Source organism: Alligator mississippiensis, chromosome 1, assembly GCF_030867095.1.
Source record: "Alligator mississippiensis isolate rAllMis1 chromosome 1, rAllMis1, whole genome shotgun sequence".
Lineage (NCBI taxonomy): Eukaryota > Metazoa > Chordata > Crocodylia > Alligatoridae > Alligator > Alligator mississippiensis.
Genome location: NC_081824.1, coordinates 467,622,111 through 467,899,377, shown reverse-complemented (window position 1 = coordinate 467,899,377; position 277,267 = coordinate 467,622,111). Strand labels below are relative to the sequence as shown.

At 53.6% G+C, this 277,267-nt stretch overlaps 2 protein-coding genes and 1 long non-coding RNA gene across 7 annotated transcripts; 2 read left to right on the top strand and 1 right to left on the bottom strand.

Annotated features, from left to right (window-relative positions):
• Positions 1–5,976: 5,976 nt before the first annotated feature.
• LOC109283633 (uncharacterized) lies at positions 5,977–16,649 on the bottom strand. Its single transcript, XR_002090884.2, has 2 exons — positions 16,441–16,649; positions 5,977–8,144 (listed from the first exon to the last, which is right to left on the bottom strand). It is a non-coding gene; the product is annotated as an uncharacterized LOC109283633 (long non-coding RNA).
• Positions 16,650–16,738: 89 nt separating this feature from the next.
• On the top strand, positions 16,739–76,159 carry P2RY6 (pyrimidinergic receptor P2Y6). Of its 5 annotated transcripts, XM_014603504.2 has the most exons (3): positions 55,560–55,680; positions 58,621–58,819; positions 69,909–76,159. In XM_014603504.2, exon 3 carries the CDS (start codon positions 69,933–69,935, stop codon positions 70,920–70,922), a length of 990 nt encoding a protein of 329 aa, XP_014458990.1. In that variant the 5' UTR covers positions 55,560–55,680; positions 58,621–58,819; positions 69,909–69,932; the 3' UTR covers positions 70,923–76,159. The 5 variants fall into 5 exon arrangements, with proteins under 5 accessions (XP_014458991.1, XP_059578467.1, XP_019344790.1 ...); XM_014603505.3 differs by lacking the exons at positions 55,560–55,680; positions 58,621–58,819 and adding an exon at positions 16,739–16,882; XM_059722484.1 differs by lacking the exons at positions 55,560–55,680; positions 58,621–58,819 and adding an exon at positions 17,831–18,134.
• A 7,990-nt stretch (positions 76,160–84,149) lies between these two features.
• On the top strand, positions 84,150–276,819 carry ARHGEF17 (Rho guanine nucleotide exchange factor 17). Its single transcript, XM_014603489.3, has 21 exons — positions 84,150–86,480; positions 210,035–210,112; positions 223,082–223,264; positions 234,423–234,539; positions 235,362–235,454; positions 246,656–246,832; positions 247,593–247,643; positions 251,310–251,419; positions 253,888–253,973; positions 255,147–255,265; positions 256,064–256,277; positions 257,802–257,875; positions 258,795–258,988; positions 259,737–259,987; positions 260,916–261,162; positions 263,099–263,185; positions 263,812–263,879; positions 265,504–265,652; positions 267,639–267,813; positions 269,267–269,524; positions 269,991–276,819. Exons 1-21 carry the CDS (start codon positions 84,150–84,152, stop codon positions 270,179–270,181), a joined length of 5,253 nt encoding a protein of 1,750 aa, XP_014458975.2. The 3' UTR covers positions 270,182–276,819.
• Positions 276,820–277,267: the final 448 nt, after the last annotated feature.

The following is a 277,267-nucleotide window of genomic DNA, read 5'->3' as shown; positions in this document are numbered from 1 at the left end:
GGAGTGCACCGCTTGGATCTCATTGAGGCATGAAATTGGTTTGACTTTGCATCAGAGGATGGGAGTTAATTGAGCAGAATCTAATGCGGAGTTAGGGGAGAGGAAGAGCCTGGGGTAGACTTTGCTGGGATTGTACCACTCAATGCTGAGCAGTCCGGGAGGCTTCCCAGACAAATGCACGCATCATTTGGGGAACTCCAACTCTCCAGAGAGCAGCATCCCCCAAAAGGACAGAACAGTGGCCCTAGCAAATTTTGCATTGGCCATTTCATCCCTTGGGACTCCCAGACTGAGCTGTATTCCCTATGGACAAAGGTGCACGTGCCCCTCCTGGGCTCTTACGCTGAGTGCCACCAACAGTTTGTCGACACTGATTCTCTACATTTTTCTGCTTCAACTTAACTTGCTTCCAAAACAATCTGCCCCAGGATACTGCTACTACACAGCCACAAGGCCGTGCTTTGCTTAGTGGAGAATGCAGCCTGAAGACTCACGCTTGGACGTGGCATGAGCAGTGTACCGGTGACATTTTGGTAGCAACCTGTTACCTTCCAGTCTCAATGTCACTAAAGGGAGTGATTTTGATGACCCCAGGCCTATTTCCCAGGAATAGCAGAACTTCTCTGCTTATCGTCGGTGCCCTGATATTAGTCCCCCAGGGTGCACTGGGAATACTGGGGTAGACTGAATGATGCTGGTTACTGACTGGGACAGAGCTGTCAAGTCACAGATTACTACAGAGCTCAGCCATTTCTTTGACCAAGCCCTTCTGATCAGGGTGGGAGACACCTTGGCATGACAGGGAGGAGAAGCTGGCTTATCACACACTGGCGAGAATGAAAGCATGGGTGACACCACCATAGGTGTACTGTATTTCATGGTTGTGGTTATATCTGGGGCCGCAGACAAAGATCAGGACTTCTCCGTGTTAGGTGCTGTGCAAACGTGTTGAGTGTTAACTCTGGTTCTGCTCCCTACCTCCTGATATCCAAGCTGTCCCACTGAATTGGACTCGCATGGGATATTTAGACTTCATATGGGCTCAATAATTCTATGTTTGAGGCATCTACATTGCTTTCCAGTTCCCTGCAAGTCCTTGTGCTCTGTAATATCATGGTCCTTCCTCCACTATTGTAATGGATGAACCATTGTCCTAGGAAAACACACACTCCTTTCATCCATAACTCCTACTTACATACCAGGGGGCTCCCAGCCCTTGCCCTGATTCTTTATGATCTGGTGCCAGGATGAGTCACGTTTCCTGGGTAGTCACTTTTCCGAGGTCTCTCCTCAGGATGCAGGTTGGTGCTGTGGCCCAGGTCCCCTTCTGCCAGATGAAGCAATGCTTTTTTTAAAAAAAATCTCTGCTCAAGAAACCACTCCCTGAATACTGAATACTTCTGTTCACAAGGAATTTGCTTCCTATTCGAGACGGCAATGGGACGTTTCTTGCTGCCACCTGCGTTAATGCTTCCCCTAGTCCGTGTCTGATGCATTCATGCTCATCTTGAAAGTCTTGTTAAAATCTAGACCAGTCAAAACAGGCCCTTTTGACAAGGCTTCTTTAATCTGATTGAAGCTTTTCTGGCAGGCCTCCGTCCATACTGCCTTGTCCGGGTCGTACTTTTTTTGCATCATTCAGGGACAGGAGCAGCAACCTCTCTGAAGCCTTTCACAAACCTCCTGCAACTAGTGAAGGGTTACAAGTATTACCTGGTACTCTTCTATCACAATGCATCCCTTAAAACAATTCTCTGTGCTAACTGCTAACACTTCCTTGCTCTTCTGCACTTTCCACCCCAGTCCCAGCAACCAAACAACTATCTGCATCACTATGTGCCAAAAGCCTGCTGCTCTCCAAAATAGACTCTGCTGCTTATGGGGAGACTTCTGCATTGCTTGAGCCCTGTGATGGGGCTGTACGGTGATGGGGGCTTCAAACCGAGAGCAATGCAAGCCCTACCCCCTATGGAAGGATTCACCACACTCCCAAATGGGTGAGGGAACAGTCAGGGGGTATATTGGCACTGCCCCTGCCCACCTTTACCAATGGCCCTGAAGCTTTCAGCAGGGATTCAAGGGTCAATGGGAGCATTTTCATCGATGCCAAGGGGCTTTGGGTCAGGGCCAGAGAGTGCACCACCTCTCACAGGAGTCTCTGAGGATAAATTACCACTGACAATGCCGCCGTAGCCGCCAGCACAGATCCTCGTGCTTCTAAAGCACATCTCCTCCCACTTGAGCCAAGGGAGTAACATGTTAGCATGAGACAGCCCAGGAGTTTGGACAAATGTACAAAGCACAGCGAATCAACATTGAGAGGACTTACCATGGAGCGGGTTTTGTGCTATAACTGTCCATCTGCCCACTCTTACCCCGAGGGAAGTGGAAGTTAAACTGAGGCAGCTTATTCTAGAAACAGGGCTATGCTGCCTCCATCCCTGTGCTATTTAATGTGGGGTTAGAGTGGACAGATGTTTCACACGAAGTCCCTACCCCTGATTAACTCACTGCATTTTGGTGGTTTGTCCATATCCATCGTCGAGAGGAAAGGGCACGCATATTCATGCATGAGTGTGCACATGCACATGCATGCATGCACGCGTGCACACATACACACACACCAGCCAGAAGCCTACAACATGTTATAAGACAAAATGCCAGCTTTCTGCCACGAGAGATTTCCTGCAATGACTTTTAATGTGTAAGCAATGCTTCCATGTATAATTCCTGGAAATAATAATAATAATAATAATAATAAAAAGTATAAGCCTTTATCTCAGCAGCTGCCTTGCTTCACAACAACTTTTGACGACTGCATCCTTCATTTCCTTTTCAAGATTAGCAACAGGAATGAACAGCTCTGTGGGAAAGCGAGGGCTGGGTCCTCAGTGACTTTCTCCAGGGCACAGGTTGGTGGATCTAATTTACACTGTCCACTTTCCAGGACAAAGACCTCTTCCTTACAGCTGCTTAGGAAGTGTCTGGCAGCCTGCAGGGCTGTACAATAATCCATTGCACTAATGGCTCCTCTTTGGGCTTTACTGTCCCAAAGGATAACATCGGACTGGCAGCCATTTCCTTGCTCATCTCAGACTCATGATCCGTGTTGGCTGCAGAGTTAAAAGTCTCACTTCTAATATCTCAGTGTGCTGCTGAAGAATCCCCTTCCTCCTGCCCAACTGGGTCTTTATAACCTTCCCATTGATTTTTCTTCCTTTCCACCAGCTCTCAAGCTAATGAAGATCCCACAGCTCTCATTAAGCCTCTGAATAGTGCTGCCGTGTGCTCTGACACGGTATCAGGCTAATGCTTCCCAAACCAATTTAGGTGGCACAAATCCACATGTGCCGGCTAAGCTTGTGATCAGCTCAAAGCTTATTGTGTCCTCCTGCACTTCCCAGTGAATTCACGGTTGACACCTAGATATTTTTTGCTCCCTTCACTCCCGGGAGGTGAGAAATCATGGTGATCCATGTCTCACTGATGGGGGTGCTAATAAAGGCATAATGATTATATTGGTATTGAAGGATACAGGTATAAGCGGTGACAATGTGGCTGTTATGTCTTCACATTCCTATAGAGGTTCAAGCGGAATAAATATGTTGTACCTTTAACTCTGCTTTATTCAGAATTAAAGTTACAGCAGTTGTGCTCACTTAAATCACTACAGGAGCCTGCAGACATAGCGGCTGCACTCTCAAAGCTCAGAGGTGGTTGGCCTGTTGTACATCGGGCAGAAGATAGGGCAAGGTGGCACCTTAGGGTCTAACTCAGTGATTCGCAACCAGGGTGCCTCAAGATCCTTTCAGGGTGCCATGTCTTTTTAGCACTGTTAGGTGTGCAAACATGATTTCCAAGATAAACCCAGAGATGAAAAATAGGAATTGTTAGTGATAAAACCCTTCTGCCCTGTTGAGCTGTTTCTGGGTTCGTTGCAACAGAAGAATTGCTCTGTCCTTTCTTCTGTAGTCCAAAATCAAGTGAAAACTAAGAGCTGACATTTTCCAACAGGGTGCCTTGAGCATAAAAAGGTTGTGGACCACTGGTCTAACTGGTTCAGAAAGTTGCATGCTTTGGCAGGCAACAACCCACTTCATCAACTGCTTGTGGCTCCTGACAACCTCCACTCTCCCTTTAAAAGGGTTAGAAGTGGCATCTGTCCCCAACCGTTGCCACAAGGCTGCATCAGCTCCCTCCCATGCAAACAAGCCCGTGGCTTCCCTTGCTCCCTCCCCGCCGGTGCCAGGGCTGGGGGATGCTGTGGCTCTCACAGCCCCAGCCCTCTCCATCTTGCTGATGGGGGTGCTAATAAAGGCGTAACGATTATATTGGTATTGAAGGATACGGGCTGATGTGGAAAGGCAAAGAAAGATCCTGGTGTTGACACTTGTGGGGCTTTTTTCTTTACTATTTTGCATTTTTTTTCTTGGTGCTCTTTCTGCAGTCTCTCCACGCCATCTGCCCACCCTTGCCCCCTCTCTCTTCTCTGCTTTCATTCTTTTAATAGGGACAGGCTCATGGCCAAATTAAGGCCATTTGTAGTCATGGCACTCCCAAACCTGCATTTATGGCATGCGGGTGCCAGCCAGCCACCCTCCCACCCTCGCCTGTGACCTCAGGATAGAGAATGGGGCAGTTCTTATGTCTTGGAGCAATTGTCTCAGGCTCCCTGCAGACTCTGGCAAGTATTAGTTACACTTATTTCATCACATGACTCCAGGAGGTGTAGGCCTAGGCACAGGGCTGTAGAGCCTAGCCTTGAAGTAGGTGGCGTGTCCTCACCTGGAGCTGAGGGTGCTACTCTTTGCCTGCGGATGAGCTTCACTGTGGAGCAAACCTCTTCCATGTTAACTCAGCTGAGGAGTGAGGAAGACGTTTGGCCCCCTTGACCAGTCTCTCCTGAAGGTTTCAGTTGTGATGGATTAGAGACACAAATCTTGCTGCCCTTGACAGAGGCCACCGGGAAGGGCTTTGGCTGTGGCTGCAGGAGGCTGGCTGGGAGCCGGTGAAGGGCTCCATGGTCTCCTCTCAGCCCTCTGAGCCCGCCAGTTCCCCCTGCCTAAAGCAACCAGCTGCCCTAAATGTTTCAGGGTAGCCCTCTGTTTTCCTCTAGTATCCCCAAAGAGTCCTTTTCTCTTGGATCTGACCAGCTTGTCCCAGGTTAACATCCTGCTGTCAGGATGCAGGACAAAGCCGCCTGGCACTGCACGGATGTAGCTGCACACTCCTGCATTGGGAGGCCACCATGAGAGATGTGGCTTTGAATCCCCCAGGCAGAGAAGAGAACTGAACCTCCGTCTACCCCGTCCTGGATGAGGCTCCAACCCCTGAGCTACTAGATACAAGGGAGAGATGCCACCATCATCATCCAGAGGGAAAGCAGGGACCCCTGGTCCCTTTTATTGAAAGAAATGGCTGTGGCACCTTCCTTCATGGCTGTCTTTCACCAGAGGGAATATGGCAGAGGAGGCACCTGTAGATCACCTTAGGGGGATTTGATGGGAAATTAGTTGGGAGGTGTTAAGGCAAAGTGGCACTGCTCGGTCCTCTGGGTTTCCTCCATGAGCTTGGAGGCTCAAGAGGGCTGGGAACACGAGCAGGGAGGGTGTGGGATCATGCCCCTTCAGAGCCATGGGGGCTCCCAGCATGTGCTCATGGCATGGTCCCACCTCATGGACAACAGCCCTCAGGTGCGCCATGAGGGGCACTGAGGACAGAAGCACACCTCAAGGTTGGAGGTAACACTAAAGGGGTGATAGAGAGAGGCTGACTGGCCTATCCCCATCGGGGCCCATTTCGGTTTGCCAACTCTGAATCTATTCTGGGAGGTTTCCCGAACGCCAACACGCCTGCGACACACAACCCAAATGTGCCCGCATGCTTGCATACATCAGTTATGGATTACAGTGCATAGACTTTACGTCAGGAAGGCAAATGAACATTACTATTTTAAAAACCCACTTGACTACTGTATAAATCGAACTCAACATTTAATATTTATTTTAATGAGTGCCCTGTTCTTTATCTCCTGTATGACTCTGAGCAGTGTCCTGGAGATTTATATGAAATTCCTGGAGACTCCAGGGCCATCCTGGAGGGCTGGCAACCCTAGACCCATTCTGCAGCCCAAGCGGGCTGTAGCTGCCAGCACTGGGCTGGTGGGAAGCTGTGTCCCTGCACCCCTATTTTGGGAGAGTCACCCATACTGTTCAATTGGAGCGATGGTCTACTTCTCTGCGCTGAGTTGAAATGTTGTCAGGCAAAGATCCAGCGTGTTTCTGGGCATCAGTGGCTAAATAACCAGCACGATGAGGGCTCAGAGGGTGTGGGGTCCACACGCTGGTTGGTCCTATCAATAAATGTCATCCAGCCTTGCCAACTTCAAGAGGATGGCTGGGGAGTGCTCTGGGTAACACCTAGCCTGCGGTCTGGTGGCTGGAGCAGGTCCAAATCCCTCTGACCGAGGGGGTCTAGACCTGGCCTTTGCTGCTCCCTGGACAAGGATCCCAACTATTGGATTAAAAGGTGGAAGGGTTGTCCTCTCCCCCTCCATTTCTTTCATCAACGAAAGATCCAGGACTTACCTACCCTTATGGATGCGACTGGGCAATTGTATCTCCCCCAGGGCAGTTATGTGGTTCACAAGACGGCCCATTGAACATGCTCAATAAAGAAGCATGGGGCAAGTGTAGCTACATTGAACCCCAAACTGTGCTTATGGGCCGAAAACTGCAGTTACACCTCTTCACACATGCAAGGGAGGGGTGTGACGGTGAAATAGGATCCCATCCATAGTGCGTTTCTGTCTGCTATCTGCCTCGATATCGTAGCTGGGGAAATAGATAAGGACAGTGTTTGTGGTAGGGGGAAGGCATAATGTTTTAGGTGCACATCACCCATTGCAAACAATAACAAAGGAAAGGCTCTGCCCTGAGGATCTCACACCCCAAAGGGGCACAGCACAGGCAGAAGCAAATAGAACAAAGAGGGGCAAGGGGCAGGGGAAGGTGACAAGAGTCACCTTCAAGAAGCTGGCGTGTCTACTCAGTTGTTTCTCTCAGAGGTTTCCCATTGCTACATCATCTAAGCACCTACTGCCCTAGACTGTGCTTATCCTCATGGCTACCAAATACATCCCTGCAACATGGAAGATGATTTCCTAGCTGCTCTAATAGAAGGCATCATCTCTGAACCAAGAGTTGTCGAGTTTTGCATTTCTTTTTGTCTCACACCAACACGGCTGCCAATATCCTCACAGTAATGCCGAGGAGGCTGAGGCATTGCATGTCTGTCCACATTGCAGGTCAGGAATGCCCCTTCCCTTTGCACCAAAACCTGTCAAGGCTGTAGGCAAGCTGCTCTAAGTGTGTTTGCCGTGGCTGCTCTCAAGCATGCTGGAGACTGAGGTCCCGAGAGCAGCTGCAGGAGACAACCCTGGAAGAGCTTCTGGGTCTGGGGTATGCAAGTGGGAGCGGGTGAGTATGTGGTATACACAGACCCAAGTTTACTTGCCAAGGATCACCAAGGGTCTGAGTTCCCAGATTAGTTCCCGTGCTGCCCCAGATTAGACATGTGCCAATGCAGAGAGCCATCCTCCCTGCTGCTGTCTGGCTTGCGGTACCCCACGGGAGCTCATTTAAAACAAAGCAGGCTGCAGGCCTCCCTTGGGATTTTGGATGGAGTAAGCCTAACAGAGGCTGCCAAGAGATGGCACTGAATCAACCCAGCCTAGTCCACTCCTGCTCCCCATGAAGGGCAGTGCCACCTGCTCTTGGGACATGCCACCTGCAGAGTCCAGGGCAGACAGGAGGCAGCAGGACCCTTCAGGCCACTTCTACTTCCTTTAAACCTCATATTTTAGGACCTGATCCAAAACAAGAGCAAAATCTTTCCATGACTATAAGGGGCTTTGGACTGGACCTTTATTTAGAAGGTGGTAAAAATAGCAGTGGAAGAGGTGGGCCATTGCTGGGTAAAAGGTGTGAGGTAATTTGGCCTAAAGATAGACATGGCACGAACACACATGGTCTGGTCCCAATGGCTGAAGTAAATACTGGAAGAGCTGAAGAAAAATGAGCAGAGGAAATGGCTCCGCATATCCAGGAGGCAGATCAGGATGCGTCTGCATGAGGAAAGGAAGCCTGTAAAGAGATCAGGGCATTAATCATAAGTGCATTTTGAAGGGGAAGGAGGTCGATAGCCTTTCCTCCTCGGGAGACTGCAGCAACATTGGAGGGCTCCTGGAGAAGGGGTGTTTGGAGGCACGGTCCCCGGTGCACCAGGAATTTCAGAGGGTTTGAAATTGCAAGCCGGATTTGGGGAAATTTATTGCACCCAGGGCATCTGGGGCTAAAATGAACAGGCCTTTTTCTTGGAAACTTGGTTTCAACAGAAGACTGTAAGTGCTGCGCTCTGTGCCCAGCATATTCCTCCCCCAGCTAGAAAGGCCTGACTTGACAGCCGTGGATATTTAGGGTCTGGTACAATGACAAGACTGAACAAGGGCAACCGTTTGCGCTTGGCAAACAGGTTCCTCCCAATGCTTCCTCTGCCAAAATAATGCAATTTGGGATAATTCACGTTCTGTCATGGTGGGAACGTGCACTCCTTCCAGTGACTAGTCGCCTGAAAAAAACCTGGACAGGCGTTCTGGCCAAGATGACGCATTTCATTTGGACATTTCAGCATTAGGTACATGTTCAATTTGGATTTGAAGCAGCTTTTCATTTTGGGGGTTTTTAAAGAAATACATTTGGAAAGTTGCCAAAAAACCCAACTTGAAATAAAAGATTTCATTCAACTGGAAACCATTTCAAGCCGGGAAATCAGTTCCTCCCCCAGCCCGAACTACAAGGCAGTATCAACGCAGTCATGACTGCTGCATCAGACTGCTCAGGAGGAGAATATACTACTAGAAGAGGGAAGGGAGGGCCTAAATGCAAAGTAAATGAATCATTAGCAGTTGAAGCCAAATCTGTCATTTTAGATTGAGGTAAATGGATATGAAGTCCAACTAACAAAGCCAATTTGGTGAGGTTTTGATGACTTAGAGGAAGGTGCTGCTTTTATTCTCTCTCTCAAAATACCCTGACACACCTAGGAGCGCTATGGATGGGATTTCCAAATCTAGAAGCCTTGGACTGGGCATGTCCGTATTCCCCAGTGACTATAGCACTGGATTGTACAGGAGGCCTATTCCTAAACCAGCTATTGGGCTGTGTGAATTTGGATGGGTCACGTTGCCTCTCTTTCCCTTCCACCCTTTGGCTGTCATGTGGATTAAGACTGCAAGCTTTGTGGGACACTGTACACATGCACATTGACAGCACAGCCTTGGCCAGGGTCTCTAGGCACTGGAACAAGCTTGCGCACTTAGGTCTCTACTTAGATACCTACAGGCGAGTGGTCTGGTTTTCTAAGGGTTGCACTTGTGCCCTCTTCCTCACCAGCGGAGGTTGCACCCCCGAATCCCAACTAATTATTAAGATCCTAACAAGGGAGTTTGGTGCCTTATTTATAGCACCCATGTCTGAGCACCCCCGGGTACATATACAGCACCCCTGGGTGTGTAATAATAACTCAGGTCACTCCAACTGGTAGCACATGCAAGACCAGAAGCTTTCAAAACTAAGACAAGTTTGTAACAAAACAGTAGAGGTGACTTATTCCCAGCTTTGCCTGCCTCCCTTCAGGGAGGAGCTGAATTTCCTTGGCCTGACCCTGTTTCACCAGGTCTGTCGACCTGCTGGGAAGCCCAGGTGAACACGACACAGCCCAACACATTGCAGCAAAAGGTGTGGTTGTTGGCCATGAGGACAGGGAGGTTAAGACAACGTGTGTCGCATTTTCAAGCCCTGAGGCGAGGAACGGACTTAGATCACAAAGAAAAAATAACCTATAATCACAGGGAACTTAATTACAGAAAACATACTGTTGAGTCACCAGATAACAGCACAGCCTGGGAGGCCAAATTCATCCATTGCAATCAGTGCACTTGGATCAGGGGGGAATTCAATTTGCTGGGGTGCAGTTGGTTTAAAATAAAACCCCTAGTCTGTCTGTCTTTAACTTTCTTTCGACACCCTTGCCAGGAAGCAGGCTCTGCTCTGTGCCTCAGTTTCCCCAGCAAGGGCTAATGATTCAGACCTTTCAATAACAAGCACTTATCTAGAATGGTTTAGACAGGGATGAACTTGCCTTGAGCAGAGGGTGGACCGGATCAGGGGTGCTCAACCCTGGCCTGCAAACCAGATCCTACCCTCACAGCCATGTCTTCTGCCTGGCGGGTTCCTCACGGGTCCAGATATTTGGTAGCAAGGGAGTGGTGGGCAGAATTAGTGTGCTGCATTAGGTCGGTGCATGGGGCGGTAGGCCAGGGGCCACACATCAGATCATGCCTACGTGCCAACCCTGTATTGGATCAGACCCATAGACCACCCAGATAGATTCAGCCTACGTGTCAACACTGTATTGGATCAGACCCAGAGACCACCCGGATAGATCCAGCCTACGTGCCAACACTGTATTGGATCAGACCCAGAGACCAACCGGATACACAAGATCCAGCCCACAGACCAGCCCTGCACCACGCATCCAGCCCACAGGACCAAAAAGGTTGGGCATGGCTGAACTAGATGACCACCTGAGGTTCCCACCAGCTCTATTTTGCTATGATTCATTGTAACATGCTTTGCGATTTACTGGTGAAAAGCCCCATCTGAGAGGGAAGAATTAATATTAATATGCTATAGCAGCTGGGTACGCCATTTGAGACCGGGGGCCTATTTCACCAAGAACTCATGCACCGCCTGAGAGACCAAGAGCTTGCAGGCTAAACACAGGGCAGGAGGAAGGGACTTGTATCCCCATTTCACAGGGGACTGAGGCACCGAGAGATTCAAGTCCACATTCTCAAAGAAATGAAGTTGTCTAAATCTCATTGAAATAAAGAGGATTGGGAACTAAATGATCAGTCCAGGATTACACAGGGGGCTTAGTACAGGGCTAGGAACTGAACTCAGAGCTCATCAATTCTAGCCCCCTGCCTGACCCACAAGCACATCTTTTCTGGGTTCAAACTCAACTGCCCTGACACATATTCCCAGGTTTGCATAGCGGCAGGGCCCCTTCTTGTTCTCCATCCCTCGCAGAGCCACTGCAGCTCGAGTCCAAGGATTTTTAGCTGATTTAAAGAATAAAAAGCAAGCAAGCAATAATCCCAAAATGAGAAGGGGTTTGGACAGGGTCCAAGACTGGTTTCTGCCCATCTGTAATTACAAATAAAATCTCGAAGAGGAAATATCTTTTGATTATCCGAAGTGCTGCTTGGACTGCCAAATGACCCGTATAAAATACAATAAAATAAAAGGGAAGAACCCTGGGGATAAATGACTAAACCGCTGTTTGATTCAATTCCAAACGTCCCTGCAATTGCTTTGATTAACACATTCAGCTTAAGTAATCAACTTACACCTTGCATTTCCTCTTCAGAGAGGCAGAAAAACGTGGGAAATTCCCAAGACTTGGTCTTTTTTGAAGGCTACAAAGGTAAGATGTTAAGTCTGGCTTTATAGTGTCAGGAAATGCTCCTCCATGGAGCATTGGAAAATGTGCGCTATCTGCTTTGGGGAAGATCTTCCAAAATGTAGGAATTTACAGGCTTCCAGTCCCTCTGACTCCCCGGGCATGGACAGATGTAACCATTCCCCAGGGTAATTGGCATTGGTTTTGGACACAGGTGCAAATGTCACTAACCGTAGGAATGTGCAGCAACTCGCACAATAAGCAGTTATAACGGTACCTCCTTCAACTGGCTACCCTGGGATGCATGTGGACAGACAAATCCTAAACCAGTGTAACTTTGCATTGTGCCCCATTTTCTTCAAGGGTAATTGAATTGAACGAAGTTACCTCAGTTGAATGATTGCTTAGTCTGTGCACTGCTGCTTTGACACCAGTGTAATACCAAGTACACCAGTAAAATTGTCCTGTCTGTCCATGCTTTCACTAGAACCTGCTCTCCCAAATGCCAAGTAATGAATAAAGCTGGGGCAATAGGGGTTTTTTTTCCATCTCTAACTCCCAGGATGGAGCCAGTGCTACCCATGGGCTGGAGCTGACTCTGAATCTTTTCAGACTCCTTCCCCACTTGCTGTGTACTGTTGGTTGCTACTAAGATTTCCTATTAGATTTCCTTCAGCTGGGTTTTAATCTATGAGCCGTCCAGGCCAATTGGAGTTAATTCTGCAAGAGATGCTGTCAAATGCTTTACTGGACTTCAAATGCAATTACCCCTCCATTACTGTGGTTATTCCTCTTTACATCAAGGGACAGACTTTTTCCCAAGCTGCCGCAAGACCACAGAAGGTGCAACACAGTGAGGGAAGAGGCGAAAAAGGTGCTTTTGTTTGTCCCACCCAGACTGTGGGCTATGCAGGAGCCAAAGAGATCCCTGCAGAACTGAGAGCAGCCCCAGGGGGGCTTGAATTCATGCCAGCCTCCCTGCTGCTACCCATGGGCTGTGCTGCTTTCTACAATTCCCGTAATCCTGAGCACAGGTCTGGCTCCTCCATCACAATACACCGTAAGCACTGGGGTGGACGTGGAGGGACCCACACAGTTGCTCACGTTAGCCCTGAACTCCCCCTGCTCTTGCAGAACCCAGTCCCAGTCCCTTGCAATATGTGTAGGGCCTGCTATGGGGCCCCAAACTTGGCTGGGAAGATGTGCTTTCCTGGGGCAGAAGTCAGTGGAAAGACTCCTGTAGATCCCAGTTGGGTGGATCAGGTCCACTGACACCCTTGCCGCTTATTGCTTGTGGTTCTGGTAGCAACTTTGCAGCTTGCTCCTCGGTTTGGCTAAGGCTTGAGCTAGCCGGACACAGCGACTGCTGCCTGGATCAGAGGGGCAGCCCTTCTCAGAGGGGCAGCCTCACGACGGCTTTTGTCCCTCTGTCCTCTGGACTCTCCATGGCTTCTCAGGAACAGCTGCCTGAGGTTTAGTGCATTTGCTTGGCTGGCTTCTTACACAGCCCTCTGAACGCCTGCGGCTCCCCCTACTCTCCCCGAGATCCCTGCTTCCCTCCTGCTTGCTAGACGCCAGAGGCAACATCCTCCCCTTGCTCTCCCTGCAGCGGTACCTCTGCCCAGGTTCAGTTCTGCCCTCGTCTTCCTGCTTCACTAATGGCTTTGCTGCCAGAGCTCACACCACAATCCCTGAGCCTCAGCAGCCCTGGCGGAGTCAGCAGATACTGGCTTGGCTGCCAGGCCGTCTCTCTCCAGCACCTTCAGATTCCCACATTGGCCCCTCCAGGTGCCAAACTGGCTGCTACAGCCATCACGGCACAGTGGGCCAGCTTCAGTCCCGGCATGCCTTGAATGCCTCTGCATCAAGGAGGAGGCAGGCAGCCCTTGACTGGAGCAGGTTGTGACCCAATTCCTGCCTCCTTCCAGGGGTTTCTCTTTGGGGGAAGCAGCTTTCAGCCCCATGCAATGCTCTCTTGGCTAAGAGGCGCTGAATGTGCACGTCTTCCTGTGGGTCTGATCCAAGCCCACCCACATCAGAAGCTGAGCAGGGATTGCAGGTGGCTTGTGCTGCATCCCCGTGCCCGTGTTCTGCTTCCCTTGCACGTCCTGATGCTGGGACCCAAAGAGATGCAGCCCCTCGCTGGTTCCCCCTCATCTGTCTTGTTCTCCCAAGAGTGTCAGGGGAGCTCCAAACTGAGTTTGGCTTCATGTGTGTCTAGCTGTAGAGAGGGACTGAAATATCCGAGCCATTTCCGCACCCAAGTACAGGCCGGTCCAGCTGGTCATTGCCTTGGGGTGGGTGTTACTGGCTACTGGGTGGAGAGAGGGTGCTTGTGCATGGCAGCAAGGCAAGAATGCTTATTATTTAACATTCCTGTGACTATTTACAGTATATATATCGCCCTGCCATGTAGCAGGATGCCTGGGTGTGCAGCACTGTCACCTTGGGGCACTGCAAGGTCATTGAGCCCTAGTGATATGGGGGATCCTCCAGAGAGTTGGGTGCTGCTCCAGTGATGGATGGTGAAGGAAGGGGCTACTTAATGCAATGCGTACGGGAGGCCTCTGGAGTGATCTACAGAGGATATGAGCTGCTAGGATGCCTTGCTATTGAGGCTGGGCTCTAGCTCATGCTGCTTCTGTTCATGACGTTAGCCCTGAAGTTCCCTGGTTCGAGTCCAGCTGGATTGACCGTGCATTGGGTGTCCCACTAGCACCAAGGAAACATGGGGGAAGCAGAGACCTGCAGGGCTAGCTACCAGGTGTGGATGGGTGTCAAGCTCACCCTGTTCCTGAGTTGGGGAGCCCTTCTGTTTTGGGAGCTCTGAATTAATACTGCATCCACTTGAGCAGTGGGGTAAGAATGAGGTTTGAGGAGTGAATCTTCCCTGGGTGTGGAGTGTGCTGGGAGAGGCATCGGCGCAGTAGAAATCAGTGCATCCACATTACAAATGGGAAATAATTGCTCCAAAAGCCCTCAAGTGCCTGCTCCTAGCCCCTTCCACTGCACACCATTCACACCTAAAGGGACATGCTGGATGGAGCCTGGTCTCCTGTATGTCAGTGAGGTACCTGTGGGATCCTGGCTTGATTCTCCTGTTTTCTTTGTTTTTTCTACAGGGAAATCCCCTGGATCTTAGCAAAGCAACTGCTGATTCATGCTGGTGTCAGGGCCAGGCATGGGAACTACAGGCCACCAGCCCCAGGAGCCATCTCCACTCCGCAGCTTTAGCTGTGCCCTGATCCACGGGCCATGTGCTGATGTGTAAACTTCCTGCACTGGGGGTGGGACCAGGTCCAAGCAGTTGTTTCCCTGGTTTCCTGCTGCTCGCGGGGGCAGCCAGAAACCAGAAGATGCAGGGAGCTTGATATCATCGCTGCCTATGAGTAACATGAGCACCGAGACAGTCTTATCCTTGCCGGTGCAGCCCACTGGCTGCACATCAGAGTACAGGAGACAGCCCACCCCATGGATGGAAGCTGGCTGGGCTTCAGTGTCCCTGACCTTTCTCCTGCATTGCTGTCTGTCTCGTCTGTCGAGGCTGGCTTGGAGGCCTGGGCTGGCCGGCCTGCAATACGAGAGCATTCTTGGTGCTTTGCTCAGTCTGGCTAATCCCAGCTCTATGCAGTCTTCAGTCATGGAGTCCAGCCAGCGTCCTTCAGTCCAGGGCTAACTCCAGACCATCCAGACCCCTGCATTTCTCTCAGGCTGCTTTGCACAAAGGTCGAACCTGTCACATCAACCGGTCCTTGTTTTTCCCATCTATCATTACTGGTATCTCCTGTGGCATGCTCCATAGATCCAGCGTGGAGCTCTTCTGGATGGCACTGGCACATGTCTCTTAGGAAGATACTTGGTCTGGATTTAGAGACTTCTAGTGACGGTGACTTTGTTGCATGCCTAAGTAGATAAATACAAAGGTTCGAGGCATGGATTCAGATCCCCCTCTACTGCTTTGGTTATGGGCTGATGCTCTGTGTATCCTTAAGCTCTCTCATCTGTGGCTCATCATAGCCATAGCTTTCCATGCCAGACAGGGCCTTGTGAATACCTAGGCTGACCCCTAATACATCCTTGAGACCTCACCCACATAACTATAATCATTGTCCCTGGCTGTGATTTCCATGGCCTTTGCTCAAGTATGCTGTTTAGATAAGGTGGCTAAGCTTGGGTATCTCTGCCCCGGCTTTGTCCAATCTAGTCACAACCAGCCCTTGCCAGGACTCAAGTAGATGTGCTCATCTTGGTAAAATAAGCAGTGGGTGCAGAGTCCAGGTCCAGTCCTACTAGAGATGAGCTGTGTCCGAGCCTCCAGGGAAAGGAAAGAGCTAAGCCAGTCATCAGGACTGACTTCCTGGCAGAGGCGTGTATGAAATAGTTTCCCAAGGGAACCGGGTAGAAACACCATCCCCCGGGATGGGTAAAACTAGACAGGAGGAGCCATCTGCAGGGATGTCTCTCCTCTCTGATTCAGGCTGGGATCGGATTGTGTGCTGAGGGCACCATGCCTTTGCTAATGGCTGAGCCTTTTGGAGACTTTAGTTATGGCTGATTTAATAGTGCATTGCCTAACGCTACTGGAGCAATGAATGAGCCTCTACTGAAGCGGTCCCTTCATTTCCCCTCTCCCTGTGCAACCCAGCTGTGTGGCTGATGCACTGGCCCTTTCCCCCCACCCCATCCAGCTGTTCTGCATGTGCACAGGTGCGCCCCCCCCATCTGTTTGGCAGATGCACCAGCCTATCTGCCCTCCCACCCAGCTGTGTAACAAATACACTGCCCACCTGACCCCATCCAGCTGTTTTATAGGTGCAGTGTGCCATCACCCCCCAAAAAGCTGTTCCGCAGATGCATTGGCACACTTCCCCACCCCCCACATCCAGCTGTGTAGCAGACGCACTGGTACCTCACCCCTCCAGCTGTTTGCCAGATGCCAGGGCACACCTCCTCTCGATCCAGCTGTGTAGCAAAGACACTGCCGCCACGCCCCCCATCCAGCTGTGTAGCAGATGCACCGCTCCCCCCATCCAGCTGCGGAGCAAATGCATTGCGCCACTGGCCACACCCATCCAGCTGTGCCGCGCGGGCACTTGTGCCTCCTCCTCTCCCAGTCCAGCTGTTTGGCAGATGCACTGCCCCCCCTCCCCGCTCCCATCCAGCTGTGTAGCAGAAGCCCCGCCCCCTGGCCCCCATCCAGCTGTGTAGCAGAAGCCCTGCCCCATCCAGCTGTTGGGCAGGTGCACTGGCACTGCCCTCCCCCCCTGCTGCCGCCGGCCGGGGGTCGGGGGAGGAGACCGGCGGGTCCCGCCAGCCCCGCACCGCCCTGCCCAGCGCTCCGGACCTCGCCGCCGCGGTAAGTGGCTCCTGCTCCCGGGACCCGGGGCTGGGAGCCGGGTGGGACCTGGGGCAGCCCAGCCAGGGGGTGCAGCTGCTTGCAGAGGACCAGAAATTTGGGGTGGAGGAAGCGGGGTTTGCCTGGTCCTGCTTCCCCGGAGCAACTCCCCTGGCCAGCGATGCCCACGACCAGCTAGCTGCTCCCTGCACTGGGCACAGCCCAGACCCCGCAGGACAGGTCTCCTCTGCCTGCAGCCGGAGGGGGATGCAGGTGAGCAATGGGCTGTGTGGGTGCTGCTGTGCCCACGCTATGGGGGGGAAGGAAAGAGGAGAGAGAGGAGCCCTGTGAGCCGGAGGGCAGAGCCAGGTAGGTAGCCAAATTGCTCTAAAGTCAGAGAGCGGTAAGTAGCCGTGTGAATCTGACAGCTGGGAGGCAGTAGCCCCGTTAATCTGAAATCAGAGAGAGGTAGATCGAGTCTGAAGTCAGAGAGAGGTAGGCGGCTGTGTCCGTCGGCAGCCGGTCAGAAAGCAGGGTAGATCTGCACCTTTACAGACTAAATAACAAATATAGAGAGAGGTATAAAGAGGGAGCGCTTCCCTGAACCCACTTTCACTGCATTACAAGTCTGAAGTTAAATAGAGAGATTGTTAGTTTGAAGCCAGACAGAAGGCAGGGGGGATTTGCACCTCAAAGACTAACTCAATCAGATATGATAAATCAGAGGGGGGGAAAAAAATCCATTTGAAAGCAACATTGGATTCAACCAGCCTTCACTGATGATCAGGCTTGTGCTAGTCAGTCCCCCCACCTCTCGCTCGCTCTCTCTCTGAGGTTCTTGCCTGTTTTGCTGGTTGATCGGGTGGGGACGAGCAAGAAGACAGCTCTGCGCTTTGTGGTGTGATTAAGCTCTGATCAATAAACCCCTTCTGCAAAGATAAATACACGTCTACCAGCCTCGGCCAGGCTGCGGGTTCCCGGTCTGTTTTGTCCAGCGGGCAGCCTGAAAGGACTGGCCCTCACATAGCACTTCCCAAAGCCCATCTAAAATTCAGACTCCTGGGCAGTTTGTTTCTGGGATCTGAAGGGGAGATGTGGCTGGAAGCGATCTGGTGTGTTGAGACCCCTTTGCAATCGGGTTATTTTCACTCTGCTTTTTGAACGAGTTTTACAGACGGGGTCTTTCCATTCATTGTCGCCTTAGCTGGTCATCAGTGAATTTACGGGTGCGTGGTGGCCCGGTGGAATATGGTCCGGTGGTGAAGACGCTAGGGTGAGTGTTTTATTGCTGCCAGACTGGGATTTTGCTGGGAAAAGAGTTTTACTGCCAGGGACCTGTCAAGAGGGGAAGAGTAAAGTAGTAGCAATGTTGGAAACACTGAGCATGGAAGGAATTATTGAAAAAAAAGGGGCCTAAACATAATGGTCTGGACCTGAGTCGCAGCGTTTTCTCTGTCTCCATTGGGATCCCCACAAGGGGCAGGAATAGTAGCCTCAGGCTGCTGGGAGCGGCTGGGTGCTGAGATCTTTTGAGGATCTGCTTGGTTTCCCTGTTTCCTCCCTCTCCGCATGCTGCATGAGATATACATGGAGTTCCCGACTGGGGGCCTTGCACATACTCACCCCCCGCGACACACGTGATCATGGCATGCCAGGATCACCAGCTTAGCATCCGATGAAGCGAGCACGCACAACACGCATGAAAGCTTATGCATCCCTGATTCGAGTTAGCTTACAAGATGCATCCCTACCCTGCTGTGCTGGGAGAGTGTTTGCCCCTCAAAGCAAAGCCCTAAAAGAGTTGTACCTGGAATGAGAGTGGGGATTGACCTGATGATTGAAGAGCATCCTCTGGCCAGCCAGTGTTTCATGTGAATTGGTGAAAGCAAAGGGAAGCTAAGAGCTGCATTTTTCATTCCTTATTTAGGCAAAAGTCCAAGCATACTTTAAGCTTTGGGTGCTGTTACTGGAGCCAGCTGGAGTTACGCACATTCATGCTCAGCAAGGAATTTGTGCTGTTGATGTTAGCCACCCCCTAGGGAAGCTTGATGGGGGGTTTACAGCAGTTCATGCCATCCAGGTGCTGCCTGGCAATTGCAAAAATCAATCGCTCTGTTTAGACCCATCCGTAGATATATGAACTCTGATCTATTCAGATCGCCTTGTTCTTGTATGTTGCCTTCCATCGGTAGGTCCCCAGCTGCCTTGCTTCCTTCACCCCTTCTCAACTCCCTCGCCAGTCCTTTCACTTGTCGTTGTATTTGTTGTCGTCTCCAACGTCATCGTCACTGTTGCTGTGTTTGGGGCACCTGTTTCCTCTCTTCCATCTCCACCATCTCTTCCCCATCATCTTCTACCATCTTCCTGTAGTACCAATACATCTCACTCAGTCCCATTTTGATGCAGCTCTCGACTGTGAGGTTTGTCTGTCTGTTCACGAGCAGGCTCTTGTTCTTCTCCAGGGCGTTCCCGAAGCAGGAGATGAATTTGTTGAAGTGTGCTGGCAGGGTCCCTTGCTGCTTGGTCCAGCATTCATACAGCACCGCTGCTCTGGTCAGGGTTATGAACCCTGTCACCATCAGGAGTAGGCATACTTTCCCCCACACCTGCCTGGTGTCTGGACAGTGCCAGAGGAGGTGGTCGATGGTTTCCACCTTCCACCAGAAGGTTTGCCGGTTACTGTCAGGGCTTTCTACTCTGCTGATCCTGGGGTCCCGCCTGAGCCACTGTGCTAACAGGTCCATCACACAGAAAAATAGGATCGGGAGGAGTGGGCAGCCCTGCCGGATGCCCGATTCTACCATGATCAGGGCTGTTAAGGTCTCATTTACCCATAACCCTGCTGCTCATGTCAGTGACAAAGGTTGGGGAGGTGGGGGGGATCCCATCTTTTTCAGCATCTCGAATAGGAACCAGCGGGATACCCGGTGGTAGCCTTTCTCCTGGTCGAGGATCAGCATGGCAATGTTCAGCCCTCTCTCCCGTTGGTACTGTAACACGTCGCAGCTGCATCAGAGCTTAGACTGGCACCATGCACGACTGGTTCTCCTGGATCACTGCACCGATAACAGACTTAAAGTGCTCGGCCAAGACTTTGGCCATCAGTTTGTAGTTAAAGATCAGGTCCATTATAGGACACCAGTTTTTCAGGTCTCACCTCTTCCCTCTTCTTGTAAAGAAGGGTTATGAGCTCCCACTCTGTACTCCTGTCCCCAGGTGGCCCTTCTGCAGGTACTCTCTACAGACCCCCAGCAGATCTGGGCCCACCTGGTGCCAGAAAGCAGCATAAAAATCCTTGGGTATGCCGTCTGCTCCAGACGTCTTACCGTTCTTGAAGCTGTGCAGAGTTAAGTTGATCTCTTCCAGCATCCTCTCTTCCACCGGCTTCTGACTCTCATCCTCCCCGAGGACCTGAGTGAACTCCTGCAGGCAATCCTGCATGGCCCTCTTGTCATGTAGTGTCAAGGTTTGATTTAAATCAAATCGATTGAAATCATTGTTTAACTCACGATTTAAATTGCTGGTTAGGAAGCCTCGATTTAATCATTGTTTTCTACAAAAAATACATTCTTGTTGTTTGATATCTTTTATTCATTTAACTTCTTGAAACTTTGCACTTTTAGAGGGAGGTAAGGGCTTGACTGTGTGCACACAGGCTTGCAGAGAGACACAAGGGCTGATGGATGGGTAATCTCAGGTCTGTTCTCTCTCATCTCCATATACTGCTGTTAACAAGGATGGTATCTCTGGAGACAACAAACTCTCCCTATGCCTGAAGGAGGGCGTTTGTGCCCCAAAGCTTGCAAAGAATAATTTTTATTGAGTTGGTTTAATAAAAGATATCACATCTACTCAAAGAACCTTGTCTGCCTATGATCTCTGGAGACAAAAACCTACAGTTTGAGAATTGCAACTAAGCATCATAATGGGATCTTCTAGACTGAGCCCTGAGTCCCATTGGATAGAGTGGGTTTCTTTAATCTTTACTAATCTCTAGAGAAGCCTCTGCAAACCCCATAAAATTGGATCCCTAATATAATGCATGGCTTGTTGCGACCTATTTGTAAAACCTCTAAAAAGGTTACATGAATATATTGTCTCCAAGAGGATATCATTAGAAGTTATAATCCCTCTTCCATGATGATATCTTTGAGCTTTAATATTTTAAATTAAAACTATATTTATATAAGTTTATTGTTTTTAAAACAGCATCTTAACAACAAAATTTAAAAAATCCAATTTAAATACCAAAATCCAATTTAAATAAAAAAACCCTGATTTATTTTATTTATTTTTTTAAATCATTGATTTGCATGTACCCTGTGCAGTGTGGAGCTCCTGGTAGAAGGCTGCTGCTGTCTCCAGCATCCACTTGTTCGACTGGTGCTCCACACCGGCTCCATCACCAGGATGCTCCTTCTTGGTCGTCTTTATCTTGCTAAAATGAGCAGACCACTCCTGCCTAGGGTTGTCCCAGGTAGAAGATGAAACCCCTATGGGGTCCCAGGGAGATTGAAGTGGGGAGGTGCTGCACCTCTCCTGGATTCCCAGGTTTGCTTTTTAGGACTTCCTTGGCTTTCTAGGCTCCCACAGTCCTGCCTCATCCAGGACTTTCTCAGCCTTTCCCACTTCCTCAGTGTCTTTTTAACCCCAAACTCAAGTCCTTTTTCTTTACTAGGCTGTAATGCATTTTCATTGTGACCAGCTGCTCTCTTCTTGAGCCCTCCAGGGCCAGTTCAAAGAGCTTCAGCTGGGGCTTTCCCATGGCTGCCTGCAGCTGATCCCAGGAATCCACCCTACAATTGGGACCTTTGAAGCAGAGCTCCCACTCCAACCCTCCCAGTACATCAGTGAGCCAATGCAAATGTATAAGCTTTCAGGACTCGTGGTAGAAGTGATATCTTTTATTAGACTAAGTAGATTTTTGCAAAAAAAAATTAAGGACTCGTGGTAGAAGTGATATCTTTTATTAGACCAAGTAGATTTTTGCAAAAAAACTTAAGGACTCGTGGTAGAAGTGATACATGAGCATGCATGAGCATGTCTGAGTGTGTGTGTGTGCATGCGTGTGCGCTCACTTTTAAACTTTCTACCATCCTTAACAATTGTTAATTGTTAATATCCTTAACAATTTGGCAGTCATGCAGCTACATAATACTGTAGGGCCCAATCCTGCCAGCATGTCCTGTGTGGGGATGAGGACCGTCATCCCCCTTTATAGAAGGCCAGCTTCTTCAACACTGAAAGCAATGAGTGCTTGCTGTTGACTTGTGCAGGCTGAGGATGGGGTGCTAACATTAACAGGAGTCTCAAGCACTCGGTGTCTCTCCAGGATGAGTCCTGAGATACCCAGACGAGGAAATCCTTGAGGGTCCCGTCCTTTTCCTCCTGGGTTTCTGTGTGGAGGTGATGAGGGATGTATGCAGGAGGAAGTGGGAGGCCCGGCAGCCTCATTCTCCTCTGCCCCTGGATCCGCTGGAAACCTGCCACGCGAAGTCCTTGCCTGCTGTGCGCGGCGGGCGGCAGTCCGGGGCGATGGTCTCTCTGCATCGTGCATTCCTAAGCCCTTGAATTCCCAGCAGAGATTTACGCTGCTCCTTACGGGATGAATTCCTAGATTTCCTGTCCCTAGGCCCTACTGCTGGGGAAGCTGTGATGCCGGGAAGGAAGCTGGGGGTGGGGAGGTGGGAGATGCCTTGAGAAGAGCTTAAGGGGCTGCACTGCCTCGCAGATGCAGAGAGAAGCGTTCAGATCACTTGGCACCCGCATGCCTGGTGTTGCCTTCGATACTTGCCTTCCCAGGACCTCTGCGTTGAAACGGTGAGTAACTTCTGCAGAGGGAATCGGGGACTCAGCATCAATGCTTAATGAATACAGGGGGATGCATGAGGGGCAGGGGGCTCGCTCTTTAAATGCTCATCTTCTGAACACAACTGTCAAGCAACAATAATCTAACTCTTCTGTGGCGCCTTTTATTAGTCGATCTCAAAGCTCATGTAGCAAAGGGATGCACTAGGAAGCAAAGTGACTTGGCAAAGGGCACTCAGCAAATGATTGGCAGGGCCAGCAGTAGGATCTAAGTCTCCTAAGTCCCTGTCTACCAGGCCTGATGCTGTCATGGATCTGGCACAGTCAAGCAAAACCCTCTCTCCCGCAGGAGCCGTTCACATTACGGGAGCTCTGTAAATAGTTGCAGGTTATCGTCCTCTCCTAAGCAAGCTGTTGAGAATGACATGGTCATGTCCAGGTGGGGAGACTTGCAGCCATGACACATGCATGAAACAGTTGAGAGGATAAATTTTACCCCTCAAAGCATTGCAACCTGCTCTGTAGTAAAACCCCCTTTGATTCCAGCGTGCGGCTGCCTGGAGGGTGGGGGCGTTGGAAAGACAATATATCGCTCTTACATTTAATGAATCTATGGGGGGGGAGGCAAAGTCTAGAAAATGTTTAAGTCCAGGAATACATTGTGTGCCGTTTCTGTACATGGTGAAGGAATTCAAGCCAAATGCAGGGAGGTGGCTTTTGTCTGAAATGTCATGCTCACCTGCTGTTTGAACAAACACCTGATTTCCTCCACCTCCATCTTCATTTAAAGGTGAGCAGGAAAGAAAAAATCAGGTTCTTGTTCCTGTTTCTGACTATATAACAAAAGGCTGGAGAGAGGGGGGTTTTTTGTTCAAGGTTATTTGTTTAAGGTACTCCTACTTCTCTGTCTGCTGTGAGATCTGCACCTGAGTGCTGCTGCATAGATGCTTTTCCTAACCCTGTCACTTGGACCACATCCCTCCGCATTACTCGACCAGCTCCCTCTTCTCCGTTACATCAAGCGCGAGCAGTTTGTCCTCGTTCTCAAGGCCCCTCTTGACCCATTCCCCTTTCTGCCGATCGTTTCCCCATTCAGCGTTAAAATGTCGACACTGCCACAATGCCAGTCTCTGCCGCAGACCTCTTAAACGCTTTTATACTTTCTCCCATACTGCCTTGAACTTCTCCTGGTTGGAGAAACTGCAAACCCTGAAAACGGGCAGGCTGCTGGGTGTTGGACCGTGGTCATCATGCTGGTGGATTCGGTCTCGTGGTTCCCTTGTACCATCCATCTGGTGTCTTGCCGTTTAGACCAGGGGTGTCAACCATATGGCCTGCAGCTGAGATCCTGCCCCCCAATTTACCCAGCCTATGGGGCAAACAGGGTTGCAGCCTGCTCCCAAATCCCCAGTTACAGAGCCCTGTTGGGGTGCATTTTGGTGGCAGGGGGTCAAGTGTTGCCCGTGTTAACACCTGTGCTGCCACCGCCGCTTTCCCTGCTGCCATGCTGCTGCTGCTGGGTTTGCATTGGTTCAATCCAGGGCCAGTCCCGGTGAATTTGATCCTCCTGTCTTCATCTCTGAAGTCTTTGGGGCAGAACCCAGAGCACTTGATGGGATTTTGACCCAAGACTAATAATCCTAGGTACCCCAATGGTACAAATAATAAATCAAAAGAGACAGGAGCAAAAACCAACCACTGTGCTTTAAACAGGCTGCCTAAAAATCCTGCCCCTTCTCCCTTCCCTGATACTTGTGTCCTAGTCTTGTTTGTCCCCAATTTTCCAGAAAAATGCAACGGGGGGAACAAGACCATAAAGAAACCAGCAGGATATTGTAATGGCAGACTCGCGCAGGGGAAGTGCTGTTTCCTTCTTTGCGGGGAGGTAATTCCTTCTCCAGCTGCCTTTTATGCATCGTACGTCCCCCCAAGCCTCACAGCCAGTCAGGCCAGCATGGTACAGGCATCCACAGGGATGTCTCTGGCATTGCATCCCGCTGCCTTTGCCACTCTGGTTTGAATGCCCATTCGGGGCAGACTTGGGGACCAGTCCAAGAGTTTCTATCTATAGCAAGACCCTCTAACCACTCTGCCCCACATCTCTCGTGCAACGTGAAGATGACCACAAATTCCACATTTCTTCTTTGCAGCTCGCCCTTCCAGCTGAGCTCTGCTTGGACCCTCCTCTGCTCAAATCCCCTGGCTTTTCCTGGCCTTCAGGACTGGGTGCCAGGCTAGACAGACCTTCGGTGTGAGCCACCTGCGCCTGCTTCTTACATCGGGGCTTGGAGTTTCCAGCCCTTTGTGTGCACAGCTCTCTCCCTGGCTTATTTCCCCTTTCTCCTGAGTGAGCAATTTGTCTCCTGTATCACAGATGTTCAACGAGTCCGACGGGTTTAGCGACATGGGATCCGCAGGGCTGGGCCGTGCCGGAAGCGGGCATGGGGTAGGATTCCTTTCCCCAGGGAAGGCGGCCGTGCCTTTGCCAAGTGATCAAAGTCCCCGGGGCACATCTTGGTAATGAAAATCCATCCTGGCTGGCCTCTCGGCAGGACTGGACACCCGGCTGGTAGCGGCTGGAGTTGAGAGCTGTGCGGTGCCCTCAGGGAGCTGAGTGGGTGAGTCTTGGAGGAGCTCTTCACAAAAAGCACCGCTGCGACAGCTGAGGGGAGAAGATTTATGCATCTCTCTCGCAAGCTTTGCTTTCCACAGACTCAAGTGTCTTGGCGCTGCATTTGCGTTCAGGGGTCGGAAGCACGCGGCTGTCCCGGGTGTCGAGGCAGCTTTCGGTTTTCCTGACACAAGGAGCAGGTGCATGGTTCAGGAGCTGAGCATTCATTATGCGAGATAAAGGGCAGGGATGAGCAGCAGGCAGGGCATTGCTAGAAAGAGGATTGCCTCCCGTTTCTGCAGATTTGGGGAACGCAGGTAGGAAGCATAACCAAAGGAAGCCCAGGTCAGAGCCACTTCTGTTTCCTGGCTCCGCAAGGACCCCTGCCCAGCTGGGTGCCCTGGTTCTTTGAGCAGATGTGATATCTTTTATTAGACCAACTGAGTAGTTGGAAAAAAGTAGTTGGAAAAATGTTCTGCCTTTCTAAAGCATCCGCAGCTGGATTGCGGCCCTGGGCTCAGCCCAAGCAGCCAGGCTGAAGCACAGGGGAGCTGCACAGAGATGGATGAAGCTCAGCCCTGTCTTCCAGGTGCAGGGGCTGCATTCAGCCTTACAAGTTGGAAGGGCAGAGGGTGCAATGGTTAGGGCTGCGGGGAGAGCTCAGCTCAGCTCTGCTCTGACACAGGCCATCGGTAAGGCACACGCAGCTTGTCTGTCCTGTGCCAGTGGTGGGTCACAGGGGCGGCACTGAGCACTGCCCACTCCGGTCTGCTGTGCACTTCCTAAGCTCTAGGTTTACCCAGGAAGCTGCTGTGAACTTGCCTCCAGCACCCACCCTCACCGCTGCCAGAGCCCGAGGGCTTGAGAGCAAATGCTGGGCATGGGTCTGGAGCAGCTTCGCCGCTCACCTCCTGACTCTGGAGCCCGTCAGTGGATGCAGGTGCATGGGGCCAGCTCAGTCCTTGGTCCCTCCCTGGATCCTGCTGCCCACACGGCATAAGCAAGCCCGTGACCTCTCTGTGCCATTGCTTTCTAATGGGGGTCATAACTGTGGGGTGGTCATACATAACAGTAAAGGAAACCACGTAAGAAGCTAAGGATGGCAAGCGATGCTTTTCCCCCTAGGAAAACTTCTTTATGACGATTCGGGTCTTTGTGGTTGTGCCAATTTTTCCCAGAATTTTTTGTGGCTTCGGCAGCTTTGTCATTACACGCTACCCCCTTTTACAGCTCCCAGAAGTTTTGCAAGTCGATCCACTCCCCATCTCCCTTCCAGCCACATGGCAGAGGGGCAGGGCACTGGGGGTGGATTCATCAGCTGATGTTTGCCAGGGACATCGGCAAAAGGGCCTGACAGTATTGTTGCCAAAAAAAAAAGAAACCATCCCCACATCAAACAAACAGCCCTGTTTGTGTATTGCAGAGTTGATCTGTGGTTTTGGAGTCTGAACCTGAGCTGTCAAGTTATAAAAACCAACAAAGGGAAAAGAAAGGAGGAGGGCAAAATAGCAGGAGGCGAACCCAGCCTGAAAACTCACCTAGGCTCAGGGAGGGAAGGGAGATTGGAGGAAGGGGAGGGGGGCAGGGACCCGAGGCTGTGGGGGCAGAAGCAGCATGGAGGTAGGAAGGGGAGGGGGTGACAGGAAGGGGGATGGGGGCCTGGAGGGGACAGGCACAAGAGGGGGGCTAAATTGAGGGGGAGACAGCAGGAGGCAAGCTGCCACCCCCCCTCATTGCCTGCCCCTACTGCTTCTCCCCATCTGCCCCCTTGCTACCCCCATCATCACCTTTGTCTCCCACTGCTTGCAGTAGTCTGGGGGATGAATTTAAGATGATCCTCCAATAATTCATTTGTATACTTGGAAAATGGCAATGCATTTATAAATACATAATTTATAATAAGGTTTGCCTGAAGACGGGTGACTGCACCCGAAAGCTTGCCAAGGACTTTTTTTTCCAACTACTCAGTTGGTCTCATAAAAGATATGACATCCACTTCAAGAACCTTTCCTGCCTATAAGAAATGTATACATGTTCCATGTATGCAATCTAATTATTGGAGGGTCGTCTTAAATTGGGGGTCGTCTTAAATTCAGGGTCATCTTGTATTTGGGTAAATATGGTACATCCCAATTTTAGTGGAAGCCGGGGGTGCAGAGAGCTTAAGTGGCTTGCCCACCGTCACCTGGGAATCTGTAGCACTGCTAAGAACAGACTCCTCTGGTTTCTGGCAGCCTCCAAAACAGAGATCCTGTTCACATCAAATCACGTGAAATTGGTGTGTGCATTATACACGGGGGACGTGTCTGCATCCCAGCAAAGTCCTGGGTTCCTGTTTTCGACCGGGGCCTGGTGTTACTCCACTGTAGAATCGAGACGCTGTAATGCTATGGGCATGACCCGCATTCTTGCCCAGTTGAATCATGTTGGTGCAGCATAGCACAAAAATGTGAATTGCTAAGGGCAGATAATCCTTTGCCAGAATGGGCAGGAGTCTTCTAGGCAACCAGGGGTGATAGCAAGTATTACCATGGATGCTGCTGTGTGAGAGCTTAGCTGCATCAAGGAAACCAAGAGTGTTGCTAACCTACAGATTCGTCCAGTTGCGGGTAGGTGACTTCCACTAAAAGAGACTTCGCTGTGATGGAGAACTCCAAAAGATGCTTTCCTCAGCCCACTAACATCACCTCTCGGTGCAGCCCTTCTAGGGCAAAATCCTAAGATTGCTTTCAACTTTTCAGATTAATAATTGGCCCCATAATGGGTCCATTTGGGGTCAGGTCTGCACTGCAAAGTTTTGCTGTCATGGTCATGTTGGGTAGGGTTATGAAACAAAAATAGCTGTGCTAGGAAAGGAAAGGAAAGCAAAGGAAAGGAAAGGAAAGGAAAGCCATATAGATGTAGCTTATGCTGGTGGGGGAGTTCTTTTTCTGATATACTTAATGTTGTTCAGAAATAGGGTTTATATTATAACAGCAGGGGAACAACTGCCATTGATTGTCCATTAGCTGGTTTTGCTGCAATCTCTATAGCAGGAAAGTCTCTGTGCTTTAAGTGATGCTGATGGAAACTTTGGGCTGGAGGAAGGTTGCTAGCAGAGTTCCTCTAGAGTCGATCTTGGGAACAGTCTTATGTACAGTCTTCATTGCTCACCTTGGCACAAGAAGTAGGAGCGGTCCAAGAAATTTGCTCGTGTTACAGAGCTGGGAGGCATTGTTAATACAGAGGAGGATCAGAATATCATACAGGAAGAGCTGGATGACTCTGAGGATTGGAGTAATAGAGCTGGGATACAATTTAATTGGACAAAGTACAGGTCCTGCACTTGGGCATTAGTAAAAAGATGGGGTCTTCTCAGTTGGAACCAACAGAGGATGAGAAGGACCTGGGCCTATTAGTCCAGGATGGGTCAGCCACCAAGATGACGTGGCTGGAAGTTTGATCCTAGACTGTATCGGAGCAAGGCATTTCTAGTGCAGACGGGGAAATACTAATGCCATTGTATGATGCAGTCGTGAAAGCTCATCTGGAATAGGGTGTGCAGTTCTAGTCACCCATGAATTCAGATGGAAGAGGTGCAGAGACTTTCAGGGGAAGGGAGAGCCTGGCATATAGGAGGGAACTAAAAGGGCTGGCCGTATGTAGCCTGGTAGAGTAAAGCCTGATTGCTCTCCAGAAATACAAGAAGAAAAGCTATTGGAGCTAATGGACAGCGCTGGCACAGAAAGGAACAGGTACAAAATGGCCTTAAATAAGTTTAGGCTGGAAATGAGGAGGTTTCTACCCAACTTGGCAGGGAAGCTCTGAAACAGCCTTCCAGTGGTTGTGCACAAACTCTTACCGAATTCAAGGTGGAGTATAATGAATCTGTGAACAGGGTTCACGTGTGATCACAGAGGGCTGGCCCTCGTGACCCAGGGGCTCCCTTCCAGCCCGTGTTCCTTATAGCGAGGATCCTTGCAGCCGCTGTACCGTGGTAGTTCATCCTGATGGGTTGGAAACACACCCAAAGTCAGAACGCAGCTGCGAGGAAGGACACGGTTCGTGGTGGATCAACCATGCTGCCTAAATCTGGACATGTCTCAAGGGAGGGTCGCTGACAAAGCCGGGGTGGAAGGGAGACAAGGGTGCAGAGCATGTGGCTCCCTTATAGCACGGGCAGGTGTGATCTGTCTTTGCTCCCTAGGAGCTCCTCAGCCAGCCCTTGAAATGCAGAAACACAAAGAGTCCTTGCCGCAGACACACGCCTAACCCATCAGCCCTTCTCCAGGCCCTTGGGCTCAGGTCCAGTACCGCAGCCCTTCCTGGTAGCAAACCTATTTGGTTCCAGGTTCCCTCCTACTTGCAAACTGCCTCTTCACCCAGTTTGCCCCTCTCTGCTCTTTCCTTTGGGGTTTTAAGTTATTAGAGGGATACTCCCCCATTACCGTTGCATTGGACATCAGGAGAAACTTAGAGCTGGGAGGCAGTGGGATAGGTGGCTGGGAAAGCTGTGAACTCTCCAGCGCTGGGAGAGTTCAAGGAGAGGTTGGACAGACACTGGTTGGGGATGATCTAGGCGTAGCGATGCCTATGTTGTACTATGAGGATTTCCCAGGCTTCTGGACTTGGCCAGTTGCTCCTGCCCCTCCTTTCTGCTCCATGTGTCAGGGGGCTTTTAAGTCTCCCCCAGAGGCGCTGGGTGGAGACTGGGCTGTGCCAATGCTGCTGCAGGGACCAACGCTGGAGATACCTGCCTAGAGGGTCTTGCATCTCTGCTCAGGGTCAGATTGACACCGTATTTGGGGTCAGGAAGGAAATTTTCCCCATGGTCAGATTGGTATGTCCAGGGCTGAGGGAGCTGGGGAGGGGGGGAGGTTGTCATGTCCCCAACTATAAGACAAGGCTTCTACCTGGGATCTCTTGAGCGTATATTAAGAAGTTTTTATAGAAGCAGGACCTAAATATCCACAGCTGGGCTCCTTTAATAGGGCTGCCTGCTCCCTCTTAAAGGGCCAGACCTCCCTGTTGCAGTTTTAGAGTAGACATACATAGAGTCATTTCTTTAAGGTTTGATGCTGAGATATCCCAAATGGCACTTGAGAGTCAAGAAGCAGATACCACAGCTCCTGAGATCTGCTCTTGGCTCTGACACTGCCTTGCTGTGCAATCTTGGGCACATCACCTCTCCCACCCAGCTGCATCATGGAGACACCTAGGCTGAACTCCTGCATGGCGAGGGTTCCCACTGCTGTCGATTAGCTGCTGAGCACAGCCAGCGTGGCTGCAGCTGAAGCCACGCTAGAGTTATAATTTTCACCTCGGGCTGCAGAGACCAGAGCCTCAGAGCCAAGTGCAAAGTGTTACTATTAAATATTAATTCCTACAGCACTTCAGAATAATGCTCCCGGGAGTCCGGAAAATTACATGTTTTATTTCTGCTTTATTTTGTAAGTAAATCTGCGTGCTGTTTTTAATTGAGAACTAAACATAATGACCACAAGGCTTTTATTAGCCCCTCAATGAACCAGGGATAGGAACACAAGGTTGGGATGGGCTGCCTAGCCCCGAATTCGCTGTATGGTAAGGTAGTTGGGACAGAGATCACCTCTTTCTATTCGGTGTTTGTGCAGCGCCTAGCACCATGGGGTCCTGGTTGGTGACTTGGGCTCCTAGGCACAGCCACAGTCCAGATAATAAGCAGTCATGCCAATATATATGCTGCAGAAGGGCAGGCTCATCATCCAGTAGCCATAAAAATGATTTGGAGAAGTGAAGCTTCTTGGCACCAGCTTGTAGCCCCTGTCCCTTCCTACTCACAACCCGGGACTCGGGAGTCTCAAGACCAAAGGAAAACCACACGCTCTGCTGTGGCCATGTCTGTCTGCTGTCATTGCTGTTCTGCAGAATCGAAGATTTCATGGGGCAATGCATGAGTGGAAGTGGGACGTGGTCATGTGCATCGGGTGTGATCCCCCTCCCTCCCATACCCTGCACCAGCCCTAGCCGGAGTGCAAAGGAGAGGGGAGTGCAGCCTATTGTGTTTGGGGTTTCTTTGCCTTCCTGTGCCCTGCATTGCCTCTGTCCATCTCAGTAGACCCGTGAACTCTTGACTTGTCCTGTCAGGAAATAATCTGCAAGGCGAGGAGAGGATGTTTCCTCCATCCCCGCTCTCCTGAAGGGCCCGCAGGGAATGGCCCCATGGCTTCCAGGCAGGATCCTTTCCCTCTTCCCTTCCAGGCAGGGGAAGAGTCCCTCTCGCTCCTCCCCATCCTGTTGACAGCCCCATGGAGCTCATGCTTCTCCTTTCACTTGCGCCTGGTTCATTAATTGCCCTTTAGGGCAGGGGCTGAAGGAGAGGGGCAAGCGGGCCAGGTGGGCAAGATGCTATCACCACATGGGATGGGATGGCTCAAAGCAAGAAGGGGCGGGCAACAAAGGGTTAAATCTCCCTCTCTGCAAAAGTTGGCCTGTCTCCCCCAGCCATAGAGCCAGTCCAGTAAAAGGTATCACCCACAAGGATTCCTGCCTTTTGCCTGGTCCATCACAGCAACAAGATCACCTCGACCTTCTCTCTCCGTCGCCTTTGTACATCTACAGGTGTCAGGTCTGTGTTGGGCACCTGGGGGCTGTATCTGCGGTCGACAGCAATAGGGCTGGTCCCACGGGGATGCTGGGTTACCAGTGGCCACCTGTATGGTGATTAGAGCCGGGTGGTGTCTGCGGCAGAGCGGCAGCCCCTTGAAGGGGATGGGTACCAGTCTGGACCCACCTCCCATTGTGGGTGATGGTGCAGAGCTGGGGTAAGGCCCTCAGCAGGGTCTGCCAGCCTCCCTTGCAGGCATCTGCTGTCTCTGCAGTGTGTTGGACAGTCAGAAGCAAGCAGCTTCTGCAAATAATGTGAAGTGCATGTCAAGTGACCTGATGAAACCTTGGCGTAAGCCCCTGCGGTCACCTCTCCTCCTCCATACAGAGTCCCACCCCTGCAGAGCCTTCCTGGCTCCCCGCTGACAGTCGCTGTCCCTGCCTACCCCCGAAGTGACCTCGGTGGGGAGTAGGGCTGGTCCTGGAGCTGGTGGGGTGCGGATAGAGGCAGGGGGGTTGGAGGTGAGGGATGCTCCTCACCCGAGCAGCAGCTCTCTGTGCTGGTAGGGACTCATGCCTGCTTTGCTTCTGACAATAATTGAAGGCACAGGAGAGGCATGCTTAGTAGCTGGCTGGTATTAGGTTTGTTTGCACGGGTACACAACACGGTGAAGTCAGTGGGTATTTCATGCATGTTGCTCAGGGGAGAGCGAGACAGTAGCATTGGCCAGGGGGTCATCGTTCTCTGCCTCGTTCCCTGTTAGTTTTGGCAGGGTGTTATCAGGTTTCATAGTGCATCCCCCTAGCTCAGGTTCACGCAGACTTCAGTCCAGCCCGTTGGAGGGAGAGATTTTTGGCCAACTTTCTGTTCTTCTTCTGAAGCAGGAGGTATTCAGAGGGTGGGAAGGGACCTCAGGAGGTCACATCTAGTCCAACCCCCTGCTCCAAGCAGGACCAGCCCCACTACATCATCCCAGCCAAGGTTTGTCTACCCAGGTCTTAAAAACCTCCAAGGATGGAGAGTCCACCACCTCTCTGGGTAACCCCCAGCCCTGGTAAAATCTGTGGGCAAGGAAGGAGCCCCCCAGGGGGCACTTGCCTGCCTGTACACAAATGCCAGGAGCTTGGGGAATAAGCAGGAGGAGCTCATCCTCCTGCTCAGTGCACACAATTACGATGTCATAGGGATAACGGAGACCTGGTGGGACTCCACCCATGACTGGACCACGGGGATAGATGGCTATACCCTGTACAGGAGGGATCGTGTAGAGAAAAGGGGCGGGGGTGTAGCTCTCTATGTTAAGGAAAGCTACGCGTCCCTGCAAGCCGATATTGGCGACCAGGGTGGACGGCTGGAGACCCTCTGGGTTAAAATCCGTGGGGAACACGGCACAGGGGACACAATGGTGGGAGTCTATTACAGACCTCCCACCCAAAGTCCTGAGCTTGACCAGGAGTTTGCCCAGGAACTGGCTGAGGCAGCTTGCTCCAGGACCATGGTTGTCATGGGTGACTTCAATTACCCAGACATCTCGTGGGAGGATCGCTCAGCAAAATCTGAGCGGTCGCAGAGCTTCCTCTCGTGCGTGGATGACCTCTACCTGACTCAAGAAGTCTATGGGCCAACGAGAGGCAAAGCGCTGCTCGACCTGGTGCTGGCTACTGGGGAGGACCTAGTCGGCGACCTAGTGATCGATGGGAAGCTGGGTGACAGCGACCACGAGCTGATCACCTTCACCATCCGCCGAAAAGCTGGCAAGTCAGTCAGCAACACGCAAGTCCTTGACTTCAGGAAAGCCGACTTTGACAAGCTCAGGAGGCTTGTCAGTGAGGCCCTAAGGGACTGTGACCGCAGGGAGAGGGGAGTTCAAGAAGAGTGGTTGCTCCCCAAGGGAGCGATCCTCAATGCACAAACTAAGTCTATTCCATCTCGCAGGAAAGGCAGCAAGAGGGCACAGCAGCCCCCCTGGCTCTCCAGGGACCTAGCAGACCTGCTGAGGCTAAAAAGAAAGGCCTACAAAGGATGGAGGATGGGAGTCACCTCCAAGGAGGATTATTCTGCACTGGTCCGGTCCTGTAGGGAGCTGACCAGGAAAGCCAAGGCTGCAACTGAACTCCAGCTAGCTTTGAGCATCAAGGACAATAAAAAGTCCTTTTTCAGATATGTGGGGAGCCGGAGGAAAAGCAGGGGCAACGTTGGACCCCTGCTGAACCAGATGGGGCAACTGACAACTGACGCCCAGGAAAAAGCCAACCTATTAAATAGGTACTTTGCGTCGGTCTTTCATCAGCCCCATGGGACGCCTGTGCCTGCTACAGGGCCGGGAAGTCCGGGTGAGGGTGATCCCCCTGCCCTCCATTAATGCTGACTTCGTGAAGGAACATCTTGAGAAGCTGGATACCTTCAAGTCAGCCGGCCCTGACAATCTTCACCCCAGGGTACTCAAGGAGCTGGCGAGCATCATAGCCCAGCCTCTAGCGCGGATCTTTGAAAACTCTTGGCGCTCTGGTGTAGTGCCCAAAGACTGGAAGAAGGCCAACGTGGTGCCTATCTTCAAGAAAGGGAGGAAAGTGGATCCGGCTAACTATAGGCCCATCAGCCTGACTTCTATCCCGGGGAAGATCTTAGAAAAGTTTATTAAGGAGGCCATCCTTAATGGACTGGCCGACGCCAACATCTTAAGGGATAGCCAGCACGGGTTTGTTGCGGGTAGGTCTTGCTTGACCAATCTCATTTCCTTCTACGACCAGGTGACCTATCACCTGGACAAGGGAGATGAGATTGATGTCATATATCTTGACTTCAAAAAAGCCTTCGATCTGGTGTCCCATGATCGTCTCTTGGAGAAACTGGCCAATTGTCGCCTTGGGTCCCCCACGATCCACTGGCTGGAAAATTGGCTCCGGGGTCGGACCCAGAGGGTAGTAATTGATGGAAGTCACTCATCGTGGTGTCCTGTGACCAGTGGGGTCCCCCAGGGCTCTGTCCTTGGACCCATACTGTTCAACATCTTCATTAACGATGTGGACACTGGACTCAGAAGCGGACTGGCCAAGTTCGCCAATGACACCAAACTTTGGGGCAAAGCATCCACACCAGAAGACAGGCGGATGATCCAGGCTGACCTGGACAGGCTCAGCAAGTGGGCGGATGAAAATCTGATGGTGTTCAATGCCGATAAATGCAAGGTTCTCCACCTTGGGAAGAAAAACCCGCAGCATCCTTATAGGCTCGGCAGTGCTATGTTGGCTAGCACTACGGAAGAAAGAGACTTGGGGGTCATCATTGACCACAAGATGAACATGAGCCTGCAATGCGATGCTGCGGCTAGTAAAGCGACCAAAACGCTGGCTTGCATCCACAGATGCTTCTCAAGCAAATCCCGGGACGTAATTCTCCCCCTGTACTCAGCCTTAGTGAGGCCGCAGCTGGAGTACTGCGTCCAGTTTTGGGCTCCACAATTCAAAAAGGATGTGGAGAAGCTTGAGAGAGTCCAGAGAAGAGTCACGCGCATGATCAGAGGTCAGGGAAGCAGACCCTACGATGACAGGCTGAGAGCCCTGGGGCTCTTTAGCCTGGAAAAGCGCAGGCTCAGGGGTGATCTGATGGCCACCTACAAGTTTATCAGGGGTGACCACCAGTATCTGGGGGAACGTTTGTTCACCAGAGCGCCCCAAGGGATGACGAGGACAAATGGTCACAAACTACTACAAGACCGTTTCAGGCTGGACATAAGGAAGAATTTCTTTACTGTCCAAGCCCCCAAGGTCTGGAACAGCCTGCCGCCGGAGGTTGTTCAAGCGCCTTCATTGAACACCTTCAAGAGCAAACTGGATGCTTATCTTGCTGGGATCCTATGACCCCAGCTGACGTCCTGCCCTTTGGGCGGGGGGCTGGACTCAATGATCTTCCGAGGTCCCTTCCAGCCCTAATGTCTATGAAATCTATGAAATCTAAACCTGTTCCAGTGCTTCACCACCCTCCTTGTGAGAGAGTTTTTTTTAATATCTAACCTCATTGTCCCTTGCTGCAACATGAGCCCATTGCTCCTTGTCCTGTCATCTGCCACCGCTGAGAACAGCCCAGCTCCATCCTCTTTGCAGCCCTTCTGCAGGGAGTTGAAGGCTGCTATCCAATCCCCTCTCGGTCTTCTCTTCTGCAGGCTCAATAAGCCCAGTTTCCCTCAGCCTCTCCTCACAAGTGATGTTCCCTAACCCTCAAACCATTTTTGCTGCCCTCTACTTGGCATTCTCCAATTTTTCACATCCTTTCTGCAGGGGGGTGCTACTCTGCGAGTGGTTTCACCGGCCTCCATTCAGCAGAAGAATAAGCTCCACATTAATGCTATGTTGATCCAAGGCCTTAGACTGCAGGTTTATTTGTGTACCCTGATGTCTGCTTCCGGTGTGGTACCAGAGTCAGATCTTTGCTGACATCCTATCTAGGGATGCAAAAGCCCACAGTAGAGAGGCGCAGTGTGTTGTTCAGGACATGAACCCAGTGGGAGAAAGGTGGGCCACTCGCCACCGGGATTTGAGAACAGTCTTCAAATGCCTGGAAGCTGATTACAGAGAGGATGGAGATGGGTTTTTCTCTGTGGCCCCTGTAAGGTCCCTTCCAGCCCTACTTTCTTATGATCCTTTATGTGAACAGCTCTTGAGGTCCAAAGGGGCCATTGAGATAACATGGTTTGACCCCCCCTCCCCCCCCCCCCCATAATGCAGCCCACAGAGTCCCACCCCGTACCCCTGCATCAAGCCCGCCAACCTATTAGAGATCTGCTCTGCACCTTGAGTCTTAAAGGGACGGATAGTTTCCAGCCCCTGTTCACAATCCATTCAGATGTTTCAGCTGCGATATGATTAAAAAATCAGCATTGTGTTCCCAGCTGGGACCGCGCTTCTTAGCAGCCTGCCTGGGAGATGAATTTGGGGAATAGCTGAGCTACTTCAAACTCCTTTCTGCACACAGAAAGCAGAAAGAAAAGCCATGCCCCCCCTCTTCCCCGTAACGAGAGTGTAACCATGCAGTTGCAATGGCTTTGATGTGACTACAAAAGGCCGATCTTCTTTGAATACCCCAGCTGGAGGTTGTGTTAACAATTTTTGCTGACATAAATATTTGCTGTGTAAATGGACTAACTCCAGGAGAAGAGACACCGGCAAAGAAAATGCTCCCTCCTGTTTGTTGCCAAGCCTGGAGTAATTTCAGGGCTTGGAGAGATGCCTCTAGGGAGAGTGCAAAGCTCTCACAGCCGAGGAGAGGTGGGAGATGGGAGTTTAGGGGGGGGGATTCAGACCCGATTCCAGTCCTCTTCTGTACCTTAGACTTCCTATGTGACTTAAGGCAGGTCTCTTAGGGCAAGATGCAGGAAGGGATTTACATGGGATTGAAGTGCCTAAATCCATTAGGAATTAAATGCTATTGGAGCCACTTGCTTTTAAAACAGCAAGGACAGTAGCCATGTTTTAAATAACGGGCTGGAGGTGAGAGACTGGGGTTCAAGTCCTTCCTCAGCCTTGGGGGGGCTCCAACCTACATCTCCAGCCTCCCATGAGGATGCCCTCAGCACCAGCCTGCCCCATCCCATTGAAGCTGGGCACCTGTGCAGAAAAGTGAGTCTAGAGGCAGCGGGGTGGGCTCTATACAATCAGAGAAAATGGGAGTTGGAAGGGACCTCAGGAGGTCACATCTAGTCCAACTCCCTGCTCCAAGCAGGACCAGCCCCGACTACATCATCCCAGCCAAGGTTTGTCTACCCAGGTCTTAAAAACCTCCAAGGATGGAGAGTCCACCACCTCTCTGGGTAACCTGTTCCAGTGTTTTACTACCCTCCTAGTGAGAGAGTTTTTTCTAATGTCCAACCTCAACTTCCCTTGCTGCAACATGAGCCCATTGCTCCTTGTCCTGTCGTCTGCCCCCACTGAGACCAGTCCAGCTCCATCCTCTTTGCAACCCCCTGCAGGGAGTTGAAGGCGGCTATTCAATCCCCCCTCCGTCTTGTCTTCTCCAAACTTTTTAGAAGCCCAGTTCCCTCAGCCTCTTTTCGTAAGTCATGTGCCCCAGCCCCTTGAGCATTTTCACTTCTCTCTGCTTGACTCTTTCCAATTTGTCCACATCCTGTCTGTGTCCAAAAATGGACACAGGACTCCAGATGTGGCCTCACCAGTGCCAAATAGAGGGCAATAATCACTTCCCTTGACTTGCTGGCAATGTTCCTACCAATGCAGCCCAGGATGCCGTTAGCCTTCTTGGCAACAAGACACACTGCTGGCTCCTATTCAGCTTCTTATCCACTGTCACCCCCAGGTCCTTTTCTGCAGAGCTGCTGCCCAGCCAGTCAGTCGAAGTAATCCTAGCACTTACATGGATCCAGGAAACACTTGGAGCTTGCGGCTAACTCTGAAGCACGGGTTGGGTCCCAGCTCTGTGCAGCTGGATACAGGGGTTCTGCATCTAGTCCCACCACTGACTTTGTTGGGTGACCTTGGGCAAGTCACCTAACCTCCAGGTGTCTGTTTTCTTTGCTGCCTTCTCTCTCATCTCTCGGCCTCCAGGCTGGGCCCTCTTTGACACCCGTCTTACTGTGTGTCTGTAGGATCCAGCCCGTGTGGAGAGCTGTGCGTTCCCAAGCCCAGGGGAATTACCCCAGGATGTATATCTTACACTGGGCCCTATCACACCAGGGCACAGGGAGGTCTGTCAGTGCCCCTAGCTTTCTGATATGCCTGTAGGGCGTATCTCTTTCTTTTACAGACAAGGACACCGGGACATGGAAAGCAGGTTGCTAGTTTTTTTCCCCAAAGATGCTGAGCACTGAGGCTCCTTCTGACTTCCAGGGCAGATGTGGCTGTCTCGGACCTCCGAAATAAGGACCACTGGTGCTTTACCCAAGGCCATGTGGCAAGTCTGAAGCACGGCCTAGACTAGTCATGGATCTCTCCTTGCCAGTGCCCTGGACACAGCCACAAGTGAGTGTATTCTGTCTTGGGATCAAAGAAGTCCTTCAATGCTGAGTACTTAGGGTGAGGAGTGACATGAAATCAGGCACTGATCTACATAGGTAGAGTTGTGCTATTCTGCCTGGTGCCATCGCTGTGAGCCAGACACCTGCGAGACACATCAGTCCTGCAGCGCTGCCAGCTCTTGAGCTGTAGGACAAGTCTCCGGATTGCTTTAGCCCTTAAATCTCCCGGCGCTGGAGTCAGGGGATGATGGGGGCTGGAAATCAGCATGATGCAGGAAAACTCAGATCAAAAGAAGCCTCCGCATTTCAGTTCACAGATCTGCCGAGGCCCACGAGGACTCTGTGTGATTTGCAGGGCTGGTAAGTCATGGGGTTTCCCCCCCCACCCTTGCAAAACTGCGAATTACTTGGAAATGCATGTATAACTCAGGGATAAATTTAGGTCCAAAAGCAGGAAACTGGCCATTTTGTACTAGATGTGTAGTAAAAGTGAAACCGACCCTGTTTCCTCTAACACCAGAGCAGGGCCGGTAGGCGTGCAGCTGCTGTGCCCAGAGAAGAGTCCTCCCGGAGTCCAGTGCTCCTCTCTCCCTCTTCCCCCTTGTCCCCAGAGCGGTGTGCGTGCCCAGTACATTTTAGAAACATGGAAAACATCAGCCCAGTTTGATCTGAGGTCCCTCTAACCCAGCTTGATGGCTGGGTCTCTCTGTTCAGTGTTTCTCTTGGCATCCTGGTTCTTAACCTTCACCCTGTTCCTCTTTTGCCATCTGTTGTGCACCCAGCGGCCTCCCTTGAGCTGTTGAAGGGAGCTTATAGTTGCTGGTGGGCTCCGTCCTAGATATGGGGGGCCTGGGCTCCCTCCCACCTAGTTCCCATCCTGGTCTCCAACACGCTTCACTGTGACCACCATGCCTCAGAGCAGTCAGATCTGAAGTGTGAGGCTTCATGACCCATCCACAGTTCATCATTGTTTGTCTTGATCGTTCGGGATATTCTGGATAGGCGCATCCACGGCCGACCCCTTTAGGACTTTCCAGAATGCCCCAAAAGTAGCTTCAAATACAGAATCATAGAAACGAGGGTGGAAGAGACCTCAGGAGGTCACATCTAGTCCAACCCCCTGCTCCAAGCAGGACCAGCCCCAACTACATCATCCCAGCCAAGGCTTTGTCTAGCCAGGTTTGCACTTGTCCTGCAGGACTTTGCAGTAGTCCTTGTTGAACCTCTTGAGATTCCTCCAATTTGTCCAGGCCACTCTGAATCCTAGCCCTACCCTCCAACGTATCGACTCCTTGGATGGATGGCTTCTTCCTGGAGAGGAAAACGTGGCTCCCTATGAGCTCGCCTTCCCCCCAGTGGTCTGTCCTCTCCACCTGCCTCTTCTGTTACCACCATAGTTGCCCTCTCCTGTAACCCACATCTGGGCTGCTCTCTGCTGCTTTGGGACCCTCTCCCTCACCAACAACCCTCTTAGCTGGAGGCAGGAGGTCAACAACAGCACAGAATCACAGAAAGAATCACAGAAGTCGGGTGGGAAGGGACCTTGCAGATCTTCAGGTCCGACCCCCTGCCTGGGCAAGAGGAAAACTGAGCTCAAATGACCCCAGCCAGGTAGGCATCGAGCCGCTTCTTAAAGACCCCCAGGGCAGGAGCCAGCACCACTTCCCTTGGAAGTCGGTTCCAGATCCTAGCCGCCCTGACTGTGAAGTAGTTCTTACGGATGTCTAATCTAAACCTACTCTCCAACAACTTGTGGCTGTTATTCCTTGTTATCCCGGGGGGCGCTAGGTGAAACAAGGTCTCCCCCAAACCCTTCTGGTCCCCCCTAGTGAGTTTATAGACGGTCACCAGGTCCCCCCTCAGCCTTCTCTTGTGGTCAGGTCCCGTAGCCTCTCGTTGTAGGGTCTGCCCTGCTGTCCCCGGATCATGTGGGTGGCCCTCCCCTGGACCCTCTCCATGTTGTCCACATCCCTCTTGAAGTGGGGTACCCAGACCTGGACACAGTACTCCAGCTGTGGCCTGACCAGTGTTGCGTAGAGGGGGAGGATCACCTCCTTGGCCCTACTTGAGATGCACCTGTGGATGCACGATAAGGTCCAGTTAGCCCTGCCGACCGTGACCTTGCATTGTCAGCCCATGTTCATCCTGGAGTCAATGATGACTCCAAGATCCCTTTCTGCCTCCGTGCTCTCGAGAAGGGAGTTTCCCATCTTATAAGTGTGCTGCTGGTTACCACTGCCCAAGTGCAGCACCCTGCACTTGTCCGTACTGAAACGCATCCTGTTTTTGTTAGCCCACCCTTGCAACCTATCCAGGTCTTGCTGCAGTCTTTCCCTCCCTACTAGTGTGCCCACCTCACCCCAAATTTTGGTATCATCAGCAAATTTGAACAGGTTGCTTTTCACCCCGTCGTCCAAATCGCTGATAAAGAAATTGAACAGTGCGGGCCCAAGGACCGAGCCCTGGGGGACTCTGCTGCCCACTTCCCCCCAGGTTGAATATGACCCGTCCACCACCACCCTCTGAGTACGACCCTTCAGCCAATTTGCAATCCATCTGACCGTGCAGGCATTGATGCCACAGTCGCCTAGTTTTTTAATGAGGATGGGCTGGGAGACAGTGTCAAAGGCCTTGCTGAAGTCCAGAAAGACTACATCCACGGCGACACCTGCATCCAATGCTTTTGTGACCTGATCGTAAAAGGCAATCAGGTTGGTCTGACATGACCTGCCCCTAATGAACCCATGCTGGTTGCCCTTGAGCATCATCCCCGATGCCGGCCCATCACAGATGTGCTCCTTGATGATCTTCTCAAAGAGTTTCCCCAGGATTGAGGTAAGACTGACGGGCCTATAGTTGCTCGGGTCCTCCCTCCTCCCTTTCTTAAAGATGGGGACCACATTGGCTATCTTCCAATCATCTGGCACCTGGCCTGAGCACCACGAGCGCTCGTAAAGCCATGCCAAGGGCCCTGCAATAACCCCTTCTAGCTCCCTCAGCACCCTGGGGTGGAGAGCATCTGGATCTGCTGACTTGAACATGTCCAGCCCCTCCAGAAGCTCTCTAAACCGGTCCTCCTCAACCTTATGTCTGGAGGCATTCCCCTCGAGTCCATCTTCAATCACGGTGGGGGAGTCCCGGTCCTTGCACAAGCATCTCTCAGGTGTGCCCACCCTAGCACCATGATGCTGTGTCAGGGCCTTGTTTGTGTGGGGACCAGCACAGTCCGGGTGGGAGGGAGTTTTTGCTTTCCTTGTGCAATTATTTACCTATGGGGGCAGGGGACAGCTTCAGCCCTATCCAGAGCAAAGTCCAGGGCTCTTTGGCTGGTGAGCAGAGCTGACAACGAGAGTCATTTCCCGCTAGTCCCTTCCCCCTGGCACCCAAGCCAAATATGGAGCAGGCAGCTGGAGGGGGGAAGCCCATCCCCTGCCTTCGGTGCCCCCGCACCTGTCCTGTCCCCGTTCTGACATGGGGCTAGGGCTGTTTCCTTGCTTACTGGTCCATGCAGGACTAAAGAGAGGTCTGGGGCTGGTGGTACCCTAAAGAAATGCTGTGACCACTATTGGGATTCCCAGAACAAGCATTTCCAGGAAAGGGCTCCGGCCAGAAGAAGGATCTCAGCTCAACCCAGTAAATATCTCGAGAAAGGCAGGCTGAGAGCGGCCAAGAGCACTCAGTTGTCAGGAGTAATAACTTAAAAGCTGCAGGGAAGTGCAGTGCGGCTCCGGCCCTTGCTGGCTGGAAGCCCAGGATGGCCGCTGGAGAGATGCAGGCGTTTCCCTCTGCACACCCCCACGACAGCTCCATGCCCCTTTGTGTGCATCAGTGGGGGTCACGCCAGCATGAAGGAAAAGCGGCATTGGGGTTGGGACTTAGGAGAGCTGGTTCAGACCCTGGCTCTGTCACCGGCTCCCTGTGGGACCTAAGCCAAGACACTGACTTTGCTTTGTAAGTAGCTGTGAAATGGGCCTGATGCCCCCAGCCTTCACCCGCCTTGCCAAACTAGTCTGTCTGGTTTCCTGCTCAAGCACTTGGTGGGACCAAAGCGTCCTCCAGCAGCCTAGCCAAGGTCGAGTGTGGGGAGCTCATGGGAGCTTCCCAGCATGGGTGCACAGGCTAGGATCTTGTGAGCCTTGCTGGACAAGCATCCGAAAAGCTCCCTTGGTGCTCCCTCCCCGATCAGCGTGGCTTAGAGCAGGACATTGCACACAGCTGCCTTTCACTTCCTATTCTAACTTGCTGTGCGGTGCTAAATGGTGGTTGCTTTTCCCCTCCCCAGAGCTCGCTGCATTTCTGTGGCAGCAGGGTCAGTCTGCCATCTCAGTGCAACTCCACTGGGTGAAATGGAAGCAGGATGTGGCCCCTGGTTTTTACTCCCCAGGATGGAGAGTGCTAGAAGTTGAGGGACTGGGCTGATGGCAGCCTGGCCTGGTGGTTAGTGCTACCATTTGGAACCAGAGTCCAGATGTGCATCGTGGCCGGGAGCTGGGGTCAGGGAACCGCTCAGGGTCTGGAGAGGGCTTAGGGCAGCTGCTGGCTTCTCTACTGACCAGCCGGAGGGGACCGGCCAAGTGCTGGGGCTTCATTAAAAGACCCCCAGATACGCACTGTGGCACCAGGAGAAAACTGGAGCTGACAGCTGCATGCAAGGAGAGCCACAGGCCTCAGCTTCAGAGGGGTCTGAGCCCCGACAACCCTGCCCAGGCCCAACTGGCTGCCAGGAGCCCTGGCAATTGTAGTGATAAAGTGCTGGGTAGAAGCAGGCTGTTATTCGGATGTTGTCTTCCTCTTGCTGGCTGAGCCGTTCTGGACTTTGCTTCCCTTTTGGACCCATCAGCACTAAACCAAAGCCTCTACAATGCCTCCGGGCTAAGTCCAGCAATGCGTCTGTGTGCCAAGAGAAAGCTGGGCCTGGAGATCGGAACCAGATGGGAACAAAACAGCGATAGTCCTTAGCGTGAGCTCTGCTCCCATCTGAATAGCTGAAGGCTCCCGCTAAGAGGACCAGCAGGGCAGTGGTTAACCATCCTGCCATCATTATGGTCCAGAGTGAACACATCATTATGCTGAATAGAGACAACTCAGACAGGTGTGATCCATCAGGCCTGTCAGTCGGTCTGACTGTTGCCTGCACAGGTCGTTGTTTGTTCAAGGAAGGCTTCAGTTCTTCAGCCACCAATAACGCCATCAGAGGAGCGTGAGTGCAGCATGTGGCCAGGTACCAGCTCATTCAGCCCCTACCGTGGTCCCTTCCATAGCAATGCAGAGCGCCATGTTGGCCAGCTGGCTCCAACGTCCCCGGTACATCTGTTTGGTTTGGCTTTCCCTCTAGCCAGGATAAATCCTGGCTGGATCTTTATCAGAGGCTTCCTGGAAACATGGTTCAAAAGCGTCTCTGCTAAAGGCTTTTCGGAGCCAGCTGTTCACACAGAAGACAAAGCTGGTGCCAGCCACGGACTCCCTCTGTCGGGGGAATGGGCTCCTGGGAAAGACAGGCTTTTGCTGAGCCGTGCAGCGGGAAACACTGGCTGCATGCTGCTGCAGCGCGGGGAACCTTTGGCATTGCTGCTTTTAGCATGAGCGCCAGCGCCAGCCCCCTGACAAAGGGGAGAACAAGCTTCCCCTTATTCCAGCCTTGGCAGGGGAGAGGAACCGGGGAAAGCCTTCGAGTGACCACTGAGCAACGCAGCAGGAGGGTTGTAGAGCATCTGTCACGGCACGCTCACATGAATGCACGCACCTTGCTTGAGTCGTCGTCTTCCCGTCTGCGTTCGAGTCTTTCGCTCTCTGCAAAGCATTGCCCTGGGTGTGTGTGTCCACGGCACCTCTGGCCGTCAGTGTGCTAGGTGCTATACATGTGCCCAAATGGCAATCCCTGTCCGAAAGAGGTTGCGATCTAAATAGACAGGGTGGATAAAGGATGTGGAAGAAAAGAGGGGTAGTGAGTCCATGGGAAAGGCTGGAGATCTGGATCGGTACGAGGTGTGGGGGAAGGGAAGCAGTGTTCTCTGTTTCCTCTGTCCCCTTTGCTGCATGTCCGTCCTTGTAGATATGGGCCAGGGAACTGAATATAAGTCGGTCACCTTTTTGGTAGAGAGAGTTTTACCCCTCCTTGACAGCAATGGAAAGAATCACAGGCAGCACTGATCTCTGCTGGACTCTGCAGATGTGGGTACAGATGTTCACGTGCTTCACCCAAGGGCCTGGGGCCTCAGGAGACCTGGATTCTGTGTGGCGGTGTTGCTGGCTGACCTGAAGTGAGGGATGGCACAGCTCTGTGCCTCAGTCTTTCCACCTTTGAAGTGGGGATAGGACACTGACCTCCCTTTAGAAAGGGTCACTGGGGGTGAAGAAGTGACATCTCAGTGTTATTATAGAGTTTCCTGGGGCTTTCCCGAAAGAGGGCTGAGGTTCTCCAGAAGCAGACTTATCTCTTGCTTACTGTTTCTGGATGCCCAGCAGTGTGCCTGGCTGTAGTCTAGGACAGGACCGCGGCTCATCCAATCCCCAGCACAAGCACAGGACTCATGACAGTCACTTTCTTTTGGGGTTCACCACCTGAGAATCAGTAATGTTGTGCACCTGGCACCAGAGCTGGCAGAGGAAGGGGGATGATACATGTAGGTCATTTGTAATGCTCAGAGCATGGCAGAGGCAGGTGCTTAAAGTTACCTGTGTGCTGCTTCGGGCTGGGATCTGGGCATGTTTATCCCATCCTCAGTAGGAAATGCAGAGGGACGGGAATGAGGAGACAGATGTGTCCCGTGAGCTGGTGTGGAAGGGGCAGAGCCGGGCTCCTGAATGTCTGCAGAAGCAGCTCATTTCATTTTGTATAGCCCTGCTTCCACTCCTGATTTGGTCCACTGTACAGGTGGGACCCACAGAAATGCCCCTCTTCCTGTGTGGCCTTCCTTGGTCCAGAGGGAATCCTCCTAACTCCTGTGCACAGACCTACACTTCTCCGGCAGTGCATTATACTGGTCGCATTTTACAATGCTAGCTGGCAAGTAGTCCGCTGTAACTTTCCATAGTGTAACACTACGGTTGTCTGATTCCTCCTGCAGCTTTCAACACAGAAGTTTCTCTTTATTCTCCACTCCCAACATGCACGTGCAATGGGGTAGTGCTTGCTTAGCTGTGCACAACACCTGCCTCGTTCTGCCCCAGAGGTGGCTGCATCTCAGTGGTGGGCGAGCGGTCTCGGTTACACAAGGTCTGTAAAAGCCGGCGGGGCTCCATCAGGATCGAGGATTGCTGTAGTGATCTCTGTTCTTGGCCTGAGAGGATGTTTGTCCCTGGGCTACATTCATCCCCGAGACACCTTCAGTGAAACCCATGGCTTTAACAGCAGAAATTCGCATCCTGGGGAGCGAAGGGGGAGTCAGACCAGAAAGCTGAGCTTTTCAGAAGACCCTTGGGATTTGGGGCACCCTTTGGGAAAACCAGGCCCTGTTATAGCACCTTCTGCCGGGCAGTGAGAAGGGGCAGCTGCCTTTTTGGCCACCAAGCACTTCTCCCTTGTCCATGCAGCACGTGGCAGCTGAGAGGAAGAGCGCTAAGTCAGCCCCCTTTGCAGAAAAAGCCCTATGATTGTATCCTGCTAGCGACTTGCATTGTTTCTTCCTTAGAAAACCACCTCCAAAGTGTGCGCTGTTCCAAGGCGCGAGGCTGAAATTCGCTTGGTGTTTATTGTCTCCGCGGTGCACGGCAGGGGGAGTTTGTCGGGGTGCGGCTGCTGCTGCTGGGCCGTCTGCCTGTCACGCTCAGCCCACAGCTTCTGCCAGGCTTTTGTTAATAGACTTTCTTAAAAAAAAACCCCCAACATAACGCTAGAATAGGATGCTCATTTGCCTTCTTGGGACTCCATAGCCGCCCCTTCCCAAGTCAAAGCAGTGCTGCACCCGTACCCCCTCCCTGGGGGACAAGGGTGCTCTTCAGAGCACGAGCCTCCACTCTGGGACTATTTAATAAGCAAATACATTTGCTCTCCCCAGAGCATCCAATCCAGCAGGGTTCCCAAGACAGAGCCTCACCCTGTGGGGACAGGAAATGGGCCCGTGGGTCTCTGGGTTATGCAGCTTTATTTGCAAAGGTCAGCAAATTCCTCCCCAGGCTGTCACCTGGATTAACCCAGACCTCCACCTTCACACCTTCCCTAGGAAGTGCCCCTTTGAGTCCAGGCTGCGGACAATATCCCCCCACACTAAATTCAGCTGCTGCCTCTATTATCAGCAGGCAGATCCCCCTGCGCCTGCACTGCCCAGATTTTCTTGTGCATCAACCTTTCCTGGTGTTTTCAGGCCTTGCTAACTCGCCAGCACCACTCCCTGCGGTGCCCAGGACCTTGAGAAGGGGCAGTCTCCCTGTGCATCCAACAAGCCTGACTAGCAGGATGAGATCTGCTTTGACCCCTGACCAGTGTAACACTGGGGAAAGTCATCTCTTCCCCTGAACCAAGGTTGTGCAACCAATCCGGTCCATTGCAGCCTCGTGCCGCTGGGCAGCAAGGCTGAGCTTTCATAGCTAATGGGGCCTCTCGTTTCTTCCTCTCTTTGTCCCTTCGGTAGAATTAAAACCCCTGAGAACAGAGAAGTGTGCGGTAAAGAGAAGAGGAAATCCTGGACATGCTGCAGGCGCATGTTGTCTGCTGGTCGGGGCCCTCGGGCTGTTAGTCTCATAGACTTCCATGGGCACTGGGTTGCTCTCTTGAGCAACTGTGATCTTGCCTGTGGTTACACAACAGAGTCGGGGTGGCACACCTGGCAAAGAGGAGATACACCCCTGCTGATGCAGCCGTTCTGAAGTAACGCTCCATCTGGACATCGCCATGCTGGCAAAAGAGGGCTTCATCTGCCTTGGCTCGTGTCCTTTGGGGAGGTGGTCTAACTAGCCTCTGCTGGCATATGTAATGTCTTTAATAGGGGAAGCTGCTGACTTCGCTCTGCCAGCAAAGCTGTGGCTGCAATGGCTTCCTAATGTAGACAACCCTTCATCATTTTCTTCCACTGTTTCTTTTCCAGGAAAAACCCCTTGGTTTTATAAGCCTTGTATAGCACCTTCCTGCATAACCACTTCCATGCGTTGTCCCAGCTCTAACTCCCAACACCCATTTGGATGCCAGGAAGCATCACCACCGTCTTAGAGGCACGAGCTCCCGGGTTCCCAAACATTGCATGGACTCTCTCCCAGTGCAGAAAGCCAAGGGAAAAAATAGGGTCAGGGTAGATAGAAAAATAGCTGCAGACATGAGTCTGGAGCTCATGTCCTTCTGGTTCTCGCTGATGAGAGGCTCAGTGCAGGAAGCAGTGGGTGAAGTGCCCTGGCCTGTCTTGTACTGAAGCACAGCCTAAATGGCTGTGAGGTTCCAGGACACTTTCATTACAACACAACGCCGCTCGGACGCGTGCTGCAGCACAGCCATGGGGTGCCCTCCGAATGGGTGACATTAATCACAGGGGGTCTGGGACTTGAGGCAAGCTGCGGGACAGCAGCTGTTCAGTGCAATGAGCTGCTCCTGGCAGGGCTGATCTAATTCCCACATGGGCTTTTAATGAATCTACTTAGGGTAATATCCCCCCATTAGCGATGCGGCAGATCTAATAAAGGCAGTCAGCTCACAGCATGAGCCTTTGACGCCAACGTGAATTCATGCTGGCATAGCTTGACGGGATAAGACGGCTCTTGAGATCTGGGAGCAGAAGAAGAGGTTGGGGAGGTTGGTGATGAAGGTGAGGGAGGTCGGTGACTATTGAAAGCAATCTGGGAGATTGATATTGTGAATGGGTTGAACCGTACAATTAATGACTAGAGGTGTACTGATACATCAGTCCCATATCGGATTGGCACTGATATAAGGAAAATTGACAGTATTGCCAATCAGCTCTTTTTTGGCTGATGTGGCCCATAATGTCGCCGATAAATGCCCTGTGCATACCTACCGCATGTGGGCGGCCAGGAGTGCAGCCCAGCAGCATGGAGAGCAGCCGGGTCTGGCTGGTAAGTCTGTTGTGAGGGAAGGGGTGTGAGGGGGTACAGATCATTGAGGGAGGGAGTGGGAGGGGGAGCAGAGCTGGGGCAGGGGTAGGCGCTGCACAGCTGGGACAGAGCCACGTGTGGCTTATCCAGGAGGTGTGGGGAGGAGGTGGTAGCTCCTACTGCTGCACACGCGCCAGGAGGGCATGGGGGACGTGTGCCCCCTGGATCTGCTTGCATTACAGGGTGGGCTGCTGCTGCGGGCTGGGACCGGGGGTGGTGCTGGGCTCTTCCTGGCAGCGGGGTTGGCCCGGGGCTGCACTCGGGGCAGGTAGCGGCAGCTCTGGGAGGGGGGCTACAATGAATTTTGGGGTGGCTGCAGCCTCCCCCCCCATAACCCCTGCTCCTAGCTATACTACCTGCCCCAAGTACAACCCAGCCCCCTGACAGCAAGAGCCTGGCACCGTCTCCAACCCCAGCCCGCAGAGACAGCCCACCCTCGCCCTGCTTGCAGATCTGGGGGCACATGACCCCCATGCCCTCCCGAGGTGTATGCAGCGGTGGTAGCCGCCACCCCCTTCCCATGCCCCCCGAACTAGCCGCTCGCAGCTCCATCCTGCTCCCTGCCCTGGCTGTGCAGTGCCTGTACCTATCCCTACCCCAGCCCCACTCCCCCGTTCACTGCGAGGTCCTTGATCTGCCCCTCCATGCCCCTTCCCTCCCTCCACCCCTTCCCCCACAACAGACTTAGCAGCTGGATACTGCTCTCCAAGCTGCCCAGCTGCATGTCGGCTATTGAATTGGTATCAGCCAATATGGATTGTTAAAAATCGGCCATTGGTAACAGCTCAAAAAATCTCTATTCGTACACCCCTATTAATGACATTACATCATGTTGGGGAACAAATCTCCTGGAATAGCTTCAGCCAGAGTTGGCAACCCTATTCAATATGTGTGGGTATTCCAGATCCCCACCACAAAATTTCCATGTGCTAATGAGCCCCCAATCATGACTGGAACTGGGTGTTCTTGTCATGAGTCTTGGGATCATCCAAACATTTATATGCAGGTAAAGTGCAGGGCATCCTGGTTTGGCTCCACCTGATGGAGGACAGGGCCCCATTAAACATATGTGAAAGGCTGAAAGAGGAGTTGACAGGGGGATTCTGGATGAACTGGTTGGGGTCTCGTTTAGTGATGTTTACCAGGCATTTAAGGCTGGTGAAGAAACAGGGATCATTGGAAATGGGAAAGAAAGGCGCAGCTCAGCTGTGGGAGTGAAAAGGAAATTGGGATGTATGCAATATAGTGGCTCACCATGACTTTGAAAAGAGTTGGTGCTGAGGGGGACTGTGCACACTGGGTACTCCTTATATATTTTATTTAGATGAACCTAGATCTCTTTTTTTTTTCTTTTTAAACTTTGTGTCTCGGGCTAAATTCAGCAAATCAGCTCTGAATTCTATCAACTGAGTAACACTGAATTGCTCATGTCTGTGTGGTGCTACCACTGTGTGGAAAAAACTTACCTCCGCTAGACAAGGAGCAGAGCCAGCAGGACACCACACCGGAAGCTGAGTGTGGCAAAAATGAAACTGCAGCAGATGGAGATACCGCAGCAAAAGAAGAAAGAAGAAGAAAGGCACAGGATGGCACCACATCAGGAGGACACATAAGTAAGACAAGAAGGCAGTAGGGAACGCTCAGGCCAAGACAATGTCCCAGTCCCCTCCGTCACAAATCTAGCGGGCCCAAGCACCAAAGTGCTCACCATACCAAGTCTGATGGCCCAAATGACAATATCTTTGGTTGGCATTAGGCAGGGTATAGGGGAAGCAGAGCCCCAAAGCAGGAAGGACAATTTGGGACCCTCAAAGGAAGGCACCAAGGGGGACGGGATCGACCATCTTCCTCCCAATAACAAACCATTTAACAGCAAAGGCATGGCAGGCGAGCCCCCCCCCCCCCGGGTAGTCTGACTAGAGTCCACCCACTAACAAGCCTGTTTCTTCCTCAAAGCAATGGCGAAGTCAGAGAAAACCACATGTACCTGATGCACAGGGGAGAGGCTAGGGAGACTACACACCGGCAAGTCTTCTCCTTCCCAGACTCATCAGCCTGGGGCTTCGGATGCTCCCAAATCCATGTCAGGCATCCTACGTGCAGGCCTCAAACCTGGATCTGGAACTTGATTCAGAACTGATTTGGCCCTGGAAAGGGAAAAAAAATCAATATGTTTACCCAACATGGACTATGTGTTTTCTAGCTATGCTTAATGTTGGCTGCATTTAATCAACTTCATAGTTGTTTTCCATTACTGAGCATATGCTGCTTTTGGCAGCTGCTTAATAATATCCAATGTATTTAATGAAGTTTCCTTGCCTGCAATTATAAGGCAAGAGCTAGGAGAAAAAACCTTGTTTAGTATTTGAGTAAACATGGTAATACATGTCCTCAGACCCCCAGTCACACCTGATGTAATGTGGTGGGGTACATGGCAGACACACACCTACACTGGTGACAGTAAAACTAACGATGGCCTCATCTTCACCTCTCTCCCAGCCAGGTAACTCCTGGTTGTCCAAAGCAAGCACCGTTACTTTTGTCCACGATCCAGACCTGCAACCCATAGAGACCACAGACAATCTGCCTTCCAAATCCAAATAGACAAGTCATTGGCTCTACCTGCTCCGCTCTGTCTCCTTGACTACTTTGGCTGTTGACTGGGCAAAGCTCGTGACATCTTATGAGCCTGCCCAGCTGGATGGAGGAACCATTGGGACGTCCACCACGCGATGTATCTTGGGTCATTCAGGCTGGACGTGAACACCCAGAGCTGCTCATGAGCTTCGGATGTCCCCTTCCCATGTGTTTTCTGCCTCGATGCAGGCTGCAGAAATGCTCTTACACTGCTGTAAACGCTGCTGTTCTGCTGTAAATCAGTTTTACTTCACCTTTGGCTGCTGCCTGGAGACCTGCTGGAGCAGGGAGCCAGCATTACAGCTGAACCATGAGAGCGAGCAGTACCAGCATCCTGGCTTGGGTCACAGCAGGGCACTCCCCTCAGCTAGCTGTCCGATATGAAGGGAAGGGAAGGCAAAGCCTAATTATTGAGCAGTGCTGACTTTGAGGCTTGGCATTTCCTCATCGAGGCCAGGTATAGGACCCCTCTCCCCTGGGGCAAGTAGAAATGCTTTGCAGAACAATAAATTCCCCTTGGCATTTGCCTTGGGTCAGTGATCAGGAAGGAAAGGCTGAGACCCTAGTCAGATGTGTGAAAGGAGCTGTCAAGGTCAATTGCTGGCTGAGGAAGCTGACATCACCTGTGACGCACCTGCAGCAGGAGGCATGAATTGTGCAACCAGGCACAAACACACCTGTAATTTAATCTCCTTTGAGAGCCGGGTTCACTGGAAGAAAACAGTTTATGCAATCGCTTCAGCCCTACTGCTTTGGATAGAGTCACCCCTTCAGTGCCTGCAAGCCAGGCAGGGCCGGTGCTCTGTGATCAGAGCTTTGATCCATTTATGAAGGGCATCATGTGGCATGCAATACTGGATGTGATGGACCAGAGGTCCTGTCCAGTTCTCCATTTTGACTGGAGACTGCTGAGGAAACTGGAGAGAGGTGTTGGCAGTGCTGTCACCCACAAAAGGATCAAAATCCCAGCAGGATATAAGGCACTGCAGTGTTGCAGCCTGCTGTCTTTTAACCTAGGAGGAGGTCTTGCAGCAAAGGAACTTGAGGTGGGATGTCAGGAAGAACTTCCTCACTGCGAGGGTGGATCAGCGACAAGATCAGGGGTTGTGGACTCTCCATCCGAGGGAGTTTTAAGAGCAGGTTACATGGCTAGATTAAACACAGGGCTAAGAGAGGCTTTGAGCAGGGGGATTGGACTAGAGGCACCCTCCTGCGAGACCTTCCTGCCCTGTTTTCCCATGACTGTAGGCAGCTCCAGTCAGGAGGGCTCTGGTGTCTCCCTGTCCAAAGGCACCCTAGCTGCCCCCTGCATGGTGGCTGTATACCTCCATCCCCTGCGGTTCCCACTGGACGGGGTAGCCTTCACTCCCTGCTCTGCGCTGTTGTGCATCAGCGCTGTCAAACAGCTGCTGCCTTTCAGTGGGGTCTAACGTGCTTCCAGCATGTGGCTTGTTCTCAGTGCTGTGGGGCGAACGGTAAGGTGAAGATAACACCACGATCTGGCGTCTTCATCAAAGCCGTGCACTGCGCTGGTTAGCCCCCCCGCCGTAACAGCTGGACACAGCAGGACTGACCCAGACTCCCCGCTCTTTGCTAACGAGCAGGAAAGGAGATGCGGTAGATTCTGCCCTTGGTGCTTGCAGGCTGTTAGTCCCCAAATTAGGCTCCTTTCACTGGGGGGCCCCTGTGCCCTCTGCTTCTCTAGCCAGGTCCTGTCTCTGGAAACCGTGGAGCAGAGGGCAGTCACCTAAGTACCTGTCTGTACCTAAGGGCAGGCACTCATGAAGGCAGCAACCTTTACATTGCTCCATCAGGGCTGGTGAGTGTAACAAGGAAATACCGGTGCCTCTCTGCGGGGTGTTGGAAAGGCCCTGACCAGGCAGAGCCTTGCACCTTGAAACCCTGAGAACCTGGAGACATATTGGCCAAAACCCAGCGAAACACCAAGGCAAAACACCCAGCAGCTCCCCCCAGTATGAAAATACCAAGTGTGTCGGGAGATTTCAAGTGCATCACAGAACCCTCTCTGATCCTTGGACCCATTTCCCATTTTCTCATTTCTTTCTTCTCCATTTCTTTCTCCTTCCCCTCCTTAGCATGAGGATCTTCTAGCCAGCTAGCAAGGGATCCTTCTGCTCATCCAGCCCCCTCTTGCAGGCTGGACTTGGAGGATGGGAGCTGGAGCCCGGGAGTTTTCTGACTATTGAACACCCACCCCGGTCCACTGATGGTGCCTTTCAAAGTGATGCTTTTGCCTCTGAAAAGGCACTTCTCTCAGAGAAGGACTTAGGCCTCTTGGGGGGTGTTTGGATTCAGGTCTGAATTGCACACCCAGAGCCATCGCAGTTTTTAGGGTCTCTTTGCATGGTACATGTCTGGCTTGGAGAAAGCAGGGAGCTAGAGGGCAGTGGTGGACCCCGTTCTTGCTGGGTGAGGAAGGATGATCAACTGGTTAGAGCACGTGTCAAGGATGTGTGAGGCCATGGGATCAAGTCTCTGCAGCACTACGGGCTTCTGAACGTGGAGGGGATGGGCTAGGCATGTTCACTGGTGTCGGCCCAGCCTGTCAGTACAAGCTGCAGGATGCAGTCCCTGAGCGATGGAGAATAGCCAAAGAAAAAGGCTCATAAACCTCCCCAGCTGCCAGCAAGGAGCTTCCCCTCAACAGCGATGGGCTGAAAGCTTTGGTATTGATCCAGACCTGCTCCCTCACATTTTCCTCCTCTTGCTGGCTGCTTGCCCACCTCCTGGCCAGAGTAAACCTCTTCCCTCCAGCCTTGCACTGGCCCCGGTGTTGCTCTCAGCTCCATCCACTTGCCCTCTCCTCCTGGCCTGTGTGGACACCCCATGACTTCCTCCTGTCTCCACACCACCCTGACATGTAGATGGGGCTCCCTGTCCCAGTTTGCCTACATCTCCTCAGCCACATTCCTCCCTGGATCCGTTGGAGAGCATTGCAATCTCTCCAGCCCATTGCAAGCACTCCCAGCCCATTGCAATCTTTCCAGCCCATTGCAATCTCTCCAACCCATTGCAAGCACTCCCAGCCCATTGCAATCTCTCCAGCCCATTGCAAGCACTCCCAGACCATTGCAATCTCTCCAGCCCATTGCAAGCACTCCCAGCCCATTGCAATCTCTCCAGCCCATTGCAATCACTCCCAGCCTAACCCATCTTCCAGGCCCCTTTCCCTGATGGGGAAGGGAATATCTTCACTTGCATATCTTGTGCCACCTAGGATAACAGATAATGGATGATACGAGGACAGGATGCATTTGAGGCTAACGTGCAGCTCTCGGCATTGGGTGACTGGGGTTCAGTTCTCCTGCCTCTGAGGTATCACCTGGGCTCATGTATCCCAAAATCTCCACAACTGTTTGGTGCCTCCCGGCTTTGAAGACCTGGCCTTAAGTGAGATGATTTTGCTTCAGGGAGCAACATGAAGGGTACAATTAATGCTGCACAGATCATTGACACCACTTGCAGCCCCGGATGCTGGTATGTCTCTCTATATGACCCTGCGGGCCTGCTAATTAGCTCTGCTGAGAGGCAGAGCCAGATAATCTGTGCCTAGTGCCATGTGAACGCGGTGCTTGGCAGCATCGTGAGGAGTCCTCGCAGCAGCTGCAGCAGGATGTTGCAATCCAAGACCGACTTTTCACACTGGGGGCAAAAATCCCATTTCGGGGAGTCCTCAGGGGACACTGGGACATGGCCCTAAAATAGCACCCTGCTTTGGTCCCCTGGAAAATTCAGGACCATTGGTCACTTCTGGTCTAAGACACTGCGCCCCCAGTGATACGGCCAAGGCAATGTGGCTGAGTGACTGCCGGTCTCGTCTGGAAACGAATGCGTCTCCTTGACACTTTCAACGCAAATTGTGAACTCTTGCAAATCCCAGTGGGCACCAGATCAATAATTGCTTCATATCCGAGCACTTGCCAAGAGCCGCAGAGCCCCTCAGCCCATGCAGGTCACGGGCTGTTTTCCTGTGTATTGATATTCCACTGAACAAATAAACTCTGCGACTGACTCAGTGGCTGGAAATTGGACTCTGGCTTGGAGAGGGTGCTGCGGGAGCTGGCACGTGGGCCCTGGACCTGGAGGAGGGCTTAAGCAGAGACGGTGCTGGCTGTACAGCCGAGCCCGCAGAGACATATGCAGCCAAGACTGCAAAAGCCAGAAGCAGGGGGGTAAGTCCTGAAACGCTGCTTCCTCTTTAGAGTAGCACGAGGGAAAGAAAAGGGGTCTGGACCGTATCACTGTTCATGACGGCAGGACAAGAATGAGCGCGGGAAACAATAAGCCTCTTTGTTGCTCTGGAAAACTCAGCACGTGGAGAACGGATGTGGCACCAATAAACTTTTCAGCCGCACCGTGACTTGCTATATGTGCACGGGCCAAGGGAAATGAGGAAACGAGGGAAAGGTGCAGATGACTGCACGGGCGAAAGGGTTTAAAAGTCAGAAGAATTTTCACAGAGGGAGGCCTCTGGCGAGGAAGCCTTGCAGATGTGGGGTAGGACTCGCTTCTGAGCTGTTCCTCTTCCATGCCGAGGGGATGTCAGAGGGGTCACCCCAGCGTTTACTGGAGTAACAGAGCCTAATGCAGCATGGACTGATCACTGGAGCAGGGGTTAGACACTTGGTGAAGCAGAAGCCTCTAAACAAAGCACAGGCTGCTTCCAACTCAGCCCATCCCACTGCCGCCACCACGCCACAGGATGGATAAAGTGGCTCCATGGGCCTGATCCAGCCTGTGGGCCACAGATTGCAAACCACTGATTTAAGGCACGTAAGTGAAACTCAGAGGAAAGGTGGGTTCAATCCCTGGTCCCTGCCACAGTCTTCCAGTCTGACCTAGAGTCCCTGCCCAATCCTGCCTCGCAGGAAGGCTTGTGAGGAAAATCAGATTCAAGATTTGCAGGCCCTATGGTCACAAAGGCCATATAAATGGTACAATCATGTCCATGAAGGCACTAAGCTTCATTACGACTCTCTGGGAGCTATACAGCTATTGCCGACCTCCTATAGATGGAAAAATGGGGCCAACCCCAAACTTTCCCACAACGCTCCCTTGATCATGGATGCCTCTCCAGGACTGGCTGCTCAACTTGAAAGATCTTGCTTGAACCTGGTTCTCAACAAGGTGCTTGGCCCCTGGGTCTCTAAGGGAAGACAGCGGGAACTGCACGTGGGTCAGGGCTTTGAGGAAAAAGCAGGGTCTTAGACCAGAAGTGACCAATGGGTCCTGAATTTTCCAGGGGAGTGAAGCAGGGTGCTATTGTAGGGCCACGTCCCAGTGTCCTCTCAGGACTCCCTGAAACGGGATTTTTGCCCCCAGTTTGAAAAGTCAGTCTTGGATTGCAACGTCCTGCTGCAGCTGCTGTGAGGACTCCTCATGATGCTGCCAAGCACCACGTTCACATGAAGCTAGGCACAGAATATCTGCCTCTCAGCAGAGCTCATTAGCAGGCCCACAGTGTCGCGCTGGGAGAGATACCGGCATCCAGGGCTGGATGTGGTGCAATGGTGCAGTGGAGCTGGTTCGATCCAGCAGAACTTTCTTGGCTGAACTTCACATGAGGTGCAAGGCACTAGAAACCCAGGTCCCTGTGCCTCACTTCCCCAGGTGTGGAACAGGAAAGAGAGTGCTTTCTGACCTCACAGAGATGTGGAAGGGTCCCTTCATTCACATCAGTGAGGTGTCTTCATCCTGTCGTATTGGAAACCTCGCAAGGGTCTGAAAGCCATGCCATTGGATTTCTGCTGGGTTTGTGACCCCACTCATGACTACCGCGCTGTCACTTGGGGCCATGACCCCTCATTTGGGACCCACTGAACTAGAAGAGAAGCTAAGCCTGTGTCTAAGCTTTGGGAAGAGAGGCAGGCCTGGCCTCTCCTGAAAGCAGAGCTCCACGCATGATATCCAAGTCCATACTGCTAATTCTGCGGTTGAGCTCAGGGCTGTACAATGAATACAACTAACAACAATCCCAGCCCCAGAGACCTCCCAGCAGATGGGATGCAATAGGAAAGGCAGAAATTGGAGGTCATGTCTGGGGAGCATTTCCCCTCCCATCCCATCCTATGGTGAAGGACATCTGGAAAGGGCCATGGTCAACAAATTGGCTTCTTCTGGCCGTCAGAGAAGAAGTGAGTGTTGAGGAGGGGCTGGCATCAGAAGAGGCTGGTCCTACTGGGGTTGGAGATTAACCCATAAATAAGGATGGTGCTGGGAAACTGGTCAAGGAGGGCAGTGGGGGAAGGACATGGATAGAGCCCTGGAGTTGGTTGTGTTGGTGTCATGGAGCTGAGGTCCTGAGGCAGGCCAGAGTGGTGCTCTGGAGCTGGGTGAGGGGGCAATAAGCTAGCAGAGCAGGAATAAGGAGAGAGTTTAAGAGGTGACAAGGCCTCTTCTTCCCAGTTCATGGCAGTGAGAAGCACAAGTGGCTGCAGAAGCTGCTGGGAACAAGGGCCGAAGCCGCCTTGCCTACCAGCTCTATGCAAACCATCCACAAGCAGTGTGTGGACTGCCCCTGCACCACAGCCCCAGCATGGGACCTGCGATCTTCAGCCACATGCTGCCACCTTCTGTAGCAATATCCCAGCACGCTGGATGAGGAGCTCTCCTTCCCATTGTCTGTGCCCAGAGAAATGTCCCTGGAGGGAACGAGCTCAATGCATCTCACTCGTACTCTCCTTAGCTTAGCCGTTGGCAGCGTGGATAGGCAAAGCCTCCGTCAGCCACACAGCTGCTCTCTGCCACTTGACATTTGGACCTGGTTCTCATTGTCATGAGGCTGATGCAGTGTGACCCCCTCCAGCTCCTGCTGTCTCTCCCTCCTGGTCCCCTCTACCTTGGTTTTCTGGCAACAGGGGGGTCAGGATCTCTCTGTCGGCAATGAACACAGAGAGTCCTCTTGCTTCTGGCCTGCGCTGCAGCTCTGCTTTTCGGGCCAGTCCCAAATCCTGTTCTGTGGTTTGAGGCTGTGGTTAATGGACCCCATGGATGGTCAGATTTGCTGATGCTATCACTTTGGGGCTTCGTTCCCTGCTCAAGCACCCAGGGCGTCACCCAGTTGCTTTTCCGGTTCTGCTTCTTTTATTTACAGCCCTTTGCTGCCTTTACAGTTGTCTTATCTGTCTGCATGATGCACGGTGCCTACCACCCTCTTGCCTTCCACCCGATCCCACCCAGGATACATAGGGGACCATCCGTCCGCTGGAACAGAGGCTGAAGGGTGGTTTATTCTGCAAGCTGGTCACTCGGAGGGGTAAACAATCCCCACAGGCCATGCTCCCTTCCCAACTGTCCCTGATGTGAGCTGTGGTAAGTAGCAGAGCACGCATTAGATGCTCTAGTCTGGTGGGTGACCTTGCATAGGAAGCCATAACTCAGCACATTCAAACCTGGGCATGGACCAAGACCTAGACTAGGGGCAGCCAACCTGCCACAGGTGGCATGGGCAGCCCCTGCGTGCGGCGCACAGCAGTTTAGGGAGAAAACAGGCAGCAACAGAGAGGACCGGGAGCAGAAAGCAGAGCAGCAGATCAGACAGGGGCACAGGGCGGAAAACAGGAGATGATCAGGTAGGGAGCATGGGTAGGAAGCAGTGGATTGGGCAGGGAGCACGAGGGAGGGAGCAGAAAGCAGAGCAGCAGATCAGCTGGGGGAAGAGGGTTGGAGTGGCCTTCGGGGAAGGTGTGGGGCTACTTTGTGTCATGCCTGCCAAAAAGGTTGACCCCCCGCTCTAGACACCCCCTGCACTGGGAAGGAAACAGCAAGGAGCTGGCTTTGTTTTCGGGACAGGGTGACAAAGACCAGCTGGGGGGGGGCATGTGCCCTTGGGGAGGTGTTCACAAGCTTGAACCCGCAGGGCTCTCTGAGCAGTAGCGTCTACTCCTAGCTGCAGCCCGTGAGTCCTTTGGCTTTCATCAACCAGAGGCTCCTTTCTCCCTTCCTTCAGCGTTACAGGCACAAAAGCTCTTTACTTGGATCAGACTCTATGCAGTGGTGAGGGAGCTCTCCCAGGGCTGGGAGGACCTGCATTCCCTTGCCAGCTCCCCCAGCCTATCCCTGGGTCTCTCTGTGCCTCAGTTTTCCCACCTGTGAAATGAGCATGATGTTCCACTGCCTCTCGGGGTGCAGGGAGGACGAACACCAGCCAACTGTGAGGTGCATGGCTGGTGGGTGATCAGCCCGTCCATGCACCATGGGCACAGAGCGGAGCTCTGGTTGGAGACTCATTAGCTTGTACTGAAAGGGCAGGAAGCACCGAGTGAGTGCCGGGTGGACCACCATAGTCCCCGCACCTCTAGCATCCTTGGTTCAACTCATGCTGCAGCACACCAGAGCTGTGTCTGCCCCAGGACAGGGAGCTTTGGAGCAACGGTGCTGAAACAGCTGTTCTGGCCAAAAACTACCTTGTCCCAGGACGAATTTACCCTAGGTTGGAACCGGGGTGGGTTTTCCTGGGCAAGGGCAGCTTTGCCTCCAGAAGAGGACTTGCCTCAGTATATGGCTGCAGTATGTTTGCTTCGGGGCCTCTGGGGCTTTCCAGGGAGGTACCAAAATGAATGCAGCCAGACTCTAGTTGCCAGTGAGCAGGTACCAGTCCCGTGAGACCTGTCTGCAAACTGGCAGGCACATCGCACTTGCGACTGTGTTTTATGAGCCTTGCAGAGAGTGATGGCAGGGAAACGTGCTAGCTCTGACTGCCTACTTCCCCTGGATCACATCGAGACCTCTCCAGTTCCCACTGAAATCAGTGGGGGACTTCCCTTTGCATTTAAATAAGTATCAGATGGCTTCCGTGAGAGCACCATGCTTTTCCAGTAAGCTGGGTTGTTAAAAAGAAGTGTGTGCATGCATGTTTGTGCCTGTGCATACATGTGCATGTGTTTGTATGTGTGTATGTGTGCACATGTGTGTGTGAGTGTGTATGCACATGTTTATAAGATGTCGTTTGAAAACCTTCTATTTGCTGAATAGTTCTTTTTCTGGCTTGACGTTTATAACTTGCCCCCTCCCCGTCTCTCCTCTTCCCCTCTGTTTGGTGTGTTATGGTAGCAGCTGCAGACCTCCCTCTAAATCCTGCCCATGCTCTAAAGCATGAGCTCCTTGAAGACCAGGAATCTCTGCAATGTTTGTTGCACCAAGCCCTGTCTAACGGCTGGCTGTGGACTAACTTGAGACATTTGGCTGTCCCGATTGCATTAGCTTTGCCTGAGAGGCAAAGGGTCTTGTGGACCGTATCTTTTATTGGACCAGCTGGACAGTCAGGATAAAATCAAGTAACCTCTGGAAGGCAGGACTGTCTTCATCAGAGTTTCGTTAGCCGTACCTGGTACCTCCTGTTTCTCATGTTGCTGAACATGCCAGAGCACAGTCATCGCCCTTTGCAAACAGGAGAGAGTAAATCCCAGGCTAAGCAAGTGGATCCAGCTTGTGAGCACGTACTTGGGGGCCTCTCGAGGCAGGTCGGGGGAATTACGCTGGAGACCTTCACCAGTTCCTGGCTGTGAATTGTGAAGGAGCTGCAGTGCCCAGGGGATGCCAGGGACCCATTTGGCTTGGCCTGCTCTGTTCATTGTCATCTGAGCTACACCATCTAGTGGGCAGACCAGGTTCTTTGGGTAAATGTGATATCTTTTATAAGACCAACTAAATAGTTGGAAAATTTGTTCTTTGCAAGTTTTTGAGTGCAAACACCCTTGTTCGTACTCTGAAGCTTGCAAAGAACAATTTTTCCAACTATTTAGTTGGGCTAATAAAAGATATCGCGTTTACCCAAAGAACCTCGTCTGTCTATGTCCTTAGATCAACACGGCTGCAATCAACACCCCAAACCATCTAGTGGGCATATCCCTGAGCTGCATCTCTGCCCTCCTCTCATTCGCATACCAAGTTCCCTGTCTCAGGGCCTGGGTGTCATTCCCTGGGCTGAGCTTATCCCAATGTCCATCCACATAGCAACAAGGAGGAGGATGCTGGGGAGGGCCTGGACATAGTGCTGGTAGGAGCATCGCTGGGAGGCTGCATCTCCTACTGAATTTCAATAAGAAAAGTGCAAAAATAGGGGAGGGGCAAGAGAAGGGCCATGGACATGGGTTGTGACAAGGGGCCAGAGCAGCTCCATCCAGAAGCGAGGGTGATTTAGTCATGAAATATCCAAGTGTCCTGGGAGGAGACGCTTGATGCCGAGACTGGATCTTCACTCTAGACCAAGATCTAGCATGGGTACATTGGTGGGACCAGAGTTCAGACTGGGAAAGGTGCAGTGCAGGTGAACTAAGCACCAGAAGAGATGCCCACTAGGTGTTGAGAAGCCAGGGGCTTTACATCTAGGTGGCGTCTCTTTTTAAAATGCTCCATCCCACATTGGACACGGGGCCATCAAACCCAGTCCCCTGCATTCCCAGGCAGCCATCTGCCCAAGGAGCCCCCAGATCCCTACTTTAATCCCTCGCCCACAGCTACATGGTGCAGTAGCTGAAACGCCAAGAGCAGCCTACAACTGGCCACAGGTAAAGATGAGGCCAGTGCAGGTATGTTGGGTTAGATTGAGGAGCCCTAGGCAGGTCTCTCTGGCCTGGGTTCTGGAGGAGGTCAGATAAAGTCATTTCACAATAGACCCTTGGTGGTCTAAAATGCAATCCATGGTGCCATGAGAGCAGGGAGTGTCCCAGCTGTATCAGAGGTTGCCAAAGGAGAGCCCAAATGCTAAGGAGATGGGGGCAAGAGAAGGGTTTTAGAGCGATCTCAGTCTAGACCATCAGCTCTACAGCTGTCTGCTGGGATGCTTTGTTGGATCTGTTCCTAGGAAGATCAGCAGCAGAGTATCTTGGCTTGGAGTCTGCTCCCTGCCCTTACTTGGACAGTGCAAGAGCCAGCTGGGCATCAGCTTCTAGCCTTGTCCCATAGCTAAGAGTATTCACAAGGGACTTGTATGTAGGAACAAGAAACTACCCGAGGCACATCCAGCTTCCAGGACAGACATGAATCACCTCTGTTTCCTGATGGTGGGGAATGCTATCAGGTGCATCTGGAGCTGTCCAGGGGGTGCCCACACATGACCCCAGTCCAGCTTGGCTAGCATCAAGGTGGCAAGTGTTTGGGGTCTTTAGCTCGCTGCTTTTGGATAGAAGTTTCTTGAGAGGCAACGTATGTGTGTGTAAGCCCAGGCCATGCTTGGTGGGTACCAGTGAGTCCCTGGCATAAGCAAAGAAATGTGACCTAGGCATAGCTCTGGGAAATCAGGAGCATCAGATCTGGTGTCCCCTGCACCAGATGGGCAGGGCTTTGCATGGAAGCCTTGTATTCCTCAGAGATTTTTAAGGTAAAATATTTCTTCTGAAATTGGCCTATGTCCTTAAAGCGAGTACGAAAAAAAGGAAATGGCCCTTGTATGCACCATGCAGGGTATCTCCTTGTCAGCATGTGTTGATCATCAGCGTGTACTTAATGATTTGTTTTGTTTTTTTAAATGGAGAGTCGAGGAATTCAGGCCTGTCTTCAATTCAAGGGCATCTTATAGTTGAAGGAACATGGCAAGCCCTGAAGGCCAGGGTTTCCAAAGCCCTTGGTACCCAGGGCACAGAGCTCTTCTGGAAATCTAGCTCCAGCTGTTTGCCCTGGCAAAACATCTGCCTTCGTTAACTACATTTAAAGAGACAGAGCACGGTGGGTGAGCCTGAGCATATGCAAGGCGCTGACAAAGCTGGGAGTCGATATATCCAGGAGACTGGCAGTTCATGAGGAAGGGAATTTGGAATAGCTGTGGGGAGCTAGTTTGGACTGTATGCCATGCAATATTTTATCACTGGGAAAAAGCTGCTTTTTTCTTGAAATCTGAGCCTCTCTCCAGTCCCCATCACATCTATCCCATATCTTTCTTTGCTAAAGCAGGGGCAGGGCCTTGCAGGGCTCTAGCAAGGTATTTTTCATGCATTGTGCTGTTATTTTTCATTCCTTTCTAAAATAACAGTGGAAACCAACAGGCTTCTCTGCCTAAATGGTGCTTTTTTTCCCATCCGTCATGCGTCAGCTTGTTACTCTGAATTGACTTGGTAGCTTTTGGCTGCTGGAGAGGATGTGTGCGCATGTGTGTCTGTGTTCAAAACACCGTGAGGACATAATCCTACAAGGTGTTTGTGAGGTTTGCAGGGTGCCACCTAAGCAACTGTGTTGGTGCAGTCAGTCTCATGCTTGAAAAGGCATGGACACCAGGGACCTGGGCCAGTGATCTAGATGACATGGAAACCAGTATGAACAGAGCCTGGTGCAGAGGTAGTCGTATAGGCATCGTGCACCGATAGTCCTGTGTGATACTTGGCGCTCAGTGGCACTCCAGGATAGGTGATGGCTGGTATTGCAGACAGTCCTGGCTGTACGCCAACCGTTGGCTGTCGTCTTCCCATCCACTCCTCAAGGGCCCATTAGGGCCCCAATCCTGCTCTCTGACCTGACCAGCAAACCCCTGCTGCAGAAGAGCACCCCCCTATACTCTACTGCTGCCCCCCATGGGCCCAAGCTACGAAGAGCTGTATACCCCAAAAGGACCATTAATTTTGTTTGTCCAAGCATGGACATTTAGGGTCTGATATTTTTTTTAGCCCCGCAGCTGCTAATTGACTTTCATTGGAGCCTTGGCATGTTTGAGCATGAGGCGCTGGGTATGTCTAGTTGGGCACTGAAAATCAGAGCCCATTATGAAAGCATGCCCCCACCTCCCCTACACAACTGGCCTGGTTGAGGCATGCGGTTCCAGGCTCAGCTCTGTGAAGGGGAAACCCAAATCTCGTGTTTCTCAGGATGATGAAACCATTGAAGTGCTCAGGAAGTGCTGAGGCTGCCAGGCATGGCTGAGTGCTTTCTGTTTTCCCCGTCCTGCTCCATTTTGCAGCACAGCCTGAATGAAAAGGGAAAGCATTGCCCCATCAGGGGTAACGTCATGCTGGAAATGCCGAGGAAGCAGGCGTGTTTTCAGGGGCCGAGTAACAGCCGGTGCTGCGATTCGGCGCTGCCCAAGCGTGTCCCTGCTTGTGTGACTAGCAGCGTGGCAGAGAGCAGGGACTGGCATCACCAGCCTGAGGATGACGTGGGGGCAGCCCCTGCAACAAACCCATGGGTGATTTTTGCAACAGGCTGGTAAGATTTCCGTCTCTTGGCTCTGCGTGTACTGTCTGCTTCTGCGCTGTAAGAGGGGTGGTGACGTGACTGATACCGGATAATAATCTCAAGTATCTGAATGATTTAGAAACCTTATTCTCACTGAATATCAATCTGCCAGCACCTCCGTGCTCACACCTAATGCAGAGAGGTCTGTGGTGGGTTTCAGGTTACTAAGTCACTTGGGAGCTTCTGGAAATGTCATTTATGGATTTCAAAGGTGTGGCAGAGTAGAAGGAAATATCAATATCCATGTTTATAAGCAGGGAAACTGAGGCATGGAGAGGTAAAAATGACTTGCCTAAGATCGCAGAGTAAATCAGAGGCAGAGGATCCAGATCACTGGACTCCCAGACCTGGGCTCTGGTCCACTGCATTATCTCCAGGGATTGATTTTTTTGGTCCTACACTGTTATGCGTTGGTTAGTGTTATACAGCTGTCTTGTTCCACCCAAGAGGTGGCTGCATGTGACTGCACTGTGGCTTCTGTGACGCTGTCGCTTTTGCTGTCTTGGCACTTGGGGTTAACGTGGGCAGAGCAGCTGGGAGCCCAGATGGCATCCACGTATGTCGAGACACGGTGGTGGGACAGCTTTGAAGAAGTTGCTCCTTTCGCTCCGTGAGGGTCCTGCATCTCAGCAGACAGGATGGTAAGGGACTGCTCAAAGAGGGACTGCTGTCCCCCCACAGCAACGTGGGGTCTTGCAGATAGATCAATGGTGGTTGAAATCTTCCCACCGGGCGAGGTTTATCATCAGAGAGGAGTGGCGGCGTACCATTGCTGGGCAAACAAATCTCTCCTGTGGGCACCTGGAAACAAAGCTGATGCTTCATTCCTGAAAACAGCATTATTTGTATGATAGTTGCCCCCGGGGGCTCGGCCAGGATCAGGCTCCTTTGTGCTGGGTGTTGTACGTACATAGATGAGCAGGCAACAGGAAGCCTTGGCAGTCTAAGCAGGTAAAAGAGGTGGCAGAAGAGAGGTGGCTGCCTCAGCTTGGCAGTAGATTGGGAAGGAGACCCCCAGGATCTTCTCCTGCTCAGCCCACAGCCTGGTGGATTAAGCCAATCTGCTGGACCAGGCAGAGCAGAGGAAGGCAGGGCTCTGTGTCGGGTCAGAAGTCCTTGACGGGCTTCCTTGCTTTGCAGAAGTGTCCGTCTGACCCTCACAGATGCCACGCTGAGTGCCTCTGGCAGCATCTGAGTGCCTGCCAGTCATGCCCTCAGCGATGAGACTCACCTCTCTCACCTGCACGCCCGTCTCTCCCGTCGGACGTCTCCCGAGGCAGGAACCAGCATGCACCGTGAAGTGTTGCATGGAAGAGGAGCCAAGTTCTCCTCTCTGGGCTCGCTGCTCCATGGCTTTCTTGGAGGGGTGCTCCTGGCCTCTGTGACGGCCTGTAGGTCCCAGGGGGAGTTTTGTTGCACAGTCTGGGACCAAATCTGTCCATGCATAGAGCAGCTTCACCCGGGTGGTAGAAATCTCCATGGTGCCACAAGAGCAAGGCTGTCACCTGCAGCTCCTCAACCAAGAGCATTGGGCTCTTTAATGAAGCTGATGCCAGACCTCTGTACACGGCACATGTTTTGCTCTTTCTTGCTCTGCAACGACGTGACTGTTTGCATGAGTGGGTTTTCTGGATGTTTTTTAAGTCTTTCTGGTGCATTAAAGTAAAACTCCTTGGATGTAGTTTAGTTTGGCTCGCCGTAACTGAAAGCGTCCATGGATTCATTGCGTGCAAACACAAAGGTACTCAAAGACATGTAATGAACCTCGCTCATCCAGGCAGCCTTCTCCCCTCCAGCACCCCAAGGAGCCATTTCTTTGGCATCCGGATTGCTTCATATGGCTTCCCTTCAATATGGCTCAGTCACTGTAGTCATCGTGCTCTGATTTTCTGTCCGGGCTGGGCCTCTGTATAATCCATATTGCTCATTATTGGTTCTTATGCACCATTCCTGTGTTATGGGATCATGTTGTGCAGTACACCAGAGATTTTCGGTAAAATCTTCCTTGCAGAATGATCTAGCAATGTCACGGGGCTTTGTGAGAGAAGCCAGGGTTGACTGGCATAGATTATACATGACCTGATGACAGTTTTCTAGACCCGAAGCTTAGTTTTCCTTGAGATGAGCTAGGATGTCAGTGTGACCATAAAGCTGGCAGTGTCCACTCCTGCGAGGTGCTGCATCACAGCTGAGCGGGTGAGAACGTCGCTGTCTGGTTAGAGCTAGGCAAGTAGTTATAAATTTTGCTGAAGCCTAAACACTGTCAATGGGACACATCCCTCTGGGAGAGAGGATGTGTGATAAGACAGGTATGCAGGTGTGAGTGTGTCTATGCATATAAGGTTTTAGGGAAATGCCCAATAGTAAGAAATCAATAATATAAGTATCCTGTAAGTAGCCAGTCATAGGAGTAAGAGTACTGGTAAAAACAATGAATATGTAAGAAATAAAACAGTTTGGGAAGAAAGTTTTGTTGGACTATGCTCCCGAATGTCCCAACGAAACCCTGAACTGACTGATCAACGGGACAGGGAGCAAACCTTGCTAGCAAGGCAACTAGTGCATGTCTTAGCGTAAGAGTGTGTGCTGTCTGCTGAAAAAACCTACATTCAAGTTGTGGCAATGCCTCTCTTGAGCATTCGCTCTCTCAACAACCCACTCATTCCCCGATCTAAGGGTTAGGGGAACAATAGGAGCTTGTGCAATGCAAGACAAGCTCTATTTCCTGCTTATGTTCTTCCTTTAATTTCTTCCTTTCTGTTACCATCATGTGCTGGGATAGAGCCTAAACACTTCAGGTAGGTCACTTGCTTCAAATTACCCCAAAAATGAAGAGAAAACGAGAGGTGAAGGGACTTGGCTCAGCCACGTAGCAGGTCAGTGTTGTCCCTGCTAGAGCAGAGCTGACGTAGGGCAGCTGGCACATCTCCCGTGTGTTGCTCCGCTGATGCCCTTTCCCACACAGAAGGGACCCAGGGGGCTTCTGCCTTGCCCCAGCTCATTGTTTAGTGCAGGGGATGAGCAGCAGCCCAGCCTGGTGCACCCTAACCTCCATGAGAAGCAAGAACCAAAAACAAAGGGGCTTCACAGCGATATGTGCTGCATCCCGTCCCCACTTCCCCTCCATCACCGGGGTCCCTTTGTTGCCACTGACACCCTGCTCATTTCACCCGCCCCTGTAAGCCACGTTGGTTGCATCGGGAATCCGCATCGGGATGTGGACATGCAAGTGCCGTGCCACGAGGTTAAAAGGATAAGGTCATGGCCCAGGGTAAAAGGAGACTAACCTGCAGTAATTTACTGCTCTTTTGCTCCCGCTCACCACCAGGTCAAAGCGGGCACATGGGCAGTTACCGCGGAGTAGCTGATGCATAGCACAGCCCTGTCCCAGTGGAAGGTTTGCATGTTCAAACCATCACGTGGGGCCATCTCTGGTCTGTGGGTCTCTGAGTACCTTAGTGCACATGTCCCTGTGCTTGGGCACTCTGTATGGTACTCAGGGGAGCACATGGCTACCACCCTGCATTTAGGGCTGGATTAGCTCCCACTGCCTTCAACTGATTTCAGGGGCAGCTGGATGAGGCCTGCCTACAAGGATCCAGTTACTTTCTGCAACCTGCCATCCTTTGCTTTGGGCATTGGGTGTTATGCAGCCTGTCCTCCCTGCAGAGTTTGGGACATATGCATGTGTGGCTTGTCGTGGCCCAGCAGGGAGGAAGTGGCCTGCCCTTATTAGGACAGTGCGGTATTCATTAGCTGAGGTCATTGCTTCCTGTGCAGATTGCAATTTCTCAGACTGTTTCTTTCCTTTATGCAGGGTTCATGGTCCCTCTGGGGAAGACATCTCATGAAACAGCTCTCATGGTACCTGGTGGTATCCACACTATTTAGGCCTGTTCTACACTAGGGTTGTATACAGGTGTCCCATGCTGCTAGGACAGCAAAGCCATGGTGTAGACAAGGTGCTGGCATATCACTGAGCTCTGCCCAGGCTGGGATGGGGAATGATGTGTGATGATTTTAGTGCTGCTCATGCACTGGGTGACCTTTGGCACGAGGCAATTGCAGCGAGCCGGTGGCAATACAAGAGCAGCACTGTTTTCCTCCAGGCCCAACCTGCCCAAAGGGATCTCTGCATCCCTAAAGGATTTTGCCAGGGGCAGCCACCCTGTGAACACATGCCACAAGTGGCATGGACAGCCTCTCTTTGCGGCACACAGCAGATCCAGAAGGGGATTGGCAGCAGAACGGCAAATAGGACAGGGAGCAGAAAGCAGAGCAGCAGATTGGACAGGGGAAGGGATCAGAGTGGCACTTGGGGAGAGTACAAGGCTAATTTGTGACATCACTGCTTAACCCACACTGATTTATGCCTTTGAATGAGGACACTCAGAGGCTGGAATACTAATGATGGAGAGGAAGAGGCAGAGCCAAGGGAAGAGATGTTGCAGGGGGTGATGGAAAAGCAGGATGCAGAGGCTGTTTTGGGCAGCTGGGGCTGCAAGGGAGCAGACTGGTACCAGCAATGTTGCAGGTGAGCCAGTGGCAGGAGCAGGGCTTGGTGAGTAAAGCACTAGGCCAGGCTTGGTGTGTGACTCACACTGTGGCCAGGACAAGTCACCGCATCTCTCTGAGTCACTCTCCCTACGTGCAAGATGTGGGGAGATGATGCTTCCTCCCTCCTTCCCTTAGTCTGCCTTGAGCTTCACTGATGTAGGCTCTTCAAGGTGAGAACTCACCATGCATCTGTACAGCACTGAGCACAGAGGGGCCTTGACCTTGTCTGGGGTCCTAGGTGCTCATGTGACCCTCCTACATGGCAGCGAGGGGATGGGGCAGCTCTGGACGAGTAGGGAACTGGTCCATAAAGGAGGCTGCAGAAAGGGGTCTGGTCTGTGTGGTCTGGGGCTGCGTGGTAACAGGGGGTCCACAATGAAACCATCGTGCAAGACATGCTCTGCATCAACCAGTAGCCTTGAGCTCAGTGTAGGAGTCTTGGGGTGAAGGCATAGCCTGGGCTATCCTGGGGGCTGTGATGGTGTCTTCTGGCCTGAAAACCTGCAAGCCAGGCCTTAAAACAAATGGAGGGTCCATGGGGCAGAGCTGAGGGTGGGAGATGGAGCTGTGCTCACAGCCACAGGGTTAAGTTTGGGGTTCGTGGCTCCCAGGGGCATTAACGTAGCACCCAGCTCTTGGGATGATCCTAGTCCTTGACTGCACCCATGTGTTTTGTTTGCAGGCTTTGCTGAGGCCAGCACCAGGGATGGACAACTTCACTGTGCCTGCGGGGGGGAAGAGCAACTGCACCTTCCACGAAGAGTTCAAGCAGATCCTGCTGCCCGTGGTGTATTCGGTGGTCTTCGTGGTGGGGCTCCCTCTCAACCTGGTCGTCATCGGGCAGATCTGGGTGTCCCGGAAGGCGCTGACCCGCACCACCATCTACATGCTGAACCTGGCCACGGCCGACCTGCTGTACGTGTGCTCGCTGCCCCTCCTCATCTACAACTACACGCAGAAGGACTACTGGCCCTTCGGCGACTTCACCTGCAAGTTCGTGCGTTTCCAGTTCTACACCAACCTGCACGGCAGCATCATGTTCCTCACCTGCATCAGCATCCAGCGCTACATGGGCATCTGCCACCCACTCTCCACCTGGCACAAGAAGCGGGGCAAGAAGTTCACCTGGCTGGTGTGTGGCGTGGTGTGGCTCATCGTGGTGGCCCTGTGCTTGCCCACCTTCTTCTTCGCCTCCACAGGCACCCAGAGGAACCGGACCGTGTGCTACGACCTGAGCCCGCCCGACCGCTCGGCCAGCTACTTCCCTTATGGCATCGCGCTGACAGCCATGGGCTTCCTCATGCCCTTCACCTCCATCCTGGCATGCTACTGCAGCATGACGCGGATCTTGTGCCAGAAGGATGAGATGATCGGGCTGGCCGTGCGGCAGAAGAAGGACAAAGCTATCCGCATGATCATCATCGTGGTCATCGTCTTTGCCATCAGCTTCTTCCCCTTCCACCTCACCAAGACCATCTACCTGATCGTCCGCTCCTCCCCCAGCGTGGACTGTGAGGTCCTGCAGGCCTTTGCCATCCCCTACAAGTGCACCCGCCCCTTTGCCAGCATGAACAGTGTCCTGGACCCCATCCTCTTCTACTTCACCCAGCGCAAGTTTCGCGAGAGCACCCGGTACCTGCTGGACAAGATGAGCTCCAAGTGGCGGCACGACCGGTGCATCACCTATGGGTCCTAGGCACCAAGGAGAGGGGATAACTCAGAGGTCAAGAGGTTGTGGCTTCCAGGAGCCTGCAACGCCCAGCCACAGGGAGGGAAAGCAAGAGGCAGGGGCTGATTCTCCTGGGTGCAAGGCTGGCAGCCGGGGGCTTCTGAACTCTAATTGCTGCTATCGCCTCAATTCCCTCTCTGGCCACTTGTGCCTCAGTTTCCCCACCTGGGACATGCAAAGCATGCCTCTGTATGGAATAGGTGATCCCCTACTGACCTTTCTTGTGGGGAGCGGAGTGGAGAGAGGATCTGGATAAGGCTGTGATGATGGAGAGCACCAGGAGCAGTTGGCTGTTGGTGTCCCCCATGCAATGTGAGCTAAAAGAGGCCCCTTGAGACATGAAGGGAAGCATGGCCAGGACTGTGCATGGCATGACGAGGGGCTCAAAGGCAGTATTTGGGCCTACGACTCTCTCTCCACAATGCACTGCAGCCCTGGGGCCCCTGCTGCGCGCAGTAGATGGGCTGCTCAGTATTAGCCCCCAGACTCTGAGGGACTGGTGGGTCCATCCCTGTGGCCTCTGGAAGGCCGGCACCCACATGCGGGGCTGGGGTTGTGAACCCTGCCATGATCCAGGAGGATGATCGTGGTCAGGGTGGGTCCGATGCGTTTGGTCCAATGAGTTTTGTTCTCAGCGAAGCATTCAACCAGCTTGGAAGCCGGGTGTTTTGCAAGCCACTCTGGGCTTCACAGAGGTGCTCCAGCTTGCCCTGCAAACCGTCAGCTGCTTTACAATGACATATGCACCATGGGACAACTCCTTGGTTGTTTCTTCCCCGTGTCAATGCCTGATCCCTCTCAGTACTCAGCACCTGGTGATGGGGGAGGTGGGCAAGGAGTATTGTGGGCCTGGTTGGTGACCCCGCCAGTACATCACTAACTCATCTCAGCTTTCCTGAGCAGAACATTGACTTATAGACCCAATGAAAACTTACAGCAAGAGGTCTCCTCAGATCTCGGGAGTCTACTAAAGCATCGGGAAGGCAGGAAAAGGAAGACTCTGATGGGAGAATATTCAGTTTTATTGATGGAGAACAATGAGGTCAAAAAGGAAACTGCCCATTCAGATCTCACTCTCTTGTATTCTGCTCTGTTTCTTTTTAAGCCCTTTACAATATGGTTTTCCTAAGTTTCTAATGTTTTATTAACTACCTGGGCAGTTCTGGAAGGGGCCTGGGGTACCTGATATTATTGGTATTTCCACCACCCTCCACAGGGGGTTTAATTTATTGATTTCACAGGAACTAGAACCCAGTATTGGGTTTGTCTTATTTTTTTTTTAAAAAAGAGTTCCCAAAATGTTTGCAATTCCTTTTTTGGCATGTACAAGCGTAGCATGTATCCATCGCCCCCCTAGTGGCTGTTCGTGGCAACGATAAGTCTGCTTTTTAGCTTGCTCGTTGGCTTGTAATACTCGGTTGTGCACTGAGTTAGCACAGGTACATCTGCGGGTTGCTTTGGCCTGCTGGAGCTCTGTTTTGGTACTTGGATACTGAAGAGCATTCAATTATAGGGGAGGATGGAAGAAGAAGGGACCACACCTGCCCAGATGCAATGGAGCGTGGTTGCAGAGGAATTGGCTTGGGGTCACTGGCTTTGGGTAGCTCACAGCAGAGATGTATGTGGCCCTTTATGGATGTCACCTCTCCATCACCCCCTGAGGCTACATTGAACATCAGTGTTAAAGTTGATGAAGATATACAGATCCCCCTATTCTTTCAAGTCAGCTCTGTCCATCCTACCAGGTCTTAAAAATAGAAATCACAGAGAAGTCAGGGTGGAAGAGACTTGCAGAGGTCATCTAGTCCAAGCCCCTGCCTGAGGTAGGATCATCCCTTTCCACACCAGCCTATACAAATCCATAACCTAAACTCTTTGTAAAACTACCATCAGCTCTGACACAACACAGACATCACACCCGAACCAGCCCCAGGTAAAGCAGGGGAACCATGGCAGCCCATGTCCTGCTTCTATAAAAGTTAATATACCGTGTCACCCCCAGTGCTCCTACCATAGCTGCTGGTTTTGGCCAGTCCTCCCAGGGTAGAATTGGGAACATCCTAGGCTGATCACGGGAGCTGCTGCTGCATAAGTGGAGGGGCACAGGCAGTGCTTATGCCCCATGCAGCGTAAATAATATGCCCCAAGCAGCAATAAAAGATTGGACAGCTACTGGGGGGGAGCCAGACTGCAGCCCAGGTCATTCCCATGCCCCCCTTCCTCCCTTCCTCCCTGCTGCACGTTATACTCACTTAAGCCTCTGCCCGTACATTACAGTACGGACACAATATAATATGAATAATTGAATAATGAATAACACATACATCCAGACCTTCCAGGCTGTAGCAGCGCATTCAGGGAAGGCTACCTTATAATGCCTCAGCAGGTCATAGAGTGCCTAGGGGGCCTGCACAGAGAGGCGTACCAGCAGCAAGGGTGGGCAATGGATTCTGGGATGTCCTGTGGCTCACAGAGCTGGACGCCAGCCCGATTTCCCCAAGCCGGTCCCTCAGGGGCAGGGTGGTGGGAACATGGGCACTGCAAAAGGACTGTTGTGTGGAGGCGTTTACAGGGGAACAGCCGCAGGCCAAGCAAGGACTCCAGCAGGGTGAACCCGCTACCTGGGTCACTCGGCAGTGTGGTATGCTGTGCAGGACACAGGTGACCATGCCGCGCCTCCCCCAGCTCCCACCGGCTCACCTGCCTGCTAGGGTGGAGGCTGCTCTACTTAACCAGTGACCCAAGTACCCTCCTCAGCTCTGTCACTGACCTGCTGGGTGACCTTGGTCATGTCCCTCCCCACTCTGCCTCCAGTTCCCATCCCACCACACCTTTTCCAAGTCTTCTTTGCCTTGACTGAGGCCTTGTTGCACCTGTCCTGGTGGCATGCTCCCTCCTACAGCACAGCTGGAGTACACATCACAGCAGTCAATGCTGGGGCTGGGGAAAGGGCCTGGAAAGGAGACTGGTGGACATGTAGCCATCATTTCAGACTCTCCAGGCAGGCTTCTCCCTAGACACAGCTCACGCTCTGCTCACAAACAGCCTCTAACGCACCAAGCTGACAGCACAGGAGCAGTCAGTGGAGCTGGGATACTGAGCTGACTGGGTGGGGGGATCACCCTGGCACAGGGTGGTCGGTGGGGTTGGCAAGAGGCAGCACAAACAGCCTCACGCCCAACCGCGTGTTCAAGCTGTCACATGGTTTTCCAACCCTGGGGCTCATCACCTTTCAGCAGCCCTGCAGCAAAGCTGGGCTTTCTTCCACTGGTGGCAACCCAGGGGAACCCAGCGATGCCAACTCAAAGCTCCTGGCATGAATGGAGTTGCATCAGGGAGCACTGAAAGGGCTAATACCTCTGAGACTCAGGCGAGCTGCAGCGAGCGGGTCCTGCCAGCTGGAATTTTGACAGCAACCACAGCCCCAAAGCGGGAGAGAAAACCTTATGGTGAGGTCAATTTAATAGGGCTGTTCAAGTCTAGAAGGTCGGGGCTGAGACCAAACCCATCCCCACCCCATCCCTGCTTGCTTCCTCCTTCTGAAGCATTTCATCGTAACCAAGCCTCTTGGTTTTGCAGGGGGCACGTCCGAACCAAAGCACGTAGTGAAACACCATAAAGGTCACTGAACAATTCAGGGCCCCCCCACAGCTCCACGCTGAGACTGCGGCACGGAGCAAAGTGGATGCAAGGCAGGAAGCTGGCCTGGGGCCATAGGGAGGAGGGCTGGGCTGAGCCAGCGTGGGGCCTGAGAAAGGTGTGTGACCCTCTTGGAGGACGGATAAGCAGATGGCATTACTCTTAAGCAGATGCACATGGGGAGGTTGGTTTCCCCCTGGTTTTGGCTATTGCACCAAGGGTGGATTCATTTTTCCACGTTCCATGGTACATTGCTCAGTTCCCCAGACCCAAAGCAGAGCAGACCTCATTGAGTGGGCTGCAGATTCCCCACCCCCTGGGCACCGTTCTCCCGTGGGGGGTTTATTGAGCTCATCTAGGCTCCCCTTTTTAAGAAATCATGGAGGGGAGGAGGAGTACAGCACATACAATCTAGCCCTGCCAGACAGTGAGCCTTAGAGATCTGGAGTTCGTCAAATAGGTTGAGGGCACAGGCAGCCAAACATATGTTCTAGTGACCCGGACATTGCTTGTGCTCACCAAGATAAAACTCTGGGAGTGGGAACAGAGAGATGCACAGCTATTCTGAGACAGCTCCTACAGTTGGTGGCTATTATGGTACTAGATGGTGGAGAAGTACATAAAGAACTTGGTTGTTTGGAGCAGCTGGTTACCCCGGGATAGACATGGACAGACCAACCCTAACCTGGTTTAACTTGCACTGGAAAAGTTTTACCTGTGATTCTTTCAGGGTGACTTTTCAGGGGATTGTGCACAATTGTGCAGACACTTTAGGGGTCTGCACTGTGTCTGCTTCCTTTGCTGGTGTAACACTGACTGCTGCGGTGTAAGTGTTTCATCTGTCCACTGTCTTTAACTGGACTTCTGACCCGGAATAAATTTGTCATGCTCGATCCAAAGCTGTCTGAAATCAGCGGGAATCTTTTCCTTTGACTTTAAGGGGGTTCAGATGGAGCCCACGTGGAACAACAAAATGCAGCTTTGGGGGTTTAAGCCTCTCTCTGCAGCATCAAGGACTGGGGAGTGCTACAGAGCAGTCACCAGATCTGATGGGTGCTTGGACTTTCCCAGCTGGCAATGGGCCATAGCTGCAAACGTCATGGCCTGTGACTCCGGGCCCCTCTCCGCTGCTGCCAAGTGATTGCATTTGCTGCAGCTGTGGCTGCTGCCGCCTTTTCAGTGTCACCCCCAGAGCTGTTGCCGTGCTCAATAAAAGCAGTATTATTCGGTACCTCCGGCCCTGCTGTGGCTGTGGTCTGGCTGCTGGAGGCACTTTCAGGTACTGAGGGAATCGCTGGGTGCACAGGGTTGTATTTCATGGGTCTCTGGTGACCCGTTCATCTCTCATGTTGACTGCAAGAAGCCCACTGCACCATCCCCACAGATGGGTATCTCAGTGGCTCTGTCGCCCCTAGTCACTTTGCTGGCCCTGTGCGGATGGCAGAGGCATAAGTCAATGCCTGCTTGTAAGATATCATATTGTAGCCCTGACAGGTGATAAATTATTGTCTTGCCCTTGGAAATCACAATAAAATGGAAGATGCTGCCCATTAGTGGGAATGTCAGTTTGTGTGTGCTGCCTGCCTCTTTCTATAGGTGTGTCCTCACCTTGGTATAAAGTACCAAAGGAGCCAAAAGAAATGACCACAAAGACTCCAGAGTCCCAGAAAGGGTGGTTTCATTACTGCTTTATTGCAGATTTCCAGGCAACAGCCCAGGGACTGACAGAGCTGATGGGGGCTCACATGTCCATGCCATATGTACAATGTGGGTGGGATCCAGTTGTGTGTAGACCCTACTCCAGGGAGATGAACTGCACCATGGAGTATGCCAAGGGGTTGTGGCATGGCCCTTCACACCATGTGTTTGGTGGTGCAGGGTACTTCATAAAGGATCTTGCAGGAGTGAGAGGCCAGGCAGTCCCCTGCTCCTCTTGCAGTCCAGGGCAGCATCTCCTTACTGCCTGTTTAAGCCCCACAGTAGCAAGGGCTCTGGGTCAGTCCTGCCCGGGGTTAGGGACTAGAGACATGGGTGCTCTCTCCCCCTCCAGACCAGCACTTTCAGGGGCTGGAAGGACCGAACTAACCTCCTCCTGCCCCCAGTTATTCACCCCCTGACATTGTTCATCTATGGCTCACTTCCAGGCTCCATCACTCTGTCCTGCAGGGGTTGAATTGCTGTTGTGTTTCCCCCACAGGTTCATCCACTTTCCCCTTCAAGCTTGGCTAGTCTCGTGCTGCTGCTTCAGCAGCCCTGCAACAGTGCTTGGTACAGTTCATACAGTGGTTATGACCCCCACCGGCCAGGTCCCTAGATGGCTTCCCAAGCTGATGCCCATCCCTGCTTCCCTCTCTAGGTACCTTGGTCTTGGACCGGGGATGAGGATGACAAGGAAGAATGTTTTCATCCAAGTTGGCTTGGAGAGCAAACTAACTCTCCTCACATGTTAATAAGCCCTTTACCAACCTCTATCCAGACAGAGGGCAATTGCTGGGAGCTCAGCTGGCCTGCACCCAGGCAACCTCATCCTAGTACATTCAAGATCCTGTAAAGCAAGAGTGGCCAGCCTGCGGCATACATGCCACAAGTGGCATGGGCAGCCTCTGCATGTGGCACACAGCAGATCGGAAAGGGGAGTAAGCCTTACACTGCTGTCACTAATGGAGATCTTCCTTCATCTGTGCTTTTAGAGATGAATACTGTGGCCACTGCTGCCTCCTAATGACCATTCAGACCAAGTCCCCAGGAAGCTGCAGACTTAGTGCGGTATCATCAAACTGCAGAGCTAGGGACCAAATCCATCCCTAGGCTGCCCTGGGGGTGAGTCTGGGGCTGGAGGTCGCTGGTGAGGTCTGGGAGAGGCCTGCCCTATTGCCCCCTCATTGCTCATGTGGAAATTCCCAGGTTTTATGGCTGCGTGGGGACAGGCCAAGCTGGAAGGGTGTCACATGCAGAATCCCTCCTTGGCCTAATGTGTTAATTGCTCTAGATGTGCAGATCTTTCCAGCAAAGTGTTGATGGGGCTCAGTCTCCACCCCTCAGGAAAGCCTTGACCCCTCTCTATTGCAATGGTGACTCCTCCTTCGTAATTCAGAGAGTGGGTCTGAGACACACCCAGGCCACTGGCTTTCTGGTCGCTGCGCGCCTTCCCTCTCCTCCTCCTTCAGGCCATGTCTTCCAGAAAGCCATTCTAATGTGGCCACCTCACCAGTAGCATCTCCTGCCTCCAGCGCTCCCCAAACCCCAGCCCTTTGGTTTGTCCTCTCGGAGCAGAAGTTTTTTGGGACAGGGACTGAATTCCTCTCTCCCTCCTGGAAAATGCCAGATCGCAGGTCCAGCCACGGTGGTTTGGTCTGGGCCAGAGGTTGGGAGGTGGAAGCTGCCTCCTTCCACCACTGACCTCCGGACCCAGTCCGTTCCTTGGGACCATGATGGTTCCCAACCAGTGAGCCATGAAGGTGCCCTGGGTGACCCACATAGCTGTTTTAATCCAGCCCTGCTTGGCAGCTGATTAGCTGTGGTAGGAAGTAGGGGCAGTTAGCTTGGGGACAGCACCATGCAAGCAACACTGCTTCCACCCCTGAGCTCTCTGTCCTGTGCAGAGCCAGCTCTGGAGTCTCTGCAGCCTGCCCGGCAAGAGGAAATGAGGGATCACCCGTGGGGCTGTGCACGAGGGTGAGGAGGGTCAAAAGGTAGCTGGGCTGTGGGAGGCAGGTGGGCTGAAGTGGGCTGTGGAGGCTGGAGAAGGCAGATGACAGGATCAGAAAGGAACTACCCTGGAAAAAACGGGACTCATGGGTCTCACCCAGCCTGCAGGGAACATGTTAGGGACATCGGGCTGGAAAGGGCTTTCTGGAGTCCATTCACTTGCACTCACAGGCAGTCACCCCAAATCACCACCTCAAACCATCCTGCAGACCTGCAAGGCACAGGAACAGCAAAACAGCTTCCAGCTGCCACAGGGAAAAGCAGGTGTAGCTGGTAACTATCGGCAGAGAATATCTTAGGCAGGGCCCCAAATCTTGCAACGGGCCTGACTGAGTGTAAGGGCAAGACCCCCCAAGCCAGGAACAGCTGGGTTGCTAGCACCAGCAGAGCATCAACACCCCCAAGTCAAAACCCCCCAGCTTTAGCTCTGGCCAAATCCCAGTGCCTTAGAGAAACGTGAAGACACCTTGCAGGGAGACACATTTTCAAGCATGCTGAATAGGAGAAGCACATCAGCTACAACAGGTGAGTGCTGAAAGGTGAGGGGTCGACTTGTAACAGCTAGAAATCCCTTGGCCATGGGGAAGAGAATCTATAGCAAGACACCCCATTACCTGCCTCATGCAAAGTCTGTGCTCTGGCCCCGAATGGCAGGACCAAAAGCCACCCTGGTATGGCTGAGTGTCACTGCCTGGAGGTCACAGGCTGCCTAACATGACACAAGCCTTGGTGCTGCCGGTGCAGGATGAACGGGGCCAGGGTGGCTGCTCATGATTTTCCACGTGCTGTTAGGAGCAGGGAGTGAGGAAGTGTTCGTGGCTATGTGGCCACCTGGACTCAAGTAGGCTGCTCTCAGCACTCATCCTGGGAACTTGCCTGGCTAGGTTGGATTATTGGCTCCCAAGGAAGTGCCAGCTAAAGCCCACTTTGGAAGGCATCAAGGAGTTTATAGGCAGCACGGGATATGATTACTCATTCGAGATGGCTCCTGGTGCGGCAGTGATTGATTAGAAGCAAGCTGGAGATGAACAAGCACCGTAGCCCTTTCCAGCAGGCCTGACTTTCCATGGAGTTTTCTCCCCTGATGCCTGTGACTAGTTAACGTGAGACTAAATCACAGAACTCACGGCCGGGTTGTTTGCAGGTTTTGAGAAGCAAAATCTTCATAGTGAACTTCTCCCAGAAGAGGCTTCCACCATATCCCAGGAGAGGGGAGGAGAAAATGAGAAGGACGGTCACTGCTCTGATCGCCTTGCTCAGCGTAAACCGCTTTATCTATTAATTTGTGACAAAGCAAGGAGATTAGGGGCCTACAGCTAGTCAAGTCTGAGAGCCCATGAAACAAGGGAGTTGTTTTTAGGCAGGAGAGCGGCTGGAGGAAGGCAGTTTCCAATGCCTCAGTGTCTGAGTTGCAGACCCAGCGGTATGACCCAGGAGTCCTGACACCCACACACCACACACCTGCCCGCTTGCATCAATGTTCGTGTTAGAATAATCTCTGACTTTGCAAGAAGCCGTTTTAAGCTGTGGGGTAAGTGACCCTGAAAAATCACAGTTGCTCCCACCAAAATGATCCCTGGGCTGGGAGGAAGGAGTGGAGTGGCCTGTTAGCATGGGGTCATTCTTCCCTGTGTCCGGTAGAGGGCACAGCACACTCAGATTTGGAAAGAGACCTTTGCAGCGCTACCATCCCCGAAACCAGCTTAATCTCACAGATAGCATCGAAGTCGGAGGAAACAGCGTGATGGGCAGCCACCTGGCCTCTGCCCAAGCTTTTCCCCTGGACGGTCTTCACCTAGCCCCTGCATTAGGGGCATGTAAGTGTGTTGCCTGCCAAAGCATCTTTCCAAGTAACACATGGTACCCACAGCGTAGCCCAAGGCAGGGTGGTAGGGCCACCAAATGCAGCCCTTGGGCTGTCCTCTAGGACCTGGAAGGATGAGGACAAAGCTGAGCTTGGAGCCAGAACTGTGTCCGGCCACAGGTATGTACAGCACCTAGCACCGCCAAGCCCCAGCCTTAGCTGCGGTGGGGATGCAGCTGGTGCTAAGGAGACCTGCTCGACCGGTGGCTTTGCGTGCCAGGGCAGCTAAGCCAAGGGGAATTTCTGTGAGCTGAGCAGGGGAGATGGAGGGCTAAGCAAACAAAGCAGCTGCCAGTGCAACCAGGCTGGGATCCTGTTACAGCAGGGTCAAGGGCGTAGGGTCCTTATGCTCCTCTGTGGCAGGTGGGAAGGAATCGCGGGGGGAGGTGGATCTGCAGGGATCCTTTCATGGAGCTAAGTGTGGGAAGATATGCACAGAATGGCTCATCCCTCTATGCCCCCAGCAAACCCTCTGGGCATCTGTGCCGGGCCTGGCATCCTGGCCCCTCTCTCCCGCACCCGAGCAATGCAGCTCTCAGGGAAATGAATGACTAGGGCTGCCCATGCTCACAGCTCTTCCCCTGTGGCAATGCGGAGGGGATGGGCTTAACCAGACTCCTGCTCTCTCATTGCTGCTCCCCACAGTTCAAGGGGGGACTTTGTTTGCTGCCCCAGGGGGGCTGTATCACCCTGCAGACTGCCAGTACCACCCAGGTACCCGGGCACCCAGCGTGCCACCAGTCTGGTTATGATCCTGCCCCATGCCCTGTCCCCCAAATGGCTCTGATAGGAAGGGGTGAGCAGCTCCTGCCGAAACATACTCCATAGCTGTACAAAGGCATGTGCAGCAGAAGGCTCTGCAGTTTTGTCCGGTGGAAATATTGTCCTCTGACCAAAGGGTTTCACCATAGCTTGGCTGTTTGCAGAGGCAGAGAAGTTAGCCTCGAGGAGGAATGCAGCTTGTTTTTGTGGGTGAGAACAGGTAGGGAGACTCAGGCGGGTGGGCTAACGAGCCGATCCCCAAGAGCTATCATCCCAGCCCCCTTGGCTGCACGTGGGAGCAGCGGTCAGCTCAGCATGGCTGGTTCGGCCCTAGGAAGACCAGACAGCAGGCATAGTTGATCCAGGCTGGGAGGGGCAGAGAAGTCATCAGTGCAATGGCCTGGCACCGTTCATCATAGGAACTGACTGCGTGCATGCTGCGTGCTTTCAGATCTGTATGTGGCTCGGCTCCTCGCATAAATGTGCCCGTCAACTCTACCAGCAGTGATGGTGGCAACACTGCAGAGAGGTAGGATCGTAAGGATGAAAGGGAGCTCAAGGCTCGTCTAGCCCAGCCCCCTGCACAGAGGTAGGAGTCGCTGTTTCTACCCCAGCCAAGAGAGACGCTGGTCCTGCCTCTGCTTGGAAACCTGCAGGGAAGGGGATTGCAACACTTCCCTGGGTAGCTTGTTCCACCACCCCCTGATCTGACAAGGGGCAAGTTTGGTGTAAACCCACTGCCTCATGCCCTGCCTTCTGCAGTGAGGGGCAACTTTTCTTTTCCCCCTACTTTAGAGTTGCCTTGGAGCCTTGCCCTCTTTCCCCCTCATCCCCCATGTTTCCCCCAGCCCAGCTCCTGGCCCCTTGTGCTACACCACGGAGAGGAGGCAAGGAGGACATCACAGCCAGGAGAAAGGGCAGCAGAGGTGGCTTTGGACTGGCTTTGGCCCTTACACCCATGGGGTGGTCTAAGTCCTGGCAGCCTTGCTCAGCTGCAGGCCCTGTGCTGTTCCCGTGGGGCATCCCCTCCACGGAGGGAGGTGTTTTCTCCATGATGTTCACAGCCCTTATATGCCACCGGAGCCTGTAGCAGGGGCATTTCCTCCTATTACTTCCCTCCACACTCAGCTCCTCAACCGCTGGCCTTCTCTTGCCTTGCATCTCTCGCGACCTGGAAGGCCACTCTGGTTCCCCAGCGCCTCCCTGCTTCTTCCCTTTCCAAATCTCATCTCTCAGCATCTCCGCCACAGAAGAGGATGCCCCGTGCTGCTTCAAAGGGAAGCCCGAGCCCGAAGGGAACTTGCCGTTTCATCGAAGCAGGATGTTGGCTGCCACGGTTCCCCTGCTCGACCCGTGGCAGGTTCGGGTGCAAGGTCTGTGTGGTGTCAGTGTTGCCGGTATCTTGCATACAGTTCAGATTCGGGATTGTTGAGGGTGGTTTGGATATGGAGGATCCAGCCTCGGTGGCTGGGGGACGACGACTAGATGACCCTCCAGCCCTGCTTCCCTAGGACATAATTCGTCATTCCAGCGACCGCAGGACGAAAGAAGCACCCGCTTCTGATTATTTTTGCCGAATCGGTTGTGTTTTTTATACGCAGTATACAACAGAGCAAATCAAAACCTGTTCCAAGACAGTTTTGTCCATGTTTGCTTCAATCTTAAACTGAATCATACAGCATGAGACCCTTAACGTATTCATAAAGCTCCCAGCTTCTTTTGAACCGGAGGCAAATAGGCATCCTCTTGTACGTGATGATGCCCCACACCATCTGCACCCCTCTTTTCAACATCCTACATCTGCCCACAGGGTTGCATCAGGCTGAACCCCAAGCTGATGTAGGAGCACCAATAACGTCTCATGTTCAAAAGCTTGTCGAACTTTCTGCCAACGACACCGTGGGATCACCCAAAGCGATCCTTGCTTCTCGCATCGTTTTGGGGGCACGGCGGAGTCGCTCTTTAAGTACCGATTCCCCCCTCCACATTCAAGCAAGGTCCCTTCCAGCCCTAACAACGATGCACCGTACAATCCTGGCCTCTCGCATCATTTTGGGGGCATGGCGGCATCGCTCTTATGTACCGATTCCCCCCTCCACATTCAAGCAAGGTCCCTTCCAGCCCCTAACAACGATGCACCGTGCAATCCCGGCCTCTCGCATTGTTTTGGGGGCACGGCGGTGTCGCTCTTATGTACCGATTCCCCCCTCCACATTCAAGCAAGGTCCCTTCCAGCCCCTAACAACGATGCACCATGCAATCCTGGCCTCTCGCATCCCTTTGGGGGCATGACGGTGTCGCTCTTATGTACCGATTCCCCCCTCCACATTCAAGCAAGGTCCCTTCCAGCCCCTAACAACGATGCACTGTGCAATCCTGGCCTCTCGCATCGTTTTGGGGGCACGGCGGCATCGCTTTTTAGGTACCGATTCCCCCCTCCACATTCAAGCAAGGTCTCTTCCAGCCCCTAACAACGATGCACCGTACAATCCTGGCCTCCCACATCGTTTTGGGGGCACAGCGACATCGCTCTTATGTACCGATTCCCCCCTCCACATTCAAGCAAGGTCCCTTTCAGCCCCTAACAACGATGCACCATGCAATCCTGGCCTCTCGCATCGTTTTGGGGGCACAGCGACATCGCTCTTATGTACCGATTCCCCCCTCCACATTCAAGCAAGGTCCCTTTCAGCCCCTAACAACGATGCACTGTGCAATCCTGGCCTCTCGCATCACTTTGGGGGCATCACTTTGGGGACACAGCGGTGTCGCTCTTATGTACCGATTCCCTGTCTCATTAGGGGCTGGAAGGGACACAACTAGGAAACCCTGCAGAGCCACCCCGATCTCTTCCTTGGGCGCATCGGGGGGACGGCGTGGGCTGAATCCCAGAAGAGGAGCTCAGGGAGGCCCCACTCCAGGAAGGGGACGAAGCAAGAAAGGACCTGTGCGCGGGGTGTACAAGCGGGGGCAAGGAGCGAAGAAGGAACCTGCGGGGTGGGCAGTAGGAGTGTTTTGGGGAGGTGAAAAGGGGCAGGATTGCGAGGGAAAGCCTTCTCATGGAAGCAGAGTCCTGGGGGGTGTTTTTTGGGGGGGGGTGTATGTGCTGCGCGCAGGGAGCCGGAGCCGGAGCCGGAGCCGCCCCCGGGAGGCGGTCGCGGGCGGCAGGCGGGGCGCGGTGCTCGGGGCGGGCCGTGCGGGGCCGGGCGGCGCAGCCCGCGATGGCGGAGGAGGGGGAGGCGGCGGCGGGCAGCTCCGCGCCGGTGCCCGTCGGGGTGCCGGTGCCGGTGCCGGTGCCGGCCGGGGTGCCGCGGGCGGGCGCGTGGGTGCGGCAGCTGTCGGCGCGGTTCGCGGGGCCGGCGCGGGAGGCGGCGGCGGGCTTGGCCGGGCTGGAGGCGGCGGGGCCGTGGCCGAGCGTGCCCGCCATGCGCCGCCTCTTCGGGGACGCCGCGGAGCCCCCCGAGGAGCGGCCGGGCCGCCGGCGCCGCCGCAAGAAGGGCCCCCCCCGCGCCTCGCCGCCCCCCGCCGCCGCCTCGCCCTTCCCACCCGTGTCGCGCGTGGCCAAAGTGAGCCTGCCGCCCTTCGCGCCCAGGGGCGAGGCGCCCGCGTGGCGCTGGCCGGGGGACGCCCGGGCTCGGGAGCACCGCAAAGCCGTGTCCAACCCGGACATCGCCGCCGACGCCGCCACGCTGCTGGCGGCCGAGCCGCCGAGGGGGCGCAAGAAAGGAGCCCGGGACGCGCCGGCGCCGGCGGGGCAGCGCCCCACGCTCAAGGACCTGACGGCCACGCTGCGCCGAGCCAAGTCCTTCACCTGCTCGGAGAAGCTGGGCCCGCCGCGGCGGCCGTTGGCGCCGAGCCGCGTGAAGCAGAGCTGCTCCGAGCTGCTCCTCGACGGCGCGGCGTCCGACGGCGACGTCGGCCTGAAGGGGGACGACGAGGACGGGCTGACGGTGGTCATCCAGGACCAGTACATCCAGGAAGCGCGGCAGGTGTTCGAGAAGATCCGCCGGATCGGCTCCCAGCACGACGACGGCTTTGCGGCGGAGGAGAAGGGCGGCGTGCAGGCGGCGGCGCCGCGGGACGCCGCCGCCGTCACCCAAGAGAAAGCAGAGACCGAAGGAAACCTCTCCGGCGGGAAGTCCGTGGAAGAGCTCTCGGGGCACGAGTCCAGCATGACAGATGAAGGCATTGTAACGGAGCCGGAAACAGGGCCCGCCGGCGCTGCCTACCAGGACCTCGATCTCATGGTGGCGGCTTGGAAATTGCCTGGCGTTGGCCAAGCGGAAAGCAGACCCCTCCGAGCCGGCAGCAAAGAGGGACCTCTCCCGGCGCACGCCGCCAGAATGAATCACGAGGGCCCCGCTGTTGACGATGCCCTCGACGGCAAAGCCGTGGCCCAAGCATCCTCGGAGGCCCCTTCCACCCCGAGCACCCTGCGGCGCCGAAGGAAGTTTCCCTCGGTGGGTAACAGCGGGTCCGAATCCAGCAACGGGAGCAACGGGGAGTCCGGCAGCGACACCTACAGGTCCTTGAGTGACCCCATGCCGCACCGCAGGTGCTCGATCACGGAAGAGGCCAAGAGCTTCTCCATGGACAGCAATCTCCTGGGGTCCCTCAGCGCCAAGGCCGGCATGCCGGAGGCCTCAGCCATCGCTCGGTCGGAGTGCACGGGGAGCGCCGCCAGCGACCTGTCCGTGTGCAGCGACGGCATCAAGGACTACAGCCGGGTCATCCAGAACATTGTGAGCCAGCCCGGCGCCATGGACAAGGTGATCGACGAGAAGGGGAACGGCAAGACCATCAAGAAGAAGTCTTTCAGCGACCCCAGCCGCCGCGGGGACCTGGCCAGCGCTGGCTTTGAGGGCCCCGGCGAGCCCATCAGTGAGCTGGACCAGACCATCCCGCCTTCCAGCAGCGAGCCCATCCTCTCCGAGCAGCGGGACGAGGCAAGGGAGCTGGAGGAGCTGGACCCGGAGGCCGGGAAGCTGCGCTCTCAGTCCGAACACGTCCTACCGGCACAGCCAGGAGCCGGCGCTGCAGGGGAGGCCGGCCAGGGCTACAGTTTTGACCCCAAGCTTGCGGAAGTCCTGTCCCCCCGGGTCCTCCGGCGCAGCTCCAAGAAGCGCAACAACCGGGTGACCCACCAGGAGAACAACCAGACGCCGTCCTCGAGCCCTGCTCCCGCTCCCGCCACCATCAGCAGGTCCCGGCTGGCCTCCAAGCACGTCCGGCACACGAGCGAGCCTTCCACCTTCATCCCCATTTCGTCCCCGGACCCGCCTGCAACGCTCAGCCACAATGTGCACATCACCACGCCAGAGCCATCCCGGCTCCCCGTCAAGGCCTACCCCATGCTCCAAGCGCCATCCTTGGAGGATGTTACCAAGCAGTACATGCTGAACCTCAACTCTGGGGACTCGACTTCTGCTAGCCCTGTGGATATGCCCAGATCATCGCCAGCAACGCCAACGACTTCGGAGCCCAAGCTGCTGCGATGTCCGAAACAGCAGGAGGACCACGGCTCCGGTGGTGCCAGGACCAAGCCCCAAGTGGTAAGTCTTTCTAAGGTGCTCTTGTTATGGCCCAGTCCAGAGGTCATTGAAGACCTTGTCTTCCCTGGACTCTGGATCCACTGGCTGGGGCCAAATTCAGCTGTCATGAATGCTCTTGGTCATTGGGAGTAACTCCATTGACTTCCGTGAAGTTACTCCGGGGAGATTGGATCAGAATCCCGCCCCTACCAAATTGTGGCAGAAACTTAATACACCGTGGGTCAAGCCCTCATGTCAGGGCAGACTCCCATTGGGGTCGGCATCCCAATTAAGACCAGCCCCCGCCTGAGTCGAAGGCTGCCGGGTTTGGCCCCGTGCAGTCGGAAGACGCTTTCTTGCCTTCAAATTCACTCTTCCTGTTTTGTCTCTCTGGGATGCTATATAAGGTCTCCATAAATTGTTATTCTCTTGGCCGGCTCTAGATGCTTTTATGCCTGCAACGTTGAACAAAAGTTGCCTTTTCCTCGGTAGGGGGCTGATATCGTCTTTTCTTTTCATTATTATTCCTGATGTTCTGCCCGTCGGCTGTAACCTAAGAGCAAGTTGATTGTTTTTGAAAAAAAAAGCTATCTCTTGGTATTCCTGCATGTGAGAATCTGTTCAATGGGAACAAATGCAGCTATATATAAGATATGTATTTTTTGGGGGGGTGAAGGTGAGGTTCCTCTAACTTTTTGGTGCGGTTGTTGCGGCTCGTTGATTGTGATCACGGAACGACTTCAGAAAGGAAGGAGCGCTTCGCACCGATTTCCCGAGCAGCGAAATCGGAGAGAGCCGGGGAGGGAGGGGGATGTTTGTTGCCCGTTCATAACAAAGCGCTGTTGCCAAAATGCAAGTTGGTTTTCAGAGCGGTTGTGTCCTAGCTGCAAAGCACGTGTGCCCGGGCTGCCTTCCTGGTTGAGAGCTGTGTCTGTGTGCAGTGTTCTGTGAAATACCCCTTTGATCTCGTTAAATAGGGAGTAGATTAAGATATCTGGTTTGCTGGAGGCATTTTGGTTTTCATGTTGCATGGGTGAGGGTTTTGGTGTTTTTTTCCCAGTCGGCTTTGGCGGATTGGGAGAAAAGCTGCAATCTACTTGGACCCCAGCGTTTTGCTCCTGTTAGCGGGGGCTCTGGGACTTCTCGGTGGCAGTGCTTTGAGTCAAGAGAGTATGCGAGCAGAGCGGCAAGCGCGGCGCGACTGCAGTTTATTTGGCTAAGGTTGCATAGGGGGAAGCGGCCTTTCTCCCCACTCCTTTAATCAGAAAGCGTTGCCGTCTGGCTCATGTCACTTTTTGCCAAGCAAAGGCTCGCGGGCCCTTTTTCCTCTCTCTTTCGGAGGTGGAAGGGGGGAATTGCCTTGGCAGGGTTTGTGTACTGGAGCTGAATGCCGTGTTCACCAGAGCGTAAGCTATCTACTAAATTGGTAACAACTGTTCTCTCTCCCTATTGTGTTTGCCCCGTCACGTCTCTTTGAGCATTTCTTTTAATGGTTTTCGAGCAGAGGCTTGGAGTTTTGTTTGCTTAAAATGCAACGAGGGTTTAAAAGGCCCCAATTCCTCCCACTCCTGGGGATGTATGATCCGAGGGCCGGGTGTTGTTGGGTTTCACTCGCCTCCCTTCGCAGCTCCCCTTTGCTTTTTACCCCGGCAGACTTTGATTGTAAGCTCAGCAAGGCACAGTCCATCTCTGATGCAGGCCTTGCACACCATAAGGCTTGCACAGGGCCTACGAAATGCTCCTGCAGGATAAAGAAGGGGGTTAAGATTTGGCCCCGTGCTGAGCAGCTCATTCCCAGTGGAAACGCTGTTTGAAATGCATCGGTGTTGTGGTGGTTCATAAAGGCTGCTGGCTGGAGCATGCTTGAAGGTCTCCTAGTTCATAAGCATGGTCTGGATCTTCAGCTGGTGGAAAGGGGTTTAAATCGAGCCCTATAACTTAGGTTCTCCTTGAGAGACCTGGAAACATTTCAAGGGAGGAAAAAATTGAGCAGGGTTTTTCGGTGGTGACTTATTGAAGCAAGTGGAACATATAGTGCGGGCCCAGGGACAAAGCGACTGGCAGCCAAGCTGAGTGTGGGCTGAAGCGTGTCTGGAAGCCTTAAAGGTCAGAGAAAGGGACTGAGTTGTTCCTCGATGGGGTGGGGAGCTGACACTTCTGCCTTGCCAGCGCGTCTGACCTCAGATGTTTGGGGCTGCTTTTGATCTAGTGCTGCAGTCCATTCCCGGGGTGGAAGGGAGCAAGGCCAGTCTTGGCGCTAATTGGAGCAGTATGTTTGCCTGGAAGAGACTGGGAGAACTGGTCTTCCCTTTGTGGGTTTCTCCCTGGCAGGAATGCGGGAGGAAGAGGGACGATGTAGGCTTGTTACTGGGTAGTCAGTTTTGCCGGTGGTAGACTTTGGGAAGATCCCAGGTGCTGGACTTTAGGAGCATATGGATCCAGATGTGGATTTCTTCTCGGTCCCTGTTGTTCTAGATCCCTCCAACCCCAGATATACCCTGGTGCTTGAGGACAGCTTGGTTTGAGATGCAAACCCAGATCTTTAGTGGGTCTGTACAGGCTGAACTCTGCCTTCTCTGAGTCTTGCCTACAGCCCGGTTCGCTCTTTTGGCTATTAAGGGCAATCTGGCCAGGAGGTGAGGAGCAATGAACTCTGCTCCTTGCCTCCTCTTCTTTCCAATGTTCTCCAGTATTAAATTTATGCTGTCAGGGCTCTTTCCAAATGATGCATGGACTGGTCATCATCTTAGCAATTCTTCATGGTGAAGGATCTGCAAGTGGGACTAGGCCAGGCTGCTGCTGGGGCAGTCAGTCTTTCCATGAGCCTTATCTCTACGTGTGAACCGATGATTGCAGGGCAGGGGAGCTCGTCTAGAGAACTGAACTTTGCCGGTCCATTTGAATTGCAAACAGGCCCTTTGCCGTCCCATGATACCCGGGTGCAGTGGCAGAGCAGGTACGGGACTTTCTGTGGCTCCATTCACCCCCGCTCTCCACTTTTCCAGCCTCACCCCCCCCAACGCACACACATACCCCTCTTAACACAAATGCAGGTTGTACTAGGCTAGCATTGCAGCCTTGTTGTCCTTCCCTGCACTGACCACCATGTTGGGCTCAGCCCCTGCCTGCTTCTGGCAGCGTAGTCCGGGCAGGGGGCAAATAGCAAGGTCCGAGGAAACACCAGGGCCATGCAATGGGAAATATCACTGGAGTTGGTGTAAGGGGACGGGCTCAGAGGGACCCTACCCTGTCCTGGGCCTGGCTGCCATGGCCATAGGCTGCAGCACGACCTGCCGGGAAGGGCAAGCAGGAGGTAAAAGGCAGGTCCGGTATCCCAGCAGGTGGGAGACTCAAGGGGAGGTGTCCGGGTCAATGTGGTTCATAGCCGAGAGGGAGCTGGGAAGAGTCTGCATGAGGGGTTGGCTGGGTGGAAGTGCTGGGGGGTCAGGTCAATGCTGGAAAAAAGTGAAGTAATACGGGGGTCCCGTACAGCAGCTTTCTGGGGCAGGGACCCTGCTCAGAGGGAGAGCCTGGCTCCCTTGGGTGCCACCTGCATGAGTTGGGAAACCCAGCCTGCAAGGGTCAAAAGCCCATCGGGGCCAGGCCCTATCCCTGCGTTCAACACTTAAGTCTGCTTAGGCACCTACGTGATATCGTTCTCAACCTGCTTGAGTCCCTTGGAAAACCTTTAATGCAAAAGGTGGAACGGGTCATCTTCCTCCTCACTGCTTGTCTTAAGGACCAGATGACAGCACGTTACCAGAGCAGGTGCTTTAACCTAGGACCTGGCAGAGGCACTGGTATCGCAGGGTCTGGGGCTCGGGGGGGCCACTGATGGAGTCCTGCATGCAGTTCTGGGGTCCACGGTTTAAAAGGGATGCTGGACATTTTGGAGACGGTGCAGGGAAGAAGGATGAGAGCAATCCAGGGTGGAGGAAGTACTTGGAAGAGAGAGACTCAGAAAGCATAAGCTGTTTAGATTTCCTGAAAGACGACTGGGAGGTGAATTGATTGCAGTGTAGAAGTTCTTTCCTGCAGAGAAATTACAGGGTTTTAAAGGGTTCTTTAATGTAGTGGAGAAGGATTTAACAAGAGCTAATGGCTGGTAGTTAATGCCAGCCAAATTCAGATCAGAAGCACGGCGCAGATTTTGAGGCATGGGGGTGGGTACCTGCTGGAACCACCTGCGGAGGGAAGGGGCGGGTTCCCCGTCCCCTGATGCCTTCAGATAGTGGCTGGATGCCTTTCTGGAAGATGAGCTTCAGGCAAGGAGTCACTGGCTTCGCTACGTGCCTGAGTGGATGACTTTCTCTGGCTTGTGTAAAATAGATTGGACCAGGTTATCTAATGGCCCGTTTTGACCTTAACATATCTGCATCTGTGAGTGCTCTTGTGCCCCAGGGAGAGGAGTGGAAAGACTGACTCTGCAGAGAGCCTGGGTAAAAGCGACCCCAACTCCACTGGCTGCGTCTGCCTGTCCTAGCAATGAGCACTCCAGGCTTGCAGCCCCATGCAACTCGGACAGATGTCAACTCTGGTGATTGTCAGCCCCGTTGAAGTCCGTGGGCTCCCTGGACAACTGTGATTTCCAGGGCCTGGGATTCCCCCCCGCGTACGTCTTGTTTCTTTCTCCCCAGCAGAGCTGTTCCCTAGGTCCCGGGAGGCCCTGCCCGAGTGTGACAGTGGGGCTGAGTGCGAGCCTTTCCCAACCAGTGATGACCCAGGCAAAGGAGAGAGCCCAGATGGAGGTGGCAGGGTTGGCTCTCAAACAACACAAAGTCCTTGAGAAAGCCAGTCAACATGGGCCCGGCCTCCGGATGCTGCATTCAGTGCAGGAGTTGCCTTCGGTGACTTCTGTGTCTGCAAAAACGGCATAGCCCAGTGCTGACCAACCGGTGACCCATAGGCCGCATGTGGCCTGTGAGGGGTTAACTTGTGACTCCCCAGCTCCTGGTCTGAGCATCGCTTCCCCCCATCACTCTCCTGCTGCTTCGGGCTCCCTTCCCTCCTCCAGCTTGCATTGCTACACTTGCACTTGGAGCTGGCACGGTGCAGCCCGCAGGGACCCTGGAGCATGAGTGCTTGGAATAGGGACGTCGGGGTCTTTACACTTGCAGGGGCACAGATATTGCACGGTGGGGGCCACACTACACATCACAGTGTGCAGCTTGGCTGTGGTCTGCAGGTTGGGGTGGGGGTCACGCAGCCCCTGGCTGCTCAGAAGCTGGACGGCCCTTGCATAGCCCAGGGCTGCCACCAGCATCCTGAGATGTCCCCTCTGCAGCACACCTCGGCTTGTCTTGGCCCTTCTTGGGCTCTGCTTTCCCTCCAGGCCTCTCCCAAACTTGCCACTCTTGCCTGATCTTTGAAAAATACAAAGGCGAAAGGAAAAGGAGCTCCCGCTGCAGTCTGCCTCACTTCACGGTGCATGTCTGCTGGGAGTCCAGGTCACGCATCGGATGGGCGGGTGGGGAGCATCGGGGTAAGTGCAGGCTGGAAAGCAAGAGATGTTACACCACAGTGCCGCTCCTGTCTGCTGCAGGGATACTCCTGTGCAGGGTGACACCATCAAAGCCACAGGGCATGCTTTAGAGGAACACCCTGCCTCGCAGGAGCAGCCTCAGCAGCATCCTGGTCTCATCATGCGACACTTCCCACCCACCCCCCCGCTCTCGGCTCCCTGCAGCGCTTCAATGGGCGGATTTCCTGAATTGCCTGTCGCATCACTTCGAGGGCTGCTGCTTGCCAGGCCCCTGGTTCCTGCTGGCAGGAGGCCTCTGCTCCAGGATCCAGGCGAGGGCTGCTCGCACAAGGAGGGGGTCTCACACAGGGAGGGGGTCAGCAGGTCTCTGGGGGAGTTGGGAGCTCTCCTGCTCCTGGAGGGAGCAGGGAGATGTGATTTGTAACTCAAATGCAACTTGTAAGGGCAAGTTAAAGGAGAGCGGTGAAGGTAGCATGGAGCTCTCCATTTCCAGGGCTCGAGCAGCATTGTGGCCATCGGTCTGTCGCAGCTCCGTGTCCCCCACGGGCTCCCCAGTCACATGGAGAGGGACATTCACAGCTCGGCTACTTAGCGTTTTGCTTGAGGATCTCCCCGGTTGCAAAGAGACCACATTACTGGCATGGGTGGAACAAAGCAATGACGGTGCCGTGACATCAGTCCTGAGTCACCAGTACATCCAGAAGATAACAGCTTACCGTCGCTGGTGCGTGGAGGGAGTGCTGAAATGCTCTGGGCAGTGGTTGTCAGCCACGACTCGCGTTTCTGGGTGCCTGAGCAAATTTGCACTCAGCAAAGTGTTTGTCCAGCTAAAAATGCTGGGTTTTGGGAGTGGTCCCAGGCCCCTGCGGAAGGGACTGGAGAGTGCGTTCAGGGGCGGCTGCGGTCGTGCAGGGACTATGTGCGGGGTATGCGAGGGCAAAGCGAGGGTGCAAGGAGGTTGGGCAGTGCTCCAGGGGTCGGGTGGAAGGGGCTTTATTGCTTTTAAAGGATACTTGGGTCAAACAAATGTGCAGGAGAGGAAGTTATTTTCTAAATAGGACAGGGAGAGCTGCGTTTTAGGTAGAGGGACTTTTCCCAAAGGGATGCCATCCTCTGTCTTGGTTTTTTTTTCCTTCTTGATTTGGGCTAGATGCATAGAAATAAAAAATCCAGCCAAGCCTCATGGCCCATCTGGCTCCCATGAGTAAGGGATGCACTGTTTCATAGCCAACAGCATGCAAGAAGTGGATGTGATGACATCGTGTCCAGCCACCTCTGGCTCCCCAGCTCCCCATTCACAGCTGGGGGTAGCCCTTGGCATGGGTCTGTGGCAGGCAGGGCTCAAAATCATGTTGTTGCTGGAGTGTAGCAGGATGCTATCCCTGCTCTGCCTCTCGCTAGAAGGAAGCAGGGCCCCGCGTCTGTTGTGTTCTGCACACGCACGCACGCACACTTCCCCAGAGAGCCTGTGAGCCATGAAAGCAAATCCCTCCCTGCCTTGGATTCGCTCACCGTGTTTGCATATTTCCCCGCCATCCCCCCCTTTCTCGTACGGCTCCTTTTTATTATTATTTGCGAACAATAATGTGAAGAATGCTGCCCGATGACTGCCGATCCAAGTGCTGATTCAGGAGAGCCGCCTTCAGAGCCGCTGGGATGGGAGAGGAATTGGCAGAGACAAATGCAGCTCCAGTGTGGGGCATGTGCGCACGCCCATGTGTGTGCGTACGCGTGTGGGTCTGCATGTGCGTGCGTGTCTGGCTTGTGTGTCTATGCATGTGTGTGCCTGTTTGTGACGTGTGTGTGTGTGTGTGTACAGCCTTCTCTGGGAGTCATTCATCCCATTTCATTAGGAGCCGGGTGTTTGCAAAGCAGCTCCCTGGACTTATTGACTAATGCGCAGTGCAGACGAGTGTGCTTGGTGTTCCTGGCACGGTGTCCACTAATAATACTTTTCATCTCAGCCTCTGGGAGCGCTTCGTAAATATTAATGAATATGTCACATCAGTTGCCGTCCTTGTTTCTTTGGATGGAGAAACCCAGGCGTCTGGAGAGCAAGCGACTCGGCTGGGTTCATTCAGCGCAGCAGGGCCACAGTCAGGAAGGGGACCCCAGAGTCCGGGGTGCCAGCTTTTTGAGCCAGTCATTAAACACCACTATAGCACACGCTGCATGAACAGGAGCTGAGTGGGGGTGTTTCTAGGCACATGAATACCACTGGCCATGAGTCCTAATTGAAAGCATTTCTTAGGAAGGATCTCAGAGGAGTCCTTTCTGATCTGTCTGCTTCCCCAAACACTCAAACGCTCGCACCGGCATGAGTGACAAGAGCAGTGGAAAAGCTCTCCTACCCTCTGCCTCACTCTGCAGTTCCCGCCGCTCTAAAGCACGTTGACCAAGACCCAACTAGTCTCCTGCTTCGTCTGGAAAATGGTCCGGATTAGTGGATCCATCGTGTGCTTGGGTCTGCTTCTGTACCTAGGGTTGGATATTAGGGAGAGCCTTCTCGCTTGGAGGATGGCTCAGCCCTGAAACCGATTTCCTGCAGAGGTTGTGGGATCTCCATTGTTGGATGTTTCAAAGAGGGGGCACATCCTCAGCTGGGATGGTTGAGACGGGGCTGATCCTGCCTTGAGCAGGGGGTTGGATGAGATGTCCTGGTGAGAGCTTCGCCTGCCCTGGTTTTGTGAGATTTGATGCAAGAGGCTTCGCTCCTCCATTTCTCAGTGGCAAAAGGAGAATAGCAACAACTGTCTGACAGGGGGTTGATTAAGCTTTGCAAGAGGCTTTGAGATCTTTGTGTGACAAGTGTTACTTAAGTACCAAGCATTGTAATTTGCCAGCACAGTCTTTGATAAGCAGCTCGGGGCACAGGTGGCGTCAGAAACACCTCGGGATCCTGTTCTGAGAAGTGTTCAAGGCTTTTCCCTAAATAAAAGCCTCCTCCTGTCCCCCTTAAAATGATTTAGTGGCCCACTTCTAAGAGGATGTAGTGGAGGCAGGACCCGACACGGTGCTGGGGGATGCTGTGCTGATAGAGGCATTGCCATTTCGACAGGCGATTAAACACAGCTCTTGTTGAGTTGATTGTTTCTAATCCTGGCTTGCTGGCCACAATTAAAATCAAGTAGCACCGATCTGCCCACCTGTGTCTTCACTTTGGATGCAGTACTCTTCACTGCCTGTCCTGAGCCATCAACCCTAGGGTGCTCGTGCAAGTCTCCCATCCAGGATCTGACCAGGCCCAGGCCTCTGTAGCTCTTGAGGCATGACTGTATGGGTTAGTTCCCATCCTGGCCTGAAATCCTAAGAGGTTATTTCCCTTGATGTCCTCATGGGATGACTAAGAGGAAGACTTTGATGTTACTGCCCCATGAGAGCCTTAGTGCTAAAACATGTTGTTGGGGGGGGTTCTGCCATAAAGAGAGCGAACATATGGTGACACTGAAGCCCCAGATAACATGATTCAGTCAAGGACAATGCAAACTATATTTGATGAGCTTCCCACAAGTCTTCAGTTTCTGGGATTTTTGCTTTAATTTTTCAAAAGGCGAATTAAGAAAAAGAAATGGGCTCATGCCCCCTTAAAAGCTAGTGGGATCATGACACACATGAATCAAGGACCTGACAGCTGCATAAATGACGTGGGAAAGGAGTTTTAGTCCAAGCCTCAGGCTGGCTGTGTTAACACCTATTTCTCTTCACCAACTAATGAACCATTTGGAGAAAGAGATATCTTTGTTAAAAATCCCTTGTGTTGCTTCAGCTCAGTTTGAAAGCTCGCAGCAAACTCCCCGGTGCCAGCAGAGTTGGGGGAACAGCAGAGCTGCAATTCCTGCGTTTCCAAGATGAAAGGATATAGCAGAGCCTTTCCCCTTTCTTGTTCTTTTTCTCTTACAGCTTTTTAGCCTCTTTGGATATTAAGCGGCAGACAAGGGCAGCAGCCCCATTTCGGCTTAGAGTCTGGGGGCCCCCTGTGACTTGGTAAGCTCTGCCAGGGCAAGGACCAAGAGCACTTATTTTCCCATGGGTGGTATCCCACCGCTGCCTCCCTTGTGCCCTTCAGTTTGTGGAGTCAGAGCATCATCATGACGTGGTACTACCCAAGGATCTGACCGCCTGGGCAAGACAGCTTCATGCGAGGGGCACAGCGTTTCCTGCCTTGGCTTTGGGAAAGCCGCATCAAGACTAAACCCCACTTGATACCCCTCTGCTACTTCCACATCACCCAGCATCCTCTGTGGGCTTTGCACCATGTCCGCCAACGGGATAACTTGGCTCCGGGTCTCGCCGAGACGCACGGAGCAGAGATGCAAACTTCCTGCCAGTGACAGGGGAGCCAGGGCAGGGATCTGAGCAGCAGCTCTTACCTTGTTTGAACCCTTGAGCTGCCCAGCGGGTGTAAATTTTTCCTTTTAAGGGCAAAATTTCAGCCGTATCTTTGAATATCTCTCCTGCCTTTTTGCCTTTTCTGTGCTGCAGCCATAACATAACTGAAAACAATATTTTATTTTCCCTTTGATTTATTATATATTGGAGCGGGCCGCTGGGATGTTTTACTTCAGATGGCACCAGACGTGAATTCAGAAGGGGGAGTGCTGGAACGGGGCTGTTTTAATGAGAGGACATTGTGCCCAGAACCGGATATAACTTGGCACCACGTTGCAGGTTCCCAGGGGAATATGACATACTCTGTGACCTATGGAGGAGAACCGAGCCCTCCTTCCTCTTTGAAATCTGTGTCAACTCGGATTGCAAGGGTGAAGGGTTGGTGGCATGGGAATTTGAGCGACTGGTTTAGCATTGGTAGCAGGAGCAAGGAACAGTGGAAACTTCAGTGTCTAGAAGGGGATTTTAAAGCAGGCCCCGTGGCAAAATAATTTTCCAAACACTGCCTGGATACAGACCCTTTCAGTATATCCATTTGATCTGTGCAACCTATCGCTTGATTTCAAGAGCGTGATGGCAGTGTACCCCAGCCGAATATCCAGCCCCAGACCTTCATTAGGCTTCAGAGTCATATTGATCAGGGATGTGATCCACAGCTCGGGAGCCATCAGGAAGCGCTGGCTCCTTGGAGCCTCTGATCATAACTCAAGCACTTACTTTATCATAGTTTATATATGATACAGGTTAAAGTTTCTTATTTTAAAGAGTTTAGCTTCCATTTAAAGGGGTGTAGGTTGTAGCCGTGTTGGTCTAAGGATATAAGCAGACAAGGTTCTTTGGGTGAATCTGATACCTTTTATTAGACCAACTTAAAGTTAAACCTGACGAGGGTTTTTGAACCCGAAAGCTTGCTTAAAAATTGTTCTCCAACTGTTTAAGTTGGTCTAATAAAAGATATCAGATTCACCCAAAGAACCTTGTCTGCCTAACTTTCATTTAGACACCCTGTAAGGGCCAGATGCTTATCACAGCCAAATACTGTGGGTGTGTTGGGTAATATTGGTGGCATTTCATATTACCCATTTTTGAGTCAGTAGCAGCTCAGTTTTACTCTCTTAGGCACCCAAATGCGATCCTGTTCCACCTTGCCAGCGTCCGTGGACATCCGTGAATGTCTCTATTTTTGTAACGTGGACCTCATTTCACGTGGATGTCACAGTGGCTTCAGGGGGAGGCAGGAAGCTGTCATTTTTGTGCTGGACCAACACGTTGGAGTTGTGAAAGTGGGCTGATCCTTCTCCTTAGTAGACCCCCCCCCCCCCCCCCAGGGCTGCCCCCTTGGAAGAAAGGTGTTGCTGTGCCCCCCCAACTCCGTTACTTTTGTCAGCAGACCCATGACTGCCTGCTGCTCTCGGGTAGCAGCAGAACAAAGCAGATGGGAGTCTAGTCTGAACCAGCCAGAGGCTACTTAAAATCGCTCTGGGGCTTCCTGGGAGTCGTTAGCATCTACGGCAATCCCTCGCCACCGAGGATGCTTGTCTTCCATGATCGCCTTATCTGTGGGTCCGAAGATGCCTGCCAAGGTTGATCCGGGATCGATGGACTCTGCTGCAACTCGGGCATGTTTCCTTGTGGGGTGGGTGGCTCTGGATTCGGTCCACGGCGCTGCTTCTGCCCTTCCTGCTTTTCCGTCTCCTGTTGATGTAAGGTTTCAAAGTACTGAGATCCCTGCAGAAGACTCTTCCTCCATTTGGGGCGGCCCCAGGCCACTGTCTCCTATGAGCTGATGTCGATGTTACATATTTCAAGTTGGCCTCGAGGATGTCCTTGAAGCGCTTTCTCTGCCCTCCTCCTGGGGGGTCTTCCTGGGGGTATGGGGAACGTCAGGGGAGACACCTGGGTTCCCTCTCCGCCGGCCTGGGAGGAGAGCACCGCACGGGCTTACATGCAGGGTTGTTCCTCTGCACCTGTCAAGGGTAAGGACTTCCTTTTTGATACCAGCTTGATACAGATGTGTGGCTTGGCTCTCTTCTTGCCCTTGCCCGCTCACACCCACCTATAGCCGTGCACTAACCCACACCCGCTCACTTCCCAGGAAAGTTCTGTGTGCCCCAGGCACACACTCATTTCCCTAGGAAGACTCCATTATCTCACACACACACATGCACACAATATCTTACACACACGCACACAATATCTTACATCGACACACAGTATCTTATACACACATACACAAAATCTTACATGCACCCCACACTCGCCTCCCCGGGAAAATTTCATATCAAACACACACACACGTGCCCTCACTTCCCCAGGAAGTGTCCGTATCTCTCTGTCACATGCACATACATGTGCGTGCACACACACACAAACGCACACTTTCCTGGGAAAGCTCCCTATATCTCTCTCTGTCTCTGTCACACGCACGCACCACATACGCATGCTTTCCTGGGAAAGTATCTTCTCTCGGTCTCTCTCACGCACACACACTCACGCTCTCTCTTCCCTGGAACAAGTCTTGTATCACACATGCAGTCTTCCCCGGGCAAGTTGCATATCTTCCCCGGGAAAGCCCATCTGTAGGAAAGCTCTGTGCATCCCACCGGCAGGACAGGACGTGGTCCGTGAACTGCGGGGGGGAGTGTGTGTTCATCTGTGTCACATTGGACCCTCTGCACACTAGCATAACCCTGCTGCCATCGGTGGAAGTCCATCAGTGGAAGGAAAACGGGAGTGACCGAGTGGGGATCAGGCCTGGCAGCACCAGGCTGCTTTGTTGAGGTGGTGCTTAATTTGGATCGATTCCACTTTAATGCTGCATCCCTCCAAAATCCCCATCCCACGTACAGCGGTGCGACTCCATCCCGTATAGTGGAACAGTCTAGAGGAGAATTTGGCCCATTTTTGCTAACAGCCTGCCAGTGTCTACAGACATGTTAGTAAAAACTAGCTCTTTTTTTAAACCATTACATCATGCCCCTTATGTACATAGGGGAAGCTATAAGTGATGACTGACACCATGGAGTGGTCTCATTCCACCGCATAATTATTTTTACTGGGCATTTTCCAATAGTCCTGCACGTTCCGTTCATTATTTTTTTTAGACGACCGCACTTCCAAAGAATCCCCGAATCAGAAAAGCTCCTCCTCCCCTTGTTCAGAAATGTGCACAAGGCTTTTATTTGGCGGAGTGCAGTTAATTTGACAATACAAGTGTTGTTTATCCCGCAGGATAGGGCTTCTGCTCAGGCATGCACAGTGTAGGCCATGAAAAGAAATAATACTTTCAAGGAGAGGGGGTGGGGGGTGTGAAGAAAGACAAAAATAGGAACAGAGAGAGATTTAAAAAAAAAAAGCCAGTTCCTTGTTTTGCTGATTCCATCAGAATCTGCTGGCTGGCTGCAGCGGCAGCACGGAGACGCGCAGAAATGATAGCAGGGTGCAAAATAACACCGCAGAGCTCAGATAATGTTCTGCCCTTGCGACTTGCAGTCAGCAGAGGGGAGGGCGGGGTGTATTGCAGGACGGGGTATGCGGAGGGGGACGGTGCTTCTGTTGCAGCAGGTCCCAGCTGAAGTCTGGTCTCCGCTGAGCTGAGCTTCCCACGGGTCATCAGCGACGGTTGCCTCCCAAAAGAATTTGCCGAGAAGTAGCTATGCGTTCTGTGGAGTGTAGTCCCATTTTACAGATGGCCAATTGAGGCACAGATGGACTCCACTGGGCTGGCTATCTAGGAAGCACGTGGCAGAGTGAACATTTCCAACACGAGGCAGGTCTAGGTTGCACTGTGGAGTTTTGCCTACAGGACCCCACTTCTGGCAGCAAAGCTGAGCGTGCCCACACCCCGCCGCTCCTCCGTGCTGGCAGGCGCCCACGCCACCTCTGCTGCCACCTGGCAGCCAGCAGAAGGTGCCTGCAAATGCTTTTGTGCCTTCTGCCAGCTGCTGCAGTCCCTTTGGCAGCTGGTGCTTTCTCGGGGGGCCTTTGCGCTGGGTGCACGGCTGCCCGCTAGCGCCAGCAGAAACACCCGGGTGCCTGCCAGCTCTGGCGGCTGGGCAGGTTAAGCACAGACAAGGTCTAGTTCATGGTAACCACAAGACCTTCCCTCCTGTCTGGTGCCCGATAGAAAATGAGGTTCGTTCTCTGTTCGTTGACTTAAGCATGAGTCATTTTAAACAGGAAAATATTGACCAAAGTAGCACGTCTGGGGCTCAGGCCAGCCACGGGGATGTGGCCTCTGCAGCCAGCCCCCTTCCCGGGGCTGTGGCCAGGCTCCCTGTTTCTGTCGCAGCGCTTGAGGGGTTCGAAAGCCTGGAAAAACTCCCCTGCGGGGAGCGAGCTGGCAGTGCTGCATTGGGATGGGGGGTATTCGGTGTGGACAGGAGACTCGGCCCAGAACAGCTGGCCTGGAGACTGGAGATGACCAGACACAAGGGCAGGGGGATGCTCCGTAGCATTAAAAGGTGACACCGGTAAAAGGAAATCCTATTTCCCAAGCCGTGCAATCCAGCTGCGTCGCTCGCTGCTGCAGGAAGTCGTCGTCTCCAAGAATTTAGTTGGACTCCAAGTGGGATCGGATATTCGCAGGGCTGGCGAGAGATCCTGCCCTCTGCTAGCAAGCAGTCCCTGGCAGGGACGATGAGCATGGTGCTTCAGGGACCCTGTGGGAGCGAGGGGGCTGGAGCCGCGTTACCCCCTGGGTAGCATCCCAGGCAGGCCGTGGTCAGAGATGGGGTGACCCAGCCCCACTGCTCCCACGCTCGCAGTCCCTGGGCTGGTTGCTGGATGAAGCAGGGCAGGCTGAGTCACCCTCATCCTGACTTTTAATCCTTTGCATTTTAAGTATCATGGACTGCAGCCTCTCCTCTGAGTCTGTGAGCTGTGTATTCACACTGCCCCACATGGGCACAGCTAATCCCACCGCCTGGTCTTCCCTATTGGCAGCTGCTTTTTTTAGCCCCTTTCCCCACACCCGGTCGAACGGCATTTCCACCCTGAGCCAACGCTGCTTTGCACCAGTCTGCAGGATTTTGCCTCCAGAAGACAGCTGACCTCATGGTAGAGGGCTAGAAGCCACAAAGGCCAGCATTCGTACCCCGGGTTAGAGCACAGACCAGTCTATCGGGTGATCTGGGGTCCACTCCCAGCTCCGCCACTGACACCCTTTGTGACCGCAGGCAAATCCTTTAACCTCCGATACTTGGACTGCTCTGTGGTTCCAAGTGGCAAACTGCTCCGTACCTCGGGCTTCATTCTCATCCTTTTTAAAGCAGACAAGTGTTGCTCTCTCTGAGGGCTGGTTTCTCATTAGTCTTTAATCCCGAGATAATTGGTGACTAATTAAGGTCTTGTCTCACTGGAAAAAAATATTAGTGTAGCATATGGGAACTAACACGTGTTGGCGTCCTGAAGCAGACAGGGCAGCTGGTATTAGAAGGTGTGTTTGCAGGTAGGGACTGCTCCTAGATCAGGGGCGGGCAATTATTTTCTGCAGAGGGCCGCTTACTGAGTTTCGGCAAGCCATCAAGGGTTGCATAACAGGCAGCCCAGGGCAGATTAATATTAATTTTCTAAATTTTTAAAAATCCTAGTGAAGACAAGCTCCCAGTGGGGCACAGGTTTTAGGCTGGTGCTTTGCATGAGCCATTAGACCTTGGGCCCTGGGGAAAGCCTTCCTGTTCTCCAATGCCTTGCTTTTTTAGGTAGTTCAATCCAAAAAAGGGATTGAGCCTGGGAGAGCTGAGGAAGGCCTGAGCCTGGCCAGAAGATTTTGCTTTTGTTTGAACTTCAGTTCGTATGCAGGGACGGGGCCAAATGTTGTTCTCTCTTCCACCAGCATAACTCCACCAATGGCCAAGGGCTCCCCAGGGTCCGTGAGATGGGCCAGGGGCGCTTTGGATACTGCCTGGAGGTGGACGTGGCTGCTAGACTTCGTGCCCTGGGGTTGTTGCTTGCTTTTTTTCTTTTCCTGAGCCTTTTCTTCCTACATAACTGTGTGGTCCTGTCGCTTTGATTGCAGCTGGCATGGTTACACAGCCCCACGTCTGGATGTCTTGTTCCTTGGACTCAAACAGCACGGAGGACAAATCCTCAAGTCTGGAGGAGGTCTGTCTGTTGACCTAAAGGGTGGACTCGGATCACCCCAACGGGTGGAAAAACTGAGGTTTCATTCTGCCAGTCCTTCTCCGCTCCTGCAATCCTAATTGTCCTGAATACTTCAATGGGGGCTCACTGTAGCTCTGCTGACTCCTGAGTAAGGTTTCCCAGGCACGGTGTCCCCCTGCTTTACCTGCGGCAGGTGAAGGCGTTCTTGGTGTCTTCAGGCTATGTACCTTGTAGTTGTGCAGCATCATTATTCATGTGGTTTTAGGAGTGGGTTAGACAAACACTTTTTTGGGATGCTTTGGTAAAGATGATCCTGTGTTGGACAGGGGGTTGGACTAAATGAGGTCCCATCCAGCCCGACTTACCTGCAGTTTGGAGTCTGTGATAGAGCCATAGTCCAGGATTGCTTTGGAGGGTTTGGCTTTTGCTGGCTTTTAGACGGGAAGATGTGGGCAAATTGGAAAGAGTCCAGAGGAGAGCAAGAAAACCGATTAGAGGCCTGGGAAACATGACACCCGGGGAAAGGCTGCAGAACTAGGACTGCTCAGTCGGAGAAGAGGAGGGGGGTTGAGAAGCAAGGCTTTTCTTGGTAGTGCCTTTTATTGGGAGAGATGCTAGATAAGCTTTTAGGCACAAAGTGCCCTTCCTCAGGTCAAATTCCTCAAGGGACTTGATAGCAGTTTTGAAACACAAAGAGGGTGGCTGTAAAGAGGACGGTGATCAACTGTTCTCTGCCCACAGGGGACAGGACAAGAAGTAATGGTCTTAAGCTGCAACAGGGGAGATCTAGGTAAGCTATTAGGAGAAACCTAAAGGGTGCTTCATCACTGGGATGGATTCCCTAGAGAGTTTGTGGGATCTCTATCCTTGCAAGTGTCTAAGTGCAGGTTCGACAGCATTTGGCTGGGATGGTTTAGACAGGGATGATCCTGCCTTAAGGAGAGGATTGGACTGGGTGATCTCCCCAGAGCCTGTCCGGTCCCATTTTTCTCTGAAAATTATATTTCTCTGGCCTTTGTTCATTATCAAGTTAGACTGTAAGGTGTAGGGAGCAGGAGAAGTGTCTTCACATGGACGCCTTGGGATCTGTCTTCCCTGCAGTGTAAGTGTGTTTGTGTGTGCATATGCATACACGATTGTGTGCATGTGTTCACACCTGTGCTGGGAAGTCATCTAAGGTAGCTAAGTCAATAGCAGCACGGCTATGCTACGTCAGGCCTTAGCAGAGACCCAGAGGGCCTGCCTCGGATCCAGGGATAACGCTTCCTCAAAGGCCCAGCCTGTGCTGAGGATGCCTGAGCACCCTAGATCAAGCTAGTGCAGGGTCTGCTCGTGCCTGCAGTATAGATGTGCCCTTGGGCAGTGCCGATCACAAGGGGTCCCAAGCCTGACTAATGCAGTCCTTATACATGCAGTGTGGTGGGCTTGATGTGTTGACAGCGATAAGGGGATGAGCCTGGTGCTGACTTCACTGAGAGCAGGATTAGCCCATCAGTGAGACCCTACGGCCCTATCCGAGGTTTGTGTGCAGGTCTCACGGATGCTGGAAAAGGGCATGCACAGCCTTGTACATGCCCTGAACCCCATTCTGGCCCCGCTCCTCTGCTAATGTGAACTGGCCACTTTTGCTGTCAAAGTGGGAAAAAATTGAAGCACTGTCTGTTCCTGTTGGTTCCCCCCCCCACAAGGGGTTAAAAGCCTGGGATCCCTGGCATACCAACCCGCTGCTGTCATGGGCAGGTGTGGGGTGTAAATCCTGGTGCCTTGCTTACCAGGGAAACATCTGGCTCCTTTGTTTATGTTGTGCAGATGTGCAAATTGCCATCAGGCAGGGATGCGGCCACGTGACTAGGGATATATCCAAGTCCTGCAGCTTAGGCCTGTCTCCACATCCAGGCTGGAGGTGTGGGGGAGCCAAGATTTTGGGTTGGCCCGTTCAGGATCTAGACTAGCCGGCAGCTGGAGGGCGTTCGGGTCTGGGGCTTTGGCTTGGACTTGTCTCTGCACATTCCCAAAGTCACCAGTGGTTCATCGCTGCTGTATTCAGGTCAGCAACGCTGAGTCTGTCTTGCCCATTCAAGCACCGGGTATCAAGCATTTATTTGATTTTATTTTTTTTTGCTTCTTGCTGAAGACGTGAACTTCTCTAGCCATGGGCAGACTTTTGGTGTTGCAGAATCGGAACTGGCAGAGATTGGGCCTGCAGAGGTGGGTCATCTAGCTGTGGGGCTTCTCCACCTCCATGGGCCGTATTGCTGTGGCTGCCCAAGCCTCTGCAGCACCGGTGTTAATCCTTGCAGCTGTTGGAGGTGCAGTTTCAGCGCAGCTCTGGACCCCAGGTTGTTCTTGCTGTTCACCTTCCCCCCCCCCCCCCAATCAAAATCTGGATTTTAAGTTGCTCCTGGGGACTAAAATCAGCAGCATGGGGGGGTGGCAGCAGCAGTAACCCCCCTTGGTTTTGGAGGCATGCTGAGACAGCAGCTTTGGCAGCCACAGAGATGAATATGTCCAGGTCCAGATTCGGACTGAGTTTGACACCCTTGAGCGAGCCGATCTCAGAAACCCAAACGTCCTCCTGCCCCAAGTCTGCCTTCCAGTGCTGTCTCTCATCAGCTTGCCCTGGTCTCTTTCTTGAGACATTTAACCTATTGCACGGCTCGGGGACGAGCCAGTGCTCTCATCAAAGCTTTTCAAAAGGAAGGGGGTAAAAATCCTGAAAATAGTTTTGTGCCGCACAAATTTCCAGCCAGTGGAGCGTTGCCAGCTCCCACGGGTGAATTGGCACCTTCGAAAATCAGGCCCAATGCAACCACGACAAAAGGCACCCAAAGTCAAGCGGGCATAGGGATGCATTCGCCTTGGCAAGGGAAACCCAGGTTCTTTGGTATCCTCGCCATGTGGGTGTCCCCATCCGGTGGACTTGCTACCCTTCACAAGGCAGGGATGCCTCTTCCTTTAGTGCCATGGCAGAGTCCCCTTGTTTCTGGGGGCTTCTTGTTATCGAGACTCTAGGCTTTAACCTCTGATCACAACACGGTCTTTCACTTCTTACCCTAGATCAGGGAAACCTCTCCTTACCTCCATTCCTCACGCCCACACCATTGCTGCACATTTTGTGGCCCAGAAACATGCAGACAAAACCCGACGTGTGAACCACAGCCCGTGCAATCTGGGGGATGACGGGGAAGACCTGCTTCCCTTCACCTCCTGGGTGCCATCCCAGCCGTAGTCATTCAGTTGCCTGGATGAGGACAGGCCTGTTTGCAGACGCAGCTAAACGGTTGCATGGTCAGTTGATCTGGTGGGGTGGTTGCTGGAACTGGTTGCACAAAACGTTGTACAAAACATGCAGGTGAATGGCTGGTGAGGTCTACGTCTTGCAGATCCCTTGTCCTGGTCCAAACTGGTCTTTGAACCTGCCCCAAAGCCTAACCCCGCTTCCACCCCAAACTGCCAGCTGTAATTGGCTCCGAGGAGTGGTTTAAGGAAAGAAGACGGATCCTGCCGTGTTGTGAACTGCACTGACACGTGCCTTGCTTGGAGTAGTCCTTCCCCACATGCTTTGCAAGCTTCATCCCTCATCGATTTCTGCCAGGAGGAAGGTGAGCATCGTTCTCCTGCCATCAGTGGGGACGCTGAGGCTGCATGGGCTGGCCAGCCACCTGTCCACTCGCTCACCCCAGCATCTGGCTCCCATCGGCACAGCATCCCAGCTAAATCCCAGTCCCATCAAGTCACCGGCTTCAGCAGTCACGACATTCCCCTGTGCGAGTGGCACCCCGCCTCCCCCGGGACCGAACCCTTAGCTTGGCCATTAGTCAGGTATGAATTAATTGACCCCCATCTCGCATTTGGGAGTCAGTTCTGGGTCTCCCTCTCCCTCCTCCTTGCCCCTTTTCGGCGACATCTCCATAGAAACCAGGTTCCAGGACGCGGCTGGTACATCTTTGGTTTTTGGCACGATGGAAAAATCTATAATTAAACCACTGTCGTGGGGCAGCCGCTGCGGGGAGGGAAGAAATATAAATATCTTCTTTCCTGTCCTTTGTTTACTGCGGCGATGGCCCTGCTGATGACCCGACATACTTTGCCCTCCAGAGCCGGTTTCCCACTGGGGTTCAAGCTGCTCCTTCTGCCCGACCCACGTTGTTTCTCGCCCTCGGTCCCCAACCAGCTCGTGGCACGGGGAAGGGCTCAGCCTTTATAGCCTCCACATTTCTAGGCAGAGTCCACGGTGCTATGCCCCCGACCCCCCTCGCACAGCATTCGCTTGCACTAGGATCTCCTGGAGCTCAGCAGGAGGCAGCTTCCCCGGCCGCCCACGCTCCAGCCTCCCAACCCCTCCCTGCGGCTCAGACCGTGTTCACACCAGTTTCCCAGGGGCATTGGGCACCGCGCCTCTGTGCATTGGTGTACTGTGCCAGCAGCACCCCAGGACCTCAGCTGGGGCTGCGTTGTGCTTGCAGACACATCCAGACCTGCCCTGCTCCCCACTGAGAAGGGCAGGTGCCTGCAAGCACAGCCAGACAAGTCCTGCCCCTAAGCTCTTACAACCTAAGGAGGCAAGACGGGCAAAGAAAAGGTTTACACAGGGAGGTGAAGCGTCTCTCCGGGGAGCCCACTCGGCTCCCTCCTTCCTCTCTCAGATCCTTCCCTTGTCTTCCTCTCTGTTGTCCCCGGGACATTTAGCTGATGAAAACCATACTGTAGCTCTGTGCTGGCACAAACCACAGCTCTGTTTCTCTTGCTAGCCTGCACTTTATTAACAATACGGCTCAGGCCGACCTCTCTTTGCGGAGTGCCTGAGCTGGGACCTCGCCACCCCCGCGTGGCAACTCCAGGGCAGGCAGTGGCAGGAGGAAAAGGCTGGTTTTTCTCCGTGGATATGGTGGATGTGATGGGGAATCAGTGGCGCAGAGAGATACAGGAAATCTATGTGGGCTCTGCTTAGAGAGGATTGCAGCAGCTCTCCAGGGTGATGGCTCAAGCCTTTGGGACCTCTGTGTGGACGTGGTGTTTAGGGTTATACCCAAACCTCCCCCACATCAGGCTTATAGTCGGCAGGGAGCTGCAGAGAAGGGTCCCACACCAACATGGCATCATTTTGCAGAAGGATGGAGCAGCCTCTGGAAGAAGCAAGGAAGAAAGGAGAGAAACAAGCTCTTTGAGGTTGGCTCTTCCCTCTAAAAATACCCTCGCTCAGGCTCTGTTTCTACTCTTAAAAATAACTGTGTTTAAGTACGGTTGCAGGTTGCCTGGGGAGATGGGATAAAAACAGTGGCTGGGGAGGTGGAGAGGTGCTGGGTGCTCGCAGGGATTGGAGTGGGGCTGAAGACGAGGAGAGACTGGACCAGAGGAGCTGAAGGGATTGATTGTAGAGATGATCTGACGAGCAGGCAGATCCTCCATGGCTGGGGATGCAGCTTTGGACGTGTTTCATCCCTATGCCAGAAGTCCTACATTAGAAGAGCCTGATCCCTCCTTCCTCCCCATCGCTCAGCTGAAAGCCACCAGGGTTGTGTTGCAAATCTGTCCTTTCTGCGGGGCCCGTTGTTTCATGGTGGGGCTCTTGGCCAGTTTGCCCAGCAAAACTTTTCCTTTCTTTCTAGCTAGGACCTAGTTAGCTTCACTTCAAGGTGATGGTGTGGATAGGAGCGTGGTTGTTTGCCACGTGGCTATGCTAGGAGCCCAGGCACAGACCCGATGTGCTGTACAGTACGAACACAGAACAAGACTCTCCCTTGCAGTCTCAGCTGAGGTTATCCTGGGATAGAAGCAGACAGACAAGACTGACCATGATACGACTTGCGCTGGCGTAGTTTTACCCCTGATTTTTTTTTCCTGGGATAGCTCTACCCTGGATCTTATTATGGTCTACCAGTAGAGGGCTATATGTCACGTGCCCGCCACTGTAGGGGTGCTTGCATCTCAGTAGTGGGTATAGGGGTGCCTGCATCTTGGTAGTGGGTAATTCCTTCAGCTCTAAAGTTTACAAAGTGCTTTGGGGTGAAAAGTACCGTGTAAACGCCAGGTGACAGCTACAGTTTACAAAGGGCAGTGCACAAAGAGCTGGGACAACAGCGCCTTTTTCTTAGTCCGGCCAAGTGCACAGTTTTGCAACCAACTGCAGTGAGTAGGAGGGGAGCAGGAGCACCGGAGACACAGTAACTGCCCCATGTTGTCTGTCTGCTTCTTACCTTGTGGCAAATGCAAACTGCACTGACTCAGTCCTGTTCCTGAGCTGCCCTGGGTTAGCGCCCACTTACCACAGGGTAGGAGCAGGCATACTTGACAGTGATCCCACAGCGGTGTCTCCCTGCAACTTGCCCACTCCATAGATTTCATAGACATTGGAGCTGGAAGGGACCTGGGGAGACCATCGAGTCCAGCCCCCTGCCTCAGGGCCAGGAAGTCAGCTGGGGTCAAAGGATCCCAGCAAGATAAATGTCCAAATGTCTCTTAAAGGAGTCCAGAGTAGGTGCTTGCACCACCTCCGGCGGCAGTCTGTTCCAGGCTTTGGAGGCTCGGACAGTAAAGAAGTTCATCCTTATGTCCAGCCTGAAACACAGCGCAGTTGGACAGCTTGTCCAGACCCTGCATCTATCAGAGGCCTCGCCGGCCCATCTCAGACAGCCAGGGATCCCAGGTCTCCACGCCCTGGTTGGCTGAGTTAATGCTGTCAGGAGTTTATAGCACAGACCTCTTCATGCAGGGCACATTGCAGCTTCCTAGAAAGACAGACACTTGGAATTAAAGACATGGAAAAGGGGCATTTTCTTTAAAAGAAAATCCTGTGGAGTTACACCAACTCGTAGGAAAGCTGCCATTGTCTGAGGCTTGACGAAGGCTTGGTTTGGCCAGATGTGCATTTTGGGTCAGATGTCCTCAGTCCGTGCCCCCAGAAAACAGCTCATAAACAACCCAAGAAGAGGCCGTGCGCGGTGGCCCCAGAATCCAGCTCCTTTTGCAGGCCTCTCTGGACCGATGAGAAACCAGAGTGAGTCACTGCCCGGGCGAGCCTGTATCACAGATGTGGGCTGCCAGGAACAAAGTGCATCAGGTAGAACAGGACAGGACTTCCACTCCCTGGCTCAGGGCACGGGCTGACACCGAGTGGCTGGATGCTGGTTCCCACTGCTACGTGATACCTGCTGATAAAAGCCTGCTCCATGATTGCGGTGGCAAGGTAAAGCTGGCCCACCTTGTAGCGGGGGCATGCGATAGTAAGACCCAGCTCTTACTGAGTGTTTTCCAGCACCAGGAGTCCAGGCACTGTAAGGAGGGGGTTAGGATCACAGCCACCGTTTTACAAAGAGGGGAAACCGAGGCACCAAAAAGGGAGGACGCTCAACAGGCCAGCAACAGAGTTAGCAATTGAACCCAGGTGTCCTCAGTCCTGGCACAGTGTAGGTCACAAAACAGAGATGAGCCACGGCTCAGTGCGTTGCCGCATCCCCTGACGGTGGTGTCTCCCCACAGCTGCAGCTGCCCACTGGTGGGACAGCAACAGCCACCCCTAGGCTGCCCCACGGGTGGATTTCCCACTCATGGGATCCTCCTGCCAGAGATAGCGGGGAGCCCCACAGACAGCTTAAGTTACAGAACAAGAAGAAAGCAGCTGGGCTAAGTTTTTATAGGGGCTACAGACAGGGGATTTTGGCCCTCTGGTTACAGGGTGCAATGTGTGGGTCCTACTTGTTGTCCCCAGGCTGCACAGCAGTGTGGAGGCTGTCTGGTTTTTTTCCAGGCTGCTGGGCTTTGCTGGTTGCCACATGGGGCCAAGCAGGGTTTTTTTCCCCTCTTGTTGCTACAGGTGTCTGGCTTTTCTTTTTTGCCTTCTTCAGAAACACTGAGTGTTGGCTGCAGCCCAGGTTGGGGATCGGGACTGGGCTGTGCCAGTGTTTCTGCTGGGACTCAAACCCAGAGGTTCCCGGCTAGAGGGTCTTGCCCCTCCACTCGGGTTCACACCGATTGCCATATCTGAGGTCAGGAAGGAATTTTATCCCATGGACAAACTGAGGGGGATTTTCCTTCCTCTGTCGCGGGGGACAGCCCTCTTTCTTGAATCTCTTGAACCCATTTGAGCAACTCTTGCAGCAGCAGGATGGTGACAGCCCTCACCCTCCTCCTGTACCAGGTTAGGTGCTTCTGGTGTCTTTGGGCAGCGTGTCTTGTAGTTAGCTGTGCAACAGGGGTGACTGTGTAGTTCTAGGAATAGGTCAGACAAGGACTTGTCCTGCCTCGAGCAGGGGACTGGGCTAGAGTAGTCCCTTCCAGCTTTCCGGCTCTACTCAAGTCACTGACCCCATTCAGAAATCTTGACCTGGTTAAAAAGCTCTCAGCTGTTTGGATCGGATACTAAACACTTCAGGATTGTGCAAAGGCAGCTGGCCTAAGCGGTGTGTCAGGATGGAGGGGTCAGGTCGCGTTGACAGGTGAGCACACAACAGGCCGGGATGTTTGAGGCCGTAAAACCTGTAAGAAAGGTGTTCAGTGAGGAATAAAGGTAGGTCCTGGAGCAGTTCATTTGGCATTGCCTTCCCTTGGGGAGGGTCTGCCCAGCAGAGACTGAGAGAGATGCTTTCGCTTCCTTCCCTCCCCAGCCCGTCTGCTGCTGGCATAGAGGGAAGCATCTGCCTTAGCTCATCTGCCTTGTCAAATCCATCCAAACACAGGACATGGGCTTTCCCAAAGCCCTTCCCAGCTTGGCTTTAACACAAGGACCCCTCTGGCTGTATCCCAGGGCCCTCCAGCCATCAGGAGCTCTGCCTTTTGTGCAAAGGGTTCACTTCCAGCAATGTGACGGGTTGTGGGCTCCATCCAGCCTTGCTGGGAAGGGGATCCCAGGGGGTCCTGGGACAGAGCATTTGTGTCCGGAGACTGCCCAGTGCAGTGCTGATCCAGACATGCCCGCCTGGCCTTCAGGCTGCCATTAGGTATTATCCAGCCCGGCACCCTATGGAGTCGAGCCCATTCCTCTCCCTGCTTCCAGCCTCTCCCAAGTCTCCTACCGCCGTGACCCCCTGGTACCACTCAGGGGGAACAAACACCCGTGTTTCCCCTTGCACTGAGCACTGCAGGTTGGGTTGCAGACAGATGATTCAGGGCTCCTGAGCTGAGCCAGACCACATGAAGCAGTGTCCTTTTCCCCGAGGCACTCCTGCAGCCCCTGGCCACCTGCAATGTATTTATCTGTGTGAGCCCCCTGGGAGGCAGCACTATTGTCTGCATGTTACAGGTAGGAAATGGAGACTCAGAAACTAAGGGACTTGCCCAAGTTCCCCAGGAAGTCTGTAGCAGAGCAGGGCATCAAACTCAGGTCCAGGTCTCGCCCATCATCGGCTGCCTGTGGAAGGGGTGCCAGGCAAACCTTGGACAGCCTGTTGTGATGTCTCTGCTGCCCAGACAGGACCAGGAAAGCCTTGGTTTTCCCAGCTTTTGGGAGCCGCAAACGTCCATCAGTGACATCAGCAGATCCCCCGAGGCTGCCTCCAGCTCTCAGGCTAAAATGCAGTTTTAGCTCCGCTCCCATTTCCAGCACAGCCCTCCTGCATAGCGTGCACCTGGCTGCAGCAGCGTCCCTGCTCCTTCCAGCCCAGCACAGCTGTGCAGCGGCAGCCGGACCTTTGTGGAAGCAGGCTGGGGCAGGGAGGGGGCCGCTGTCCCTGGACAGAGCCGCAACGTGAGCTTGCCAGCCCCTGCCGGGCTCAGCCTTTCTCATGGCACCACTGGCCCGGGGCCAGGGAAACCTCAGCAGACGGCAGAGCGAGGCAGAAATAGATCAGTGGGAACGCAGAGTGTTTGTCAGGGACGGAGCGTGCCCCGAGGGGGTTGGCGCTTGAGGTCGGATGACAGCCCCCCTCCTACCGCCAGCACCGCTCTGCTCCGGGGGGTGAGTTAGCACTTGGAGCCAGCCAGAATCAGAGCCCATCTGGGCACCGTGGGCAGCTGCCTGGTGCACCTACGTCCCCCCACCTCCGCACACATCTGGGCCTTTAGTGCCAAGACATTGTCCAGAAGGCACCGCTTCAGATCCCACACACACACACACACTTGTGAGGTTCCCAGCTGGGACCTTTGGACACTGACACACGAGGGTGCTGATCGAGGTGATACAGTAAATGGCATCAGTCGCAGCTTCTTAGCTGACCCCGGGCTCCCTGGCCAGCTCCTCGCTCCCACCAGAGTTTTGTCAAGGCACCTAGGTGCGAATGACAGCATGGGCCCCAGAAACCAAGGTCTTGCCATTCACCACCATCTAGAGACAGTCAGGTATGAATGCACGCAGACACATATACACGCACACTTCTGCACACCCAGGGATCAGTGTGTATGACCCCCCTGACCCTATATCCATGGTTCTTTGGGGCACAGTTGCAGGGCGGGTGTGTAGACCTCTTGCTCAAAGCATATAAGCCTTTGGGCTGTCATTTTTTTTAATGCAACTTGAAACCCTTGGCAATGAATCACTGTGGGGTCCAGCCGAAGGTACCAAGCAAACAGAGGATTTCCGTGTGCCCGGCTTGGCACGGGGGATGCGAGCAGGGGGAACAGGAATCCAGATCTGATTGGGCCTTGCTTCCAGAGGCACAGAGCCGCTTTGTGTCCCGAACCGTTCCCCTCTCTGGAAGAGGATGAAAAATAATACCACCCCAGCCTGGCTGGATACGGCAGCCGAGTGTGAGCTCTTGCTGGCCAGCGAGTAATGGGACGCAAACAGCTGAGCCGAAGGAAAATAGACAAAGGTGAGACGCTGGCTTCTCCCCGTTGGGGACATTAGTAGGTCTGCAGAAGTGTGACGAGGAGGGGCTGAACTTTACTGCCCCATGGCAAAACCAGCCCAGCTCTTCCTCCCTGAGATGCGCTAGGTTCGATCCATGCCCAGTAAAGGGGCTGAGTGAATGAGAGCACGTCTCTACCCAGGGGCTGGCTAAGTGCTCTCCATCATCCGAAAAGATGGGGCAGCTGCTGCTGCTCAGGCGCCTCATACATCCAGGCACCACCACGGCTTTGATCCAGCAGAGAGGTAGTTAGCCAGGTGTGTTGGTCGGAAGTCAGGCTAGATTTGCACCTTAGAGACTAACTGAGCCCAAGATGTACAGCATAAGCTTCGGGGAGCCTGGGCTCACTTGGTCAGATGCTGTGAAAGGACATGCACAGAGAAGTGTGTCAAATGGAGAGAGTGCTTTGGGTATAACAGAGAGGGGAGAGGGTGGCAGCTGGGAGAGGCAAACAGCTAATAACCCCGTAGGGACAAAAGGGTCACAGAAGCTAATCCAGGTAATGGGATACGAATCTGAAGTCTCTGTTTAGGCCGCGCTTAACACAGTCCCATTTGTGGATGATTTCTTGTTTCATAGTTTCCTGTTCAAGTTGGTTTTTGTTGTTTTTTCTTCTCTGAGCTCGGTGCTGGGAAGCCCAGATAGGTTAAAGCGTTCTCCCACAAGCTCCCTGGAACGGATGTCAGATCCGTGTCCATTCACTCCTACTCACAGGAGTCACTGTGTCTGTCCAACATAGACAGCAGAGGGGCCCTGTAAGCAGGTGATGACTTGTACAACATTGTAGAGGTGCAGGTGAATGAACCCCGGATGTTATAATGCATGTTGTCAGGTCTGGCAGCCACCTCTGTGCAAGGGACGTGCCCTCCCAGCAGACCCCGAGGGGCAGGCAGTCGTGCTGCAGTTGTGCCTGGCTTGACCTCTCTTGCCAACCTGCTGACGTCTGTCTGACTGCAGAGGGGCAGAACTTGGCCCGTGCCGTTCCCTAGTGGTGTGGAAAACAGCTTGTTATTTGTGCCAAGAAGCAGTGCGTGTCCCTTTACATCAGCAGCAGTGGGACCAAACAAAGCCAGTTTCTGTAATCTAGGAATCACCCAGAAATCAGACGTGTCTGCTCGGCTGGTCCCTCTGGCATCTGGGATGCCAAAGTAGTCTCCCATCCAAGTACTAGACAGGCCCAGGCCTGCTTAGTACTTATAATCAGACAGCATCAGGTACGTTTAGTCCGGCATAGCTAGCTTGGTCAGCACCTGTCGGGATTTTATTGTGCTGGCTCAGCCCAATGCATAGTTGTGAGAGGCAGGCCCGCCCTGCTGAGAGTGAAGCTAACTGGATGAGTAAGGGAAGGAGAACAAAGGCACAAGAGGGTGAAGTAGCATGACCCTGGCCACCCTGCAGGTCAGTGGCAGAACTGGATCTTCTGATTTTTGCTCTCAGTGCCTTATCCACTAGACAACGATTCCTCTCTGTGGCCTTTGTAGGGCACTTCTGTTCCCATGCAGACATGGGGATGGGAGAGATGCCCCAGCAGCCTGAGAGAGGCCTTGGGGAGCGGGCTGGAGAGCGCCCAAGCTTTCAGGGTACGGCTCCCTTGTGCCTAGAGCGTGCTCTGAAGACTAAAGGCATCTTTTTACTGCCTTTGCACTTCACCCCTCCAAAAAATCCCTTAGCTGGGGGGTGCTCAACCCCTGGACCGCAGGCCAGATCTAGCCCACAGAGCTATGTCATCCAGGCCTCAGGGCTGTGCACAGGTCTGAACATTTGGTGGCAGGAGAGTAGTGGCTGTGTTAATTGCTGTTCCCCTGCTGCCATATTTCCAGACCCATGGGGAGTCCTGTGGGCTCGATAAAGTGGACCTGTGCACCAGATTGCATCTGTGTCCTGGACCCAGCCTGCATGGACTGGGCCAGGCTGCCACACAGCCACGTCCCAGCATGCAGGGCCAACATGTGTCTATATCCAGCACCCACTCCATGTGCCGACCTCGTGCAGGATCCAGTCCCCGGACCAGTCTCGGGCCACTTATCTGGCCTGCGGGGCAAAAGGTTGGGCACCACTGCCCTAAACAACTTCACTGGAAAGATTCCTTATTTCTCCCTCTCTTAAAAATTAATCCTAGAGGATGTGGTTTACAAGTCTTTACTACATCTTAATAGGCACTTATCGAGATTACCCAAAGCTCTTTACAGCGGCTAATGAATTGATCCATCAGGGCTGGTTCTGTGCAAGCGAGTGTGAAATCGGTGCAGAGTTTCCTCTGCCCAGTGTTGTGGGGATGGGAGATGTTTCCCTTAATGCAACAGTACAGGCGTGCAGGCAAGTGTTTTAACAGGGGACTTGGGGAGATTTACAGATCTGCTCGGTATCCCTGTGACTTCAGATGATGGCAAAGGTGCTCTGCCCTTGGGGCTTTCAGGCCCCACCTCTCTCAGATCAAACCCCCCAAAATCAAAGCACACAGCATTTGTGGCCTCTTTGGAAAGATGTCATCTGTAATTTTGTATTATTATAACTGTTGTTATTATTAGTAGTATTATTGTGTTATCTGAGGTAGGGGAAACTGAGCTGGGATGCCACAAACCTGGGTTCTGCTCCCAGCTCTATCACTGGCTTTGGGACTAGCCACTTCCCTGGTCTATGCCTCAGTTTTCCTACCTGTAAAATGGGGCTGATCACAGAAATCATAGAGAAGTAGGGCTGGAAAGGACCTCCATAGGTTGTCAAGTCCAACCCCCTGCCTGAGGCAGGATCATCCCTATCCAAACCAGTGACACTGACCTTTCTTGGGAGTACACAACAAGCGCTATATTAGTAGCGGAGCTGTTAAGCCAACCTCCTATTAAAGTTGCCCAATACTTTCCATTGCAAGGCCCTGTTTCCAGTTGCTTAGAACTATGCTAGACTTTAACCATTTGGGCTGCAATTTTCTGTGCCTCAAGCTGAATTTTCTTGGAAAATTTCACAAGAGCTGGGTATTCATATTCTGACCAGGAAGTGTCTGTTGGACTGCATTACCCAGAAGCCAGCTGGACGCATCCGTGTTTGGAGTCTAGAGAATAAAAAAATGGGGGTGGATAGCTGGCAACAGACCACAAGTTCTTTCTTGTTCTGGGCTGAAACATAAATCCCACCTGTATTAAATTCAGCACAGGGCCTGTATAATTTGCTGTGATTTAAAATCCCCTTTTCTGCAGATGGGCAGCTCCTTCTCGCAGCCTGTCGATAGAGGCCTGAATCCTATTCCCAGGCTGTATTAAGATTTTATATGCAGATCTTAATTAAACCTCCCGCATCCTTACAGAGCTGGGAGGTGATGCTGTAACCTTTTCACCAATGGGAAAACTTTGACTTCGCAACGAAGGCCAGGATTTTCAGCTAGTCCTATAAAGCCACAGGGAGGTACCAGAATAAGTGACCTTATTTCCGAGTGGTCAAGGATCTGCAGCTTCTGTTGACTTTGATGGGCACTGGGGTTGGAAGTCAGGCTGTTTATTTAGGTGCCTAAATGTGGCTGTCGACGTCTAACTTTAGGCAGCCACGTTCAACTGGTCAAGCAGCTTCTCCCAGGACACACTGGGTGCCTCTGTCTGTGCTGCAGCTTCTAGCTTTCATCTCCGCGGCTCCCAAGGCCCAGCACCCTCCTCCTCCGCGCACACAATGTGATGAACAGATGCAAAGGGGGAACTTGCCTGCCCACCCCCTCCCTCTGTTAGTCAATCCTCTTGCAAGAAACTGCATGTCAGGCCCCATCCAAAACCCAGGCAGATCCCAGCTGTCCTGCCTGGCAGACTATTTTTACCCTCCCAACCAATATTCTCATTGTTCTGTGGTTTCGTGGGTGGGACGTGGAGCACTATATATTTTGTTCCCCCTGCGGTCGGGCTGTTTTCATTCAGAGCAGATGAAGACAGCCCCAGAGCTCCTCCTTTCTTAAGGGAGCGCTAGTGCGGCAGCAATAGGAATACATCCCGGACAACCAGCGGCTTTTCCTTGCTGTGCAAGAAAGGGACAGCGCTAGATAAAGGAAAGCCGCACCAGCCCTGCCGGGGATGGGCCGCTCCTGTATTAACATAAGCTCTGGATCTCTCCTTGGCACCTCTGAGCTTGTTTCTGGTTTTCACAAGTAGCAGGCAGGTGGGTGTTAGGAAGGGTGAGATGGGAGTTGGGCACAACTGGACTTGGGAAGGGACTGGGGTTGAGGATGCACTTGTTGACAACCCTAGACTGCGAGTTAGGAGACCTAGTGCTTTTCCCAGCTGGGCATGACCTTGGGTTTCCCCTGTTTCCCTTCTGTTTGCATTGTAAAGTTCATAGAGGGTCCCGTAGATTGTCTAGTCCAGTGGTTCGCAATCCTTTTAAACTCAAGGCCCTACTCAGAAAAGGCCAACTCTTGCCTTTCCCTTCCTTTTTGACTACAGAAAAATAAGAGAGCAATTCTACTTTTGCAAAAGCTCAGAATGTTTTTGATACTCTGGATTCCTGCTTAAAATCCCTGGGTTTACCTTGTGTATCCAGCACCTAATGATGCTAAAACCTCACAGCACCCTCAAAAGGATCTCGCCGCACCCTGGTTGAGAATCACTGGTCCTCTTTGACCTCTTCTGTAACACAGGCCATACATTTTCACTCACCTGCTCCTGTAGGTGAGCCTGGCTGAAGCATCTCTGCCAGGAAGGCATCTAGTCTTGGCGCAAAGAGAGCGGGAGAGCCCACCGCTTCCCTCGCTACTGGTTCGGATGTTTGTTCTCCCTAAACTCACCTGCCTTGTTTCTAACTTGAATGATAAACCAGCAACAAAAGGGCTTGCCACTGTGCAGATGATGCTCAGCTGCTCCCTGTGGTCACAGGGGACCGGGCAAGATTTCCTGGGCTGAAATCACTGGGAAGAAATAGAGGTTAGATGTTAGGAAGCACTTGCTAACTCTGAATAGGTTCCCTAGAGAGGCTGCGAAGTCTCCATCACAGGGACTTTTAAGGGCAGGTTAGGTAAGTATTTGTCTGGGGTGGTTTAGACAGGACCAAACTTGCCTCGAACAAGGGGTTAAATTAGATGACCCTTTGGGCTTGCTTTCCAGCCCTATCTTCCCATGACTGTGCGCTTGGTTCAGCGGGGCAGGGATTCTCTTTGTGCTTGTACCTCACCTTGCACAGCAGGTCTCTGGGGTTTATTCTGACACAGATTATGATAATCCCTAGGTGAGAGTTGCTGTCTAGGTGCAAAAAACCTCAGCTTCAGGAAGAACCTGCATTGCGGGTTCAACCAGGGACTAGCAGACTCCATACACCTTGGGCTGTCATGCACTTTGCAACTCCGGGCCCTCCTAGATCTCTGCCTCCTAACTGGAAACACCTGCAGTTTTGGGACAGGAATCGCGGGTTCAAACGGCTGCTCCGTGCATAACAAATCCCCACTCCCCTTTGATTCTGCGGCAGGACTTGCATGCTTTTGCCTGGTCCTGCTCACAGGCAGAAGCCTGCTCTGCTTCTTCTGTTCCTCCTTTATGTATTGTTGGCTGACGGTCCCCGCTGCATCGAGCCCTCTGCTGAGGTCCCACTCCCGCTCTGTCTCTCTTGGGTTTGGAAAGGCAGAGGGCTACTCGACAGCTTCATCTGTCCTAGGCTCACGGCAGCAATAGTAGGGGGCACGAGTGCAGAACAGCTGCCAGGGCCTTGCACCGTGCATCATCTCTTCTTGCTCGGAGCAGCTGTACTGGGGGAAGAGTCCAGCCCCCCCACCTCCCCCAACTAATGCAGGTGTAAATCCGGAGTCTGTGGGGTAGCATTGGTGTAAATTGTGCATAAGTGTAAGTAGGAGGTAGGTAGGCCTCCTGCCCTATTAGCCCTGGAGGAAGAGGAGGACAACCAAGGGCTTTGGGGGCTTGATAGGGACCCAGGAGAAGCTGGTTGGGTCCCTTGCTCTGTGCTAGTGATAATATCATTGATTCTTTCTGTGCCTCCATTCCCTGTTTGTAAAAATAGCAGGGGGGAGGTGACATTTCATGGGGGCGTTGGGAGATCAGATGCACTTTTAGAAGCAGGTTTTGGGGGGGCTGGGTGTTGCTGTGGGTACGACAGGAGATGCCTGCAGACACTGGTCCTTAGATGCTGGGGTGACTCAGGTGCAGCTCCCTTGCAATTAGAGATGCAGTAGCAGCCACGTCAGCAGGAGCATCCTGGCAGCCCCCAGCTCCATGTGGATGCCACAGGGAAATGACAAACCCTGGGCTCGTGGCTCTTGAAGAGCCTGTCTTCCCTAGAACCAGCCGCGGCCCACTTCTGTCCCTTCTTGGAGCAGCTGACTTGGCACCACCGGCTTTTTCCCCCACGCCACGTGAGTCTGAGCACGGCTCTGAGCCCTGCAGTGCCGGGGAAGCAGGTGCTCACGTGGAGCACGTCCGGGACGATTCAGTCCAGCCTCGAGCTCTCGCCGTGCACGCTACCACGGCTGCTGAGGGCAGGGCGGTGCAGGGCTGTGCGGCGGAGATGCGGAGAACACACAGTAGCCCTCAGGCTCGTTCTTCCAGCTGTGTGGTCTAGTGTTTGTCAGCCGGGCTGGACTGGAAAGCCTCTAATCACGCTGGCAGGCTTGCAGCATACTCAGGGCTGTTTGCACTACCCCGGCTCTGCAGCTCTGTTTATCCTGGTCTGCTTCTCTGTTGTCATATTTATATTTAAAAAGAGAAGAGACGGGGCAGACATGCAAGCAGAGGACTAGCTTCTTCCAGGCCAGGCTTGTGTTTTTTGTCAGCCATGGGGCAAAAAAGCACCTTACAAAGGCCTTTTTTGGTACAGATGGGGAAAAGCAAATGAGTCACTAGGCTGGGCAGTGGCAGAGGTTGGAGTAAAACCCTGGTTTGCAGGCTGCTAATTCAGCGCTTTACCCCCAGGCTATCCTAGTGCCCCGATATCATTACTATAGGAAGTTGGTGTTTCATGTCTTCCACGGGGCCCTTCTCAAAGGGCCTCCCTGGCTTAAGGCAGAGCAAGGCTGTGAGGTTCGTCCTTCCAGCATTCGCAGAGCCGTCCCGCTGCCCTCCGTGCACGAACTATCTGAGCAGCGATTCGAGTGCATTGTCCCGCTGACGTGCCAGGCTGCTCCAGCAGTTTGAAGCCGGTCTGCAAAGTGCTGATGGACAGACCAGGCTTTGGTGAGCTGCCAGTGAAGACTGCCAAGCCCTGGCTATTCCCCACCAGTTTTCTGCAGACCTGAGCTGGGCCTTCACAGCCAAACGTGGCTTTCCCCATGTGTGATCTCTGGCCTGGGTGGAACGACATCTCCTTTCCATGGCTGCAGCCTGGTAGGGGAGGAAGTGCCAACAGCAGCCGTGGCATGAAAGCATTTCCTTCCGCTCACGAGGCAGGTGCCGTGCTTCTGCAGGACACGCTGTGGGTTGTGTCCTGGTGAGGTCCGTGCATTCAGGGCAGCTACAGAAGGTGGTGGAGACAATGGATCTGTCCCTGTCTAGATGCAGTTTGTCTCATCAACCCTCTCATCTCCCTGGTTGCTTATCACATAGGTGACACGTAACTAAAAGCCAGCGTGGCCGTCACGGGTTTATTCTCGACACATGTGACACAGGGTAGTAATTAAATGGAGGCCACGTGGGGGAAGGAATCGGTTATACTCTTTTTACAGCTGGATAAACAAAGCACGGAGAGGGTCTTATGAACTTGTCTGAAGTCCCAGAGCAATTTGGCATCGGGGCCAGGAACAGACGTAGAAGGCCTCGTTCCCAGACTCGCTTCAGCCAGGCACCGGCTTGTCCGTGCCCGCCCCAGTCCTGGCTCCTTAACCACGGAGGGAGTGGAGGGGCTGGATCTCTGCTCACCGAGCCTGGAGGGAGGACTGGCAATACCACTGGAGGGCAAGAGGTGAGGAGCAAGCTCGTGAAAACGGCAGGAAGATGAGGGGTGGAAGGATGCCATTGCCACAGGTGGTTTCCGAGAGGAAGTGCCAGCAGAAAGGTGGTCGGGAGACAGGGAGAGAGAGATGGCAGTAGGGCATTGCTAGACCCAGGGAGGTGCTGGAAGCGATGCCCGAGCGCCACCCAACTGCATCCAGGAGCCCTCCCGTTCTTCACACGCAAAGGTCCCAAAGGCAAGGCCGTGTGCCCAGTGCCGCTGTCACACTCTTAATCTCAGGTGTGCTCATTGGCACGTGCCCCGGGCCATGTTGCCTCGTCTCCAGGAGTTGGCGGGCATGGAGCTTCACGGGTGCGCTTCAGGGGTGGAAGGGGGGTGAAACAAATCCAGAACCAGGTCTCAGCTCAGCCACAGCCCTTGCGTGAGCTTGCACCAGGCGCTTCACCTGCGCTCGGCCCGTTCGCTGCAATCCCTGCGGATGTTGCCCCCTTGACAGCAGGGTAGACTCCGCGGCTCGATGAGTGGGTCTCCAGTGCCCCAGTGCTGTTGAACCACATCCTCGTGCTCCTACTCATCCCCTCCCGTGGGGGAGACGGGCACAGCTGCATGAAGCTATCCATGTGCTTCTATGTCCGGCGCCAGGTGAGAGTCAGGCTTGTTCCCTATGGGAACGCCGGTCCTGGAGGAAAGGTCTGATGCTGCCGCTCGGTCCCCCCTGCCGCAGGGAGGTGTTTACCACTCAGTGGAGTTGCACCTTCTTGCCCCAGGGCTGGTTTGACTCCTTCCAGCCATACGAATCCAGTAAGGCATCCTCGCTGGGGCTTTCTGCAATGAGATCTTTCAGCGGTCAGATCTGGCAGGAAGAAGGCTGCCCGGGAAGGGGGGGAGGAGGGGAAGGTTCACAAACAGTTGGTTTATATTTATAAACCGAGATTTGTCTTCTCGTCTCCTCCCGCCAAAACTCTGCGACTCCAGAGGCTTTACATGGTCCTGCAGCTCAAGGGCCGGAGCTGCTCTGAGCACGCTTGGCTGTCGGGGCGGGGGGGGTTGGCAGGGAGCGGAGGAAGCACAGAAGGTCAGGCTGTTGGCAGAGCGCTGCACACGAAGACTCAAATGCCTTGGCTTTATCAAGATAGCGGGAGGATGGGCTGAGTTCTCCTTCCCGCTGCTGCTGCTTGCAAAATGCTGGGGAAAACAGACTTTTCCTGACGCGGGTGGCCTTGTGCAGCCATGCGTGTGCATGCATGTCTGTGGATGCACATACGTGTCTGGGTGTACAGACACTTGTTTGGCTTTGGCAGGCATATGCCAGGATGGGTATATGGGTTAGTTTGATCCTGCATGTGTGTACATGCGTGTGCTGAACTGTGTGTGAATGCATGCACCTGTGTGCATGCAGACATGCACTGAGCTGTATGTGTAGCTCTAAGCTGCGAGGGTGCATGCTTTTCTGTCCATGTGTGTACACATGCCTGGTGCCCTCTGCTCTCATGTGTGTGCATATTCTTGCGTGTCTTTCTCACGCCAATCGTGTCTGGCACAAAAGCACCTTCCACGTGGGGGAGGCAGCTGTATTTATAGACACCTGCTGTCATGCAGAAGGGAAGTGACAGCCAGCCTGTGTCTCTCAAGTTCCCTAGCAATTCGGGCACCATTCAACTCCCTGTGAACTGGAGCTGCAGGTCAGGTGACTGGGGTCTGATCCTGATGCTTTACGTGAGCATAACTCCCATTGAAAGCAGTGGGAGGAGAGGGACGTGCCGCAGGAAAACATAAGCAGTCACAGCTCATGAGACACCCCTAGACAGTCGGGTCTGTCTTGTGCTGCTTGTGCAGAGCCCAGCATGCTGCCCAGATGGCCATTTCACCACCGTCCCTTGTTTCTCGTTGTGCTTTTACCAGTCAGGATTAGAAATACTCTGAGCTTCTAGCAGATCCTAATTCTCTGCCTAGGGAGAGACGGCCAAGGCAACACGCAGGGCTTCAGATCAGCATATTGGGACACCAAAGGCCCAATTCCCATACCTCCCTGCCTACTTAGCCTTTCCCAATCTCAAGCAGGATCATGGCCACTAGAAACACTTCTTTCGTCAGCACAGTCCAGCCCACAGGTCTGAAAGTGGGTCCTCAGCCTTCTTGCAGCTGTCAGGGGCAGACCTCAGAGCTATCCATCGCACCCGTCAGCTTTCAGAGCTCGCTAGTTTTATTCTGTCTGTGCATGTAGAGGTTGGGAGGATGTGGCTCCCTGCCGAAGAGCCGGTGGACTTGGAGATGGTTTTCGAGACTCAAGTGGAACCTAGAAAAAAAGAATTGAAGATTCTGGCATGGTCGGACTTAAAATTGCCTGGGACTGGACCAGGCTGCCTGGATGGCTGAGCTACTTGTTGCTGGCCTTTGCTACCCCACAGCAGCAACCCACGATCCAGGATCATTGAGTCTTTGTAAGATGCTAATACAGAGGTGCTCAGCCTTATGATCCCATGGGCTGAGTGGCTCAAGGTCAGTCCACAGACTGGATGCAGCATGGGGTCAGTCCATGGGTGCAAACCAGATCATCAGCCCAGCTCCATGTGCCAGCCTGACCTGGCGTGCTGGATCCAGCCAGGCGTCAACCTGACCCCATGCACCAGACCCATCCATGAAGTGACCCTGTTTACCAGCCCCATCACATGCCAGCGTGATCTAGTGGACAGGGCCTGCAGGGCTCCCCACAGCTCTGAAAATGTGGCAGCTGGGGAGCAGCAACTAATGCTGCCAGTGCTCCTCCACTGTCAAATTTTCGTGGAAGACCCACGGGCTGCAGGTGCTGTGCTGGCACCCAGACTGAGCCCTGCTGTGAGCCTACCAGTCTGCATGAGATAGGAGACAGGCCCTGCTCCCCTCCGGGTGTCATGGATGCATTTTCTGAGTTAAGGATGCCTGAGGTGCTGGGAACCACCGTGCACTGGGAGGTAGGGGACTTGGGGTCTGTTCCTTGCACTGACACTGACTGACCATATAACCTTAGCCAGGTCTCCTCACTTCCGTGGGCAGCTGTTCTGCCCACTGGCTGCCTTGTCTATTTAGACCATAGGCTCTTTACACACTGGGGCAGGGGCTGTCTCTCCTTGCAGGTTTGTGCAGCATCTAGCACAGGGGTGGGCAAAATACAGCCCGTGGACCAGATCTGGCTTGCCAACTGATTGGATCTAGCCTGCAGGTGGGTGCCTGCCAATTGATTGTGTCCAGCCCATGGCTGTCCCCACGGTGCTCAACGTGTGGCCGAGTCCCTCCTGCTCTTGCCTAGGGCAGCCCATGACACGCTCATGCCCATGCCTGCCCATGGTCTTGGTTCTGGTCAGGACACACAGCCTCCCGGTGGGGCTGCTTCTGGTGTGGCTGCAGCTGCCCAGGTGCTGTTTGGTTTCCCTTGTCTGCAGCAGCTCCTCCTGCCCCTGCTGCACTACTCCAGGCAGCAGGTAGTGCGGGGAAGTGGCAACAGCCTTGGAGATGTGTCCCCAGCACCACAGGCCCAGCCAGGCCAGGGGTGAAGCTGCAGTCAGGTGGCTCCTGCCCTAGGGCATGGGGCTGCAACTCCCTTCCTCCACCTCTGCCCACCCAGCACCATGAGCAGTGCTGGGCTGGGAGCCACCCAGCCTCAGCTTCCCTCCTGTCTGGCTGGATGTGTAGTGCTCCCTATGCATTGCCAGGGCTGCTGCCCTTCCCCGTGCTACCTGCTGCCTGGAGTGGCACGGCAGGGGCAGGAGGAGGAGGAGCTGAGCAGTACCTGGGTGGCTGGTACTGGGAGCAGCCCCACTAGGAAGCTATGCACCCTGGCTGGGGACTGCCCTGGGAGGGAGGGAGTGGGATTAGGCCTGCGCCGCGGGTTGTTTGTGGGGGTGGACCACACCTGCACCGCACTGCCTGGGCGAGCTCTGCTGCACGTGCCCCCTGCACTCCCGCCTTCCACCCCCAGCCGGCTCCCGGGACCTAGCATGCGTGCATCGCCACCCACCCCCACGTACAGTATAAAAAAGTAAGACTTTATTTTGAGCTCTTATGCAATTGCCTCTAGATACACTATTCAAAAACACATAAAAAAAACCCAAAAATTATTTTTGGAAAGAAAATTAAAATACGTTGTAGTAGATGTTTGAGTTTGAGTGTATGATTTGTTTTTTATCTATCATTTGTTAAAATAACATCGCCGTTTATTTGATGTGTGCAGCCCTCAACAGCTCACCTGGACTCGTTAAGCGGCCAAAATAATTGCCTACCCCTGATCTAGCACCATGGGCTTAAGACAAAGAATAATAATGCAGCCGTGCTTACATGATACTGGAAGTCTCCACGGATTCCTCTCCCCTACAGCTCCCGCAGTCAGTGCTGCCCCGTGCTGTGTGATGCGGATGCAGCCCGTGCAGGGGTCGGCATCATTTTGGGGCAAAAATACCTGCAGCTTTGACTTGTAAGATGTTGGTGCTCTGGGGCGGGTGGCGGGGGAGCCACGAGGAGCCCGATTCTTATTGTGGCAGCGCAGCCCCAGCCCCTTCCTCGCCGTCCGACTGGAGAAATGCATGCCGAGCAAAATGCTTTTGTGTGCCATGCACTGGCACCCGTGCTGGGGGCTGCCTCAATCAGGGCATCTCTACGAAGATCACTCTCCTCTTCCTCTCGAGCTGATCCCGTTCTCATACCGGGGTCTCAGATGAAGCCAGCAGAAAGACCCCCTTGGTTCAGGGCATCCTTGCTCCCTCTTCTCCCCACCGTCCTTGCAACACCCAGCCTCAGAAAGGGAAGAAAGGAGCCCCATGACCCGGGAGAGGGGAGTGAAGCTGTGGTGGACACACATGGAGGTTGAGGGCCAGGTGGCTGATAGCCCAGCAGACTACAATATATTTACTTCACATACAAAATCTCACTATTTGCAGGCCAACCATGTGGTTATGGAAGGGCAGGGAGGGAGGACGTATGATTTTTGAACTCTTGGGGTTGGCACTCTTGTACCACGTGGCTGCGAGTGGGTTCCCGTACCTCCCAGGTCTGGTCCAGTCGAGGTGGGCGACAGACCATAGCCATCTAGCCCAAGCTGCTGCGTCTTATAGCTCCCGGGCAAATTCAGTCCCTGGTGGGGGCTGGATGGTGCCTGTTGAGGGGTGGTGACGGGAGGTCCCTGTCACTGGAGCCAGGGTTTGGTCCACGTGGACCTTTTGCTGCCCTTCACCTGCCCCTGCAAGGAGACCCGTTCCTTGCCTCTCACCCAAGGGTGTGTGTCTTTTCTCACAACCTCTGCCCATCTTTTACCAAGCGCTGAACCAGCCCTCAGGACCCTGGCACGGAGAGGACAAGAGGGGGGGGTCAAGCCACTCTCCATCTTCCTAGCCGATGCTGGAAACGTCAAGCTGATAGCTTGCCTGGACGTGCTGCGTTGCAACTGTTAGGCTGCAATTTTTTTTGCTTGTGGCGTTTCCTGGGGCTGTGCCAATGGGTCTATCCAAAAAAGCCATTTCCTCCCCCCCGCTCCTCACAGTCTCCCCCCCGCAGACTGACTTCTCTAAAACTCGGAGGTTTGGTCCCAGCGGGGCCATTTCTTGGACTCTTCTGGTTGCCATGGTAAAGATGGGTGAAGAATTTCAAAGGGAACAGCTACAGTAAATGATCTCTCGCTATAAATAGCGTGTTTGCTTTTTGGTCTTTGGGAACTGCGAACTGTCCAATAAGTGAGAGAGAGAGAAAATCGCTATCTGTGTAGAAATATTTCGGTAACTTATGCTTCTTTCAAGCTCCTGGCAGCCCTGGCTGCAATTGCTTCAATGCCCAGAGGAGTGCAGGGGCAATCAGAAGATATTTTGGACAAGTGGGGAATTTTTTTTTTATGATTTTTTTTTAGGAATATGGAAATTGCTGTACAGCTGTGCTCCACCTAGCCCAGTATCCTGCTTCCAGCACTAACTGGGACCGGTTCCTTTGGGGAAAGGTGAAAGAAAGGCTCTGGTTTCGGTATAATGTGCCCACGCAGGAAGCGCTCTACTGACCCGCTGTAGTTCAAGGCTGAAGCCCAAGCATTCATCGCTCTTCCAAAGCTCGTGTTTATATATTTCTAATCCTCGCTGTTACAACTCTGGGTATCCTTGTTCTCCGTAGGAATGTCTAGTTCATTTCTGAATGGTGCTAAACTCACGGTGGGGATGGTGACCCGGGGCAAGTCTCACAGGACCCGCCTGAAATCCCACTAATCCCAAGCATCCTTCAAGACAACTGATTTGTGTCCCTCTGTCTTTCTGCTAATGCATGTGGCCAGCAAATCTCCAAAAGGTGGGGACCTGCGTCAAACACGTACTTGCTCAGCACCCTCTGGAAAATCAGGTTCCTGTGCGGCATGTGGCCCATGCAGAGGCGTGGATCATCTGGAGACCACGTGGTTATCCGTGCTAGCAAGTGTAGAAAGCTGTGGCTTGGCATGACATGGTGTGGCCTGGCTCGGCCTGGTCTGGGGCAGGAAAGGTTTGGAAGCAAGTGTCCCATGGAAGTGAATACATCAGCCCCTCCAGAAGGCCTGGGGTTGCGAGGCAGGGGGTGATGGACATGCTGTGCTAGTTGTACATGGGATAAATACACCTGAAGTGCTCTCATCCCTGTGTACTGATTAAGTGAACCATCAGCATGCCCTTGTTTCCAAAAAGCTAATGGCATCCTGGGCTGCATCAGTAGGAGCGTTGCCAGCAGATCAAGGGACATGATTCTTCCCTTCTATTCAGCACTGAGGTCCCATCTGGAGTCCTGTGTCCAGTGTTGGGCCCCCACTACAGAAAGGATGTGGACAAATTAGAGAAAGTCCCGCGGAGGGCGACAAAAATGGTTGAGGGGCTGGGGGACATGACATAAGGAGAGGCCGAGGGAACTGGGCTTATTTAGTCTGCAGAAGAGAAGACCGAGGGGGATTGAATAGCAGCCTTCAACTCCCTGCAGGGGGTTGCAAAGAGGATGGAGCTGGACCGTTCTCAGTGGGTGCAGATGACAGGACAAGGAGCAATGGGCTCACGTTGCAGCAAGGGATGATGAGGTTAGATATTAGGAAGAAATATCTCACTAGGAGGGTAGTAAAGCACTGGAACAGGTTACCCAAAGAGGTGGTGGACTCTCCATCCTTGGAGATTTTGAAGACTTGGGTAGACAGACCTTGGCTGGGATGATGTAGTTGGGGTTGGTCCTGCTTGGAGCAGGGGGTTGGACTAGATGTCACCTCCTGAGGTCCCTTCCCACCATCATTTTCTACGATTCTCTACAATTGCCCCACTCATGTCTCTGTCTAGAGGTTTAGTTTACACAATGTAGGTGGCTCAAAGTGAAGCAAGTGGCTTAAAGAATCTGTCCTGGGCTGTTGATATTGTTTCCTCTTATCCCTGGTGTGAATGGTGGAAAGAAGAGGGAAATGGACTGACATAGGTTGGTCTCCTTCTCTCTAGTCAATGTGCTGAAAATGAGCTGGTTTCGAACAACCTAGGCCGTTTGCTTGCCTGCCATTAACGTTAGGCTCCTGGATTGTATTGTATTCTGGCTTCCCTCTCAAAATAGATGGTTCATTAGGTGATCAGGGTCTTGCCTGGAAGACAGGCTTTGGTGGAGCTCAAGTGACTGTGCTGAGCATAGGGCAGCGGGAGCAGGGATGTCACCGGGGATGTCAGGCTGAGTGGATGAATGGTTTCTTCTGGCTTTCAAATCGGCGAGCCTTGGGCCCCTTGGAAAGCCTTCATCCCGGCTTCTCCTTTCCTGTCCTTCTCAGGATCAGCAGAATAATGTTTAATGTTTCTTCGGCAAGGCAGAGGGCTTTCTATTTGTGCACACATGTTCCCTGGTCCTCTGGTATTCTCCAAAGAAAACAAGAAGAGAGTTGTTTGCATGAAAAGATTGGCATCTCCAAGACCGGGATATGGTTTCCTGCTTTTTTTAGCAAGGGGGGGGAGAGGCAGGAGGCTAACTGGACTTTACCCGCCCTGCCCTGATTAGGCATTTTTAGAGCTTGAGTCTAAGCTCTTTGCAGAAGTCCCGCTCCTATCAATGGGGACTCTATTCGGAGTAAGAGCTGCCTGGGAGTCAGCCCGCTTCAGAGCTGCGAGCGGGGCGTATTATTGCTGTTTGCCGGCTGTGATTTTCCAGTGTCCCAGTGAGATGGGCTGTAGATGGCTCAGGGCATCGGGAACAGGAGACGGGGCTCCTCACCTCGCAGTCTGAAGCCAGCACAGGTCAGTGGAGCAGCAAAGCTTTTCACCAGCGTTTTTGGCTTTGTAGTAGCTCACGGGAAAGGCGCTGAGATGTCTCAGCCCAGCCCCTTCCGAATGGGCGTCCGCATCACCAGGGACACGGACCCTCCCAGGGCCGAGGCCAAGTGCAGCGTGGGCGTGGAGACTCCCATCTCACCGAGGTTGCAATGCAACGTGGTGTGGGGAACCGGACGCTGTGGGGCTGGCTCCTGGGTGCTGTTCATCAGCCAGAAACCCTACGTGGTGGGAAGGAAATGCTTTCCGCAGCCCTGGCTTTTGGGTGGAAGTAGGTGTCTGTCCTGCCGAGGATCTGTTGGTCCCCACCAGCTGGTGCTGGGGGTGGCATCACCCTCTATTTGTTCCTTATCTCTCCAAGTCACGTCAGATGGTGCTTGTTTCTGGCGACTTCGGCTGCTTTTGCTCCCTTTTATCCTTCGTCAAAGTGTGGTTTATCGAGGTCCCTGCTCCTGTCTGTAAACCCGACAGCAGAAGCGCTTGTGGTATGATGCACAGCCTCTCCCAGGGGGATACCCTAAGGCCTGGGCTTTCCTGCCTAAGCCAGATTCAGAGCTGGGTCCCAGCACAGAAAGGTCGATAGATGGGACCCATGGGCACTGTTGTGGCATTGCTTGGGTCATCTGCAGCTGAGTGGGACAGAGCCCTGGAGCACGTATGGCCAGGGATGATCCTGTAGGATCCTAGTGTGACGCTATTACTCAGCCAGTCCCTTCTCTGATGTCTGCACCGGTGTCTAGAAAGGGCCGTGCCCCTGTGAAATCCTGATGCCTCTCTTTGGTCTGCTGTGTCCTTCCTCTGTCCTGCACCCCAGCAGGTGTTTTTAGCAGTAGGGTTCCTTTCCTTGCGTGTGGGTTTTTGTCACTCCAAGGAAACGTCTTGCTTTTCTCCGTGCATTTGCACAAGAGAACCAAGCGAGGAGGAGTCCAGCACCCAAGTGAAGCCCAGGGACCAGAGCTTCAACAGGGGATGCACATGCACATGCCAGCTGGACCTCTTCTGGTGGCTTGCAGAGGAGCTCAGTCATGGGCAAGCCGGTGCTTGTTATTATGAATGCAAGCCACCCCGCGAGGCAGGGAAATCCAAGGCTGGAGAGGTGGAGAGAAGATGAGTGCCCTGCATGATGCTGTTGCGGTATTCTTGAGGATGCAGGGTGGGTAGGTCTCATAGAAAAGCTCGTGGTACTTGCATTACCATAGTTGTACATGGAATAAATATACCTGAAGCCCTGGCATCCCTGTGTACTGTAGTAGCATTACCATAGTAGTGCCTTGGTGACCGACTCAGAGCCCCTTCACTCTGTTCATCCCAGGTATTCAAATAGCCTCTGCCATTGCAGCAGCATCGCATTGCACCCAAGGGAGAATGCCTTGCTGTCCAAAGCTTGTCCGACTTTATCCCAGCCACATAGTCGGCCCAATAAAAGAGACCATCCTAAGAGCTCCTGAACTCCTTGCCTTCTGCCCTGCAGCATCAAAGCATTTATTCTTACAGCAGCCCTAGGAGGTGAGGAAGCTCTGTGTGACCCTGTCTATGGGCAAAGGATGGGGGTAGCGGTGGGGCGGGGGTGTTTGCACAGTGGGCCTCTGGCTGCTGCCCAGCAGCAAGGGGCAGGGGGCTTCCCTGTGTGCTCCTGGGCTCCAGGCAGCCCTGTGCAGTCAGGACAGCCCCACTCCCCCTGATGTCCTGTCCCCCGCCCCCGGTCCTGGCTGTGCTGCTCAGTGGCAGCCAAAGGTAGATCAGGGGATAGGAAGGGGAACATGAGGGGAGGGAGGACCGAGGGCTGTGTGCATGTGTGTGCATGCTGTGCTCTGTGCATGTGTGTGTGTGCAGGTGCGGGGTGTTGCTGCTAGAGAGCCAGTGGATGGTAATTGGGATGGGAGGGGAGATATGGTGGGGGGGATGACTGAGGTTCTGTGTGTGTGTGTGTGTGTGTGTGTGTGTGTGTGTGTGTGTGTGTGTGTGTGTGAGGGAGGGAGTGTTGCTGCTACAGAGCCAGGGAATTGGAGGGGAGATATGGTGGGGGCAGGGTGACTGATGGCTCTGTGTGTGTGTGTGTGTGTGTGTGTGCACTTGTGTGCACGCATGTGCATGCTGTGCTCTGTGCATACTTATGTGTGCATGGGGGAAGGGTGTTACTGCTAAAGAGCTGGTGGATGGGAGTCAGGGGATGGGAGGGGAGACTGGGGGCTCCGTGTGTGTATGTGTGTGTGTGCATGCTGTGCTCTGTGCATACGTGTGTGCCCTGTACAGGCATGGGGGGGAGGGGTGTTGCTGCAGAGAGTCAGGGAGCAGGGCAGGCAGGGAGCAGGCCTGCACCCCTAGCTAGTAGGAGGCCTCTGGCAGCAGCTCCTTACGGAGGGTTTTAACCCTGAATGTGCCACTGCTCCCAGCACCTGCTCACTTTAACAACAACCCAGCGTTCCTTAAAGTTATCAAGTGCTAATTGTAATGAGTAAGCACAGCCAAAGTGCTGTGTGAGCGTGCTGTGCTCTGTGTGTGTGGTGTGTTGAGCTGGGGGGGGGGGGGGGGGGCTGTTGCTATGTGAGCATGTGTGTGTGGTGTTGTGCTAGGTGTGTCATGCTCTGCGAAGGTGTTGTGCTATATGTATTGTTTTGCTGTGCTATGTGAGGGTGTTGTATGTGTTGTGCTGTGTTCTGTGGCTGTGCTCAGTGTGTGTTGTACTTTGCTGTGTGAGTGTATGTTGTGTTGTACTGCGTGTGCAGCTTCCCTCCTGCCTCCAGCCCCTGTTTGGCCCACTTAGCCCCCCATTCCCACAGCCCGGCAGCTCCCAGCTGCTGCTCCACTGTCCAGGCTGTGTTGTGGGGTGGAGGGAGCATGAGAGTCCAGGAGGACAGCTAGTCCACGTGGGAATGGTGCTTTCTGGGATACTGGAGGACTGTGAATCCATCATTTGGTCTCCCCTTAACAATTAGAAGTTAGGCTAAGTCAAGCTGGTTAGCACATGAGTTCAATGAAGATCCTTACTTCAAATGAGGTACCTTTAAGATGCCTAGAGCAGCGTTTCTCAACCCACGGGTTGCAACCCAAAAGTGGGTCTCAAGAATATATTAAAGTGTTGTGAACAAACGTTAATAACAGATCAACAAACTTAAAAAATGGATTCCCCTTTAAAGGAGAAAAATGTGGGAAACGCTGGCTTTTCCCTTGCAGGATGGCAGAGTTCCAGCCTGCAAGGGACTACTTGGGTCCGTTCCCCCCCTGCCCTGCCCCACATACCCACCCCCTGCCCCACACACTGCGGGGCTGAGATGTGGGAGCGGGGGGCATTGGGTTGGGACTGGCCATGAATGTTTAAAAGTGGGTCCTGGTACAGAAAAGGTTGAGAACCACTGGCCTAGAAGGCACTTAGCACTTGTTAATGAGGGTGAGATCCTTCACCTTTTAAGTGCCCTTAACACAGTTTAATTGTAACTTCTAATCTTACCTTTAGTCTTCTTTTATGCCTCTTTATTAGGACCAATGAAATGAGATTGCCATTTCCAATTTGGACCTTATTAGTCAGAGCTGGGGATGATAGTGGGTCTCAGTCCAGCCCTGGGGAGACAGAGACACCCAGTTGGTGCTCATGGGTGCCTGTTTAGGACATTGCTGAAGGGCCAAGGACTGGTGGAGCCCACAGCCTGAATGATGACTTGAATCAACCATTGTGTGATGGCTGCTAGCTCACAATTGGGCAGTCTTACCTCCCAATTCCACACTGAGCCACGCTCCCACACAGCCAGGGTTAGGGATCCCCAGCGTGGACTGGCCACTGGAGGCATCCTGAGGCTGTAGGTGAGGTCAGGGCAGCTTTCAGGGATGGCTGTGGAGGGAAGGCAGAGCGGTGCTGGAGGGCCAAGGTGCATCTTTCTTCAGGACAGGGGCCAGTAACTGCAGGATGCAAACAGGAGGGTGTGGATGAGGCCGCAGGTGCTGGCCTGGGCTCAGGTGGAGGGATCAGGTTAGGGTTAGGGTTAGGTTAGGGTTAGGGTTACTCCACCCCATCCTTTGTAGGACCTTCCTCATCTCTCCTCAGCTTTCTATGGGGGCCCAGGGGGCTGAGGTCTTGGTTTCTTTCTCCTGTCTCCCTGCATCTTACTTCTGGATGATCTTACCTGCATGCCCAAGTTCATCTGCCAGCACTGTGCTGATGGCCCACTGCTCTACCTGGGTAGATGGAAGGATAGGGTCTTAACTCGGTTAACAGGGAGCTAATGATGGAGGATGCACAAGTATCTAAACGGGATACATATCCTGCTAGGAACTGTTCTAAAGGACTTCTTAAGGGAACCTGAAATTCACTTTAGCATGTTGTTTCCTCAAGTCAAGTTGATCCTGTGTCTCCTACCTGTTTCACTTGTAGTTTTGCAATAGAATTTAAAAAAGCCCCAAAATTATTTAATTTCAGAGGGTGCAAAACAGGTCCTTTTCCCCCTTTTTTTGAATTATTTTTTCCCTTTACATTCCCTCCTTTCCCGCTTTTGGGACTAAAAACTAAAATGGGATTTTCTGAAGAGAGGACTACCAGCTTGCAAGGATATATTTTTAAACAGGGAGGGAAAAAAAGCCAAACATAAGAAGGGAAGGGGGCAGGGAGAGAAGAAAAGCCTTAGAACAGAGGCTTTCTAAATCAGCAAGTAAATAATTCGGCTTTATGATTTTTGCCAAAGAAATGGACCTTACTGAAAAATCAAAAATCTGAAAGAAAAATTGGAAAAAACCAAAAATGTTTCATTTAGAAGATGTCGGTCACCGCTCCAAGCATTATCCTGGAGCTTGGAGAGAGGGAGCGTGTCAGCCAGCTGGGATTTAGGCTCCAGTCTCAAAGGCCCCAGCTGGTGTCTAGGTTGCTGGTGCTCCTTTGGGAATTTGCAAGGAGATTTTGGGTGCAATTCAAGGTTCCTAGTTGAGAGGTCACCTTTTGCCTTGCTGTAGTGTCCTGGCGGACATCGCGAGACTCCCAAAAGCCCCAATCCCCCTGCAGACGCAGCAAGGAGATCCCTGTTGGGCTGGACAGGAGTTGGGTCCTCAATGGAAGGGGGCTATCGGCAAGGCGTCCTCCCTCAAAACCCCTAGAAAGCTCTGGACGTCTGGTTTATCTCACGGATATGCTACGTGATGTGTCTCTTCTTGCAGACATGGGGCGGGGGGTGCTCTGCATGGAAGGGCGCTGCGGGTATTTCTGTATGTGGAGCCAAGGGGAGCAGTTTGTGGCTGGCCGAGCGGTCAGTGGTAAAGGTGGCTGGGGGGTTTGTCAGCCATTGGGATGGTTTCAACGACTCCTGGGGCAAGAGAAGAGCATCAATAAGGGCAAACACTTTGGGAACACCTGGTTTGTATTTTGTGGGGCCTGGCCAGATCCTATAGGTACCAGAGCAATGCAAGGGGAAACGTGCCGGCGACTTCAGGAGGTCCGCGGGGGCTTTGCCGTGCTGCACGTGCAAGGTGCCCAGAGGCCACGGTGACACGGCCCGAGGCCAATGGAGAAAAGCTGTTGCTCGTCGTCATCTCCACCTCTCCTTCCCCTGAGCAAGAAGAAGCCGCTGCAGTTTTACTTTGCCAGACCTCCCAGCAGGAGTCACGGAGATTTGAGGAAGGCCAAGTTCGGTGAGCAGGTTTCGGGGGTGGGCGGGGGGGCGGGTCTGGTGTTCGGGGGGCCACCGGAGCGGGCGAATTCCTGCTCCCAGCCCTGCGGCCGGCTCCAGCCAGGCCCTGCTCAGGTCTGACGGAGCGAGCGGAGCCTCGTTGGCGAGCGTTTATAGGCTCGGAGGTGGGGGGAGCAGGCGGGGGGCGGCCGGCTGTTTCTGTGTGACCTAACCATCTGGAAAGCAGCACTCTTGGGCTGGGGCCTGCATGACTAAAACAGGCAAAAACCTTCCATATTTGGCGAAAGCCGTTCTCAAGACCTCGGCAAAGGCCTGATTCAGACCTAGCTGGCGGGCTGGCTTCCCCCCGCAAGGTTTAACTCTCTAGGAACCCATGGATGTAAGCCTTTTGCAGATGTTTTGCTAAGGTCGGTAGGGTCTCCCCGCCACCGCCTCCCGTGACAAACCCCACACCTGCATGGGCAGCCCCTCTCACCTCTGCAGGGTTATCCCTGCAGGGAGGGATGGCACGGGGGATTTGAGCGAGACAGAAAACCCTGGTTCCCCTGAGCTGGGTAAGCATGTTCGCCTGCCCGGGCACGGGGCCATGCGGGCATCTGTGGCAGGAATGGCAGTGTGGCACGAAGGGTTTCCAGGTGTCTGTCAGACTTAAACCATTCACCTGCCCGGAAAAGCAAACCCGATGAGGAATCAGTCGCAATAGGTGTGTGCAAATTGGTGCAAGAGAGACAAGCTTGCTTTGGAGGAGGATTGCTAGGAAAAGATGCTTGCTGGCATCCGCCAAGTTGTGGCTACTGAAAGGTGCTGTTTGAAAGGAGAGCGCGTGGTGCAAAACGTAGCTGCCGGCCAAAATATTCTCACGCAGGCCTTGCAAGGGAGAGGAGCACCATTAAAACCCGGTAAAGAGATCTGTCAGGTTCCTACAGCAATATATGGACATGCGTGTGCATGTGCACGTGTAGATGCGTGTCAGAAGCACTAATTTACAGATGGAGCATATTTGGTCTCTCAGATACTCCAGTGATGGATGCAGTCTAATGCACTGAAATGATTGCGGAAAGTAACCGTGTTATCCCCTCTGCACCCCCAGCGATGGGAACTGCTAATGGCTGGTGTCTCACTGTTTTCCTGCACCCTGTGTCTTGCCTATCTAGGGCTAGGAAAAGATAAGGAAAACATTAGCTTAATTAAAATCCTAGGGGAAAGCCTTTCTGCCTAATGGCTGTTTGCTTGATAAGAGTTTGGTTCTTAAAAAAGCAAGACAAAGTAGAAACGCTTTTGTCCAAACACATTTCAGGGGTGCAGGTTGTAGCCGTGTTAGCCTAAGGACATAGGCAGACAAGGCTCTTTGGGTTAATCTGGTATCTTCAAACAGGGCTTTTTGCTGTCTCTGACCACCCCCTCAGCCACTCAGGAGGGTGCAGCCAGCTCTTTCCTACTTGCCCTTAACGATCACAGCCTCCAACAGTTGCTCCAAATGTTGCATGAGAGGCCAGAGCATTTTTTTTTCTCACACTTAAAATAAAGTTAGAGCCGGGCTGTGTCTCCCAGCTGCAGCATCCAGCCCCGGGATGAATCATGGGATCGCAGCAATTAGAGGAGGAAAGGCCCGGCTAGGTCATCACCTCCCCCTCCCTCCACTCACTCCCGTCATGCGAAGACAAGCTGGTTCCCTTCCATTCCCCTTCTAGGATCCCTCCGTGACATCTGCATCTGCCTTCAGCTATTAGATACAGCTCGCAGAGGTCTTTTGCTTCCTCCTTATACTTGTAAACCTCTTTTGTAGGCAGGATTGGAGCCTCGGCTATGGCTGCATGTGCATCAACGGAGCGACCCCAGTTTACACCAGTATCACGGTCAGGCCAGGACCCCGCAAACACAACCGAGCGCCATCGCAGTCGTGGCTGCACGCACGTTCCCGGTCCTAAGAGGCTTAGGGGCTCCCCGTTGTAGAGCAGCGGGGACTCGAGGTTCAGAGAGATAAAGTGCGATGTGCGGGGAAGGGGAGAGGGGAGGGCTGGACTGGTCTCCCCAGCAGCTGAAACATCCCCCGCACAGCATCACAGCCTCTTCCAGGGCGCAGAAGCAGCAGGGCGAAGGCCGAGTCTGCTCCCTGCGGACGCTGGTTGGGTCGATTGAGGGCTGGCACATATGACCCGGGCGCTTATCACAAGGGGATATATAAACAAAAAAGAAGGAAAATTGGGGCTTGATCTTTTCCTTGGAAGAGGCGGGCAGAACGCGCGCTGGAATCTCAGGAATCCTCCGTCGGCCGCGCTAGGGTTTCAGCAGCTGGGGGCTCGGCACAGCCTCTCCGCCGAGACTGAGGCTCATTGTATTCCCTGTGGAAGAGGGCAGCGCTGCCTTTCCTTCCTTTCCCAGTTTGGGTCTGGGAGGCAGCTGTGCCCTGGGCGGCTGGAAAGCTGCTTTTCTAAGGGGAGGCTTCTATACACAGAGCCCCAGCTCCGATGCAGCCTGGGAGCCTGGGAAAACCACGGACAAGGCAAAAGCAAACATCTCCCGCCTGAGGGCTGTGGGTAAACATGGGAGTATTATTAGCAACCGAAGCAGAGCTGATTCAGAGACCCGCTGATTTATGCTCTTGTTTCCTCTCAAGACGTTACGCCTTGGAGCGCGGCTCGGGCTTCTCGTACCCGTGGGAGAACAGCAGCTTGGATGCGCTGCTCACGCAGACCGGGAGGCTTCGGAGCGAAGCTAGAGCAGTGCCAGCCCCTGCTCTGCTGGTCGTGGCGATGCCTGCTGCATCCCTGCCAACATCCAGGGGCTCCAGTGGGCCGTGCCGTCCGAGCCACTGCCTCTCCCAGTAACTCGCTGCCCCGTGGCTGCGTTGTCTTTATGATCTTCGGGGCAGCAGGGAGCCTGGGGTCTGGCCTGCCTCTGCCCCCGGCTTGCCGGGTGGCCTTGGGTGAGGCACCTCACCTTGGTGCCTCTGCTGTTCCCCTTTGTGACTTGGGGATGACGCTGTCACCTCCGAGGGGCGTGAGGCTGAATCATTACATTGCCTTTATAAATCCCGGGTACTATTAAGGTTTTCAGAGCACTTTACAAGCCCTCAGCTGCATTGTCTCCATGTTGCAGATGGGTAAAGTGAGGCAAAGAGAGGTGAAGTAACTTGCCAGAGGCATTCAGCAGTGGCAGAGCCAGGAACCTTGCTCTACCCACCAGACACCCAGTAGCATGGATTCATTCATGGAGGCACTTAGCTATGGTTACCAGGCTGGCTGCCTCCAAACCCCAACCCTGGGTCCCCCTTGGTGCACCCCCCCAGTGACACATGTCTCCCACTCTTCAACCAGGCTGTGGGTCACAGGGGACTTACTATACGTGAGCCCTTCAGTTCAGAGCCTGCCCCTGCTGGGAGCTGTGACCAGCGGCCGAGGCAGAGAGGACTGGCAGGGCCCGCTTGTTCGGGCAGCCCAAGCCCTCCCTGCTCTTGGCCAGGCTGTGTGCAGGCCTGGGTGCCCACAGCTTCCCCTGAGCAGCCAGCGACCCCTTCCTTTGGAAAGGGGCTCTTTTAACTGCAAAGCCTTATTTTGATCCTGGGCTCCTGTCCCAGGCTGCTTTTTTAACTTCGCTGGAGCCACAACCAATGGGTCCTTCCCAGCTAGCAGCACCAGAGTGTTTTACCCCGAGGTGCCGTGTCTCGAGGCAGCGTTTCCTCTCTTCTTGACTTAACTCCATCTAGCCAGGCAGGAAGCATCCCTTACAGCCCTCGAACAGTCCTCTAGCGCTCCTGATGCAATGCAGAGCAGTCCCATGTCCTGCACTGCCTCCACAAATACTGTCACACCATCTCACATCCCATCATTGAGTTTGTTTCCCTACACACCGCTGTGTGGTACGGCAAAGCCCCTGTCCTCACCTTACAGATCAAGAGCTAAAGTGTAGGGACCCTGAAACCCATATCCACAAAGGCATTTAGGTCCTAACACCCAGTGATTGAGGATCAAGGGAGTTGCCCAAGTCCGTACGGGACATTGGCAGGGGTTTGAATGTGGGAGGCTTAGATCCCCGTCTATTCCCCTGGCTGCCAAATCATCCTTCCTCAGCCGGCGTGTAGATGGGTTAGGTACGAAGGGGTGGGCAGGGGTGAGCATGAGAGGAGTGAGGTGTGGGTGGGACCGTAGTCCTGCAGTAGCATACCAGTAGCATACCACCCGCTGGGTGCGGGGGCAGGTACATGAGACTGTTATAGGATTTATACCACTTGCAAATAATTGGGGGTTTATAATGAGGCTTTGCCATAAGGGAGCTTTAAGGGGGGTTGTTTAAAGCACTGGCATTTCTGCAGACTTGTCTGCAATTTCCTCAGTTGTTTTTCTTTTTAAACTTAGCCCAAATCAGTCGCAGGGAGCCAGAAGCTGCTGCTGCAGCTGAGCCCTTACATAGCGCTGGTCATCAGCACGTCTCAAAGGAAGTAACTTTCATTGGCCCCGTTCAACTGAGGGTGAAGCCAGGGGGCAGGAAGGAGGAGTCGTTTTGGGGTTTTTTGATATATTTCATATTCCAGGTCAAATTAGGCAAATCAGTTCCAAATCATATTGATTGCGCAGAACCCAACTGTTCCAAAAACCGTATCGATTGAGCAGGCAGAAACTCAATTGTTGCAAACACCGTGTATGGCGCTACAACCAGCGAGCATCCTCCATTCCAGAACTATCACCCTGGGACTTCAGATGCTGCCAAATCCATTGGCAGGCATCCTACTTGCAGGCCCAAACCTGGAAGTCTTGTGGTTTGGATGCCCCCAGGTACTCCATCCCAAACTCTTTAGTCCGGGACTTCAGATACTCCCTACACTTGATCGTAGCCCACAAGACAGGAGGAGTGACTTAGCAAGAGCCAGAGGTAGAACCCAGGTGTCCTGGGTCCCAGGCCAGTGCTCAGTCCAGCAGCCCCCCACTCCCTTCCCCCACAAGACAGACAGGGCCCTATAGGAGCCGACATTTATGGGATCAAATCCTAGTTTAATAAGTTTCCTTTGTACTAGGGATGAATTTGTCCCAGGACAGATTTAGCTATTTATTTAGTTAGCATTGGACCCCACAGCTGGGTCTTTCCCCATAGCTGGAAAGCCCCCAAGCCATTCTGGGCAGTCCCTAACCCTCCTAGCTCAAAGCTTGATTTTCCAGTTGAGATCAACCTTTGCAACAAATCAAAATCATCATCGTGGCCTCTGCCAAAGCATCAAATGCATCAAATTTCAGTTCGAAAAGTTTTTTTTATTTTTTTTGGAGAGAGATGCATACGAAAAGATAAGAATTGTGCTTTTTGAAAGCAGTATTTATTAGCTTCTGGTTTTGAGCCCATAAATACTGAGTATGGAAGGGCTCTTTCCAACCAAGGTGCATTCGAAAATATGACTTCAGGCTTTACTTTTAGAAGAGCTCTGACTGCAGTGCTGTAGGTATTTGTCTGAAGGACCTGGAATGACTTCATCCCACATTACACTGATAAACAGTCACCCACAGATCATTGTCGAGATAGAAGTATGCAATCCAGATTCTCCCAGGGCCGTAACTCTGTTAAATGGAGGCCACCTTTCATCAACCCTCAAACAAGGGAAACACGAATAGAAAAAGACGTATAAGCTCCTTGGTTAGAAACTGTCTTTTTTTTGTTCTGGTTGTACAGCGCCTAGCACAGCGAGGTTCAGTTCCTCAACGCTGCTGCCAGTACAGTGGTGTGTTAGCATGAAAGATCATAGCCATCATCTCCCTGCCTTTTCGTAGGCCGCACTTCCTTGTGGGGTATCATTTATCCCTGTGCAATAGGCCAGCAGAGAGCTGAGCTGTGGCTTCAGCCCTTTATTGGTTCCTCTTGAAAGCCATAATAACCCTAATCAAACCTTGTCTTTAAAAATGTCCCGAGAGGAGATAATGTAATTTATGCAAGCCAATCCCCGGCCAGAAACCAAGCTACTAAGGAAATATGAAATTGGAAGTAGCGGTAGCATCCAAGCTCTTTAGGTTAGCATTAGCCACATCATTACTAACCACCAGCCCTTTAAACTCTAAAAACAGCTCGTTTGATTAACCTCAATGTTTCCTCCAAAAAGATTCTTCTCTGCCCTTAGCGTTAGCTTGAGAAATTCAAGGCAGAAAGTAGTATTTTTTTCTTTTCTTTTTTTTCTTTTCTTTTCTTTTCTTTTCTTGTTGTTTTGTTTCTTTTCTTTTCTTGGAGAAAGCTAGCTAGAGGTCAAAAGCAGGCCTATAACAGAGCTGATTTCACTTCTTTCGAACTTATAAAGGTCCCACCATTAAAGTTCCCTGCAGCCGCTCAGAAAATACCAGCTCTTAGCTTTTACTCATTTTTCGACCACAAAAATAGGACAGAGAGATTCTTTCATTGCAAGGAATGCAGACATCCCACAAGTGGCCTAGATGGTTTTGACACCATGGATTCCCATTTGAAATCTCTGGGTTTATCTTACGAATCAGGTGTAGGTGTTTGCACACCTTAAAGTGCTAATATTGTGCAAAGGATCTCACAGCACCCAGTGTTGCTCTAGTTGACAATCACTGATTTGGAGGGTGAGGTCTTTGGAGCCTGTGTATATAGCGCCTGGCACCTTGGGGTGCTGGTTCTTGATTGAGGTGTCACCAGATGGCGCTGTCACCTATTTTTTGAAGTTCTGGATCTTCATTTGCAAGGGATTTTTAACTCTTGGGGGATAGACCAGGGTGGTTTGGGTCATGCAAGGCTCTTGGGAGAGAGCTGGTGGTCCAGGATGCCTGGGTAAGGGGGTTGGCGTGCGTCCTGTCCAACTTTTCTGTTCTAGTAGCCACCTTAGTGTGAAGTCAGTTAGAAAGCAGGGTGTACAGGCTCCTTTACAGACTAGCTAAGTAAGTTATGGAAAAAGAGCACGAGCTTTCCTGGGCTGACTCTCACTTCATCACATGCTCAACCAGCGTATATCTGCAAATAAAGGACGGGGCACTAAGGACCAGTTTCTGTTCCACGGGCATCTACGTGGACTTACTGCGATTCTGCTCCATCCCATTCAAAGCCTGAAAACCCATGAATGCATCTACTTTGGTAATACAAAACTCTCTAAAACTCTTGGTTCATAGATGATACCTTTTATTAGACCAACTAAGAGATTGAAGAAAAGGTCTAATAAAAGGTATCATCTCTGAACCAAGAGTTTTAGAGAGTTTTGCATTTCTTTTTGTCTCAGAGCAACACGGCTAGCAAATACATCTGCTTTTGTAACACACCCTCATCCGTCCATTAGAGTGAGACACGGAAAAGCAGTGAGGAGGAGGAGGATCTCCCCACGCTCATGCACTCCAGCAGGACAGAAGAGTTGCATGGCAGTGCCGAAATCCACATAGGACGGGAATAAGTGGAAAATAATCTGGCCCTAAGAATCTCCCCCGATGCTACATAGCAGATTCCTTCTCCGTTGGGAAGTCGAGCTGCCGGCTTGCGGACATCTGCTGCCCCTCAGCAGGTGGGTGGTCATGAAATCAGAACAGGACCGGGGCAGCAGAAGGGGAAACAATACAGCTGGTAACAAGGACTCAACTTAAAAGAGTGGTTCTCAATCAGGGTGCCTTGAGATCCTTTCAGGGGTGCCACGGGATGTCACGCAATGTTAGCACTTTTAGATTTGCCACCGTCATTCGCAGGACAAACTCATAGACTTCAAGTAGAAATCCGGCTTTCTGAGTTCTTTGCTGCAGAAACCTGCTCTATTATTTTTTTGTGGTCAAAAAAAGAAGGAAAGCTATGAGATGGCATTTGCCGAGGGGTGCCATGAGTCTGTCCAGGGGCACCTTGAGTCTAAAAAAGTTGAGAAACACTGGATTAAATGAATCAGGAGGCATTTCCTGTGCTATTACCTGTTGTGAATACTGTAGCACCAAGTCAGGTTAGACCAGAATAAATGCCAGCAATGGGGCTTCCTCTCCTGTGATGGGGTCACTGATTCAACACTCCCCTGCTACTGGTGGTCTCAAATTGGTGTCACCGCCCCATCCCTGAGATGATGGCTCTGATCTGAGACTGGGTGGCTTAAGAAAAGCAAGAAAGCTTCTCCTGTCGCAGCCAGGCCGGCAGGAACAAGCACAGCACCCCCACAGCCTGAATGTCTTATCACCCAGGACAGAGGGATCTCGCCAGCCGAGCATCCAAATCACAGGCAGGATTTTCTAGAGCCCTGTTAACCAAGGGGTTTGACCCCATACCTGCCGGTGCTACCGGGGTCTTTCTGGCTAAGTGACTGGGGTGCATTTGGAAAGCTCGTCTAGTGGAAGAAGTTCAGTCGTAGGGTAGTAGTTGCTTTTCTGAGTTTGGCATCTGCTGAGAGCTGGCCCGAGCACAGGAAACCAGGGATGTTTTGATGTCCCAGTACCTGCTGGGGCCCTGGGTCGCTCCCTGGAAAGCAGACGTTCTGCCTTCTCCGTGAGTTGTCCCAAAGGTGTAACGCGTGGTCTGGCAGAGGTCTCCCAGCTCTGCCTTCCTGTGTGGTCACTTGGTCTCTCATCGATTGGAGCCACTGCTCAGGATCCAGTGCCCGTTGTGTCCAGGGTTGCCTTGCCCAGGAGAGAAGGGCCCAGAGGACATACGCCCTGAATTAGGATGCTAGGAGTGAGTGCAGCAAACAATCGGAGCCAAGGGGAAGGAGACCCGGAGCAAGGGGGACAGCGGCCAGCTGGTCACCCGGTCACCCCTGCAGTCATCTCACCTCCATCCCTACCACTACCCCTGCCTCTTCTCCCTCCTCCCTGTTCATCTAACCACCGCTTGCCCACACGTAAAACACTCAGCAGAAAACTGGATCACCAGCATGATGCTGATGGCCCTCGCTGCCCTTTGTCTAAGCTTCTGGGGCATGGACAGTGTCCGCGGACTTGTCTACACTAGGGGAGCCTCTGCTGCTATAGCTGTGCCACCTTCGCTGGGTTAGCAGAGCCCCTTGGTGGCGAGGCAAGGTAGTTTTCTGCTGGATTAGCCACTGCCCTTTCCACAAATGGGAATAGTGGAGCTGGGAGAAGACCCCTTTGGTAGGCAGAGCTGCGCCCACTTCAGAGGTTTTGCAGACTGAGTTGTACCTGTGGTCCTAGCCAGACAACACTGCAGGGTAGCTTTGCCCAGAGCCCATGGGCTCATCCATGCTGCAGCCCCGGCAGGGACTGCAACACCGGGTAGGCAGCTACAGCCTGGCCGTGGCACGTACGGCTCCGTGTGGCTGCAGCATTATTTGAGAGGCAGGGCAAATCCCCCTGTGCTGAGCTTGGCGCTGCTCTGCCTGGATTGCCGTCGGTGCCCAAGATGGCTAGTTTGGATGTTTGTATTGCACTGTAACTGGCATGGGCATGTGCTTTCTGCCTTTACCGTGCCCTGCACATTGGGGTCCTAATCTCAGCTAGTGCCTCAGCCGTGTGGTTGTTCCATAGTAGTACATATAACTAGGACCCATCTCTGACCATTTGCATGGGAACCCTCTGGAAGACCATCGAGGAGGGTCTGGAGGGAGTGTGTGAAGGGGCTTGCACATGCTTGCACACACAGGTGCTCCTGCTAGCTCTGCCTGGTGCCACTCAGCTACCAGTGGCCCCTTGGCAGGGATCGCAGCAGCTGGCAGGAGGTGAGGGAGTGTCAGCCCTACAGCTGGCAGCAGGGTGGCAGCAGGAGCCATGTCTGCACCACCATTCAGGCCAGGTCTGCACCACCACTGGGGTAGTGCAGACATGGCCTGACCCCCTGGGGACACAGTAGGTGCTGTCCAAACATTGACCTATTCCCCCCTAGGTAGGGGGATAGGTACCCAGATAGGAGACCAGTGGGCACTGAGATCTGCCTTGATCAGAGTCCCAATATTAGTGTAAGTCTGCTATTAATTGTGTCCCCTTCCCCATATTTATTGCAGATTCCCTCCCCCTTCACCCCCTCAAATGGGTGCTAATTGATTTACGACCCTCTACGACTCTAGGCCTGTGTCCTGAGCAAAGCAGAGCTGAGCTGCCCCCAGACTGGCTAGTTTCCCAGTGGAGGCTCCTCATGAATCAGGAAGGTGGCTTCAGGAGAAACTCCAAGAGCTAGTGCTGACTCTTGGGTGCTTTATGGATGGGTGTAAGCCATCGGCAGGGCTGGAGTGACATGGGATCGTGCAGGGCCTCCAGGCTTGGTACTAAGTCCCCAGAGGGACTGGATATGAGCTGGCATGGACAAGGGCTGCATAGAGTCCAGTGTCCGCAGCACGTGTGTAGCTGCTTCATCCCGGGGGATGGAAAAGATAATGAGGATGAAGAAGCATGCAGCTATAGCTCATCCCCTTGAGGGCAGAGTCTGATAACCCCTCTTTCTTTTGTCAGCTAAAGAGTGTCAACCCAGACCTGAGCATGGGGACATGGGCTCTTTGTCAGGACAGGGGCTCCTTGACGCTCCAGTGCAGTGGGCTGTAGGAGCCTGGGGTACGCACTGTGTAAGTGTATGGGAGCTCATCTCAGCCTTGCCATGAATCAGCTGGAGTATATGCAATAGCAGCAGCTACATGGACCATGTGTCCATCCCCCATCTAAATGGGGCATCACCCACCCCTGGCCCTGGCTAACAGCCCCATCCAAATGCTGAGTGTGCTCACTCTATCTCTAGGTGAACAGGGCTGTACCATGATCTAGAAGGTGGTTTTCCATGATGACAATTTCTGCCCAGGTGGTTTTGCTGATCCCCTTCTCCTCAGCCTTGATTGACTTGATATAGTTGAGGCTGGAGACCTGTCCCTTGCGCTGCAGGCAGGCGGCCCTGCAAGAGTCTACTGAAGCCTCCTAATGTGAGGATCTCAGCTACACAATTTATGGTGATGTGAGATTCCTCCCAGGCTTTCCCCCTAGCTTGCTCCTTCGGCCTTTTGGCCAGCGGCAAGCGAGACTAGGGGGCATCTGAACTCCCAGGCCTCCGGTCTTGGGGTCTGCACGTCAGATACCTGCCATAGATTTGGGAGCATCTGAAGCCCCAGGTTGAAGAGTCTGGGCGGGAGGAGACTTGCTGGTGGCAGCGCTGCGCAGACTTGAGTGATTGAGCTCAGTCGATAGAATTTGGAACAGATTTGGCTGGAAACACAAAATTTAAATAAAAATAAGGAAAGGTGCTATGGTGAGCTCATGCAGGACATACTTAAGACACTAGATCAGGGGTGGGAAAATATGGCCTGGGGGCCAGATCCGGCCTGCCAGGCCATTCGATCTGGCCCGCAGGGCCCCTTAAAAATTTAGAAAATTAATATTTATTTGCTCCAACTGCCTTTCAAAGATGACAGGAGCAGTAGGACCCAGAGGAAGCTGGTGGGAGGACCCAGCAGCAAGGCTTGCCCAGCTGTGCCCCCTACACCAGAAACTGCTGCCTAGCAGAGGCTTATGGCCTGGGGCCATGGGGCTGTTCCTGTTTCTCTGCACCAGAGAGGGAAATGTGGCCCTCAACAGCTTGCCAAAACTCGGTAAGCGGCCCTCCACCTGAAATAATTACCTGCCCCTGCACTAGATGAAGCAAAGGAGCAGAGCAGATGGAAAGGGGGACTTGATCTTGCAGTGATTCCCAAAGCAGATGTGGCTGTGGGATTGGGGTAGGAGTCCTTAGCACCTAGTAGCATTGGTGGCTCCCCTGGTACAGAGGCCTTCAGTGCAAATGCCACGTAGCTGCATATGGAAAGGGCAGGGCTTCTTTAGTGGGGATGATTCGCTGCTGCCCTGACACCCTGCTCTCTTGTCCCCGTGCATTGTCACTACCTATCGACGTACCAGCAACCCAAGCCTCCCCCTGTGCTGCCCCCCATGCTTTGGGGGCCTGGAACAAGCTGCCTTGGTGCCTGACACTGAAGCGCTGTCTGCCAAGGGACCACCCTTCTCCCAGCATCACTCCACAATGGCTGAGCCTTGTCTCCAGCAATCCTTCTCCCCCATGATCTCGGTCCGGGCCATCTGCCTCCTCCGGGCCAGGCCTGAGGTTGCTTTACCAAGAGCCTGTTCTTGGCGCCGTGTCCAGACTCTTGTGGGTTTTTTTCCTCTCCTGGCACCTTCTCCCTTTATGTTCTTCATGCCCAAAGACAGCAGCTCTTAGGGTTTGTTGTGGGCAAGTAAAATCGCCTTCATTTTGGGGCTTTTTTTGACTGCCATCAGTCAATATTTTGAGTGGCAGGGGAGACTAGGTGGTGGATATGATTTCAAGTTGGCCAGGCCATGGCTCCCAGAGCTGGAGGAATCTGAGCTGCACTCTGGTCTTCTCCAGTGCCCTGCGGGGCACATTATTTCTCGCCGGGGACATGGCTGGGCATTATGGGCAGGCTGTGGAGGAGTAGGGGCTTCAGCCTGCACCTCCCTCTGCAAAAGTGTGGGTCACCGGCCTGAGTATAAACAGCACTTAGGTTTTCACCTGTACCTCCCGGTGGACCCCAACCAGCATGTTTGGGGGAAGGGCTTGTGTGTGGACAAGGTAGAAGCTAGGGTCACACCCAAGGAGAAGTCCAAATTAGCTCAAGTCAAACCGGAATGAGCTGGGAAATGCAAAGCCGCCTTCCTGGGAAAGCTCTGGTCTCCATCCAGGTCCTTGTGTCCCAGGTGGACAAAAGGGAACATCAGTCTTGGGACCATTGCAGGGAAGGGGCCAATTTGGACCTCACAAATGGAAGAGCTGGGGGACCAAGTGCAGTCAAAGAGGGCTGAAATCAGATCCCAGCATCTAAAGCTGGACATCCAGAAAGGAGAATTGGAAAACCGTGGCCTGTGGGGCTGGGAAGTGACTCTGTACCACTGATCATTTAGATCAGATCAGCTGGTACTTTTCTTTGGCAGCCAGTGCAAGAAACCTTGCAGAGCCTATAGCCTGACTACTGATTAAATCCCACAGACACTAGCGTATACCGGCTTGACACCGGGCCTTTCCTCTGTACCCCAGTCCCTTACCAGTTCAGTTCCTCTGCTGTAGGATCCTGGTCCTTCCCTGAACCACGGCAGGTTTATAAATCCAGGCTGAGCTGAGACCCAGACCAAGCGTAGAAGTGGAGAAGCTGCAGAGAGGTCTCCCCACAAGGCAGCATGGCAAGAGGCCACATCAGGCCTGAACGATGCTGGGGCCACTATTGCTCATGGAAAAGGAGGTGCTTGAAGGTTTCCTCACCCATGTGTCCAGGTCTGTGGGGCTTGCAGCAGTCTGTGCCCTTGGTCTCCTGCTTTCTGGGTGCCCTCTAGGTTCAAATGGTCTGGGCGTGCAGCTCTGGCTGGAAAGCAGTCAAGCAATCACATCAGCAGCTGTCCTGGTATTCAAAGCTGTTCACTCCACAGGTGTTAATGACCTTCTCTCTTTTTAATGGTCTTGATATTCCACTAATCAAGCTCTCTTTTCTTTCTGCAATTCTATTGGCTGCTCCTGGTAACATAGCTCCTATTTCACAGCCCAGCGGCCTATTTTTTAACTCTAGCTAAAAACAATAACTCGGGTATGGAATTAACTTTCCGTGAAGTATGAGATGCACTGTCAGTATACTCAGGAAGGCTAGATTTTGTTCTGTGAATCTGAAAAAAGATGTACATTTAATTCCAATGACTGCAGAGTTCATGAAAAAACAGTCTATGATTATTTTTTGCCTAATTTGTTGTGTTTTTTATACATACCATATGATAGAGTAAATGAATGCACATTCCAGTGAAGTTATAAATTGTTTTTAGAACTATATAATCATAGAAAGTGAGGGTAGGAAGGGACCTGAGGAGGTCACATCTAATCCAACTCCTGCTGAAACAGGACCATCCCCAACTATATCATCCCAGCCAAGGTTTGTCTACCCAGGTCTTAAAAACCTCCAAGGATGGAGAGTCCACAATGTCTCTGGGTAACCTGTTCCAGGGCTCTCCTAATCTCCTCATGAGAAAGTTTTTCTTAATATCCAACTTAAACTTCCCTTGCTGCAGCTTGAGCCCATTGCTCCTTGTTCTGTCATCTGCAGCCACCGAGAACGGTCCAGCTCCATCCTCTTTGCAACCCCCCGCAGGGAGTTGAAGGCTGCTATTATATCCCCCCTCCGTCTCCTCTTCTCTAGACTCAATAAACCCAGTTCCCCCAGTCTCTCCTCAAAAGTCATGTTCCCCAGCACCTGAACCATTTTTGTCACCCTCCACTGGACTTTCTCTGACTTACCCACTTGCTTTCTGTAGTGGGGGGCCCACAGCTGGACATAGGACTCCAGATGTGGCCTCCCCAGTGCTGAATAGAAGGGAATAATCACTGCCCTCGATCTGCTGGAAATGCTTCTACCAATGCAGCTCAATATGCTGTTAGCCTTCTTCACAAGGGCGCACTGCTGGCTCTTATTCATCTTCTTGTCCCTTGTCTCCCCCAGGCCCTTTTCTGCAGAGCTGCTGCCCGGCCCGTCGGCCCCAGCCTGTACTGGTTCAACGGACTGTTCCCTCCTAATTGCAGGACTTTGCACTTGTCCTTATTAAACTTCATAAGATTTCTTTTGGCCCAATTCTCCAATTTGTCCAGGTCTCTGAATCCTAGCCCTACCCTCCAGTGTATCTACTACTCCCCCTAGCTTGGTGTCATCTGCAAATTCACTGAGGATGCATTGCATCCTGTCTTCCAGGTCGTTGATGAAGACATTTAACAAAACCGGCTCCAGGTCCAACCCCTGGGGCACTGCACTTGATACCGGCTGCCCACTAGACATCAAGCCATTGATTACTACTCTCTGAGCCCGGTGCTCCAGCCAGTTTTCTATCCACCTTCATCCAGATCCTACTTCCTTAGCTTGCTTGCAAGAATGTTGTGGGAGACCAGATCAAAAGCCCTGCTAAAATCAAGGTACACCACATCCATTGGTCTCCCTGCATCCACAGAGCCAGTCACCTTGTCCTCGGAGGCGATCAGGTTTGTCAGGCATGACTTGCCCTTGGTGAATCCATACTGACTGTTCATAATCACCCTCTTCTCCAAGTGCTTAGAAATCAATTCCTTGAGGACCTATTCCATGATTTTTCCAGGGATTGAGGTGGGGGTGACTGGTCTGTAGTTCCCTGGATCCTCCTCCTTCCCTTTCTTCAAGATGGGCACTATGTTTGCCCTTTTCCAGTCATCTGGGACCTCTCAATCTTTTGCTTCAATCTTAAAAACTGAGTAATAAAGCCCTAGGTCCCTGGCATATTAGAAAGCCTCTAGTTTATTTTTAACTGGGGAAAATGTGTGTCATGTTTAATGTGATGTTGCACCACAACATCCGCACCCCCTTTTCAAATCCTAGCTCTGCCTATGGTGCCATATCCTGCTCTGATACACCGGTCAGCCCACTGAATCTAACCTGCTGGCTTGCCATGAGATTGAAGCGGTGCGCTGGGTTTGATCATATACCAAGCCTGTGCTGACCCTGGGGCACTCGGACACTTTGGACCGATCTCGACTGGGCTCTGCGAAGATCCAACCTTGGGTTGTATTCAGAACTGCTGGAGGGCCAAGTAGGGAGGGAGGTATCTTCCCTTGCAAGGTTGGAGAGTGAGAAGCAAATTGCTCAGGGGCCAGGGATCCCATCTGGGGCACAGGAGACATGGGTTCAATGCCCTGCTTTGAGTGACTGTGACCAAGTCACCAAAGACCAGATCCTCTTTGATAACACACCCGGCTCTTTGCTTTAAGGCCACATCACAGCAGGCAGCGAGCAGATTGGAGCAGGCTCACACTTTGGGTGTGAGGATGTGGAAGTGTGCAAGGCACTCACCTGCTCACGGGACAGAGGGCACGCGTGGATCTCATGCACACGTAGACACAGAGCAGGTCTGAGGGACCCCTGCCTCCCCCCACCCCTGCACCGAAGAGGAGCACTTTGGTTGGGATGTCTGCTGTGTCTTTGCTCTGGGAAGGGCAGCACACCCCTCCTGGTCAGGGCAGGGGGAACTGTGTTTGGCATGGGGTTGGTGCTGCACTGTGCCGGGGGCCAAGTTGAATGGCCCCAAAGGGCATGGGCTGCTCAAGCCAAGGGCAACCTCGAGAGAGGAGCTTGGGTGCAAAAGCAGGAGCCTCTCTGGCTTCAAGCCAGGGAGAAGTATCCTGTGCAACCAGGAGAGACAGTCCTGTGGGCCTAAAATGGCCTTTTAGGGGCCGTCCCATCTCAGGGGCGCAACTAAGAGCAACCTCCAGGCTGCTTCCCACGAGGGCATGCTCTGCATAGTCCAGCCTGCGTGCATGTTGGGAGGCCAAGGATGAGACCTGTTGGCCAGCACAATAAAATCAAAACCCCCACTCAGTTTGATTTACCGCTCCATAAATGCTGAAGCTCCAAGGCAGGGCTGTACTTACATGCAGCAGCTTTAACCTTGGTACCGGATTTAGCTTCCTCTGGCTGATAACGCCATTCCTTGCCTCTCCTCCCCTCTCCCTCGCTCTCCTGGCAGAGAAACTCTTAGCCTTTTATGTTCCTGAGAGGGATAATGAGACACCCCGTGCCCCTGGCCTGCCTGCCTGGGTGAGTCAGGAAAGCAGCTCAGCACCTCCGTCGAGCAGCTCAGCACCTCCGTCCCAGAGGTTACAGCCAGGCTCCGTGTTTCTGCACGTGCCTGTTTCTGCTCACAGCTGATACGCCTGCCTGCCTCCACACAGCCCACTCCTGCATGCTGAAAGGTGCCCCCAGCCTATAAAATTAAAGTGATTTTTTTTTAATAGCTTCATTTTTTCCTCTCCTGTTCCCTCCCCTGATCGTAGAGCACCATGACCTGTTGGCTATCCCGTCTTTTCCCCTCTGACTCTCCTTGAAAGTTTTCTAAGGGTTCAGCTAGCCCCTTCTGAGTCCCCTTACTCACAGTTTGGCCCAGAGTCCTGCCATTCCCTCTTTTCCCCCTTTGCCCTGATTCAGGGAGGTGTCTCCAGGTGGCTTAAAAGGCAAAAAATGATGGGGTTTTTGATGATGGAGGGTATGCATTGACTTCACCAAGGGCAGGTCATGCCTGACCAAGGTGATTGCCTTCTACAACACAATGACTGGGTCTGGAGATGCGGGGCAAGCAATGGATGTGATATACCTTGACTTCAGCAAGGCTTTTGATACCCTCTCCCACAACGTGCATGCGAGCAGGCTAAGGAAGTACAGGATGGATGACAGAACTGTAAGATGGATAGAAAACTGGCTCGATTGTTGGACTTAAAGGGTAGTAATCGATGGTTTCATGTCTAGTTGGCAGTCGATATCAAGTGGAGTGCCCAGGGGTTGGTCCTTCAGCCAGTTTTGTTTAATATCTTCATCAGTGACCTGGAAGGTGGGATGGAGCGCACCCTCAGCAAGTTTGCAGATGGCACCGAGCTGGGGGGAGTTGTCGATACACTGAAGGGTAGGGCTAGGATTCAGAGAGACCTCAACAAATTGGAGGATTGCACCAAAAAAAATCTTATGAAGTTTAAGTAAAGACAAGTGCAAGCTCCTTCATGTAGGACAGAACAGTCGCATGCACCGATACAGGCTGGGGGCTGATGGGCTGGGCAGCAGCTCTGCAGAAAAGGACCCGGGGGTTATAGTGAACAATAAGTTGACTTAGACGGCTCATCTGCCTGTACCACTGACCATCTGGGTGACCACTTCACCTCCTCATTTCTCCATCTCGCCTCCCTCTCTTTGCTCAGTTAAATTGTGGGCTCCTTGGTTCTTTGTCCCATTTGTGACTGGGAACAGGACTTCAGCCTCTGCTGGGGTCTCTCGGTGCTCCTGTTCGTAGACCTTGATGGCAATGGGTGGTTGAACATTGGCTCGGGCTAGCTGCAGGAGCCTGGCAGGGGCACATGGATGCTCCTGCCAGACTTAGATGTCTCCTATGTGCCTGGCAGGAGGATCTTGCCCCTGTGCGCTGGGTTGCAGCAGTCATCAGGTCTGGGGTTCAGGGGGAACCTTTCCCCCCAGTTCAGATTGGCAGGGACGGCTGGTCTTGCCTTCCTCTGCAGTGCAGGATGCATTAGGGCTGGAAGACCTCAGAGCCTCTGAGCATAGGTTAACCTAACTGATTCCCTGCTAATGCAGCAGCCAAGGCATTAGCAGGACCCTTGTCAATCCTGCTCTTCAGCTGTGGCATGTTGTGGTTGGGTGGGTGGGCAGTGGTTGTGGTGCCTTGTGGCCAGGGGGAGTGGAGTGGATTTTCTTGCAGAGGATTTCGGATCAACAGCTGCCTGTGGCCCAGGGTTACTCTAGGCCCATCTGAGGCACACCGAGTCGGCTGCTCAGGCCAAGGGAGGGCTTCTCTTCTGAGCTGCCGACAGATGGGGAAGGTTGGGTGAAGATGGCTGTAAGCCCCATGTGCACCCTCCCAGTCCTGGGTGGCTGTAGGAACTCAAACAGGTCCCCAGAGCCTGATCTACAGACCACTGGGTGTCTTGCCATCAACTGGGGGTAGCTTGTGTTGGGCCAGCCCAGGCAGTGGGGAATGGAGGATGCTGATGGGGAAGGCTGGATCCACCTCCAGCTGTGGATGCTCATTGGTGCCTGAGATACAGGCTTGGTTGGGCCTCATATGAAAGCACAGGGCAGGGGAACATGGGTCTGGGAGGCAGCAGTGGACGGTGCAGGGGAAGGAGGATGAAGCAATGAGCATGGCGTTGCAGATACCAGGCCTGAAGGATCCCTAGGCAAGCCCCAGTGCATGTCACCAAAGGCCTGTGGCAGCATCAAGTGGCAGAGAGCGAGCCCAGGGCAGAGACTGTTCTGTTCCCCGCACCAGCCGTGGCCATGAAGAGACGATTTCATGATGGCCTGTCCCATGCCTGGACAAGCTGAGTTCATAAAGGAGTAAATTAAAGCCACGTTTCCCCCCTTCATGAGTGGCCAGATGATATGAAGGTTATGCCCAGCAGTGGCAGTCAGAGGATCCTTCCTTATTAGGATTTCCAGGCAGTGTTGAGGATTTCCAAGTAGCCGAGCCCAGGCCTTCTCCTCCCAAGCCGGAGGCTGAGGTCAGAGCCTAAAAATGCACAAAAGCCTGTGAAACCAGAGCAGCCAGGGAAGCGTGCAGGAAGGAATAACTCTGAGAGTTTGCAGGTGTAATAGAGGGCCCTGGCTGGCACAAACCTTGCACCCATCCTTTCCACAGACTCTAGTGCAAAAACCACTGGTATGTATGGTACTTTACCCAGGAGAAAGGCAGATCACTGAGTCACAAAGTCCAGCTCCATCTTGCATCCTCTCCTGCCCAGGGGCCCAGCTTGGACAGGAGGAGTGGAGGGTGGTGCCCTCAGCCCTGCCTAGCCCCTGGCTGGTGGGGAGGATGCTTTTCTAGGAAGCAGGAGATGTGGGTTTAAGCCTACTTTGGCTGTGCAGGACCTAGAGCTCTGCTTTCCCCTTCCCTAGTGCCCTAAGCACAAGGCTCTTGGGCAGAGGTGGGTGCTGCACTGCTGCTGCCACTTCAGGTGCAGATAGAGGCACCTTAGCAATGTAGGTGTGTTAATGGTTGCACAGAGAATCAAGCGGCAGGGAGGAGGGGGTAAGATCACACTCAGAGACTGGTATGGACACACAATACTTTTACGCTGAAGTAAATCAACTTTGCTCAGAAGTGTAGTGGAACGGACCCATGACAGACTGGCACCAGTGTAAGCTGCTGCAGCGTGCAGCTACCCTTCCTGAAGCAAGGAGTAAATATACACCAGGGGAAGTTTTACCAGGGTATTGGCCGTGTGGCCTGTCAGTTTTATCCCAGGGGAACCAGGTGCTCAATGGTAATCTGATCTGTTGCCACTTAGTGTCCAGGGGCAGTTGTACACGCCACGGCATTTAATCCTCATTAACTTAACAAGCATTAACATTTTAAACTTGTTTATTTTGGCACGTCAGGTTTGTGTTTGCACGCACCAGGCTTTCAAACAAATTAAGCTTGGTGTGCAATTCCCCATAAATTCCAGCAGGCGGAAGCCAAATGCCAATCTACCCCTGGTGCCAGGGGTTGAATAGCACTTTCTGCCCGCATCCAGCTTAGCTGGTTGCATGTCCTCCCCTTGCTACAGAGTGAAATCCAGGGTGAATTGCTCTGTAGTAACCCTGTCGTGTGTTCACGCCCTTGGGGACCTAAAGGCTCCTCAGTGCCATGTAGACATCTCCGAATGGAGGAGGATGTGTATGGCTGTGTTCAGTGTCAGCTTTGATGACAAGGAGATGATGCTAATGAGCAGAGTCTGAGTGGTAGCCCCAGAGCCTGGGGGCCCATTTATCTGTAGCCCGTTGCGGAGGGCCTCGGCTGCAGGGAGGAAGAGGTAGTTAAGCCTCCTTTCTTCCAGAACAGAGTGGTGGTACCCAAACTGGATGCCTTGGGTGGGCAATGAAAAGCTTTCAAGAGTACCTTGCTCTTGGTTGCAGATTGCATTTGGGACCTGACTATGTGTGGCTCCATCCAAGTGCATTCCTGCCATCTCTTTGTCTTCGTGCACTGTACATCGCTGGTCCTATTTTCATCTCCTTTTGGAGGGACCCCCAAAACACAGCCCTGGAGTCTAGTGGGTGGTATTGGGGCATGAGCTCTGTCCTTGTCTCCCACTTCATCTTCCACTCCAGCCTTAGTGCCCCCTCCATTTCCATCTCCAAGCTGTTCCTGCTACACCCAAACCTAGCCAGCCAGCCTCCACCTAGCCAGACTAGTGGAAATTTCCCCATGCCTTTTAGCAGGGTCAGACCCCCAGCCTCAGCCCTCTGTCTTCTGGTGAAGCCAGGTCTCACACAGCTGCATGGATATAGGTTAGTGTATTCCTAACTTCATCTGTTTCCAAGCCCACCAGGAGTGTCTGGTGGGCTCATACCTCACCTTTCTGGCTGATTCGGTCAGCAGTGGAGGAGTTAAACCATGCTGCTATTTCCAGCCTCCTGATCAGCAGGAACAAGGTTATGAGAAACAAGCAGCACTTCTGGCAGTAGGTATCAGACAGGGAGAGATGATTTTCATATCACAGAGGTTGAGACCCACCCCACTCATTGCATGCAGGATGCTGGATGGTCACAAGTGATGCCAGATCATTAGGGATCAGGTGGGCAGTAGATCCGGGAAGGGCTGGAGCAAGTGGATCCGTGGGCTGCTAATGAATCCCATTGTGGCCCTGTCCTTGGATTATAATGCTTCTCTGCCGATTGTAATTGTTACTGGATGAAGAATGGTAACTGTGGAAAAATGACTTGAGTTTGTCCTTGGGTTATAGTAGAAAATATATATATATTCTGCCTGGCAAGGCAGGAACAGCTCCTCTCTGTGGACAGATGTAGGATTTTGAGAAGGGTGGTGCAGATGGTGTGGCACAAATAACACAATGCATATTTTTCTACAGAAATTTGAAACTTTGCTAATATGCTAGGGAGCTAGTACATTATTATTCAGTTTAAGGTCAAAGGAAAAACAAATGTAACTTTATTGGAATGTGCACTAATGTACAGCATTATATTTTAAGTTTTAAAAACACAAAAAAATAGGGAAAAATAGTCAAGTTAGTTAAAAGATATTGCCTCATTAGTCCTGGAGTCACTATAGTTCAACATACATCTCTTATTCAGATTCATAAAATAAAATCTAGCCTTGAGAGCCTTGACAGTGCATCCAATACTTCACTGTCAGTCATTTCTACGCCTGGGTTAATATGACAACACCTGAATTAAGGTTTTTAGGTAGATCTAAGAACAGTCTGCAGGATGTAAAATAGCAGAGAGACATGGCCAGGAGTCAAGGGGGACATGACCAGCAGAAGAAAGGATGTTTTGAATAGTCAGGCAAGGTATTTTGAGTAGATATGATATCTTTTATTAGACCAACTGAGTAGTTGGAAAAAAGTTTTTGGCAAGCTTTCAGGCATAGTGGCACATCAAGAAGACCATTAAAAAGGAGAGAGAGTCGGAGTAAAGAAAAATTAGTAGGAATCATGAGCCATGAAGTTCACTGACTCCTCAGAGCTGCCTGAATAGAAATGCCACTGCTTCTTCTAGGCACTTAGTTTTAAAGTTTGGGTGGAGCAGGAATGAAAGGCAGGGGGGAAGGGTTGCAGCTACATAACTGCAACCCCTGGATCCACCCCTGCTCTTCTTGGTGTGCTACTTGCACCGTCCAGCTTAGACCAGCCTCCAGGTCACAGAGCCTTAGGCAGCGGAGACGGATATCACAACTACAGGTCCCATCTGCTCCGACGGGCAGTGCCCAGGGGGCATAGCCCAGGGCTGGGGATGTGCCAACAGCTGCTTCCGCGGCACCATGACAGGAGCTGCCATCACTCACCCTGGCAGGCCTTTGACAGGACAGCTGGTTACACAGCTGGACCAGCCTGACCCATGCTCCCTGAAGTACCTTATCTGCATGCACCGCTTGAGCATTTCAGCATATAGGGAGCTGAGCAGAGCCGCCCGCTGATGAGACCCAGAGCTGCCTTCCTCTCTGCCCAGCCAAAGCAAGCATTGTCCTGGCCTAGTTTATCTGCAGAGAGGAGCTCCAGGGTCCCTGGGAACGCCTCCGAGATGTTGGTTGTGGGCTAGGAAGAAATCCCCAGGGATGGTGGAAGGGGCCTCGTTCATTTGGTGATTATCTTCTTGTGGCTCGGGTCAGAGAGTTAGGGGGAGGTCCTGCACCAGGCTCTGGATCTCTGGGCTGCATTTCAGACCCCAAAATGTTGGACAGTAATCAAGGTTCAAGTTCCCACGTGCCCTAGCACGTGATGCAGCCTGCTCTGGGGAGTGCAGAGGAGCGGGCCAATGCTTTTCATGCACAGACTCCAGCGCAGTCAGCTTGCTCAGAGCAGGGTTTGGACTTTAATACTGCTGGGATAGGCACACCCTGGGTGCATCAATGGAAAAAGCCCAGGCTGAGGACAGCAGGGCTTTCTTCCTCTGGTGCCTTCTTCTCACCTCTCCCAGGGCATTATGAGAGAAGCATTACGTGCTGCTGCCCAGACTCTGAGCACTAAAGTTTCCCAGGCCCCAGGGTTGGCTGTCTGCACAGCCTTCACTAACATCCATCTCATCAGCCTGTCCCCAGCCTGGTGCTGAGCAGAGGAAGCAAACTCGAAGTAATTGCTGGATGATTTCCAGCAAATCCATGAGGACTCACTGGCACCACTCACATTACCCTGCGGATGCCTCTGGTTTCACATCTGCTGATGTAACTGAGATCAGGACCCAGCCCCATCGCCTGCGGCGCTGGAGCCAAGAAGAAAGGGCATGTCCCGAGGCTGGCTAGCCGCTGCGTGTGGCGCGCCCCAGACAAAAGCTGCCAGTGCTGCTTTTGTTAAATAGTGCCTGGTTGACTTCTTGCTGCTCTTTGGAGATGGGCACATTACAGGCTTGGGCAGCAATTGCATCTCTTTAGCTACTCAGGTGCCTCTCAGCAGGGGTCATGGGCTTTCCAGGGGAGATGTGAGATGCTTAAGGTATAAATCCACCCCAGCGCTGTGCAAGGTGATGGATAGAGCTGCTACCACTTGGAGCAGCGTGGGGACTTCTTCCCACCTTGTAGGCACCTTTTGGGCATGGGGAGGAGGTGATGCACTCAGGGCCTGAATGCACTGATACCTAGGGTTGCCCTCAGTGAGTTCAAGCCATTTACACTGCCCCCCCTTGCCTTTGTCTTACTTCCCCTCCCACGCCAGAGCTGTTCACAGCTTCCTCTCGCACAACCACAGCCTATTTAGGAATCAGCGTGTAGACCACTTGTCTCTCGTCCTGTGCGGGGCTGTGATTACCAGCCGTATATGTGTCCCCCTGTCCCAAAAAGACATGCATTGTCAGGGCTGGCCTTCAGGCTTCCTTCAGGCCCCTGGAGGGAGATGCCTGTTGGGAGAAAGGGGGTGCAGGAAGGCAGGGCTGGACCGAGCAGAAACAGGGCTGGGGCAGGGGCGGCCCATCATAGTGGTGCCTGTGAGGAGTGGGTACAGGGCGAGGGGGTTGCTTCTCCCCACACTGAGACCACCAGGGCACTGGGACCATTTAGACCAGTTGGAGGCAATCTTTTAGCCAGGCATGCCACATATTAAGCCCTACATCCTCCCCGAGTGCCGTGCTGATCCCCTTCCGCTGCCTGATCTGCTGCTCTGCTTTCCACTTCCTGCCCTATGCGCCCTGCGTGATCTGCTGCTCTGCTTGTCTGCCTTTTGCCCCATGCTTCTTGCCTGATGTGCTGCTCTGATGTCTGCTCCCCACCCTGTGCTCCCTGCCTGATCTGCCGGTCTGCTTTCTGCTCCCTGCCCCCTCTGCCACCATGCTGCCTGTCCCCTCCCCGATCTGCCACGTGCCACGTGTCACACATGTCACAAGGTGTCCGCCCCTGATTTACACCGTCCCCAGTGGGTCTGCTTACAGCTGTACTCAGCAGCATGACCAAGGGGCCGCCGGCTGTCCCTGGCTCAGGATACACTGCACCAACATTTGCAGGGGCTCTGGCCCAAGGTGCTCAAAGGCGCAAGTGCCCCATGGGAGCTGTGGGGCGACAACAAGCGTACATCAATGTAAGCGAGCAGCATTCAAGCTGTTCCCCCCTGGCACCGGTACCAAGGCATCGATCTGAGCTTTGATACCCATTCAAACAGGGGAGCGTGCAGCTCTACCAGCAGGTCTCCGTGCCAGCAGCCTCCGTATTTCCACTAGCCCAGGGAGCAAGGGACTGATGAGGGGCGCTGGCAGCATGTGGCATGGGCAGAGTCCCCTACACAGCACGGCTGGGCATGCACTTCGACGGCCTGGCAGCGGCGACCGCTGGCTGCTGAGACCTTCTGCCAACAGAGCGAGCGGATCCAGACGAGGGGTGGTCCTAACCCTGTGGAGACAGCCAGAGCCTGGCTAATGGGATGTTCAACCCCTTGTATCAGAGCACCCAGCAGCTTCCCCTGGGCAGCACCCCCTGCCTTCCTCCCTTGATTCCTGGGGATGTCTGAGCAGAGCTCCTTTTTAACGCCTCTGGAAAACAAGGGCCTGTGCCCCCTCTTCTCCCCATCCCATAGTGCTGCAGGCGCTTTGCTGGCCGGGAGCCCTGGGACGAGAGCCGGCCTGGTCCAGCGCCTTCCCCTGGCACATCCCAGCCCAGGGCGCCCCGCAATATGTTTCCAGTTAGAGGTGCAGGGCACTGGCTGCTCCAAGCACAGCAAGATGCGGCTCTGCAGGGACCGGCGGCCAAGGCATGTGGTTTCACTTTAAGCATGCTCATGCTTGCTAAGCCTGGTGGCGTGGCTGAGCCAGGAAGCGGCTTTGTTTTCCAGGAGATCAGTTGTGCACAGACCCCGGGGGGCCCTAAGGGAGGGTCCTCCAGCCTGGGGGCAGCCCAGGAGGTTTGTCATCCTTGTCCCTGCTCCAGGAGCCCATATCCCAGCGAGGAGCGACTTAGCTCCTTCCCCTCCCAGAGCGGAGATCCTGGTCCCCAGGCTGTGTCTGGTGGAGGGCAGAGACGTGACCAGCCAGGTCCTCTTTGCTTGCTGTGTTTTGGGGGCATTGGTTGTAGCCGTGTTGGCCTAAGGACATAGGTAGACAAGATAAATGTGATATCTTTTATTAGGCCAACTCAGATAGTTGGAAAAATTCTTTGCAAGCTTTCGGGTACACCCTTCTTCAGGCCTCTCCCTCCGCCTAAAGAAGGGTGTTTGTACCCAAAAGCTTGCAAAGAACAATTTTTTCCAACTATTTAGTTGATCTAATAAAAGATATCATGTTTCCCCACAGAGGCTTGTTTGCTTGCTATAAATTTTAACAGCCCCAAGTCAGATCTTGTTCCACTGTTATGCATCTAAGTGGCATTTAAACAGCTAAGTGGGGTTATATTGCACCTTCTTGAGTCCAGAAGAACATGAGTTGCCAGCTTGGGTTAGACCCCAGGTCCATCCAGCCCAGCTCCTGACCTCACAGCGGCAGAGCGGCTGCAGAGGGGCAGAGTAGGGGAGCAGGTCCTGCCCACACAGCTGTCCCCTGCCCCTCTCCCCCCTATAGCTCCCAGCATTCAAAGGCCCGGGCAGGGTTAATACTGGGATTTCACCTCCAGCAGAAATGTCAAATGTCCCGAGCCCAGGAGCTCCTTGGGCAGGGGGGTTAGGGGATGTCAGTCAGCACTGACAACGCACTTGGGTCACATCCATTTCTGAGTGACCCCCTATGCTCAGATAGTGCAAGCCTGGACCTAACACCGCCCTCCCTGAGCCAGGGCCAGTGGGGGCAGCCAGGAGCTCCTTGGGCAGGGGGGTTAGGGGATGTCGGTCAGCACTGACAACGCACTTGGGTCACATCCATTTCTGAGTGACCCCCTGCGCTCAGATAGTGCAAGCCTGGACCTAACACCGCTCTCCCTGAGCCAGGGACCAGTGGGGGCAGCTGGCCTAAAACCACCCACTTCTGCCCTTGCTGGTCATCCCCCGTTCCCCTGGGCCCCGGCTGCAGGGGGGAGCACCCAGCACTTCTGCAGTCAGGATCTTTGGTGTCTCACGCACAGCGAGCAGATGCTGACAGCCTGGGCTTTAATCTCTGTCCACAACGGCTGTCCGGCACAACACTGAGCTAGCAGATCCCTGCTTCAGAGGCAGGGAGGGGCTGAATGGATGAAGCAGAGCTTGCAACGGCTGCGGCGTAGCCCGAGGACAAGCGGTATCAGCAAGCAGTGCAGAAGGCGCAGTCATTGCGAATGATGGCATCACCCTGATGTCACCCAGCCTGGCAGCATTGCAGACACCAGCCTTCTCCGGGCACCTCCACTTCCCCGGGAACGTGTTTGTAGCTGCCACGCGGTAGCGGCCAGCCGGTCCGTCTGCTCTTCAGGCAACGGGCCGTGCTGCTTTTTCCATATTAGTCCAGGATTGTCTGGAGGAGCTGCAGGGAGACGTGGTGCCCCAGCTCTTGCTGGGGGCTGGACTAGCTCATCCCAGTGGTTTCTTAGCAATGGTGCACATTGCCTCTCCCCTCCCGGGCAATGTCCGGCTGTGGTCAGACTGGCCATGGGGGCTGCTGCAGGGGCTGTGTCCCCCTGGCATTAGAGACCTTGTGCCTTTCCTGGCTGTCCTCATGAGCGAGGCCTCATTCCCCCATGGGTCTAGCCAGGAGAGGTGTGCCCAGGCCCAGCGGCGTAAGGAGCATTGTGTGCAATGAATGCATTTCTACCCGGACAAGAGGGAGGGCTGGTTGTGTGCCTGGTGCCTGCCCATGGGGCTGGAGGGAGCCACATGCCTGATGTCCAGGCAGGGCTCCTCTGCATGCCCCAGGGATCTCCACGGTGAGAGGGGTGCAGGGAGCAGGAGTCCTGCAGCAGGTCACCTGCGCTCCTAGCTCCCCTGGGCACTGGGCATCTGTGCCCCTAACTCCCCTGGGCAGCCTGGAGACCCCTCCTGCTGCTGCAGGGTGTGGAGTGGCAACTTGATGCACCAATGAGAGGTCAGGTAAAAGCGTTACCTCCCCCAAACCAGCTTTGGATTGACCAGATATGGCCTTGAACCTCAGCCCAAGCTCACAGGGATCCTCTGAGCCAGGAGAGAGGTCAGCCAGGGCCCCTGGGTGCAGCCCCTGCAGCCAGCAGCACGATTGTCCTTGTCCTGCCCACCTCTGTGCCACGCGTGGTCTGGGCTGACCAGTCTCTGTATTTGGGGTCAGGAAGGAATTTTACCCCGCAGTCAGATTGGGGGGTTTGCCTTCCTCTGTAGGGAGATCCTCTTCCTCGTATCTCTCTAGTGCATTTTAACAACCTTTGCAGCAGCCACGCCGAGAGCCCTCATCCTCCTGCTTGACCTGTCGCATGTTAGGGTGCTCTGGGTGTCTTTGGGCCCTAAGCCTTGTAGCTGTGCAACAGGGTTGATTGTACGGTTTTAGGAATAAGTTAGACAACGGCTTTGTGTGGGATGGTTTGGACAGGGCTGACCCTGCCCCAGGCAGGGGACTGGATGACATGTGACAACTGGAGCATCCGTCCATCGCAACTTCTCCGTGAGTCCATGATTTTACGTAACACCGCTGAGCCGTTGTGAGATCCCAGCAGTGTTACAGCGAGACAGAGCAATGCCAGGTCGGCTGTTGTACCCAGAGATTATCTGGACTCCAGGAAAAAACCAGCATTGTCGAGATAACCATAGCAAACCAGCGCACAGCCGGGAAGGGAATTCTTGATCTGCCTCTCCTCCAACCCCTTTGTCCAGTTCCTAATTAATATTTTATTGCATTTGAAGGAAAACAGGTCCTGTTGTCACAAAGGCCATTGAAATAGTCCAACCTGTAGTCACGAGCTGTGGATCCTGAGGCTGGGCTGCTTCATAGCTACTCCATCTCCACAAAGGGCCCTGCTCTACTCACGTGGCGTTGTGTTTGCAAGCTGAAGAATTTGAGGGATGCAGGCATGAAGGACCTCCTAGCTTGAAGGAATGCATAGAGGAGGGGAGTGTAGGGCAATGGTCAGAGCACGGGCCCAGGAGGCAGGATTCCTGGCTTCAGCAGCTTGCTAGCTCTCTGATCTTGGCCAACCCAGGCTTCAGCTTACCTCTGCTGAACAGGTAGAGCAGTACTTTCTAGGAGTGCTTGAAGATGAGCTGCACGCTGGTACTCCCCAGACTCCAGTGCCTAGCTGCCTTGCATGAAGCCGGCTGTTCTCATTGTCCCTGTGGGACTCATGCCAGAGGCAAAGGCTCAGATCCTCAGCGGTATTTAGCAGCCAGCTCCTACTGAGACCCAGGAGAGTTTGATGCCTTTGTGAACCTGGCCGAAGCGACCAGAGCAAGGAAACCTGCAGCCAAGCAGGGAGCAAAACCCCCGTCTCCCAGAGTCTGGGGCTGGTGTCTGAGCTGCTCCCTGCCCATCCTCTGAGGCCAGTTTCCCAGGTGCCTGGATGAAAGGAAAGGCAGTAGGGCTCGGGACAGAAGTTACACATAAACTGGTTCAAGTGATCAGAAACTGGTTTAAACCTGTAACAAAACAGAAGTTCAGTGCCTGTAAACCAGTTTCAAAATGGCTGAAACTGATTTAAGAGAGACCTAGCTGAATGTAGTATATCAGACTTAACTGATTTAGGTCAAACTAGTTTATGAAACTTCTGTCCCAGACCCCTTTCTGGTTCAAGTTAAATCAGAGTCCCCCAGCATCCCAGCATGCTTTGCAGCCCTGGACTGGGCTATGCTGTCTGCTCCAGAGAGCATAGTTTCATAGTAGCTAGGGTCAGGGGGGACCTGAACAGATCATCTAGCCACAGCAGATACTGAGCAGGGCAGCCTGATACTCCCCAGCTGGAGCAGTGAGGACTGGCTCACTGCCCGCCCCCCCCAGGCAAACCCTGGCTGGGGCCTAGGACCAGGGAGGGAGGTTAAACTCCCCTTCCCCCAAATATGGAGCTGCTCTACGCTGCTAAACTCACTGCTGGCTGCAGCTGTGGACTACAAATCCCAGAGGCACCTGGAAGTAGGAAGAGGAAGCAGTGAGCAACCCTGCAGAGTCCTGCTGTTGTGACCCTGGACTGCAAATCCCAGAGACCTCAGGAGCAGCAGGAAGAGAAAGAGAAAACACAGCTGAGCTGTGTTGAATGCTCATTTTAGAGAAAGAGCTATTCTTGTTCAAGCTTTTATGAATTCAATGCCATTACTTTTTTTCCACCCACGCTCTCCTCAGCCTAGCTGGCGCTCCCCTCCCCACCCTGGCAGACCTTCCAGCTAGCTCCTGGCTAGGGCCTGGCCATGCCCCCTCTGCTCATACAGGGAGGGGGAAGCCTTGGAGGGCTTCTGTCTTCCCTTCTCTTTGACAGTAGCTGACAGGCATGCTCTAGTGTCCTCCAGCTTCTGGTTTGAGCCATTGCAGGCAGGGGCTGCATTTCCTGAATCAAAAGGGAATGTCTGTTCATTTGTTAATTGGTTCATGACTGCAGCTTAGACTAACCTGCAAAGACTGAATCAATTCAGCCTCAGGTTGTGCTCGGGCTGTGCTACCACAGGGGCCCTTAGACCATCGCTTGCCACCCAGTGCCAAGGGTACAAGGAAACTGTCCCACCAGCAACCCCTCACTGCTCTCTAGCCCAGGCTGGGCATCCACTTAGCTGGAAGCATGTCCAGAACTGGTGTGGAGTAGCTGGACTGATGCTGCTCCACCAGGGCCAAACAGTAAATTCACTCCCAGACCCAAGCCGGCTTGCAGCCAGCTGCCTTGCTCTTCCAGCCAGGGGAAGCAGCAGGCTTCTGGGTCAGTCCTTTCCTCCCTTTGCTCTCAACCTTGCAACAAAGCTGACTGTAGAAGGAACCTGCTGCCCATCACCTGCAAACCTGACTTGCCCTGATGCCCCAGTTTAATCCTTGGCTTTAGCATTAACTGCTCGATCACGACATGGAAAACCAAAGCACTTTTCCCTTGTGACTCCTCCAGATTCCCCTGTGCTTCTTTGTCAACATCGGTGTAATTTCCAGCGTGGCTCATGTCTTTCTGCTCACATAGCATCAGCCCTGTTTTGAGTGGACAGATGTTCTTCGGTTCCAGTCCGCATACAGTGGTTGGGCACTGCTGACAGCTGCTGTGTTTCACCCCAGAAGTGGCTGCATTACAGCAGCGGATAGCTGCAGTGATTCCTATATTTTAGATATATCCAGTGTCCCCGCAGATCTCATCTGGGTGCCTGGAAGTGTGTGTTGTGGGGGGGAAGCAGATCTCAGTGTGGGGCTGGTCTCTCTAAGGCCGTGGGGGGGTGCTATGAATCATTAGACCAACGTGTGCTTCTGGCCACCCCCTTCCCAGCCTCCCCCAGGACCTGGCCCCACCTGTTTCTGACCCCACACTACATCCCAAGGTAGGTTAGGGTGGCCTGCCCCATCCGCGGCTTTCCGCTGCCATCAAGAGATTCCCAGGAAGCAGGGCATCTGCCCTCCCCCTTCCACCTCTGCAATGCCCTGGCTGCACAGTTCAGGCCACTGCCTTCCTGGCCCCGAGACGTGCTCTGAGATGCAGACGCCAGCGCAATGCGAGGAATGACTAGAATGCCGTGCTGCTGCCTGGGAGGCGGTGGGGACCTCGGCATTTGCCGGCCTCCTCCAGCATCGCTGAGAAAGGGCCGAGGGCACAGAGCTGGGTGGGGAACAAGAGCTTCTTGTAACTGGCTGCGTAGAGGTTGCTGTGTCCGACAGGAGGGGAAGCTGGGTGCGCTGCAAACTTTGCAGAGCAGTGAGGGGAAGGGGAGATCCCCGTGTCCGTGGCCAATGCAGCTCTCGGTTGCTGTGTTCTGCGATCCCGTGAGCTCCATCTTTCACAGGGAAGAGCACGCGGTTGGCAGGGACCCATCTGACAGCTTGCAGTGATGTGTCTGAGCTGCAAAGGTCTGGGGATCCCAGCTGCAAAGCGTGTTGCAGCGCTGGCATTTTGGCTCAGATCAAGCGTGGTCCCTGTTCTTGCATGATTGCCAGGCCAAGATCACTTTAAATGACTTTGTGTAGTTAAGGGTGGAGAGTTGTCCAATGCACTGACTCCCAATGGGAGGATCTCAGCGACACGCTTTATTTTATGCAGATGGGGGATTTTATGTAGATGGAGGATTTCTGGCCTTTTGGCTAGGGGCAAGTGAGACTCAGGGGCATCTGAGCCCTGAGACCTCCAGGCTTGGGGCCTGCACGTAGGATGCCTGCCATGGATTTGGGAGTATCTGAAGCCCCAGGCTTGAAGAGTCTGGGAGGGAGGAGACTTGCCGGTGGTGGTGCCACACAGACTTGAATGATTGTGCCCTGCTTAGTGGATAAAATTCAGAACTGATTTGGCCTGAGACATGAAATTATTTAAAAAAAAAATAGGAAGGGAGAAAATCCTCTGCTGCCAGGTTTGGATCTGGAACCATATTTGAATGGGAATGTCTTCGGCGATGAGCATGTCCCATTTCAGTCCTGTGTCTACAGGTGATTCAGAGTTTAAAGCCAAGAGGCTTTATTTAAGACACGAGGTGTATGCACAGCACCTTGGTGGCATGGGACAGCTTTGGTCTGGATCCCAGGAGTCACGCTAGAGCCACATGTGTCCCCTGTGTTTTGGGATATTTGAGGGTGTTTCTGATGGCTCCAGCCCATAGCATCAGGAGATAGATGAAAATCTCAGCCTTCATCCAACCCCCACCTGTTTCTGACCCTCATCTTTGGGGAGGGAAGTGTTGAAAATCTGCAGCCAGCACCACCAAATCCAAAGTGCCGGTCTCTGTGATTTGGGCCCTGGCTCCTGAGTTTTGGACCTCGTGTGGCTGGCAATACTGAATGGCCACACACAGTCAGGGACCTGCTTGGAAGAGGCCAGAGTGGATCTGGATTTTCCTTGGTAAATCATTTCTCATGGTGTCATCAGGCTCCTCTGTGGGGAGCTGAGCTTTTGCCGCAGTAAGAGATCGGGAGGGAGGGAGGGCGGGTTGGAGGTACTCCCACATGCTAAAAGAAAGACATGATTGTAAAACCAAAGCAGGGGGTCTGGGGCCAGGCATAGCAGGCAGTCGCATTTCTGCTAGGGCCGTTGTATCCAGCTGCCTATAAACTCGGGCTGTCTTTGCTGCACCCATTACAGGCAGTTTCTCGCTGTTAAAGCTTTTGCTCATGACCCAGATGAGCTGGAGGGACCTTGAAAACAAGCGCTCCCACTTGGAGAAACTACCGCTGCCCTGTCCTGTTGAACCCCTGACCACAGCTACAGGTGATGGACGGGACCTGGGCGTACACGAGCACCCACCTGCTCATGGGAGGTGTCAAGCCGTTAGTATCCCAATGTGGAAATACCGGCCCCAGAGCCACTGACTCTTGTCCGGTGCTGGATCAGCGGAGCGTGAAACCTGCCAAACACGCTCGGTGCTCTGCACAGTTCAGATGTGCCCGTGCAGCCGTGGCACAGACTTTGCCGAGCTGCACAGAGTTAAAGGCGCCTTTATAGCAGCTTCCATGTAGTGGTGGCTGCTTGCGCGCGGTTATTGAGCTGTACGACCTTTCTGCCGCCGTCTTTGGTCCTACGCACGTGGCTATAGATGAGATTGGCATAGTCTGGGCAAAGCAGACCTGAAGAAAAGCAGAGAGGGAGGAGGGTCTGGGGAATGAAGGACTTCACTGTGACTCCGATGTCAATCCTTACCTCTGCCAGAGACTGCCTGTGTGTCCTTGGGCTGGTCACTTAACCTCTGCCCTGTATATCTAATATGTGGAGATAAAACTCTTCCCCTTCTCCCTCCCTTTGTCTGCTTAGATGCTCTGCTCCTCAAAGCAGGGACTCTCTGTTAGTATGTGCAAGGGGCTGTGCAAAGCCAGTTGTGATCTTGGCTGTGGCTTTGATGTCAGTAGTAACATAGGATAAGAATCACCCAGGATTATGGTAACATTGTGGGGTCACCTGGAAAAAGTGACTTCTAAACAGGTCCAAGCAAACCTCAGGAGGTTTGGATCTCAGGGGTGCGAGTGAAACTCCTTGGTGGGTATTGAACCTGCAGACCTTCAGGTTCCTGTTTTGATTTCATAGATTTGTAGAGTTAGAAAGGACCTCAGTGGGTCATTGAGTCCAACCCTGAGTCTGATATGAGCCTCAGAAATTCAGGGAAGACAGGAAAATTCACTTGGGCTTGTATGTAAAACAATCTCCAAGCTGGTAAGAACCAGAGCGTTGGTTGGTGGCGAGCTGCAGGGCCGTGTCCCATGGGGCTGAGCAGGTGCAGTGAGAGTGATCTGCTCAACTGTGTTTTTTCTGGGAAAGGGCAATATTTAGGGGATAAAATATTTGCAGTTCTCTGGGCCTGAGTTTCCTTGGAAACCCCAAAAGAGCTGATTTTATCCCGGGTGCAGGTTTGGCTGTAAACACGTTGCACTGCTCTGCTTGCACTTTTCAGTGGAAAAACCCGTGCCTCGGTGGACATGAGTGGAGAAGGAGCTGGAATCGCTGTTTTTACCTGGCTCCCTCTTCTAGATTGCTATAAGCAGGTGAAAAGAAGGGCATATTATGGGTCTGAACAGCCCAGGGCCTTGACATTGCAAAGCATCTTGCAGCAGGTATGCCGGTGTGTGCAGGGGGAATGTCTCCTGGAGCTGTATGCTGGAAGGGACCTCCAGAGTCATGTAGTCCAACCCCCTGTTTGAGGCAGGATCGTTCCTATCCAAGCCATCCTACACAAATCCAAAATCTAAACTCTGCATAAGACAGCCTTCAACCCTGACACCAAACAAGGCAAACTATCTGAACCTACCACAGGTAAAGCACGACAGTCAGAAGTTGTTAATGTATGCTCAAGAGATCCCAAGCAGAGACACTGCCTCCGCTCCAGAGGACAGCAAAACCCCCCCACCGGTCTGCACCAATCTGACTCTGGGGCCAAATTGCTTCCTGACCCCAGATACGGTGATCGGTCTGGCACTAAGAAGAGGGGCAAGACCCTGTGGCCAGGAACCTCTGGTTTGAGTCCAGCAGGAGCATTGGCACAGCACGGTCACCATCCCCAGCCTCAGCTGCCACTAACACCCAGTGCCCCTGATGAAGGTTTAAAAACTCCCTGATGCATTGAGAAGACATCGCTGTGTGTCCCTTTCACCGAGGGGCGCACAGCCTAGGGCCCCTGCAGCCATGCTGAGCAGGGAGCCGGTTATGGGGCTGGTGGTTGGAACTGGTGGAGCTGGGGCTAGCAGGAATAGGGCTGGGTTGGGGGTTTCTGGCGCTTGCTCTGGTTCCCTGTGGGTTATCGGAGCCCTGCAGGGAACTGTGGGAGCCCCAGTGCTGAGCTGCCCTTCGAAGCTCACTGCAGCGGGACCTGGTTCTGCACTTGTTAAGGCGTCAGTGCTGAAGCCCCACTGCTCCTCCATGCCCTAAGCATGGCCCAGCTCACCTGCAAAACCCTGCGCTTAAGGTCCCTTTGTTACCGGCATCCTCCCCTCTGGACAGGTCATCCAGACTGTTTCCCTCTCCTGCCTCAGCCCTCTCATTCTTCCTTTAGTTTGCTCTGCTCAGCACCAATCGCTTCTGGTAGGTCTGATTCAGTGGTTCTCAGCCTCAGGGGCCCCTTGTTAAACTCAAGGCCTCCCTTGAAAAATGCCAGCTCTTCACTTTTACTCATTTCTAGATTACAGAAAAATGCTAGAGCAATTCTTCCATGGCCAAAAGCTCAGAGAGGACACACAGGTCACGATGGTTTTAACGCTGCGGATTCCTGTTTGCAATCTCGGGGTTTATCTTGTGAATCCTGTGCAGGTATTTGCACACCTAACAGTGATACTATTGTGTAACACCCTGCAGTACCTTTCAAAGGATCTTGTGGCACAAGCAGCCTGGTTGAGAAGCACTGGTGTAATCGACACCCATTTTACAGATGGGAAAGGTGAGGTACAGATACGGGGCCTTGACCAGGGTCTGACAGGATCAGGACCAGAGCAAGGAGCCGAGTCCTGAAGCGCCAGCTTGTTTCTGCTCCCTAGCACCGCTACTTAATTCACCAGCCCCCTGGCGCTGCGCGCACACACCTCTGTACAGCTAATCACGTACAGGAATCAAAATGCTGCCCTCCCCATCCTGATGCCCTGCAGTCACTTTGGGAGGGTAGAGAATGTCCTCGGGCTCCAGGCCTGACGGTGGGCTTGGGGCTGTCTGGCATTTGGGCAATGCTGAGCAAACCCCAGACATCAGAGCCGACTGCCAGCGCTTTGTCTGCAGCCTGCTCCTTGGAGAGACTGCGCCGCTCGCTTGGCTTGTGTTTGAAGGAGGCAGCAGATGTTGGTCTGCCCAGGATCATGGCAGAGAGAACATCAAAGCTGAGCACCCAGCAAACAGAGAATAAAAACCCAGAAGAAGGGACCTCAGGGGTGTCTGAGCTCACCCCCTGCACAGAGGCAGGAGTCGCTGTTCCTAACCCGGGCCAGAGAGATACCTAGCCGGCCTCTTCTTGAAAGCCCCCCAGGGTGGAGGATGCCAGAGGACCCCTTAGGCTCAGCAGAGACAGGGTCCCCGATGAAGGGTGGGACAAGCTTTTGGCAACGGGAAACGGCGGGGGTATGGGATGGCATTCCTGCATTCGTGCAGGTGGTGTGGCCACATGGCCCTGCCAATCCCAGGGATTTATGGACTTAAAGCACTGGATATGGGCTGCAAGATAGTGGGGGTCCTTTGCTGGCTCTGCCACAGACTGTCTGGGTGACCTTGAGCAAGTCACTTCTTGTTCTTGGGCAACGTCCCCCTCTCTGCAAAGAGTTCCTGGCTGCCTCGTAGGAGCTCAGTGGTGTTTCAGGGGCTTAGATACTGCATGTGGGGAGCCGTAGAAATAAATGCCTTTGACCCACCTATCCATTTGTCATTAATTTGGACTGATTATGGGTTGTGTAGTGCAGAATTTGCTGCTCCCAAAGCACCCCAGAGAGTAACTACTGTAACTGAGCTCGGCTGCCTGGCGTTGAGCGTGCCACGGTGGGGAACAACCCCTGTCAGCGGGTGTCAGTAGAAACATTATCATAGTCTGTGTTTCTCCAGGGCTTTCCAGACCCAAAGGAGACCTGAGCACATTAGCAACTTGCCTCTTACCCTCAGCGGTGAAAATATATTAGGACATAAAAAAAAAATGCAACAAAGAGAAAGTAAAAAAAGATATTTATTGGTCACCACCTCACACAATCCTGGAACTAAGGGATGTGAAGTGAAACTTGACCAGTTAGGTTAAAATTAACACAGATACTCTGTTTCAGTCACCGTGGTGTTCACCCACGGGACTCATTGCCGCAGGATGCTGCGGAGGCAGGTAGCTTAACTCCGCACCACCTCTTTGGGGGCAGCCTTTCTTGTAAAAGCAGTGGTGTCCTCCGATGACACCCCGGCCCGGCCAGCCCAGGGACTGCAAATTGTTGCCAGTCCCTGCACAGGGGCTAGGCATGAGTGGAAGCAAACCGGTGTTTGCACAGGACCAGGGGCTTGGTGCAGCCCTGGGGTTTGTCACCGAGCAGTTTGAGTCTTAGCTCATTCTGCTCTGACTGGAAATGCCCCTACTCAGCCAGCCCCATGCATGTGAGGCTTTACTCCCGCAGGGAGCTTGGTCCAGGGTTGCCAGCCTTAGATGCTGCCGGTGGTGAGGGGTCTCCAGGTCCTGCAAACTAGAGGCCTGAGTGTCCCTGTCCACAGACCGTGGGGGGGTGCTGGCACCCGGAGACGCAGGCTGCTTGCGGATGAACGGTTGGACATGCCTGCTTGGTTCACCTGGGCCCGAGGGCAGGATCTGGCCTGTTGCCTTCATGAAGAGAAGCCCAGATCACAGAGCCACGGCGGAGTCACATCACCTTGTGCCACGGCTTGACGTATTTCGAGCCTTAACCCCTTTTTCCCTGGGCAGTGGTGGCTTTGGGACTTGGGGGCGTCTGTCTGGCATCCTGGATGACGGGGCCCGTGGTTTCATTTGTGGGAAAGGTTTGTTCAAGCACCTTTCACCACCCACCGCAAAGCTGGCAAGTCAGTCGGCAATGCAGAAGTCCTCAAATTCAGGAAAGCTGACTTGGACAAGCTCAGGATGTGCATCGGTGAGGCCCTAAGGGACCACGACTTGAAGGGGAGGGCAGTTCAGGACGAGTGGTTGCTCCTCAAGGGAGCGATCCTGGAAGCACAAGCAATGTCTATCCTGTCTCGGAGGAAAGGCAGCAAAGGGGCACAGCAGCCCCCTTGGCTCTGCAGGGAACTAGTGGACCTCCTGTGTCTAAAAAGAAAGACCTATAAAGGATGGAGGACTGGATCCACCCCAAAGGAGGAGTACTCTGCACTGGTCCAGACCTGTAGGGAGCGAACCAGGAAAGCCACAGCTGCAACCAAACTCCACCCGGCTACACGTATCAAAGACAATAAAAAGTCCTTTTTTATATATGTGGGGAGCTGAAGGAAAAGCCAGGGTAACGTTGGACCCCTGCTGAAGCAAATGGGACAGCTGACAACTGACACCCAGGAAAAAGCCAACCTGCTTAATGGGTATTTTGCGTCATTTTTACCAGCCCCAAGGGACGGCCCTGCTCAATACGGGACAGGACAGCCAGGGCGAGGGAGAACTGTTACCCTACATCAATGCTGACCTCATGAAGGAACACCTTGAGAGGCTGGACACCTTCAAGTCAGCCGGCCGGACAGTTTACAGCCCAGGGTACTCAAGGAGCTGGCGAACATCATAGCTTGGCCCCTGGCACAGATCTCCGAGAGCTCCTGGCGCTCTGGTGAAGTGCCCGAAGGTTGGAAGAAGGCCAATGTGCTGCCTATCTTCGAGAAAGGGAGGAAAGTAGATCCGGGGAACTACAGGCCCATCAGCCTGACCTCTGTCCCGGGGAAGGTCTTGGAAAAAATTACCAAAGAGACTATTCTTGACAAACTGGCCGATGGCAACATCCTGAGGGACAGCCAGCACAGGTGTGTCACGGGTAGGTCTTGCCTGACCAATCTCATCTCCTTCTACGACCAGGTGACATCACCTGGACAAGGGAGAAGAGATTGACGTCATATATCTGGACTTTAAAAAAGCCTTCGATCTGGTGTCCCATGATCTCCTCATGGAAAAATTGGCCAACTGCGGCCTCGGCTACGTCACAGTCCGCTGGCTGGGGAATTGGCTCTGAGGTCGGACCCAGAGGGTGGTGGTCGATGCAAGTGATTCATCGTGGTGCGCCGTGACCAGTGGGTCCCCCAGGGCTCTGTCCTTGGGACGATACTCTTTAACATCTTCATTAATGATGGGGACATTGGTGTCAGAAGTGGACTGGCCAAGTTCACCGATGACACCAAACTTTGGGGTAGAGTGTCCACACCTGAGGACAGGAGGGTGATCCAGGCTGATCTCACTGGCTCAGAAAATGAGTGGACGAAAACCTGATGGCATTCAGTATTGAAAAATGCAAGGTACTCCATCTTGGGGAAAAAACCCCGCAGCACGCTTATAGGCTCGGCAGTGCTACACTTGCTAGCACCACGGCCACAAGGGACTTGGGGGTCATGATTAACCAACCACAAGATGAACATGAGCCACCAATGTGAAGTCGCAGCTGGCAAAGCGAGCAAAACTCTGGCTTGCATCCAGAGATGCTTCTCAAGCAAATCCCAGGATGTCATCCTCCCGTTGCACTCGGCCGTGGTGAAGCCGCAGCCGGAGTACTGCATCCAGGTCTGGGCTCCACAATTCAAGAAGGATGTGGATAAGCTCAAGAGAGTGCAGAGGAGAGCCACGTGCATGATCAGAGGGCAGGAGAATAGGCTTATGATGAAAGACTGAGAGCCATGGGACTCTTCAGCCTGGAAAAGCACAGGCTCAGGGGTGATCTGGTGGCCACCTATAAGTATATAAGGGGTGTGCATCAGGATCGGGGGGAATACATGTTCACCAGAGCGCCCCACGACATGACAAGATAAAACGGTCACAAACTCCTCCAAGACCATTTCAGGCTGGACATAAGGATGAACTTCTTTACTGTCCGAGCCCCCGAGGCCTGGAACAGACTGCCGCCGGAGGTGGTGCAAGCACCTACTCTGGACTCTTTTAAGAAACATGTGGATGTCTATCTTACTGGGATCCTTTGACCCCAGCTGACTTCCTGCCTCTGGGGTGGGGGGCTGGACTCGATGATCCTCCGAGGTCCCTTCCAGCCCTAATGCCTATGAAATCTATGAACCTTCCCTCTCACTTCCAAAGTGGGTTGTTTTCTGCTGGAAGCCCCTTTCAGGGGAGGGGAGCGTGAGGAGAAGCCCCCAAGGTACCGTCCACCTAAGGAGAGGAGAGAGGTGAACCCCGTGCTGACCCAGGGAGTATATTTTTGGAAGGAAGGATCCGGTGAAGAGAGCACGGTGGCTTCACCCTCATCCAGCTCAGGTCCCCAGTGCAGGCTCTGTGTGAGCAGCGCCAGGTGATACTGGGCTAGCTGGCCTTGCCTGCACGGATGGGCAACAAGGATGCCCAAGCTGGGGCACCTGGGACTGCCCAGGTCTGCTGTGGCATCTGCAGCAGACAGACAGACAGACTCATCATAGGTAGCTGCTGTCGGTCCTGTCGGCCCCTCGACTCCAGGCAGCAGGGAGGTCAGTCGTAGCTGGTTCCTCTGAGCAAAGGGGTTACCTGGGGCCGGTGCCAGCCGTGCACCAGTCACTCCAGCTACACCTGCCTTCCCGAGGGCCGGCTTCCCCTGAAACAGAGGTGGAGATAGGGCTGTCCTACAGCAATCTGCAGCCAGCTCTGAATTGCATTGCTTCGCGCCAGTGCAAACGGGCCTCAATCTCCGTGACTCTTAAGTAAAGCCAGACCCAAAGCTTGGATCTGAACAGCTCTCGATTAGGTTAGAGAGCAGACGCAGCAGCTCAGGGCCCAGCCCAGGCAGCGATCCAGGAGAGCCCTGGGCGTACGCCGGGAGCCAGCCTGGGGCTTCATACATGGGAGTATTACTGGAGCTGCCAACTCCAGACTGTCAGGGCATGGTTGCCCCTTCAGCTGGGGTCAGGAAGAAATGTCCGGAGCTGAGAAGTGTGCTCTGCGGGGCATTTGCTGTTGGCAATCTGGTCTGGTGTGCTCCAGATGCAAAAGGTTCATATTTAGGCTGGCTCTGCTCCACAATGACATTCGAATCGGAGGGGGGAACGGCGTGCAGGTGGCAGCAGCCAGCACGGTCATACGATGCACTCGATGGCCTGGAAAGACTGCTTGTCTGTAGGCAGGCAAGCTTCTTCGGGTAGATGTGATATCTTTTATAAGACCAACTGTGTTTTAAGTTTGCCTGAAGTTCCCCTGCAGGGTTGTGAAGCACACTTGGAGTTGTGCGTGGTGGTCAGAGGATTGTAAATGTTCGGTCCTCTGGGAACGGTGTTGCATGGGCTTAGCATGCCACTCGGCTAGCAATGTCAGGGCCTAGCAGAGAGCTGGGCGCGGGAGTTTTACCTGCCCTGTTTCCTGCATGCAAACGGCAGGCACTCAGGACCTCAGTGGGTGCTGGGGTGTGAGCTTTGTGGTAATCTGCCCACTGGCCACACTGTCCCAGCCTTTTTCTCCCTTCCCCCTCCGCAAGGATGTTTTTCAAGCTACCTTCGGGCAGCTGCAAGCCAGTGGCTTTTGCAATCCAGTTTCCCAACCTCTTGGCAAAAGCAGACAAAACAGATTCAAACCCCTCCTCTCCCCTCCCCGCCAGATCCGTGACAGTCTCTTACGCCCTGTTTCTCCGGGAGGGTTTTTGACCTTGCTGGGCGGCACCCGCGACACATTCCTGGGGGAAGGGGAGCCGGAAGGACGGGCCGGCAGGAACGCGGGGTCCTGGGCTCTTGCGAAAAAAGGGGCATTTTTAAAGAAGGTGTTTGTGAAGCATCGGGCTAAAAATAACTCCCTCCTAGTTTTGCCTTTGCTAAAAATAGGTTGTGCTCTTAAAAGTGGCAAAACACTCCAAGAATTTCCTGTGCGCGCCGTTCGCCAGAGGAAGGAGAGGGGCTCTGGACTTCGGGCTTGCTGTTTTCTGGGCCCGGCAAGGATTTCACATTGGGACCTTGGGTGCCGTCCCACGACCAGCGGAGCCCTGTTTGGGGTAGTGAAATTCTCTCGGACTTGCAAACTCTGGCTTCTTTCACCCTTGTTCGAGGGGAACGTTTCTCCCCTGAGCATCCTTGCCGCTCTCAGCGAGCCTCTCGGCCCCCTTGACCCCATGCGTGGTTGCCAGTAGTCCTGAGGGATCTGCTAACTAGCTTCACTTGCCTTCTCATCTATTAGAAATGCCTGTCTGTGACACGCAGATGGGCTGAGGACCGCTCACCTCGCAGGCCAACAGGGATCGACTTTGGGGTCCACGTCCATCCACCCCATTAGGAGAAGCCAGAGGAGTCCTGAAAAGCAGCAGATTTGGATGGAGCCACAAACCCCATCCTGATTTAACCTGCCCGGCAATCTGGGGTTCCCAGACCTTGTCAGTAGGAGCAGTGATGGAGAGGGGTCTGGCATAGACGTTTTCAAGAGCAAACCCTCGGAGGAGGGCAATGGGTGGGGGTGCAGGTATGGAGACGGGTGCACGGGCTCACGGTTACGCAGTGCAAACGGGTTTTTAGTGTGCGTTGAGCTGCCAAGTGAACCGCAGGGGCCACCTGGCAGAGTGTCGGAGGTGGAGTTATATCTATATATTTATTTCTATATAGAGAAAGAAATATTTTTGCAAAAAAAAAAATAAGGAGCAGTGAATTTCCTCATCATCGATTGAGCCAGTGGGATGCCCTTGGGGTCAATTCTAGTGGGAAGCAAGGTTAACCCTGGCACTGGTTATAGCTGATGAGCAATCAAACATCTGACCCTAATCCTAATTATCCAATCAGGCTTCCAAACACTTGTGTGAGACTAGTGTTGCTTTGGGTTTTTTAAGACTATTAAGTCATTGTAAACCTGGGCCTTTCCCCCATCACCCAATCTTCCCTGTACCCACCAAATTAGAGAGAAAAGGGAGAGACTGGTCAGGGTTGGGAGGGAACCAGCTGTCTCTGAGAGGGAGATTTTCAATATAAAAACCTCTCTCCCAGCTTCTCTGCAGCACTGGAGTCCGGTGGGGTCCCCAGGGGACGCTGCCTTTGTCTGCCCGCTGTTGACCTCTTGGACACTGGAAAAAGACCATGTGAGATGGTATTTTTTGAACGCTGTCTCAAAAAGGAACTGGTGGGGTTGACGGGGAAGGGGCCATGTGCTCCAGTTGATGTGCTGGCCAGTCCACTGGTTTCGAAGAAGAGCCCAGTATGAGTGAAACGACCGTGATGTCCTGGGAGCCTCTTCTCTACATGCTCCATCTTCCTCACAGGCATGGGAGATGGGCGTTTTCAGTGACTCTGCGTTGTTCTCAACATCTCCCCAAATGGTCCTTTGATTCATTGTGGGGTTTCCATGGGGAGAAGCTCTTCTCCCTTGTAGGCTCTGTTGAGTTGATGGCATGAATTACTGCACTAATCCAAGGAGTAGGAAAGCTGTCTAGTGGGTAGAGTGATGGACAGGCACTTGAGAGACACAAATGACTTTGGGCAAGCTACCTAATCTCTCCACACCTTCATTGCAATGAGGATTGAAGCCCTTCCCTACCCCACAGGGCACAGTGAGGACAAAAGCCCATTAATGCTGACAAGGTTATTTGGGTAAATCCAGTATCTTTTATTAAACCAACTCAAATAGATGGAAAAAATTCTTTTTAGCAAGAGGCACAAACACACTTGATCAGGCTGAGGAAGCATCTGCAGATGGTCTATAGACCATCCACGAAGAGCACAGACCATCTGCAGACACTTCCTCAGCCTGATGAAGAGCGTTTGTACCCAAAAGCTTGCTAAGAAGAATTTTTCCAACTATTTGAGTTGATCTAATAAAAGATATTGGATTTACCCAAAGAACCTTGTCTGCCTATTTCCTTAGACCAACATGGCTACAACCAACACCCCCTGAAACATTAATGCTGAGCACGTGCACAAAGCCAGTGGTAAGCAGGATCCAGTAAGTGTCTAGATCGGTGATTCTCAACCAGGGTGTCCTGCGATCTTTTTAAGGGTGCCAGGGGGGTGCTGCACAACATTAGCACTGTTAGGTGGGCAAAGTCTATAGCTGATTCCCAAGATAAATCCAGAGACTTGAAATAGGAAGCTAGAGTGTCAAAACCATGCTGGCCTGTTGCGGGCTTAGCAACAGAATTGCTCTATTATTTCTCCCTAGTCACGAAATGAGTGAAAGCAAAAAGCTGTCATTGTCCAAGGGAGGTCTAGAGTCTAAAAAGGTTGCATCCATGGGGCTGTCAGCAACGTGCATTGCTTGCACAGGCCCCGTGCAGTTCCCTGCCAACATGCAGGTCTCTGCCTTGCACCCCTGGGGCTCCCATCCATAGCAGAGACAGAGCCAGTCTCTCTAAAATATCAGGGCTCCTCAGGCCACTGGTGCCCCAATCCCTGCCACGGCCTGCTTGGCACAGGAAAGTCTAAGTTCCTCTTTCCAGCAAGCCCGTCTCAAGGCCGGGGCTTCCTCAGAGGCAGTTCTCATGGTGAAAACACGACATTGCTATTCCTTGCAATTTTGGAGCAGTCTCTGCCAAGCCTTCTCTCCTCTCTAAGAGCAAACAAGGGAAAGGCACCTCCCCAGGGCACGTGGGTGCCAGGTGGAAGACGCCCCATCCCCTCAGTGCCTTGCAGACAGGACTTCTGCTGCCCACCTCTTCCCACAGGCTGCAGCCATGCCCAAGAAGCTCCCTTCCTCGGATGGGGGAACCCGTGCCAAGGGAGGTTGGGGGGATCCTGGCTTTGTAGAGGCTTTGGTGACTGGTGAGGAAGAATTCAGCCGCCCCGGTCAAGCCACGCAGGTCGGGCAGCCCAGCGCCGGAGACATAGAGACATTGGAGGTAAGAGCAGTGTTACCAGGTACTCGAGACCAGGGCAAACAAAGGCAGTGCTATGCATAGGGTGGCATTTAAAGGGGACGTGCCCTGATTTGCTGCATGGAGAGCCAGGCCAGGTGGGAGCATGGGGGCCTTGTATCCAGCAGGCAGGCATGTCATTCCCTGAGGTTTGCTTCACATAGGAAGAGAAGTTACAGGGTTAAAAGCTTTCCATGTAGTTGCAGGGTCAGCAAGGTACTTCAGCTTATTCATGCAAAGTCCCAACATGGAGCGGGACCAAGTGCCCCCTCAGTGGTATCAGCTGAAGAGCCAGGCCCTGGTGCCTGGATTGGCGCCTCTACCTCTGCCAACTCTGAAACACAGTCGATGCCCTGTTAAGCCCTTGTGGCACCTGAGAAGAAATGGGGTGCTCTGTAACGCCAAGGAGGTGCCCTGGGGCTGGATTGCTCCCAAGCGGCTGTTGCTGTTACAGGGAGGATCCTCTGAATGCATGATGTGCAAGCTGCCTCCAGGGGTAATGTTGCTCTTACCAGGTGTTGCTGCCAATGAGCATTAATTTGGGTTTGATGGTGTCAGCTATAAATACGTGGGGATAAGAGCCTACCCTACCCAGCATGTGGTGTGGATGCCAGGGCACGCTCCTCGGGGCCCAGATGCTGAAGGGTATTTCCATTGGTGTCCCCAGGCCCTGGATCAGTCCCCAAGATAGAAGAGTCTGCAGGGACACGGGGTCAGCAGGAAAGCCCAGCTGAAGGGATGAAGCCCAACTGTGTCATCAACTCCCCATGATGTGGTCAGCCAGCCCTGTCCCAGCTCTTACCCTGCATATTTAGCCATGTTTAACAGGACAGTAAAAGACACCAGAATAGCACCATCCTTGTCACAACAATGTTCTTGCATCAACCACGTAGGGGGTTGAGCAGGCATGGGTTTCTATCTGCTTTTTCAGAAGTTGCTTCAGTTTGATTGAAGAAGTCTAATCCACCAGGTCCTCAGCACCGGTGCTTCATTATGTGCCTGAAACGTGGGCCTCCTGGCTGGTTCTGCTGTTGTCAGCTAGATGACAGAGACCTCTGCTCTCAGCAATCTCCCTGCATAGCCTTTTCGTCCGTCTCCTATCAAAGGGGAAGTGAAGCAAGCTAGGCGGTCACCAAGCTGGTCATGGTGAGATGGTTTTGTCAGACCTCAAAACCCTTTTGCAGCTCTGCCCACGTTGCCAAACTCCTCTGTGAAATGTGGGTCCCGCTGTCATACCTAATCTTTCTGTCACTCCTAGGAACGACTCTGCATTGCCCTCCTCATGCATTCAAGGATCGCATTGTTTCTCTTAGCCGTGGCTGTGCACCACGAGGTGGCTCAGGTGGCCAAGTCCTTTCCAGAGTCCCTTGGCACTAGGTGGGAGGGGAGCAGGGAATAGCTTGTTTGCCTTGAGCAAACAGCTACCATGGGGTAAGTAGACAACTCACAGTGCTTCCACCATCAACTTACCCCTAATTCCTTCAGGGTTAATTCTGCCGTAGACTGCCAGAGTTACTGCGGGCCTGGTGCTCATATCACGTGTGCTGCTTTGCTGCACTAGGGTGAAGTATGATGTCTGTCCAGGCCCTGTGGGCTGTGTTTTATCCTGGCCTCAACACCCTGCAGTGTTTCACAGTGGTCCCTCTTCATATGGGGTCAGGGATCCCAGCTCCTGACCTATCAGTGTGTGCACTGCAGATAATGCTTGTTGACAGCCAGCACTTCATAGCCGAAGGGATTTCCAAGCTGGGAGCAATGCAGCCCATTCCCCTGTGCTCTGCTGGATTTCGCCCCTTCCAGACTTTGCCCCTGAGAGGCACTGAGAAACGCTTCCCAGCCTCCCCCTGGCCTGGCATGGGGACAGGACCTGGTGAGAAGCTGGCACGAGCTCCTTAGCAGATGGCTGGAAATCTCCTCTCCGAGGAGCACGGCATACCAGGTTGATTTGTCACATTCCAGGTAGCAAAGCCACGTGGGCAGCTGCTGCCAGGTGGATAAGATCTCCCCCAGAGCCCACAGGGGAAAGGCATGCAGCCGCGGGGGATTAGCATGCATTCCACCCGGGCAGGGGGCCTGTGGGTAGCTGCATGCACGCAGCCCTTGATATGCATCCCAGAAGCCCTGGCGCTCTAAGGAAGGCCCTGCAGGGATCATGGCTGGGTTGCACAGCATCTAGGGACAACCAGTGCCAGGACCTGGCATGAGGGTCTGTCTCCATGGTGTAGCAGAGAGAAGGGGAGGCTGGCAGCCCCTTGGGGTGCCCATCCCATAGGCCGGGAGACCCCTGCAGAGCCCATGAGTTGTCACGTGTATGCTGTGGTCACCCCATGGATCAGAGCAGCTCCTGCTGGGGGTCTGCAATGCTTTGGCAAGGGTCGGTACGTCCCCTTCTGGCCTTCTGACATGTTGGGGAGCGAGTGTGTTCCCAGCCTGCCCGACACATGCATAATACTGTCCCTTCCTGTACTGCGTGAGATCCACGCTGCATCTTCACATGCACACACACGGACTGGGTCAAAGGCAACCCGGCAGAAGGCCTTCGAGTGCCACCTGCTGGCTTGCTTGCGAGCGTGTCCTGAGCCCAGAAAGAGAATCAGAAATCACAGAGAAGTGGAGCTGGAAGGGACCTGCGCAGGTCATCGAGTCCAACCCCCTGCCTGAGGCAGGATCAGCCCCATCCAGACCAGCCTATACAAATCCATTCTCCAACCTCTTAGCAAAATTACACAGTCACCCCTGACACAGCGCAAGAAATAACACCCGAACCTGCCACAGGTAAAGCAGGGGAGCCACAGCGGCCAATGTCCTGCTGCTGTAAAAGGTTCTTAATACACGCTCGAGAGATCCCAGGCAGAGGCTGTGCCCCTGCTACAGAGGAAGGCAGTCCTCCCCCACTCTATACCAGCCACTTTTGGGGGGGAAATTCCTTCCTGACCCCAATGCAGTGTCGGTCTGACCCTAAGCGTAGGGGCAAGACCCTCTAGCAGGGTTGAGTCCCAGCAGGAGCATTGGTGCAGCCCAGTCCCTGTCCCCAGCCTGGGCTGCAGCCAGCACCTCTGGGGGAAGCTTAAAAACCCCCTGCCACATGGAGCAGAAAGCAGGGTTGGAGACAACCAGCAAAGCCAGAAGCATAGAAATCCCCATTGTAGAACAGAGGCATCGCTACACCTAGATCACTGATGTTCAGCCTTTTTTCATTTGCACACCCCTTTTTGAATGGAGGTGCGGACCCCTTTGAATTGTAAGTGTGGGTATTCACACACCTTTGATTGATCACAGTCATCTTCCATGGACTCCTTAGACATAGTCCGTGGACGCCCAGGGGGTCTGCGGACCACAGGTTGAAAACCACTGACCTGGATCATCCCTTGACCAGTGGCACATCGCTGACTCCCCCTCCCCCCTTTTCCCCAGAGGAGGGTCAAGCCTAGAAATCTCCTAAAGCAGCTCAGGGCCTGTCCCCTTTCTGTATTGCTTCAGACAGGTCCAGCGTGCCGCACATCGCAGGGAAAGCTGCCGTGGTAGGTGGAGGGGTGTTCTCGAAGCCGTTTGCTGAGAGCTCAGCCTTGCATCTTCTCCCTGGTTCTCCCAGGCTTTGACCTTGACCTCAAGAGGCCACCAGGTTCGGTGTCTCAGTTCCCCAAACACATAACGGGAGCAGTGGCACTGCCCTGCATTGATGGGGAAGGCTTAGTTCCTCGGGGTGCTCGGGCGTTCTGGGTGCTCCTTGCAGCCCCTTTCAGGGACCTTGGCTCTCTGTTTCCTTTCCACAGCCCTGGGCAGGCAGGGCCCCCCCTCACACTGCTCCCTCCCCTGCCATCTGGGGACCTCCTGTGCAGTGAGAAAGGCCACGGAGAGTGAATTGCCATCTCAGAGCCAGTGGTGGCTTGTCTGGGCAAGGCTAAGGCATGAGGGGGACATACTAGGGAAGAAGGGCACATGTTTAAAGCACTTGTCCAGGACCGGGGACGGAGGCGGGGGGGTGCTGATGCTCCTGCTGGTGCATAGAAAACACAGAGGGTTTTGCTCTTCTGCTTTGACTCCTACCAGTCACTTCCTCTGTACCATGGGCACGGTCCTTTTCTAGCATCCTCTGAGCAGGTGGTAGCCAACTGCTGCCTAGTCACAGCCGTGGAAGGGCCTCATGGTGTCTTCATCTCCCCTGCTTCTACCTATGGCCTCTTACAGGCTGTTGTGGTGTTTCTGGTCCTGGGCCTTGTAGCGAAGTGGGAGGGTTTGGTGTGGGATTTTGGGGATTTCTTGGGTTGACCGCTGCCTGCGACTGCAGGGGGCCAGGCTGGATATCCCAGAAGGCCCCTTCCAGCTCCATGTTCCCGTGCCTGGGTGTTAGTCCTGCTTTGCTACTGATTCCCTGGATAACCTTGGGTGAGTCACTTAATTCCTCTCTTCCCTTACCTCCTGATCCATAAAACAAAAGCAATTGATGTTCCCTTCCTGTCCTGTGTCACCAGTCTATGTGACCCTCTGTTCTGCAAAGCAAGGACTGTCTCCCCCCTACACAGGCCCCATGCCCAGCACAAGGGGGCTTGGGCTCAGCAAAGCTCTCCTGCCATCACTGGCCAAACAGACATGTATAAGGTTGTGCTGCCGCGTCTCATGCCAGATCCATCTGTAGCCAGAACTGGTTTTTTCCTTCAGGATTTGTACAGAGCCGAGCGCAGCAGGGGCTGGGAGCCATGACGAAGGCTCTGACATGACACTGCAGGATAAATAAGAGGCCCTGCCTGCTCAAAGCTGCAGGAAATCCAGGCAAAAATGCTTTTGCTTAAAAAATAGCTGGGGACTTCTGTTCTTTTGGCAAACAAGGAAACATCTCCAGACTACTTCTTCCGTTCTTCAAGGACCAAGCAAGGTGCTTGAAGGCTAGGATGCTCCTTCCAGGCTTGCTGGCCATGCCAGGAGGTCTGGGGGGCAGCTGGCTCTTGGGTGGAGCGCTCTGCATTCCCTGGGAGCCACTCAGCTGCTTTCCTCTGAGCTCTGCCGACCCCACGTTTCCTCTTCTAACTAACTCTCCAGAGAAAGCGACCCTCAAAAATTCCCTGAGAGACATGCTATTCCTCAGCTGTCTGCTTGGAGGGTCCGTGCACTTCCAGCCAGAGCAGCAGGTATCGCTCCCCCGGGTGTGCCCTGAGAGTGGGCTGGACCGACCCAGACACAGGAGCCCCCCTCAATGGCTAGAGCGGTGAGTCTCACCCGGGTGCTATGAGATCTTTGTAAGGGTGCCACGGGGGGTTGCACAATATTAGCACTGTTGGTTGCACAAACACCTGTACGCAATTCACCCCAAGATTATTGCACGTAAGACTCTGTAGTCTCAAAATCATTCTGCCCCATTACAGACTTTGCTGAGCTCTTTGCAACAGAGCTGCTCTCTTATTTTTCTTTGGTCAGCCAGCCAGAGAAAGCAAAGAGCTGCCATTTTCCGCAGGGGACCTCCAGACTAACGAGGGGCGCTTCGAGTCTAAAAAGGTTAAACGTGGCTGGGCGAGAGGGAGGTGCTGGATGCACTGCAGCTGATTCCTTGGGGCAGTGAGTGACAGAACAGGAAGGGCATGGGGGGCGGGACAGCAGAGCACCCCTCTGATCTCGCACAAGAGCTGACAGGTATATTAGCAGAAGAGCAGGGCAGGGGTTCTCCTTGTGTCAGAGCCGGCTACAGTTGCTCATTACATTGGAGAGATTCTGCATTTGCGGGCTTAGCCCGCAGAGGTCTTGGCCCCAGGATGCAGCAGTTTGTCACTCTCGGTGATTTGGGCTCTTGCAGGTTCCCGCTGCTCGGATCGTGATTTGGCTTTTGCAAAGGAGTGCAGGCAAAATGACACAGTTTTTCCCACTTCCCAGAGGAATTTCCAGGATGAAGTTCCCAAATTTGGGTCTGGATTTGGGGAGAGCAAATGTCATGGGTTTTCCCGCTCTGGGTTCTGGTTTGGCCCATCAGATCTTGCAGCCAGGAGCTTCAGGTCCAAGTTCCCAGCACTTGGGCATTCCCGGTGCTCTGGTCCATTGTCCGTGGGGGTCCTGGGAAGGTCTCAGCTGGTTTCTTTTTGGAGCCCCAGAGCAGGAGGGAGCCCAGTGCTCAGCCCAGGTGCGTGGCAGATCAGTGCTTCTTGCAGACTCCTGGGTTTGGGCTGAAATCACAGGCAGAGCAGCCATGGGGTGAGGACCTGGAGGCAGGATTCCCACCCACGGAATGGGTTCCTGCTTTCCGCTGCATCCTGGGGATGCTGCTAAGTGCCAACCATTGATGCTAACCTGGGCTAACGGGACATCAGCTGCTAGGGCAGGATCTGGCTGGTGGCAGGAGCATGGAGGAAGGAGACTTCCCCCCCATCATCCTGCATACCACTGAGTCAGTACCAAGGGAACACCCCTGAGCCCTAGCACAGCAAGGGACCCTCTCTGCACTCCTCTACCCTGTGGGGCTGTGGCTTCAGAAGCCATCTCAGTGAGTGCAGACGGTCCAGGGGCAATGACCGCAGGGGCCATACGGGCCCAGCAGAAGCCTGGATTCACTAGGGCAGCTGCTTTCTCATCTCAAGGGCCAAAGACCCACGACCTTTGCTTCTGCAGCTTGTGAGCCAGCTCACAAACACACAAGCAGGGGCTCTGGTCCATCATCCCTGCAGGCACACGAGGTCAGCCCAGAGCCGAACCCCGCAGCCCTTGGTTTGCTCCCCACGGGGCGCTGCAGAGCCCACCGTGCCGGCACTCGGGGTGCCCAGCAGTGCTGAGCCCCACCAGGACACATCCTGGCTCCCAGCAGCGTGTGGCTTCTGCCCTTTCGGAAGCGCTCAGGCAGCCAAAGCACTCCAGGAACTTGTTAGCACATGGTTGACCTGTCAGCAGGGAGAGAGACCGGCAGAGCCAGCCCGGTCCCCATCCGGGAGAGGTTGCATCTCGCCAGCCAGCACTTTGCGAGCTGCCAGGAGCTGCTGGGTGACGACCGCTCTGGCTGTCAGCAGGTGCCGGATTGACAGCACGGCTGGTGTTGCAATGCCCTGCCTGGCAGCCAGTGCAGAGCGGGGAGATATTTCTCTTGGTAGCAGAGGGGCAGCAGCACTGGGCCCTGCTCATCTGGCTGGGAATACTCTATTTACTCATGTAGAAGCTGCACCCCTGAATATTATCTGAGAAATACCTTGCCTGGGGCTTGTGAGTGCTGGGCCTTGTGCTTCCTTGGATTTCCAGGGATCGTGTCTGTATTGCTCTTTTCTGAAGAGGCCAGGTCAGAAGCAGTTTCTCTTTAAAAGCTGCCCCGTGTTGAAGAGTGGAGCACATCTGCCCCACATTAGCTGCGAGATTGTGCTAGATGAAAAAGTACAACAGTGATCGCTCCATTGATACCGCCTCCATCTTGCCCCATACGTGGCATGTATAATGGCTGAACCTTGGTTTTTGGCAGCAAAATTTCTGGGGCGGGGTGGAAAGTGGGGCTGTTATGTGGGTAAATACGGTCCCAGTGGGGCAGTCTTCTTTCTGGCCATGCGTGTGCAGATAAGGGTACCTCTGGTGACCACCAGCGGACACGCAGTCCCACCAGTGACCCCTCGTCGGGGTTAGCTGTGCCCAGCTGTGCCCAGAAGCACCTCACTGCATCCCAGAGGTGTCAGGGGAAGACAACCTGGGACATATTTAAGAAGAAAACCAGCATTAAAACACCCTCTGGGTTCTTGGTTATACCCCAGGAGGTTCCAACAGAGCGAAAGGCCGAGGCATAAAGCTAGAGAAGGGATTAGCTATCGTCTTCAGCATTGTGGTCTCCCACGGCAAGTCGCTGGGTTTGGGGCATGCCGATTCATAGCAGATCTGCGAGGAGAAAGGCAGCTGCCTGCATAAATTCGCTATGAATTTCTTCTCCTAATGGGAGAGAAACCCACAAATAGCGAAATACCAAAAGTACCTTGATTGGGAAAAAATAGCCTGCAGGAGCCTTGAGCTGCATCGAGTCGCGAATGGAGAGATGTGGGACCACAGTTTCCTGGAAGGAGCAGCAGGAACCTTAGCTGACCCGGCTCCAGTGACTTCAGGGGATGGTGGGGCCAAACCCCACTGAGTTGTACCAGCGGAAACAGAAACACTGGCTTGCTGGTTGTTATAGCCCTGGCATTGAAACCTGCAGCTAGGACTGAGCTGGGGAAGAGCTGTGGGAAATGCGGAGCTGCTGCTCCCTTGTTATGATAGGCTTGCCAGTTGGGTTTGTTCTGATTTTTTAAATTGCATTGGTGGATTAATGAAAAGCATTTTGAAACCTCTGGTGCCTGCCCCGAACTCCATGGTACAGGGTGGCAGTGCCTGTGGGCTCATTGCTGGGTGGCGCTGTGAGTGCTGAACTTGAGGTGCATCCGCTCCGACTGGGATCACCAGGTTGTCGGGCTGTGGTGCAAGGACTGGGCCAGGAAACCGAATCTGCACTCAGTCTCTCCAGTTCTAGCCCAAATTTGCACCAGGCTGATCCCAGGCCTGTTCATATAGCCCTCCGGGGGATTAGGATCGGGCCCTGAGAGCAGGATCAGTGCTCCTGGTGTTTGCTCCATCTCCTCAAAGCCATGTGCGGGCTGAAAATGCCCAGTCACGTTGCAGGGGATCAAGACCAGCTGGGTTTGCTCCGGCATGATCCCTGGGAGACCAGCTGGGTTAAAGCTGGCATGATCCCTGCTGCCCGGCACTCCTAGCACAAACCCACTGCGGGTCAGCACAGCCCAGGACTTGGGTGCACATCACACGGGGCCTCCCTGCCTGTGCCCCTGGCAGAGCGAGAGCAGAGCCTGGCTGATGCTCACAAACCCCAGAGGCAGCGCTGCAGGGGAGAGATCCCTGCTACATCACTGCTCGCCCTGCTACAGTGATGGGCACCGGCCAGGCCCCGTGGACTAGACCAGGGGTGGTCAGTCTGGCATGACCAGGGAAGATCAGGAAGGGGACAGTGATAGAGAAGTCAGGGAGCAGAAAGCAGAGGGGGAGATTGGGCAGGAAGCAGAAGGCAGGGCAGGAGATCAGACAGGGAGCAGAAAGCAGAGCAGGAGATAGAGCAGAGGAGGGGGATTAGAGTGGCCTTTGGGGAGGGTGTGGGGCTAAATTGTAGCAGGCCTGCCAAAACTGTGTGCCCTGCCTGTCCCCCCTGGCCTAGACCCAGTCTTGCAGGGGTCTCCAGGCAGCTAGTTGGCTGCACCAGAGGGAATTAGGCTGCGGGGTGCAGTCTGCCCACCCTTGCTCCCCTTGCTCTGGCTGGTGCCAGCCCCCACTCATGCAATGAGGCGAGCTGGCATCCCAGAGCGCTGTCGCGGTGCTGCCTGCAGAGGCTGCTGTGCTCCGGTGTGACTCAGCCTTGCAGCAAAAGCAGCTACAGGTTGTGCTGCTCCTCCCTCCTGGGTGTCTCCCAAGCCCCTGCCAGCTGGGCAGGGGGGCTATGGCACTGGGCAGCTCCAAGGGGACTGGACAGGGCCTGTCCCCACTGCCGAGAGCCACCTCAGATGCTGCCTTCTCCTTTTGTAGAGCGCAGCAGCTGTTGCTGATGCCTCGGGCTGTTTATAGCCGTGTTGCCAGGTTAACTACATCATGCAGCATCTGTCTGGCAGCTGGGCTGGGAGTGTTGTTCTCGGTCGCAGACAGGCTGAGCGGGGCCAGGACCCTCGTGCCCGTGCAGTGAAGATAACCGTGATGCTGCTGCTCGCTGCTAATGGGGAGTGAGACACTGCTGCTCCTCTGCTCGGGAGCCAGGGCAGGCTGCCTGCAAGGCAGAGGTGTCCAAGCCTCCTCCTATGCATTGCCCTAGCAATAGTCTGCAACCTGGCAGTACCAGCCCGCAGTGTCCTGCGTAGGGCTGAGAGGCCTGGCTTGTGTTAAGTGGAGCACTGCTGGCTCCAAGATCCAGCTGGCACAGCATGAGTGCCCAGCTGATGGTGCTGGGTACTGTGGATGGGCCTAATATGAAGGACAGAGCAGAACATCTTGCATCTTGGTGCACTCTTGCCCGCTTCTGGCGGGAGTAGCAATTGCTGTACTGCGTGTCCATGGCCCCACACTGCCAGGAGCCAACCTGATCCTCTTGAAGCAGTGCGGGCAACTCTTTTGACAGCCGTGCCACAAATTAGCCCCGTGCCTTCCCCAAGTGCCACTCCAATCCCCTTCCTCTGCCTGCTCTGCTGCTCTGCTTTCTGCTCCCTGCCCTGTGTTCCCAGCCTGATCTGCTGCTCAGCCATCTGCTCCCTGTCTGATCTGTTGCACTGCTTTCTGCTCTTCTGCTTTCCTGTGCTTCTTGGCTGATCTGCTGCTCCGCTTCTTGCCCAGTGTCCCCTGCACAATCTGCTATTCTGCTTTCTGCTCCCTGCCATATGCTCCCTGGTTGATCTGTTGCTCTGCTTCCTGCTCCCTGCCCTATCTGCCGCTGTGCTGCCTGTTCCCGCTCCGATCTAACATGTGCCACACACATTGGCTACCCCGGCCGCTTGTGGCATGCGGGCTGCATCTTGGCCACCCCTGTCTCAGAGTATGATGTGAAGGCATGATCTCCTGGAAGAGGAGGAAGGAGTTCCCGGGCCTGTCACACTATTTAAGACACAAGGAGCAGCCAGCTCCATCGCCTGAGCTCAGGAGGCAGCGTTCGGCCCCTGCCTCCTGCTTTCCTCTGCTCCGAGCCTTGCAGCTGCTGCCAGAGGAAATTTCCTGGCCTTGGATGCAGCCTGACAAAAGAACTGCTGCTGCATGCAGTTGCTATAGAAACCGGCAAGTATCTCATTAGATGTAATTAATGAAGCCGGGGCTGGTGTGGAGGAGCTGGAGGAGCAGGCCCCAGTGAAGGAACCTCAATCACAGCTGCTGGCACGTGGGTGCAGTAGCCTGGGGCTGACCAGCACTTCCAGCCAGTGCCCTGGTGCCAGCCACACACACTCCTTTTCCACCCCGCTTGTGTCAGCAGCGTGGGTCCAGGTGCCAGCGAGAGGCAGCTCCACGGTGGTGCTGCTGCTGGGGCTGGGGCTGTTTGTGGGTATCTCAGAGGCCAGGGGGTACCACGGCATCACAAACCCATCAAGAGGATAGTGGGGGAAGCTCCTGATTCGTGTGCAAGAGAGTTTGGTTCAGATCCCCTCGATCTCTGAGCAGGGAAGTGACCAAGGTCCTTCACCAGCAGCAGTGTCACTGTGAGCATAGCCACAAGGTGTCTGAAAGGTGCCTGTTAGCAAACCCGCCACCCGCTGTCAGGCAGATACATTGGGCCACAGAAATTTTAATATCACTTTGGGCTGGCGACTTTGAATCCAACTCAGGAAGACCATCCTTGAAGAGGAAGGGAGGCCACAGAGCAGCTGTGCTCTTGGGTTGAGGCTGGGGTTTGCCGTCAGGAGCGGGAAGCAGAAGCAGGCGGCTTAGTCTCTTTTGCCTGAGTGTGGCACGGAGATGCCCAGCACTGAAAAGTGCCCAGAGGCCCGAGGGAGGGCATGCTGGGTCTAGAAGCTGCTCTAGCTTCATTCCCTGCGGGAGGAGATACACCCTGGACTGTCCCAGCCAGAGCAGCCCTGCAGCATGGCACCAGATTTGCAGAGAGCAGGCAGGGCCACCCTGCTCGCTGCACTGGAGACAGGGGTTGGTTCAGTGCTTAGCACAGAGACCCCAGGGTCTCCACTCAGCTCTGCCTCTGCCCTCCATGAGATGCCTGGAGGGCAGCTGTGAGGCAGTCAGGACCCTGCTCATATTGGCTCTCTGTGCCTCAGTTTCCCCCCATCTGTAAAAAGAGGGATGGTGATCCTCTCTGCCCCGTGGGCAAGAGGACAGGACAGCATCCAAGCGCTGAGGAGATATGAGTTCAATCCCAGGCTCTGCCAGTGGATGGAGAACCTGGGGAGGTCCCTTCCCCTATTGTTGCCTCGGTTTGCCCATCTGTATAATGGGAATACAGGTGTTGCCCATTGAGGCACAGATGAACCAAGGATTGCTGTTCTTACCCTATGAGCTCCCCAGGCACTCCCTGATGGTGTGGCCCCGGCCACATGTTCCCACCAGCCCCAGGAAGATGCAGGCAGAGAAGGGAGGAGGTTGTTCTCAGCCTGGTACTCCCCAGCATGTGGTCATGCGCGCCGGGGGCAGCATGGCACCCGGGCGGGTTGGGTTATGCTAGCTGAGGCATGGGCAGCCTGGGTCCCACGGGAACCAGTGGAGGAGTTTGGCCTGTCAGGGGTCAGAAAGCCCTCATGGGGCTGCCTCATCTGCTTCTCCAGCCACAATGGATATCCCCTTCGAGGGAGTCAGAGCTACTGCTGCTTCCACCAGGCCCTGGGGCAAGCACCATACGGGCTCAACAGGAGCATGCAGGTGCCAGCTCCTTAGTCCCTGCCCTATCTCTGCCCCCACTACGCTCTGCCATGTTGCGGGGTGGATTCCCCGTTAGCCGGGAGGGCGCCTGAGCGCTGGGGCACTTGGTAGGCTTGTTTCGGCCCAGACTACGTGTCCTCCGAAGGGACCCGGCTTGGTGTTGCTGGGCCTGCTGCTCTGCTCACAGTTAGTCCCCGTGGGTCTACAGCCGTTCCTTCCAAAGTCTATTTATTTCCTTTCCTCGTTACCATCTCCACCTCGCTCCATGTTAATTAAATACGGCTATTTCTAGCTCTTGCTCCTTTCCCTGATGCTTGCCTAAGCTTTGCCTGCTGCAATGCCAGGCACAGATCAGCCCTCGAGTTGCAATCGAATTCCAGCATGCATCTCTTCCCATCGAGGCTCTGCGCCACCTCTCAGGACACCTGGGCTCAGGTCAAGGCTTCATAGACGGTCTACGTGACTTCAGGCAAAGCACAAAGGACCTGGGGAACTGTGCGTTGGCTTAACGGTCTTCGGAGCAGACCACAACCGTTGCCATCACAAAGCCATTAAAGAGCTGCACATCCATCCATGCTCCACCCAGCAGCTGAGACCAAGTGCTGCATTGGGAAGCCCCCAGCTGCTGAAGGGATCATGGCAGAGCCAGCAAAAAGCTCAGGAGAGTCTCCATGTGCCTTCTGCCAGCTGCCACGTGGCAGCAAAACCCTTCCTCTAGTGCAGTTATGGACATGCTCAGCCTGTGCAGTGTGGACCAGGCCTTAATCTGTCTTGCTGCTTCTGCTCCTTGTCTGTATGGCGGGGCTGATCTTGCCCTCATGCAGGTGGGCTGTTTGGCAGGGACATTTCAAGCCTAATGAGGTTGGTGTTGCCACCTAATCAATCCAGCATCAAACTTGCTGAGTGATGTATGTCTGGAGGCCTATCACAGCACCACCGAGTGCCGCGGGCCATCAGATCCAGCTTCCTCACAGCAGGATTCACTCCCATGTTCATAACATAATGAAACCACATCTGGAAGAGGACTGGGTGCCCATTTACCTTCCAGACTGGTGTACAGGCCTGGGCCACATTTTTATATTGGCAGGGCTGTGCCAGTACGGAGTGTGATTTGGGACCAGTATAGCCCCACTGGTACAATGCCCAGTGCAAGCACAATTATCCTAGTATAAGGGTGGGATCCATCCAAAGGTGGATTTTACCAGTATAGGAGGAAAGCTCATAGCATTATAAGCACATTTATACGGGTGTAAGCGCACCTGCTGTACACACTCTAGGATAATTGAACCTTTGGTATCACCAGGGCCTTGGTATCCATTACAGCCAGGCTTGATGTGGGATGTAGGTCTCATTGCTGCTTTGAAGATGTGATATTCCCCAGAGCTGTATAATGCACTCGCTGCTGCTTTTTTGGGGATCACTGCTCTTCCTCTTAGGGGCTGATCCTGGAAAGGACTAAGGACCATTCTCTCATATGCTTGGTGTGTTTACACAGGACGCTAACTGCGCAGTAGCCTAATACTGCGCAATAGTGCGCCAGGCAAAACCCATGCTAATACGTTGCTGTGTAGTAGTATTAGGCTACTGTGCAGTTAGCGTCCAAAAGACCCCGTGCACCGGCACTACTGCGCAGTAGCACGAGTTACCGCACATTGATTCAGTACATGGTTATCCAAGTACTGTGCTACACTTAATGCACAGTAAATACAGCATTAATGAACATGTAGCTGCACCTGCTGTGGACAGTGGGGCTGGGTGGAGGGGCTTGGCTTCATGCAGGATTGAGCTGGGAGGCTGCAGGGACATGTGTGCTGTTGGTGCCCAATTCAGGATGCATTGTGTCTGACACTATGGCAAGACCTCTATCAGTCCTGTATCTCCCTGGGCAATGTTGCGTGTGGCACCGTGCCCGTACAGGGTGCTCCTCTCCTCCCCTGAGTGAGCTTATAAAGGAGCTTGGCTGAGGCTGTCATCAAGGCCTGACTCCAGCAGTATCTTGAGAGTCTCCCAGGGTCCCTTGACTTGTCCCTGAGCAGAGATGGGGCTTTTCCTGGCTGGCCAAGCATCCCACCGGCTTCTGCCCCCCTCTCCCTGGGTGTTGGCATTTCAGTGACCCAGAGTGTTTATGGAGCCCAGTGCCTGCGCGTGGCTCTTGACCCCTCCAGTGACACAATAGAGACTTCCAGGCTCGGGGTTAACGGCCCTGATCCTCACAGTGTGGGCAGGTCCCTCCCTAGGGCTCGGACATGTTTTAGCTCAAGACAGGGAAACCGATGTTTAGACCCTGAAGTCACTCATGGCTCACGGCCCATCCAGGGGCAGCTGGAAACAGCAGGCACTGCGGGCTGTTGCCTTGCAGGCAGTCAAGGGGCTTGCACAGATGTGGTATCTGCACACCCCAGTTGACATGCACTGATAAAGGCTTTGCACATACACCGTGAGGCACGCTTGCCTTTAGAAACAGGAACGTCTTTGCTTCCAGGAGTCTCTGTGAGACCTGGGAATTTCGTGACAGCCCACGCACAGTGTCAGGGGGCCACAGGCCTTCTCTGCAGGGCTTAGATGAAGGGTTGGCTTGCCCCGCTGCAGGGTTAAGCCTCCCCACAAATACTATTGTAGGATGCTGTACAGTGCTTGCAGCCATCAGCGCGCTGCTTCCCAGGGCACGTTATAGTGAGATGCCCCCAGCGCCCGCGGGGCAGCCGGGGCGGGTTCAGCCCCTTTCCCAAAGTGCGCACGTGCCTGTACATTTGGGTGCATGCAGCGTGAGCACCGATTTGGTGCCCGTGGCCCGCTTCTCACTGATCCTCCTGCCTCACTCTGGCAGCGATTGCTTGCGTCTGCCGAGTGCCTCATAATAACAGCAGCAGAGCTACAGGCAGGCTGCACACCTGCTAGCAAAAAAGAGAGAGAACCAGCAGACTCGGACCGGGGGAGAGGGACGGACCGCCAGCCGGACGCAGGGACCTCGGTGGAGGTGCTCCCCCATCTCCTCCTCCCTGTCACTTCATTATAACTGGGGGCTTTAGCATCTCCCTTCCTCTTCCCCTTGCCCCCCCGAATTGTTTCTGGATTTCGCCGTGGTGGGACGGCCAGACCCCGGGACCCGTATGCTGCAGATGGTGAGGACGCTGGCCCAGTTCACGATCGCATTGGAAGACATGCGAGAGATCGGGGACGGGGCCGACACTGCCGCCGGCGCCCCCTCCGGTATGGGGGGGGCGGCCGAGGAGACACCGGAGAAAGGCATCGGCAGCCGGAGCAACCCCAACAGCGGCACTGCCGAGGTAACAAGGACCGGGGCAGACGGACGGGGTGCGTCGCGGTCGATGGAGGCGGCACGTTGGGGAAAAGTCACGGGCAGGGGCATTAGGTGGTTCTTGTTCCTGAGGTTGTCAGGGTGCAGGCGTGTTGGACTGCTGTGGTATGCACACACGTGTCATGTGCGTGTCCGTGGGTCTGCGTCACGCAGTGGGGCTGCGCAGCACATTGTCCTAGACATCCATGCAGCAGCTCAAGTCTCTGCCTCCTTGGCAGAGGTGTCATCCCCAGAGGTGCCCAAAGGAAGGCTACAGTCCTCTTGCAACGTGGGTGGCTCCCAGTGGCCATGCTTTGGTTGGGGGCCCTGCGGTGCCCACCGGTGGGATTCGGGACTCTGCCGGAGTCTGCTCCCCCTGCTCCAGCCGGCAGAAGTAGAGCAGCTGCTTTGCAGACGGCTTGTTCTCCCCCGCCTGACGGGGAGGAAGGGTGTGATGGAGATGATGGCATGCGGGCCACAGCCTGTAAGAGGAAAGCCAGGTACCTCTGAGCTGGGCTGCTGAGGCCCCCATCCCATGACGCCTTGTCCCATGCCTCATCCTTTCAGGTCACCTGTGGCCCCATCCTGCGAGGATGCTCAAGCCGATCCAGCCCCCTCCATGGAGACCTGCCGGACTCCTTTCATGTGGGACGTGGGTGGCACTGCGTGGAAAGCAGGCGCTTGGGACCGAGACTGTTTGTGCCTCCGTCTCATTGCTGCTAACAACGGGGGCAAGATGGCAGTTCTCCCTGCTAATGTTGTCGATGCCAGGCATGGGGCTAGCCAGCAGCCCTTCCTGGGGGTTGAGAAGGAGAAGGATCTGCTTTTGGGAGATCCCAGGATCCCCTTTCCCTCTGTAGGCAGCCCATATGCAGCTTCAGGAGCCAGAGGGGAGGTGCTGGGGTCCAGGATTGAGGTCCCGGGGCAGGGCCTTTGTAAGGCAAGGCACATGCCCGCACCCATGGCTCTGGCTGTGGAGCATGCATCTCCTGAGTCCTTCCTCCCATATATTAGCCCCCTAGCAGGATGCAGGCCCCCCATACTGCAAGCTAGCCCCAGGTAGGCATCGGGGTGTCAGCAATTCAGGACACGTGTGTCCGGGCGACAGCCGTACGTACATCAGCGTGTGGGGTCATGATGGAGCGGGCGGCTCGGGGACCGTGGGAGCCTCTCTACCAGCCCGGCTCTGTGTGCTCAGCCGCCCCGGATGCGTCTTAGCCGTGCGCGAGCGCTGTTCCATGTTTTGCTGCTTTAACGATTTGGAGCATCGTTAACCCTTGCGGTCGCAGAGCAGGGCATTGCACCGAAGGCCATCTGCATCTCTGAGACAGCTGGTGTCCTCAAGGAGGTGGGGGTTGGACTGAGTCCTGGGGTAGGGTCACAGTGGTTCACAGAGGTGGGAAGGCATGAGTGTGTGTGTGTGTGTGTGCGTGCGTGCGTGCATGCGTGTAACCCACAGTTGACTTCTTCCCCCATGTCTGCCACAGACTCCATGCACGACCTTGGGCAAGTCACTTCCCTAGTCCCCATGCCTCAGTTTCTCCACCTGTCCAACCAGGACAATTTGGTGATGTCTGGGAGGACCATTGCCCCGGCATTGACAAATGCCTGTGAAAAGATCCCTGGAGCTGGCCTCACTGGGAACCAGGAGTGTCTCACTGGCAGCTGCCCGGTGCCCCTCACTGGCGGCACGTGGCACGTGGAGGTTTCACCTCGGCACACACTCTCGCTCTGCATAGGGGCCATGCAGTCATGGGGGCTTGTTGGGTTTGCCGGGTGCATCCAGCAGGATAACACCGGGGACAGAGAGGAGGTCCTGGGCCCCGTTCAGAGCAGGGGCCAGCATGGAGCCCAGGCCGGCCTCGGCCCCCATGCATGCATGGGCTCCTGAGGCAGCGCCCAGCCCTATCGATCGCATTTCCCCGTGACTCAACCAGCCATGAGCTGCTCTGCAGCTGCCCACCTTCTGGTTGCTATTCTTGGTGTCGCGGTAGCCCCCACAGCCGCCGAGGGGCCAGGTTCTCCATTGGCGTAATGCTGCAAAGCTGCCTGGGATGGTGTGTCTCCGCAGACGGGCTGGTTGGGCATGGAGGGGAGGTATGCAAGGGGACCAGGCACAGAGGGCTGCTGGCTCTTGCAGTGCAGCTGTGCTGTCTCAGCGGGCATGCATGAGACTCCTCTTCTCCGGGAGGGGATGTTCCCTTGCAGGAATCGGGCCCTGCAGTGCCAGGTGCTGTACAAATGCTGCACTCCAAATGGCTCCCGCCCCAGTCTGCTTGCCGGCAGCTCTCAGATGGCTGGTTCCCTCCCGGCGGAGACTGAGATGGGTCCCAGTGCTGAGAGAGGGCACAGCTCAGGCCTAGCAGCTGTCTGGGCATGGGGGATGCTGGGGAAAGGGGCCAGGGCCTGCCACTCAGCAGCTCTGTGGCTGGTTTGGGGCAGGGACAGAGCCTTTTGTGGGCACTGTCGGTGGACATGAGGCTGTGAGGCCTTGCTGAGACTGCCTAGCAGCCTCGTACCCACAGGGAACTGAGCCTCTGGCAGGCTAGGCAGCGTCCCCAGGGTCCCACAGGAAAGCAGTGGCAGAGCTAGGAATTGGACTTGAGAGTCCCCAATCCTCTCCTTCTGCCAGCTGGGCAGCAAGGGTGCCTTTGAGCTGTCCAAAAGGACTAAGCAGGAGGATTTGGCCATGGGCCCTTCACTTCACGAGGTGTTGGAGAGCAAACCTCCACCGTACTGCAGGCCTGCAGCCCTTAGTCAGTGCAGGGCATGTATGCGCGCAGGTGAGACTGCAGGGGGAGGGGACATGGGCAGCTATCCCCTGCCCTGGAGAGATGCTGACAGGCTGCCTGGGGCAGGCGAGAGAGCCCTACCACGTCTGACCCACAGCCTCAGGGCAAAGGTGCCATGCTAATTGCAACCTGGCATACTGCCCCGGAGTGGCACCAATGCACAGAGCCCCTCAGGCTAGGCTGGGTTCACAGGGTCATGCCTGCACCATACAGCACTGGTTTTCATGGCTGAACAGCACTCCCTCCAGCCAGCCCCCTGCCCCCTGAGTCTCCATCCTCTTGGGGACGCTGGCCCTTGTTGTTCACCGCAAGCGCCCTCGTGCTCCCACCACGCCTCCCCTGTTAACCCAGCCTGGGTCCATGTGATTTGCCGTGACCCCCTTGTTTATGTCCCGTGTTTTGGATTTGGGACTGATGCCCTGCCAGCTCCCCAGGCTGAAAGGTCTCCCCGTGGGGCTTCCTCTTGCGGTTTCTTTAAGTCATGACACTGTGGACTCGTGTGGCGTGAGTACCTGAACCTGGCATCAGCAGACCTAAGCTGGCATGAGTCTAGCCTGAACAGGGAAGCTGCAGCAGCAGGGCTGTCAGCACTTGTTTCAGCCACTGGAGCAAGTGCCCTGAACCTGGGCATGCTGATACCCATGCTGCCACCCAGCTCCCGATGTGGCCGGCTGGTCTCTGTTGGCCTGCAGATTAGGTACCGTGCAGGCACAGGAGATGTGGTCTCCCTGCCCTGCCCTGTCCTGGAAGGACCCCGTCACACAGCAGGGAAGTGCTGGTTCTCCAGCTGCACCACTCAGTGCTGGGGCACCAGCGTGTTAAATGTTGTAGCAGAGAGCTGTGGCCATGGGACAGCTGTGATGTAGAGGCCCAAGGCTGGGCATGGGGAAAATGGTGTATTAAACCCTGTTCTGCCACTGACCTCCCCCCGGCCTTCCTCACGAGGAAGTGACTCTGCCTCAGTTTTCCCACCTGTGAAATGGGGCTAATTGCTTACGCCAAGACCTACAGAGGGAAAACGTTGTGTACCTGTGAAGCAGGGTTCTCACGATACCTGTCTCTGCTAGCAAGCGACCTATGACCCGCCTCTAAAAAACTGGACTGAGGCCCAGCAAACTCATTCAACTTGAATTCCCCAGCAGCCCTCAGACAGACATAAAGGCTGGTCGCTTCCTGAAAGGGCCTCAATCAAACTGAGCTAAAGTTGCCAGTTGGATCAGCTGTTCCCCTCCAGCTGCCTCCTGACAGCTCGCTCATCCTGCCACGCCAAAAGCCAGGACACTGCTTATTGCATCGACCAAATCTCACTGTTTCCTTGTTCTTCCCCCGTCTGCCTGTATTCATCCAGGCCCTCCTGGCTGGGACTGTCGGCCGGCCGTGTGGGGCGGGGAGCATCTTCTGTGCTCATACAGCCCCTAGCACAGCAGGGTCCCAGCCTGTGACAATGCTGCGAAGAACAATAGCCGTGTCCTGGAGCTTTCCTTCTCTGCCGTGCTTGCTCTCGCTCCTGCCTTTTGCCGTGGGGCTTTGAAACCATCTCTCACAGCTGCACGAAGGTGGAAGGGGATCTCTGAACGATCCAGCAGCATTATTAATTCATGGCTTCCCAGCTCAGCCCCTAGCTACAGCCAAGCACTTGTTTACCGCAGGCTGTTGGGAGGCAAGGCAGGTGGGATGTGGTGGAGGCTGTGGATGCAGGAGCAATTCACCGCTCACTGGAAGGGGATGGGGCTTCACCCTGCCGCAGTCACTTGCAATGGGTATGCTCTTCCCCCGGGATAAACCGCAGTCATTTTAGCCCTTGCATTTCAGGGGTAAGTTATCCCAGGTTGCTTTCCGCTTACCCATGGGGGCAGCCAACAAATGGGAAAGCACCCCCCCACCACCACCCCTTTTTGCCCCGTGGTAAGTTGTTCGTGTGTCCATACTTGGAGTATCGGAGGCTCAGGGGGAGAGAAGAGATGGGTTCAATGTTAAAAGCCTGGCTCAAGCGTGACTTCGGATCCTGTCTCAGATGGCAGCCGGGGAACCGCTGCCTGTCACATTGCATCCCTTTGTTCCCATGGCGATGTAACCAGGGATGCATCAGGTTTCCCGAGGGAGGCAGGAGAGTGCGTACGGGCTGAACGGTGCCAGTCAGGGGCTGTATTTGGATGAGGGCTATGTGTTGTGAGTGCCCCTCCACCCCCACCAGTGCAACCGGCATGGCACAGCAGAGGTGGTTAGCGCTGTTCCACCCCAGAGGTGGCTGCATTTCAGAGGTGGGGATGGGGTATTTTCAGAGCCATCCGGGGGGGCTAGAATAGACCAGACACCCCCGTCCCCAGAAGCAGACGGGGTTTTGAGCGCTCATCTCTGCAGACAACGCTGGTGGGAGTGGAGCGTACTCCCCACTGTTGGCTGTTTTGGCTCACATCCTGAGCCTTGAGGATACCTGCTACTTCCCCATCTTCCTGGCAGACACTCGATGGCCCCTGGCAGCATCCAGCTCTCTCAGAGTCCAGGACCAGGGGGGACAAAGCACCCCAAAGACGGCCGAGCTTGCCTCGGTGCTCCTGCTGGGCATCTGAGCTCTTCCAGGCACCCGTGTGCCAGGGAGCTGTCGGCAACCCACCCCCCCAGTAGTTAGTATGAGACCACTGGCTTCATAACAGGTGAATGGTTGGAACGAAGGATGACAAGCCAGGAGGAGGAGTGCAGGTCCGAGGTTCATAAGTAGGGTCCCAAGGGGAGACGCTGAGCAGAAAACCCCAGCCAGCGCTCACGGCCCCTCCAACGCATCTAAGAAGCCTGTGGACGCTTCCCAGCGCTGCTTGGCTTGGAGGAGTCAAAGTCACTTGGGCTCCTCCCAGCCAGTGCCTCCTTCCTGGCCTGGTCGATGGAGAGCTTGGAAGAGGTTGACCAGAAGGTCCCAGGACTTGGTGGGGCCACGTCTCGAGTGTGCAGAAAGCAAAAGGCTCTTGGGGAGGCAGTTGGGGGTTTCATGAAACCCTGTGCTCCAGGATTCAAGTTGATCTTTGTGTGTTAAAGATGAAGGTGAGGCCTGACAGGTGAGGAGGATCACTCCCTATGTGCCAGATGTGGAGTGATCACACCTTCCTCCGAAGCATCTGGTCCTGGCCTCTGTCAGAGACGGATCTATTTGTTATGCAGGCATGGATGCTGGACAAGGGAGCCTGGTGGGATCCTTCCTGCGTCCCTCTCTGTCCCGGTCCCCCCTGATTACAGAGGGGTGGTGATCTCCAGTGCAAAGCAGGTCACCCCCAGTCAGTCTAGGGTCACGATGTCAGGCTCCTAAGGGCACGGTGTCAGGACAGAAGATGTGTGGCACAGCTGGCAGGAGCTTAAACTGCAGCAAGAGAGATCAAAGTTGGATGTCGAGAGGAGCAGTCCAGCATCATCTCTCTCACACCAGAACAGGCCAGCGAGGGGGCAAGGCATGTGCTGGGATTTCTTCACTGCTTGCTCCTTTGCCAGCCCCTGTGCCTGAAGGTGGGGACTGGCACGAGTGTGTCTCACACATGCTATCCAGGAGCAGAGGGAGACTGTATCTGTCTAGGCAGCCCTGCTAGTGGGCATATAGCAGAGGGCTGAGGATATTGAGCTCTGTGGTTGAGGGCTAGGCTGGGCTTCCAGCCCCAGCGCTGAGCAGGGTGGGGTGGGAGCTGCTGGGGGAGGCAATGGGTCTCTTCTGGGACACCATCTTGCCTTGCTCCACTGAGCAGGCGATTTGCTGGTGCCTACTAACACCATAGAAAGGAGAAGAAACTGCCCCACTCTGCCCATTTGCTCCCACAGGAGGGGGCAGGTAACAGGTATACAGCATCCCTTGCTCATGCATGCCCAGCCAGGTGCCAAAGGAGTGGTGCCCCCCAGGTGATCTGTGCTCACACACACACATGCAAGGGGAAGGTGCCTCTGCAGGATCTCTGCCCCCTGCTCAAATTAGGCACCAAGGGGGTCTTTTTTTTCTCCCAGCCACATGCCGCTCCATGCCGCAGAAAGCTGCCGACTGGAGAGCAGCTGCCTGGCTGAGTCACAGGGCTGGGACAGCACCTTCTAACATTAATCCTTTGATTAGCCCTTTGAATGCAATTCATCCACTAATTACAGCCAATTAGCCCAATGGCAAGTGGCTGGATGAGCCTTTTATTTATAATTAAGGACAGGCTTGTGCCTAGGTGGTGATTCCACTCTGATGATGTGTGCAGTTGTAGTTGAGACTCTGGGCTGTGCTCTGCTGGGACCCTGGAGTGGGGGTGAAGGGTCTTTGTGCTGCTGTTTCTGGTGTCTCTGGTTTCACTGCAGCCTAGTGATGTTGGCTCTATGGTCCTGCGATGCTTCTTGCCAGAGATAGAGGCTGTGTGCCAGCCACATGCCAGCTTGGTGTTTGCCTTATGTTGATTGCACCTGGTCTGCTCTCCCCGTGTAGTTGAGGTCCTAGGTTCATAGGAAAGTAGGGCTCACGAGGGCATCTAGTCCAGCCCCTGCTCAAGGCAGGACCATCCCTGATGATCCCTGAGATCCTGTACGCTGCTTGTGGCCGTGCACTGCTGCTCAGGCCAGCTGGACCCAGCGTTTCAGCCCCTGCTTCATTCAAAGCACTTTGAATGAGGGCTTTGAACTGTCTGCTGCATTCCTCCCAAGAGGTGGCTGCATTGCAGTGGTGGGCATGGCCCAAGGGAGGGAAGGGCTTTGCAGTAGACTCCAAAGAGCTGGGTTATTCCACCACCCTCCCTGCTGGAGCAAAGGGGACAGCAAGCCCAGCTGCTGGGTAGAGGAGGCTGGACCAGGTGCCTGGTCATGGAGCATGTAACTCAGCTGTCTGTAAAGGCAGGGGTGGGGACTCTCTTACCCAGGGACCCCACCAGCCCTGTGTCCTCCCACCTGTCTGTGTGACCCTGGGTGAGGCTCCTATCTTCTTGGGATGTCCGTTCCTCATCTCTAAGATGGGCATGAGGACCCTTTTTCTGTGCCAAGGCAAGCTGGTTAGAGCAGACTATGCAGTACTCAGTGTGGGACCTAATATCAAGGTGCTTCATTCACCCCTCCAGGTGCAGCCACTTCTGGGGTGAAACAGGACCCGGACTAAGGGAATTTCAGGGCACAGTTGATTCTTCCTGTCACATTGCAGGGGCTTGGGACTCCTAATTCCTGCAGGGGCCTGCCTGCTTAGGACAGCACCACTGCCTTAGAAGCAACCGGCCCATCCTTAAGGGCATCCTTGGAAGTCTCTTGCCTAAACACGCTGGCTGCTGGGATGTGATGTGGAGCTGACTCCCAGCCTGAGCTGCTGCTGGGGAGCCATCTCTGCACTTTAAGCATCATGAGGCTCTTTTTCCTCCTTATTTTGTCTTAATGCATTTCTATTCCTTGGGCACCCTGGCAGCGAGGGAAGCAGCTCTGTGGATCTTGCCATGCTGTGCCTGCTTGCCTGCGTGCGGCTGACATTGTTCTCCTTGTGTCACCGTGTTGATGCTTTGGGTTTTCACGAGGGTGTGGGAAGCAAATTACACAAAAATATAAAAACTGCTATTGACTGGGTCAGACCGTAGGTCCATCTTGCACAGGCTCCTGCGTCACACGGGTGCAGAGGGGATGCTGAAAGGGACCGTGACCTGAGTCTGACCAGAGTTTTTTCCACTGTTCCTCTCTCAACTTGCAACCTCCAGCATTTAAAGTCCGGGCAGTTCTGCATTGGAGGCCGTAGCCCATGCTCAGTGCCCCTTTCCTCCAAGAAAGTGTTCAGCCCCTTGGTGAATGTGGCTAAAACTCTCTGCTTTCACCACATTTGGTGGCAGCGAGTCCTCACTTTAATGACACGATGTATGGAAAACAGTCTCCATTTGGTTACTTTAAAACTAACTACTTACTCCTTTGATGTTTGGTGTCCCCTAGTTCTTACAATGTGAGAGGCAGTCCATAATAAATCCCTAGTGACTTTCTCTTTGCCATTTAGTATTTTGTAAACCCTTCTCATGCTCCTCCCTCAAACATCTCTTTTCTAACCTGAACAGGCCTGGCCTCTTTGGTCTTTCCTTGCATGCACGTACCGTTCCTGGTTCTCGGGAGCTTTCCATCAAACTCCGTCTTCTGTAAAACCCGCACGAGCCCGCTTGTGTCACGAGAGCTGCAGGGATGCACCTGAGGTCAGACAGCTCAGCACGCTGCCCAGGCACCCCAGCACACCCTGTATCATCCCACCCCGCCATTGCATCCTGTTGGAAACCTGCTTGCCAGTCTCTGTTGTTTGTCCTCATCATGCCTACGGCAGCAAGGCCCCGTGCCTCGACAGACGTTGCTAGGCACTGATGTAAGATGAACAGCAAATAGCTCTGGCTTCCCAGTGCCAGCCATAGAGCAGGGCTCCTCTCAGCTGGCATGCATTGTCATGGGTCTTGATTTTCATAGGAGCATCAGCCTGGTAAGGGCCTCTGAGGCCATCAAGTCCAGTCCCCTGCAGCAGGAAGCCCTGAACCAAGGATCTCCCCAGATCCCTGCATCCAACCCTTGTGCATAGCTGCAAGGAATAAAATCAGAGATACCAAGAACAGCCTAAATCAGGCCACAGGTAAAAGCAGGGGAGAGGAGGCACTGCCAGGGCCCTGTCATTGCGGCAACAGCAGTTCATATATGCTGATCTGCAAGAAAGGACCATGCCCCATGTTACGGAGGATTGAGGAAACCCCCCCAGTCCTGGCCAGTCTGACCTAGGGGGAATTTCTTCCTGGCCCAGATTTGATGACTGAGCAGATGAGCGAGACCCGGGCTCTTTGGAGATGTGGACCCAATTGTGATCTGATGGAGCCGGCATGAACGTGGTGCGACGCCTCGGTTGTTAGCAGAGGTTTGCGGGAGTGAAACCAAGAGAAGATGAGCCACAAGTCCAGGCCGCTGTGCATCGGTTTCTTGCCATGCAATGATAAGTGAGGAGAGCATGAACAAAGCAAGTTGCTGGAAGGGATGTTGGTGAGAAACCAGGAGTCCCTGTGTTGGACCCAGGTCTCTTCCAGCTGGATCCCTTTCTTTCTGTCTTAGCAGCCCCAGCTTGGAAAGGACCTCACGGGTCATCTAGTGCAACCCTCTGCACAGAAGCAGGAGTCAGTGCAGACAGATCCCTATCTAGGGCTTCTTCCCAAAACCCTCCAGCAAAAGAGGGTCACCACCTCCCTGGGGAGCTTCTTCCTCTGTCCCCCTGTTCTTGATGTGAAAAGGCTTTTTCTGATCAAAGTTGGGTTTGGTGGACCTTAAGATGACACTTCCAGCCAGAAACCAGGATGCTCAGGGAAGGGGGAGAGACGATTGGTGCCTCAGATGGCTCAGCAGTGCTGACTCCTATATTCTCATGTCTGCAAATGACCAAGTCACAGTGGAAGAAGTAGGTTGAAAGTGGGTGATAGCAGGAAATAATGCCAGGGGTGCCTGTCCCTATCCTGGGTGGTTATGTGTGGTGAAGTTCCTTGCCCAGGTGTGTCACTGTGTCGGCTTGCAATCACCACTGTTTATTAGGCGGAGATCGAGCTGGTGGCCTATGTCGTGCTGGACAGGATGCTCAAGATCTGACAGTCCTGCTTCAAGAAGCAATGGAGAGATGAGGAGAGGTCAGGTGGGAGGCTGGATGCAAGCAGGACCTTGGGAGAGAGCAATGTGGGCAGGCTGTGTGAATGAGCTGGTCTCTAAAGAGGCAGTGGATGGAGAAAAGCTTGATTCGTAATAGCAACGATTAGCTTTTAGGTAGCGCTTTCCAGGCTGTGTCATTGGCCCATTTTACAGGTGGGAAGATTGAGGCACAGAGCAGCAAAGGAGTTTGCCAGTGTCACCCTGCAACTGAGTTGGGATTTGAATCCAGACCTCCTAAGTCCCAGCCCAGTGCTTTGTCTGCTACCGTGCACTGCCTCCCTTACAAGAAGGGCAGACTCCCTGTAATATGGGCACTGGAGATGAGAAGGTGGCAAGACAAAGGCTCTCAAAGGAGGGCTGCAGGTGGAGCGAGGGGCTCATGTCTGCAGGAGGGGGTGGGTGGAGGGTGCAGAGGACAGTAGACTCAGGGAGGAATGTGGCAGAGGGATTTTGGGGGTGCCCTGGCATGCTCAGAGCAGCTAGGCAGCACCGTGAGTCTCCGTGTCAGATAGATCCATGTGGGAGAGGGTGGAAAGCTGGGGGTCAGGCCGGTCTAAAGGCATTGACAACCTGAGAAAGGATGGCAGAGAGGGCTTGGGACAGCAGATGCCAGCTCAGTCGAGGAGTAGCCCGCCTTGCCTCAGTCTCCTGCTGCTTGTTTTCACCGAACGCTAGGAAGAGTCCCACAGAGCCGAGCCTGGGGGGCACCAGGGCAGTGGGGCTCCCTGCAGACCTGGGACGGGGCAGAGAGGGGAGGTGGAAGAGAGAGGGGACAAGTGAAAGCTGGCACCTGATTTTCAGAGGTGCTAGGCATCGGCAGGTCCCTTTGGCTTCAGCTGGCATAGTGGGTGCTCAGGGCCCATGTGCTTAGCCGCAAAGAGCTCTGGAGGTGGGAATGAGGAAGCTGCCCTGCTCAGAGACGCATGGTGCTGGCTTTGAATACTCCACCTACGTCGCAGGAAAACCAGCGCTGCCATCATCTCAGAGCCGCCTTCTCACTGCTCTTCCCCAGCCCTTTCACCACGGGCCCGCAGCGGTCATACACCATCCCTCCCTCTGGCGCTGGCTCGGGTGGTGTCAGTGCCAGCACCTCTGGCCTTGACGTCGGTGTCCACGTGGCTGGGGGTGGAAGGGGCTGTGCATCGTTGTACAACAGGGATGTCTCCCCTGGCTTCTGCTATCGGCACCAAACTTTGCTCATATGTCCAGCCTCCGGCAGACTTTGTTCCTGCCACCTTGGGAGGAGGGTCCGGCTTGGTCTCAGCTCAGCCCTGCTCCTGCCATTCAGTTTGCGCTGTGCAGGTGCCCCCAGGCCAGTGCTGGTGTATGCTCTGCTCCCTGGGTTTGGATGATCAGAGAAACTCGGACCAGAACTCAAGCCAGGCCCCTGCTGCAGGAGAGGCTTTGGTTTGGGGTCCCTGGATTCGCACCTGGAGTCTCGGCACAGGCCTCTCTGCGATACTTCTCGCAAAGCTTTTTTCCAACTCCCTTTTGTGCCTGACTGCTTTCCCCTCGCTTGTATTTCATTCTGGGGAGAGCGGGAATATAATGTTATCCGTACTGTGGGCGTCTCAGCTGCAGGCTCCCATCTGCTCTCTCAGCTCCATGCCTGGATGCTCAGTCAGGTTAAAGGTCTGCCAAAGCAGAAGGGCTGTACGGACTGGCATTGGCATGGCTGGCTTCGTGTCTGGTCACTGTGACTAAATGTGCAGGTCCCCATTTACAGCTGGTCCATCCGGGTCTGGAGTATAGTCACCTGGACATCTCTCTGAAAGCTCTTGTGAAGGATGTCGCTTTGGGTGGATGCATCTTTGGTTGCAGCTGCAGTGGGACTTCATCACATGGTGCAGGTGTGTTGGGATGCTTTCATGAGGGTTGTTTGCCATCAGAGGTCTGGTCCATTGAATGCTGTGGAAAGGTCCCAGTTGACCACAGTGGGCTGCAGGCCCCCATTGCTAGCAGTCAAGCTGCTGAGTAGTATACCAGCTCTCAATTTGCAATTCTCTTTCATCAGAAGCCACTTCAGAGCTGGTCACCACCCCTCGCTGCTTGTGGATCCCTGTGGTGAGGCGCTGGTCTTTGAACAGTTGGCTTCAGACGTGGTCCCCCACCGGCTCAGACTCTCCAGGTGTTGTGTGGCTGGCCAGACCTTGGCTTGGACATCCAGCACCGTTCTTTCTGAGCAGCTGGCCTTTAGTCGGCTGTGATTAAATCCTCCCTCCCGTCCCCTGCGTGGAAACCTGTGCCCAGAATTAACCACGGGCAAGCTGGTGCTTCATGAGTAATGAGCATGCCGTGCTGGAAATGTCAATGCATATGCCGGTGATGCAAAACTCCTTCATGTCCTCCAGACACCCCTGGCCTAAATCTCACCCCTTCTTATCTGCCTCAACCACTGAATGTCCTTGAGGAATTATTTAACACCTCCTGTCCTGTCTAAGCGTAATTGGACGTGGTAGTGAACGTGCATTTCTGACTACAGGACAGACTGAGCATGGCATAGTCCTTCTACTGCCTGTGATGTTTGGCTAGACCGAGGCCTTACCTGGAGTACTGGGCCCAGTTCAGGGCACCTGCTTTAACAGATGTAAGACCAATAAGAGATTTTGAAAATCAGACCTATAGGAAAAGGGTGAAGGAATTGGGTTGGTTTAGTTTAGAAAAGAGAAGATCAAGGGCGGATGTGCTAGGAGTCTTCCAGGGTGTTCGAGTGCGTTGTAGGTGATGCCAGATGGTTGTTCTCTTGGTCTACCCAGAGCAGCACTGTAAGTCACTGCGTAATTGATAGCAAGGAAAGTCTTGGTTAGAGATCAGGAAGCACTTTGTAGCTCTAGGGATGGTGAATCTTCAAAACAGGACTGAAATCCTTGCCGTCGGGGGCTGGCTGTGTGCGTGTGTTAAGAATAGATCCCAGAGACCTCTCAGGGAGGGTCTAGGTGCATGCGGTCCTACCCCGGAGCAGAGGGTGGATAATGTGGCACTTGGGCTTCCCGTTCCTAATGGGAGCACGGGCACTTGGGCTTCCCATTCCTAATGGGTGCACGGGCACTTGGGCTTCCCATTCCTAATGGGAGCAGGGGCACTTGGGTTTCCCATTCCTAATGGGTGCATGTGCACTTGGGTTTCCCATTCCTAATGGGAGCACGGGCACTTGGGTTTCCTGTTCCTAATGGGAGCAGGGGCACTTGGGTTTCCCATTCCTAATGGGAGCAGGGGCACTTTGGTTTCCCGTTCCTAATGGGTGCACGGGCACTTGGGTTTCCCATTCCTAATGGGAGCACGGGCACTTTGGTTTCCCGTTCCTAATGGGAGCACGGGCACTTGGGTTTCCTGTTCCTAATGGGAGCACGGGCACTTGGGTTTCCTGTTCCTAATGGGTGCACGGGCACTTGGGTTTCCCATTACTAATGGGTGCATGGGCACTTGGGTTTCCTGTTCCTAATGGGAGCATGGGCACTTTGGTTTCCCGTTCCTAATGGGAGCACGGGCACTTTGGTTTCCCGTTCCTAATGGGTGCACGGGCACTTGGGTTTCCCATTCCTAATGGGAGCACGGGCACTTTGGTTTCCCGTTCCTAATGGGAGCACGGGCACTTGGGTTTCCTGTTCCTAATGGGAGCACGGGCACTTGGGTTTCCTGTTCCTAATGGGAGCACGGGCACTTGGGTTTCCCATTACTAATGGGTGCACGGGCACTTGGGTTTCCCATTACTAATGGGTGCACGGGCACTTTGGTTTCCCATTACTAATGGGTGCACGGGCACTTGGGTTTCCCATTACTAATGGGTGCACGGGCACTTGGGTTTCCCGTTCCTAATGGGAGTAGGGGCACTTTGGTTTCCTGTTCCTAATGGGAGCACGGGCACTTGGGTTTCCTGTTCCTAATGGGAGCACGGGCACTTGGGTTTCCCATTACTAATGGGTGCATGGGCACTTGGGTTTCCTGTTCCTAATGGGAGCACGGGCACTTGGGTTTCCCATTACTAATGGGTGCATGGGCACTTGGGTTTCCCGTTCCTAATGGGAGCACGGGCACTTGGGTTTCCCGTTCCTAATGGGAGCAGGGGCACTTGGGTTTCCCATTCCTAATGAGAGCACGGGCACTTGGGTTTCCCGTTCCTAATGGGAGCAGGGGCACTTGGGTTTCCCGTTCCTAATGAGAGCACGGGCACTTGGGGTTCCCATTCCTAATGGGAGCAGGGGCACTTGGGTTTCCCATTCCTAATGGGAGCAGGGGCACTTGGGTTTCCTGTTCCTAATCAGGCCACATCCACTAGCAAGCAGGGAGCAAGGTAAAGCCAGCAGCAGACGGGACTTTCCTGGGGCAGCCAGGACCCATAGTAAAAGAGAAAGGTGGAGGGAGATTTGTTGGGTGTCCATGTGAGAGAACAGCTCACTCCAGGTGACTTGATGGCATCCCTCTATGTTAGCAGTCCCCACATGTTTTCTACTCAGGAACCTGCTGATAGTGGGGTAATTTTGTGTGGCCCCCGCCCCACGCTCAATTATGCTGCTTGTGTGCTTACAATTTACGGCACCTCTGCTGCTTTGTGGTACCGGTGTTTGCATCTGCAGCGAGCGGTGAACCCGGGCCCCGTACCCCGAATGAAACAGGGCTAATTAGCTTGGTATTGGCACAGTGACAGCCATGGTAACACCCGACCCCTGTTAATCACTTATGACCCCACTCATAATTGCCATGACTACAGTTGGGGTTGGGACCCCTGGTCTGGATGTGTCCTGGTTTGAGGTCACCCGTGGCCATGGCACAGCTTCTTAGCATCTCTCTTTTCCTTTTCCACAGGATATGAGGAAACATGTCACCATGACCCTCCTGGACACGGAGCAGTCCTACGTGGAATCCCTCCGCACCCTGATGCAGGTAACGTGGTGCCGACGTGCATGAGAGACGTACGCTGGTGTGGGAGTGGGGATTGGTTGTACAGACATGTGGCACACCGAGATCACTCTCATGCCCTCGCCTTGTCCCACGTGTGACGTCAAGGACAGGGCACAGGAGCCAGGCTAAACACACAGCTCTCAGCAAGAGATGATGGATGTCTGCCATCTAGCCCGCAGAGCTGCACATGGACATACACATACATGGCTCAGAAACCGGGGTGGGGAGAACAGCAGAGCTCTTTGCCTTTGGGAGTGCCTGTGATTTCTCATCTCCCTGAAAGAAGCTTGCTGGGCTTTCACTATACTGAGTATTGCCTGGCACAGTGATCTTTCATTATTGTGAAGACTGGGCCACATTCTTCCTTTGGTTATAGCCAACATTGTCATCATGGCAGCACAACTGCAATTGAAAATAAATGTTGTAGCTGTCATGAGCGGTCATGGTCCCAGTGGCTGTGGTGACCTCTTGGGTAGCAATGACCAGCCCCAGCAAGGTAGGGACCTTGCCTGGGGCTGCCTATGCAGTGAGGAGCCAGTGGAAGGAGCACTACACTGCACCCTGTACCTACCAACATCCCCTCTGTCTTGTCTGGGTTTAGCCTTAGCTGGGCAACCTTCCCCCAGGCCCCCCAATTCAGAGGAGTATTGAGAAAGCAGGAGATGGTGCTGCTTGCGATGGCTGGAAAGGAGAAACAGAGTGGATGGGAACTAGAGTCAGTCCTAACAAACCTCTGGGCTTGTTTGGAGAGGAGTACACTAAGCCACCTGCAAGCATTTCCAGTTATCACGGTAGAGGTTTGGGCTCAGGGAGGCAGAGTAGTGTGCATGAAGCAGGAGGAATATGCACGTGCCTCCCTGGCTGATGGAGGCCATCCATCAGGACAGTGAGCGCAACTTTTGACCATAACTTGGTCTGAAGCCCAATTAGTGGGTACTGGCTGCAGGTGGATGGCACTGGAGACTTCTCTTCTGGTACCACCACGAATACCTTGCTCATCACTAATGTCACTTGATACCTTATTGTATCATAGAGGAAAAACTTTCTGACTTGGAGGGTGGCTGAGCATTGGAAGAGGCTACTTAGCGAATTCGTGGAGTCTTCGTCCCTGGAAATTTTCGAGGGCAGGTTAGACAGGCACTTGGCTACAATGGTTTAGTCAAGTATACGGGGAGAACATGGTTGAGGTGTCTTCATACACCTTCAGAGGTGTGAACTTAAGCCTTGCTTTGGACTTGTACCAAACAATGACCCAGGTGTAAATAGGTACACGGTCATTTGGGCTGGGGAGTCAGAATCACAGCATAGGGCCAGCAGGGCCCTTGGGCAGTTATCTAGTCCCACCTCCTGCTCCAGGAAGGATCAGCTGTGTTTAAACCATCCCAGACACGTGTCTGTCAACCAGTGCTTAAAAGCTCCCAAGGATGGAGATTGCTCAACCTGTCCGGCTAATCTTTTCCAATGCTTAAGCCACCCTCACAGTGTGATTCCTGTTCTCCTTGCTAAATTTCCAGCCCTACTTCTCTATGGTTCCCTTGCTGCAATTTAAGACCATTGCTTCTTGTCTATCCCCTGCAGCCACAGAGAATCCTCTTTTATTTCAAGTAGTTGACACTGCTATCAAAGGCAGACAGATATGCTTGCTCTGTTGTGTGGTAGAGAACTTGGTGTGCCTTAACTAAGCTAGCCCCAAGGGTTGTTGTGTTAAAAAGGGCCTTTGACCTCAGTGCTTCTATGGATTATATGCATCAGCCGCTTCTGCGTGCTAGCTGGAGTTGTTGGCACTGGCGGAGACTCCATGACTTCTTCAAGCTGGTGACCTCCCCTGGGCTCTGGATGCTTTGAATAATTTGCGGTTTGAGAGCAGCTTGAAGGCTCATTGATCTTGCATTTGTTTCTCAGCTGTTGCACCTGCTGCTTGGGTCAGAGCCAAGCAGAGGTAGCTCTCAGAGGGCTCTTGATTGCTGGGTTCATTCAGAAATCCCATGCAGCAGCTGGGCCCAGGAGCAAATACCTGGACTGAGGTGGTTAATGGAGATCAGCATTCCAGCTTGTCACATCATCTTTGGCAGGGCTGCTCCAACTCATGCCCTGTAGAACAAAGCACCTGCTTACCTAGTCTCGTCTAGCTGCAGGTATGAAAAGCTGGAACCGGTAGCCCCACAGTTTGTAGACCGCCTTGCAACAAGAGGGGTCCTGAGTCTTTGGTCAGATCAGGATACAGGCTACACTTAACACTGCCTTATGTGGCAGAGCTTCAGCTGGGGTCAGGCCCAAATCATTATCCAGCCCTGCCTGTCCCCCAGCTGCCGTTCTGGGGGCTGGGTAAACCTCGCACAGGACACAACCACCTTCTCCAGGATGCCGGCAGGCCCCTCGCTTCAGAGAGTACACAACAGGGACAGCCCTGGACTGTTGCACTCCTCCGTCCTAGCAGTGAATGCAAAGAGAAACTTCAGTGACTGCTGAAAGTGTCTAAGCAGACTTACAAGGCCGACAAAAATGGGGGGCTGTTCCCTTTGGGACTTTTCATGGGGGATGCAAGGTGCGGGAATGCTTGGTTTTGCAGGGGGGGGGGGGGATCAAGCAGCAGCATTCACAGGTCTCAGTTCTAATAAAGCAGCTGGCTAGTGCCGTACACTTAGTAGGACAGTCCCAGCCTTGATGAGCTCTGACTGCAGGTAGGACACATCAGGGGGTGCATATCTGCGGGTGCTGAGACTGGCATGCCGGAGGCCCATCATCCCCTGAGCAAACCACATAGGGCTGGGATCTTATAGGAGTTAGGCACCTAAAAAGTCTCATACTGATGGGGATAGGAGCCCTGCTGCACCTCACCAGGATGCTGTGAGGGCACGTGCATGAAATGCTGCCCCGTGAGAGCCATGTGCTTACCTTTGGCATGTGGGATGGGAGACCCTGCAGTCACATAAGCCAGCTGTGTGCATGGCTCCCCACCCTTTGCCCTGTCTGCCCCAGGCAGACTCCAGTCGGATGAATACATGGGCAGATCTGCTCCTCTCTGTCCCAGCTGGGGGAGATCAAGCCCCCCTGAAATGTATGAAATGGGAGAGCTTGGCTCCCACACAGCCATACTGATACCCAAGGGGTGGGCAGGCACCTGAGGCTGCTCCCTGGAGGGCTGTTCTTTGTTTAGGAGATGCAGGATTTTAGTAGATGGAAAATCTGCTCTGAAAGGCAGTGGAAACCCTGTGTTTTTCAGCAAATGGCCATGGCTCTGCTCAGCCCAGGAGCCAGGAGAAAAATCTCTCGGTTGGAGAGGTTGGACACTGAATGTGAGCCACTGGGAGGGATGGTTGATACACCACGGCTCACCCCAGAGCTCACCCAGGGAGTCTGGGGAGGTTGCCAGGAGAAGCTGCTTTTCCCTGGATGATTAACAGGCCCCTTGGTCCAGGCACAGCTGCTGTAAATCATCAAATGTTGGCAAGGTGCTTCGGGCGGTCTGTAAGCTAGGTAGCAAGGCTCAGGCAGCCGGATCGAGGGGAAGCATTTATTTCTCTTCCGCTTCTCGTACTGCCAGGGCAGCCCAGTGGGAGTGTCCACATTGACCACACGCCAGTCAGGCACCTTCCTCCATGCTCTGTGCTTCTTCCCCAGCATCCCAGCCTTCCCCCTCTCCCCTTCCACTTGCTCTTGCAGATTTTGAGCCTTTTTGTGGGTCCAGTTCCCTCATCGGCTGCAGCCACCACCAGCCTTCCAGCAAGGCGGACTCTTAGCTGTTGACTCCCTGCAGCTGGTTCTCGGGGTGAGCGGCAGACCGAGCACCCCCTTACACCCCCTTTCTGTTCATCCAGCACCTTGAATCATTCACCTCTAACCCCTGCCTGGGAGCCATGGGGTGCTACTGTAATATAAGTAGTAGTACAGGGGGCAGCGGAGGAGGGCTGTTCTCTAATATCCCACCACACCTGTCCCACCCTGTTGTGCCCTGCAGCCTCCTTGGCAGCTGAAATGGGGAGCTCACAACCTCTCCTTAAGGTCCCTTCTAGCCCCAGGAGATCTTCAGGGATCATTCAAAACAAACGCCCCGACTCCCATTGCGGTTCACAGCAGCTGTTGTGAGCGGCATCCACGGCAGCCGACACCCAGCGTTATCCATTCACCCAAAGGAGAGCTGGCACCTTTTCCCCCTGGATCTCAGAGTACATCCGTCACCAACCTGTGTTAACAGAGACTCCCAGGGTCTCTGGAAGGAGGGCTGGGGAGCCTTGTGCCCATGGACCATGGCAGGGTTAGGTGGCTTGCCCAAGGGAAGATGGCAAAGCAGTCTCAGAGCCAGGAACCAAGTACAGGACTGCAGGCTGCTCTAACCACGAGACCACCGTGTATTAGCTCCAGCCAGGGACAGTGCCAAATGTGGACAGGATGAGGGGGTTATTTGGGCAATGAAAGGGGAGTTTGTTTAGGGCTTGAAACCCAGAGGGAACATGTGGACCCTTGTATACACCACGGTTCATCCCAGAAGGACTTAAAACAACCTGTTTCTAAACAGCTGAACTGAGGGAGAAGGAATAGGATTGCCATGGGAACTGCTTCCCGGTGCGTTCGGTGATGTACACAGCCTTAGGAGCCTTGCTGCAGTCCTAAGCTTTGAAATGAGCCTTGCACGAGTCTCATCCCCTTCCACTCCTCTCTGCTGTAGGCAGAAGGCTGGGGAGATGGGCACCTTGTAGACTAACTAACTAAATCAGAGAGATATATATAGCCTAAGATTTCATGAGCTCAAGCTCACTTCATTAGATGCTGTGAAAGGCCATGCACAGTGCAGTGTATAAAATGGAGAAAGTGATTTGAATACGAAAGGCGAGAAGGGAGGGAGGGAGGGGGGAGAGGGAGAAATGCTGGGAGAGGCAAGCGAACAAGCAGTAGGGACAACAGTGTCACAAAAACTAATCCAGGTAACGGGATAAGAATCCGTAGTCCCTGTTTAGACCATACTGAATACAGTCCAGTCTGAGGATGATTTCTTGTGCCTCAGTTTCCCATTCAAGTTGGTTTATAAAGTTTTGCCGCCTAAGAACAGCCACTCCAGCAATGCAAAGCCCAGGGTGACTGAAGTGTTGTGCCACAACCCTGAGTCTTTCTGCAGCTGATGTTGGAGCCGTGTTCATTCATTCTTAGCCCTGCCTGTACAATAGAGACAGCGAAGGGGCGCTGTGTCAGCAGGTGATGGCATATATGATGTTGGCAGAGGTGCAGGTGAATGAAATTCGGATGGTATCATTCACAGTGTTTGGTCCAGTGATGATGCAGTCCGTGTTGATGAGGGGGCCCAGCTGGCATCTGGGTTCATTGCAACACTCGGTGCCTTGGTGAAAACGGGAATTAGGTAGCCTGTTGCTTGAGCAATGCTGTTGGAAGTTGGGAGACTGTCTGTAAGCCAGGACAGGTTTGTCCGCCAGGGCTACCCCGAGCTGGTCGTCATTTTTCAGGAGGGGTTGGAGGTCATTAATGATGTGTCCGAGTCGAAGCTGGAGCTGTAGGTGACAACGTGAGGGATTGTATTGTCCTCGTCTTGGGATTGGTACTGTAGGAGGTGAAAGCAAGGTCTGAGTCTGGCTCTGTTGATCTGAGTGGCTGCAGTGTTGGGAGTGGGTTGTAGCTGTAGGGATCCCTGCTCTCAATCCAGGTGTGCATCCCGGTGGGTGGGATCGGAGCAGAGAGAGCTGTAAAGTACAGCTTGGCTGTAGATGCTGGATCTAATGGTGTACTTAGGACGAGAGTTGTTGGCACAAAGGCAGCTGCTGCCATCAGTTGATTTCCAATACGATGTGGTGGCGATGTGACCATTCGTGGTAGTGGCTAGGAACTTCGTTTGATGGAGGGGTGGAAGTTGTTAAAGTCTTGGTGAAATTTCTCGCGATTCCTCCCCATGTGTCCAAACCATGAAACTCTCATCATTAGACCATAGGTCTCTCAGGGGGATGGGGGGGCAGCTGTGCAGAAAACGGCCTTCAAGGTCTGTCCTAAATACATTGATTGGCATATTAGTGTTGGGACTCCCTCAAACTGTCACCACGACATTCATCTCTGGGGAAATGTGATCCTGGGTGAGGCCAGCTGGCCTGCCTGATCACAAAAGGTCATCTTCCTTCCACCGAACGAGGGTGAAGGGCGGTTTGGAGCAGGAAGCAGTTTCCCAAAATAAAACCGTTAGCATCCTGGCTCAGATTGCTGTTGTGAGCCCCAATGGCTTGTAACGCTGAAGAACTCCCTCTCCGGGACCCAAGCCTTTTAGTCCTGAGATCAGCTCCATGGGGAATTTCAGGGGAAGGGGGGGGGGGGGGGAACCATACTTCTTGGGTTTTGAGTTCCCTGTAGCTGGGATTGAACCAGTGTCTCAGCCCCGGCTTAACCCACAAGAGTGCCCTGGTGAATCCTAGCAGCAGCCGCAGTGAAGGTTTGCAGTGCTGCGTTTCCGCGGTGTCACTGCAGCCAGCGTGGGCCCAGGGCTTGCCTGCTACGGGGTTTTGGAGTCATAGGAACCCAGCTCTGCCCTCACGTGCACTAGGGACGCTGACACAGTGATTCTTAGCCGGGGTGCCATGAGATCCTTTAAAGGTGCTGCGGGGCGTCCCACTATATTAGCACTGTTGGGTGTGCAAATGCGTACACGTGATTCCCAAGTTAAAAGCCAGAGATTACAAACAGGAATCCATAGGATCAAACCCATTCTGCCCTACTATGTGCTTTCTCAGCTGTTTGCAATGGAAGAATTGCTTTAGGATTTCTCTCCATAGTCAAGAAACAAGTGACAGCAAAGAGGAAGCATTTTCCAAGAGGGGCCTTGAGTCTAAGGCAGGGTGCCTGGTGTCTAAAAGGGCTGAGAGCTACTGCTCAAGGAGAGTCACTCTCCTGTCCCCAAGAGTCCCAAATACTGGATGTAACAAGTGGGCATCCCAGGGTTGGTCGAGTCATTGGCCCACCCACTTGTTTCAGGGCTGACCACCTGCCTACTTTGGCTGCCACGCCTTGGATGATACTAATTGAAAGATGTTAACCAGGCAGGAGGCTGTCCATTTACTTTCCCTGATACCAAGGGCCTATATGCATGACTCTGACCTACCCTATACTGTGTCCCATGCCTTGCAGATTGCATCCATGGCCTAACACCTGGCCTATGATCCAGTGCCCCCACACTAGGGTTCTCATTCCCATACCTCTACACCAGGACCCTCACGTTGGGACTCTCAATCCTCGTGTCCTTGCACTGTACTCTCAATCACCCCACTCGGGGCTCCCAGCTCCTCCCTTTTCCACAGGCTCCCTGCCCGGCTCGGGACCCTCTCCCCTCACACCCCCACACTGGGGTGTCACCCCCTGCCCAACACGGGGCCTCAATCCCCTTGCCCCTAGAGCCTCACACTCAGCTCCTTCTTGGGGCTCAGAATCCCACCCCACTTGGAGCCTCACACCCGGCTCCCTTTATATGCCTCAGGCCTTGCTGTGGACCTGGGCCGTCTCAAGCCCGTTCACCACCTGGACCCCTCCTCAGGCTCCACATAGTAAACCTGGGCCCTTGCGTTGTTTTGGGGGTGTGCTCCCCTAGCCATCCTCCCCCCCCATGGGGTAACCCACAAGGCAGCAGGGGTAAGGCTTTCTGGCAACCCATACTCGCCCTTCACTAGGGAGACACAGATGTGACATTCCCGGGAAGCTGCCCTGCCAGAAGCAGCCCCACCACACCATCCTACCCCAGCAGGGTGTAGTTTTAGATCATGCCCCAGGACCAGGAGCCTCCACCTTCCGCATAGCTCCTGCCCTGTACCTCCAAGATGTTATGAGCAGCAGCTCCAGCTGAGTGATGTGCTCTCTGGCTGCTAGCAGCAGACTGCTGGGTTCACTACACAAAGCCCCAGTCTTATAATAAACATCTGGGCCCTGTTCCCAATCAAGCAGTTGTGCCTGATTGGGAGTGCAGCTACCTGCAGGCTGCTTTGCTGCTTGCCCATGCCCCTTTGGGTAACAGAACATAATTTGTACTCTGTTACACCGGGGTAGAGGCACAGAGCATAGTCCCCTTCTGGGAGTACTGATATGAGAAGTCCTTCTGCTGGGCACCTGCACTAATCCTGCCTTATGATTTAGACCCCAGCTCCCAGCCAGCTCCCTGCAGCCCAGCTGGGTAGATGGGAGGGAGGGGGCACTGCTGCAGCCTGCTATCCTCTGGCAATCCCTGCATGCTGGAAGCCCTAACAGGCAGCCCTGCCCTGGTGGATTGGCTAGCTGGAGAGTGTCAGGGGGGCCACATCTATGTGCCACCCGATGGGCTGGAAGGGGCCTCTAATCCTCTGCTTTTAGCACAGTCTGCCCAGCCCTGTCCCAGTTGTGTGACACTAGCAAGTAAATGGCTTTGGGGAGTTGGTAGCGTTTAGGGCAGCCTCAAAGCTGTTCTACCCACTGCTCCAAGTCGTGTAAAATATGGACTCGGGAAAGCTGAGCTGGCTCCCCACACCCTTTCCCCTGTCCTAAATGATGAATGCTCTAGCAATCAAGGTGATCAGTGAGGCTATTGGAGAGCAGGAGTTTTGATCGTTGCAATGGATGATACTGCTTTCCTCTGAACAGGGCATCCCCACTGCCCCTGAAACAGCCACAATGCCAGTGAGCTGCCAGATTGGTTTCCAGGATGGCTTTGTTACACACCAGTTTGCACCCAGAACACCCCACTTGCAAACTGGAGATGGCACCCCGGGCTTGCCACCTTGGGAAGCCATAATTAAGCAGGCAGACCTGATGGAGAAGTGCATCAGGGTTGTGATCCTCCTTTCTGCAAAGGAACCAGGTGCATCATCCTTTCAAAGGCCAGGTGGTGATAAGAGTCCAGAGCCCTGTAACATACAACGTGGCATTCCCCGAAATGGGTTTGCCTTGTTCATCGGTGCAGACGGCAGAGAGACGGCAGCTGCAAGAGATAAACCAGCCTTGGAGATTTGTTCCCACAAAGTGAATTCAAATGTCCCCAGCTCCAGAGCTGTAGATCGCAGCTTTTTGGTGGGTGGGCACAAGGGGAATGGAGAGCAGTGGGATCCATTGGGATGGGAACTAGCTTGGTGCTCAGTGCCTGAGAATGACCTTGGACAAGTTGGTCAGCCTGTCAGTGCTGCCTCCCAGCACTTGGGCTTGGGGTTTATTTAGACTGGAAGCTCCCAGGGCAAAGATTGTCTCCAGCTGTGAGTCTGTGCAGCGCTTAGTGCCTTGTAACCACATGGCAGGACCCATAGCCTTCTCTCTCCGGTCCCAGCAGAAAAGAAAGTTGCTGTCTTGCCCCTTTACTGCAACCTGCAAGTCTGCAAGATGCAGTGGTTCTCCGTGGGGAGGAATTGCAATGCTTCTCAGCCTTTTTTTAGACTCATGAACCCCCTCATGAGACGCCAGCCGCCCTTCAGAAAATGCCAGCTCTTTGCTTTCACTCATTTGTTGACTACAGAAATAGAATAGAGCAATTCTTCTGTTGCAAACAACTGCAATAGCCCACAGCAGGTCAGAATGGTTTAGTCACTGTGGATTCCTAGTTGAAATCTCTGGGTTTATCTTGTGAAACGTGTGTAGGTGTTTGTACACCTAGCAGTGCTAATATTATGCAGCACCCTGTAGCTCCCTTAAAAGGATTTCCTGTAACCCCGGTTGAGAATCACTAACATAATAGATTGTGTTCATCATCAGCAATCCCTCACCGTCAAGGATGATTGCTCTCCATGATTTTATGGATCTGAAGGGGGCTGATGAGACTGATCTGGAGTCAACGGACTGTTGCAGCTCAGGCACGTGTTTCTGTGTGAGGTGGGTGGTTCTTGGTTCGATCCACAACACGCTGTTTCTGCCACTCCCATGTTTCCATCTCCTGTTGTTGTCTTAAGGTTTCAAAGTACTGACATAATTGCTGCAAGGATAGCTTGTGTTAACCTTTTGGGGTTTGAAGAGGAAGGAGGGCACTGCTTTTAGTCCCGGGGAGGATGGTAAAACCTACAGAAAACTAGCTGACATAATGAAATAATCCTATGAATGGGACGTGGCCCAACTGGGGGTATGTGGGAACAGCTTCTCAAGGACTGCGGTAGATAGTCCCCTCTACACATTACATTTACGCTACAGATAATACATTACTCGCAGCATAAATAGCAAGGGCACATATACCCAATATAAGGTGACATAAAATGGCAAACCAGCCATAAAAATGTTCTATGTAATACAGAACATATAATGTAGAACACTTTTATGGCTGGTTTGTCTGGCTCATTAAATAAATTGAATGTGTAGCCAATGTTCCCTCTAAGGTTTAGCGATCCATGAGCAATCCTGGCTGGGAGTGCGTGGGTATCTCAGTCTGCCCAACCCTCCCCCCTTCTGCAGCAGCCTGTGGCCAAGTTGGGGTGAGGGGTAAGTGGCCAGATGTGAATCCAGCAGTGGTGGCAGGGGGAGCATTGGTGCCCCCTTGCTACAGCACTGGGTGTGTGTCATTCCCCACCCCCCTCCCCCGGCTGGCACCTGGAGGCCATGGCCCCCTACCCGCCCACCCGCCCCATCGGTACACCACTGTGTGCATGGCATTAAAAAGTTATTGCGCAGCATGATTTTTTATTGTGCACAGCTGCGCACACATACAGCTTAGAGGGAACACTGTGTGTAGCAGGTCCGGGCCAGGACTAATGATCAGCTGAGCGTCAGCCTGGAGCCGTACTGGGATCTCAAACCAGCCCAGTGTAATCAGGGGCCAGAGCCAACAATCAGCTCATTTTCAGCCCTGGCCCCACTCCTGCAGGCATCTGGCTTTCTACTTGCTGTTGCAGGGGGAGCCCAGGATCACGATGAGAATGCGTGTACACCAGGGGCCTAAGACACAGAGCAGTCAAATGACTTGCCCATGGTCACACTGGATGTCTGAGGCAGAGGAGGGGCAGGAGCTTTAACTACTGCCCTAAATACTCTTTCTCTCTGCTGGTGTTGCCTGTCGGGTCCTGCAGCTTGTGATCTGTGAGGCTTGTCCCTCTGAGGAGAGGGGTCTGGGCCTGGTTGGGCAGGAAAGGGCCTGTTCAGGGGCCACACTGGGTGCCTTTCTGTGGCGCAGCTCTGAGGAAGGGAGACCCTTGGCTGGAGCTGCAGCTGCAACCCCAGCAAAGGAAGAGCTGGCAGTGGAAATTTCCACCCTTTGCCTTCTGGTTCCTGAGAGCTCCTGCAATCGGATTTCTCCAGCTGTTCCCAGCAGCTGCCCTGCCTGTGCTGGTTAATTGGATCTCCACTGGTCTCCCTGGGCTGGTGCTCCTTGTTACTGCTCTGAAAACCCTGCGGGTGCTTTAAGCAGGGGGAAAGGGCTCTCCCCAGCTTGCTGCTCCTGCTTACTTCTCCCTCCTTGCTCCCGTCCCTCCCATCCCTTGCTCAGTGCTGCCAGTCTGGTGCTGTGACAGCACCCACAGGTCCCTCTCACCCAGCCATGACAACACCCAGACCCCTTCTTGCTGATGCTGTCAGCTCCTCCACACCTCTTCCTGTCTCCCAGTCCCCTCCGCCTGCTAGTCCCTTTCCTCTTCCCCTTACCCCCTTGTCCCATGGCTCCTTGAGCTAAGCAGGCCCTGCTCCTTTCTCCCTTGGCCTCCTTCCACCTACACCCTCCATGGCCTGAACTGCAGTCACATCCCCTGCTGTGTCGTCCTTTGGGCCTGATCCAGAGTCCAGTGAAGTCACTCTTCAGACTCAGTAGGTTCCATGAGCTGCGGTCTACACCGCCAGGTTAGGAAGTCACATGGGCAGGGTACAGGTCTTCACCCTGGGGGCCAACAGATTAGAGCTGCTGCCAACCCCAAGGTGCGTCACCCACTGACTGCTGAGAGATGGAGCTTCTTGGGCTGTTGATTTCAGTGGGAGAAAGGTCTGTCAAGGGCCTCTAAGGCACAGTGGGCATGTCTACACATGCATTTAAGCACACCTAAATTTAATGTGGATTACCTTAATGCTCATTGAGCTGCTTTAGGCAGGCATCTACACGTGCAGGTGTTAAAGAGCCTTAACGCTGTGTATGTGGACTGACTTGGCTTGTCACAGCGTTAATGTGCTTTAACGCGTCCACACATTTGTTAATGTGCTTTATTCGCACCTAAATTTGATACCTGCATTTGCAGGTATCAAATTTAGGCACAGATAGCCTAAATTCACCCTTTTTAATGCGCATTAAGGGTGCGCACGTGTAGACGCATACTTGTAATGTGCATTAACTTAGCCTAATACGTATTAAAGCGTCATGTAAAGACGTGCCCAAAGCATACTCGCCCCACCAGTGCAATTAGGCCTGCCCTTGACAAGTGCTTGCTCATCATAGCAAGTCACAAACACTGGTTTGCAGCATCCTAGAGTAAACCGTGCCAGAGCAGCATGTTGTTCTGCATGCCCACAGGGCAGGGCAGGAAGTCGTGGGCTGAGATTATCACAAGGGACATTTCAACAGGCTTTCAGGAAGAGCCTTCCCTTACACACATGGCTGAGGGGACCTGTGTTGTTAGCATCCTGCGACTCATGAAGCAACGAAGCCAAGGCGTGCTGGCACGGCCCAGCTGAGTGTGGCTTCCTGGGCCTTTACCCCATGCAGTCTCTTGTCAGCTCCATGCTGGACTTCTGGTCCAATTCCAGCATGTTGTGAAAGTGTGGAGCTCATTGCCACTTGCTCTGTGCTGCTTTGTGACACAAGAGACTGTGCAAGATGGACCTGTGACCTGACCCAGTAAATCTTAGTTCTTATGGGGGTGGACAGCTGTTCCATTTTTGGGTAGAGGAGCTGAGACAGGTGCAGTTTTTGAGCTGAGACCCACCACACTTGTATTCAAGGGAATGGTTTCAGTCCATATGGGTTCACTGACACCCCTCAGAACCCCTCAAGACATTTGGGGTCTCCCAGGGTGCTGGCTCCACATTTTAATCCTTTTGTTGTTTTTGCAGGGTTACATGAAACCTTTGAAGCAACCAGAAAACTCCATCCTCTGCGACCCCTCCCTGGTGGACGAGATCTTCGACCAGATCCCTGAGCTGCTGGAGCACCACGAGCAGTTCCTGGAGCAGATCAGCGGATGCGTGCAGAACTGGCACGAGAAGCAGAAAGTGGGAGACCTGCTGGTACAATCTGTGAGTGCAGCAAAGATCCCCCCACACATGCCACCTGCCACGGCGCCCCGGGGGGGGGACTGGCTGGGCAGGGATCCTGCTGAAGGAGGCGCTACCACGACTAAAGCCTGGTTAAGCTGTGAATTCCCAGGGCCAGAGCTGTGCCAGATGTGAAAGTGAGCTGTGGTTTGCTTGGGAACTGAGCCTGGGTTACACCAACTCAGGTTCAGGATTGTGGAACAGCAAAGCTCTTAATGCAAAGGTTCAGGAGAGCCAAGCAGGTGTGACGATGTGACAGTGGCCCCATGGTGGGCCAATGTCACACTTGGCCATATGAGAGGAGTGAAAGCAGGAGCATGCCTGAGGGGGTGAGAGCAGAAGCAGGAATCCTTGTATTCTTCTTGCTCGGTTTCCTTCCAGCTCTTCCAGATTTACATCAGTATGAAACAGGATCTGTCCTGCTGTTTCTAGATTACGCTCATTGGCGACGTGTAGGAGTTGCACACGGGTGCACATGCACCCCCTGAGATCGGCCATGCACCCCCTGGAAGCGCCAGCCACGAAACTGGAAGTGCACTTCTGGTTTCACCACTGGCTCAGTGCTCGGCTTCTGGGGGATGCCCCCCGGTTGGCAATCGGCCGCTGCTGTGGGACCCTCCTCCCTGCCCCCCATTGGCGATCTGGTGTCTCCCAGACTCAGGAGGCACGAGTCACCCATGATTACGCTGGTTGGGTTTGTGGGCCAAATGAAAATCCAGCCCCACTCTTTTTGTACATCTGGGCTCACATCCTGGAATAAAGATCCCCACCTCTGAACGGAGCTGCCGGGGAGTCCTGGCTGTGCCAGGGAGAGCAGAGGCCAGCGGGTTCCTGGCATGGCTTTGCTGGTTCCACAAGGCGACAGGGAACGGCAGCGCTGATTGAGGGCAGACAGGTCGACTGGGCGCTCGCTGCTGGGTTGTTTCTGTGAAGTCTCCTGCTTCTTCCCCAGCATCAGAGCATGTTTCAGGGGCATCAGGGCCTCACACTCCTATTTCCAGCTCTGCCACAGACTCATAAGGTTATCCTGAGCGAGACACTTTCCACCCTGCTGCCCCTTTCTCCCTCCATGATCTGGGGGTGATGATACCCACCACTCAGAGGATCTCAGGTTTCTTGAAAGCTTGGGAAGCAGAACCTGGGCCTGTCTGGAGTAAAAAGGACAGCCCCTGCGATCACTTATTTCCATGCACATAAAGATACCAACCCTCCTGGATTTTCCCGCTGAGCTGCATCCCACAAAGAGGCATTGAAATGTGAGTTTCATCCCAAATTTGGACAGTTGGCTGCAGGGACCTCTTACCTCCAGTTAGAGGATCCAGGTCCCCTGGGACAGTGTCTGCACTTGAATTTAGTTCCAAAACCTCCCAGTCCTTGCTCCCCAGGCAGGTTCCACGTGAGGTGACAGTGACAACGATGCACGTGCTGGTGTAGACAGGCATCCTCCTGCTACTAGTGCCTGTGCACTGCATCAGGGTCAGCAGGACCTTGGTGTGCAGCAGTCTAGGAAAGCCTCACTCTGCATCGTGGTGAGGGGAGCTCTGCAGACAGAGATGGGGCACTGCTCTCCCTAGGCTACAGGAGCAGAGCAGGAGAGGCCAGGGTGCTGGCAGTGCCAGGGGGACTAGCATGGGCAGGGAGTTTGGGAGTTGAACTGTACTCAGGTGGTCCTAGGAGGTGGATGGTACCCCATGCTGCAGCAGAAGGCAAAAAAGCCCCATCTCTCCTTGCAGCATGACTGGGGAACGGTCACAGATCTAATCCTCAGCAAGACCGACCAGCCAGGCACCTGAGAGGTGTTGAGAAAGCAGAGCCCCAGCACATCTCCCATGTCTAGCCACAGCCTAGGGCTTGAGCCCATCTCCCCCTTGGGGTACCCCATCATGCTGCTGCCTCCACACACCCCAGTGCATGGGATGCTGAAGCAGATTGCATCTCAGAAGCCCTGTGGAGGGGAAGGTGCTGCCTGGCAGGAGGAGTGCTCAGCCTGCCCTAAAGAAGGATGCCATCAAGCCAGGCTGAGGGTTCAAAGCTGATCAGGTGGACAGAGACCTTCCCTGACATACTGCAGTGGCATATGCCCTGCCTGGCCCAACCCCCAGCTCTCTGGGGCAGGGGTCTTGTCTTGTACAGCCCAGTGGCTAGCAAACCTCAGCACCTCCAAGTGCCTTGCAACTGTGAGAGCAAATGCAGTTACCTCGGACAGGGCCTGGGACATCGTCTCCAGCAAGGCAAAGACAGGACATGCTGAGCTGACCTGCTACAGAGCACTATGCCAGGATGCTGCCTCACACACCCCAGTATGGTGCAGGTATGAGACACTGGGCTGGGTAGAGAGGAGGGGTCTCCAGGAGACCCCATCAGCCAGACCCTGCTCCCAGAGCCCCATGCCATCAGGGGGCAAAAACACAGAGCCCTTCCAAGCCGGCATCCCTTCTCCCCGGCCCCAGATAAGGTGTCAGGGGCTCACACATCTCCTTGGCAAGCCCCATGGGTGCTTTCTCCCTAACAGACTGGCTGGGGTCAGCCTGCATTCATGATGCAGCTGAGCCAGGTGTGTCTTACAGTGGACTCAGTCGCTGAAGTGGGAGGCAGGTTGATGCTGCAGCTGTAGCCTGGGCCTGGATGCATTGTGCCAGGCTTGTGAGTTTGCCACTAAGCCCTTCCACCTGGCTGGAGATGCAGCGGGAGGATCAGCACAGGGCAGGGGAGATGCCCCTTCTCTGTCACAGAGGGGAGTTGTCTCAGATCAGATTCGGCTGGCTCAGTCCAGGCCCTGGCCACAGGCCTCTGCGTAGCAGCGCTGCACAGGTGACAGGTGCTTTGATGAGTGTGACACAGACAGGCACAGGCATTGCTAAGGAAGGCAAGATTGACTCTGGCACTACAGAGCAAGGGCACTAATGAGGACCAGAGGGATTGATCTCATCACAGGGGGATCCTAAGATAGTGATCCTGGATAGCCATCTAGTTGCAGCGCCCAGAGTTCGTGCCTCCCAGACGAGGCTCCTTCTGATACCCGAGCTGCTCGGGCATCTCTGCAATGTGCTGCACTCTGCAGGGGAGACATCCATCAGGTCAGGTCCCCGCTTGCCTGTTCGATGCTGGACAGTAGCATTGGCCAGTGTCTCAGTGGTTGCATTTCAAGCGCTCTGAGCGACAGACGGGTGTGTTTCGACAGGCACGTGGTGAAGACGATTGTGTGAGGGAGGCTGTGCTTGGATGTACGTCTCCAGGCATGGTTCCTTGGTGGTTCAAAGCCTGGGCAAACAGGCAGCTGGCCCTTCAGCTGGTATAAATGATAGTAACCACACTGAAATCAGTGGAGCTCTGTCAAACTTTATTCCAGCTCTGGGACTGGCCTGTGATGTGCTTGTGGAGAGGGGTGTGTGTGTGTGTGTGTGTATCAGGTTAAGAAATCCCACATTGTTTTGGATTAATCACCTGGTGTTTACCGATGTCAAGTGCTGCATATTGCTCCTTGGAGTGGTAATTTTGAAAGCGCAGTTGTGATCTAAGTACATGGTGTTACTGCAGAACAGGAATCTTGGACATGCCTTTAGATATGCCATTCAGCATGGTGGGCCAAAGCCCACCAAGTAGAGCTATAAGCCCATCACTGATTACTTAGGAAAACAGAAAAACATAACCAGGATGGGAGCAAGGGTCATAGGTTCAAAGCAAGTGCATTGAGGCGTTACACCAAGCAGAGCACACCAGGCAGCACCCACTGGCCTATGAGTGAGTCCAGCGAGCCAGTGGACACTGCGCAGTGAAACTCTGACCAGACACATGAACGGACAAGGAGACAGGAAAGCGGCCCCACGGTGCCCGGGTGTCTCCCAGCCACAGTCTCCTTCCTGGTCAGATAGATCACAAGCTTAGCCACAGCCAGGAAGAGATTGACCAAGAGGCCCCAGGACTTGGTGGGACCATGAATGAGGAGTGCAGAAATGAAAAGGTGCAGGAAGTAGGGAAGCCAGAACCGCAGCAGACAGCTCTGGAGGAGCTGCAGCCTGGCACACTTCAGGTTGGCGTGCGTCAGGGTCTCCCGCGAAGGGGCAGGTGTCAGGGGCATCCATAAACTATGCCAGATGCACATCTATGGCACTGGTTCGGTGAAGGAGCTGCCAGCTGAGGTCCCTGGTGCCTCGCGGGATCAGGGAGGAATACATGCTTGTCCACTGGGGACCCTCGTCCTCGCCGAGTGTGTTGTACCACTTGGTGTCTGGGCGGGACACAATGACGGGATGAAGGAGGGTGCAAACCACAAAGGTGTAGAGCTGGCAGCAGTGGGAGGTCTGGAAACAGGCTGGCTTGGTATCCCCCAGCCTGCAAAGATGACAAGGCATGGGGTAGCTCCATGGGGCCTGCCAAGGCAGGTGCCCCATAACGAGCTCTGGAGGGCTGGGGGATACCAGGAGGCAGAAACTATACTTGTACAGGACCTGGTCGATGCAGTCAAGGGCAGTGTCCGGCAGGGCAGCCTTGATCTCCTGGAGTAGGCAGCAGGGCACATGCAATGTGGGCAGCTCCATGCACTGGGCCAGCACAAAGGGACCAGTCCACCCCTGCATGGCATAGTCCAGGAGGTCCCTAATACGAGTGATGTTGGCCAGAGCCATCCTCCAGGGCACCTCCGGCACTGGCACCACCAGCTGTGGGTTTTTCAGCCAGGGCTCGATGAGGAGGTCTTTGGAGCCTCGCCAGGAGCTTCGGGGGCACTGGCAGGATGTTGAAGTGGTGCCAAGGTATAAACCAGACCAGTTGGTTGACCACTACCCTCCCACAAAGGGAGAGGACACTGCAGCAGGCCCACCCATGTGTGTAGCCACTCAGACACCCTGACCTCCAGCTGGTGGAGGAGGGGTTTCTGGGGGATAGGTATGCCCCAAGTAGAGCAGCGAGCCCACACTGCAGCAGATGCCCTGGAGCATCGGTGGAAGCGAGCCGACCTGCCATCCATCATCCACCATCTCTTCACCTAGTTGCCCCAGGCAGAGGAGGCCACTGAGTAGATGGACTGGCGGACCTCCACCTGCACCAGGTCATCCAGGTCCTGGACAGCAAGGAGCACATTGTCGGCATACACTCCCAGCACCACCTTCATGGCCAACTCTTGGAGCAATGGTACTGCCATCCACTTGCTCAGGAGGCACAGGAAGGGCTTGAGGGCGATGGCATAGAGCTGGCCTGACAGTGGGCAACCTTGACGCACTCCCTGCCTGAGCAGGATGGGCTTCATTAGTATCCAACTGAGCTTGACCATGCACTCTGCAGAAGCGTACAGCACCCAGAGAAACTGCATGAAGCAGGGACTGAAGCCAGGCGCCCTCAGCATGCCTGCGAGGTACCTGTGATCCACCCTCTCAAACGTCTTCTCCTGGTTGAGGGACAGAAGGATGGATGACGGGTTCTCCTGGCATGCAAGCTTGAGCAGGTCCTGCACCAGGTTTTTGAAGATGATCCTCCCCAGGACCATGTACATCTGGTGGGCATGAATCACATGCACCAGCACAGATTTCAGGTGCAGCAAGATTGCCTTTACTACCACCTTGCAGTCCCTGCAAAGGAGAGAGACTGGGCACCAGTTCCTCAGGTCATGGCATCCCCCTTCTTGGGCAAGAGGGTCAACACAGCCCTCCTACTCAGCAGGGGGAACTCCCTGTCCCCTTCAGACTCAGCCCAGACTGTGGCGAGGTCTGGGTCAAGGATGTCCCCGAAGGTGTGGTACAACCTGTGCTGTGATCAGCCCATTGATGCCCGGCACTTTGTTGATGGGCGACCGGCAAAGGGCATCTGAAAGCTTCGCTAGGGTGAGAGGAGCCTCCAGCCAGTCCCAGTCGCCTGCACTGACTCATGGCAGTCCCTCCCACAGGACCTGGCAGATGCACGTGTCGGTCGGATTTGGCAAGAAGAGCGCCATGGATCTTGGACAGGATCATGCAGCTTTGACAGTCACCAGGATGATCAGGGTGGACAAAGTGAGAGGCGGCTTGGGAAGCCAACAGCAGCAAAACTAGGAGCATGGTTACTTGCCCAGACACCATTGGCACCAGGGTGGGAGTGCCATAAAGCCATGTTGACCATGGTCCCTGTACCTTGTCCCTCGCTAGAAGGATTCCTGGTTCTTGAGCTCTTGCTTAGGACAAGCCAAAACCAGCTGCCGGTAGAGATGCAGGTTGAGTAAGACCAAGAAAGCATGGACAGTGTGTTTTGGTGCTCAGGTATTTTTCAAAGCCCTCAACCTTACTTTTAAATATGCATTGGAGTATGTTTTGGCTGGACGTCAGCACTGTGGAAAAGGACTTGGGAGTCTTGGTAGACCCCAGACTCGGTATGAGTCTGCAGTGTGACACAGCCGCACAAAAGGCGAATGCAGTATTGGGCTGCATCCATAGATGCATCAGGTGCAAGACACGACAGGGGATATTGCCCCTGTACTTGGCACTGGTGAGGCCTCATCTGGAGCACTGTGTGCAGTCCTAGGCTCCACGTTTTAAAAAGGACGTGGACAAGTTAGAGGGGGTCCAGAGGAGGGTAACACAAATGATCAAGGGCTTGGAAGGCAAGTTATACGAGGGGAGGTTGAAGGAGCCAGCCATGCTCAGTTTGCAGGAAAGACACTTCAGAGGGGACGTGATAGCAAAGGGCTGCCCTTTGAGGTGTGCAGATGCTCCTGCTGGGACTCAAACCCAGAGGATCCTGGCTACAGGGTCTCACCCCTTCACTCAGGGTGAGAGCAATCACCAGATTTTGGGTCAGGAAGGAATTTTTCCCCATTGTTAGATTAGTCAGACTGTGGGGGGTAACGGCCTCTACATGGGATCTCTTGAGCATATATTAACAACCTTTTACAGAAGCAGGACGTTGGCTGCCGTGGTTCCCCTGCTTTTCCTGTGGCAGGTTCAGGTGCTAGGTCTGGTGTGTCAGGGTTGACGGTATCTTCTGCAGAGTTTAGATGGTGAATTGTATAGGTTTTGATAGGGGTGATCCTTCCTTGACCTTGGCCCCAACCACCTCATTGTATTGCAGCCAGCGGAGTCCAGCTGATTCCTGCCAGGTGAAGACCACTGAGTTCCTGGCCCTGCCACTATGACTTGGTGGCATTTGACCCCAGATCTGCTCAGGTGTGACCATGTGCAGTCACTGCAAAGCAGGGAGGAAACGCGCCCTGCAGTGATGTAAATAAGACTTCAAGTCCCAGATCGGGACACCACTAGAGACCCTTCCCCACCTTCCCAGCACCCTTTGCAGGAGTGGGGACATCAAGCTTGGTGTCCCAGCCACGTTCCCTTGGAGTCTGGCCTCGGGGCTTGGTGCAGCCAGGAGCCGGTTCATCTTGTGGCTGAGTTGGGCCAGTTTAAAACTACATTGCAGCCAAGACGGAGACCTCGGTGCCCCTTTGCCAGACTCCTGAATGACCCCCAGCACACCACACACCCTCCCCTTCAGCCTGCTCAGACCCTGTGTGAAGCGGAGCAGCCCCTGAGCAAGGGAGGAAATAACTGCCCCCCATCCCCTCGCTCTGGGAACCGGCTCGCCAGCTGGTGCAGAGGTCTGCTCAGCTCCAGGACCTGAGCAATCGGGATGTGCAGGCATGACCTACTGCAGCCATCTCTCATGCTGGAAGGGAGCAGTCCCGCGGCAGCTGGCTAGCTCAGGAGGAGAAAACACATTTGGTAGTATCCCCAGTGGCTTTAGTGGGTCTCAGGCCTCAGTGAGGGGTCCCCTTCTGGCTCCTTTTGCTGTTTGAGTCCTATACCCTCACTGCTCCTCAGCTCCCTGTGATTCCCCACTTGTAAAATTCAGCCTAATATTCGCCTGCCTTGTAGGATCAGGGCAGTGGTTCTCAACTGGGGCGCCGTGAGATCCTTTTCAGGGTGCTGTGGGATGCACAATATTAGCACTGTTAGATTTGCCAAGACAGACACATGATTCACAAGATAAACCCAGAGATTGCACATGTTTCGGGTGCTACGGTTTCCCGTGCTGCCCTGCTGCGAGCTTGCAATGCTTTCTGCAGCAGAAGTATTTTCCAGAGCTTGGGACTGGAAGGGACAGGACTAGCTGGTTGTGGCAGGCGGGTGCGCAGTACAGGCCCAGTCGGAGCAGCTGAGGTCCGTGCTATGAACCCCTGTGCGGGCGAGGAGTCTCCTCTGGGAGCGGGGTGGCTGCTCTGTGCATTACAGAACCACATCATCCATCAAGAGCGAGACCACGACCTTCCCCCTCACGTCACCCCAATAAGACCTTTGCAGAGTTAATCACTTGTCACAGCATTGATAGGACCTGGCCCGCTCACTCCCGCTCACAGCCGAGGGCTGTCAGGGGAAGATGAATGGGAGCACGGCTGCCGTGAGGGATCCAAGGCTTTTCATCTTGTCAGCCCGAGCCTGACTCCAGCAAGCGCTGGTGTGAGCAGTGAGACCGCTCCACGGACGTCAGTGGGGTCCTTAGACAGGCCAAGGGGGGTGAACACTCAGTAGATTGAGAGGCCTGGACAGAGAGCAGGAGAAACCCAAGGCAGTCACCCCATTTGGATGGTCAGGCGGACTTGGTCCAAGGCGAGATGCGCCTGCTTTGGAGACGATCTGACCCAAGGTCTCTTCCGTCTCATAGACCAAGCTGCAATGAGCTTCGCCAACTGGAAGCTGCAGCTGCACAAATCTGAACTAAGGTGTGCATTTTGAACCCTGAGAATTACCCTTGGATTAGGTCCTGGAGCACAGGAGACCATCTGCCTGCTCAGTGGAAATCCTTTTAAATCGAGCTTGGATGTGTTTTCCTAGCAGAAGGACTCTGGTTTTAGCATTGGATGTGAGGCAGGGAGTGCTTCGGAGAAGCCCTGCGGCAAGTGGAGCGTGAGAAGCCAGACAAGATGATCACCGGGGCCATGCCTGGCTTCCACCATGTTGTGATAGACCTGCCATGCGGACCGGAGCGGGGAGTGAGATTGGCTTCTTAGTAGTGCCAGCTCAGCCCCGAAGCCTGAATCGGGGGCACCAAGCATGGCTGTCTCCTGTTGCCTAATTGATCCTGCTGTCCCTTGTCAAGGTGTCAGTTCCAAGAGCCAGTTCTTCCTCCTCCATCTGGAAACCTGACCGAGCAAATGCTGCCTCTTCAGTCAGGGGTGCTGCAAAAAGCACAGCTGCAAGCTGCCTGCCAGATGTGCTCTCAGCTGTTAATCTGTGAGCCACATCTACTCACAGCCAGCAACAACAGAGCAAGGTCACCAACACGGCTGCTCCTCCAGCCCTGCCTGGGCACCCAGACCTGTGCCATCCTGTACCCCATGCTTGCCAGTGCCGCCCACTCCCCATGCCCTTTGCCATTCGGCCCAGGGGAGGACTGTGCTGGTGATGCTGCTGCCTGGACCCAGTGCACTTTGTGGGTGGCAGCCTTTGATCCGAAGTGACTCATCCACGTCACACACAAAATGTGTGACAGAGCCAGCAAAAGGAGCCAGGTCTTTGACTCAGATCCCTGCGCCTGTGCTCAGGATAGCCAGAGAGGCACTCCAGGCATCTTGTGACAGAAGCTTCCTGTTACCTAGCGGCCCTTTAAAAAGCCTTTCCTGTTACACCAGGGGTTGCAGTCTTGGTAAACCACGTGAGATTTGTGAGGGGCTGTTAAGAAAAGTAGTGAGGGTTTGAGAAAGATGGAGGGTTAAGGATGCCGTGTTGGGAACCAGGAGCAGGTGGATGGTGGGGGAGAGGGGGGTGTCCATGCATGGTTCACAATGTTCTTGATTAGCTATCTGCTAAACACAGAAGCAAAGTCCTGGGGAGTCTTCCAGCCAGTATGATATAGCATCAATCAGTCCATCCCCCTGCACCGTGCCCAGCTGTGCATTCCTGCTGCATGGGCAACCAGCCCAAGTGAAAGTAGCGGCCGGCGCCTGGGTCAATACGAGGGTAAAGCTGGAGGTCAGGTGAGGTGATTGTACCAGCCCACACCCTGCCCAGATTTGTCCAGTCTGTTGACCCATGCTCCTGCACGCTGTGCTACTACTTAGGATCCTTCCTGAGCATCTCCTTGGCCCCCTGAGTCTCCCTGCTGCATCCGCATGCTACCTTGCTGCAGTTGTACATGAAGCACAGATGGAGAGACAAGCAGTGTGCAGACCGATTCCTCAAAGGGGTCTGCTCAGGGACAACGGGCAGTAGAGACAGGAGCTGGGCTAGAAGTCAAGTGCTGGCAGACTTCCTGGGTTTAGTCCTTTAACCTGGGTGGGGTCTGAACGCACTGCAGGGGAGGCAAGGATTAGAGGGAGCTTGGCTTTCAGCCTGACGCTCAGGAGTGCTTTCACAGGTGGGCTGCCCCCAAGTAGCAAGCTGGGGGGATTGGTAATTGGGGCGGTTGGGCTAGAAGGTAAGGTGGGAGCTGGGACTAAACAACATACCCTGAGGAAGGCCATCCTCTACCTTCCCCCCTTACCAGCCCTCAAGAGGAAGTGCTTTAGGTCTGCCCCATACATGCTCTTTTCTTGGTCCTCCCAGCCTGCAGACAGACAGAAAGGTAAAGGCTGGGAAAAGCCCAGAGGTGCAGCCTAGCCAAATAAAGGAGGGAGAGGAACCACTGGCCCAGTGGGTCTCCTTCTCTTCTCTGCACTCCTTTTGCCTTGTGCTAAGCCTGGAAGGAGAGAGTATTAGAAAGGCTGGGTGGGAGCAGACCGCCTGCCCCTCCGCCACTGAAGTCTGGACACAGACCTGTCTGGGGCCTGGTGGCTTCCCCCCGCCACCATCTCATCAGCACACGGCTTTTATTGTAAGAACCGCCCCAAGACATCCCCTGTTAACTCTGTGCAGTGGCGTCTTGTCCATGCCAGCACGTCCTAAATGGATTGGGAGCAGGAGGGCCAAGAAAGGGCCCTCCCAGCGGTGTTTCCAGCCTTGCAGCTGGAAGGCCGGCAGGAAAGCTGCCCTCCTTCCCGACCAGGCGTCTGCACTCCACGAGTTATATAAAGAATGGATGCTCTCAGCAGGGAGGATGGTGCTACAGCAGGAAAAGCCACTGGCAGCACTGTAATGTCCCCTGGGCAATGCTTTACTGTTATTTTGCTTTAGGTTCATTTTGTCCTTCCCAGCCAGCCCCTGCACAACCTCATGGCCCTCTCTCTCTGTTTTGCTCCCCACAGTTTTCCAAGGATATCCTGGTGACCATTTATTCGGCCTACATCGACAACTTCCTCAATGCCAAGGACGCTGTGAGGATAGCCAAGGAAGCCAGGCCAGCATTCATGAAGTTCCTGGATGTAGGTCACCATCCCAGCAGCAGCTGCTGATGAGCTGATTCCTTTATGTATTGCCAAGGGAAAGAGAGGGCTATGGCATCACTACAGACCTCAGTTGGTGTGAAGTGGTGCCCCTCCAGACCCCAGCTGGTGTGAACTGGTGTGACTCCAGACCCCAGCCAGTATCACTTCAGACCCTGGCTGTTGTGCTGAACAACACAACCCTGGTATCTGAACAAAGACTTCCCTCCCTGTGTCTCACCCTCTGCGGCACAGCAGCTGGAACTCGCCTGATTGTAGAAATGCCCATGTTCGTTCGGCATCCCCATGGAGATGCATGATGGGCCACATGATGCCTTCATGGGCAAGGAGCAAGTGGGCTCAAATTCAGACAGATTAGGGAGCCCGGAGGATAGGGAGAGGGACTCAGAGAGCACCCTCCTAGCAGCGAAGATGGGCACTGTCTGCCAGCCCTGCCCATTCCCATGGGATTGCACCTGTAAGCTGACTGGGGTATCTGCCCAGTTCTTGTGCACTGCCTAGGGGCACTCAGATGAGACAAACATGAGGCTGTCAGACTGTATCACACCCAAGACCTATCCTGGCTTTGACAGTGACCAGCACCAGGTGCTTCACAGACAGATAGAGGATGATCTGCCCACATATTCACTCTTATCCTGGCCCCAAATAGACACCAGTTTCACATCCCCCAGAATGGTCATGTTGAGACTTGGCCTTGACCCTGGTGTCAGGACATCCACTGGCATCCAGGGGCAAACCCTGCCACTCCTCATCCCCATTCTTAACAAGGACCTGCCTCTGTCCCCTCCTGGTGTTTTGCAGCAAAGCATGAGAGAGAACAAGGAGAAGCAGGCATTGTCCGACCTGATGATCAAGCCTGTGCAGCGGATCCCGCGCTATGAGCTGCTGGTTAAGGTGAGAGGGCCGGGGGGCGAGGTACCATGGTGGATGGGGGCCAGGACTGATGAGCTCTTTCAGGGCTGCATGCCACTCTTGGCATGTCTGTGATTGCAGTGTCCCCACTGGGCTGCTTGGCTCAGGGAGGGATGCCATGAAGCAGGAGAGCGGGGCAATGCAGGGGACAGCGGGGAGACAAGGTGAGATGCATGATTTCCTGAAGTCCAGGAGAGCTGGTAGAACTGTTGCCCATGGATTTGTTCACACTTGGGTTGAGATGTCCTGTATTTATGTGGAAGGGGCTAAGCAATGACCACCCCCGCCCCCAGCCTTTTCTCTCCAAGATAGCTGGAATCAAGCCTTGATCTTCTGGTGTGGAGCTGAGCTCCGACCCCGCTGACCCCTCTTGTAGGTAAGAAGCTCAGGCCAGGGGCTACGAGCAATGTAGCTCCCCCTCCCCTCCATGCATATGGACAAAGCACAGGGCTTTACCCACCTGCAAATTGACCTTTGGTCTTCAACCTTGGGCTGATGAAACCTGATTTTGTCTGCATGGGAGGAAGGTTGCTGAATATGCCCAGGACACCTTGGGGCAGTGGTTGGATGCCTCTTAAGGCAGGCTGGCCGGCCATGCTGTAGCTGTGCCAGGAGCCTGGGCTACAATCCACCCAGCAGGTACCGGAGCAGACAGCTGGTCTTGTGTTACAGAGGGGGAGAGGGTGTGGGCTGGGAGCCTGGCGTGGCTCTGATGTTACAACACTACATTGTGAGCCACACGTGCCAAGAGAGACCACACGTGCACTGAACAGAGACCTGTGAACACGTCTCTTCTAATGGAGGTAGCTAGATCTGAGGTTTGAGAGTCTTACAGGCATCCTCTGAGAGGTCTGCAGTAGCGGCCGAAACCAGTCACATAGCAGGAGTATTCTGTGTAGGTCCAAACTTGCATTTGATCTCTGTCATCTGGAGCGAGGGAGGAGTGAGGAGAAAGCTGCACTGGACAAGCGGCTTCCTTCCAGGGTTGCATGTGGCGAAATACTGGCCAGCGTGTGCACTGCTGACCTCCACTGGGTGCAATCTGAGCTCCTGTCCCATGTGCCAGACACCCTGCAGCCAGTGGAGATTCTCCTTGAGTTCACAAGGGAGGAGTGTGTGAGGTCAGAGTCAGATAATCTGTGTTCTCTCTGGGACGTCCATCTGGCAGGGCACACAGCACCTACTGTCAAGTACTAGGTGGGTATTAACACTTTATATTACCCTGGTGGGAGAGTGCACAGCAGGGGGGCTAAGGAGTAGAGCCGTGATGCTCAACCAGGGTGCTCTGAGATCCTTTTCAGGTGCTCCAGGGTGCCACTCAATATTAGCACTATTAGGTGTGCAAACACCTATGCATGAGTCACAACACAAACCCAGAGGTTGCAAATAAGAATCCAGAGTGTCCCAAACAGCGTGCCCTGCTCTGGGCTTCCACGGTTCTTTGCCACAGAAGACTTGCTCTCACATTTTTCCGTAGTCAAGAAACAAGTGAAAGCAAAGAGCTGGCATTTTCCATGGAGTGACTTGAGTCTAATGAGCAGTTCCTCAAGTCTGAAAAGGTTGACAACCACTTGCGCAGTGGTGGAAGGCTGCCATTTAGACTGCAGGATAAAGGATGCCCTTTTCTCTGTGCTTCTACAGCACTGAGCCCCATGGGGTTCTGGTCGCTGATTAGGGATGCTGGGCACTGCGGTGATACAAATGATACGTAGTAATATGCATTCAGAAGTAGGTGTGATGAGTGTGTGATACAAGCCTAAATTCATGGAGAGAGCTGTGACCAGCTCAAACTCTGGGATCCCAGACTCCCCGACGTTCACCCCAAATAGTGCATTTTGGGTTTCTGTGCCACTGAATGCATTTCCATTGCTTGCCAGCAGTCAAAGCAGTTCTTTCTTTCAGCTCTGCTTGCTGTATTGGAACTAGGAGGTGAAGGAGCAAGGAGTGGAAACCATGTGGCTACATTCAGTGCAACTGCAAATGTGGCAGACAAGCCAAACTTCTCTTTATTAGTAGCTTTGCACAAGTCACAGCTGTAGTGATAACCCTTCTGCATGCAAAACCCCTTGGCTTGTTTGTGGAGGCATGTTGGCTGGCATGGCCAAGCGGCAAGTGCATTGGTCAAGTGACCTTCCTATTCTCCTGATGACACAGGCCAGTGCTGCTGTGACTAGGACCTGAGCTTTTATTTCTCAGACCAGAGCTGAGTTGGTTGAATTAGGATCTGGGTCCTAAACTTCCCTGAAGTTCAGAGATATGTGGTGTAATGAATGGAGGCCCAGCCAGGGTAGGTCGCAGGCTGCAGCTGGAGGGAATCAAGGGGATTGGGAAGAGTCATTCCTCAGGAGAAGGCCCTGCTCACCCTGGCTTGTATAAACTAGGACAGACAGCAGCAAGCTATCTGGGCAATAAATGGTTTTGCTGTACCTCTGGCCTGCTTGGATCTCCTAAACCTGACTCCGAGCTCTGACCCTCCTGCCTGCTTCTGCTTGCTCCTCTTCCTTTCTTGAACCTCCAGGCCTGGGTCAATTGGTTCCCTGACTGCAGTTTTATCTCAGCCCTTGGACTAGAGCTGACATCCAGCATCCACTCCAGTAAACCTCTGACCTAGTGCGACCCACTCGTACTGACCGCCTGTGCCCCAGTCAACCCTTGCACACGGAGCTAGAGTAGGGGGCCAGTGCATACAGTGATGAAAGCCATGCATACACGTGGCATGTCTGGGATAGGTTAGGAACAGCACATCCTGCCTTTGTGCAGGGGTTGGACTGAACAAGGACCCTTCCAGCCTTGGGGCTTTTTGGCTCCATGATTCTCTTCTATGATCATGCTTACAAATTAACTAACAAGCCAAGGACTCGGCCCTGTGGAAGTCGCTGAGGCTGGAGCCTGCAGCTAACAGAAAATTGCTAGACACCATATCCCTGTTAACTTGTTCTTCCCGTATAATTAAATCTGTGAACACCCAGAGGCTGGGCCAGGGTTTCCCAAAATGATTGATTGGTCCTTTTGTGGGGGTCTAACTTAATCCCCCTTCAATGGGCCCCAATTTCAGAGGGTCGATGCCGAGCAGGTTCTGGAAATCAAGACTCATCAAGTTGCTTCGAAGCTGGGTCGCTAAACCTGAGCCACCCCAATCACTCATTGGCCTGATGGAAATGTTAAAAGGCTTGTGGAGAACAGCTGAGATGGGAATGATGAGTCTGGAGAGAACAGTTACAATGGAGAGCTGGAATAATTGCCTGCTGATAGACAGCCGGCAGGAGGTTTATGAAGACTGTGGGATCGGTTATTCTTACTCATGACCTTGGCCAAGTCCCTTCACCTCATTGGGCTGATATTACTTGTTGATGAAGGAGGAACATTAATGCATCGTCTTTCCTGCCTTGCATGGGTGGCATGAAGCAACATTTGGAAAATGCTTCAGGAGGCCAAGCTACAACATGCATCAGGCAGCCCAGGTTTTACAGCCAAACATCTTTCTCATCCACAACGATGACAGCTTCCTGATTGGGCTTTTACTCTATCCGGAGCCACTGAAAGGAAACAGCCAGGCCTGGAGAGATGATGTGAGCAGACCCCCCAGCTGCCTGGTGTTGTTATGAGCTACATTCCCCAGATGCCTCATGCACCTGGTTCAGGGGAAGTGCATTGGAGCGATTTCTAGGAAACAGCCCTTACTCAGCCTGCAGGACAAGAATGGCATTAACGTGCTGGGGAGGGACATTTTTTGTGGCTTGCCTGATATCGAGGCACAAAGTCTCCACGCCAGGCAGTTGTTTTGGTCCTTCCGCATCCTCTCTTCGCTGAGCCCATAGACAGGAATGGAGAGGCAGAAGGAATTGGGGAGAAAGGACGAACGAGACAGCACCACGGCACCGAGAGAACGGGGAAGAAGAAGGAACGAGGCAGAGACAGGAGACGCTCAGCTTTAACCAAGCGCTGGCTTGCACCTCACATGGCTTCTCCTGACTCCAAGGCGCTGTCCCCAGTTCATGAGAACCCCCCTCACCCCGCTTCCTTGTCATTTCCCCTGAGCAGCTGATGAGATCCACATGCACACATCTAGCAGGACTCTTTTCTACCCTGTCCTCCAGCCCCACCATTCCTCACAGCCTACAGCCATCCGGCGCAGCGATTGCTAATCTAATGCAGCGCCAGCCTCAGCTGAAGGTTTCTCAGCAATTTCATACCCCCTGCATGAGCCGAGAGTATTGTTCCTGCCCAGTGTTTGCCCTCGCTCTCGACATCCTGGACATGCCCGTGGCCCTTTCAGTGCACAAGGGGAGCTTCTTCCCCTTAGCTACAGAGCGCAGGTTTCCTGTTAGCGCTCAGAGAGGCGTGCTCAGCAAGCACTCCCTCCCACCGCAGGCAGGCTCTGTGCAAGCTTCTCTTTACTGCCCAGACTCCCAGGGTCCTGTGGGTATCCCCAGCTCTACCCATCCCTGTGCTGTTCCAGCCCGGTCTCATGGTGTTGGGGAGTTTGAGTCTGGTTTTACCCAGCAGGAGCAGCGATTCAGCAGCTGGAGTCCTGCATTCAGCTGCAGAACGCTTCAGCCCATCTTTTGCCTTTTCAGCAGGCCGGGGGCCAAGTCTGCAGATGGCGTGACTCCACTCTAAACACACGCGCATCTAGCCCCTGCCACATCCGGGACTGCTGGCATGGCACAGCAAGCATTTGCACTGGAGGAGAAAGCCCAGCACTGCGGCTCCAACGCAGCTGGAGAGCGTTTCACATTTCCGCACTTGACGTGCTGCACCGTCTCTTACTGGGGGAAGCTCAGCAACATCCCCGCAGTAGTTTGAGATGGTGGTGCTGAACCTTTTGGTGCCATGTACTAGATTGGACCCTTAATGGGGGTGGTCCGCCAGCTGGATTAGTGCCATGCTGCCCCCCTTGGCCAACCTGGATGGGGTGGCCCCACACTCCTCCCTCAGCCCTGTGTCCCAGGAACAGTGCCTCCCTGGGCCCTGCACTGCCTCTGCTTAGCCCCGCACCACCAAATCGAGTCCCACACTGCCTCCAGACAGCTTCTGTGTGCCTGGGTCGGACCCACGCCAGCTCTGGGTCCTAATCTAGTAGGGAAGCAGCCACCTCTCCCCTGCTGCCAAATTTTTGGCCCATGGGGACCCCCAAGGACTGGATGGCACAGCTCCCTGGGCTGGCTGGAGATGGAGCACCCCAGTTGAAAATATTTTTGGGCACTGAAAAGTGCCTCCAGTGCTGCTGGAGGATTTGTAATATACCATCTCCGTGACATGAGCAAGACTGACTCCCTTCCTAGAGCAGCCTCGGTTTCCTCAAGTGATCTTCTGTCCCGTAGTAGCAATGACCTTGGACTTCCTTTGCTTGTGGGTTTTTGGGTAAGACTGCAGCCAGTTTTAATTCAGGTTATAGCACGTTGAGGCCTCTTGTTTAACCTTCTGTAATTACCTGTCTGCTGCCGTCAGTTTGTATGCCAGGGCTCTTCTCCGTGGTGATTTGCATACCCATCACCCTCGTGCCTTCCAAGGCAGCTGTATACCGTGGTCGCCCTAACCTAATTAGGGATCCAATGTAGCTGGCTGCCTGCTAATGAAAATGAGGAATCTGAGCCAGTCACATTCCCGTGCCTTGCCTTTGCCTCGCTAATATTTGCAGGCAAACGCAATGATCTCATTGCGCTTGCACAAGCGTCTACTATTTTTATGCCCCGAACAGAGCCAGACATCTGAGGTTTCCACAGTAAATTAAGTCAAGGGGCATTAGTGAAGCTGCCAATGCACAGACACTATGCAGAGCCGAGGAGTAGTATAATTCACTCAACAGGCGATGGCATTATTGGAGAAATAGGAAGAACTTGGAATAGTTGCCTGCAGACAGTAAAGCTGTTTATTAGCTCAAAAAAACCCAGGTAATTTTCCAGTACGATCCCCAAAGTTGTTAGAGGCCAACTGTGAAATCTGATTTATCACCTGACCCAGAAAACTAAAAACAACCCACACTTTTTTTTTTTATCCTGAGTTCTGGATTATCCCCTTTTTTGGTTTTAAAAATAACCGTGCTGAAAGGCTTAGGTCGCACAAGATGTTAAGTATTAGGGGGCAAGATATCTTTTCTCTCTTTGTCCGAAATATAAAACAGTCGACAGGGCTCGATGCCACAAACAGCACTTTCCAAAATCTCTGCCTTTCTCAGCATGTCGGATCGCTACCTCAAGCTGTTATTATGGAGTAAAACAGTTTGCAACCAGGCTCGATTGCTCAAGCTATTTAGCCTGTCAAAAATTGTTCTCACTAGGGGGGCGGTGAAGCACTGGAACAGGTTACCCAGAGAGGTTGTGGCATCTCCATCCTTGGAGGTTTTTAAGGCCCAGCTAGACAAAGCCGTGACTGGGATGATGTAGTTGGGGCTGGTCCTGCTTTGAGCAGGGGTTAGATTAAATGTGACCTCCTGAGTTCCCTCCAACCCTCATTTTCTGTGATTCAAAGAAAAGGTTTAGAGTAGTATAGATCTAAGGCTAGAAGTACCTATGTTTTGAGAGAAGGAGATTTTAAAATCTAGCAAACATGTATTTGATATTTGATATTTATTTGAGCATCCAGAAGTGCATTAGGTACCTTCCCTTAACACATGAATGTATGCTTCTTGTCCTGAAGACTGTATGGACTAAACTTGGATTGATGCACCTGTAGACGGGAGCAGAGGTAGGAAAAGATGGCTGATAATAGCAATAAAGATGTAATAATAACTAGTAATAATTGGGCACATCTACACATGCAATTAATGTGCATGAATAAAGGCTGGGGCTTATTGCTCTGGAGGTTTTCATGTGCAGCCCATGGAGCCCCATCAGAGCAGTCCAGGCTGGCCGGGGACCCAGGGGGTCAGCTTGCCAGCCCAGGGCTGCTCCGACGGGGCTCCATGTGCTGCAAAGGGGCTGGTCGGGGCACGAGGGTGCTTCAGTGCAGGGCTAACTGGCAGCTGAAGCACCCTCATACCCCAGCCAGGCTCCCCATTGCACACGCAGCCCCGTCGGAGCAGTCCTGGGCTGGCTGCTACCCCTGGTTCCTCATGCTGCAGGGCAGCTGGCTGGGTGTGAGGGTGCCAGCCTTCCAGCAGGGCAGAAAGAAACCAAACCAGCTGAAAGGGAAGTCTGGTGAGATGCAGGGAGCGTGGGGAGACCTGGCTACACAGGAAGGGCTGAAAGGAGGGATGGAGCATGTGGATGAAAGGCAGAGCTGGCCCTGGCAGCGAGCCCGCTGGACACAAATGGGAATTTGGGAACCCCCTGAAAACACGACTGATCTCCTGGGGGAAGCAGAGCCATGATGGAAAGCATGCGAGCTGGCGACCCATGTGGCAGCGTGTTCCCTGGACAGCCTGCAAGAGATACAGTCTCTGGCCGCTATAGATCACCCTCCCCGACAAGTCACCAGCCTTGATGCTTTCTGATTCAACCGATGCCCCCGCCTGGCACCAAATCACCTCCCATTACTCACCAGCCTTGGCACTTTCATTTGCCTCCGGGCAGACAACCAGCCAGCTTTAAGTAGTTGGAATGACTAATGCCCCGACAGCTGGCAAAAAACCCATCGTCCCTTCTGCTCAGCGTCACAGTCTCCCTCACACGGTCCTTGACGGAGGCCTGGATTTGCTCTACAGCTCCTTTCCCCAGGCAGTTTCTCGGGCAACACAGTTCAAGGTGGAATCAGCCTCAGGTAAGGGTATCAAAGGGTGCAGACACACCAGCAGTTGAGGCACTTTAAGTGGTCCACTGTAGCTGTCTCATCTGTTTGCTCCATTCTGCTTTAAGTAGCAACTAAACCACTGGCAGCTTTTAAGCTGTTTTGTTCAGGTTTAAAGCAACAGTGGTTTAGCTCTGTCTGCTATACCAGGGTAGGAGCAAACAGATGAAACAGTTGCATCGGTTCAGCTGATGCACATCCCTGGGTAGAAAATACCCCTCTCCCATGAGCATGGTTTAACATTGTGTCTGTCCATAGCCGAAGTCCACCTGAGCAGGCCCTCCTGGCACCTGGCTCTTTAGCAAGTCGCTGCAATGATTGCAAAGCTGCTTTCACTTCTTGTTTTGCTTGTGACAGCACCAGTGCCTATCAGAGACTTGTAAGCCCCAATGACCAAATCCTGCCCCGAATAGCGTGCGGTCCAAAGATACTTGAGGGGGTTTCCCCCCGTTTCGCAGATGGGGCACGGAGCGATGAAGTGACTCACCCAAGGCAGCAAGTGAAGCCAGGAGGCGAAGCCACAGCTCCCACATTACAGTCCCAAGCCTTCATCCTATGTGAAGTCCAGGGTGATGGCACAGGGGACAATCTACACAGCCACAGGCTGCCCAAGCCCCATGGAGACAACATGCAGATGGGTCAGCACAGCGCCATTGGTGCCTTTTATTCAAGTAGCACTTTTAGGGCTTGTAGGGCATTGGATCCAACCTGGAAACTAGATGCCTTCCCCACTGTCTCGATGCAGGGTGCAATCTTGAGTAGCCACGCTGCTGATGGCATACTTGCTAACCTTGCTGGGTTGATGCAAGGCAGAGGCAGCCCTTTAAATCTTCACTAGCTTGAGGCGGCAAGTACCAGACAAGCTTGGAGAGCTTTACCCTGCTGCTGATGGAGTCAGGAACCGGAGATGGGAGCTCTGCGGTGATATCTGCCTGTGTGTCTGGGGTGACACAGCCCAACTCTGACAGCAAGGACCCAGCCATCACCCTTGCCTTGGGCTGGGTTTGAACATGAGAACTAAGAGTGAAACCAGGATTGGCAACCTCAAGAGGTCAGAAATCACAAATCAGGTCCCGTGAGATCACAGGCCTGACTTAAAAATCATGAGACTTAAAAAGGGATTCTTTGCATTTATCTTCCAGTGGTTTTTTTAACCCTTAAGGGCTGCACTTTCAAGCTTTTATCTAATCTAGGATCATTATTGCCAGAAACTGCCTTTAAAGAAAAAAAAAAAAAAAAAGACTGCTGAGATTCGTACACAATCCCACGACTCCAGAAGCTGGGGCTTAGAGTAGGAGCTGCAGGGGAGTCACAAGAAATGAAGTGCTGATCCAGTATGATTTCACCAATACCCGTTTGCCTTTCAGAGGAGAGTCCTCCACACCTCTGCTTTCACCCTGCCATGCAGCAAACAGAAAACAACACATCGGGCTTGAGAAGGGCTTCAAAGCCCCGCAGCGCCGAGGTGGTCTGAGCTGCTTTTAGTCGATACACACATACCGATGCAGAGCTCGCGACTCGCTGAACCCTCCATCTTTTGCAAAGCCCGGCGCAATGCAAAATGCCCATCTTTCCAGCACGCTGTTTGAGGCAGCCCATTTCTTAGCAACGGTGCATTGCTGATCTTTTCCAGCGTATCAGATGGAAACAGGAATTGCTCAGCTCCCGAGGAGAAGCTGCTTTCAAACCTGATTACCGTTTGATGACACAATCGTTTGGCCAGAACAGGAACCGCGCTGTAAGCAATTGGTTGGTAATGTTTTAAGTACTGCATCCGCTGCTTCAGTAATGAAGCAAATTGCCTTGTTATGTTCAGAAGTAAAATGCCCTGCCTAGGAATAATCACGAAATGAGCTTCTACAACATTGTTTATTCTGAAAATTGCTGGAGTCGAGAGCACCATGAAAACAATCCACTCCCACCAGCATAATAGCACAGTATATTTTCAGCCATTAACTGATCCTTGTGATAACCCATGGGGAAGAGAAGCATGTGCCAATGAACATGGTGCAATCGGTTGCAGGTGAGTTCTGTGGAGCCCTAATTACCGATCTCTTTTGACGATCCAATCAGAGATCATTGTGCAAATCTTTGCTTTCGACCCTTAAGAGGTGGGTAATGCCATTCTGGCTGGATCCTACTTTCATCTCCCTTTGTAAACATTAGAAGAGGAAAACCGGTCTGGTGTTAAAAATGGAGATTCCTGTCTGATCTGGTGGAAATGTCTGTAAAGCACCAAGGGATGCATGCAGGATCCTGGCTCTGTGCACACATCCAGATATCGGTGGCACGGATTGGAAGAGAGAGCAGTCCTGGCCATGCACATGACCACCCATAGATGGGCTGCAGAAAATAGCAGGCCAAATGCAGCCCTGCTTGAACCCGTCCCATGAGTTGGTCTCCCAGTAGGAGACCCCTATTGAAAGCATCTCAATCCACACTCTTCGGAAAGGTTTACATGCACTGTAAAGCCAAAGAGCCTTCTCAAAGGCTTCCTTTTTTGCAATCGCAGCTGTCAGCTTGTCCATGCAAAAGCCGGGCCCCATCTCTGCAAGGAGCCTGACTTGCAGCTAACTCTAGCTGGCAGCTCAGGGACCCCTGAGACTGGGGATGAAAATGCTTTGCTTGGCTGTACACATGGGACGTGGCTGTCTGCAGCATTGGCACAAGAAGTGCAGTTGAGATATGGTACCAAGCATATCGCAGCACCAGGCCTGGCATGAGTAAGAGGGCCATCGAGAACTGGGCTGAGACACAGGACACTTGGGGCTACTTCCAGCTCTGCCACTGGCCTGTTGAGTGACCTTGGGTAAATCACTTAATCTCACTGTGCCTTGGTTTGCCCATTTCTAAACTGGTGGTAATCATCTGCCCTCCTTGGAAAATTCCTTTGAGATCTGTGAAAGAAAAGCCTCTACGTGCAAGCTATTTCTTAGTCATGAATCACATTCATTATCCTCTGATCAAAATACACCTGTTTTCTTAGCGGTAAGAGCAATGCATAAAGTGTTTAACAGTGTTCGTGCTGGCAGAGATCAACTAGTGCAGTTGCAGTAGGCAGTTTTCTTTGCAGAAATCCAGTATCATAGACACAGCATAACAGGTCGATGACACCTGACTGGAGACGTAATGCATTCCCAGAGTGTAATACCCATGAGCTTACTGCTCATTACCCAGACAACAGCAGAGGGATTACAGGAGCTTACATTTAGACAATGATGAAGGAAACCTCATGAGTTTATATGGCTCACCCTATAAGGGATGGATCTGACAGGCTACTCAGACCTCAGTGGGGAGAAACACATGGTCCTACAGGTTCCACATGACAGCTTAAGCTGGATAGCATCGATAACCGCATAGGATCTCTGGGATGGGACAGGTCCCCGGGGTTGTGTCTGGCTCAGTGCAGTCCATTGTGTACCTCACAGTAACCTCTCCTGGTGTTTTTTCACTAGGACCTCCTGAAGCACACGCCCGAGGACCACCCCGACTACCCCTTCCTAATAGACGCCCAAAGGAACATCAAGCAAGTGGCCGAGAGGATCAACAAAGGCATGAAGAGCGCCGAGGAAGTAGAGAGGAATGCCAGAATAGTACAAGAGATCGAGTCCCACATTGAAGGGATGGAGGACGTACGTATGCGACAGTCTCTGCCAACCCAAGACTACCACGTCCTTTGGGTAGGGAAGCCAGTTTGGGGGTGTGAGTTGCTTCTTGCTGAACAGCCTGGTTGAGGATTTAGACTTGGCTCAGTGGGCTCCGATGTGGGCTCAAGACTGGGCTTTGGTATGGGACCCCTGAGCTCCTTTGCTCTCTCCATTGCCCTGGGGCAATGAGATGGGGCACAAGAAACTCCAACTGGAGTACACCCGTGCCTTGGGCCTGTTGTGGGTCTTGACTGGGACGTCCCAGCTGCTATCTAATTCTCTACTGGGCCAAACCAGAGCCCCCAAAATCTGAATTTCATGAATGCCTACCAGCAGCGCGTAAAGGATTATTTTACACCCAGAGTTAGTTTGTCCGGCTTCTGGGCAAGCGAACATGGAGCTGGTTTCCTTAGAGTCTCCCTAAAAACTCTGGCTTGGTTGGTGTCAGGGCAGCCTCTGTATCACCTGGCTTCTCTTCCCCATACAACCCGCTTCTGGTGCTCCTCTCCCCTCACCCCCATAATTTGGGCTCCATGCACCTAGCCCAGAGACGATGATTAAATCCCCAGTGTGAGGCTCTTGGAAGCCTCTGGCAGAAGGCGCCGTCCCTGTGCAATCCTGAATTGGCCCTGGATACGTTCATGGCCAAGGCCTCGTACGCATTGTGGTGCTAGCTGTGGGGTCATCCCTGACCCCGACGGAGCCTGCAGCACCCCTCAGGACTCTCTTGTTTCTGTCATTTCAGCTTCAGGCCCCTCTGCGGAAGTTCCTGCGCCAGGAGATGGTGATAGAAATGGTAAGAGCAGCGTCCTCGGTCTAACTCGCGTGCCCCCTTCACCCCTCGTTGAAGTGGGTGGCCACGGGGCTCCTGCACCTCTCAAAAATTGCCACTCTGAGCTGCGGTGCCTGTAGAGAGGAAAGCTAAACACAGGCTCCAGTGGGAGATGTCTTCGGGGAAACCCCAGCCCATGCGTCATGCCTGCCCTGCAGTGCTTTGTGCAGAGCTTGAATAGCAGTCACAAGGCCTTTGTTGAGTTTGAGGTGAGAGCGGACCCCCTGGAAAACACCAGCTTTGTGCGTCGGCTTTTGATGAGCTTCTCTGTGCAGTGCACTCCCTCTCCCAACTTGGGGCCTGCTCAGTAACCTTGCAGAAAGCCAGGGCTTTGTTCAGCTCCAGAACAGGCACAGTGAGGGCAAAGGCAATGGCAGCATCTCTCCTCATTCAGGGGTGGAGGGCTCCTAGTAGTCTCCCTGGTATTTCTGTTACAGGGGCTGGTTTCTAGCAGTATCAGTGCCATTCACGTATTTTGGTTCCTGGTCCCCTCCTGGGATGGCTGGACAAGGATGGGACATGAAGAGCCAAGTCGAGCGTGCTGTCCAGTTGGCATACTGGCATTGGGGTGTGTGGTCCTAGGTAGATCTCTGGGAGAGATTTCATTGATTTGGCTAGAACAACTTTCTGGTTAGAGTAGCGAAGGCATGAGCCTAACTGGTTTGGAAATGGAACGGGACCTCTTTGTGAACAGGATTTTCTGATGCTGTTTCCTGCAGTAATGAGAGACTGATCTCAAGACCCCTGGTCCCTTCCAGCCCTGGGTCCCATGTGCCCATGACTTTGACGGGAGTCAGATTGCCCAACATTTCTCTAACGGTGTCCTGTCTGACACCACTTCAAGTGACGCCTTGACTTCCAACCAGAAAAAGCAGCCACACCACACACAGGGTGCTGCGTAGCGAATCAGTTGCTTTAACTTATTGTCGAGTCCAGCCCAGAGCAGAGTTTACATGAGAGCAGCTCGCTGGGAGACACGATGGGGTGTCTATTCTTTGAAGTCAACCATGACTGGCTGCCTTTATAAAAGATCTGCCATAGCCCAAACAGGCGTCGTGGGCTTGACATAGGCATTATTAGCTGAAGATCTGTGGCCTGCGCTCTGCAAGAGATCAGACCAACCAAACTCTTCTGGCCTTCCAGCCTCTGATTCATTCAGCCAGTTGTCTTTTTGTGGCCACGGCTTATAACCCCTTCTCCTGATGTGCTGATAATCGGCTATAAGGCACGCTGCTCCTGTCTATAACATGCTTGTAACAGCCGTGAGCCAGGACTTCACCCTTTGCAGACCACTTCTAGATGGATAAGTGATATCAAAAGTTGCCTGAAACCCTGGAAACCCATTTCCAGGGGCAAAGCATTGACTAGGGACTTCTAGCAAGCCTTAAGCTCCTCCCAGATAATCATTATCTGCCCGAAGGACACGGGGTGGTGTTGTAATGTGAACTGGTGTCCCAAGGAAAGCGGCTGAAGCTGGACCACCGGGCATGCTGGAAAGTCAACTAGACAAAGCACTCAAAGCAGCTTTCCTGGAAAGCACAAGTTGCTGGGCTTAGTGTTGGGTCCCCGATTGAGGCGTAAGGACCAGAGGTGGTCAGTCTACGTGAGCTTATGATCACTTCTGGCCTTAAACTCCATGACTCATATCCTAATTACCCGGGGGTAGTCGTGGAGCGATCAATCGACTTTCTCCATCTCCTGCCTCTCTCTGAATTCAGTTTGCTGGAGGAACCTTGTCCTCTCAAAGAGCTGCGCAACCACCCCACACGCTCAGCCACTTAAAAGAAATAATAGCCAAGCCCCTGCTTCTTTCTCTCCCTTGTGTGGGGAGAACCGTGGCTTTTCAGAGGAGAGAAAGGAAAGATTGCTCTTAAATTCCCCAATCAAGTGTTCCTCGGGGTGTTTCCATGGCAGCCAAAGCACCCGTCTGCCGGCACTGCTCGAAATAAATAAGTCCGTGTTCACCATGACGTTTGCTTCGCTCCTCCAACTCGGAGCAAAGTTTGCTGGCATTTGCCAGGGAGAGCGAGCCGAGTGTTTTTGCCCATGCGCATATTTGTTCTCCCAGGCTCCTCTGGCCAAATCATGGGAGCTAATCCCTGGAAATCAAAGAGAAGACAGTAGCTGGAGAAGCGGGAAGGACATCAGTTTATTCAGACCAACACACAAAATTTATTGGCTTGGGGGAATGGGAGGAGAGCCAGGCTTGTTGCAAACAGAGTTAGATGCCAGGTCACTGCTCCCAAAGGGATCCTCATTCCTGGGAATCTTTTGCTTTTGCAAATCCAGTGAGAGGCCATGGAGCAACCCTGCCCATTGGAAGGGCTAGATGTGAGGTCTTTTCCATCACACGAGCTACTGCGGCTGTTGATGTTCACCTACATTTCAGTATCCCGGCTCAGGTTGGGGCTGCATACTGAGTACAGACCCCTAGGAAGGCAAGTGAGTGGCCCACAGAGCTTACCATCCAAGGGATCACCTCGCACAGCCGTGTCTTGGGCTTTTGCTGTGGAAGGCAGTTTTTCACCCGCAGCTTAATCGTGTCAGGATCAGGGAGCTTCAGCCATCAGCCTGATCAGCAGTGCAGAGCTGGATGCCCCATGGACCCAATCCTTCATGGCGATGCCACAGAGGGGGCATCTCTGTGATGCCACAATTGTACTTCAGGTCGTGGTGAGCGTGGATGGTCTTGCCTGTCTCCTGGCCTGTGCACCCAGATGCCCTGGACATTGAGCTGGGCCACTCCTTCACAGACAGCAAGGCTGCACTGAGCTAATCCTTTGCCCCCAGGTCAAGTTTGGGGACGTTGAGGATGTGCTAATCGTGCCAGCCCTTTGCTGTCTTGTGGTGACCTCTTCCAAGCCCCTCATTCCCTGCTTTGATCCTGTAAGGTGCTCAGCTTGCACGCACGGCTTGGAAGACCTCAGGTTGGAGTTGGGAGCCAGGACTTTAGAGTCGACAGCTGTGAGCCTGACCTAGGGCTGAAAATAGGCCTCTTCCCATGCTTGTTTGCTACCCTTGATGGGAACATCACTTGGGCCATCCCTCTGGGCCGGCTTTAGCCTATGCTGAGTGGCCAATTATATGCGACTTGCAGCTGAGCAGTGGGATACGAGGGGCAGGGCTCGACCTCGTCCTAGCTTTGTGTATTGTCTGTCAGCCCAACAGCTTCTCCTTCCCTGTGGAAATACGCCCAGGACAGGTCAAGCCCACACCTGTAGAAAGGCAGCTGCTTTATTAGTAACTTCTCACTCCAGCTGAATCCCCACTGCAGGCACTGGGAAAGTGAGCCCGGGACAAGGGCTGCACAGGAACTGAGCAAAGGATTAGGCCTGGGAGATTGTAGCTTGGCCAACAAAAGAGACAGTGGGGCAGACATACATTATGTCGAGGAAAGAAGCCTGAGATGGGCTTGCTCCTGGCCAGGCCTTTGTAAACTGGCTCTCTGGAGAGGAGTAAATGTTGGGAAGTTTGGCTGGAAAACCCACCTTCCCGTCACAGACAGTTTGCCCTGACATGTAGGGAGAAAAGACCTCTTTGGCCTTTCAATGAGCCACCGTTTTTCTTTTAACGTTGTGACCCCTGTATTAATCTCCCCGCCTGCTTCCTCCCCTGTCCTCTCTCCTGCAGAAGGCGGTGGGTGGGAAGAAGGACCGCTCGCTCTTCCTCTTCACGGACCTGCTGGTTTGCACCACGCTGAAGCGCAAGTCGGGGTCCCTGCGGCGCAGCTCCATGAGCCTGTGAGTACAGCGGCCGTCAGCCTGTGGGGCACGGGGTGTCTCTCCTGCTGGGGCTGGTCTCCAGTCCCCTACACCCTTCCTGCCATGGGGCTGTGAGATGGGATATGGGGCAGGGGCTCAGTGCTCTGCTTGCAGGGTGACGAACCGTACATGTACCCACAGACAGCGGGTTTCCCCGTCCCTGGCCATCATCCCGGAGCAGCATTGGCTCTAACTCTGAATTGTGGGGGTCATGGATTCATAGATATTTGGGTCAGAAGGGACCTTGGCAGCTCATCAAGTCCGACCCCCTGCCCTGGGCAGGAAAGAGCGCTAGGGTCAGACGACCCCAGCCAGGTGCCTGTCCAGCCTCCTCTTAAAGACCCCCAAGGTAGGGGAGAGTACTACCTCCCTTGGAAGCCGATTCCAGATTTTGGCAACCCTTACCATAAAGAAGTTCATCCTGATTTCTAACCTGAATCTGCTTTCCGCCAGTTTGTGGCTGTTGTTCCTAGTTACTTCAAGGGGTGTCCTGGTAAGCAGCGCATCTCCTATTCCTTGCTGTCCTGGTCCATCACCTCCCACACCCCCGATGAATTTGTAGGCTACTACAAGATCACCTCTCAGCCTTCTCTTGCAGAGGCTGAAGAGATCCAGGTCCCTCAATCTCTCTTTGTAGGGTTTTGCCTGCAGGCACCTAACCATACAAGTAGCCCTCCTCTGAACCCTCTCGAGGTTGTCCACATCCCTCTTGAAGTGCGGCACCCAAAACTGAACGCAGTACTCCAACTGTGGCCTGACCAATGCCGCTTCAAGGGGAAGTATCGCCTCCCTGGACCTGTTTGTCATGCACCTGCTAATGCGTGATAAAGTGCAATTAGCTTTACTGATCACTTCGTCACATTGACAACTCATGTTCATCTTGGAGTCAGCTATCACTCCGAGATCCCTTTCTGCTGCAATGCTGCTGACAGGGTCCTCCCCCAGCCTGGAGGCATGCTGGTGGTTCCTTCTTCCCAGGTGCAGCACCTTGCATTTGTCCTTATTGAACTGCATCCTATTTTGTTCCACCCACTTTTCCAACCATCATTCCAGACTCAGGAAGGGACACCTCAAACCCGGGAAGGTCCTGGTCACCCCTGCTGACCCCGTTGGCCCGTTTCATGTAGTTGCAATTACAGCTCGCGGGTGCTCCCTCAGCACCACGCAGAGCTGCACCATAGGTCTGTGCCTTCGGCATGGATTTGAAGCAGCGACTTGGCAGAGGATCCCTTGGGTAAAATTTCTGCCTGTGAACACAGGGGAATGGACTTAACAGCCCAGAAGGCCCCTTCCAGTCCTGTGCTTCTATACCTGGTACCCGCATACACATGCACATTTGTGTGCTCATGCTGTCCTTCCTCCCCCAGCATGCTCTCTCATGGCTTGGGAAGTCATTTCATTTCTGTTGCCCTGGCAGAAACCACCCCTTCCCTGTGGTGCAAGGGAAGACTGGTAGATGGTCCCTGCTAGGCCTTCGAGCCCCAGCACCATCACAGGGCATGGAAAACCTAGCAAGTTCATGAGGGCTGGGAGAGAAGGGGGTGCAGGGCTACAGTGGTTTTTGGGGTGGCAGAGATGCCCCCTCCCTCCATGTCTGCCCATGACCGCAAATGCTCAGTACTGCATAGCATCAGGCCACCATGCCCAGCTGGACTATGCCAATCTCTCCTCCTCCTCCCCCCCTCCCTCATTCCCCATTACTACTCACAAGCAGTGCTGCTCACCAACCCCACCCCCTTCCATCACCCTCCCTGCAGTACTGTCCTATGGGGCCTATACAGACCCATCTGGGATGGGATGAGATGGGGGCTACAACATCAGGGGGGCTAGGGCCAGGGCTGGGGCTCCTCTCAGGCAGAGCAGAGCAGGGTGGTTGGAGGTGTAAAGAGGGGGATCTCGGATGTATTTGGTAGCCGTGTTGGTCTGGGACAAAAAGAAATGCAAAACTCTCTAAAGCGCTTGGTTCAGAGATAGTACCTTTTATTAGACCAACTAAGAAATTACAAAAAAAATATCTTTTTCTGCAAGCTTTTGGGCACATGCACCCTTCCTCAGGCTCAGGGAACATTAAAGATAGTAATAGGTAGAAAATAAACTTCATTTTTGCACAGAGGAAGCTGAAGGTGGAAGTCTGTTGCTCTGGATCTGTGAGAGGGGAATCACGGCACTGGGTGGGGGACAGGCGGGGCATCCCGAAAGCTAAGGTCAGGCCTGCTCCCCATCCTGGCGGCAGACCCCCGGTGCAGTCTCAGTGTTCAGGCAGAGAAGCAAGAGATGGGCTTGAGAGCGGGGACCCTGGACACTGGCTTGCTCTGGTCCAGGCAGGCCCAGCTGACTCTGCTTATGATTTCAGTTCCTGCTCTCTTTGCCTTGCCGAGTTTGCCCCCTAGCGCTCTCATTCATGCCCGCACCCCAGGTGATAACCCCTTCTCTTCCTTCTCTTTCAGCTACACGGCAGCCAGCGTCATAGACACTGCCAGCAAGTACAAGCTGCTCTGGAAGCTGCCCCTGGAGGACGTGGACATCGTGAAAGGTCTGTGCTGCGTTCTTGCCTAGCCCTTGTAGCACCCGCGGGCTTCAGCTGAGGCTCAGTCCCCAGGTTGCCACCTTCCAGTGAAGGGCAAGGGAAACAACCACGACTTACTCAATGCAGGCTCCTTCCCCTCTCAATCTAAAGCAACCGGCTCTATATTGCTGCCGAGATGCAGGTTCTGCTGGGGTTTGGGGCTCTGCTAATAGCCTGCTTCATGGGGGTCCCTTACGAGCGACTTACTCAGGTCTGGATTTCAATACTGTAGTATAGGAGCTGTGTATGTGTCCCATTGCCATCTGGCGGAGGGACTCAGAGCAGCCCAACTGCATCATAAAGTCTGTACTGTCTCCAACTGCTGGTGAGTCTCCCTCAACTCAAATAACAGCTGCCTTTGCATTGGAGGGTCCTCCCAGCATGGGTGGAAGGGGAGAGCAAGGGACTCCATGAACCTGGCTCATGCATCTAAGACCGAGGCTCCACATCCAGATTCAGCTAATCCTTCAGTGCCAGATGGGGCAACAGCTCCCAGCCGGGAGATTCACGGCTTTTCAAAAGTTTAGGGCTTATGTGCCAGCATCTGCAAGCTAGAGCTCACACACATCCTCACGTATGCACATGCACATACATGCTCATCTGTGCATACACATTCAGACATGCACACACACACACACACGGCCTCCCACATGCCCAGTCGGTGGATGGAGCCTCCCGACTTGGGTATAACTCAGAGCTGTGGGGTTCGCCAGTCTGTCAGGGACTCTGCCATGCAGGAGATGCTGGGTGCATGGCAGGCAGCGCTGACCTCGAGGACGGTCTAGGTGTGGTGCAGGTGTGGACAGGCTCTGCAACTGCTGAGTGTGAGAGGCTGGGAGGGAGTCAGGCTGCAGGACACTAGCTTGGCATCTCTTCTTGGGAGCCCATTAACCCTCTGGGAGTGGGGATCCAGTGAGGGGCAGGGCCTGAGAAGAGACCACAGGGTACTGTCCGGGCTGGTCCTGCTCTGAGCCCTGGGGGCAGTGACCTTCACAGGGCAGTAGAGAATCCAGGGTGCAGGGGAGTCCTAGGACAACTCTGCCTGCATCCAGAGCCCCATGCAGCGCAGTGCTGGCCTGGCACCCTTGTCTACCCTCCTTGCTCCATCAGCCTTGACCCGCCCTGCTGTTCTGTCTGCAGGGGCCTCCCAGTCCACCAACCGCGAGAACATCCAGAAAACCATCTGCCGCCTGGACGAGGACCTGAGCACGCTGGGCCAAGTCAGCAAGCTCTCCGAGACTCTCAGCTTCCCCCACCAGGTAAGGAGCCCCCTGCCACAGCTGTAAATTAACCTTCTTCAGGCCTGGTAAGGCTGTCTTCACCAGAGACAGTCCGCCCCAGATACACATACTTGTGCCCAGCATTTTCCCATCCTGAGCTCCCTACCAAAAGCTCCCTCTCTGCCAGCCACACAAGTCTGGGACAGGCCCGGGCTCCCAACCCCCGGAGGCTTGTCAGCCCCCCATTACGGATAGAGATTCAGTGGCTCATCCATGTGGAAAACTAATCCGAATTGACTTACAAGGTGAGTTAATTAAATCCCTTTAAATCTGTGTATGGGCGCTCTTATTCTAAGTCCCTTGCTATGCATTACATATATTACACGATATTACACAATTAACTGGTGAATCACACAATAAATTTCAACTGGCCACATATGCAAAGTAATTATCACACAATTAAATGCTTAAAGTTAGACGAGCCACATGTGCAAAGTAACTCTCACATGATAAAAATGACTCTCCAGCTAGAATAAGAGCTGACCAGCTATAAAGTTAGCACTTGAAAATGTGTCAAAACTCTAGAGCTGATTTCTACCCAGCTTTAATTTGAACATGTAGCAGGGCCCTAAAGTAACCTGCTATAAACGCAGTTCAATTCCTCCACCCTTTTAGTTAATCCAAATTCATTTTCCTGAGTATCCCCATGCAAACAAGCCATAGAGAATTAAATGACTTGCCCAGGCTTGCACAGGGTGGCAGTGGCAGACCCCAGGTCTCTCCATTTCCAGTCCAGTGCTGTGAGGGTTAAAAAATCCTTCTTGCTCTTGTCCACAGAGCCTGGACGACGTGATCAAGGACCTGATGGCTGCCATCCACCGGGAGCTGGCCGAGAAGCAGTCCCTGTCTTTCAGCATGTCCTTCCCACCCAACAAAGTAGAGCTCACCACCACCAAGGCTGACGGCACCGAGTCCTTTGTCTTCGAGTTCCCCAACCCCGATGCTCGGCACAGCTTCGAACAGGCTTTTGAGGATGCCAAGAAGAAGCTGGGTGAGCAGGGGCTGGCCAAGTGGTCCAGGGTTGCCAGTGGGAAGGGTCCTGTTGGGAATTGGATCATAGGTGCCATGAGGGTGTTGGTTGTAAGAATCAGCACCTTCTTGGCTCTGAGTCAGCTAGGCAGGGCTTGGTTGGGTCAGTATATAGATGGGAGGCCCCTGAGGAAAGCCCCAGTAGAAAGCTGCAGTGATTGGGATTTGGAGCCAGGGTACCATGAGGGTGTTGATTTTAAGTCAGCAATTTGTACAAGGAGCTAGGCATGCTCAGCTTGTGGAAAAGGCATTCAGGACGGGACATGGTATCAGTCTTCAAATACCTCAAGGGCTGCCATAAAGAAGAGGGAAAGCACCTTTTCTCTCTTGCTCCAGAGAGCAGGATGCAAACCAGTGGCTTAAAGCTGCAGCAAAGTAAGTTCAGATTGGATATCCGGGAAAAATGCTGCTTTGCTGTGAGAATAGTGAGGCGGCAGAATAGACATCTAGGGAAGGATGGACTCTCCATCACCAGAGGTGGTCAGGAAGAGGTTGGACAGCCACTGGTTGGGGATGGTCTATGCCTGTGTTCTTCTGTGAGTATTTCCCAGGCTTGTGGTCTTTGCTAATAGCCCCTGCCCACCCCGTCCACTGTCGGGTGCAAGTGTCAGGGTGTTTTTGAGCCTCCCTCAGAAGCATTGGTGCTGGCTGCAGCCAGTGCTGGGGATTTTGGCTGAGGTGTGCCAGTGCTCCTGCTGGGACTCAAACCTGGAGGATCCTGGCTAGAGGGTCTTGCTCCTCTGCTCAAGGTCAGACCAATACCACATTTGGGGTCAGGAAGGAATTTTACCCCATGGTCAGACTGGTACAGACTCGGGGGGAGTGGGTTGCCTTCCTCTATAGTGTGGAGTATGGCTTCTACTTGGGATCTCTTGAGCATATATTAACAACCTTTTACAGGTGCAGGACATTAGCTGCCGTGGTGCCCCTGCTTTACCTGTGGCAGGTTTGGGTGTGATGTCTTGTGTTTTATGTAGTTGACTGTATGAAGGGTTTATATTGTGGATTTGTCAGGGGTGGTTTGGATAGGGCTGACCCAGCTTCAGGCAAGGGGTTGGACTAACTGTGACCTCTGGAGCTCCCTTCCAGCCTTACTTCTTTATGGTCCAGAAGGTGGAGTCCTGAATCCTGAGTCTGTGCGAAACCACAGCCCCAGCATGGTGTGGGGGTCAGTTTACGATTGACAGGTTCTTGAAGATCTGTTTTCCTTTGTGCTTTGACCAGACACCAGCCCGATAAAGCATATTCCACCCATCTCGTTCCTGTAGTTTCAGCGCAGGAGTCTCCAACCCTGCAGTTTTGTTCAGTGTTGCTGCGTGCTGTTAAGCAGCTCCTGCATTCCACCCCAGAGATGGCTGCATGTCAGCATTGGTCCTAGTTTATTTGGCTTGCCAGGCTTTCTGGCACAGGGGAGGTGGCTGCACGGGGACATCATCACTGTTATATCCGCAGCCTTCCTGATAGTGTCTCTCTTCTTCCCATCCAGCTTCCAACAAAAACTGCCTGGACCCTGAGTTCCTGAAGGCAATTCCCATCATGAAGACACGCAGTGGGATGCAGGTATGTTGGCCCCTGGGCTTTCCTTCCCCCAGGCCCTGTCTGGTCTTGTGGTGGGATCTCTAGGAGTTAGCAGCTCAGTTGGACTGTGGCCCTGTCCCCTCTGCCCTCAGGGATGAGCTGCTGAGAGCAGGTTTCCTTTGCCTAGGGCAGTGGTTCTCAACCTCTTTAGACTCAAGACACCCCTGGATAGACTCACGGTGCCCGTGGTTAGACTCGCAGCACCCCGCAGAAAATACCAGCTCTTAGTCTTCACTCTCTTTTTGACTATAGAAAAATAATGGGGCAATTTTCCTGTTGCAAAGAACTCAGAAAGACTACAACCATGGATTTCTGTTTGAAATCTGGTGAATCATGTTTGCACATATAACCGTGATAACATTGCGTGGTGTCCCGCAGCACCCCTGAAAGGCTCTCAAGGCAGCCTAGGTGCCGTGGCGTCCTGGTTGAGAATCACTGGCCTAGAGTCAGGATAAGTGGCAGCTTGCCACTAGCGTGCACGGTGCTCCCCAGAGGTGTCCAATCAGGCTATCACCATGTTTGGGCTGAGAGACAAACCCTGGTCCTTATTTCTTCTGGTCATTAAAGAGGCTGTGCAGCATAGGAGCGCTAGCTGTGGGGTCCCAGCCAAGCTCCCCCTTGCACTTCCAAACGGATGCTGCATTTCTCTGCACTCCTTGTCCCAAACCTCTGTGCAGTGTTCGAGGGGATGTGATATAGTTGTTTATGTTCCACCCCAGAGGTGGCTGCATTCTAGGGTGACTGCAGTGACCCCCCCACGCATAATTTGGGGTGAACCCGGGGAAGGAAGAGAGGCTGTTTTTATTCGGCATCACCCTCCCTTGCTGCTTTTCCGTGCTGAGGCGCTCACGAATCTCCTTTCAGTCCATTTCTGATCTAATCTGGCTCTTCCGTGTCTCAGTTCTCCTGCGCCTCCCCCAGCCACAGTGGCCCCGAGAGCGCCTTTGAGGTGTGGGTGTGCAACAGCGATGGCTACGTGGGGCAGGTCTGCCTCCTCAGCATCAAGAAGGAGCCCACAGTCGAGGCCTGCATCGCCGTCTGCTCAGCCAGGATCCTCTGCATTGCCTCCGTGCCAGGCCTGAAGAGGATATACAGGTAAAAGACCCCGCTCAGAGGCCAAGGTGTGGGGGCCAACATCATTTGCCCCCTGAAGTGTCTGAACAAGCTTAAGATCCCAAGGATCAGGGCCCAAAAGAGGAAGAGGGGGTCACTAGCTGAGACCTGGGTTGTAGTCACCCCTGCTCTTACACTGAGTGCGTGTGTAGCCTTGGGTAAATTGCTTGACACCTTTGTCCCTCAGTTTCCCCACCTGTTCAATGGGGAGATGAGGAGATATCCACTAGAGATGGAGGAGGCGGGTGACTAGCCCCAGTACTGAGCTGGGCAGCACCAGCACCACTAGTCCAGCCTCTTTGGAGAGTTTAGACACTCCATGAGCCCTTCCCTGGCTTTCTGGGAAGATGAGGAAGGACAGAGCAGCCATGTGTCCATAGGACAGCTGTGACATACAGCTACCAGCCTGTGGGAGGTGTGGAGTGCCGCGCTAGTACGGTTTGATCCTTGAAAGAAACCAGCTTTGCTTTCTGGGCAGGGAGATGGTATCACCCCCATTTAAAGGAGGGGAAACTGAGGCACAGAATCTCTCCCAAGGCCACAGGACAAGTCAGGGGCAGTGCTGGAGCTGGAAGCCAGGTCTCGATGTCCCATGTGGTGATCTGCACATCCAGCTCACTGGGAGCTGAGCAGTGCAGCCACATCAGGCCTGTATCCTTCCTGCCGCCCCTGCCTTGTATTAGGGTCCAGAATCCCAGTTTCACCTCAGCTTTTGTCACTTCTCTGACAGGGATCGTCCTGAGTCACTGGTGAGCCCTTCCACCGAGCCGGCTCCTTCGGCGCTGGATGATGCGGGGCCCCAACAGTGCCTGCACATCTCCATCTCCGGCTCCTCCCTGGAGCTCTCAGAGCCTGTGGACAGCGCCAACCGGGAGCTGATGCCTTTTGACAGCGATGACACAGATGATGAGTCCTCACCCAGCCCCTCGGGCACCCTCCAGAGCCAGGCCAGCCACTCCACCATCTCCTCCAGCTTCGGAAGTGAGTAGGCAACTCTGACACCATTGAGCCCTGCTGGGGGCTGGGTGCTGCCCTGGAGAGAGCCTGCCTAACAGTGCCCAGGGTCAGCGGGGACACCTTAAAGTTGCCAGGCCAAGCCCTCCATGGCTAGGGACCATCAGAATGGAGGCTGCCCATGTCACGCTGCTCCAGTCCCTTTGTATGTCATGATCATGGTCACTTTAGACCCATGGGATGCTGCCTCACTGCACAGGAGAAAATACAGAAGGGGCTAGAATAAGAGTTGCAAAAGCATCTGTAAATCTGGGCTTTCCTAACTCCCAGGTGCTTGACTTTGCCACTGAAATAATGTTCCTCTAATGCCTTTTCTCCTAGGATGTGAGAAATAAACAGGTTCAAGTCCTGGATCCAGTGAAGTTAGTGACTGAAGGTCCATTGAGCAGGATCTGGATTTGGATTCCAGCTCCAGCATAAATCCAGAGTGACTCCACTAAGGAGGTGAACTCTGAGACCACAATGCCTCCCCTGCTCTGTAAAGGCCTGGGGGTTTGGTCTGTCAGCATGAATGGTGCTAGAGAAATGTTGCATGCTAGAGAATGCTAAAAGCTACAGTCTGATTTCATATCATTCACAGCAAAGGCTCCCATCAGAGCCCCGCCAGACCACACAGACATGGCATGAATATCACAGGCCGTACTGTGCCCCAGGTGTAAGCCAAGGGTAGCACCTTCCTGCTCTGGGTCCCATGGCAAAAGGTACCACAGCTGTACTTTGAAATCAGTGAGATAATACTGGAGTCAGCTGGATTAGGCAGAGGTCATTGGGTCATGCCAGAGTCACTCCAGCTTGCCTGTTCCAGATTTGATGCCAAAATGTACAAGGCCCATGTGAATGGGTGCCTCTGTCACCTTCAGTCATCTGCATGGCTGTGTCTCTCGCCTCTTCACAGACGAAGAGATGCCAAGCTCCAAAGACGTGACAGCCGAGACGACCAGCTCCGAAGAAGAGCAAGACCCTGGCTTCCTCCCCATCTCCAGTGCTTTCAGTCAGACCAGGAACAGTGAGAGCCCCATGGACGGCCGGGCCATGCGGCGGTCGAGCCGAGGGTCTTTCACCAGGGGCAGCCTGGAGGACCTGCTGAGCACTGACCCCGAGGCCTATCAGAGCTCCATGTGGCTGGGCACGGAGGATGGCTGGTAGGTCAGCGGGGACTGGCCAGAGATGGGGAACTGGATGTGGGGCATACCCCAAAGCCACCAAGCTGCACTCCAGCCTTTCTGGACCAGTCCTTGGGCAGCATCTTGGATGGAGGCTGTATGAGAACCAGGACGCAGATGCAGGAATGATGGGGAGGGGGCAGCTAGGAGGACGGGAGCAGGGTGTGGAGGGCAGAGGGTATATCAGGACAGTCAGAGCCGAGCTGGTGAACAGATGGGGTAAAGCCAGGCCCAGTAGCCCCAGCCCAGGCAAGAGGGACTCCATTGATCCCCCTGGCTCTGCACCTGTCTACACTAGTGAGAGATTTGTTCTTCAGTGTCAGGCCAAGGGATCTTGCCAGGTACAGGGGAACCTTGCTTCCAGCCAGCCAGATGTGCAAGGCCAGTCTGGGTCTGCTAGGTCAAGTTAAAAGGCTTGCTGACTTTTCCTGAAGGATGGAGCTGAGCTGAACGGTGGTTATTGCTCTCAACCCTAAAACACCCCACCCTAGGTCAGAGCTGACAAGCTGCGGCTTCAGATAAAGCATGAGGCAAATGGTTTGCTTCTGCAGGGTGAGGTCTGATGAGAAGCCCCGGCAGCACGCTGTGAGCTGGTTTTCAGCTGCTGCTGGGGGAGCAGCCTGGTGAACTCTGAGCACACGTGTGCATGTGTGCCACATGTGTGCGTCATGCCCAGCAGCTTGCATGTGAGCAGGCACACCTTAGGCACCTGCCTGCTGCATTCACACATATGCACACGCCCTCTCCCCCAATCCACAGGCACAAAGCAACAGATCTGAGGGGCAGTAGCAGGGCTTTGCTGGTTGCTACGTGGGGCCGGGAAGGAATATTTTCCCCCTCCTGCTCCTACAGTTGTCAAGTTGGGGGTGGAGGATGTTTGCCTTCCTCAGCAGCATTGGGTGCTGCCTGCAGCCAAGGCTGGGGATTATGGCTGGGCTGTGCCTATGCTCCTGCTGGGATTTAAAACTGGAGGTTCCCGGCCAGAGGGTCTTGTTCCTTCGCTCAGGGTCAGACCCATTGTTGCATTTGGGGTCAGAAAGGAATTTGGTCAGATTGGTACAGCCTGGGAGGAGGTTACCTTCCTCTGTAGTGGGTCCATGGCCCTCTTGGGATCTCTCCAGCATATTTTCACCTTTTCAGCAGCAGGATGTTGGCCACCGTGGTCCCCCTGCTTTACCTGTGGCAGTTTCAAGTGTGATATCTGGTTGTGATGAATGGTTTTGCTAAGAGGTTGGACAGTGGATTTGTTTTATCAATGATCCTGTCTCAGGCAGGGGGCTGGACTTGATGACCTTGCAGTCTGACTTCTCTATGATTGTATGAAATGCTTGCAGGCTTTGTAACCAAGGCCTACCCTGGCATACAAAGGTCAGAAGAGACTCCTGAGCGTCAGCATCTATACCAGTGTCCTGAGCACGGGTGTTTCTCTGGGCTTGTGTTCCTGGTTTGCTCAGTGGTTTTTACCCCCCGCTGTGCTGGGCTTTGCACAAACTCTCCTGCTTGCACAGACCTCTAAGGTAGATGCTGGACTCCAGGCGTGCCAGGCCATCCCCACAGCAGTGACACTGCAGCTCAGCCTCACATGAATAAAGAGGATGGGTGTCTCATGCCGAGGCCTCTGCTCAGTCCCTTTCACTTGTGCAATAGGCAGAGAACATGCATATGCCAGCTATTGCCTTCTAGTACTTCCCCAGCACCAAAGCCCCAGGAGAGGCATGAGCCACACCCAGCAGGTTGGCAACAAAGCTTTTTTCTGGGCTTGCCTCCTCCTGCAGACAGGTATCAGACATTTAGCACTGTGCCCCCACCCCAAGCTGCTTCAGGTTTCACTGCCTGCCTGTGCCAGCCATGAAGTCACTGATGTTAGCTGAGCCGACAAGGTCTCACCTCTCACCCGCCTCTCTTCGTTTTCCAGCATCCATGTGTACCAGTCCTCAGACAACATCCGCAACAGGAAGAACAGCATGAAGATGCAGCACTCGGCCTCCGTCATGTGTATCCTGTAAGTGCAGGACCCTGCCCAGGCCTTTAGAGCTTGTTCTGCTGCTGAAAGAAGCAATATAGAGCCTGGCTTTTGGATTAAGCACTGCAGAGGTCTGGGTTTATAGCCTGCCTTTAACAGCGAGTTCCTCTGGAGCTTTGGGCTGCATACCTGGTCTCTCCAGGGGTTCCTTCCCTGTCAGTCAAACGCCCCTCCTTTGCCCACCTTGTTCATTCAGACTGTCTTTTCTGCACAAGGATTACTTCTTGCTCTTCGTTTGCATACTTTATAGTGCACAACTATGGAGTATGCAAGTATATACTCTGTACTACATAGTGGCATCAGGGAGGGTGCATTGCCATCTAAAGACATGGAGAGGGTGAGAAGCTGAGTAGCTTGGCACTGGGAGGGTGAGAGATGGAGCTGTGCCATACTGGAGTAGCAACAGTGTGGGGGACACTGCAGCTGCACAGGGTGGTATGTGAGAAACTAGGCATAGGAGATGGGAGGTATTTAGGACCTCTGATGTGGGGCAGTTTGGTGGGGGAAGCAAGTTATCCTGGGAGGTGAGCATCCTCTGCATTGGGGGGCGTCTCCTGCATCATGCTCACTGCAGGCTAATCGTCTGGGCTCTCTTTCCTCGGCAGGTACCTCGATAACCAGGTCTTTGTGTCGCTGGCAAACGGAGAGCTCATTGTCTACCAGAGAGAAGCAGGTGGGTCACATGGTAGCAGGGCTGGATGCTCACACATGCCTAAGGCTCCAGTGTCCCCTGGCAGGTCACTGAGCCCCGTGAGCGTAGTCCAGAGGTGGGTTAGTAGTCGCAGCATGGCTAGACAGAGAGGGAGGGAAGAGGAACAGCCCATCTAGCCAAGACCACATAGTGGGTCCATGTCAGAGCTGGGCAGAGGCGCCGTGCTCCCAGCCCCTTGCTCTGAACACCCTGGGATGACATTTTCCAAAGCACCTGCTAATTTTGAGTGCCTACAGGCACGGGAGCCCGCTCCGGGCACTGGCAGTCACTGGCCTCTGAAAACATTGACCTTGCACTAAAGAATCCACTGTCCTTTCTATTAACTGCTGGAGACCCAATTTTCCCCTCGCTTCCTCTGGCGTCAATTAGGAGCCCATACAACTAGACTGGTGTGAGGAAATGGAAGATGTGGCCCAGCATGACCTTTCTGCTGCGCAGGGGTGGGTGGCGTGGTGGCTGTGAGAACGACAGAGCCTCAGGTCCATTCACTCTGAGTTGGCAAGGGCTGGCCAGACCCCGTCCGGTCATTCACACCCATCTCTGCTCTCAGTCACAGTCTATTCCCACGTGCTGCGGTGGGGGTCAGGACTGAGTGCAGTCGCAACAGCTTCTGCTCCCTGTTACACTGGTTTGGACTGGGAGTTCATGTGCAGACTGATAGAGTTGCTCTGGAGTGGTGCTGGAGTAATGAACAGCAACATTTGGCCCTCTGGATGTCCACGGTTAGCCAAGACCAATTCCAGGAAGAGCACACGTGTGAGGAGCGGTGTTGAAGCCCTCAGGCTGGAACCACAGGGTCCCAGAGTGCTCCGTGAGCATGTGAGAGGGGGCCAGGACACTGCTCCCCCAGTGCTGAATCCACGCACGCTTTGCTAGAGGGCGCTCCTGGGTCCTTTGGGGCTCTGTGCCCAGAAGGCTGGGGGCAGCTGAGCTGCAGCCAGGGCAGCTGGGAGTCACAAGGTTGGCGGTTATAGGTCTGATCTAGAGCAGCCTGGCAGTGTGGGGAGGTGGTGTCACCTCAGCCCAAAGGCTCCTGTCTCAGCCCTGCTACTGGTCTCCCTCAGCCAGGCCACATCCCCTCCTTGGACCTCAGCAATCCCTGCTGCACCGCCCACCTCCCCAGGCAGAGAGCTCTAGGGTCTCCTTAGCAGGTGGTAAATGGTTTTTGCCATCCTGGCAGGGAAGCCGCAGGAGAGATGCATCCGTGATCATTCTTCTGTACCATTGGATGCATGGCATGGCCTGACTTAACCCGGTGCATGAGCCAGTGTGCTGGAGATTCACCTCATAATAGACCACGAACCCTGCCTCTGATGGGGGGAGGTAGCAGTGCCTCACTCCCCCCCACTACCGAGGCATCACATCACACAAACCTGTTCCTAAACTGGTCCAGCTTCTTAAAGAGGGGGAGCCCCTTGCACTCCTTTGGCGACTTCCAGACCCTTTGGGTGTTTGAGGCCAGCTAACACCCCTTTGGTCTTGTGCCCATGAGGTCCACTGGCCTCCATCACTATTTGCCCCCATGCACAGGGGACCACTCGGAAGATGCTAGCTGTTTTCTGCCCTTCTCTCTCTCTCTTTGCAGGGCGTTTCTGGGACCCCCAGAACTCCAAGTCCCTGTCCCTGGGCTCGCCCGGGAGCCCTGTCACTAAGATGGTGTCGGTGGCTGGGAAGCTGTGGTGCGGCTGTCAGAACAGAGTCATCATCCTCAACACGGGCACACTTCTCCAGGAGGTACCTACACCCCTTCCCCGTGACCGGGAAGATTAGAGCAAACAGCTTGGCAGGAGGGAGCAAGGGGTTAAGGACACTTAGGAGCCAATCCAGCCCCTAATGGAAAGGTCCCTATTGATGACAGTCCACTCTAGCATGCATCCAGTATCAGGTTGTAGCAGAGACTTGTGATCAGCTGCTGCATTGGTGTCACCTCTGGTTCTCCTTGGCTCTGTCACAGCAGCAAATGCTCTGAGAGCCTAGATGCATGGTACATATTCCCAGTTTGCCCTGCAGGAACCCTACGCGGTGCAGCAGTTACTCCAGCGGAGACACTGTTCTGCAGCGGATACTTACTCTGAGGAAGTCATGAGTACATTTACTGTGGAGAAAGTTACCCCGGTGTATGCTTTGTGTCTGCTACCCCGACAAGTTCTGAGGTAGCCACTTGTTCAGTGCAAACCAGCTTCCTGTCTCCTCGTGGCCACGTGCTGGCCAGGACGAGGAGAGGGAGAGGGGTCTTGGGGGCTAAGCCCGTGACTGGGCCTCAGGACACCTGGGTTCCTTCCTTGCCACAGTCACATGCAGAGGCACGTTTTCAAGTGTCCTGTGCTCCCGAGTGCCCAGTCTGAGCCATCTAGGGCATTTGTACACCATGTTTTTTGCCCTTTCTTGCATTGCAATGGCATGATTATTTGCACTAGCAGGATTTCTGGACCCTTTAAAAGTATTTTAGGTGCATTAAACTAAAACTCCTTGTATGTAGTTTAGTTTGGTAGTTGTGAATTAAAACATCATGTCTATGGATTCATTGCACGCAAACACCAAGGCGCTCAGAGATGTGTAATGAGCCTCTTTGTCCACCAGGTGGCACTGTGACTTTTTTGTAGTTCACCCGTTCAAATTGCTTTCACTTTCAAATTGCTGCCGCTTCTTTTTTTTTCTCATGCGCTGGCTCCCTGCTCCCACAACTGCATGGCAGAGCACGGAGTGGGGGGCCCCAGACCCAAGGGACAGCACGGGACTGTCCTCCTCTCCTGCGGTGCTGGCCAGGGACCAGGCTAATTCGTTTAGAAGCCTAGTGCATGCAAACACTGATGTGACGCTGCAAAATAAACAAGTTTAAATTTTATAAACCTATTTAATTTAATGAGGATTAAACCCTGTGACATGTATAGGCACCCCTAGAGCCTGCTGGGTGGAGACGCCAAGCTCTCACCGCTCCCATTGGCTTCTGTGGGTATTCGGGGTGGTCAGCTCGTCTTAAATCTGTCCCTACACTGGAGAAGGTGGGGCAGTCAACCTGAAGGCTGGAATTGGGAACTTGCTTCCCACATGCCACCCCTTGCCCCTTGCTCTCCAGCTGTGCTGTGGTATCAGTGTCACAAAAGCACTGGTGCCCTTGGCATGGCAGAAGCTATGCTTGTGCAGAATACAGTCCTCTTCTTGCATCCTCACAACGGCCCTCTTCGACTGCTCTTGGCCCGCTGCGCTCTCTCAGAGGGGAGGGACTCTGTGCCCCTGCTCTAACACTGAAAGGCAGCATGGGCTAGTGGGTGAGACAGTAGCTGGGGAGTCAAGAGATCTTGGTTGGTCTTCCCAGCTCTGCCACTGACTTGCTGCATGACCTTGGTCAAGTCACTTGCCTTCTCTGCACCTTCTCTTTCCCCTCCTGCCTCTGGTGTGTTTTGTCTGTTTAGCCCTCCAGAGAGACAGTAGGGACTGTGTGTTGCTGTAGGTATGTACAGCACCTAGCACAGTCAGGCCCTAATCTGAGCAGAGCTGTACGATGCCACAGGAGAGTGATAATAGTAAGGGACCTTTCCCTAGAGAGCCTACATCAAGGAACGGTCCACATGAAGGAAAGCCCACTTCCTTACCAGCTTGTTGACCCCCAGGTTCACGGCTGTCTGGCACAGTGCTCTAAACAGGCCCAAGGAGCCTACCGGGCAGGCTGGGCGCTCTCCCAGAGACTCAGGGCTGTTTGCTTTCCCTCTGCCCCCACAGCATGCGTTCCACATCGGTCAGGACAACAACCGCAGCGTGACTTGCATGGTGAGCTCCAGCCCTGGGATCTGGATCGCACTCCAGAGCAGCGCCCAGGTGCGGCTTTACCACGCCACCAGCTACGAGCAACTGGCCGAAGTGGACATCACGCCGCCTGTCCACAAGATGCTGGCAGGTAAGTCCTTCACCTCCCAGTGGCCAAAACCCCTGCGGGCGGCTCTGCACAGCTCCTACATCCGAGCGTGTGGTACTCAGCCCACAGGTTGCTCTTGGACTCCATGACTCAGGTTCTCTATGGACTAGGTTATTGCGGGGGGAGTTATGCAGGCATTGGGCATGTCTCTCCTACAGTCAGCAGACACTGGAGAGGCTTGTAAGGTACTTCCCCACCCCCAGGATCTGTTCTACTGGACTGGAGGGTGTTTGCCACCATTCGCAGAGGTAGGTGCTGGGGCTCCCTGGTTAATCCTGATGTCTCCCATGACTTCTGAGCCAGCCAAGATGGAGCATCATGGCTCTGCAGTGTCACTGGGCATCTCAGTAATGAGCTGCTCTGAGGAGCACTGGAGAATGTCCCATCTGAGCCTGCTGGTGGAAGGAAGAAGGTTGTTTCAATGGGCCAGATGTGTCATCCCAGCAAAGAGCCGTCCAGGGCTGGAGTCAGGCCCAGCAGAGATGCTTACTGACTGAGAGCAACCCATGGTCTCCACCCTGAGTGGAGCAAGGGGTCTGCTTCAAGCTGCAGACTGTCCAGGCAGGACAGGGCAAGACAGGCCAGGGAAGTACTCTCTGTAGGGGCAAATGAGCAGGAGGCAACATGATCCATCCTCCTTCCCTTCCAGGGTAGGTTTCATTCCCAAATCCCTAACCTCTGGAGCTAGGCCTGAGCCCAGCCCCACAACACCCACCCTCTGCACTTGTGGGACTGTGGGGCTGGTGCTCACAGGCAATCCCTTCTCAGTGCCTTGGAGAAAGGGGTGCTGCCATGTGCTGGAGATCCAGGCAGCCTGGTGGCAGCTTTCCCTGGCCACACGGGCAAGGGACTGCTCAGGGTTTGGAGGTGAGTCCCAGACACATGAGCAGTCCTGCCCTGGCTTTCCTCTGCCTGCCTCAGGTACCAGGGAAGCAACTGATTTCTGGGAAGCAAAATCCAGGACATGGTCCCAGACACCCCACAAAGCAGGGGGAGCCGGAGCCCCTCGTGGCTCCGGTGAGGGAAGGAGGCAGAGCCCAGACACCCGGTGCAGCATTTCTTGCTGACCTGAAAACATCAGGGCCACATGCACACAGTGACAGCCACGTTGTGCCAGATGGAGCAGGCCACCCAGCTGGAGCCTGCTTCCTTGAGGACACAGCCCCCAAATGGGGGGACTGTCCAGGATAAGCAGGGACAGTTGTTTGCTGGTCCCAGTTGCAGTGAAGCAGCAGGAGAACAAACCCACACCCCCATCTATACCCAGGGTCCTAGGCAGGCTTGTCCCGCCACACCTTCACCACCATTGGGCATGAGCCAGTTAAAGCTGACACAGGCATGCCCAGGCATATGGCAGCCACATCCCCACCTGCAGTGCCAGCAAGCGCCCTGCGTCCGTGCAGAAACCCACCCCCCTCTCTGGTCCCTCCGGCAGGCTCAGATGCCATCATCCGGCAGCACAAGGCTGCCTGCTTGCGGATCACAGCGCTCCTGGCCTGCAAGGACTTGCTGTGGATTGGCACGAGCGCCGGAGTGGTGCTGACACTGTCCATCACAGCCAACGCCTCCATCTGGAAGATGCCGCCAACGCTGGTGGGCTTGTCCCAGGGCCACACAGGCCACGTCCGCTTCCTCACCTCCATCGAACTGCCGGACGGCTTTGACATCCTCTTCCCTCTGCCAAGGGATCCAGGTGGGTCTGGCTTTGCCCAGAGCCAGGAGACCAGCGGTCAGTGTAAGGGCAGGCTCCAGCTAGGAGCCCTTACTTGGGTCCTACCCCCAAAGTCACCCCGTCGGGTGGCTGCCCTGCAGGGGGAAGGTGCTACTCACCAGAGGCAACAACCAGTGCCCACGTGTGAGCACCACCCCCCGCAGCCAGGGCTTTCCAGTGCATGTGCGCCCAGCACGGGATGCTCTTGAGGGTCTGGGTTTACAAATGGGCACGTCTTTGTGTTTCAGGATGGGCTGCCTAAATCACTAGCTGCTTCAGCCTTCCAGCTTTGGAGGAGGACCAGGCAGTCCCAAGGCAGTGGGTGGGGTTATTATGGCTCATGTGAAAGGAAAGAGGGAGGTGTGAGGGCCCCTCTATCCACATCATCTCAGGTGGGATCCCTGGCTTGATCTCCTTGGAGTCTCACCTGGATCCTGTTGTCTCTCAGGTACTGAGAAGCCAAGTGAGGTGGAAAAGAGGGACTCGACAAGGCACCGGGCCTCTAACATGGCCCTGTCCAAATCCAAGATGCTCGTGATCAGCGGCGGGGACGGCTACGAGGACTTCCGGCTCACCAACAGCAGCGAGACCGTGGGGCGAGACGACAGCACGAACCACCTGCTTCTGTGGAGGGTCTGATCAGCCCCTGCTGTGGAGGGAGGAGCGCCGGCTCCAGCCCTGCCGATCACGGACACTGTCGTGGCCTCCCGGTCCCATCGGCCCCTCGACCCCTCTCCCCACACATGTTTCGTCACCTGCCTTGGAGGCTCCGGCCCGCATGTGGGCCACGTGCCGCCCGGCGGAGAGGGCCAGCGGCAGCAGGGAGAGAGGAGCCCCATCGCGAGGTACCGTGTACAGACCACATTGCACAGCCTGCGCTTAACCCCGCCCGCGTGTATATGTATCCGTGCCTGCGGGGAGAGCTGCACGGAGAGCCCGGGCTTCTGTGGCATTGCCCCAAAGGGGCCGTGAGGAGGAGGCGGCGGCAGCCGTCTTAGGGAGAGAGCGGGGAAGGGAACCCGTCTTCTGTGCCATAAACGAAGAGCACGGTGAGCGCCCGGCCACTGGCTAAGGACAAACGCAGGCCTCAGACCCGGGTACACCCCATGGAGGGCAGCAGGCCACCCCTTTATCCATGCATCTGGCCAAGAGCCCCTCTTGCACCTCCACCAAACTCGCTGCACAGCTGCATCCACCTGAACCACTGCCCTGCCAGCTGCTCCAGCTGACCCTGCTCACTCACCGCCGGCACCCAGAGAACCCCGTCTCTGCAATATACATATATACATACATATATATATATATATAAAAATATCCTTATTTATTTTCAATGGGGGGCAGAGCTGTTTTGCCCAGAGCTGGCGTGAGGCAGTCAGATCCAACCCGCGAGTGAAGCCAAGAGAGCAGGAAAGAGGCTGCCAACAGCCCAGCCTGGCATCAGTGCCCCAGCTCTGGAGGAACCTAGCTACAAAGGGGAAAGCTGTGGCAGCTGGGTCCCATTCTCCCACATCCATGGGTCTCGTGGGGGAGCGCCTGGGCATGTGGGGTGGCGTTGTGTGAGGGGTGCCAGGCCCCGTGTAGCAATGGGAGGAGTGTCCAGGGGAAATGAACCATGTGCAATACTTAGCTGAGACCCCAGCGGTGCCGCCTGGGGGATATCCCAGCTCCCCTCTCAGCAGGCGTGAGGAGCGAGGCAGGGCAATCCAGGCAGGACTTGGCACGTGGCAGAGGGAAGTCGCAGTCCGGCCAGAGGGTGCAGGGGCTGAGAACAGCAAACCCGTGCTTTGTACAGTATTTATAGTGGCTTTCTTAATGAGTTGCCTTTATTTGTTTTGTTTTGTTTCTCTTCCAGCACTTAATTTATGCATTCAGCTTCCAGGTCCCGGCCCCTGCATGTCAGGCAAGGGGCAGAGAGGAGCATGGGGTTGTGCCCAGTCGGTGAGAACTAGTGAGCTCGCTGGCAGCATGTCCTCCCTGCACACCCAGGTACTTCGCAGGCAGGCTCACCCCGAAATACCAGACAGGGCTGACAGGTGCAGAAGTGGGCAGTGACTGCATGGGGCCCTGTTGGAGGCCCCTGGGCAGGGCTGGCCTTTCAAAAGCACCCCACGTGATTAAAGTGCGTTGCAACGCCTCCTGGTTCTGCTGGGAAGTTGGGCGGTGATGTGAAGGCTGCAAAGCCAGGAGGCAGCACATAAGAAAGGACTTTTGAAAATCACCTCCCACAGGGCCACTGAGCTACCCTGAGTCATGGCCCTTTTGGCAAAGGACGCCTCGGCTGCCTAAAGTGTGACTCTGAGCTGCGAGGGGCCGGAGCTACGCGTTCTGGGTTTGCACAGGAAGTCCATGGCCACAGCCAGCACCCCGGGGCACTCCCCCTGCACAATAAACAAATGAGATGCTTTGAGCGTCTAAACACATGTCCTGAAGTTTTTAAAGATGCTGTGCGGTCAGATGTGCCCACAGACACCCTCCCAGCCTGCCGCCTGACCCTTGCTTCTGAGAATCAGGATGCTGATTTAGATGTCAGGACTGACAATACAGATTTAGGCTCCAGTTCATTGTTGTTTTAATCTCAGCCCATCTTTCCAAAGACTTTCCAAAGAAAACCTGATGTGGGGTCTCCCAGGGATGTGTACCAGGAGCTAGCTGAGCATCAAAACAATCTGCCTGAAGTCCGTCGCCCACTCCCATAGCTCGCATGAATAGGGCTGACTGCATGGAGGCCAAGGTTGTGATGCCTGCATCCTCCAGCTGTGGTTCTAGCTCTGTCTAGCACTTGAAAAAGTTTCTTCTACTCAGGTCACTTCATTAAATGCTTATTAAAGCCCTTATTAACAGATTCTGGTTCCCAGCAACCAGGGCAATAGACAGGAGAGTGTTTTTGAAGCACAGGGCCTTCTTTGCAGCTCTGAGACAGCTTCTTCCCATCCCTGCCTCAGCAGCTCCCCATTTTTTTTCCAGTTTCACCCACAAGCCCATTGATTCTCCTGCACCCATTTTCCTTAGTTAAATATTTGGGGCTTCTTTAAAGGACCAGGGTGGGGGTCAGGACACCTGGGGTCTGTTTTCAGCTCTGCCCCTGGCCCCTGAGCGAGTAACTTCTCTCCTCTTTGTCCCTCCCCTTCCCTTGCCTCTTCGCCTGTCTTGTGTAGTGAGGCTGCCAGCTTGCGCAGGCAGGGATTGTTGGCTGCTCTGTGTTTTTGCCTTGGCTCACTCAAGGTTAATAGCATAATCCTGAGGCTACCAGTGAAAGTTTCTGCATGTTGGAAAAAGGGGTCCTCTGAGTGAGATGGTTCTTCTTTTAAGAAAGGCCTGACGATATTCCCACGTGTACAGGTCAGATTTTCTTGTGTGTTGGGGTAGGAGTGAGGAAGGATTGACGGGACCTTGTCCTGCGAGGAAGGATTGAAGGGATCTTGTCTTGCACCTTTTGAAGGGACTCCTGTAGGGTCTGTAGAAGCAGTGGGGTTTAACCAAGGGGCAAGTCCAGCGTCTGAGTGGATGATATTCCCAGCCGTTAATCTAACTTCCATCCAGTCCAGTGGGAAGGCGGCTCTCACCGACGTCCATACTCTTGGCTATGGCCACCAGTGAGCAGAGGTCAGGATCAGCACTGTGATGGACCAGTGTGTGCCGGTGGTAGAGATTGGATGCTAAGTGCAAGAGCAGAGGGTTTGATGCAGAATTTCTGGGGCAGGAGGGACCAGCCGGCAGTGTAGACAGCATCAAGCCAGTTGGCCTAGCCTCTAGCCAAATACTGGGCCAGCACCATCCCCACAAGCTTGGGGCCTCGCTAGGAGCCACCAGAGCCCTGACTCAGCAAAGCACTTCAACACACATTTAAGATGCTGTGAAGCCAACACGGCCTCAGCACATACGTACAGTGGAGCATGGACTTAGTCACGTGCTTTGAGGTGAGCAGGTATGTGAGTGCTTTGCCCTTGATGCCTGCAAGCAAGATACCCTCCCCTGTCCCAAATCAGCAGCATGAGCTCCACTCTGAGCCCTGGCTGCTGGACACACATGGGATTGCAAGGCAGATCCCAAGTATCGATTTCATAGATGTTATAGACACCAGGGCTGGAAGGGACCTCACGATATCATCAGGTTCAGCCCCCTGCCCAAGGGGCAGGAAGTCAGCTGGGGTCAGATCACCCCAGCAAGATAAGCATCCAAATGTATAGCATCCAAGATAAGCATCCAAATATATAGTATAGCGCCTTCAGCACCCATGATATAGAGGCTTCCTGGGCTAAAGAAATAGCATACTGTGCATGGCCATCACATACAGGGCACCATGTGCCCCTGGGCCGGTCATGAGTCCTGCTCACATCCAAACCCAGAGGTCACCTGGGAAAGTCCACACCAAATAGAGCATGGGGCTGTAGCTCTTCTCAGGCATGTGAATTTTCCTCCCAGCCTCGTGCTGAACTCTCACGCGACCACCCATAGTATTTAACCTGTCCAGGACATTGATGCTTATTCTCCTTCTCCACTTTGCAAGCATACAAGGGCATTGTGGCAGCAAGATCTTAGTGGCCATGTTATCCAGTATTGCTTGGCCCTGTCTAATCCCCACCACTTACAGCAGTATACCCCTGGGAACAACCATTGGGGATGACAGCCCAAGCACTGTCTTGCTTCCCATTGCTGGAGGATACAAGAGCTCATGTCCATCTTGCCAGCTTCCTCAGTGGGGAGGCAATTGTGATCTTCAGGGATTAGACCGCATGTAGTGCGTGTTTTAGCACTGTGTGTGCAGTAGGAGGGAACAAAGCAGGTTCTCAAGCTCAGTGTGGGGGTGGTAGGAAGGAGAATAACAGGGGTGATTGGCATTGCCGAAGCATGGCTGCTCTAGGGTGTGGGTAGGGTGATCTGGGCTGGGAAATGAATGAGGCAGCGAGCTCACTTACCCATCCTCTCATTGAAGGCTCCACCATCTCCTAGATGCTCCAGACAAACGGATGAGGCATCTCTGTCCTCAGGAAGAGACAAACCTCACGCCCCTTATCCATGCAGACTCCCTGGAGCATCCCGTAAAGGAGGTGGGACGGGCATCAGGGTACCCCGAGTTGGCTGACCTTGCCACAGACAAGTTCCTTAATAAGAGCGGGTTTCACTGATGCAGGTGGGCAGTGAGCTGCAGGGGGTTCAAAGCCCCAGAGTGTTAAATGGCATGTTAGACAAGCTGCGGGGTAGATGGCCAGGTAGATGTTCATAGCAAACAGTGTGAAAGTCCCTCCCTCTCCAGCTATTTGCAGGGGGCTCCAGCTCTATCCAGAGCCTGCTGGAGTCCATGGGAGTCTCTCTTTTAACAGCCTCTGGATCCGTCCCCAGCCTGGAGGCAGCCAAGTGGTCTGTACTCTCAGTGCACTAAGCAGCCCCTTTCCCAGGACCAGACCCCAGGTTCAGTGTGCCGTGCTTCCCCCATGACAATGAACAGCACCCGATAGCCAGCACCTTGCTGCAGTTTGGGGTACGATCTGTGGGGACAGAGGAGCATCAGTGCTTAACCCGGAGCTGAAGACATCTCCACATAGAGCAGGTTGGCATTTCAGACAGCTCCCACCCTCTCCTTCAGCTGCCTGTTTGCAAACGAATCCTCAGCTGTCCAGGCCTAAGGCGGCGATTCCCAGCCACCGTGCAGAGAGATGCTTTTAAGGGCGATGCACAATATTAGCGCTGTTAGGTGTGCAAAAGTCTACACGGGATTCCCAGGATAAACCCAGAGATTTCAAATAGGAATCCAAAATGTCCAAATCATTCTACCCTTTTGTGGGCTTCCTGAGCTCTTTGCAACAGGAGAATGGCTGTAATACATTTTTCCGTAGTCAAAAAATGAGTGAAAGCAAAGAGCTGGCATTTTCGGAGGGGGGCCTTGAGTCTAACAAGGCTGCCTCCCAGCTGAAAAGGTTGAGACTCTCTGGCCTAAGGGGATCGTAGTAATCATCCAGTCGGCTGTCCTGAACGCATGTCTTTCACCTGCTGCTTTCTGGACTGTCCGCTCTTTCAGTAAAATATTCTGATGATTTTTAAACAGTCTAATAGTTAAGACCTTAGGTTCAGATATTTGGGGAGGGTTGGATGCTGACCTCCCATTGTCTTCACAGAGGGAAAGAGTTAGGGGGGTCATTATCTGAATATACATGAATATACATGCTATATACAAGGAATATACATGAATATCCATGTTAAAGACATAAGCTTTTAACAACCTTGGATTAAGTTTAGAAAGCAGTCTCCAACGCCCCTGCCTGGGTGGACTTATGCTGTTCCTTCAAGGTGAACTTCCATGCACTGGCTCTCTCCTTGGCTTGCTCAGTGCAGGTGTCCAGCATGGGTGGGTTGGGTTGTACTTCTCCCACCTTTCTGCTTGGTTTTCTTCATTGCTGCAATCTTTAGCTGGCCTGAATGGTGAGGGTTGTCACTGGGGTTGGGAGCTCTTTCCCCACCACGGGCAGGACGTTCCTCAGATCTGTGCAAGAGCCACTTCCCTGTTGTGCTCAGTTGTCACCTCCCCGCCGGGGTCGGACCCCGAGGCTCTCTGAGATGAGCGGGGTGGGTAGGTCTGTAGATCAGCCTGCAGCTGAGGACACGCCAAAGGAAATAGTGACTGTTTCCGTTGCATTTCAGCTTGCAAACAAAGCCGACCCTGAGAGACCCCACGTGGACAATCTGTTGAGTCCCTCTGCTCCCCTCTACAAGGCAGGTAGAGAAGGAGCAATACCACGCTCCATTTTTCCTTGGCCAGGAGTGCCTCTGGGCTCCCGGCACGGGATGCCGCCCTGTACAGTGCACACACACCGCCTACCACGGTGCCCATCCCACTCACCCCCCGAGCAAGACCCACACGCGTGACCCCACCAGCTAATCCCTGTGGCCTTCTTCGAGATGCATGCTGCTGCTACTCCGCGAGAGAGCACCGGGGAGGCCTGTCCTTTGCTCCTCAGAGCTGGGGGCAATGGTCAGAGGCACCAGGCTTTACACAAGGAGAGTACCAGGAAGATGTGTTTTCCCATCCTGTTCACTCTCCCCCCCTCCTTTGCCTCTGTCCAGTTGGCTTCGTTTCCCCGAACGGTGAGGCACACCGCCGAGACGCACTGTAAATAGTGGTATATATTGCCTCCTCTGTACATACCGTTCTCAAGTCTGATTGTTGATATGAATTTAATGGCATATTTTTATATACTTGTTTAAGTTTCACGGGCCAGCCAAGGTGCCGACCGCATTTAAGTTATAACTACTACTGTGCATTAAAGCTGAGAACAAAACCAGAGAGCTTTTAATTCTGAAGTATTACCAGTCCAGTGAGATGTTGACTACCACATTATTCCTGGGGTTGTTTGGGGGTTTGTTTTTGTTTTTTGGGGGGCAGGGGAGGGGGGAGGCGGTCACTGTGGGTTCATTGTCATTAAAGATCACTGGTGTCAGAACCCAAATCCGTCTGTGTCCTCGTCTTTGATGGGTAGGAGAGCTGGCTTTTCCACGGTCACCACCACCAACTGGTTCATCACCACTCTGGGGATTTGAATCCTGAGGGCCCTGCCACACGTTCAAATTAAAGCTGGATAAAAGCCAGCCATAAAGTTGTTACACATTTTCAAGCACTAACTTTGTAGCTGGCTGGTTCTTTTTGTAGATGGATGCCCTTTCTTATGGCATGATAATTACTTTGCATGTGTGGCCAGCCTGCATTTATTGTGCGTTTACCCTGTTAATTGC

Coding starts and splice junctions, on each gene's coding strand:
- ARHGEF17 (XM_014603489.3), top strand. CDS start 84,150: ATGGCGGAGGAGGGGGAGGCGGCGGCGGGCAGCTCCGCGCCGGTGCCC. Junction 235,455..246,655: donor GCTATGAGCTGCTGGTTAAG/GTGAGAGGGCCG, acceptor TTTTTTCACTAG/GACCTCCTGAAGCACACGCC. Junction 265,653..267,638: donor CGGGCACACTTCTCCAGGAG/GTACCTACACCC, acceptor CTGCCCCCACAG/CATGCGTTCCACATCGGTCA.
- P2RY6 (XM_059722480.1), top strand. CDS start 64,616: ATGGGTGATTTTTGCAACAGGCTG. Junction 64,640..69,908: donor GTGATTTTTGCAACAGGCTG/GTAAGATTTCCG, acceptor TTTTGTTTGCAG/GCTTTGCTGAGGCCAGCACC.